The sequence below is a fragment of the Carcharodon carcharias genome, chromosome 6 (assembly GCF_017639515.1).
Source record: "Carcharodon carcharias isolate sCarCar2 chromosome 6, sCarCar2.pri, whole genome shotgun sequence".
Classification (NCBI taxonomy): domain Eukaryota; kingdom Metazoa; phylum Chordata; class Chondrichthyes; order Lamniformes; family Lamnidae; genus Carcharodon; species Carcharodon carcharias.
This window is the reverse complement of record NC_054472.1, coordinates 143,974,151-144,262,508: the sequence shown is the minus strand read 5'-3', so window position 1 is coordinate 144,262,508 and position 288,358 is coordinate 143,974,151. Positions and strand designations below refer to the sequence as shown.

The following is a 288,358-nucleotide window of genomic DNA, read 5'->3' as shown; positions in this document are numbered from 1 at the left end:
AGATCAGCCATGATCTTATTGAACGGTGGAGCAGATTGAAGGATCAAGTGGCTTACTCCTGCTCCTAATTCGTATATTCGTATGTATGTCCTGTGAATATTAGTTGGCTATTCAATCACAAGGTGCATCACAGCCAGGTCCATAACTGGCACCCACATAGTGCATTCCACCAAGCTGGGTCACTTGATTTGGATGGAGGATTGGAGTTTTGGTTGACTTTTTCCCAATCCCAAAACCTAAAGAAGTTGAAATCAATTGTAGGGTGTTTACCAAGGTCAGCCATCACAGTGCAAGGCAGAATTGAATGTGGTACCTTTCCATCTGTGCAGTTCAGGACAAAATCAGATAGTGCTTTCACCTACTAAGCCAGTACACAACACAAAATGCTCCCAGCTTGTGACAGTACACTTGCTGGCAGTACTTTCCCCCATCTATGTCCTATAGCTCAAAATGCTTCCTTGAAACACAACCCACTCTCAGACAAAATCTATAACTGCATTACTGAGAGTTTTGCAAAGTGCCTGTGGACTTGTATGGAAGTTTCACAGACCTGCAATATATTTGATTAAAATCCAGGGCTAGCACAGACAAGGATAAATCAAAGCATACGCCAACATTCAAGATTAAATTGGAAAGGTGGATGGTGTACCAGGGGTTGAGGGGACATGGGAACAGAGTAGGTAAATGTGATGAGAACTATTTATTCACATGGAGGGTAAATGGATAGCTTGAGCTGGATAAGCCTTTTCTGTATTGTAACTATTATGTATTTCCTGCATTGTACATTAAATGGGGCAACCAGCTGATGCTTAAAGCCTGAATCCATTTACTGTAATAAAGTGAAAACTGGGTCCCTGAACTAACTTTGGTTGAGGATCTCCAGTAATTTGAAGGCACTGACTCATGCTGGGATCCTACTCCAAGATTCCTGACATGAGACCAGACAACGATTATTAGCACGAGACTGAAAATTGGAATCGTTGGACAGAAACACACCAAGGTTCATCTAATTTGCCTTCTTACATTCCAGTAATCACATGAAACAATGATAATGGGAGTTGTCGACTAATCTTAGAAATCAATCAGTCTACAACAGACTCAAACTTCAAGTGAGGAACACCTCTGTGCTGGAAAGGTTCAATGTTAGATGCTTCTCCCATGATTGCTAAACTTAGTAGGTCATATCTGTAACCTAATGTGGGAGAGGCAGTGGCATAGTCATTATTCTTGTGCTCTGGGGACCCAGGTTTGAATCTCACCAAGGCAGATGGTAAAATTTGAATTGAAGTCTGATGATGATGACCGTGAAACCATTGCCGATCATTGTAAAAACCCATCTGGGTCACTAATGCCCTTACCTGGTCTGGCCTACATGTGACTCCTGACCCACAGCAATGTGGTTGACTCTTAAAAATGTCCTCTGAACAAAGGCATCCTCAACCTAATGCCCATTTATTGCCCATCCACATCTCATGAACTCATCTCCAGCTAAAAAATATCCAACCATGTCATCTACTGGACAGTGACCCAAACAAACTCATTGCTGATTCATTGCTTCTCACTAGCGCATAAGCAGCGGAGCCAACTCATGTTTATACAGTATCTTTAACATAATAAAATATCCCGAATGTTATAAAACAAAATGAACCGCTTAAGGAGATATTTGGACAGATGACCAAATCCTTGATCAAAGAGGCTTTAAAGGAGGAGGAAAGACAAAGTAGGAAGATGGAGAGGTTTAGGGAGGAAATTGCAGTGCTTAGTACCTTGGTAGCTGAAGGCTTGGCACGCAATAGTGGAGTAATTAAAATTGAGGATGCCCAAGAGGCCAGAAATAGGAATGCAAGTATCTCAGAAGGTTGTTAGTCTACAGGTAATAAGGCATAGGGAGGGCCAAGGCCACAAAGGGATTTTAAAACAGGGATGGGAACTTTAAAATTGAGGCCAGTTTCCATCAGTGAGTATGGGGTTATGGGTGAATGAAACTCAGTGAGAGTAAGGATTCGTGCAACAAGGTTTTGGACAACCTCAAGTTTATAGAGGATAGGATGTGGGAAACCAGCCAGGAGTGCACTGGAACAGTCAAGTCAAGACGTAACAGGATGAGACTTTCAGCACCAGATGAGCTGAGTTGGGCAATGTTACAGAGATGGAAATAGGTAGTCTAAATGATGGTTTGGATATGTAATTGGAAGTTCATCTTGGAGTCAAATATGACACCAACATTGTGTAAAAGTCTGGTTCAGCCTGAGACAGTTGTCAAGACAAAATATCAAGTCAATGGTTTGGGATCAGAATTTGTGGTGAGGACCAGAAACAATATCTTCAGTCTTCCAAATATTTAGAAGGAGAAAATTTTTGCTCATCCTGGATATTAGACAAGCAATATGATAATTCAGCAACAATGGAAGAGTCAAGAAAGGTGATGGTGGTACAGTGCATCAGTGAACATGTGAAAACTAATGTGTTTTCAGATGATGTCACCATAGGGCACTATATAGATAAAAATAGAAGGGCGCCAAACATATTTTTTGGAGGACACTGTGTAGGAGTGGGAAGAAAAGGCATTGCAGGTGTTCTCTGGTTATCATTAGACAGGTAAGAATGAAACCAAGCGAGTGCAGTCCCACACAGCTGAATGATGGTGGAGGGGCACTGATGTGGTCAACTGTGTCAAAGGCTGCAGACAGGTTGAAAAGGACAAAGAGGGATAGTTTACCATTTGTGACTTTGGTAAGAACTGTTTCTGTTCTGTAGTGTTACTCTGGCCAAGATCAATAACTCAGGATGTATTAGGAATCAAACTTGGGGCCTTCCTGGTCCTCGTATTTGAGAACTAAACCAGGTAGTAAAGTAGTAACTCAGAAAGAGAGCCAAAAATATGCCTCTCCTATTTTCAGCAGCAAACACCAGTAAGAACTCAAAACAAGTTTCCCTTACCTGACTCACTGTGAGAGTCAATATGCAAAATGGTGTCAGTAACCAGGTCGAGATCAGGGACAGGGTCCTCTTCATCCTGTTAGACATCACAAAACCAAGAGGCAATTAATACCACCTGTAAGTCAAACAGCTTTATCAAATAAGATACAGTTCGTCACTAACATATTATAATTCCTTGTGAGCTAAAGGATTAATTCTTTTGGAGAAAAATTACACGCAACAACTGACTGCTGGACCAGTGCTGCAAGTCACAGGTCACATATGCAGGGTTCTGCACTCTCTCAAAGAGCCTATCAGCAATTTAGAAATCCCTGACGGCCCAATGGCTGAACTGAACTGCATAACGCACTACAGATCACAAATATCTCAAATTTGATCCTCAGTCTGTGTCACATTGTAGTTCAAAACTAAGGCTGGCTTCGGTAAGGGGCTGGATAAGTGCGGAAGCAACTTGACCACATTGTGGTGCTGTTCATAACAATGTGGAGAGACATGCTGCTGAACCTTTTCATCTTGCACTCATTGGGACTGATGCAAGAATATCAAATTTCAAAAGGAGCAACAATTTATCCTGCAAGAGAAAAGAGTGCTGATTGGTAGGCAAGTCCTCCGTAAGCAGAAATAATATGTTCAGGCATTGCACCTTTTCTGAATTAAACAAAAGCATGGAGGACAAAAGTTCCCCGGTGCATACTCCATGTCAATGCCTTGACCAATCAGAGTCAACTTACCAACCAACCAGCATCCTTTTCTCGTGCAGCATAAATTGTTCCTCCCATTGAAATTTGGTGTTCTTGCATCTGTCCTGATTAGTGCAAGATGAAAAGCTTCAACTGCACGTCTATTTTTTCAGCAATACTTTCAGTATACCAGCAGTTTTCCATGGCACTGCTGATGGTGTCCCAGAGATTTTGAGAATGGGATTGGTTAGAGATAAGAAATAGCAAAAGTGAGCAGTCACTTGTAGAAGTAGTTTATAGGCCTACTAACAGTTGTTACACTGTAAGACAGAGTTTACAGGAAGAAATAATGGGGGCTTGCACGAAAGGTACTGCAATAACCGTGGGTGGTTTTAATCTTCATATAAATAGGACATTCAGATTAGCAAAGGTAGCCTGGAAGATGAGTTCATCGAGTGTATTTAGGACGAAATCTTGGAGCAGTATACAGGTTGAGTGTCCTTAAACTGAAACCCTTGAGGCCGATTGCATTTTGGATTTCAGGTAATTTCAGTTTTCAAATACCTCAAATAAATTTACATTACAATAGCCTAAGCTTAGGCTAGCTATAGTCTCAAGTAAATAAAATGGGTAGAAAAATAAGATGCATCACTGAATAATAAATACAGGATACCTGTAATAAGTTTCTTTTTGGCAAACAAAAATTGCAAGTAAACAGTGCAGACAAACAACTGGACTTCCTGCTCGAAAGGTCAATGAGATTTTTTAAAAAGTGTGGTTTTTGGATGTATTTGGTTTTGTGGATAAAGGATGCTAGGCCTGTATTCTACTGCGAACCAGGAAGCAGGCTATTTTAAACCTAGTAATGTGCAATGAGACAGAGCTAATTAATGACCTCATAGTAAAGGAGCCTCGAGGTAACAATGATCATAACATGAAAGAATTTCACATTCAGTTCAAGGGTGAAAAGTTTGGGTCTAAGGCTAGTGTCTTAAACTTAAATGAAGGCAACTACAAGAATATGAGGACAGGAAACAGGTTAAAAGGTAGGACACTACAGAAACAGTGGCAGACACTTAAGGAGATATTTCATTGAGAAACAAAGAATCTATCAGAAGGATGCACCATCCCGACTAACTAAGGAAGTAAAGGGTAGTATCAAATTGAAAAAAAAATGTACAATACTGTGAAGATTAGTGATAGGTTAGAAGATTGGAAAACTTTTAGAAACCAGCAAAGAATAACTAAAAAATGATAAGGGGAGAGAAATTAGAATATGAGAAAAAGCTAGCTGAAATATAAAAACAGATAGCAAGAGTTTCAACGAGCATTTAAAAAGGACGAGTTACTAAAGTGAGCACTGGTCCCTTAGCAGATGCAACTGGAAATTAATATTGGGAAACAAGGACATGGCAAAAGTGAAGAACAGATATTTTGTGTCTGTCTTTACTGTAGGCAACACACAAAGCATTCCAAGAATAGTTGAAAATCAAGACGCAAAAGGGAAAGAGGAAATTAAAACAATCACAATCATTAAGGGAACTGTACTCGGAAAACTACTTGAACTAAAGGCTGACAAATCCACTGGCCCTGATAGCTTACATCCCAGGGTCTTAAAAGAAGTGGCTGCAGAGATAATAGATGCATTGGTCGTGATCTTCCAAAATTCCCTAGATTGTGGAAAGGTCCTAGAGGAATTGAAAACTGCAAATGTAACACCTCTATTCAAGAAAGGCAGGAGAAAGAAAACAGGAAACTATAGGCCAGGTAGTCTGACATCTGTCATTTGAAAAGTGTTAGAATCCATTATTAAGATGATAAAAGCAGGACATGGAAAAAATCATAATTCAGACAGACTCAACATGATTTTGTGAAAGGAAATCATGTTTAACTAATTTGTTAGAGTTCTTTGAGGAGTAACAAGCAAGGTGGATAAAGGGAAACATGTAGATATGGTGAACTTGGATTTCCAAATGGCATTTGATAAGGTGCCACATCAAAGATTGATACACAAAATAAGAATTCATTGTGTAAGGGGTAAAATATTAACCTGGATAGAGGTTTGATCAGCTAACAGGAAATAGAGAATGGGGATAAATAGGTCATTTTTGGGTTGGCAAGCTGTTACTATTGGAGTGCCACAGGGATCAGTGCTGGGCCCTGAACTATTTACAATCTGCATCAATTATTTGGATGAAGGGACTGAATGTATGGTAGCTATATTTGTTGATGACACAAAGATTGGTAGGAAATTAAGTTGTCAAGTGAACATATGAGTCTACAAAGGGACTCAGATAGGTTAACTGAGTGTGCAAAAATTTGGTAGATGGAGTATAATGTAGGAAAATATGAACTTGTCCACTTTGGCAGGAAAAATAGAAAAGCAGTACTTTATTTAAATGGAGAAGAGGGATACTGCAGAACTCTACAGTACAGAGGGATCTGGGTGTCCTGGTATGTGAATCACAAAAAGTTAGCATGCAGGTACAGCAAGCGATTAGGAAGGCAAATGGAATGTTGGCACTTATTGTAGGGGGAATGGAATATAAAATTAGGGAAGTCTTGCTACAACAGTACAAAGCCTTAGTTAAACCATATCTGGAGGTCTTGCAACAACTGTACAAAGCCTTAGTTAAACCACATCTGGACAATGTGTGCAGTTTTGGTCTCCTTACTTAAGAAAGGACATAATTGCATTAACAGCATTTCAGAGAAGGTTTACTCACTTATTGCTGGGATGAATGGATTATCTTATGAGGAAAGGTTGAGCAGGCTGGGCCTGTACTCATTGGAGTTTAGAGGAATGAAAGGTGATCTTATTGAAACATAGAAGATCCTGAGATGAGTTGACAGGGTGGATGCTGAGAGGATGTTTCCCCTTATGGGGGGTATAGTTTAAAAATTAAGGGTCTCCCAGTTAGACTGAGATGAGGAGAATTTTTTTTTCAGAGGGTCGTTAGTCTTTGGAATTCTCTTCCCCAGAGAGCAATGGAGGTTGGGTCAAGTTCAATATTTGATTGATTAGGGAGGCAAACGTTATGAGGGACAGACAGGAAAGCAGAGTTGAAGCCATAATCTGATCAGCTATGATCTTACTGAACGGCTGAGCAGGCTCAAGGAGCCAAGTGGCCTAGTCTTGCTCTTAACTCTTGTGTAAATTTATGAGCAAGGACTGGATCAGACGTGAGTGAAAAGCCCCTCCACAACTGAATAGCCTGCTGAAACTAAAGATCTAAGCTGCACTGGGAAAGTTAAGAGAGGAAAAAAACAAAAAAACTGCGGATGCTGGAAATCCAAAACAAAAACAGAATTACCTGGAAAAACTCAGCAGGTCTGGCAGCATCGGCGGAGAAGAAAAGAGTTGACGTTTCGAGTCCTCATGACCCTTCAACAGAACTTGAGTTCGAGTCCAAGAAAGAGTTGAAATATAAGCTGGTTTAAGATGTGTGTGTGTGGGGGGCGGAGAGATAGAGAGAGAGAGAGGTGGAGGGGCGGGGTGTGGTTGTAGGGACAAACAAGCAGTGATAGAAGCAGATCATCAAAAGATGTCAACGACAATAGTACAATAGAACACATAGGTGTTAAAGTTAAAGTTGGTGATATTATCTAAACGAATGTGCTAATTAAGAATGGATGGTAGGGCACTCAAGGTATAGCTCTAATGGGGGTTTTTTAAAATTTTTTTTAATAATGGAAATAGGTGGGAAAAGGAAAATCTTTATAATTTATTGGAAAAAAAAAGGAAGGGGGAAACAGAAAGGGGGTGGGGATGGGGGAGGGAGCTCACGACCTAAAGTTGTTGAATTCAATATTCAGTCCGGAAGGCTGTAAAGTCCCTAGTCGGAAGATGAGGTGTTGTTTCTCCAGTTTGCATTGGGCTTCACTGGAACAATGCAGCAAGCCAATGACAGACATGTGGGCAAGAGAGCAGGGTGGAGTGTTAAAATGGCAAGCGACAGGGAGGTTTGGGTCATTCTTGCAGACAGACCGCAGGTGTTCTGCAAAGCGGTCGCCCAGTTTACGTTTGGTCTCTCCAATGTAGAGGAGACCACATTGGGAACAACGAATGCAGTAGACTAAGTTGGGGGAAATGCAAGTGAAATGCTGCTTCACTTGAAAGGAGTGTTTGGGTCCTTGGACGGTGAGGAGAGAGGAAGTGAAGGGGCAGGTGTTGCATCTTTTGCGTGGGCATGGGGTGGTGCCATAGGAGGGGGTTGAGGAGTAGGGGGTGATGGCGAAGGGTCATGAGGACTCGAAATGTCAACTCTTTTCTAGGATGCAGGTCTTCATCCAGGACTTTGTTGCTACTCAGTCTACTAATTTTTCCAGTACTACTTCTTCACTTAAACCAATTTCTTCAAGCTCCTCATTCTCGCTAGACCCTTGGTTTCCCGTTATTCCCGCAATTATTTTTGTGCCTTCTGTCGTGAAGATAGATGCAAAGTATTTGTTTAATGTCTCTACCATTTCCTTAATCCCCATGATAATTTCATCTGTCTGCCTATAATGGGCCCACATTTACCTTCACTAATCTCCTCCTATTGACATAATCTACAGAAACATTTCCAGTCTGTTTTTATGTCTCATGCTAATGTGCTCTCACAAACTCTTTGATTCCCAATTTCCTCCTTTGCTGAATTCCAAATCTTTCCAATCCTCAAGCTTACATGTTTTTCGCAACATTATAAGCCCCTTCCTGCAATCTGATATTATCTTTAAATCCCATCGTTAGCCACAGTTGGACTGCTTTTTCTGTGGGGCTTTTTGTGCCTTACAGAGATGTATATTTGTTGAAATTGATGTTTGAATTCTTTAAATGCTAGCCATTGCTCGTCTTTTTAAAAATTCTTTCCTACAATGTCAGCGTCACGGGCAAGGCCAACATTTGTTGCCCATCCCTAAACTGCCCTTGGACTGTGTGGCTTGCTGGGCCATTTCAGAGGGAATTAAGAGTCAACTACATTGCTGTGGGTCTGGAGTCACAGTAGGCCAGACAGGTAAGGATGAAAGATTTCTGTCTCTAAATGACATTAGTTTGGGGTTTTTACAACAATCAGTTTTATTGTTACCATTACAGAGACTAGCTTTATAATCCAGATTTATCAATGGAATTTAAAATCCACCAGCTGTCTTGGTGGGACTTGAACCTGTATTCCCAGAGCATTAGCTTGGTCTTTGGATTACTAGTCCAGTGGCATTAACACTACGCCATCATCTCCCCATCTCTTCTATTATCTTTTAATGTAGGTTCCAAATTTATCTGAGCCACTCAGCCCTTGTAAATATGTAGTTTGCTTTGTTTAGATTTAAGATTTTAGTTTCAGACTTAACTAAATCACTTTCAAACACAATATAAAATTCTATCATATTATGGTCACTCTTCCCTTTACTAATAGGTTATTAATGACACTCCTCTTTGCACAATAGTCTGTTCCCTGGTTTGTTCCTCAACATATTGATCTAGAAAACTATCTTCTATATATTCCATGAACTGATCATCCAAACTATTACAGCAAATTTGGTCCATATGAAGAAGTCACCTAAGACAACTGTGCTATCCTTACCACATATTTTTCCGATTCCCTGATTTATACTCTGCCGTACACTATAATGAATGCCATACGCTACAATTAATGCTATACACTACAACTAATGCCGTACACTACAACTGATATGGGGGTTTTATCAACAGCCTCCACCAATGTTTTCTACCCCTTGTTGTTTCTTAGATCCATTTGAACTGATTCTATTTCATTTTCTGAACTATATTTTAATGACCTGTGAACTATATATTAATTACCTGGAACTTGGTGTACAGGACACAATTTCAAAACTTGCAAATGGTACGAAACTCAGAAGCATTGTGAACTGTGAGCTTCAGAAGTAGTGTAGAATTTCAGAGAGATGTTGGTGGAATGGGCAGACAGGCAACAGATCAAGTTCAATGTGGAGAAATGTGAAGTGATTCATTTTGGTTGGAAGAACATGGAGAGACAATATAAAATAAAGGGTACAATTTGAGAAGGGGTGCAGGGGCAGAGGGATCTGGGTATATATATGCATAAGTCATTGAAGCTGTCAGGACAGGTTTAGAGATAAAGCATACAGTACCCCAGCATTTATTAATATGTGCACAGAGTACAAGAGCAAGGAGGTTAGGCTGAACTTGTATAAGGCACTGGTTCCACCTCAGCTGGATACTGCATTCAGTTCAGGGCACCACACTTTAGGAAGAATGTGAAGGCACTGGGGGGGATGCAGAAAAGATTCTCGAGAAGAGGTCAAAGAGTGGGGGACTTCAGGCATGAAAATATATTGGAGAAGTTAGGTCTGTTTTCCTTGGAGAAATGAAGGCTGAGAGGGGATTTGATAGAGGTATTCAAAATCATGAGGAGTCTGGACAGAGTAGATAGTGGGAAACTGCTTCCAGTCGTGAAATGACCCTTGAGAATGAGGGCACAAATTTGAAGTGACAGGCAAGAGAAGCAAAAGCGATATGAGAAAAAACTCTCACGCAGCAGGTGGTTAGAAGATCTGGAATGCACTGCCTGAGTGCATGGCATAGCCAGGTTCAGATGAAGTTTTTAAAAGGGATATGGACTGTTATCTGAAAAGGAAGAATGTGCAGGGTTATAGGTAGATGGCAGAGTGGCACCAATGAATTGCTCATTTGGAGAGCTGGTACAAACACGATGGACAGTATGGCCTCCCTCTGTGCTGTAATAATTCTGTGATTCTGTGATCAGGGCTACTCATCCTCCTTTTCCATTTTGCCTATCTCTTCTAAAAGTTAACTATCCAGGAATATTATTTTCCAACTCTGGTCACTTTGCCACCATGTCTCCATAATTACTATTAGATTATACCTATAATTTCTATCTATCTGTGCTATCAATTTATTTAATTTGTTGCAAATGCTTCACACATTCAGATATACAGCCTCTAGCTTCAACTTTTTTTCTAATTTTCCCTGACATACCTGAGTCACTAATGCCCTTTTAGCATTGTTACTTATGTCCCTTCCTGACACACACAGCTAATTTTGGTTTTTCTGTCCAGTTGATGGGAAAGGACATACCCCAGGATAGTAATGGGGGAGTGTGGGATGCTTGATGATAGCTATGATTCTAAGTATGACTATGGCAAGCTGTGACTAGTCTGTGGGACGGTCCTCCTAATTTTGGCACATGTCCTCAGGTGCTGGTGAGGATGACTTTGCAGGGTCCACTGGGCTGGGTGTACCTTTGTCGTGTTGAAATCCGAAACGTAGGGTGATTTCAGGTAAAACATACAGCTATATTCTCAATTATGGGGAGAGATTGTGGCATAGTGGTATTGTCAATTGACTAGCAATTAAGAGACCAATCTAATGCTTTGGGGACATGGGTTCAAATTCCACCATGGCAGGTGGTGAAATTTAAATTCAATTAGCAAATCTGGAATACAGAACAAGTGCTAGTCTCAGTAACGGTGATCATAACAACTGTCATCGATTGTTGTAAAAACCCATCTGGTTCACTAATGTCCTTTAGGGATAGAAATCTGCCACCTTACCTGGTCTGGCACAGCCAAGCAAGCCACTCAGCTCAGGAGCAATTAGGGATGGGCAACAAATGCTGGATTTGCCAGTGATGCCCATTTCCCATGCAAGAATAAAGAAAAAAAATACTTTTTTATAATGGAATTATACAACAGATTGATTTGCTAGGCTATTTCAGAGGGCAGTTAAATGTCAACTGCATTTCTTATGGACCAGACTAGGTTAAAGATGATGGATTTCCTTCCCTAACAACCAGTTTGGAGGCCCCCCAAACACACACCTTAAACCAACTTATATTTCAACTCTTTCTTGGACTCGAACTCAAGTTCTGTCGAAGGGTCATGAGGACTCGAAACGTCAACTCTTTTCTTCTCCGCCGATGCTGCCAGACCTGCTGAGTTTTTCCAGGTAATTCTGTTTTTGTTTTTGTTTTTGGATTTCCAGCATCCGCAGTTTTTTTGCTTTTATATATATATATATATATATATATATATATTTTTAACCAGTTTGGATTTTTGACACGAGTTAGGTGCAGCGATAGGCCACTCGGCCCCTAGAGCCTGCTCTGCCATTCAATGAGATCATGGTTGATCTGAATGTAACCTCAAATGTAACCCACATTACTGCTTACGCCCGATAACCTTTCACCCCCTACTTAATCAAGAATCAATCTAGCTCTGCCTTAAAAATATTCAAAGACTCTGCTTCCACCATCTTTTGAGGAAGAGTTCCAAAGACTCGCAACCCTCTGAGAGAAAAAAATTCTCATCTCTGTCTTAAATGAGCAACTCCTTATTTTGAAACAGTGACCCCTAATTCTAGAGTCTCCCACAAGAAGAAACATCCTCTCCACATCCACCCTTTCAAGATCACTCAGGATCTTAAAGGTTTCAATTAAGTTGCCTCTTACTCTTCTAAATTCCAGTGGATACAAGCCTAACCTGTCCAGCCTTTCCTCATAAGACAACCCATCCATTCCTGGTATTAGTCTCTGAACTGCTTCTCACGCATTTACATCTTTCTTAAGATAAGGAGACCAGTATGTACATAATACTCCAAATATGGTCTCATCAATGCCTTTTACAACTGAAGCATAACATCCCTACTTTTGTAATCAATTCTCCTCTCCTCTCAAAAAATGATAACATTCTATTAGCTTTCCTAATTACTTGTCATACCTGCATACGAACCTTTTGTGATTGATGCACAAGGACACCCTAATCCCTCTGAATTTCAGAGCTCTGCAAACCTTCACCATTTAGATAATAAGCTTCTTTTTTATTCTTCCTGCCAAAATGAATGATTTCATATTTTCCCACATTATACTCCATTTGACAGATCTTTGCCCACTCACTTAATCTATCTATGTAACTTTGTAGCCTGCTTACATCCTGTTCACAATTTACTTTCCAACCTATCTTTGTGTCATCAGCAAATTTAGCCACCATTCCTTCAGTCCCTTCATCCAAAACATTTATATAAATAAGAGTTGAGGCCCTAGCACTGATCCCTGTGGCACACCACTCCTCACATCCTGCCAACCTGAAAAAGACCCATTTATGCCAACTCTCTGCTTCCTGTTGGCTAGCCAATCTTCTATCCATACCAATGTGTTACCCCCTACACCACAAACTTTTATTTTCTGTGAAAACCTTTGATGTGGCACTTTATCAAATGCCTTCTGGAAATCTAAATACAGTACATCCACTGGTTCCCCTTTATCCATAGCACATGTGGCTCCTTTAAAGAACTCCAATAAACTGATTAAACATGTTTTCCTTTTACAAAAACATATTGACTCTGCCTGGTTGTCTTGAATTTTTCTAAGTGCCCTGCTATAACATCTTTAATAATAGCTTCTAACATTTTCCCTCTGACAGACATTAGGCTAACTGGCCTATAGTTTCCTGCTTTCTGCCTCCCTCCCTTTTTGAATAAAGGAGTTATATTTGCTATATTTAATCAAATGAAGCCTTTCCTGAATCAAGGGAATTTTGGAAAGTTAAAACCAGTGCATGAAACATCTCACTGGCCACTTCTTTCAAGACCTTAGGGTGAAGTCATTCTGGACCTGGGGATTTCTCAGCCCACAGCCCCAACTGTTTGTTTAATACCACTTCCCTGGTGATTGTAATTTTCTCCGAGTTCCTCCCTCTCTTCCATTTCCTGATTTACGGTTATTTCCAGGATGTTACTTGTGTCCTCTATATTGAAGGCCAAAGCAAAATACCTGTTCAATTCGTCTGCCATCTCCCTACTTTCCATTATCAGTTCCCCTGACGGACTCTCTATAGGACCAATGCTCATTTTGTTATTCTTTTCTTATTTAAGTTTCTATAGGAACTATTACTATCCGCCTTTGTTACTAGCTAGTTTCCATACTCTAATTTTTCCCTCCTTATTAATCTGTTTGTCATTCCTCACTGTTCTTTACATTCTTTCCAATCTTCTGACCTGCCACTGGTCTTTGCATAATTATATGCTTTTTCTTTAAGTTTGATACTCTCTTTAACTTTTTAATTAACCACAAATAGTGGGCCCTCCCCTTGGAATTTTTCTTTCTCATTGGAATATATCTGAAATATTCCTTTAAATGTCTGCCACTGAACTTCTATTGACAAACCCCTTAACCTCACTTGCCAGTTCACTTTAACTAACTCTGCTTTCATGCTCTCCATAATTGCCTTTAAGTTTAAAATGATGAACCCCTTTCTCCCACAAAATGAATGTAAAATTCAATCATATTATGATCACTGCCACCTCAGGGTGCCTTCACTATGAGGTTGTCAATTAATCCTATCTCGTTGCTCAATACCATGTTCAGTATCGCCTGCTGTCTGGTTGGCTCCAGAATACGCTGTTCTAAGAAACTATCCTGAAAACATTCTATGAATTCCTCATCTACGCTACCTTTGCCCATCTGATTTTCCAGTCTATATGTAGATTAAAATGCCCCATGATTAATGCTTTATCTTTCTGACAAGCTCCCAATAACGCTTCTTTTACACTCTGTGTAGTTACAATTTGGAGGCTTGTACACCACCACTCCCACAAGTGACTTCTCACCTTTATCATTCTTCAACTCAACCCAAACCGCGTCTACATCCTGGTTTCCTGAACTTAGGTCATACCTCTCTAATGTGAATATGCCATCATTAATTATCAGAGCCACCCTCCATCTTTTCCTAACTTCCTGTTCTTCCCAAATGTCACGTACTCTTCAATATTCAGGTCCCAATCTATGTCATCCTGTAGCCATGTCTCAGTAATGTCTATCAGATTGTACTTATTTACTTCCACTTGTGCCATCAGTTCATCTGTTTTGTTTCGAATGTTTAGATACAGAGCCTTTGGTTTTGTCCTTTTATTATTTTTGTAGCGTCTAGCCTTATCTGCTGTTTTACTCTTAGAATTGTATTCTCTGTCCCTTCTTGTCACAGTCTGTTTATCGTTTCCCATATGTCTCTCTTGCCTTGACTATATTCTTTGATTTACCACAACTTCCCAAATTTGATTCCTTTTTCCTACGATTCAGTTTAGAACTCTCTCTACTTCCCTAGTTAGGTGGCTTGCTAGGACAGCAGCGCCAGCATGGCTCAGGCATAGACCATCCCAACAGTACAGATCCCACTTTCTCCAACACTGGTGCCAGTGCCCCGAAAAGTGGAACCCACTTCTCCAATACTAGTCTTTGAGCCATGCATTAATTTCTCTAATCTTATTTGTCCTATGCTAATTTGCATGTGGCTCAGGGGATAATCCAGAAATGATTACCTTTGAGGTTCTGCTTCTTAATTTGGTGCCTAGCCCATCATACTGACTATGCAAAGCCTCCTTCTTTATCCTGCCTATGTCGTTGGTTACCACATAGACCACAACCACTGGATCCTTGCCCTCTCACCACAAGTTTCTCTCCAGCCCTGAGCAGATGTCCTGAACCCTGACACTGGACAGGCAACAAAGCCATTTGGACTCTCGCTTTTTGCTAGAGAGAACAGTATCAATTCCTCTACTGTACTGTCCTCTACTACCACTACATTCCATTTTTCTCCCCCAACTTGGATGGCTTCCTCTACCACGGTGCCATGGTCAGTTTGCTCATCCACCCTGCAGCCCTCACTCTCATCCAAACAAGCTGAGAGAACCTCAAACCTTTGGACAATTGCAGGGGCTCACACTCCTGCCCTTTGGGTCCCCTTACCTGCCTCATTTGCAGTCACACCCTCCTGTCCCTGGTCACTGACCAAATTAGAAGACCCTATCCTAAGTGGTGTGACTGCTTCTTGGTATAAAACATCCAGGTAACTTTCCCCCTCCCTGATGTGTCACAGAGTCTGCAGCTCAGCTCAATGATTCTGAGCTGAAGTTCCTCAAGTTGCAAACACTAACTGCGGATGTGTTTGTCCTGGATAACAATGGTATCCAGGAGCTCCCACATGCTGCAGCCTTGACACATCACCTGTCCTGCCATCCTTAATGCATTTTAAACAATTAAGTATATTAATCACTTATTTAATGTTGCTTTCTTATATATTTGATTAACTTTACCACCAAATTGTGTACTCTTTTAAACCTTAGGGATAGAATAGAACTTACCCACTTACCAGAAACTCACCAAACAGTTACCTCCTTTCCCTGTAGTAGAGCAAGAACCAATTTCTATGGGGTAAGAAACACTTTGGTAGCAAAAACAGGAAGGCAGATCATTATCTGAATGGCTATGAATTGTGATAGGGGAATGTGCAACGAGACGTGGGAGTCCTTGTACAACAGTCGCTGAAGGTAAGCATGCAGGTGCAGCAGGTGGCAAAGAAAGCAAATGGAATGTCGGCCTTCATAGCCAGAGGATTTGAGAACAGCAGCAAGGATAGATATGGGGGAATTTCAATATGCAGGTAGACTGGGAAAATCAGGTTAGCAGTGGATCCCAAGAAAAGGAATTTGTGGAATGTCTATGAGATGGCTTTTTGGAGCAGCTTGTGGCAAAGCCCACTAGGGAACAGGAAATTCTAGATTTAGTGATCTGTAATGAGGCAGATTTGATAAGGGAGCTTAAGGTGAAGGAACCCTTAGGAGGCAGTGACCATAAAATGATAGAATTTACCCTGCAATTTGAGAGGAAAAAAGCTGGAATCAGATGTAACGATATTACAGTTGAATAAAGGCAACTACAGAGGCATGAGGGAGGAGCTGGCCAGAATTGACAGGGAGATGAGCCTAGCAGGAAAGACAGTGGAACAGCAATGGCAGGAGTTTCTGGGAGTAATTTGGGAGACACAGCAAAAATTCATCCCGAGGAAGAAGAAGCATACTAAAGGGAGGACGAGGCAACCATGGCTGACAAGGGAAGTCAGGGATAGCATAAAAGCTAAAGAGAAAGCATACAATGCAGCGAAGAGCAGTGGGAAACCAGGGGATTGGGAAGCCTACAAAGACCAACAGAGGACAAATAAAAAAGAAATAAGGAGAGAGGAGATTAAATATGAGGGTAAACTAACCAGTGATATAAAGGAAGATTGCAAGAGTTTTTTTCAGATATATAAAGGGTAAGAGAGAGGCAAAAGTGGACATTGGGCTGCTGGAAAATGACGCTGGAGGAGTAGTAGTGGGGAACAAAGAAATGGTGGAGGAACTGAAAAGTACTTTGCATCAGTCTTCATGGTGGAAGACACGAGGAACATCCCCAAAGTTCATGGGAGTTGGGGGGCAGAGGTGAGTTGGTGGCCATTACCAAGGATAAGGTGCTAGGAAAACTAAAAGGTCTGAAGGTGGATAAATCACCTGGACCAGATGGATTACACCCCAGAGTTCTGAAGGAGATAGCTGAAGAGATAGTGTGGAGGCGTTAGTGGTGATCTTTCAGGAATCACTGGAGTCAGGGACAGTGCCAGAGGACTGGAAAATCGCTAATGTAGCCCCCCGCTGTTTAAGAAGGGAGTGAGGCAAAAGACGGGAAATTACAGGCCGATTAGCCTGACCTCGGTCATTACTAAGATTTTAGAGTCCATTATTAAGGATGAGATTTCAGAATACTTGGAAGTGCATGATAAAATAGGGCAAAGTCAGCATGGTTTCATCAAGGGGAGGTCATGCTTGACAAATCTGTTAGAATTCTTTGAGGAGGTAAGGAGTAGGTTAGACAAAGGAGAGCCAATGGATGTTATCTACTTGGACTGGCAGAAGGCCTTTGACAAGGTGCCGCACAGGAGGCTGCTCAGTAAGATAAGAGCCCATGGTGTGAGAGGCAAGGTGCTAGAATGGATAGAAGATTGGCGGTCTGGCAGGAGGCAGAGAGTGGGGATAAGAGAATCCTTCTCAGGATAGCGGTCGGTGACTAGTGGAGTTCCGAAGGGGTCAGTGTTGGGACCACAACTTTTCACTTTATACATTAGTGATCTAGATGAAGGAACTGAGGGCATTCTGGCTAAGTTTGCAGATGATACAAAGATAGGTGGAGGGACAGGTAGTATTGAGGAGGCGGGGAGGCTGCAGAAGAATTTAGACAGGTTAGGAGAATGGGCAAAGAAGTGGCTGATGGAATACAACGTGGGCAAGTGTGAGGTCATGCACTTTGGTAGGAAGAATAAAGGCATAGACTATTTTCTAAATGGGGAGTGAATTCAGAAATCTGGAGTGCAAAGGGACTTGGGAGTCCTAGTCCAGGATTCTCTTAAGGTTAACTTGCAGGTTGAGTCAGTAGTTAGGAAGGCAAATGCAATGTTGGCATTTATTTCGAGAGGACTAGAATACAAAAGCAGGGATATGCTGCTGAGGCTTTATAAGGCTGTGGTCAGACCACATTTAGAATATTGTGAGCAATTTTGGGCCTCAGGAAGGATGTTCTGGCCCTGGACAGGGTCCAGAGGAGGTTCACGAGAACGATCCCAGGAATGAAAGGCTTAACATATGAGGAACGTTTGAGGACTCTGGGTCTACACTCGATGGAGTTTAGAGGGATGAGGGGGGATCTGATTGAAACTTACAAAATACTGAAAGGCCTGGATAGAGTAGACGTGGGGAAGATGTTTTCATTAGTAGGAGAGACTAGGACCCGAGGGCACAGCCTCAAAGTAAAGGGAAGACCTTTTAGAACAGAGATGAGGAGAAACTTCTTTAGCCATAGAGTGGTGAATCTATGGAATTCATTGCCACAGAAGACTGTGGAGGCCAGGTGATTGAGTGTATTTAAGACCTAGATAGATAGGTTCTTGGTAAGGGGATCAAAGGTTACGGGGAGAAGGTGGGAGAATGGGGTTGAGAAACTTATCAGCCTTGATTGAATGGCGGAGCAGACTCGATGGGCCGAATGGCCTAATTTCTGCTCCTATGTCTTATGGTCTTATGATAACTTGCTGCAATTATACAGGGCCTTGGTGAGACCATACCTGGAAATATTGTGTGCAGCTTTGGTCTCCTTATCTTGCTATAGAGGGAGTGCAGCGAAGGTTTACCAGACTGATTCCTGGGACATGTGAGGAGAGATTGAGTCGGTTAGGATTATATTCGCTGGAGTTCAGAAGAATGATGGGGGATCTCATAGAAACCTATAAAATTCTAACAGGACTAGACAGGGTAGATGCAGGAAGGATGTTCCAGATGGTGGGGGAGTCCAGAACCAGGGGTCACAGTCTGAGGATACGAGGTAACATTTAGGACTAAGACAAGGAGAAATTTCTTCACCCAGAGAGTGGTAAGCCTGAGGAATTTGCTACCACAGAAAGTAGTTGAGGCCAAAACATTGTATGTTTTCAAGAAGAAGTTGGATATAGCTCTTGAGGCAAAAGGGATCAAAGGATATGGGGAGAAAGCTGGAGCAGGCTATTGAGTTGGATGATCAGCTATGATCATAATGAATGGCAGAGCAGGCTCAAAGGGCCGAATGGCCTACTCCTGTCCTATTTGCTATGTATGTTTCTATGTAAGAAAGATAGAAAGAGGAAACAAACATCTCCTTCTCTACCCACCCCCAACCAAACTCCAAGTCTTCGCCTAGTTAGTCGCCTGCACTAAAAGCTTCGGATCAAATAGTTCATGGTCACCGCTGCTTATATTAACTTTTAATCCCAGATTTATTTAAATAACTAAATTTTACTGATGTCTGTTTGAGCAAGAACATTCCCCACCACCTTCCCTGATTATTAATGCTCTGCATGTCAGCGTACATCTCTCCTTTCTACTACTTTACAATGTTGTGTGTGTTAACTTGGCTGAGGTTGTATCCTTCTTGCCACTGAGTTGGTAGGTTTCAAGCTGAAGCTGCACTCCAAGAATTGAGCATTTAATCTATGGAACTTTAAAACATCTACATGAACCAAGGTAGCAACTGAAAAGGAGGGTTCTTCCAATATCCCTAACCAATATTTATCCTTCAATCAACAGCACCCAAAATCAGATTAAATGGTCAATTATCTGACTTGTACAAATTGACTAATACTTGCTTGCATAACAAATAGCTTCAGTTCAAAAATTGTTAATTGGCTGTAATTTGTTTTCAGACATTTGGAAATAGAAAAGGAGCTCCATCAATGCAAGTTCATCCTTTCTTTACCAGGCTACTTACTTGATTGAGCTGGATGGTCTTCTTTCGCCCCAGCATTGGCAGGATGTCATCCAGGTAATAATCCTTCACTGGAAACATGAACCCTGGCACAGTCACTACAGGGCAATTCCCATAATATTCTGATATCCGCTCAGTATCGCTGGTGGCGCTCATCAGGATGATCTTCAGATTTGGATTGGCTTCTATCACATTCTTCAATAAAATGAGCAGGAAGTCCGTGTTGACGTCACGTTCATGGACTTCATCCACAATGACGTGACTGATGCCTTCTAGTGAGGCATTCCCTTGCAGTTTCTTCAGAAGGATGCCAACAGTGCAGAAAAGCAGGGCTCCTCCCCGAGGGGGCAACATACTCTCCAGCCTCACCTGGTAGCCCACATTTTTCTTCAGGCTTGGCCCCATCTCGTAGCCCACCCGTTGCCCCACCGACACAGCACTGATCCGTCGGGGCTGTGTAATTAAAATGTTGCAGTGCGCTCCTCGATTGTCGGTTATGAACTTCTCCAGTATGAACTGAGGTATCCTGGTGGTCTTTCCGCATCCAGTTGCTCCAGCTATGACAATGACCTGATTTTCTTCAATGGTAGAGACTATTGTTTTCTTGTGCAAGTCCACGGGCAATGGCTTAACCTTCACAGGCCGAGATTTCTGCCAAAGCCAGAGCAGTTTCTGACTGATTCGCTCTGCTTCTCCATTCAACATTGGGACATACATTTCTCCTGTGATGGCATCATTAATCAAATCACTGCTAGACATTGAATCCACAATCTCTGGGCCAGTGCTGATAGGCTTGTGCTCACAGTCATAGTGTTCAGGGGCTGTCTCTAATGTGTACTGAGGCAGACACAGGTATGGTGGGGAGGATAGGTAGAGAAAGAATAAAAGGATTAGCTGAATTTCTATGTTTAATGAGCAAATATTGAAGACATTCCACAAAAAAGAATGATGAACATTCAAATAGAATAATTTCTTAATTTTCCCCCCTTCTCTGCTAAAGGTGTCAGCTTTTTGCCACAGTTTTGTTCAAAGTAATGGGAAGAACATTGAGTGTTTGAGAGACACAATGACAATCCCCATAAATACAAGCCCTTTCTTTCCCAGTTGTTGTCTGGTATCTTACTCAATTAGACATTCTTCACGTGCGGGTTCAGACGATGATTTGTAGAAACACACAGGAGGAGGCCATTCAGCCCATCATACCTGCACTGGCTGTTTGAAAGAGCAATCCAATTAGCCCCACTCCCATCTACTTTACCCACAACCCTCAGTATCAGAGGTTCAGAGGTTTTAATTTGTTGCTTGGATGTGTGCAACACTAGTTGGGCCATGTTTATTGGCCATCTCTAGTTACCCCAAGGGTGGTTGTGGTGATGGGCCCATTTGAGCAGCAACTCCTTGTACAAGAGAGCAGCTTTCTAGGAGACAGATGGTGGCGTAATGATAATGTCACTGGACCAGCAATCTAGGGAGGGAAGGCAGGTGAATGGATCAGGTAAGGGTTAATTAAACTTCAGTAACTTTTGCATTTTGCTTGATAAATTAGTTTTTGTTAGAAAAATAAAATCAAAGGGTAGGTTTTCCACTGACACTACAGTGCAGTGGTTAGGGAGTGTTGCATTGGGTGCCATCTTTCAGATTAGGCATTAAACTGAGGCCCTGTGTGCCCTCTTGGGTACACATAAAAGATCGCATGGCATATTTCGAAGAGGAGCAGGGATCATTTATCACACTGCTGTCATGGGAGTTGCTATGCATAGCTGGTCCTGCTGTCACTTAGCTCCAAGAGAAGGGACACCAGGATTTCTGCTCCAGGGTTCAGCAAACTCTGTTGGAACATGTTGTTGGAGAGGTCGAATGGGAATGCGATCAGGCTTTGCCCTTGTACACCCTGCACCCCTCCACCAACCATCATCTCCAAAAGCAGAAAGCCAGAAGACACTCAGTGACTAGACTTGCAATCAAGGGATTGGGTTCAGCTGCGCTACCAGAGGACTCCAGTGCCTGTGGAATTCGATATCAACAACAAACAATACTTTCAGAGGAGAACTGTTAATAAAATTAGCATCTTATTGGACAGGTGCGAATTAGGCCCATTATGTCTGTGTTGTCTCTGAAAGAACTATCTAATTAGCACCATTCCAGTGCTTTTTCCTGATGGTCCTGCAAATTTTTCCTGTTCAATTATCTCTCTCTGAAAGTTAGTATTGAATCTGCTTCCACCAGCCTTTTCAGGCAGTGTATTCCAAATCATCATGATTTGCTGTACAAAAACATTTCTTCTCAACTTGCCCTCTTGTTCTTTTACCAATTATTTTAAATCTGTGACCTCTGATTACCAATTCTCCTGCCAGTGGAAAGTTTCTCCTTATTTACTTTTTCAAAGCCTCTCAATTTTTGAACCTCTCTGCTCTAAGGAGAACAGTTTCTTCAGTCTCGCTACAATTTTAAAGAAGTTTATTGAAATTTGAAAAGAATGACGCAAGTTAACAGACCTGATAAGGTAGGATAAGATCATAAGGTGAAACAAGCAAGATATTCTGAATCGACAATTGTCTTAAGAAACAGGCAGATATGTCAGCCCTTAATTTAATGGATACGAGGCTGCAACTGACCTGGTCCAGATATTGCTGGATTCGTTGCTGGAGGCTCTCAGGGATTTCTAGCCTGGTCGGCCTCCGTTCCTTTTCACTCAACTCTTTTATGGCAGTCAGATTGTACATGGCATGGGTCAGTGGATGATTTTTCTGGTTAAGCAAGCCCAGATCCTGGAAAATACACACAAATTTATCTCTACTTTTCTGAAATATTTTGTCCAGCATGCACAATGCAGTGAAAAGAGCCATGTCAGACAAAGTGATCACTAGTTCACAATTATTGTGGATGGTGTGGTGCAATGATTCACAAAGACACATTTTCATCATTGGGAATCACATCAAATCCAATTCAAATTGAAGGACTAAGTATGATATGGTTATATTACAATTCCTGATGGGTATGCATGCATAGTATGAAAAATACCTCCTAACTAAGCTCTGAATAACAACCTCACTTGTAAAGACGACACAATGGCTGGCGTGAGAAATGGGAAAATGTTTCTTTGGTACATTAGGGGGCTGAGATTGGGGTACATAGCTGGAACTGTGCAGAGGGAGCTTCACTGTATCTAACTTGTGCTGTGCCTGCCCTGGAAGTGTTTGACTGGATAGTTTGAAGGGAGCTTTACTCCATTTGTGACTTGTTCTGGGAGTACCTGATGGGACAACTTAGAGAAACATTTACTCTATCATGCAAGAGAATGAACTATGTCTAATATTTCTTCCCTTCTGAAAGCACTGAGGACAATTTTTTCTTGCTATTCGGGCACCACTGATAGGGCCACATTTAATGCCCTCCCTAGTTACCCTGAGAAAGTGGGTCATCTTAAACCTCTGCAGTCCATGTGGTGTTGGTGCTTCCACAACTGCAGCAATCGCTGATTGAGTCAGAACACATCAGTTCTTCCTGATAGATGGCCAGGATATAGGGTCTTCAGACGAGACAGGGAAGGAGGTAAATAAGGAAGGGGTATTGCAACATTGATCAAGGAATCAATTACAGCAGTAAGGAGGAATGAAATCTTAGAAGGCTCCTCAAATGAATGAGTATGGGTAGAACTGAAAAACAAAAAAGGAGTAAACACATTGCTGGGAGTGTACTGTAGGCCCCCAAACAGTCAGAGAGAAATAGAAGAGCAGATATGTAGGCAAATTTCAGAGAAGTGTAAAAATAATACAGTAGTAATAGCGGGGGATTTCAACTTCTCCAACATTAACTGATTTAGCCGTAGTGTGATAGGTTTAGAAGGAGCGGAATTCTTAAAATGCATCCTGGAGGGCTTTTTAAGCCAGTACGTAGAAAGTCCTACAAGACTGGGCTTAATTTTAGGGAATGAAGCCGGACAAGTGGTAGAGGTTTCAGTGGGGGAACATTTTGCAGATAGTGTTCATAACTCCGTTAGATTCAAGATTGTTATGGAAAAGGACAAGGATGGGCCAGGAATCAGCATTCTAAATTGGGGGAAGGCCGATTTTAATAAGATCAGACATGATTTGGCCAGAGTGGACTGGCAGCAGCTACTTTTAGGTAAATCTGCATCAGAGCAGTGGGACTCATTCAAGAAAGAAATAGGGAGAGTACAGGGCCAATATATTCCAGTAAAGATAAAGGGTGGGACCAACAAATCCAGGGAACCCTGGATGTCAAGGGTTATATAGGATTGGATAAAGAGGAAAGAGGAGGCTTATGGTAGATACCGAGGGCTCAAAACAGCAGAAGGCCTAGAGGAGTATAGAATGTGTAGGGGGGAAACTTAAAAAAGAAATCAGGAGATCAAAAATGGGCATGAAAAACATTGGAAAATAAAATAAAGGAAATTCCAAAGTTATTTTACAAATACATTAAGGGTAAAAGGATAATCAGGGAAAGAGTAGGGCCCATTAAGGACCATAGTGGCAATTTGTGTGTGGAGCCAGAAGACGTAGGTAGGGTTCTAAATGAATACTTTGTGTTGGTGTTCACAAGTGAGAGGGACGATGTGGGTATGGAAATCAGGCAGAAGGACAGTGATATAATTAAAGAAATTAGCATAAAAAAGGCAGAGGTTGTAAGTGGCCTGGCAAGCTTAAAAGTAGATAAATCTCAGGCCCGGATGAAATGTATCCCAGGCTGTTGAGTGAAGCAAGGGAGGAGATAGCAGAGGCACTGGCAATAATTTTCAATACCTCTCTAACCACAGGAGAGGTGCCAGAGGACTGGAGGACAGCCAACAAGATGCCATTACTCAAGGGAGGAAGGGATAAACCAGGGAGCTACCGGCCAGTCAGTCTAACCTCAGTGGTGGGGAAACTATTGGGAGCAATTCTGAGGGACAGAATTAGTCTACACTTGGAGAGGCAGAGATTAATCAAGGACAGTCAGCATGGTTTTGTCAAGGGGAGGTCATGTCTGACCAATTTGATTGAATTTTTCAAAGAGGTGACCAGGTGTGTAGATGAGGGCAATGCATTTGATGTAGTCTACTTAGACTTCAGCAAGGCTTTTGCTAAGGTCCCAAATGGGTGACTGATAACGAAGGTAAGAGCCCATGGGATCCAAGGCAATTTGGCAAATTGGATCCACAATTGTCTGAGTGGCAGGAAGCAGAGGGTGATGGTCGAGGGGTGTTTTTGCGACTGGATGCCTGTGTCCTGTAGGGTTCCACAGGAATTGGTGTTGGGTCCCTTGCTGTTTGCGGTATATATAAACGATTTCGACTTGAATGTTGATCAGTAAGTTCTCGAATGACATGAAAATTGGTGGGGTGGTAAATAGTGAGGAGAATAGCCTTAGATTACAAGAGGATCTAGATGGGCTGGTCAGATGGGTTGATCAGTGGCAAATGGAATTAATCCGGATAAGTGTGAGGTGATGTACTTGGGCAGGACAAACAAGGCATGGGAATACACAATGACTGGTAGGACCCTGGGAAGTACCGAAGATCAGACGGACTTTGGCGTGCATGTCCACCGGTCTCTTAAGGTAGCAGGACGGGTAGATAAACATAGAAAATAGGAGGAGTAGGCCATTCGGCCCTTCGAGCCTGCTCTGCTATTCAATATGATCATGGCTGATCATCCAACTCAATAGCCTGCTCCAGCTTTCTCCCCATATCCTTTGATCCCTTTCGCCCAAAGAGCTATATCTAACTCCTTCTTGAAAACATACAATGTTTTGGCCTCAACTACTTTCTGTTGTAGCGAATTCCTCAGGCTCACCACTCTCTGGGTGAAGAAATTTCTCCTCATCTTAGTCCTAAATGGTCTACCCCCGAATCCTCAGACTGTGATCCCTGGTTCTGGACTCCCCCACCATCTGGAACATCCTTCCTGCATCTACCCTGTCTAGTCCCGTTAGAATTTTATAGGTTTCTATGAGATCCCCCCCCTCATTCTTCTGAACTCCAGCGAATATAATCCTAACCGACTCAATCTCTCCTCATATGTCAGTCCTGCCATCCTAAGAATCACCTGGTAAACCTTGCCTGCACTCCCTCTATAGTAGGAACATCCTTCCTCAGATAAGGAGACCAAAGCTGCACACTATACTCCAGGTGTGGTCTCACCAAGGCCCTGTATAATTGCAGAAAGACATCCCTGCTCCTGTACTCGAATGCTCTGGCTATGAAGGCCAACATGCCAGTTACCTTCTTTACCACCTGCTGCACCTGCATGCTTACCTTCAGTGACTGGTGTACGAGGACACTCAGGTCTCATTGCATGTTCCCCTCTCTCAATTTATAGCCATTCAGATAATCTACCTTCCTGTTTTTGCTACCAAAGTGGATAACCTCACATTTATCCACATTATACTGCATCTGCCATGCATTTGTCCACTCACTCAGCTTGTCTAAATCACACTGAAGCATCTCTGCATCCTCCTCACAGCTCACCCTCCCACCCAGCTTTGTGTCATCTGCAAATTTGGAGATATTACATTTAGTTCCCTCGTCTAAATCATTTATATTGTGAATAGCAGGGGTTCCAGCACCGATCCCTGCGATACCCCACTAGTCACTGCCTGCCATTCGAAAAAAGACCCATTTATTCCTACTTTTTGCTTCTTATCTGCCAACCAGTTTTCTATCCATCTCAATACACTACCCCCAATCCCATGTGCTCTAATTTTACATGCTAATCTCTCATGTGGGACTTTGTCGAAAGCCTTCTGAAAGTCCGATTAAACCACATCCATTGGCTCTCCCTCATCAACTCAACTAGTTACATCCTCGAAAAGTTTCAATAGATTTGTCAAGCACGATTTCCCTTTTGTAAATCCATGCTGGCTTTGTCCGATTCTGCCACTGTTTTCCAAGTGCTCAGCTATTAAATCTTTTATAATGGATTCTAGAATTTTCCCCACTATTGACGTCAGGCTGACTGGCTATAATTCCCTGTTTTCTCCCTACCTCCCTTTTTAAATAGTGGGGTTACGTTAGCTACCCTCCAATCTGTAGGAGCTGTTCCAGGGTCTATAGAATCTCGGAAGATGACCACCAATGCATCCACTATTTCTAGGGCCACTTCCTTAAGTACTCTGGGATGTAAGATTATCAGGTCCTGGGGATTTATCGGCCTTCAATCCCATCAATTTTCCCAACACCATTTCCCTACTAATACTGATTTCTTTCAGTTCCTCCCTCTCACTACACCCTGTGTTCCCCAACCTTTGTGGTATGTTATTTGTGTCCTCCTTTGTGAAGACGGAACCAAAGTATGTATTTAGTTAGTCAGCCATTTGGTTGTTCCCCATTATAAATTCCCTTGTTTCTAACTGTAAGGGACCTACATTTGTCTCACCAATCTTTTTCTCTTCGCATACCTATAGAAACTTTTACAGTCAGTTTTTATGTTCCCCGCAAGCTAACTCTAGTACTCTATTTTCTCCTTCTTAATCAATCCCTTGGGCCTTGTTTGCTGAATTCTGAACTGCTCCCAATCCTCAGGTCTGTTGTTTTTTCTGGCCAATTTGTATGCCTCTTCCTTGGATCTAATACTATCTCTAATTTCCCTTGTAAGCTATGGTCTAGTCACCTTTCCTGTTTTATTTTTGCACCAGACAGGAATAAACAATTGCTGCAATTCATCCATGCGCTCTTTGAAAGTTTGCCATTGCCTATCCACTGTCATCCCTTTAAGTAACGTTTCCCAATCCATCATAGCTGACACACGCTTCATATCATTGCAGTTTCCTTTACTAAGATTCAGTTCCCTAGTATCAGGATCAACTCAGTCACTCTCCATCTTGATGAAGAATTCTATCATATTATGGTTGCTCATCCCCAAGGGGCCTTGCACAACTAGACTGCCAATTATTCTTTTCTCATTGCACAATACCCAGTCTAGGGTGGCCTGTTCTCTAGTTGGTTCCTCAACGTCTTGGTCCAGAAAAACATCCCGTATACACTCCAGGAATTCCTCCTCTGCGGTATTGTAACTAATTTGATTTGCCTAATCTATATGCAGATTAAAGCCACCCATAATTACAGATGTTCCTTTATTGCATGCGTCTCTAATTTCCTGTTTAATGCCATTCCCAACATCACCACTACAGTTTGGGGGTCTATATACAATCCCCACTAACGTTTTTTGCCCCTTAGTGTTTCTCAGTTCTACCCATCCAGATTCCACATCGTCGGAGCTAATATCTTTCCTCACTATTGTGTTAATTTCCTTTTTAACCAGCAATGCAACTCCACCAACTTTTCCTTTTTGTCTGTCCTTCCTAAATACTGAATACCCTGGATGTTCAATTCCCATCCCTGGTCACCCTGCAGCCATGTCTCCGTAATCCCGACTATATCATACCTGTTTACATCTATTTGCATGGTTAATTCATCCACTTTATTGTGAATGCTCCTCGCATTAAGGCACAAAACCTTAAGGCTTGTCTTTTTAACATTACTTGCCCCGTTCCCACTATTTTTCACTGAGGCCTTGTTTGACTCTTGCCCTTGATTTCGCTGTCTAACACTTTTCTTATTCCCCTTTCTGTCTTTTGTTCTTGCCCTTGATTCCCCCTCTTCTGACTCCTTGCGTGGTTAAGAAGGCATATGGGATACTCGCCTTTATTAGCCGAGGCATAGAATATAAGAGCAGGGAGGTTATGCTGGAACTATATAAAATGCTGGTTAGGCCACAGCTAGAGTATTGTGTGTAGTTCTGGAATCCGCATTATAGGAAGGATGTGATTGCACTAGAGAGAGTGCAAAGGAGATTTACCAGGATGTTGCCTGGGCTGGAAAGTTTTAGTTATGAGGAGAGATTTGATAGACTGGGCTTATTTTCCTTGCAGCAGAGGAGATTGAGGAAGACCATGATTGAGGTGTATAAAATTATGAGGGGCATAGATAGGGTAGACAGAAAGGAACTTTTCCCCTTGGTGGAGGGATCAAAACCAGAGGGCATAGATTCAAGTTAAGGGGCAGGAGGTTCAGAGGGGATGTGAGGAAGAATTTTTTCATCCAGAGGGGGTGCAATCTGGAACTAAAATCAAAAAACTGCGGATGCTAGAAATCTGGAACTCACTGCCTGAAAGGGTGGTGGAGGCAGAAACCCTCATAACATTTAAGAAGTATTTGGATGTGCACTTGCGATGCCATGGCATAAAAGGCTATGGGCCTAGTGCTGGAAAATGGGATTAGAATAGTTAGATACTTGTTTGACTGGCACAGACTTGATGGGCCGAAGGTACTTTTTCTATGCTGTAAACCTCCAAGGCTCTATGGCGAATTTGAAACTCCATCACCTAGCTGAAGAGCAATAAGAGGACTTACAGCTGACCATCCACTATTTAATCACTCAGCTGGTACTCCACATTGGAAAAGAAAGACACATTTAGTAATGTCAGCCACAGCACCCAGCCCAACGCTGTGCACAAGTGTGGCTTGGAGCAAGTTACAATCACCTTCAACTTCTTACAGGCTAGAGCTGCTGCTCTTCTTTCTGCCTCGGTTTTCCGCCGACCACTTGCAACAAAGGTCATCGGGGTCGGCCACTGCACCTCAAGGCGACATATCTTCACTGAACCGTCTTCTGTAGTGTATCTCAGATAGTCCTGATGGAGTAGCACATACATGTTAAAGAGGTATGACCGCCATTTATAAGCTGAAACATAGGAATTGCTGGGCCAAAGAAAGGTTGATCTAGTTCATCTGTGATCACTCTGATAGTCGTGTGATGCAACAATATTGGAGTTACACCAGGTGAAATGCCCTACACTATTCTGCAGCTGAAGTCTTTTAAGGCTAAAAACTAAATGATGGCAAATAAACACTGGGCAAGTCCAAACGTTAATATTCAGGCTGAATATCAGAAACCTCACTTTGTTAATGGAGAGATCAATGAAGAAGTTACAGGTAGTGTGGCTCTTGGCATTTTCTGTTCTTGGAGAATATATCTGTACATTGTAATTGGCTGCTTTTGTTTTTTTGTACTTCCTTAAAATGTGTGGCAAAATTGCATTACAGAGTGCATCAAACAGGAAGTCAGCAACTCATATAACATACAGCATAAATACTGGAAGGGCATCTGGTTAGGCATTCAGTTAATGAGACAAAGAACTTTGCTTTGGGACGTCCTAAGGATGTGGAAAGTGCTATATAAATGCAACCCAGTTTTTTCTCTTTTGTAATTATTAACCCTGTTGGAGATTATTGTCCAGAGTAAAATTTTAAATATAAGGTGGTGACTCCCTGCTTACAATATCCACTAAACAAGGCTTGTTCAGGAGATAGTTCTTAATGAAACTGTAATGAGCCAAGTTTTACCAGGGCTTTAAAACAGTGAAGATTATGGAGTGATTCGACAGAGGTGTTTAAAATTTTGAAAAGGATGGGGCAGAATAGATATAAATGGGCTCCAATGATTTGAAGGATCTCAGGCAAGGAGATGTAGTTAGAAGCTTAAATGCAAAAGGCTTTGGAAAGAGAGCAGGAGAATCCCTTTTATACGAAGACTGTGAAATACATTTCCAGAATTTATGATTGAAGCAGAAACCATGTCACATTTAAAAATAAGTTAGATAGGTGGTTGACCAAAAGGGGGATAAAGAACAGAGGAACAGAGTAGGTACAAAGGCTTAGATCTATGGCCCTTGTGGAGGATTCAACATCAAATGTTGACCCAAACATCCTTTTTCACTGTAGTTTTAACGTGACTAATCAATATTGCAGCAAAACTAAGGAAGAAAGCGTTAACTAACTATGTGTTAACACTTGGTGCCGTGGCAACCAAATAGAGGAATGAGGTGGTGAAGGGCCTTCTACAAAGGCAATTTTTTTGAAATCAAAAATTAAGGCACATATTGGAATAAATTTGTCCTTACTCTTCCAATTTTTTCCAAAATTTCATACAGGGCCAGACATATGCCAAAATCATGTTTCAGTCACCAGTAGGCCTCTGCTATCTCAACCAAGTGGTCATTCTTCATGTGGTAGCCTTGACTGAGAGTGTTGTAAGCTGTTCAAATTTAATGCCCACAGGTGGCCAGCAAGCAAGAGTGGAACACCAAATGATTTTATTTTCATCCTCTCCTAGTCCAGAAACACCAACACCAATCACAGTGTCCCAGTTACTGACTTCAACAGTGCGGCAATAACTTGTATTCAACATAGAAAATAACCGAAGGTGAGTTACAGAGGGAATTTTTTTGTAGAGCTAGGATAAGCTAAGGCCATAGAGGAATTTGATTAGGCAGACAAAGAGTGTGTTGGTGAACAGGCAACAAGAGTAGTTCTGCACACTCGACTCTACTAGGACTCTACCCACCCATTTAATCCCTGTCCAAAAATCATGTAGCAACTACTCTATATTAGACTCGTCATGCTAATTTAATCTCTTGGCCTCCAAGAATAATTAAGCAAAATTCCAGAGCATTCATTTGTCCTCACATTTTAACTCTGGCCCCCTACCATCCACAGCCAACTTCCCCTACCTTTCACCTTCACTCAGCCACAGGTCAGGCCATCTCAGACCTTCTGAGAGGGACAACAATCAAATTATCTCCGAGTCGCTCACTTTTACTCACTGTGACTGTAGAAGAGGTAGTTGCTATCTGTATAACTTTTGACAGGAGGTTCTTTGGCTCAGGGAACTGGGTTAGGGCCCTCATCGCGCTGGTGTCATCAGTCATGATACCCCGCAGTGCTCTGCCCAAACATACAGCGAAAAATCAGTGTTAACACTGGCCACATAAACAGTGAGCACAGGAAAGGAAGCACACAGCCACAGGTTGGTTATACTGTGCCACAAAGAGATTGTGTATGGAATGCATTCAAAAGTAAATCTTGTTCTAGAGTGGCAGTATAGGATGATCATGAAACTGTTACTTTGTGAGCTCATGGTAGCAGCTCTGATATCACAACAGCTTATGACATCATAGAGTGAGATTGAAAGGGAAGGAAAAGTCAGGGGCAGAACCTAAGATTACTCTGCAGAAGACCCAGATAGTGCAGTAATCTATTCAGATTGACACCCAGGCCAGTCTTCAATCACGGCTCCCAACTCCAACAGACCAAGGTCTGTTGCTCCCCATGTTTTTTTTTGGCTTCCTACCATGCACCTCCAAAACCTGAAGTGGACTGGAGTCAAGAGCATCAATGCTAAAACACAAAATTTGACAAACCGGAAAATAATTGTCACATTTATTATGAACAGACAGTGAGGTCCAGTTGAACAATTTCTCTCCCACCCCTCCCTACCGACCTATAAAATCAAAAGATGCAAGTCATTTCTCTTCAGAGACCTGAAGGCATGTAAATGGAACCAAAAGAACCACATATTTTAGATCCCAGTTCCCAATAATTTCCACCTATCACAGGTTGCTGGCAAAGATAAATTTGGTGTTCCCATGTAGGATCATCCAGTGGCAATGATCCATTGCAAGCCTTCAAGCCCAAAACACTTAAACAGAACAAACAGAAATAGGAAACACAAGTGAAAATGCAGGAGAATTGCCAACTCTTTGGGTTTGGATTGCCAAGGCCTGAGAGCTGCCCCATACTCCATTCAAAGAACAAAGAACAAAGAAAAGTACAGCACAGGAACAGGCCCATCGGCCCTCCAAGCCTACGCTGATCATATTGCCTGTCAAACTAAAACATTTTGCACTTCCGGGGTCTGTATCCCTCTATTCCCATCCTATTCATGTATTTGTCAACTGCCTCTTAAAGACCACTATTGTACCTGCTTCCACCACCTCCTCTGGCAGCGAATTCCAGACACTCACTACCCTCTGCGTAAAAAACTTGCCCCACACATCTCCTCTAAAGCTTTCTCCTCTCACCTTAAATCTATGTCCCCTAGTAATTGACTCTTCCACCCTGGGAAAAAGCTTCTGACTATCTACTCTGTCCATGCCACTCATAATTTTGTAAACTTCTTTAAGTCGCCCCTCAATCTCCGTCGCTCTAGCGAGAACAATCCGAGTTTCTCCAACATCTCCTCATAGCTAATAACCTCCAGACCGGGCAGCATCCTAAACCTCCTCTGCACCCTCTCCAATGCCTCCATATCCTTCTGGTAATGTGGCAACCAGAATTGCACACAATATTCCAAGTGTGGCCTAACCAAGGTTCTATACAGCTGCAGCATGACTTACCAGCTTTTATACTCAATACCCCTGCCGATGAAGGCAAGCATGCCATATGCCTTCCTGACTACCTTATCCACCTGCGTTGCCACTTTCAGTGACCTGTCGACCTATACACGCAGATCCCTCTGCCCGTCGATGCACTTAAGGTATAATTCCTACCTGTATTAAACCTTCCAAAATGCATTACCTCGCATTTGTCCGGATTAAACTCCATCTGTCTTTTCTGCGCCCAAGTCTCCAACTGATCTATAACTTGTTGTATCCTCTGACAATCCTCTTCACTATCTGCAACTCCTCCAACCTTAGTGTCATCTGCAAACTTACTAATTAACCCAGTTACATTTTCCTCCAAATCATTTACGTATACTACAAACAGCACTGATCCATGTGGAACACCACTAGTCATAGCTCTCCATTCAGAAAAGCACCCTTCCGCTGCTATCCTCTGTCTTCTATGACCAAGCCAATTCTGTATCCATCTTGCCAGCTCACCTCTGATCCCGTGCGACTTTACCTTCTGTACCAGTCTACCATAAGGGACCTTGTCAAAGGCCTTACTGAAATCCATGTAGATAACATCCACTGCCTTCCATCGTCGATCATCTTTGTCACTTCCTCGAAAAACTCGATCAAGTTAGTGGGACACGACCTCCCCTTCACAAAACCATGCTGCCTCTCACTAATACACCCATTTGCTTCCAAATGGTAGCAAATCCTGTCACGAAGAATCTTCTCTAATAATTTCCCTACCACTGACATAAGGCTCACCGGCCTGTAATTTCCTGGATTATCCCTGCTACCCTTCTTAAACAATGGAACAACACTGGCCATTCTCCAGTCCTCTGGGACCTCACCCGTAGCTAGTGAGGATACAAAGATTTCTGTCAAGGCCCCAGCAATCTCCTCCCTTGCCTCCCTCAGTAGTCTGGGGTAGATCCCATCCGGCACTGGGGACTTATCCACCTTAATATTCTTCAAGACGCCTAACACCTCCTTTTTTTTGATCTCAACATGATCCAGGCTATCTACACACTCTTCCCTAGACAAATCGACCGCTAAGTCCTTCTCTTTGGTGAATACTGATGAGAAGTATTCATTTAGTATCTCTCCCATTTCTTCTGGCTTCACACACAGATTCCCACCTCTTTCCCTGAGTGGGCCTACCCTTTCCCTGGCTACCCTCTTGCTTTTTACATATGTATAAAAGGCCTTAGGATTTTTCTTAATCCTGGTTGTCAATGACTTTTCGTGACCCCTTTTAGCCCTCCTGACTCCTTGCTTAAGTTTCTTCCTACTTTCTTTATATTCTCCACCGGCTTCATCTGTTCCCAGCCCTCTAGCCCTTGCGAATTGTTCCCTTTTCTTTTTGATTAACCTCACAATATCCTTCGTTATCCAAGGTTCCTGAAACTTGCCATACTTATCCTTCATCCTAGCAGGAACATGCCAGTCCTGAGTTCCTATCAACTGACATTTGAAAGCCCCCTACATGTCAGGTGTTGATTTTCCCTCAAACATCCGCCTAGGTTCTAGATTCCTCAGTTCCTGCCTAATATTAGTTATAATTAGCCTTCCCCCAATTAGCAGCTTAACCCGAGGAGTCCTGTTATCCTTATGCATCAGTACCTTGAAACTTACTGAATTATGGTCACTTTTCCCGAAATGCTCCCCTACTGAAATTTTGACCACCTGGCCGGGTTCATTCCCTAATACCAGGTCCAGTATTGCCCCTTCCCTAGTTGGACTACTAAATATTGTCTCAGGGAGCCCGCCTGGATGCACCTTACAAATTCTGCACCATCCAAACCCCTAACACTAAGTGATTCCCAGTCAATATAGGGAATGTTAAAATCACCCACCACAACAACCCTACTGTTTTTACATCTTTCCAAAATCTGCCTACATAACTGTTCCTCTATCTCCTGCTGGCAATTGGGAGGCCTATAGTAAATCCCCAACATTGTGACTGCACCTTTCCTATTCCGGAGCTCTACCCATACTGCCTCACTACATGAGCCCTCCGAGGTGACCTCCTGTCATATAGCTGTGATATTCTCCCTAACCAGCAGTGCAACTCCCCCACCTCTTCTACATCTCTATCTATCCTGCCTGAAACATCTAAATCCTGGAACGTTTATCTGCCAATCCTGTCCATCCTTCAACCAAATCTCTGTAATAGCAATAACATCATAGTCCCAAGTACTAATCCAAGCTCTAAGCTCATCTGCCTTACCTGTTATACTTCTCGCATTGAAACAAATGCATTTCAGACCCCCAGTCTCATTGTGTTCAGTAATTTCTCCCTGCCTTCTCTACCTCTTAGTCCTACTGGCCATATTCACCAGTTCCCAGTCATTTATTTCACCTGCTGACCTATTGCACTGGTTCCCAACCCCCTGTCATTCCTCCTTGGCTCAGTGTTAGCAGTCTCACCCGAGTCAGTATGTTGCAGGTTCAGGGTCCACTCCAGAGACCTGACCACTTCTAGCCTGACACTTCAGCGCAGTACGGAGATAGATCACCTCCACCTGAGATATTAGCTCTGTTTCACTCCACAAATGCTGCCTAACCCGCTGAATATCTCCAGCATTTCTGTTTTTATTCCAGTATTCAGACCAATTGCAATCTACGTAGACTTCCACATAACAAACCCATCCATTTGAAGGTGAAGATTGAGATCAGGAGTATGGAATCAAACCAGACAATCAAAAGTATCAGTGCTGAAGCATCAATCGCAATGTTGTTAGAGGGTCTGCATCCAGCCAACACTACCATACAAAGGAAGATTAAACAATTATTGGATTACCTTGACACGGGTTTGTACTCAGATGCTTTGTCTGTAACAGAGAGAAACTCCGTACAGTCCATTATCCCTTCCTCCACCTCCTCGTCCACCTCATTTGCCTCCAGTAGACCCTCTTCACTTGGTTGAGATGCTTCTTTCTCAAAACTCTCCTTCCTGAAAGCTTTGTTGATTGTGTTGCCCATCACCAAGTGTGGCTCACCGACAGCTAAAGCTGAAAATTTTTCAGCCAAATCCTGGTACTCTTGAGCTTGGAACAGCTGGTTCCTTGGTCCCAATAGACCCCATTGCTGCCAAACACAACCAACAGGTACAGTCTTCAAACAAACTTGATCATCAAACATCCAGATCAATCAATGGTGTGCGGTTTACAACATAGAAGCGATAGGATTTCGGAACATATGTATCTGTTCTGAAAGCAGGGTGACTCATAGCACCACATCTAGGCAAGAGCTTTGCCCCAGTGCTTAACAGCATTGCCCCTTTGTCTGTAAATATTCTAATGGGTATTAATTATCCTTATGTGCATTAATCATCCATGAGCAAAGGTGGCAAGGATATCTGACCATGAATGGTGCCACAACTGAACCCAACCAATATTTGGTGGCTGACTTCCTCCTGAAGATGAAATACACCCAGAAAACTCCAGTTATGTTACCCAATAATCAGAATCCACACTGCACCAGATTCCTACCTTCCGAAAGATGAACGGGCATCAAGAAGCCTGATCACAAGCTCCAGCAATACTTCCATTGCAACCTACATGGAAGCTTTCAAGAACCCTCTGCCATGTTACCCTGGGAACCCAAGGAGAACAAATGGAATTCTTGTGCCACTCAGCCGCAACTGCAAAAGTCCACAGTGGCCAGTATGTGGTGTAATCATACCTTGAATATCCTGCAGGCAGCTGCTGCAGCGTGTTTCTCTGCAACAACTTTCTTCTTGCCGAAGCCTTCCACTTTCAGTTTTCTTGGCCAACTGATGTACAGAACAGTTTTCTTTGTAAAAGAAAGAAGATTGCTGCAAATTGCTATCAAAACACAGGATCCAGCCAGAAATAACATACAAGTGACAGATGAGAATGCTGTAAAATAAGACAATTACTGAAATCTATTAAGAATAAAACAAGACCAGAAGGTTAGGACTGCGGAGAGCAGGCCGAAGCCCAGTTGAGAAGACAAGGTGCAGCCAATGAGAAAAGCCACAGTCCCCGCTCGTGGAACAAGTCCCAGATTGCTAGGGGTGACAATGTGAACAAAACTGGCCCTGTAGTCATCACAAGGATCAGTGGTGGGACCATTATTGTTCACTATTTACAGTAAAGATTTGGACTCAGGAGTCTTAAGCACAATTTCAAAATTTGTAGGCAACACCAAATCAGAATGAATTAATGAAGAAGGGGAACTGCAGCAAAATAAAGGAAGGCAATAATAAACTTGCAGATTGGATGTGCAATTGGCAAATTAATTTCAACACAGGCAGGTGTGAGCTGCACATTTTGATAGGAAGATTAAGCAGGCCACATACTCAAGAACAACTTATGATTATATAGCATAAAGTAATAAAAAATCCCTTTATAAAGTAATAAAAAATCCCAGTTGAGAAGACAAGGTGCAGCCAATGAGAAAAGCCACAGTCCCCGCTCGTGGAACAAGTCCCAGATTGCTAGGGGTGAGAATGTGATCAAAACTAGCCCTGTAGTCATCACAAGGATCAGTGGTGGGACCATTATTGTTCACTATTTACAGTAAAGATTTGGACTCAGGAGTCTTAAGCACAATTTCAAAATAGGAGCACTATAAAGCAAAATTAAACACTATGAAGCATAAGGCAATATTAGGGCAGATGGTCTAAAGCTTGATCAGAGGTAGGTTTTAAGGAGTATCTTAAAGGAGCAACAAGAGGTTGAGACTAGGAGATGTTTACTGAAGGAATTCCAGAACTTAGGGCCTAGGCAACTGAAGACGGGACCACCAATAGCGGAGCCATTAAAATTATTGTTTTTCATGAAGTCAGAATTAGAGGAATTTAGATGTCTTGGGGGGCTGTGGGGCTGGAAGAAGTTACAGAGATAAGGATGGGCGAGTCCATGGTGGAGAATTTGAAAACAAGGATGGCAAATTTTAAAATGAAGACACTGCTTGACCAGGAGCCAATGTACCTTAACGAGCACAGGGATGATGGATGAACGGAACTTGGTGTAAGTCAGGACATGGGAAGCAGGGTTTTGAATGACCTCAAGTTTACAGAGGATAGAATGTGGGAGACCAGACAGGAGTTGGAATAGTCAAGTCTAGTTGTAACAAAGGCATGACTGAGGATTTCAGCAGTAGATGAGCTGAAACAGAAGCAAAGTTGGGCAATGTTACGGTGGAAACAGGTGGTCTTAGTGATGAGACAGATGTGGTCAGAAGCTCAGCTCAGAGTCAAATATGACACCAAGATGACGTAGCTCAGTCTCAGACATTGCCAAGAAGAAAAACAGATTCAGCAGCCACAGAATGGAGTTTGTAGCAAGGACTGTAGGCAATGGTTTCAGTCTTGCCAAGGTTTCATTGGAGGAAATTTCAGCTCATCCAGTGCTGGATGTCAGCTAAATAATCTGATAATTTATCAACAGTGGAGGAACGAAGTGGTGGTGAGGTAAAGCTGGGTGTCATTAGCATATGGAAAATAAGTGTTTAAATGGGGTAGAGGGACAAAGGGATCTAGGGCTACAGATCACAAAATAGTGACAAGTTAATAAGACTTAAGAAATGCAAAGCACTAGGGTTCTTTTGCAAAAGGATAGCATTGAAAATCAGCGAAGTTATTTTGAAGTTGTTGAGATCCATGAAACTTGAGTTTTGTGGATAGCATGTTTCTAGATGTGGTCACCCTGCAGCTTGAGATCATGGAAGCATAAATGGAATGGGTCAAGGAGGACCAAGCAGATAGTGCAGCTGTACCGAGTGCATCTCGCTCTCCAACCAGTTTTCTGTTCTGAAAACCACTGAGAGTGATGGTTCATCTGAGAAATACAGCCAGAGCCAAGTCCTTGGCATATAGCTGGCTCAGCGGTATGTAGAGAGAGGTTGGGGGGAGGTGCGGAAAAAATAGCAGGAAGATTGGGAAAGCAATAGGTGATTCTTTGGTTATGGGAACAGAGGGGTATTTTTGTGGCCACAGAGCTGAATCCAGGAAGGTATGTTGCCACTCTTGTGCCAGGATCAAGGATGTCAACAAGCGCCTGCATAACACCCTGAGGAGGGAAGGGTGAACAGCCAGAGGTCATGGCCCCTATTAGTAGCAACAACATTGGTAGAAAGAGGGATGAGGTTTGGGAGCTAGGAAAGAAACTCGCAAGCAGGACCTCAAAGGTAGTAGTCTCCAGGTTACTCCGCGTGCCTCTCGCTAATGAGTATAGAAATAGGAGGGTAGAGCAGATGAGTGCATGGCTGGAGTGATGATGCAGGAAGAAGGGCTTTAAATTCCAGGGACACTGCGACGGGTTCGGCGAGAGATTGGACCTGTACAAGTCGTTGAGGTTGCACCTGAACAATTGTCCTTGTGGGGCAATTTCCTAGTGTTATTGGGGAAGGTTTCAATGAACTTGGCAGGGGTATGGGAACCAGGCAGTAACATTAGAGAAGAAAAAGGAAAATTTGGAGAGCAGATAGAACGAGAGTAATAGATGGGATCAGAGGGAAAGTGATAAGGTCTAAATTGGAAACAAAAACAAAAAATGCTGAAAAACTCAGCAGGTCTGAAAGCATCTGTGGAGAGAAAGAGAGAGTTAACTTTTCAAGTCCATATGACTCTTACTCAGAGGTAAAGGGAAGTAGAAATGAGCTGAAATATATACTGTTTAAGGGGGGTTGGAATAGGTGAAGCTGGATAGAAGGCCAGCGATAGGTGGAGGCAAAGGAGAGATTGCGAAAGATCTTATAAATAAAAGGTCAAAGGGTTGCTAATAGTGGTGGTGCTGGCTAAAGGGTGTGTGTGTGTGTGTGTGTGTGTGTGTGAAGGGAGGGGATGGTGGTGAGAAATAAGATCAAAAAGGCTAAAAGCTGGGGATAAAACAATGAATACAAAAATGCAAATAAATTTAAGAAATAATAATAACGAAAGTAAGTGGGAAAAAATAAAGAAATAATAATAAAGAAATAAAAATGAGTATCGAAAAAATGGGGGGATCTAAAAGGGATGGGGATGGAGGAGAGAGTTCATGGTTTGTTGTTGAACTCAATGTTAAGTCTGGAAGGCTGTAAAGTGCCTAATCGGAATATGAGGTACTGTTCCTCCAGTTTGCGTTGAGCTTCACTGGAACATTGCAGCAGGCCGAGGATGGACACTTGGGCATGAGAGCAGGGTGGTGTGTTGAAATGGCAAGCGAGAGGAAGATCTGGGTCATGCTTGCGGACAGACCGAAGGTGTTCCGCAAAGCGGTCACCCAATCTGTGTTTGGTCTCTCCACTATAGAGGAGACCGCATTGGGAGCAGTGAATGCAGTAGACCAAATTGAGGGAAGTGCAAGTGTAGTGCTGCTTCACTTGAAAGGAGTGTTTGGGCCCTTGGATGGTGAGGAGGGGGGAAGTAAAGGGGCATGTGTTACACCTTCTGCGATTCCATGGGAAGGTGCCGTGGGAGGGGGGTTGAGGTGCTGGGGGTGATGGAGGAGTGGACCAGGGTGTCCCAGAGGGAACGGTCCCTACGGAATGCCGACAGCAGGGGTGAAGGGAAGATGTGTTTGGTGGTGGCATCATGCTGGAGTTGGCGGAAATGGCGGTGGATGATCCTTTGAATGCGGAGGCTGGTGGGGTGATAAGTGAGGACAAGGGGGACCCTATCATGGTTCTGGGAAGGAGAGGAAGGTATGAGGGCAGAGGAACGGAAAATGGGTCGGACACGGTTGGGGGCCCTGTCAACCGCCATAGGTGGGAAACCTTGGTTAAGGAAGAGCATGTCAGAGGCACTGCTTTGGAAAGTGGCATCATCGGAACAGATGCGACGGAGGCAAAGGAACTTAGAGAATCGGATGGAGTCCTTACAGGAAGCAGGGCATGAGGAGCTGTAGTTGAGGTAGCTGTGGGAGTCAGTGGGCTTGTAATAAATATTAAAAACAAAAAAACTGCGGATGCTGGAAATCCAAAACAAAAACAGAATTACCTGGAAAAACTCAGCAGGTCTGGCAGCATCGGTGGAGAAGAAAAGAGTTGACGTTTCGAGTCCTCATGACCCTTCGACAGAACTTGAGTTCAAGTCCAAGAAAGAGTTGAAATATAAGCTGGTTTAAGTTGTGTGGGGGGGGGGGGGCGCAGAGAGAGAGAGAGAGAAGTGGAGGGGGGGGCTGTGGTTGTAGGGACAAACAAGCAGTGATAGAAGCAGATCATCAAAAGATGTCAACAACAATAGAACAGAAGAACACATAGGTGTTAAAGTTGGTGATATTATCTAAACGAATGTGCTAATTAAGAATGGATGGTAGGGCACTCAAGGTATAGCTTTGGTGGGGTTGGGGAGAGCATAAAAGATTTTAAGATATTTTAAAATAATGGAAATTGGTGGGAAAAGAAAAATCTATATAATTTATTGGAAAAAAAAGGAAGGGGGAAACAGAAAGGGGGTGGGATGGGGGAGCTCACGACCTAAAGTTGTTGAATTCAATATTCAGTCCGGAAGGCTGTAAAGAGCCTAGTCGGAAGATGAGGTGTTGTTCCTCCAGTTTGCGTTGGGCTTCACTGGAACAATGCAGCAAGCCAAGGACAGACATGTGGGCAAGAGAGCAGGGTGGAGTGTTAAAATAGCAAGCGACAGGGAGGTTTGGGTCATTCTTGCGGACAGACCGCAGGTGTTCTGCAAAGCGGTCGCCCAGTTTACGTTTGGTCTCTCCAATGTAGAGGAGACCACATTGGGAGCAACGAATGCAGTAGACTAAGTTGGGGGAAATGCAAGTGAAATGCTGCTTCACTTGAAAGGAGTGTTTGGGTCCTTGGACGGTGAGGAGAGAGGAAGTGAAGGGGCAGGTGTTGCATCTTTTGCGTGGCCATGGGGTGGTGCCATAGGAGGGGGTTGAGGTGTAGGGGGTGATGGAGGAGTGGACCAGGGTGTCCCAGAGGGAGCGATCCCTACGGAATGCCAATAAGGGGGGTGAAGGGAAGATGTGTTTGGTGGTGGCATCATGCTGGAGTTCGCGGAAATGGCGGAGGATGATCCTTTGAATGCGGAGGCTGGTGGGGTGGTAAGTGAGGACAAGGGGGACCCTATCATGTTTCTGGGAGGGAGGAGAAGGCGTGAGGGCGGATGCGCGGGAGATGGGCCGGACACGGTTGAGGGCCCTGTCAACGACCGTGGGTGGAAAACCTCGGTTAAGGAAGAAGGAGGACATGTCAGAGGAACTGTTTTTGAAGGTAGCATCATCAGAACAGATGCGACGGAGGCGAAGGAACTGAGAGAATGGGATGGAGTCCTTACAGGAAGCGGGCTGTGAGGAGCTGTAGTCGAGGTAGCTGTGGGAGTCGGTGGGTTTGTAATGGATATTGGTGGACAGTCTATCACCAGAGATTGAGACAGAGAGGTCAAGGAAGGGAAGGGAAGTGTCAGAGATGGACCACGTGAAAATGATGGAGGGGTGGAGATTGGAAGCAAAATTAATAAGTTTTTCCAAGTCCCAACAAGAGCATGAAGCGGCACCGAAGTAATCATTGATGTACCAGAGAAAGAGTTGTGGAAGGGGGCCGGAGTAGGACTGCAACAAGGAATGTTCCACATACCCCATAAAGAGACAGGCATAGCTGGGGCCCATGCGGGTACCCATAGCCACACCTTTTATTTGGAGGAAGTGAGAGGAGTTGAAGGAGAAATTGTTCAGCGTGAGAACAAGTTCAGCCAGACGGAGGAGAGTAGTGGTGGATGGGGATTATTCGGGCTTCTGTTCGAGGAAGAAGCTAAGGGCCCTCAGACCATCCTGGTGGGGGATGGAGGTGTAGAGGGATTGGACGTCCATGGTGAAGAGGAAGCGGTTGGGGCCAGGGAACTGGAAATTGTTGATGCGACGTAAGGTGTCAGAGGAATCACGGATGTAGGTGGGAAGGGACTGGACAAGGGGAGAGAGAAGGGAGTCAAGATAACGAGAAATGAGTTCTGTGGGGCAGGAGCAAGCTGAGACGATCGGTCTACCGGGGCAGTTCTGTTTGTGGATTTTGGGTAGGAGATAGAAGCGGGCCGTCCGAGGTTGGGCGACTATCAGGTTGGAAGCTGTGGGAGGAAGATCCCCAGAGGAGATGAGGTCAGTGACAGTCCTGGAAACAATGGCTTGACGTTCAGTGGTGGGGTCATGGTCCAGGGAGAGGTAGGAGGAAGTGTCTGCGAGTTGACGCTCAGCCTCTGCGAGGTAGAGGTCAGTGCGCCAGACAACAACAGCACCACCCTTGTCAGCGGGTTTGATGACAATGTCAGGGTTGGACCTGAGAGAATGGAGTGCAGTAAGTTCAGAGAGAGACAGGTTAGAATGGGTGAGAGGAGCAGAGAAACTGAAACGACTAATGTCGCGTTCTCAATGAAAAGATCAAGAGACGGTAAGAATACAGAGGGAGGGGTCCAGGTGGAGGGAGAATATTGGAGATGGGTAAAAGGATCCGTTGAATTGGGAGAGGACTCCTGCCCAAAGAAGTGAGCCCGGAGACGAAGACAGCGGAAGAAGAGTTCAGCATCATGCCGAGCCCGAAATTAATTGAGGTGAGGGCGTAAGGGTATGAAACTAAGTCCTTTGCTGAGCACTGAACGTTCAGCATCGGAGAGGGGAAGGTCAGGGGGTATAGTGAATACACGCCTGGGGTTGGGATTGGAAGATGGGGTGGGGACGGAGGGACGGGCAGGGGTGGAGGGTCCTAGATGGGTGTTGGTGTCGATGAGTTGTTGGAGCTTGCGTTCCTTAGCACTTGAGAGAAAGAGAAAAAGTTTCTTGTTGAGGCGTCGGATGAGCCGAAGAATAAAATGAAACTGGGGGCACGCGCAGCTTTGAAAAAGGGTACAGCGGTGCTGCTGGAGGGAGAGGTCGAGTGTGTTCATATGGCGGCGCATGGCACTGAGTGTGGATTTTAGAATGTGACGGGAACAGCAGTCCGAGAAACGTTTTATGTCCCGGAGATACCTGTAATCCTGGGTGGGTTCGAAACATGAGGGGTGGAATTTCAGTTGAAATCCACGTGGGGTAAATCTGAGACGGAGACAGTCACTGAGAAAGGAGATATGGCTGTGAAAGCGGGTTTTAGTAAACATCTTGTCAAACACCAGGAGGGAAATAGAAAGCAATGAAGGTGAGCAAGGCAAAAGAGAGGAACGGAAATCTTGTCGCAGAAAAGAACAGAACTTCTTCAAGGAGGTAGGCATTTCTTGAAGAGCAGTGGCAGTCAATTAAATATAATATTGGTGCACAGTCTATCACCAGAAATTGAGACAGAGAGGTCAAAAAAGGGGAGGGAAGTGTCAGAGATGGACCGTGTGAAAGTGATGGAGAATTGGAAGCAAAATTGATAAATTTTTCCAGGTCCAAATGAGAGATTCCTTGTTCCAATCCTACTCAGGCTCCCCCCGCAACAACTCTTCTCTTGGTACACCAATGACTGTTTCGGTGCTGCTTCATGCTCTCGTCTAGACCTCGAAAAATTTATCAATTTTGCTTCCAATTTCCACCCCTCCATCACTTTCACATGGTCCATCTCCGATACTTCCCTTCCTTTCCTTGACCTCTCTGTCTCAATTTCTGGTGACAGACTGTACATCAATATTCATTACAAGCCCAGCGACTCTCACCGCTACCTCAACTACAACTCCTCACACCCTGCTTCCTGTAAGTACTCCATCCCATTCTCTCAGTTCCTTCGCCTCTGTCGCATCTGTTCCGATGATGCCACTTTCCAAAACAGTGCTTCTGACATGTCTTCCTTCACTGAGGTTTTCCACCCACGATGATTGACAGGGCCCCCAACCGTGTCCGACCCATCTCCCACGCCTCTGCCCTCACAACTTCCTCTCCCTCCCAGAACCATGATAGGGTCCCCCTTGTCCTCCCTTTTCACCCCATCAGCCTCCGCATTCAAAGGATCATCCGCTGCCATTTCCGCCAACTCCAGCATGATGCCACCACCAAACACATCTTCCCTTCACCCCCACGTCGGCATTCCGTAGGGACCATTCTCTCCAGGACACCCTGGTCCATTCCTCCATCACCCCCAACACCTCAACCCCCTCCCACGGCACCTTCCCATGCAATCGCAGAAGGTGTAACACCTGCCCCTTTACATCCCCCTTCCTCACCGTCCAAGGGCTCAAACACTCCTTTCAAGTGAAGCATTGCTTCACTTGCACTTGCTTCAATTTGGTCTACTGCATTCACTGCTCCCAATGCGGTCTCCTCTCCATTGGAGAGACCAAACGCAGACTGGGTGACCGCTTTGCGGAACACCTTCGGTCTGTCCGCAAGCATGACCCAGACCTTTCTGTCACTTGCCATTTCAACACACCATCCTGCTCTCATGCCTATGTATGCATCCTTGGCCTGCTGCAATGTTCCAGTGAAGCTCAACGCAAACTGGAGGAACAGCACCTCATCTTCTGATTAGGCACTTTACAGTCTTCTGGACTTAACATTGAGTTCAACAACTTCAGACTATGAAATCTCTCTACCATCCCCACCCCTTTTAGATCCCCCATTTTTTCGATACTCATTTTTATTTCTTTATTTTTATTTATTTTTTTACCTACTTACTTTCATTATTATTATTTCTTAAATTTATTTACATTTTTATTCATTGTCTTATCCCCAGCTTTTAGCCTTTTCGATCTTTTATCTCACCATCATCTCTTCCCTGTACCCCACCCCCACTAGGGCCATCTGACACTTTCCAGAGTGCTTACCCTGGTCCTGCCATTATCACATTCTGCTTTCCACTCTTAGTGTCACCATTAGCACCTTCTTTAGCCAGCACCACCATTTTTAGCAACCCTTTGACCTTTTGTTTGTCTTTTGACCTTTTGACATCTTTCACAATCTCTCCTTTGCTGGCCTTCTATCTAGCTTCAGCTATTCTATCCCCCTTAAACAGTGTATAAATCACCACTTCCCTCAGCTCTGAAGAAGAGTCATACAGACTCAAAAGTTTAACTCTGTCTTTCTCTCCACAGATGCTGTCAGACCTGAGTTTTTCCAGCATTTTTTGCTTTTGTTTCAGATTTCCAGCATCTGCAGTACTTTACCTTTATCTAAGTTCTAAATTAGGTTTACCGTGTATGTATGTGAATGCATAGTATGGGTTAAATAAGGTTGGTGACTGCAGTCTCAGGTAACCAAGAGGGAAAATGATGAATGTCCCGTCGAGAACAGAGACCTGGTTCAAAAAAGGGGCAGGACTGGGTGTTAAATATTCTTGGATGTTTCAGAAAGATAGGGAAGAAAAGAAAGGAGGAGAGATAGCAGTATTGATTAAAGATAATATTATAGTGCTGGAGAGAGGGGATGTTCTGAAGGGGTCAAGGACAGAAACTATTTGGTTCGAGCTAAGAAACAACACAGGTACCATCACATTACTGGGTATTTTCTTCGGGCTTCAACTAGGGGGGAAGATATAAAGGAAGAAATTTGCAAGGAAATTACAGAGGTGCAAAAAAAGTAATTGTAATGGGTATCATTAATTATCCTATTATAGACTGGGATAGTAATATCATAAAGGGCAGAGTGGGTAAGGGGTTTCCGAAGTGTGTTCAGATCTATTTTCTATGTATGTTCCTAGTCCAACAAGGAAATGATGTGCATCAAGTGGACCAAGTGTCAGTGAGGAAACATTATACAATATTTAGGAAAGTACCCTAAGGTTCTTTAGCTATGGAAAAAGACAAGGAGCAATCCGGAACAAAAAAATAATTATTTGGAGGAGGGCCAATTTCAATGGGGTGGAACAGATCTGTCCCAGGTAAATTGGAATCAAAGGCTGACCAGCAAATTGTAATGGAACCATGGGCTGTCTTTAAAGAGGAGATGGTTCAGATACAGTCAAGCTATGTTCCAATGAGAGGAAATGGTAGCTCAAACAAAGCCAGAGTTCCCTGGATGAAGAAAGAGATGAAGGGTAAGATAAAGCAGAAAAAAGGTGTATATGACAGATATCAGGTTGATACTACAAGTGGGAAACAGGCTAAATGTAGAAAGTTCAGAGGGAAGTGAAAAAAAGAAATGAGAAGCAAAGAGAATGAGAGAAGAGACTGGCAGCTAACATAAAAGGCAATCCAAAAATCATCTTTAGCAATATAAATAGTAAAACGGTGGTTAAAAGTAGTAGGGCTGATTAGGGACCAAAAAGAAGATTTGCGCATTAAGGCAGAGGGCATGGCCGAGGTAGCAAATGAGTACTTTGCATCTGTCTTTACCAAGGAAGAGGGTGCTTCCCAAGTCATTTGGACTAGAGGAAGGTTTTCAATTGGGGTCAGTGTTAGGTTCACTACTTTTCTTGATCTGTCTTGGTCTAGCTTGGGTGTGCAAGGCACAGCTTCAAAATTTGCAGATGACACAAAACTTGGAAGTATTGTGGACTGTGAGGAGGATAGTGATGGACTTCAAGAGAACATGGACAGGCTGGTGGAATAGGCAGACAAGTGGCAGATAAAATTAAATGCAGCGAAGTCTGAAGTGATGCATTTCAGGAGGATGAATGAGGAGAGGCAATATAAAATATAGGATACAATTCTAAGGGAGCTGCAGGAGCAGAGGGACCTGGGATATATGTGTACAAGTCATTGAAGGTGGCAAGGCAGGTTCTGAAAGTGGTTAAGAAGGCATACAAGATCCTGAGCTTTATAAATAGGGGCATAGAGTACAAAAACAAAAGAGTTATGGTGAACCTTTTTAAAACAATGGTTTGGCATCATTAAATGATTACTGCAGAATTGTCCAATTCTGGGCACCACACTTTAGGAAGGATGTAAACGTTTTAGAAAGGGATTTTTTATATATCACTTCATGGGACGTAGGCGTCACTGGTTGTGCCTGCAATTATTGTCCATCCCTAATTACCCTTGAGAACTGAGTGGCTTGCTGGGTCATTTCAGAGGGCATTTAAGAGTCAACCACATTCCTGTGGGTCTGGAGCCACATGTCGGCCAGATTTCCTCCCCTAAAGGACGTTAGTGAACCAGGTGGGTTTGAATGACAATCGACAAAGGTTTCATGGTCATCATTTGACTCTTAATTCCAGATTTTTTTATTGAATTCAAATTTCACCATCTGCTGTGCTGGCATTCGAGCCCTGGTCCCCAGAGAATCCTGGGTATCCGGAGTATTAATCTGGTGACAATGCCAATACACCACTGCCTCCCCAGAAAAGATTCATGAAAATAGTTCCAGGGAAGAGAAACTTCAGTTATGGGTATAGATTAGAAAAGCTGCAGCAGTTCTCCTTACAGAAGAGGCTGAGAGGAGATTTGATAGAGGTGTTCAAAATCATGAGAAGTTTTGACAGAATAGAGTGAAACTGTTCCTGTTGGGAAAAGGGTCGAGGACCAGAGGACACCAATTTAAGATAAATGGCAAAGATGACATGAGGAAAAACATTTTTTTTAAACACAGCAAGTATAGGGTCTAGAATGTACTGCCTGAGAGTGCGGCGGAGACAGATTCAGTTGTGGCTTTCAAAAGAGAATTGGATAGTTATCTGAAGAGAAAAAAATTGTAGGGCCATGGGAAAAAGGCGGGAAAATGGGATTGGCTGAGTTGCTGTTGCAAAGGATACAATGTGCTGAATGGCCTCCTTACGCACTGTAACCATTCTATGATTCTAACCTTGGTTAGCCTACAATTGGAATATAGTACAGTGATCAGTTCTGGTTACCATATTATAAAAAGGATATAGAGGTACAACAGAGATGCAAAACAGATTTACTAGAATGATAACAAAACTGAAGTTATATCTATCAGGAAAATTGAACAAAAAAACACCATAAAGGTCTTTAATATTAAATGTTTTATAAGGTAGACAAATATAAGGTGTTTCAATTAGCAAGGAGGACCAGATAATCACTCTTAAATCCAACAGAAAACTCAAGAGAAACTTCTTTACTCAGAGTGTGGTTAGAATGTGGAACTCATTTGCACAAGGAATAGGCAAGGTGAAAGCACAGACACATTTTAAGAAAAGCAAAATAAAGGCATTAAGAAGAATGAAATAAAAGGATATGTTAATGGGGTCATATAAAGTAGCATGGGAAAATGCTCACGTGGAGCATAAACACTGGAACACTGGTATGGATCTGTTGAGACTGTGTTTGGGCTCCAAATACATGTAATAACATGTAATACACCATACCAACAACCCCTTTTTGGTTCACACGGGAAAAGCAGCCACTTGGGCAAGGCACAAAAGTGTAAGTGGTATTTGTGGAACTGTTTCCAGAAAAGGTCAGAGCCTCAGAAATTGGGGAGAAGCACAGCAAAAAAAAAAGAATGAGACCAATCAAAGGGTAGCATTTAGCGCCATTAGATCCCACTCAACAATTGACCTCAAGTTGCAGGCATCAGCTAGTGAGCAGCAGTGATCATTTTTGCTTTGAAGAGCTGACAAATAACATAGGTTGCCTTATCCCAGACCTCATTTCACTGTCCATAAACAATTGTCAGCATGCTTACAGGCTTCTAGCAGAGCCCAGTTCATTCAGCCAACAACACAATGTGTCCATGGTGATCTGGGGTAGGAGGGGCAAAAGTAGAGATGCATAAATGCTATAGCATCAACATCAAGCATCATGCAGAAATCAATACAATACCCATGTCACTCAATCCCCAGTTTGAATCTCACCAACTGAGAATGTGTTGAACTATTTCTCATGGGATGATGGTGGGAGTTGGTTCATTATTAGTTTTCAAAAGGGAATTGGATGTGTACTTGAAAAGGAAAATTTTGTAGGGCTATGGGGAAAGAGTAAGGGGGTGGGACTAATTAGGAAGTTCTGTTAAAAAGTCAGCTAGGGCACAATGGACTGAATGGCCTCCTTCTAAGATACTAAAAGATTCTATGTAGATAGTAAGACAAGATACCCTGGGGTCATTTTTTTTTAATTATTCATTCTCAGGGTGTGGGCATTACTGTCAAAGCCATTTATTAGCTATCCCTATAGATACAACTGAGTAGCTAATTGGCTCACTTTAGAGCTATAAATTAGCCCGCTGGAGTGTAACTGGAGTCACAATTGGGCCAAACCAGGTAAGGTCAGCAGGTTTCCTTCATTAAATGAGCCGGTTGCATTTCTGATAGCTCCATGGTCACTTTTTACTGATATCAGCTTTTTATTTTCAGATTTTGTTTTGACTGAATTCAGATTCTAAACCTGCCTTAGAGGGATTTTCACTCAAATTCTCTGGATTATTATGCAGATCTGTAGAGTATTAATTCAATAACTTTATTGAATGCTGTAGGGTTGCACAGCTGGGGTTGTGGAATCAGGAAGCCTGCCCATTTGTCCTTACCACAGTAGAAGTGCCAAGGCTGAACTGATCATAGATAATTTGCCAAAATTAAATGGAAAAATAAACACTAGATAACCCTTACTTTAATGTGTCCATCAAACGATTTGTAGACAATGTGATCCTTCACATCAGAAACCTTTAGAGCTCGCTGCATAACCTGAGCCAGCAGGCCCTTAGGCTGTGGAAATTCCTGGAGCAGAGCCTGTAAATCTGAGACAACAGTTTTAGTTAGATTCAGTATGCCAGCCATTATCAAGGTCCTAAAAACCTGGGACAATCATTTTTTTTCCCCTTCTCCATGAGGCAACAGCTGGCTGTGGAACAGATCACCATACACAGATCACCATGACCCAAGTGACCATTATGCAAGGTGTGGCTACAGATGCTGAGCCTGGGGTGGGGGCTCACAGGCTATCCTGACCTTGCTTTCACCCAACATCTAAAAATGCACTTGCTCTGTCATTGGAAAGTGATAATAATGAAAACCCTGGTCCATTCCCTTCCTTCCTCATCACACCAACCCAACCCAAGGGCAGCCAACAGCAGTCTGACTGATCACAGTTGAAGTTGGTTGGTACAGCACAGAGTCTAGAACATAGGAAATCATACAAAAGAAAGGTTCACATTAGATTTCCAATTCTTGCCCCTCTGCACCAACCATCTACCTCACTGCTAGGATTTCTTGATGTTGACTGCTCCTGGCAACATTGCAGAAGTTATGGTTTAATAACTCAGTTGCTATTTATTAATAAATTAGTGCATAAACAGTTATAGAGTCAGAGCTTTACAGCACAGAAAGAGGCCCTTTGGCCCATCATGTCCACACCAGTCATCAAGCCCCTATCCACTCTAATCCCATTTTCCAGCACTTAGCCCATAGCCTTGTATGCTGTGGCATTTCAAGTGTTCATCTAAGTGCTTCTTAAATGTTGTGAGGATTCACGCCTCTACCACCCTTTCAGGCAGTGAGTTCCAGATGCTCCCCCACCCTCTGGGTGAAAAACATTTTCCTCACACTAAGGGGAAATGTTTCTTCCAATCGACCCTATCTATGCCCCTCATAATTCTGTACACCTCAATCAGGTCCTCCCTCAGCTTTCTCTGCTCTAAGGAAAACACGCCCAACCTATCTAGTCTCTCTTCATAGTTGAAACACTCCAGCCCAGGTAACATCCTGGTGAATCTCCTCTGCACCCTCTCCACTGCAATTACATCCTCCCAAAGTGTGGTGACCAGAACTGCACACAGTGCTCCAGATGCGGCCTAACTAACGCTTTATACAGCTCCACCTTTACCTCCCTGCTCTTGTATTCAATGCCTCGACTAATAAAGGCAAGTATCCCATATGCCTTCTTAATCACCTTATCTACCTGTCCTACTGCCTTCAAGGATCTATCGACATGCAGACCAAGGCCCCTCTGACCCTCTGTACTTCCTAGGGTCCTACCATTCATCATGTACTCCCTTGCTTTGTTAGTCTTCTCAAAATACATCACTTCACATTTTTCAGGATTAAATTCCACTTGCCACTGTTCTGCCCATCTGACCAGTCTGTCTATATTGTCTTGTAGTCTATGGCTTTCCTCCTCTTTATTTGCCACACCATTAATTTTCGTGTCATCTGTGAACTTACTCATCATACCTCCTACATTCATATCTGGATCATTAATGTAACACTGCAAACAGCAAGGGACCCAGCACTGAACCCTGCAGTACGCCACTGGGCACAGGCTTCCAGTCACAAAAACAACCTTCGACCATCACCGTTTGCCTCCTGCCACAAAGCCAATATGCTAAATTGTCCTGGATCCCATGGGCTCTTTCCTTCTTGACCAGTCTCGCATGCAAGGCCTTGTCAAAAGCCTTACTGAAGTCCTTGTAAACTACATCAACTGCACTATTGTAATCTACACACCTAGACACGTTCTCAAAAAATTCAATCAAATTTGTTAGACAGGATCTCCCCCTGACAAAGCCATGCTGACTCTCCTTGATTAATCCTTGCCTCTCAAAGTGGAGATTAATTCTGTCCCTCAGAATTTTTTCCAAAGTTTCCCGACCACTGATGTTAGACTCACTGGCCTATAGTTCCCTGGTTTATCCCCACCACCCTTCTTGAATAATGGTACATTTGCTGTCCTCTACTCTTCTGGCACCTCTCCTGTGGCCAGAGAGGATTTGAAAATTAATGTCAAGGCCCCTGCCATCTCCTCCCTTGTCTCCCACAGCAGCCTGGGACACATCTCATCGGGGCCTGGGGAATTATCCACTTTTAAGCCCACTAAAACTGCTAATACGTCCTCCCTCTCAATGCTAATTTGTTCAAGTATATCACAGTATATCACTCTTTCCCTCGTTATCTTCTTGCCCCTAATGTACTTATATTTGGATTTTCCTTTATTCTACCAGCCAGTGTTTTTTCATACCCCCTCTTCGCTCCCCTAATTCCTTTTTTAAGTAACCCCCTGCACTTTCTATACTTATCTAGGGTTTCCTGCTGTTTTGAGCCCTTGGTATCTACCAAGCTTCCCTTTTTTACCTTATCCAATCCTATACATTCGTCAACATCCAGGGTTCTCTGGACTTGTTGGTCTCACCCTTCACCTTTTCTCACCCTTCACCTTTACGGGAACATGTTGGCCCTGAACTCTCACTATTTCCTTTTTGAATGACTCCTACTGCTCTGATGTAGATTTTCCTACAAGTAGCTGCTCCCAGTCCACTTTGGCCAGATCCCGTCTTATCATATTAAAATTGGCCTTCCCCCAATTCAGAACCTTTATTTCCGGCTCATCTTTGTCCTTTTCCGTAACTACTTTAATTCTTCCTGAGTTATGGTCACTATCACCAACATGCTCCCCCACTAACACTTCTACCACTTACTTGGCTTCATTCCCTAAAACTAGGTCCAGCACCATCCCCTCTCTTGTAGGACTTTCTACATGCTGGCATAAAAAAGCTCTCCTGGATACATTTTAAGAATTCTGCTCCTTCTAAGCCTTTCACACTTTGTCTATCCCAATTAATATTGGGAAAGTTGAAATCCCCTTAATAGCCTATTATTTTTACACTTTTCTGAGATATGTCTGCATATCTGCCCTTCTATCTCTCTGTTCGGGAGTCCATAGTACTCTCCCAGCAATGTGATTGCCCCCTTTTTGTTTTTAAGCTCTACTCATATGGCCTCATTTGAGGAATCTTCTAACATATCATCCCTCCTTATTGCAGTATTGACTCCTTGATCAATATTGTGACACCGCTTCCTCTTTTACATCCACCCTCCGTCTTACCTGAAGATTCTATACCCCAGAATATTGAGCTGCCAGTCCTGCCTCTCCACCAACCATGTCTCTGTGATCGCAATGATATCATATCCCCATGTATTAATCAATACCCTCAACTCATCTGCCTTACTCGCAAGACACCTTGCATTAAAATAAATGTCATCCAGCCTTGCCATGCTCCCTTAACATGTGCTTTAACTTGACTATATATGCGCTGCCTTCCAGGCTAACTTGGTTTTTCCTCTATACTTGTCTGTGCATCACCGTCTACTATACCTCCACTCCATTTCCTATCCCCCTGCCAAATTAGTTTAAACTCCCACCAAAAGTACCAGCAAACCGCCCCGCAAGGATGTTGATCCTGTTCCGGTTTAGGTGCAACCCATCAAACTTATACAGGTCCCACCTTCCCTAGAAACGGACCCAGTGATCCAGGAGTCTAAAGCTGCCTCTCCTGCACTAACTCTTCAGCCACACATTCCTCTAATCTATCTATTCCTATACTTGTTAGCACGTGACACCGGGAGTAATCCATGACAACATTTGAGGTCCTGCTTTTCAATCTGCTACCCAGCTCCCTAAATTCTTGCTGCAGGACCTCATCCCTCGTTCCATTTATGTTGTTGGTACCAATGTGAACCACAATTTCTGGCTGTTCACCCTCCCCCTTCGGAATGCCCTGCAGCTGTTCCATGACATCCTTGACCCTGGCCAAGGGAGGCAACACACCTTCCTGGAGTCATGTCTGCGGTCACAGAAACACCTGTCTGTACCCCTCATTTTTGAATCTCTTAACTCATATCAAATTACAAAAATCAAGGGGTGGCGTGGTGGTATTGTCACTGGATTAGTATTCTAGAGACCCAGGGTAATGTTCTGGGGACCTGGGTTTGAATCCCACCATGGCAGATGGTGAAATTTGACTTCAATAAAAATATGAATTAAAAAGTCTGATGATAACCGTGCAACCATTGCAGATTGCCCAAAAAAACCCACCTGGTTCACTAATGTCCTTTAGGGCAGAAAATCTGCTGTCTGGCCTACATGTGAGTCCAGACCCACAATAATGTGATTGACTCTTAAATGCCCTCTGATAGGGATGGGTATTAAATGCTGGCCTAGCCAGTGGTGCCCACAACCCATGAACAAATTAAAATGAAGAAAAAAATTACGAGTTAATCCTTAATTAGGGTTTATTAATGCATTGTTACTGTTTACTCAATTACTTCTTAAAAATTTGTTCTCAGGATGTGGATATCACTGACTAGGCCAGCATTGTTGCCCTGAGAAGGCGATGACAGGCTACCTTCTTAATTGAACTGAGTAGTTTGTTAGACCACTTCAGAGGAGAGTGAAGAATCAACCAAGTTGGTGTGGGACTGGATACAGGCTGGGTAAGGACAAAAGTATTCTCGAAAAGACATTAGTAAATCAGTTGGTATTTTAAGACAATCTGATAGCTTCATGGTCCCTTTCACTGATAGTAGCTTTTATATCCTTTAAACAAACATTTGAATCTAATTTAATAGTACTATTTAATAAAGTATTTAATGATTACAGAATCAACAACTTATATTTACATAGCTCCTTTAACATCATAAAGCATCCCAGGGTGCTTCACAGAAGTGTTATAAAGCAATATTAAACACCAATGCAGATAAAGCAATATTAGGTCAGATGGCCATAAGTTAAGTCAGGAGTGGCGTCTTAAAGGAAGAACGAGAGGGAGAGAGTAGGAAAGGTTTAGGGGGCAGATTCCAGAACAGAGGTCTGCTTAGGTCTGAGGCAACTGAAGGTGCAGCCACAAATAGTGCAGCAATTAAAATTGGGGATGTGCATGGGGCCAGAATTAGATAAACCCCAGTTATCTCAAAGGGTTGAGAGGTTGGAGGAGATTATAGAGATAGGGAAGGACAAGGTCATAAGGGGGATTTGAAAACATGGATGAGAGTTTTGAAACCAAGGCATTGCTTGACCAAGAAGCAATGTAGGTAAGCAAGCATTGGAGTGAAAGGGGGAACGGGACTTGGTGCGAGTAAAGACATGGCCAGCAGAGCTTTGGATGACCTCAAGTTTACAGAGGGTAGAAAGGGTAGTCGAGTTTAGAGGTAACAAAGGCTGAGGGCTTCACCTGCAGATGAGCTGATGCAGGATTGAAATCAGGTGATGTTAAGGAGGTGGAATTAGACGGTCTTAGTGATGGTGCAGACAAATGGTCGGAAACTCATCTCCGGGTCAAATACGACACCAAGGTTGTGAACAGTCTGATTAGCCTCAAACAGGGAGAAGGATGAAGTTGGTAATGAGGGAACGGAGTTTGGAGCGGGGGCGGGGGAAAATGGCTTCAGCCTTTCCCTATTTAACTGAAGGAAATTTCGGCTAATCAAGTATTGGATGGTGAATAAGCAGTCTGATAATTTAGCAACAATGCGAGAGGTGAGAGAGATGGTGGTGAGGTAGACTTAGGTGTCGTCAGTGTATATGTGAACACGAACACTGTGCTTTTGGATGACGTCACTGAGGGGCAACATGTAGATGGGAAAAAGGCCAAGGACAGATCCCTAGGGAACAGCAGCGGTGACTGTGCAGGAGAAGGAACAGAGTGATTGCGAATGATACACTGGCTACAATTAGGTAGATAACAAAAAACTGCGGATGCTAGAAATCCAAAACAAAAACAGAATTACCTGGAAAAACTCAGCAAGTCTGGCAGCATCAGCGGAGAAGAAAAGAGTTGACATTTCGAGTCCTCATGACCCTTCAACAGAACAGAGCAGTTCCGTTGAAGGGTCATGAGGACTCGAAACGTCAACTCTTTTCTTCTCCGTCGATGCTGCCAGACCGGCTGAGTTTTTCCAGGTAATTCTGTTAGATAAGAATGGAACCAGGTGAGCACAATCCCACCCAACTGGATGACAGTTGTGAGGTGTTGGAGGAGGATGGTGTGTTCAGCTGTGTCAAAGGCTGCAGACAAGTCGGGAAGAGATAGTTTACCTTTGTCATAGACACACACAATGTCATTTGTGACTTCGATAAGCTCTATTGAGTACATTGCCAGGGGCGGAAACCTATTTGGAGGGCTTCAAACTTGGAGCTCCAGGAACGGTGGGCATGAATTTGGAAGGCCACATCATGTTCAACGATTTGAGAGGAATGAGGTTAGAGATGTGGCAATGGTTTACGTGGATGGGTGGGATCAAGGGTTGGTCTTTTTGAGGAAAGGGGCAATGACAACAGATTTAAAGAGAGGGACGACACCTGATGAGAGAACACCATTAACATTGGCTAGCATCAGACCAGGAAGGGTAGTTGGGTAGTCTGCAATCTAGTGGGAATAGGGTGGAGGGAGGAGGAGGTGAGTCTCGTGGCCAAGATGAGTTCAAAGAGAGCATGTGGGGGGATAGGAATGAAACTATAGAAAGATTCAAGTTCAGGGCTAGGGCATACAGGAACTGTAAAGGAAACTTGGTCCTGTAGGATAGTGGAAGGGAAGGAAGCAGCAGATCGGATAGTCTTGAATTTAGTAACAAAGAAGTCCATTAGTTTCTCTGACTTTATTTTGACAGTAAGAATGGTGACAGAGGAGTTTAAGACTCCCTTTTCTCTCCTGGAGGAGAGAAAAGACAGAGTTATCTTTCCTTTCAAGGACGATCCTGGAAAGTGAACAATTTTGGCAGATGAGAGCAGGACCCGAAAATGCTTAATGTGGTGCAGCCAGATCCAGCAGTGAATGGCTAAACACATTAACCACCATATCCTTTCAAGTTTGTGTTCCTTGGACTTAAGGGAGTAGAGATGAGGGTTGTAACAGGACAACAGCTAGGGAGAGAAAGGAATGGTTTCATTGGGGATGAGGGCCTCAAAGGGGCAAGTGTGGATGTGATTGAGTACATCAGTAGCTGGAGAAATATTGTGACAAATGAAGGACCAAAGGCTAGACAATTGGGATGTTGAAAGTACAGTTGCAAGTAAATTGGGGGATAGTTTGTCCCAGGAGTAAGTACAGAAGAGGTAGCTTCTGTGCTGTATTCAGCCCAAAACTCAGTACACAATGCTCCAGCTGGAGCCTAACTAATATTTTATGAAGGTTTTGCATAACTTCCTTGCTTTTGTTTTTGATGCCTCAGTTTGTAAAGCCAAGTGTCCTGTATGACTTCTTAAACTCTAATTGTCCTGCATCCCAGTTAAAACTGTGACTTTATATTACCTCTCCTCATGTTTCCGACCAAAATGCACCGTCAATCCCTTATTCAAGACACCATTGAATTATTTGAATATTTACTTTAGTTCAGGTAGATATTTAGGAACATAAAACTTAGGATTTTATTCAAGAGTGGACCATTCAGCCCTTTGAGCCTATTCCACCATTCAATAAGATCAAGGCTGATCTGGTTGTGCTCAGCTCCAATGTCTGCTCCTCATAACCCTCGACTCTCTTGTCTAACAAAAATCTATCTAACTCAGCCTTGAATAAATTTAAAGCAAAGCCTCAACTACCTTATGGGGAAGAGAATTCCATACTCTGATGTCCCTCAGATAAAAAAAACTTTCTCCTCATTTGTCTTAAAGGGGAGACCTCTCATTCTTCAACTATGTCCCCAAATTCTAGTTTCCCCCACAACACAAAACATCCCCCCAGTTATCGACCCTCTCCTGTCCCCTCAAGATCTTATGTTTCAATAAGATCACCTCTCATTCTTCTAAACTCCAAAGGGTATAGGCCCAACCTTTCATCCAATAAGTTGTTCATCCCAGGAATGATTCAAGTGAACCTTTTCTGAACCACTTCTAATCCAATTATACCTTTATATTTAGTTTAATTCTTTAATGGATACCATGCTTTTGTGTTTATAGTAGAAATAGAAATTGTAGGCCAGTTAAAGCATAAGGGAGTTTGGCAAGGTTGTATGGTATTTATTTTAATGCAAGGAGTCTGACGAATCAGACAGATGAGTTGAGGTCACAAATTAACACATGGAAGTATGATGTAATTGCTGTCACAGAGACATGGTTGAGAAAGGGCAGGATTGGCAGCTCAATTTTCCAGGATATAGGGTCTTCAGGCGAGACAGGGAAGGAGGTAAAAAAGGAGGGGGTATTGCAATATTGATCAAGCAATCAATTACAGCAGTAAGGAGGAATGAAATCTTAGAAGGCTCCTCAAATGAATGAGTATGGGTAGAACTGAAAAACAAAAAAGGAGTAATCACATTGCTGGGAGTGTACTGTAGGCCCCCAAACAGTCAGAGAGAAATAGAAGAGCAGATATGTAGGCAAATTTCAGAGAAGTGTAAAAATAATACGGTAGTAATAGTGGGGAATTTCAACTTCTCCACCATTAACTGGGTTAGTCATAGTGTGATAGGTTTAGAGAGTGCAGAATTTTTAAAATGCATCCAGGAGAGCTTTTTAAGCCAGTACGTAGAAGGTCCTACAAGAGAGGGGGCGGTCCTGGACTTAATTTTAGGGAACGAAGTCAGGCAAGTGGTAGAGGTATCAGTGGGGGGAGCATTCTGCAGATAGTGATAACTCCGTTAGATTCAAGATTGTTATGGAAAAGGACAAGAACCGGCCAGAAATCAGAGTTCTAAATTGGGGGAAGGCTGATTTTAATAAGATCAGACATGATTTGGCCAGAGTGGACTGGCAGCAGCTACTTTTAGGTAAATCTGTGTCAGAGCAGTGGGACTCATTCAAGAAGGAAACAGGGAGAGTACAGGGCCAACATATTCCAGTAAAGATAAAGGGTGGGACCAACAAATCCAGGGAACCCTGGATGTCGAGGGATATATAGGATTGGATAAAGAGAAAAGGGGAGGCTTATGGTAGATACCGAGGGCTCAAAACAGCAGAAGCCCTAGAGGAGTACAGAATGTGTAGGGGGGAAACTTAAAAAGGAAATTAGGAGAGCAAAAAGGGGACATGAAAAACCATTGGCAGGTAAAATAAAGGAAAATCCAGTTATCTTACAAGTACATTAAGAGTAAGAGGATAACTAGGGGAAGAGTAGGGCCCATTAAGGAGCATAGTGGAAATTTGTGTGTGGAGCCGGAAGACGTAGGTAGGGTTCTAAATGAATACTTTGTGTCGGTGTTCACAACTGAGAGGGACAACGTGCGCATAGAAGTCAGGACAAAGGACTTTGATATTATTAAAGGAATTAGCATAGAAAGGGAGGAGGTTCTAAGCAGTCTGGCAGGCTGAAAAGTAGATAAATCTCCAGTCCCGGATGAAATGTATCCCAGGCTGTTCAGTGAGGCAAGGGAGGAGATAGCAGAAGTGCTGGCAATAATTTTCAATACCTAACCACAGGAGAGGTGCCAGAGGACTGCGGGGCAGCCAATGTGATACCGTTATTCAAGGGAGGAAAGGATAAACCAGGGAACTACAGGCCAGTCAGTCTAACCTCAGTGGTGGGGAAACTATTGGAAGCATTCCAAGACACAGAATTAATCTATACTTCGAGAGGCAGGGGTTAATCAAGGACAGTCAACATGGTTTCGTCAAGGGGAGGTCATGTCTGACCAATTTGATTGAATTTTTCAAAGCGGTGACCAGGTGTGTAGATGAGGGCAACGTATTTGATGTAGTCTACTTGGACTTCAGCAAGGCTTTTGATAAGGTCCCGTGTGGGAGACTGATAATGAAGGTAAGAGCCTATGGGATCCAAGGCGATTTGGCAAATTGGATCCAAAATTGGCTGAGTGGTAGGAAGCAGAGGGTGATGGTCAAGGGGTGTTTTTGTGACTGGATGCCTGTGTCCTGTGGGGTTCCACAGGGATCGGTATTGGGTCTCTGTTTCTGGAAATATAAACGATTTCAAATTTGAATGTAGGACGGTTGATCAGTAAGTTCTCGGATGACATGAAAATTGGTGGGGTGGTAAATAGTGAGGAGGATAGCCTTAGATTACAGAGGGATATAGACAGGCTGATCAGTGGCAAATGGAATTTAATCCAGATAAGTGTGAGGTGATGCACTTAGGCAGGACAAACAAGGCATAGGAATACATGATGAATGGTAGGACCTTGGGAAGTACCGAGGATCAGAGGGACCTTGATGTGCATGTCCACCGGTCCCTTAAGGTAGCGGAACAGGTAGATAAAGTGGTTAAGAAGGCATTTGGGATACTTGCCTTTATTAACCGAGGCATAGAATATAAGAGCAGGGAGGTTAGGCTGGAACTGTATAAAACGCTGGTTAGGCCATAGCTAGACTATTGTGTGCAGTTCTGGAATCCGCATCATAGGAAGGATGTGATTGCACCAGAGAGTGTGCAGAGAAGATTTACCAGGATGATAAAAAGCCTGGGCTAGGGAGTTTTAGTTATGAGGAGACATTGGATAGACTGGGTTTATTTTCCTTGGAGCAGAGGAGATTGAGGGGGGACATGATTGAGGTGTATAAAACTATGAGGGGCATAGATAAGGTAGACAGGAAGGAACTTTTCCCCTGGGTGGAGGGATCAGTACACAGGGGGCATAGATTTAAGGTAACAGGCAGGAGGTTTAGGCGGGATGTGAGGAAGAATTTTTTTCGCCCAGAGGGTGATGGGAATCTGGAACTCACTGCCTGAAAGGGTGGTAGAGGCAGAAACCTTCATAACATTTAAGAAGTATTTGGATGTGCACTTGCGATGTCATGGCATACAAGGCTATGGGCCTAGTGCTGGAAAATGGGATTAGAATAGCTAGGTACTTGTTTGACCGGTGCGGACTCGATGGGCCTTTTTCTATGCTGTCGACCTCTGTGACTTTATGTTTGATAATTTGATGTTTCACTAATGTAATATTATAAACAAGATTTTTTTTGCCTGCTTGTATACAGAGCAGAGGCTGAAGGTTGGAGTTTGGCCTCGGTTAGCTCCCACCTTGCTGCCTGCCCGTCCCTGCTGCCAACGGCAGCTCCGGCTGTTCCTCCTCGCCCCCGGGGTCCGGCTGCTGCTGCTGCCTCTGACTCGTCGTGTGTCTCAACCGGCTCATTCCTGCAGTCTGGCCGCAGTCCCATTCCAAGTGCCAGACAGAGAGTGGAAGTGCAACCGGGGCCCATGGCTCGGTGCTGGGGTGTCTCGACAGGCAAAGCCTCCTCGCTAAGAACCTCAACGGTCTGAAAGAGCCGACCACCGCCATCTCGGTGAGGACCAGCGCCGGCTCCAGGACTTCGCGGAGAGACAACGAGCAGCAGACAAGATGGACCTAAAAACACGAACTCCGACAATGAGCCCAGCGCCTCCCCTGGCGGCAGTATCAGGTAACGATGGGTTGGTTACGGCGAGAATTCCTCGCCTTTGTCAAAAGGCGCAGAGTTCCAACCGCCCCCTTGGCGATTGAAGGCCAGTTCTCAGGCTCTCCATTCTGGGTTGCCATCTGGTAGGATATTCGGTGGTTTATGAGAATCCCCATAAATTCTCCTGTTATATAGTACTACCACACTATATGTGCAGGCAATAAAAACGGTTACTGCAATGTAAGGAGTGTTAATCAGTCTCTGAATCCTTCCATCGCTTCAAGGATACCTCAATAATTTAGAGTAAGGAAGACCATTCAGTCCATCTTAATTAATTCATCCAGAAAGACAACATAGACCTTTCCTTGCAGCATCCCACTGCTCTATCCAGATCACTCTATGGGGCAAAGGTAAGGCAAAATTAGAGGCGTCAACTTCCAACTCAATCTGTGGCAGATTCTGACCTGCTGGGAAGACCCTCAGAATACCAAATTACGGTGCATAATGTGAGATTGGATTTTTACAAATGTTTTGGGGAATATTGTGTTATTCTGTAAAGGCGGCAAAGTCTGTGTGTGTGGTATTTAATTAAGCTGGGCAAGAGATTGATAGGAGACAGGTTGCCGGGGTGGGGGGGTGGGGGGGGGGTTGCGACATGAAAACGATAGACATGTTGTTAAAGGTACAAGTAAATAGGTTAAATCTAACATTTGCATTTTTAGATAAGTTGAGAGTTTGTTTGAATATCAAGGGGGTTCAGAGGTACCAAGAAACAGGTTTGCATCTTGCAGGAGTCCCATAAGTAAACAGTAGTGGGGATGTTATATTTTATTGACCTGAAAGCAAAGACAAAATGGAAACATGAAAAGATCTTATATTTGGAAGGGTTTGAGTTTCATAGAGGTGTGAGAACAATGGAATTGAGATGAAAGGAAAGAAAAGGTATTTTAGAGTTGCTGTTAAGCTGGAGCTATAGTGATAAGTGGAGATATCTGGAGCATTTGAGCTATGGCTGAAGCTCTGGGCTGGGAGATGATGCAGTTTGAATCAACAATCCAGTCAAGCCAGAAAAATCTTGGGATGCAAGAAGCAGTCTTATTCTGAAATGGATTCCACTGCAGTGTGAAAGTGGGTAAAGGTCATGTGGTATGCCTTCATTGAAGCTACAGCAGGTTGCCTTGTGTAATATTGCGGGATTTCATTGCAGACATCTATAAGGGAGTGTTGCCTGGAAGGTGTTTACTCGTGGATTTGACCAAGTAGAGAACTTTGGGGGGAATGTTTTGTAATGGTGTAACTGTAATCTTGTGTTTTCTTTTTTTTTTGTCAAAACTTTTACTTTTAATTTTTAAAATCCCAAAAGTGTTACTGGACCCCTTACTGCTAAGATTGGTATATTGTCTTCTTGTTTTCAAAATACAAAAAAAGGGTATGGCCCGTAAGCCAAGTTTTCCCCTGGATTTGGTTTGCACAGCAATTAACACCGGCTGTGGTCATAACATAAAATGGCGCTGGTTATTGTTATCGCTCTCTTGTGAATGTGAGCTGGTTCCCGTGTGAATGTGGCCATTTTGTGTTGCTTATTGTACAGTCAGATTTTGTAGTTGCATTAAAGCTCAATGTTTTCAACTAAATACTGATGGTATTGTGATCCAGTTTACATGCCAACCTGAAAGTAAACACACCTTATTGGCGGTGCAGTGTCTGAATGTTTTCATGGTTCTCAACAAAGGAAATTTTGAGGTTTTGCCTGACAGCCAACAGGCCCTCAACATTCAGTTGTAAGATCCGGAAACCATGCCCTATTGCCATAAAGCCAGAAGGCTGCTCAGCATTCAGACTGCTGTTTCTGAGGAGATTGAGATTCCGAAAGGGGGCTCTTTTAGAGTTCAGAAAGTTTCTCTTGGAATTCAGTCTGCTGGTCAGATCATTTGCATCCAGATGGGGGCACAACCTGAATGCTGATCCATTTCCCCCCATATGGAGCAACCTTCCTGAGCAGGATCTACTAACAGACATTCTTTGGATCAAGGAATGGTAAACACATGAAGTCACTGACAAGTTCTTCATGACAAATCCCATCTGTCGAATTGCAGGCTTTGAACTGCCAAGGCGAGAACAGTCCTTGCTAAACAGGTTCAAGATGACCAAGGCCCGTGTAACCAACCTTCACCATTGGGACCTCAGTAGAAACTGCACTTGTTGAGAAACAATGCTGCAAATTACCGAGGGTCCCCTCTGCAGACTAAGTGGCAGTCTAATCGCCTTAAATTCAGCAAATTAGGAGGATATTGCTCAACTTCGAGGATTTATATTTGCTAAATAAAATAAAATCAAAGGAAATTGGTGAGTCTGTGGCATATGCACGTGGATATTGACCTCTATTTAGTCTAGAGTATAATGGTACAGTTACAGCAGAAACTCTGGCATCTTGCACTGAAGCAGTGAAGCTTAGGGAAGATCAAAACAGTGAATTCATTTGATCATTGACATCAGACCTATTCTATACAGTGACACTTGATTATGACTCATCCTTGTTGACTGCTTCACCTGGGAGAAGAGAACCAAGAGTAACCGTCTTCATAGATTCAGACACAGAAAGTGATGGGACATCTCCAGGACTCACCACTCCACAAAAGGTGAACTTACTGGACTTGATGCTAGGGGAAATAAAAAATTACCGCCATTATATCACGCAACTCTAAAGCTAAGGCATCAATATGGCACACTATCCTCCTACATTATGGTTTCAAGGCCACAGTTGCCCACCTCTCAGACTATTTCAGAATGCAGTCAGGTGAAAGGCAAGAAGATCTGTATCAACGTCAGATGTCCTTCTTTTGAGGATAATCTTTTGCTGAAAGGTGGGCTTGTTAATCACAATCTACTGGAGATGTCATCCTCACTAGAAAACATCATGGTCCTACATTGGGATAAACTAATTGATTCTAGCCTACCACATCTAATGACACAGAGGTACAGCACCAAGCTCAGGTCACACACACTGGGACCAGAGAAGCTAGAAATCTCCCAAGCCTTGGATTCACTATCAGGTGAGATTCATGCATCTGCCAATGCCAAGGCTTTCCATGCTGCCACTTCCTTCTTACAGAAGCACCAGTTTCCCCCCCACCTAACAAGACTAGTACTGTAACTCCTTCCACGTAGATAACAGGTGTCAGGCCCATTATGTAAGCACGTGTGTAACTTTCTGCCAGATAGCTTCTATTCTGGATGATGCCATCGCAGATGCGTTTGGACAAGGGGGATCAGAAACCTGCTTATGTTTTGTTGAAATTAGCTGCACTCAGGGTACGGATTCGTCGGTCACCCTACTCAGACGCATTTTTCGAGCACCATGCTGTTTGAGTGACCATTGACAATGGAGCCACTAGCAACATGATCCGTGCTCCCACAGCTATGACACTTGGCGTTCCAGTCAAAAGTTCATTCCAAATACTCACCACGCTCATGGTTCGTTGCCTTTTATGTGTTGTCAGTGAAACACACTTTCCTCTATCCAGAGACAATCAGAAGCTTCCTTCAGGATCAAAGTGTACCAAGCCACCAACACTTAGCTTCCAACACATGTTTTGTCTAGTGTTACTGACAAGATTTGCCTTGCGAACCTCTCCCAAGAATCACAAGTCCTGTTTCACAATGAGCATTTTGCTTGAAAACGACCTGTTTTCACCCCCAGCAAACCAAGATTCTCAGCCTTCTCAGGACAACATGACACAGCCACTTACCAACCATTGAAAATACCATCAGCTGTATTCAGAGTCTGTTCGTGTGGGTCCAGAGTACACCCTGCCTCATCACAAATGTTTTCAGTTCCACATATGCCTTGAGGAGTATGATGATGTCAATCCAACATTCCCAGATTACAATGGCAAAGTGAGTGTTGTTGAAGCGGCATTCATCCAGGCAAGTGGAAGTATTCCATCACAATGATAAAGGCAAAATACTGTGGATGCTGAAAATCTGAAACAAAAACAAAAAATGCTGGAAAAACTCAGCAGATCCGATAGCATCTGTGGAGTGAAAGACAGAGTTAATGTTTCGAGTCCGTATGACTCTTCTTCAGAGCCAAGAAAAGTAAAAATGTGGTGAAATTTATACTGTTTAACGGGGGGGAGGGTGGGACAGGTAAAGCTGGATAGAAGGCCAGTGATAGGTGGAGGCAAAGGAGAGATTGCCAAAGATGTCATAAACAAAAGGTCAAAGGGGTGTTAATGGTGGTAGTACTGGCTAAAGGAGTTGCTAATGGTGACATTAAGGATCGAAAGCAGAATGTGATAATAGCCGGACAAGGGTAAGCACTTTGGAAAGAACAACATGAGCAAATGACAGGTGACCCTTATGGGGGTGAGGTGGGGGATGGTGGGGGCAGGGACGGTGGTGGGGAAGAAAGATCAAAAATAGGCTAAAAGGTGGGGTTAAAACAATGAATAAAAATGAAAATAAATTTATAAAATAATTTTAAAAAGTGGAAAAAATAAAAATGAATATTGAAAAAAGGGGATATAAAAGGGGTGGGGATGGAGGAGAATGTTTATGGTCTGAAGTTGTTGAACTCAATGTTAAGTCTGGAAGGCTGTAAAGTGCCTAATCGGAAGATGAGGTGCATCTGCTTTCTATCCTTAATGTCACTACCTTAATCTCTCTCCACAGATGCTGTCAGACCTGCTGAGTTTTTTCCAGCATTTTTCAATTCCATTCCATCACAATCCCAACTTGTGCCTTGTTGATGGTGAAAAGGCTTTTGCGGAGTTAGGAGATGAGTTACTTGGCATGGAAAACCATCTCTGAGCTGCTTTTGTATAGAACCAGAGAATGGCTAGAACACAGAATCCTTTAAGCCCCTCATCTCTGCGCTGGTCTCTGCAAGAGCAACTCAACTAGTTCCACTTCCCTGCCTTTTCCCTGTATTTTTTTTTCTCTTCAGGTAATTACCCAACTCCCTTTTGAAAGCCATAATAGAATTTGTCTCCATCACACTCTCAGATATGCATTGTAGTGTAGCCACAATTTATGTGGCTCATCCAGTTAAGTTTCTGGACAATGGTGAACCCAAAGATGTTTTTGGTGCGGCATTGTGATGATAATCTCTTTGTACATCAAGGTGAGGTGGTTAGACAGTCTCCTGTTGGAAGTGGTCATTATTTGGCACTTATGTGGCACAAACGTTACTTACCACTCATCAGCCCAAGCCTGCATATTGTCCAGGTGTTGCTGCATTTGGGCACGTACTACTTCATTAACAAGGAGTTGCAAATGGAAATGAGCACTTTGCAATCATTAGTAAACATCCCAACTGCTGACCTTTAGATGGAGGGAAGGTCATTGATGAAGCTGCTGAAGATGGTTGGGCCGAGGACAATGCCAAGAAACTCCTGCAGTGATGTCTTGGGGCTGAGGTGATTGGCCTCTGACAACCACATCCAATTATATATTATCAATTCTGAGTGTTATGTGATCTTTCTGTTAAATATAATTACACCAGTAGATGGCAATGTCACACCACATACACTGTATTCTCTGAAATATGGATGTTCATAGAATCAAAGAATGGGTAAAGCACAGGAGGCCAATCAACCCATTGTGTCCGTGCTGATTCCCTGCAAGAGCTAATCCCACCCCCCTATCCTTTCCCCTTGGACCTGCATTTTTTTCTCCCCCTCAGATTAGTTATCCAAACCCTTTAAAAGCTATGGTTGAATCTGCCTCCATAACTCAGGCTCTCATTTTGCAACCTAACCACTCGCTGTGCAACTTTTTTTTGTGTCACCTTTGGTTATTTTGCCAGTGTCTTCTGCTTCTCAATCCTTCCACCAATGGGAACAGTTTCTCTCTATCTATTCTCTCTAGACCCATTTATGTGGAAGCTAACACAACTTTATATGCTTAAAATCTTTACACCATACCAGAATAATAGTTGAGACATAGATGTGTAGTCTCCAAAGTAGTTCTAATTCTTACACGGATGATTTGCTATTTCTTGAATTACATCAAGTTATACTTCCAACAGCCAAACCTATGCTGTGCCTCTATTGCACAAAATACATTCTCATAATACAAAAGGTTTTAGTACTGACTTTTATATTGTTAGGTTATTTTTTCCTATATTATACATTATCCTATAGAGTTGAGGTTTATGGTTCTTATTCTCCTTTAAATTCTCTACAAGTAGACATTGTCTGATGTTGCCATATCCCAGCAGTCCTCAGTAATGTCAACCTCTGGACTCCAAATCCTTCAAAATCACCTATGCAGTCCTGCTAGACTCTGATTCCCAGATTTCCCTGTATTCCCACATCCTAAACCCCACTCTTGCTGCTCAGAATCCCTTAGGCAGATCCCCTGATCCCAGAGCCACCCTATTACTCCAAGATTCCTCCCCACTGCTCCCCTTTCCCAGTGATTCAATTCCAGTAATTGCCCCAGTTTTCCCAGAGAATACTGGAACTACTCGGCAGGTGAGGGAACACTTGGGGAGAGATAGAAAAAATAAATATTTTGGGTTGATTTCAACAGAATGGAAAAAGTTCAAGATGCAAAAGGTTTTAATGAGAACAAAGGCAGAGAAATAGGGTAATAAGTAAAGAACAAAAGGGAAGGTATGTCATGGGGTGGAAGGGAGGAGAGATTAAATGATGAAAGGAATGATGGTACAAGGCCAAAGGGCATGGTCACGGAACATTTAAAGAAAAAAGATGGGTCTAATGAAGGTACAAATGGGAATAGCCAGGGGTGCAGTGCCAAATTTTGAGGTGCAGAAGCTCTCAGGAAATGTGTTAGCCATATCATTTCTAAAGCTATTACATTGTTTTCCTATGTATTAATGTTTTGAGTCCGCAAACATCAATAAAACTATGCTTTATAAGTGAAAAATATTAGTGTTGGTAGGCAATTTATTTCGAACCATGTGGTATTTTGAATCATTAGTCCTTAGCATAGAATTTCATTAGATAAGTTTAATTATTTAATTCAAACTTATTAAAAACATGAATTACAGAAAACTTGCTTCTTGATTTATCTTAATAACCTAGACCTGGATGTACAGGGCACAATTTCAAAATTTGCAGTTGATGCAAGACTTGTAAGTATTGTGAACTATGAGAAGGCTTGAAGAATTTTCAGCCATTATACTTTAAAACAAAAGTGAGTGAAGAGGAACAATCAAATTTCCGAATAAAATGAAAATCCAGTTGCCTGTTTTTTTCTTGAAGAAGGTAGTGTCCAAATTTGTAGGCAATACTGAAGTAAATTATCCTGAACATCAAAAGAAGCTACAAGTTGGAATGGGCAAAAGAAATGGCAGGTTGTCAGTAAATATAGAGAAAAGGCTGGGCAAGTTTGTGGGTTCAAGCTTTGCAAAACATTAAAATCAAGAAGTAAGGCCTTAAAAATCCTAATAGAATACTAGGTTTTATGGCAAGAAGAATAAAAGTCAAAATATCATGAATTTATATAGAACAACAGCAAGATCAATATATGTAATTTTGGGCTCTACACAATTGGAAAGGTGCTAAGGCAGAAAACAGATTCACCAGGACACTGCCTGGTATTAGGAATTATGAAAAAAGGTGAAAAATCTGGACTGAACATTGAAGGTTATAGGGTGAGTTAATAGAGCTATTTAAAATTATGGAGGGACGGGAAAGTGTAAATAGAAACAGACTAGTCCAGTAAATTAAGGGGCCTCAAATGAAGGAACGATATAAGATTAAATGCAAGAAATTTAGGATAGAGAGAAGGAGAATTGTTTTTGTTATACACAAGTTAATGAGCCTGTGGAATGCATTGTGGGAGCTGATGATTGAAGCAGAGACATGTTAACATTTAAAAGCAGGCGTTGAAGGAAAAGGGACATGGGATTAGGGCTGCTATTCCTGTGAAGAATAAACACCTGACTGACTGGTCCAAATAAAAACAAAAAAACTGCGGATGCTGGAAATCCAAAACAAAAAATAAAAAATACCTGGAAAAACTCAGCAGGTCTGGCAGCATCGGCGCAGAAGAGTACAGTTGACGTTTCAAGTCCTCATGACCCTTCAACAGAACGAGGTAAAAATAGGAGAGGGGTGAAATATAAGCCGGTGGTTGTTGGGACAAGCAAGCAGTGATAGGAGATAACCAAAAGATGTCACAGACAAAAGAACAAAGAGGTGTTGAAGGTGATGATATTATCTAAAAGAATGTGCTAATTAAGAACGGACAGCAGGACAAGCAAGATAGCTCTAGTGGGGGTGGGGTGAAATAAGACTAAAAGGGCATAAAAGGTATAGATAAATGATCGGTGGAATATATTAAAAATAATGGAAGTAGGTGGGAAAAGAAAAATATATAAATTATTGGAAAAAAACAAGGAGGAGGGGGAAGAAATGGAAAGGGGTTGGGGATGGAGGAGGGAGTTTAAGATCTAAAATTGTTGAACTCAATATTCAGTCCAGAAGGCTGTAAAGTGCCCAGTCGGAAGATGAGGTGCTGTTCCTCCAGGTTGCGTTGAGCTTCATTGGAACAATGCAACAAGCCAAGGACAGACATGTGGGCAAGAGAGCAGGGTGGAGTGTTAAAATGGCAAGTGACAGGGAGGTCTGGGTTATGCTTGCGGACAGACCGAAGGTGTTCTGCAAAGTGGTCACCCAGTCTGCGTTTAGTCTCTCCAATGTAGAGGAAACCGCATTGGGAGCAACGAATGCAGTAGACTAAGTTGAAGGAAATGCAAGTGAAATGCTGCTTCACTTGAAAGGAGTGTTTCAAAGGTTCAAAGGATCATCCTCCGCCATTTCCAGCATGATGCCAGTACCGAACACATCTTCCCTTCACCCCCCACCCGCCGGCGGCATTCCGCAGGGATCTTTCCCTCTGTGACACCCTGGTCCACTCCTCCATCACCCCCCTCCTACGGCACCTTCCCATGCAAACGCAAGATATGCAACGCCTGCCCCTTCACTTCCTCTCTCCTCACCGTCCAAGGGCCCAAACACTCCTTTCAACTGAAGCAGCATTTCACTTGCATTTCCTTCAACTTAGTCTACTGCATTCGTTGCTCCCAATGCGGTTTCCTCTACATTGGAGAGACCAAACGCAGACTGGGTGACCGCTTTGCAGAACACCTTCGGTCTGTCTGCAAGCATAACCCAGACCTCCCTGTTGCTTGCCATGTTAACACTCCACCCTGCTCTCTTGCCCACGTCTGTCCTTGGCTTGCTGCATTGTTCCAGTAAAGCTCAACACAAACTGGAGGAACAGCACCTCATTTTCCGACTACGCATTTTACAGCCTTCCAGACTGAATATTGAGTTCAACAATTTTAAATCTTAAAGTCCCTCCTGCATCCCCACCCCCTTTCCGTTTCTTCCCCCTCCTCCCTGTTTTGTCCAATAATTTATATATTTTTCTTTTCCCACCTACTTCCATTATTTTTAATGTATTCCACCGATCATTTATCTATACCTTTTATGCCCTTTTAGTCTTATTTCACCCTACCCCCACTAGAGCTACCTTGCTTGTCCTGCTATCCATTCTTAATCAGCACATTCTTTTAGATAATATCACCACCTTCAACACCTCTTTGTTCTTTTGTCTGTGACATCTTTTGGTTATCTCCTTTTATCACTGCTTGCTTGTCCCAACAACTAAACCCCTTCTCCCACCGCCCCCCCCCCTCCCCCCACCTTAAACCAGCTTATATTTCACCCCTCTCCTATTTTTACTTGGTTCTGTTGAAGGGTCATGAGAACTCAATGTCAACTGTACTTTTCTCCGCCGATGCTGCCAGACCTGCTGAGTTTTTCCAGGTATTTTTTATTTTTTGTTTTGACTGGTCCAAATAACTTGATTTTGTGCTATCATTCTTTGTAAACATTACAAGTGAACAGGTGATCAGCCAACATAAGATAAATAGGATAGAGAAAGCACATCTGAAACATTTCAAATGGAACACAAAATTGAACTAGTGAAATGAAATTTGGCACAGATAGTAGGAATTTCATCCTCCAAGAATGAAGAGCATGTAGAACATGGTGGGAATAGGGAAAGTAAAATTTCTGGAATTGGTTAAGGAACCACTGGATACTGTAATGCAGTTCTCCCTTGTTCACTATCTTATCAAGCCTACAAAGAAATCATCTCACTTCTCCTGCAAATCTTCCAGTCTGCTGCATTCATTGCTGTCTGCTAAACAGAAGTGACATGTTTGCCTATGAAACACATGCTGCATTTCAAAAAGTAGTTAATTGTGTGAAGCACTTCAGATAGTTCAGCATAAGACACATTTGTTTGGCTTGGCAGTTGCAACCTTTGCCTGATTCAGTCAGTCTGTGGGTTCAAGCCGAGTCCAGAGACTTGAGCACAAAAATCTAGGCTGGCACACTAGTGCAGGTACTGAGGGAATGCTGCACTGTTAGAGATATCATAGTCATCTTTCACTTCGGAGTTTGAATGAGGTCCTGTCTGGTGGATGTACAAGATTCCATAGCACTATTTGAAGAGCAGGAAGTTCAGGCCAGTATTTGTCCCTCAACCAAGACAAACTATCAGTTAATTATCTCGTTGCTGTTGTCGAAGCTAACCATGTATAAATTGGCTACTGTGTTTCTCTACCTTACAGCAGTGACTACAGCCAATTAAGTACTTTTGAAATGTAAAGACCTTGGCAGTGTCCTGCAATTGTGAAAGGTGCTGTACAAATAACATGAATAGTGCAGCAAGGGGTAGAGGAGAATGGCAATATTTCCTTGTGGTCAGTAACAGTCTAGGATTAAATAATGGATGACATGAAACTCAACAAATATTTTGTGTTCAACTAACTTTCTTGATCAGGAAAGGTATCCACAAACAAGTGGGTTGTTCTTGATCTGCAGAAGGAACTGGCTTCATGACTGAACAGCCTTCCCTCTTTCTAGACTATCTTAGCCTCTCATCATACCAGCCCTGGTAAAAAAAACTGCATTATCTAGCGTTTGAGAAACATACTGTGCCTTCCTGTTTAGCTCCAGTTTTCTCATATCCTTTCCTGAATGCAACAATTGTTACAGTAGTTGCTGTGTGGCTGATAAGATTTGGGTGTAGTGCCATCCTTTCCCCTGCCTCTAGCCCACATGATAAAACTATAGCAACCCCTTATATGACACTCAAATGCAAAGGCCCACATAATAAAAATGGCACTTGAGTGTTGTATAAAGGGCTGCTGGTATCCATGGAAGCATCCTCTCTGGGATTGAAGGAAGGTAAGAAAGCTCATTACTTTTCTGTTGAATCCTCCAAAGCACATGCATATGAAGGGACCCTAGCTCACTGCCTACATTGTTTAACTCTTGAGTGTGCATAAAAAAGCCTGCAAGGCAACTGAAGACCATTTCCCTTCTCCTGTAGCCTTCAGCAGATTTGATGACTCTTTATCTCTGACCCTCCCCTGTCAGGAGACAGAGTGAATGAATCCAGCTACCACAGAAAAAAGAAAAGGACCATGGCTCAAATACAACTTCTGGAACTTCAGTTCATTGCTTTTTGCTCTTTTTTTGAGTGGCTAGATCTGTTCTGAATCTATCCTGTTAGAATCATATATCTCAAGACTGAATTTTTCTTTTACAAAATGGGAGGTCATGGCATGATCTGGACATTTGGATGCTAACCGAGATTTCGTTTTAAAAGGTCATATGTTCACCTTGGAACTGTCAACAAGCAGGCCTCTTCAAGAAATCACCTGACCTTTATGGTACTTGAGGAAGATCTGGTTGTTTGTTTTGAACAGCACTTTAATTGATGGGGAAAAACACCGAAAAGGCAAAGGTTGGTAACTTGCTGGAAATCACATGGGAGAGAGGAAAAATGAGGGGCATGGACAGAGTGGATAGGGAGCAGCTGTTCCCCTTAGTTGAAGGGTCAGTCACCAGGGGACATAAGTTCAAGGTGAGGGGCAGGAGGTTTAGGGGGGGATGTGAGGAAAAAACCTTTTACCCAGAAGGAAGTTGTGAACCTGCTGGTTTTGAAGGCAGTCTTGTTAGGGAACAAGCTGAGGAAGGAAGGCTACCCTAACTGGCTTTCCCTCTCTCTTTCCCTTGCCTAAAATTGTGTGTGGCAACCTCGCAACCTGTAGCCAGAGAACCCACATGAGTGTAACTGGTCTGCATTTGGACCTGCAAAGTTGAGAACACCTGGTGAGAACTTCCAGACGTCCACCAGGACCAGCGGCCCGTTTTCACATGAGGGAGTACCAGGTCAACAGCGTCGAGACCCTGTGAACTTTATCTTTTGTTTTATAATGCCCATCCTCTAACTCCCATATCTGCAGACTCTTTACCCTCTGTTTATCCGTGTGCACACGTGGGTACTAAGGGAATTCTTTAAGAGATAGATAGTTATACTTCCCAATTACAATTGTGTATTCACCAGCACTTGCAGCTTGTTAAGAAGTAGTTTTGTTAATAAACAATTGTTCTGAGTTTATTGAAAGAAGCCTGGTTGAAGACACTTTTATTCTGGACAGTAGTAAGGGAAATTGGCTATTTTGGTGAGAAAATTGAACTTCTAAATTAATGGTATGGCCTGTGGAGTAGTCAGCTAGATCATACACACACTCCTCCCATCAGTTGTAACAATCCCATTCAGCATGGTAGTGGTGCCATACACCACTACAGGGAAGGGGTATGCTCAGTGTGAAGACAATACTTGGTTTTCACAAGGACGGTGCAGTCCTCACTCTTACCTATACTGTCATGGACGGATGCATCTGCGACAGATAGATTGGCAAGGACCAAGACTCAGAGGATTCTCCCCCTTATTGGTTCCCTCACCATCAGCTGCAGGCCTAGTCTGGCAGAAATATCCTTCAGGACTCAGCCAGTACAGTTGGAAGTGATGATAGCGAGCCACTCTTGGTGATGGATATTGAAGTCCCCAACTCAGAGTACATTCAGTGCCCCTGCCACCCTCGGTGCTTGTTCCGAATAGTGTTCAATATGGAGGAGCATGAATTCATCAGCTGAGGAAGGGCAGTACATGGTAATCAGTAGGAGGTTTCAGTGCCCATGCCATGAGACTTCATGGGATCGAGAGGAGTGCTGTCACTACCTCTTTAATCCAATAAGTTTCAATTTTACAAGTCTATCATGTGGCACTTTATCAATGCCTTTCGAAAGCCCATAAACACAGCATTAACTGCAATACCCTCATCAACCTCACCCATTAATTCAAAGAGCTAAATCAAGTCAATGAAACATGATTTGCCTTTCAAACCCATGATGAATATCATTTAATAATCCAAATCTTTAAAAGTGACAGCTGATTTTATCGCAGATTATTTTCTCCAGTTTCCCCACAGCCAATATTAGGTTGACTGGCCTGCAGTTGCTGGGTTTATCCCTCTCTGCTCTTTTTCTGAGCAGGTTACCAGTCCCCTGGCACCACCCTCATATCTAAAGAGGATTTGAATATTGTGCCCAGAGCCTCCACTATTTCCATTCTTACTTCTTTCAGCAACCGAGAATGCATTCCATTCAGACCACTGACGTTTCTATTTTGTGCACTAGTAACCTTATCCTTTCCAATTCCTCTATCTCCTCCTTTACTGTGATATTGACAGCATCCTCTTCTTTAATGAAGAGGGATGCGAATGTTTACCACCCAGCCATGAGCGCTGTCTCCTTTTTGGTCCCTAATTGGCCCATTCTTATATGTTTATAAAAATCTTCTGGGTTTCCTTTGTGTTACTTGCAAATCCACAAAATTCAATAAAAGAATTTAGCAAGCAGCCCTGCACAACAACACATTGGATAAAGAGAGTTTAGAGCACAAACACAATGGTAAACAAGAACTGTAGTAATTTAATATAGGGAAAGTACAGTCAGTCGACCACTCCTCGGGCATGCTATACAACAACACAAGTATTCTAGAATTCAGCAGTGTTAATGAAGACAAGCCCAAAGGATTTACTGCAACAGGAGAAACTTGTTCAATTCTTTCCAATGAGGATTCCTGCTCCCTTCCCCCCACCACATCCATTAATTATTTTGTTTTAAAAAGTTTTTTTTCTCTCTAAAGCTTTCCCTTCCTGTTTTGTTGGCAAGACTGACATCACTTTTACATACAGGACCTTATATTCTTTACATTTGTGACTGATCCCCCTGACCACTACCTCCCCCATCCCCAAATGGTACAATTTACAGTACATTGACTTGAAAAGAAATGAAAATAAAAAGCCCACTTAATAGAAGTTATATATGCATTCTCTCAAAAATAGATGTTTGAATATCAAACATTAAAAAGAAAATAACAGTTTTTCTCTCTGTTTTTATATATATTTATATATAGATACAGCATATATGTACAAGATGTGTCTGCTCTGTGGATCTGGTTGTTAAATTACTGCGTGCGTCAAGTTCACCTATCCATACTTCGTTCATTCTCTATTGCCAGAGTTAATCTCAAGTCTGAACTGTTGTCATCCTGTAAACACGCGAGGCCTCTTGGACTCTGCGTTAACGAAGGGATGCACTCGGCAGATTCGGTCCTAATACCCGGCTTGTTAGCCGACAGCCAGTGCAGATCCCTTGGTCGCTCACAGCGGCTTTCTCTATGAGGGTTGGTATGTCCTTTCAATAGTTCCATGTCTTCAGCTGATAAGGGAAATATTCTTGGCTCCCAGGGTTGCACCATCTACGAACATAAAACAAAACAGAATAAATTAGAATATTTCAAAAAAATTGTATTCCTACCACCCCAATGAATTTCTTCTCCAATGAGTGATAGTGACATACAGTAGGATCATATACTGGTTACAGCAGTGGTTCTCAAAGTGCAGTCCATGAGAGTTAGGATTGCCAAGTGTGATTAAGTGCGTTCCTGGAGGTTTCATCACATGACTTACCCCCACTCTCTAGCTATTGTTCAGCCAACACATCCAACCTTGTGACACACTGCCTTCCTATGTCAATTGGAGAGCAAGATGACTCATTGCCCAATTGGATGATACTTGACTGTCAACCAAACAGCCTTCCCACCCCACCACAATTTTCAATATTTTTATTATCTGAAGAGAATTCTCAAAGAAAATTACAAAAAATTTACATATTTTAATGTCCCGATGATTTTTGCTGCTAGACCTGAGTTTTTCCAGGTATTTTTATTTTTGTTATGCATATTACTAATTTTTAAATTATTAATCAGAAAATCAGAAATCCAATTAACCAAATTTGGCTTCTCAATTTGTTACATATAGTCATCATAACTGTAGACATTGGGAATTTTGGTAGAAGCATGCACAGACCCAATATTCTGAATCTGTTACACTGTTCAAATGTACCTGCACTTCTTCATCTGTGACTTCAGGCGTAGATGACCGTGTATCCTCACTGAAGGACAGAACTCTTATGCGATCTTTTGAGAAGGAATTGAGCGATGAGTAGGTTTCAGGGCTAACAGGGCCAGTGAATGAGGGCGTGTGGGGGTAGTCATTGAGTAGGTGGAATCCACTGTCGGGTGACACGGGCTGAGGGGTTGTTGAGTTTACTTGTTGCGGCTGGGGGGTAGACCTGCCGTCAGCTTTGTTAGAAGATCTGAAAACCAGAAGGAAAATATATACAGTACGGAGCTTGATCCAAAATATCGCTTCTTAATTAGTTTGTTCTCACTTCAACATTAGGAGACCAACCAATATCTGTATTTCCCCAATCCAATTTTCTTCCCTCATGCCAACATGATCATTAACTCTTTGCCGTTATCTCATCCCAGCAGTCAATTCATGTGCAAATCTGAATATTGAGAGTTCTCAGACTATTAAATCACAAGGTATGCAGTGAGCTAAGCCCAACCTCCATATACAATCACTTCCAGAAATCAGTAAGCAGTCAGGATGCAAATCACCGCTGAAATCTGCTCTGCCCTGGCTAAAAGCAAGCAGACCAGAGATTCAATTGAGGATATGTATGTTTCAGTACTGTACTGTATAATTTATTTACTCTAGGAGTGAAAGGCAACAAGAACATTTTAAAAGAACTTCTCTCCCCTTCTCTCCTGAATGTCAAAATGAAAATCCAAGGGAGTTTCATCCCAGTGATGATGGGCTGAACGAGGCGGCCAAAAATAAAATACTTTGAAAACAGTAAACTTGCTCTCAACCATAAAATAAAGCAAAGGTTAACTGGATTAGTCTATGGCCTGACAGCAGAAGCTCACCACTAACTACAATGTTACAAGTGGAAACTCTTTTTGATGGTTTGCTGAGCAAAGAAATCAGCCTGAGTACTGAAATCAAATGACTAGAAAATCTCTGGGATCCCGCTATCCCAACCTGATCTGGTCTACATGTGACTCGCTCCAAACTACAACTAAGTTGAGTCTTACAACTCCTAAAATAGGCTAATGAGCCTTCCAGTCATTAAAAACACAAGTCTTCTCAGGGAAACCTGCAATAGGTACAGCTTTATGTGCTGTTGTTTGTGAACAAATCCAGAAAATGTAGGACATCAGCAGGGCAGCTATCATTTGTGCTAGTGCCCTTCAGCATGGGTGGAAACTGACCTGGATTTCCTCTTCCTGACTGCCATTCAGCTGCAAAGTGCTCACATGCAGACATGAAATGAGTACAAATTTAGGCTCAATTGCATCAACATCAATACTGACACATGAAACATTGCTCCAACCACAACAATTCAACAAATCCCAACATCAGCAAGGGGTTTTGGAGAGAAAATTGATAAAACATAAGCTCTGAAGATAGCTTACTGACAATGACTGGACATTATGTGTCTTGGAGATGTGGACAGAAATGAGATTGCCCAAATTTTCAGGAGACACAAACTGCTACAGGTAAAATAAATATAAAGGGTCCTGATTGGTTAGGAATGTAGGAGGATAAATGCCAATTGTTGAGGATAAAAAAAAGATATTGGAAAGAGAGAACTGACACAAATTTTAAGGGTATGAACGGGATAGAGAGGGTAAATGGATTTGAATACTGATTAACCATTATCTAGTTGAATGTTTGAACAGGCTTGAAGGAGTGAATGGCTTTCACCCATTCCAATATAACAAGAGAAGAAATTCTCAAGCTTTGAAGAGGGATGGCGCACAGGCAGTTTACATAGAGGGATGAGAATGTGTGGGATAGACAGTTCAAGGCAGCAGATAGTGTGCGGAATTTTAAAAGAGAATCAGTTAGATACTTGAGGTACTGAGCAACTGAGGGGTACATCTGAGTGGATGAACACCATTTTACAAGATCATAAGAAATAGCAGGAGTGGGCCATTCGACCTCTTGAGCCTGCTCTGCCATTCAATAAGATCATGGCTGATCTGGCTGTGGCTTTAATTCCACTTTCTTGCCTGCCCCACACAACACTTGACTCCCTAAGATAAAAGCAAAATACTGTGGATACTGGAAATTTAAAATAAAAACAAAATGCTGGAAAAACTCAGCAGGTCTGACAGCATCTGTGGAGAGTGAAACAGAGTTAACATTTCGAGTCCGTATGACTCTTCTTCAGAGCTGAATATATTCAATGCCTCAGGCCTCCACTGCTCGGTAGGGAAGATAATTCCTGACTCTGAGAAAAGAAATTCCTCCGCATTTCTGTCTTAAATGGGAGACCTCTTATTTTTAAACTTTGGCCCCTCGTTCCAGACTTCCCCCATAAGAGGAAACATCCTCCCAGTCAAGTCCCTTCAGGATCTTATTTGTTCCAATAAGATCACCTTTCATTCTTCCAAACTCCAATGAGTATAGGCCTAATCATCTGAACCTTTCCTCATAAGACAACCCCTTCATCTCAGACACCAGCCCAGTGAACCTCCTTTGAACTGCTTCGAATATATTTAGATCCCTCCTGAAACTGTACACAGTACTCTAGGTGCGGGTTCACTAAGGCCCTGTAAAGCTGTAGCAACACTTCCCTACTTTTATACTCCAATTCCCTTGCAATAAAGGCCAAAATTCCACTTGACTTCCCCATTACCTGCCGTACCTGCATACCAGCCTTTTGTGATTCACGTACCAGGACACCCAGATCCCTCCGTACCACAGATTTATGCAATCTCCCTCCTTTAAAGTAATATTCTGTCTTTCTATTCTTCCTGCCAAAGTGAATAAGCTCACATTTTCCCGCATTATATTCCATCTGCAAAATTTTTGCCCACTCACTTACTCTTTCTATATCCCTTTGCAGAATCTGTACCCTCTTCACAACTTGCTTTTCTCCCTATTTTTGCGTCATCAGCAAATTTAGCTACCATACACAAAGTCCCTTCATTCAAGTCATTTATGTAGATTGTAAACAGCTGAGTCCCCAGTGATCCCTGTGGCATTCCACTAGTTACAGCTTGTCAACACAAAAGCGACACATTTTATCCTGACTCTCTGCTTCCTGTAAGCTAACTAATCCTCTATCCTACTAATATTGTTACCTTCAACACCATGACCTCTTACCTTGTGTAGTAGCATTTTATGTGACACCTTCTCAAATGCCTTTTGGAAATTCCAATATACCACATCTTCTGGTTCCTCATTATCCACCCTGCTTGTTACTTCCTCAAAACCACATTGACTCTGCCTAATTGCATGATTTTCCAAATGTCCTACTACCTTCTTAATAATTGATTCAAGCAGTTTCCCAGTGACAGATGTTAGAATAACTGGCCTATGCTTTTCTGCCTTCCGTCTCCCTGCTTTCTTGAATAGAGGCATAACATTTGCGGTTTTCCAATCTACTGGGACCTTTCCAGAATTAGGGAGTTTGGGAAGATTGCAACCAATGCATCTACTATCTCTGCAGCCATTTCTTTTAATTTCCTAGAATGCAGGCCATCAAGTCTACTCCAACATGTTTCTGTACACTGATAGTGCAATCCAAATTAATTTGTGGATTTTAAACAGGAACCTCCAACATCACATTTACCTGCTTCCCCTCCTGGCCGAGCTGGATGAAGACCACAAGCACCATCGAGCACGTTCCATTTCCTCACATTTGGAATGGCGGTTAAGGAAGGCTTCATCAGACATATCTTCGTACTAGGTATTCAAGAATAGGCAATTGAAGAGTTTAAAGACTGACAGCAAAATAAAACTGTTTCAATAATTCTCCATGAACTCCTTAAAACTTATGTAATAAACTACCTGGTCATCCTCTAACTTGCAATTCTGTAGCTTTGACTGTTCAACGTCCGCAACTCGCCAGCTGTCAGGGAGAAATAGGAGACAATTATACGGTACTTGTTTGAAGTCATGCTTCTAACTATCTAACTAACATGCATCTTATCACATCTTTCATAATTTATCTCAAGGCTGAGCATTCATTTCACTGCTGTTCGCAAGTTCCTCCTGTGGATAATTTTTTATTTGTTCATGGGATGCGAGGGTTGCTGGCCAGGTGAGAATTTGTTGTCCAACTCTAAATGCCCTTGAAGTGGTGGTGAAACGCCTTCTTGAACTGCTGCAGTCCATAAGGTGTAGATATACCAGTGTTGTTAGGAAGGGAGTCCCAGGTTTTTGACCCAGCGACAGTGAAGGAATGATGGTATCGTTCCAAGTCAGGATTGATTGGAGGGGAACTTTCAGGGAGTGGTGCTCCCATTCTGCCCTTGCCCTTCGAGGTGATAGAGGTCATGGGTTTGGAAGGTGCTGTCGAAGGAGGCTTGGCAACTTGTTGCAGTGCATCTTGTATATGGCACGTATTGCTGCCACTGAGCACCAGTGAAGGGATTGAATGTTTAAGGTGATGAATGGGGTGCCGATAAAAGAGGCTTCTTTGTCCTGGATGATGTTGAGCCTCTGAGTGCTGTTGGAGCTGTACTCATCTCAGCAAGTACAGAGTACTCCATCACATTCCTGACTTATGCCTTGTAGATGGTTGACAGGCTTTGGGGAGTCAGGAGGTGAGTTACTCATCTGCTCGGTTTTGAGCTGGGGAGACAGTGGTATTGTCACTGGGCCAGTAATCTCAAGGCTCAGGCCTCTGGAGGAGTCAAGAATGGTGCGGAACAGGGAACATCGAGTCAAATCTCACCATGACAGTCGGTGAAATTTAAATTAGAGTTAAGAAACAGCAGAGAAAACAACCATTGCAGTACTAGATATATTTTATCGGCCACCAGTGAGCAGGAAGGACAGAGGAGCAAATTTTCAGGGGAATTACAGAGGAGCAAAAATTATAGATTGGTAATAACAAGGAACTTTAATTATCTTAATATAGTATGAGATAATAATAGTGTGAAGGACAGAGGGAGAAAGAGTTTCTGAAATGTGTTGAGGAGAATTTTCTTGATCAGTACATTTCCAGCTCAATGAGGAAGGAGGCATTTCTGGATCTGGCTCTCAGGAAGGAGGTGGGTCAAGAAGATCCAGTATCACTGAGGGAACATTTAGGAAACAGTGGTCATTGTACTATAAAATTTAGATTAGCTATGGAAATGAACAAGGAGCAATCCAAAGTAAATAAGATTAATTGGGGAGGACCAATTTTAGTGGGTTGAGAGTGGATCTGTCCCTCGTAATTTTTTTTTGTTATTCCTTCATGGGATGTGGATGTCACTGGCTCGGCCAACATTTGTTGCCCATCCCTAATTGCCCTTGAGAAAGTGGTGATGAGGTGCCTTCTTGAACTGCTGCAGTCGATGTGGTGTAGGTACACCCACAGTGTTGTTAGGAAGGGAGTTCCAGGATTTTGACCCAGCAACAGTGGAGGAATGCTGATATATTTCCAAGTAAGGATGCTGTGAGACTTGGAGGGAAACTTGCAGGTGGTGGTGTGTGCACTTACCTGGCAGGGGAGAGACCTTGATCGCATTTCTGCCAGGGAAAGATCAATGAGCAATGGCTATAACCAGTCGAACTCCTTACTATGGGGTACCTAACACCATCCAAGTCATGGTGAAGGCCAGTGAGGAAGGAACAGTAATGGATAGGACCTTCTTCAGCAAGAGGATTCTATTCAAGCTGTGTGGTTTCGAAGCTGCGGAGATCTACTGGCTACAGGACTTCTCCAGCGCTGGATTTTTTGATGTGACGTTCAAGCAAGTGGCAGCTTGTGTCAAGCTCCTGAAGGTGTTTGAGGAGAAGAAATACCTGCCAGAAATGAAGATCCTGACGGTGGAGCCGCTCTTTGCTCTGCCGTTGCAACAAGACCGGGTTGCGACAGTGCATCTTTACAACCCCTTCGTCCCTGTTGCTGACATGCTCACCTTCCTTACCAGGTACTTCGATAAGGTTGGGAGCTGCACTGCATTAGAGATGATTTAGGGATCTGGACATGTAAATGCCAGGTTAAAGTCACGCTCAAGACCGACGGTAAGGGAGCCATCTTCCACCCTCCTTCCAGATTAGCTATCGGGGAAGCCGTGACTACCTTGTCTAAGCTGGGCAACCCAAACTTTGTCGCTCATGCGGCAAGTCTGGTCATGTGGCGGCCAACTGCAGCACTGTCCTCTGCAAGAACTGCAAACAGGAAGGGCACCAGGCAAAAGACTGTAAACAGGCTAAGTGCTGCAACCTGTGTGGCGAGACAAGTCACCTCTACAAGACCTGCCCCAAACGTTGCCGTACTTATGCACAGGCAGCGAAAGCCAACGAGGGGGAAGCAGAAGAAATGCCTCGTGTCACTCCAACCACCAGGGAGAACAACGGGACAAAGGAAGACACAGAGAAAGATAAGGTGGAGGAAAAGATTGGGGCAACAGACAGCCGATCAACAGCACTGCTCCCTGAATCTCCCACTCCTCAAGACAGCGAATCAACGGAGGAGCAGGAGGCAGCAGTGGGAAAGCAGCAGGGGGAGTGGCAGCTGGTGAAGAGAGCCAAAAGGAAGAAGGGGCTAAAAAGAAACCAAGCCACTTCCCAGACAAGAGGCATCTCCCATCCGACATGAATGACAAGAGCAGCAGCTCTTTGGATGAAGAAGGGCCAGGCCGGTGCCGACAGAAGAAGCGGCAAAACGCTAGGGAGTTGGGAGGACGAGACACCCAAGCTCCAGAACATTGGAGACAATGAGAAGACCAACGTACCCCAACTTTGCCCACAACCCGAAGAGGCCAGTGTACCACAGCCCCAGGAATCTGGGAGCAGTGAGGCGCTCAGCGCACCCCAGCTCCAGGAAGCCGGGAGCAGCAACGCCCCAGAGGGGGAGAGGATTGGAGAAGCTTCTCCAACAGAGGACATTTCAAACCCCGTTCTCTGCACGGACCCCCAGATGCCACCCGAGCAGAACACCGCCAATGGGGAGGTTCAGGACGGTTTCCTCAGCCCATCCAAAGTGAAGCAATTTGAGCATACTCAGGCATGAAGGAGAAGACCAAAGGTCTGGGACTCTCAGAGACAACAGTTTTGGTAAGAGATTAAATGCTTTAAAATGGGTTTAAAGATTGTATCCATAAATGAGCGCAGCATTAAATCTACTACGTGATGTGTTGCGACCTTGGACTACCTTGCCAAGGTCAAAGCTGACCTGCTGTTTCTGCAGGAGTGTGCGATACTGCACCTCAGCTCCTACAGGCAATGGTCACAATGGTGGTCCCATGGGCCATCGATCTGGTCAGGAGGAAACGACTCTCGTTCCTCCGGCCTGGGGATTCTGCTGCGGGGAGGCAGCTTCACCGTCTCCCAGGTTAAGGAGGTGGTGGGCGGGCGTCTCCTCGTAGCAGACATAATGTACAAGAATGCTCCACTGCGGTTAATTTACGTGTACGCCCCGTCACAAGGGGCTGAGCGGCTGGAGGTTTTTCAGCAGCTCCCACTGCTGCTGGAGAGCTCCAGGCCGGTCATTCTGGGCGGTAACTTCAACTGCATCATCGATGCGGCTGGACGATCCGGCAGGGCCGACAGCAGATTGGACACTACGTCCAGATCCCTGATGGAAACAGTAAAGGATGCCAAGCTGCACGACGTCTTCAGCAACTCTGTAGACGGAGCGCAGCGTAGATACACCTGGTCGCGACCTGATGGGTCCGTCCGTTCCAGGATAGACTTCCTGTTTGTGTCCCGTGCATTCGCAGTCAGATCCACCAACGTCAAGCCGGTGTTCTTCTCTGACCACTGCCTCCTACTGGCTGACTGTCACTTAGAGGAAGACCAGAGGGTTGGCAGGGAGGCATGGAAGCTAAACGTGCAACTGCTGACCCCAGAGAACATTGAGGAGCTCAAGAGGGATTACAAAGGTTGGAGAACCATGAAACCCCACTTTGAGTCACTGACACACTGGTGGGAAGCGATCAAGGGAAACATCAAGAGGTTTTTCATCCTCAAAGGCACCCAGAAAGCTAGAAAGGAACCGAGGGAAATGTTCCAACTCCAGAAAAACATGCAGAATCTGCTCCGGCTGCAGTCGATGGGGGTCGATGTCAAGGAGGAACTCCAAGAGGTGAAGAGCCAGCAAGCCTCGCTCTTTGCCTCGGAGGCCTCCAAGATCATCTTCCGTTCCAGAGTCCGCTCCGTGGAGCAGGATGAGACGTGCTCACGTTTCTTCTTCCAAAAGGTACACAGAGCGAGCTCTGTGATCAGCAGCCTGAAGGAAGAAGACGGCTCAGTAAAGTCATCACAGCCAGACATTTTGAGGATCAGCAAATCCTTTTATGCCGGATTGTATGACGTGAAGCCCACAGACAGCACGGCCTTCCAGTCCTTCCTGTCCTCTATCACGGAGGTCTTAGATGACAGTACACGGGAGATTCTGGACAAAGCGCTAACTCCTGACGAACTGACTGAGGCCCTTGAGTCCTTCGAGGAGAGTAAAACTCCCGGAAGCGACGGCTTGCCGGCGGAGTTGTATTCGGCTCCGTGGGACTGGATCGGCCGGGACCTGCTAGAAGTGTACGAGAGTATGCTCCTGGCCGGCAGTATATCAGAATCCATGAGGAAAGGCATTATCACGCTCATCTACAAGCACAAGGGGGAAAGGGAGGAAATTAGAAATTGGCGACACATTTCACTGTTGAATGTGGACTATAAGATTCTGTCCAAGGTCATCGCCAATCGGGTCAAATGCGCTCTGGAATTGGTGATCCACCCTGACCAGACCTGCACTGTGCCGGGCAGGAAGATCTCTGACAGCCTCGCGCTGCTCAGGGATACGATTGCCTATGTACAAGACAGGGGTGTGGACACCTGCCTCATCAGCCTGGATCAGGAGAAGGCCTTTGACAGAATATCGCTTACCTACATGGTGGATGTGCTCTCCAAAATGGGGTTTGGGGAGGGAATTTGCAATTGGATCCAACTGCTCTACACTAACATCAGTAGTGCAGTCTCTATCAATGGGTGGGAATCAGATAGCTTTCCTATTGAATCTGGAGTCAGGCAGGGCTGTCCTCTCTCCCCTATCCTTTTTGTGTGTTGCATAGAACCCTTTGCTGAGTCCATCAGGAAGGATCCGGGCATAAGAGGAGTGACGATCCCAGGCAGTGGAGGCACTCAGGTCAAAGCCTCCCTGTACATGGACGATGTCGCCGTCTTCTGCTCAGATCCACTGTCGGTGCACAGACTGATCCACATCTGCGACCAGTTTGAACTGGCCTCGGGAGCCAAGGTAAATCATGGGAAGAGCGAGGCTATGTTCTTTAGGAACTGGGCTGACCGATCCTTTGTCCCCTTCACTGTCAGGGCTGATGGCCTGAAGGTGCTGAGGATATGGTTCGGAGGAACCAGGGCATGCGTTAGAAACTGGAAGGAGCGAGTGTCTATGGTGAAAAGAAAACTGGGCATGTGGGAGCGACGCTCCCTCTCCATTGCGGGTAAGAACCTGGTCATCAGGTGTGAGGCACTCTCGCTGTTGCTGTACGTGGCGCAGGTCTGGCCCATTCCACACTCCTGTGTGGTGGCGATCACCCGAGCCATCTTCCGCTTTATCTGGAGGTCGAGAATGGATCGTGTCCGCAGGGACACGATGTACAAGCCTCTAGATAAAGGGGGAAAAAACGTGCCCAACATCGCCCTCATACTGATGGCCACCTTCGTGTGCGGCTGCATCAAGCGGTGCGTAGACCCTCAGTATGCAAACACCAAGTGTCACTACATGCTGAGGTTCTACTTGTCCCCAGTGTTACGAAGGATGGGTCTGGCCACGCTGCCGCGGAACACTCCAAGTAGTTGGACCGTGCCATACCACCTGTCCCGCGTGGGAAAATTTATGCAGAGAAACACCTTTGACCACAAGTCCATCAGGCAGTGGTCAGCACGTAACGTCTTAAAGGCCCTGAGGGAAAAGGAGAGGGTGGATCCTGTGGGATGGTTCCCTGAGAGACTGTCAAAGTCATTTGGCAGAATGTCTCATTGCCAGAACTTTCCAACAAACACCAAGACATAGCTTGTCTGGTGGTGAGAAAGGCCCTCCCTGTAAGATCCTTCCTACATGCCAGGAGTCTCACCCCCTCTGCACGTTGCCCTCGAGGTGGCTGTGGCGGGGAAGAGACCGTTGTTCACCTCCTTGTAGATTGTGCCTTTGCAAAGAAAGTCTGGAGAGAGATGCAGTGGTTTCTGTCGAGGTTCGTCCCGAGCAATTCTGTGACACAGGACTCTGTGCTCTACGGGCTGTTCCCAAGGACACACACCGAGAAAAACATCAACTGCAGCTGGAGGATCATCAGCTCAGTGAAAGAACGCTCTTTGGTCTGCCCGAAATTTGTTGGTCTTCCAGCGCAAAGAGTTGTCCCTGACCGAGTCTTGCAGACTGGCACATTCCAAGGTCCAGGACTACGTGCTGAGGGACACAGTTAAGCTTGGGGCAGCCGCCACAAAGGGGAAGGGTCGCTGCCCAAGACCTTTCTGCCACAGTGCACCGAGGGACTGGGAACTGTTTAGAGCCTCTCGGATGTACAGCTCAAAATGAATGTCTGCCAATGATTGTCATATTCATTGTTTGTACTGATACACCTTGTGATTCATGTCATAAAAGTTGAACCTGATTGTATTTTTGTAATGGTGATTTTGAAATGGTTCGAAATGTTTTTGAAGATTTATGAATAAAGTATATTTTTGCAAAAAAAAACTTGCAGGTGGTGGTGTTCCCACACATCTGCTACCCTTCCCTTGTCGTTCTAGGTGGTAGAGATCATTCCTTTGAAAGGTGCTGTCGAAGGAGCCTTGGTGAGTTGCTGCAGTGCATCTTGTAGATGGTACACACTGTTGCTACTGTTTGTCGATGGAGGGAGTGAATGCTTAAGGTGGTAGATGGGGTACCAATTAAGCAGGCTATTTGGTCCTGGATGGTTTCGAGCTTCTCAAGAGTTGTTGGAGCTGCACTCCAGGCAAGTGGAGAGTCTTCCATCACAATCCTGACTTGTGCCTTGTAGATGGTGGACATCTTGGAGAGTCAGGAGGTGAGTTACTCGCCACAGGATATCCAGTTTCTAACCTGCTTTTGTAGCCGCAGTATTTATATGGCTGGTCCAGGTCAGTTTCGTAACCTCCAGGATGTCGTTAGTGGGTAGATGGTTGATTTTCATCTTGTTGGAAATGGTCATTTCATGACACTTGCGGGGTGCGAATGTTACTTGCTACTTCATCAGCCCAAGCCTAAATGTTGTCCAGATCTTGCTGCATGCTGCTTCAGTACCTGAGTCGTCACGAATGCTGCTGAACATCTGTGCAATCATCCACAAACAACCCCACATTTCTGACCTTATGATGGAGGCAAGGCCATTGACGAAGAAGTTGAAGATGGTTGGGCCGAGGGTACTAACCTGAGAAGCTCCTATGACGAAATCCTGGGACTGAGATGACTGACATCCAACCACAGCCATTTTCCTTCATGCTAGTTATGACTCCAGCCAAAGATTGGTAAGCAAAGCTAGTTAAACAATAGGCTGCTGCCTTTAAAGAGATGGTTCAGGTACAGTCGAAGGACATTCCCACGAGGGGGAAGGTAGTGCAACAAAGCCAGAGTGTCCTGGATGACAAAAGGGACAGAGTAAGATAAAGTAGATAAAGGGTGTGCATGACAGATGTCAAGTTGATAACACAAGTGAGAACAAGGCTGAATACAGAAAGTTCAGTGGGGCAGTGCAAAAGGAAAGAAGAGGGGCAAAGAGAGTAGGAGGAGACACTGGTAGCCAGCATGAAAGGGAATACACAAGTCTTCCAAAGACAGATAAATAATACAAGGATAATAATAGGGGCTAATTAAGGACCAAAAAGGAGACCAAGGCATGAAGGTAGAGGGCATGGCTAATGTACAAAATGAGTACTTTGCATCTGTCTTTAGCAAGGAGGAAAATGCTCCCTAAGTCGTGGCGAAAGAGGTGGTGGCAAAGATAGTAAATGGGCTAAAAATTGATAAAGAGGAATTATTGGAAATGCTGGCTGTACTTAAATGTTGATAAGTCAGCAGGGCTGGATGTGAAGCATCTGAGGATGATGACGAAGTAACTATGGAAACTATGGAGGTACTGGCCACAATCTTCCAATCCTCCTTAAATACAGGGCAGTGCCAGAGGCCTGGCAAATGTTACATGCTCATTCATAGAAGGGTGGAAGGATAAGCTCAGCAACTACAAACTAGCCAACTTAAGCTCAGTAGTGGTCAAGCTTTTAGAAACAATAATCCAGGACAAAACTAACAGTCTCTTAGGAAATGTAGATTAATTAAGGAAAAGCAGAACGGATTTGTTGAAGGCAAATCATATTTAACTGACCTGATTGAGTTTTTTGAAGAGGTAATAGAAAGGGTTATGTGGTTGGTGTGGTGTATATAGACTTTCAAAAAGTGCCACATAACAGGCTTGTCAACGGTGTTAAATCCATGAAATAAAAAGGACAATGGCAGCATGAACACAAAGTTGGCTTAGTAACAGGAATGAACAATTGTTTCGGACTGGAGAAAAGTATACAGCGGTTTCCCCAATGATCAGCATTGGGATTACTGCTTTTCTTGATATGTATATAAAAAAAAGGACTTTGACTTAGGCACAGAGCATTATTTCAAAATTTGCAGAGAACACAAAACCTGGAAGTACAGTTAATTGTGTGAGGAGGATATGGATAAACTGTTGTGGAATATGTGGATGCGTGGCAGATGTATTTTAAATACAGAAAAGTGCAAAGTGATTCATTATGATAGAAAGAATGAGAAGAGGCAGCCAAAACTAAAGGATACAATTCTAAATGAGGTGCCAGAACAGAGAAATCTGGACATGACTAGAAAACAAAAAGTGACTCAAAGTTCCATTTAGTGAACCCATCAGAACAGCTGACGTAGGAAACAGAAATGCTACACTAATGTAGTGAGGACTCTTCTGCAATTTGAGCCAACGTGGAAGGAAAGTCAAGGGGCAGCATTTTGTTTGTACAATGTGCTGCTTTAGTGTCTATCTGAAGCCATCCAGGAAGTCAGAAGGCTCCTTATAAGTATTGAGAGAAACTGCAGTGAGGGTGGCACTCTTAGAATCTTGGTATGTTACCGCACAGAAAGAAACCACTTGGCTCATCAAGTGTTTGACATTATTCTCCACTGCTGTGCACACTCCCTCTACCACTTTCAAACAAACATTCAATTCCCTCAAAATAATTCCTAGACTTGGCTTCAACAACATCTGCTGTTTCATTTGACTGAAATCCCAGTGACAGTGTACTGCGTTACCTTGGTGTCAGAATCTCCTTGTACTGAAGTTTCTCCACTCGAGCTGCTGCAGCCATGGACATGGGGATCACAATGTTGTTTATGTCAAATGAACTTTCACCTCTTCTCCTTCGTGCAGACTGTAAGAGAGAGCAAGAACAAAAATTATAAACCTCAATGTTCTGCTTCTTTAGAAGCTAATCATTTCAACGCTGGAAATCCAAAGTGTTTTTTTCTGATTAGGTGGAGCTCTGAAACGTGTTTCAAAGGGGGAAAAAAGCATAGGAGATCAGAAACTCAGCACATCAACCAAGAGCAGCCAATATCATCAGGGCAGTGAACACATTTAAAAGAAGCAAAGAACTTTCATTTACATTGCACTTTTTCCAATCTCAAGACATCCCAAGTAGCTTTTACAGCCACGCAAGTACCTTTATTGATTTTAGTGACATTGTTCGAAAGCACAGTGTTAGTTTTCATAGAAACTAGAAGCAGGAGCAGGCCATTCAGCCTTTCAAGCCTGCTCCGCCATTCATTATGATCATGGCTAATCATTCAACTCAATAGCCTGCTCCCCATATCCTTTGATCCCTTTCGCCCCTTTTCATATGTATGCTGATGACACACAGCTCTGCCTCACAACCACCTCTCTCAGATCCTCCACTGTGGCTAACTTACCAGAATGCTTATCCAACATCCATTATTGGATAAGCAGAAATTTCCTCCAATTAAATACTGGGAAGGCTGAAGCTTCCATCCTCATATTCATGCCATCACTATGACTGCCTATTTCCATTTACATATCACCGAGTTTGCCTCCCTCTCCACTCATCTGCTATGGAAACCTTCATTTATGCCTTGGTTAACTGTAGATTTGACTATTTTAATGCAATCCACAATCTACCCTCCATAAACTTGGTAATCCAAAACTCTGCTGTCCATTTCTTAACTTGCACCAAGTCCAGTTCACCTATCACCTCTGTGCTCACTGGCCTGCTTTGGCTCCCAGTCAAGCAAGTCTTGATTTTAAAATGCTCAAGCTTGTTTTTAAATCCCAGCATGACCTCACCCCTCCCCATCTCTGTGATCTGTTCCAGTCCCATAGCTCTCAGATATCTGTGCTCATCTAATTCTGGCCTCTTGAGCATCCCCAATTTTGATCGTTTCACCATTGGTGACATCTTGAGCTGCCTAGGCCCTAAGCAACAGAATACCCTCCCTAAACCTCTCCACCTCACTTTCCTCCTTTAACAGACATCTTAAAACCTAACTCTTTCATCCAAGCTTTTGGTCATCTGACCTAATATCTCCACACAGGGCTACAGGCCAAGTGCTGGAAAATGGGATTAGAATAGGTAGGTGCTTGATGGCGGCACGGACATGATGGGCATAGGGCCTGTTTCTGTACTGTATAACTCTAGGACTGTATGGCTACTTGTGGCTTGGTGTCATATTTTGTCTTATAATGATCCTGTGAAGTGCCTTGGGACATTTTATTATGTTGACGGTGCTATAAGTTGTTGTTGAAATATGGTCATTTCAGCGCAGTATTGAACGATAAGATGTCTTGTAGATGAGACATTAGACCAAACTGCTTCTTCACATGGATGTAGAGAATGCCATGACACTAGAATAGGGAGTTTTCCTGGTGTTTTGGCTAACACTGATCTCGTTAAAAAAATCTGTAAATTTGTTCCTTGTGGAACTATACAATGCATAAATTAGTCATCACGTTTATCTGCGTAACAACAGTGAATGCACTTCAAAAAAGTTGGCTGGTTGGTAAACATGTTGGGATGTTCTGAGATGATAACACACCACATAGTTCCTTGGTTGCTAACTCGAGTATTCAGGATTGAGTGTTTACTCTTCAGAGAGAGTCACCAGAGTTAACTATAGACACATAACGTTTATATTGCAAGATCCGAACATTTTGTTATACTGCCCTCTCTGTTGCGAAGGTGCAGCTAAAGTTAATTCAATAATGGCCGCCTGCAGCTGATCATTAGTCTTACTCAGTGCAATACAGAACAGAAAGATTACGATGAAGCTGAGATCAAATCTTCTTTTACATTTTACTTGAGAAACTAAGGACTGAAGAAAATTCTGACATTTTTGGAACTCCTAAAATTGATTGAGGAAGTTTAAGTTGAAAGATTGCTGTGTGTGCATATCGTATTTAGGTATATCCAAGTGCCATACTGCGTAGAGGATCACAATCTTCCAAACTTAGCCATTTTAGCAACAGTGGATGACAACATTGTTGGAGTTCTGGTTAAACCAGTCTTTAATGTTGTCTATCTGCTTCCTTTATGGTAGGCTTCTTGCTCCTCTTCTATTAATCCTTCCAGTAATGATTAGGCATTCCAACCCTTCTGAATGGATAACGTGTCCAAAGAACTCCATTTGTCATCTTCTGATATAATTTAAGAACTTGCTTGTTCTTGAGGCCTCATTCAGTACTTCTCCGTTAGTTCTTTTCTCTACCCAGCTTACTCTTAAGATCCTTCTTAAGCACATTCCCTAACTGTTGATTATCTTTTCTTCCTCTTTTCTAATGCTCAAAGCTTCACATCCATAATTCATTACTGACCAGCCACAACATTTTAGTATACATATTCTCATTTCAAGGCTCAAGCTGATGTTTCTTAAAATGTTGCTTAATGTTGTAAAAACATTTTTTGGCTTGTCCAATCCTTTTTCAGATTTTAGCAATGCTTTTGACCTTTTGGTGTTACTGTACTTCCTGGACAGTTGAATTGATCGATGTATTCTAACTTACTTCCATTCACTGTGCTGCTGTGTACTGGGTAGCAGGGGTATCTCAATGACCGTTAGGGTAGTGTTAGTCCTGCCCTTTTGAGAGCCCTAGGTCCAGCTGGCCTGGCTGGCAGTACCTGGAAGTGTCCTGTGTTCAGGATTACAAGTGATGGCCAACGGTGGATCCGGCAGATTCTACGGTGAGTGCCAGGCAGAGGATCCTCTGGGAAGAGGGCCTGTGTTCTCTTGTAAAGAGGGCTTTAGACTAAATAGGTATGGGGGAGGGAATACGTAAGGGGACACTTGGAATGTTGAAGCAAAAGGACAGGGAATAGTGCAGGGAATTGACTCAGGTAATAATAACCACAGTGTGGCAGGAAAGATGGTGTACACAAACATAAGCGTGTACCAACAAACAAGGTGAGAGCAGGCAAAAATGGCAAAAAAGACAGAATTAAAGGCACATTATTTGAATGCACACAGCATTTGTAACAAGATGGATGAATTGATGGCACAAATAGAAATAAGTATGTGTGATGATAGCCATTACCGAGACGTAAATGATCAAGGCTAGGCCCTGAATATTCAAGGGTATTCAACATTTTGGAAGGACAAGTGGAAAGGAAAAGGAGGTGGGGTAGCTCTGAAAGGATGAGATTAGTACAATAGTGAGAAATCATCTTGGTTCAGAAAATAAAGATGTAGAACCAGTTTGGATAGAGATAAGAAATAGCAAAGGAAATAAATCGCTGGTGGGAGTAGCTTATAGGCCCTATAACACAACAGGGCAGAGTACACATCAAGAAACAATGGGGGCTTGCAAGAAAGATACTGTGATAATCATGGGTGACCTTGAACTTGACATCAGTTGGACAAATCAAATTGGCAATGGTAGCCTGGAGGATGAGTTCATTGAGTGTATTCAAAACATAGCAATATGTTCTGAAACTTACCAGAGAACAGGCTATTTTGGACCTTGTAATGTGTAAGGAAACAGGATTGATAATGACCTCATTGTAAAGAATCCTCTAGACAAGAGTGATCATAACATGATAGAAATTCATATTCAATTTGAGTGAGAAATGAAAAATTGAAGGAGAAATTAAAATATGAGAGAAAACTAGCAAGAAATATATAAACAAATGTAAAAGCTTCTACAAGCATATAAAAAGGAAAAGAGAAGCTTAAGAGAGCATTGGTCCTTTAGAGGACATAACTGGGAAATTAATAATGGAAAACAAGGAAACGGCAGAGGCTTTGAACAAGTATTTTGTATCTGTCTTCACAATAAAAAACACAAAAAGCATCCCAAGAACAGTAGAAAATCAAGAGGCAAAAGGGAGAGGGGGAGTCAAAACAATACTATCACTAGAGAAAAAATAGTGGGAAATCTAATGGAACTTAAGGCTGACAAGCCCCTTGGACCTGATGGTCTGCATCCGAGAGTGTTAGCGGACTGGCCACAAAATTCCCTAGATACTGGAAATGTCCCAAAGGATTGGAAAACCGCAAACGTAAAACTTCTGTTCAAGAAAGGAGGGAGACAGAAAGCAGAAAACTTATAGGCCAGTTAGCCCAACATGTCATTGGGAAAATGCTAGAATCCATTATCAAACAGCTAGTAGCAGAACATTAGAAAATCATAATACGATCAGGCAGAGTCAATATGACTGTGAAAGGGAAATCGTGTTTTACTAATTTATGAGAGCTCTCGGAGGATGTAACAAGCAAAGTGGGTAAAGGGAAACCAGCAGATGTAAAAAAAAATTTGGATTTCTAAAAGGCATTCGATAAGGTGCCACATAAAAAATTACCACACGAGAGCTCATGGTGGGGGTGATATACTGGCATGGACAGAGGATTGGCTAACTAACAAGAAACAGAGAGTTGGAATAAATGGATCATTTAGGATAGCCAGCTGTAACTAGTAGAGTGCCTTAGGGATCAGTGCTGGGGTCTCAATTATTTACGATCAATATTAATGACTTAGATGAAGAGATTAACTTCATCTTAGCCAAATTTTCTGATGATAAATATATAGGCAGGAAAGCAAGTTGTGAAAATACAGAGTCTGCAAAGAGATATAGATAGGTTAATTGAGTGGGCAAAAAGTTGGCAGATGGGAGTATAATGAGAAAATATGAGGTTGTCTTTAGCAGGAAGAATAGCAAAGCAGATGATTTAAATGGAGAGAGATTGCAGAATGCTGCAGTACAGATGGATACAGGTGCCATGGTACATTAATCACAAAAAGGCAGTATGCAGGTACAGCAAGTAATTAGGAAGGCAAATGGAATTTTGGCCTTTATTGCAAGTCGGATGGAATATAAAAGTAGGGAAGTCTTGCTACAACTTTAGAGAGCGTTGATGAGACCACGCTTAAGAGTACTGTGTACAGTTTTGGTTACCTTACCCAAGAAGGGACCCAACTGCATTGGAAGCAGCTGAGAAAAGATGCAATCAGCTGATTCTTCAGATGAGGGATTTGTCTTATGAGGAAAGGTTGAGCAGGTAAGGCCTATACTCAATGGAGTTCAGAAGAATGAGAGGTGATCTTATTGAAACATATAAGATTCTGAGGGGGCTTGACAGGTTAGATGCTATAGAGATATTTCCCCTCATGGGGGAAATCCAGAACTAGGGGCCACAGTTTCAAAATAAGGGTCTCCCATTTAAGACAGAGATAAGGAGAAATTTCTTGTCTTGGAGGGTCTGCAGTGGGTCATGGAATATTTTCAAGGCTGAGTTGGACTGATTTTGATTGTCAAAGGAGTCAAGGGTTTTGGGGGACAGGCAGGAAAGTGGTATTAAGGCCAGAGTCAAATTATCCATAAACTTATTGAATGGTGGAGCAGGCTTGAGGGGCTCAAAGGCTTACCTCCTGCTCCTATTTCTGATGTTATGTTCAAACACACAAAGAAATGGGAAAACCACCTCATACTTTCCTTTTACCTAATCAAATATAGTCAGTACAAACAAATCTGATTGTCAACAGTATGAATGGGGTTGGCACCACTCATGTCAATGCCTCACTAGGGACAGACGTCTATGAACGGCAAGTGGACGCATACTGTCATTGTCCTACTGCGTAACCCTCAAAAGGTTCTACAAACAGCATAAGAAAAACCGACACCTAAAGAATTGCTACTTGAAACGTGAAAACATTTTATCAAGCAAAGAAAGCAGAAAATGCCATTCAAGAGGTGTGTGGAATGTCAATATTCTTGGTATTAAGTAAAGTAGATGGCAGCTGGGAAATACCAACACAGTGATGGAGTTATTAGCTTCTCGGGTGGAGAAAAACATGAAAAATGAGTTAGTCTTGATTAGAAACATTGCAAGCCCCTTTAAAATATTGGGATATTTGTGAGAGAATTCCTTTGGAATAGCAGGAATATCTTTCAGGCTAAGCATTAAACAAGTACAGTGCATCCCAACCCAAAATGCGTCAAATGTGTTTTCTATGAACAACTAGATCAATGGTGTGGTTCTCAAGATATCATCGTCATTGGAGATCTCAATGCAAAGGTAGGACGTTCTTGTGTACAAGATATTGTTGGTCCACATGGTCTCGGAGAACGTAACAATCAAGTTATTTCAAACACATGGCTTAAACATCATCTCAAGTAAAGCTGGTCATGGGAAAGTCCAGGTAACCAAATAAGAAATCAGATCGACTTTATTACAATAAGTAGGTGTTTCAGAAGCTCCATTAAACAGTCAAAATCATACCCTGGAGCTGAATGTTACAGATGACCACAGTTACTGCTGGTTGCCACAATGAACATCAAACTGATTATTCTGAATAAAGCAAAAGGAAAGCCAAAGAGACTGGATCTTGAACAGCTGAAAGACCTAATCATTAAAGAAGCATTCCAAGTAGAGGTAAAGAAGCGCTACAGGTGGAGGAAACAATGAATGAAGAGGAGTTTAATGTCTTCAAGGTCTTAATGGAAGGTGCAAAAGTTAAGGTTCCAATAAAAGCGAAGAATTTCAAGCAAAAATGGACGACAGAAGAAATCATGGAATTGACAGAGCAAAGGAAAAAAGTGAAACAGTCAGAATCAGACTATAACAGACTAAACCAAGAATAAAAACTAAGTACATAGAAGAAAAAGCAAAATGGCAATAGTCAATGAAAAACTTGCATCCTTAGGAAAATTTCAAGAAAGAGACCAGTTTGTAGCTGCAGTGGATGTTTGAAAGCAAAGGACGGTTCGATTCTAATGGAAAAGGACAAAAATCAGGGAAAGGTGGAGTGAATACATTGAAGAAATGTACAACAAAGACAGAGGACTTCGAGCACCAATCAAAAATGAAGACAAAGGCCCAGAAATTTTGCGAGAAGTGAAACTTGTGCTGAAAAAGACAAGAGGGAAAGCACCAGGCCGGATGAAATAACACAAGATTATTGAAGCAACAGGAGAGTTAGGAACTGGAAAACTGATTATCGCCAACAAGATTTTTTAACACTGGCACTATCCCTGATGATCCAAGTCTGCTTTTATCACTTTGCCAAAGAAACCTTGTGCAACAGAACATAAGATACATCGAACAATCAATCTAATGTAGTGCGGTTCATCCCCAGAAGCCCACTGGCCAGAGTTAGGGAGAAAATAAATCAATGATTTCAGACACAGCGTAACTTTGTAAAAGAGAAAGGAACACAAAACGCAACTATCTTCTAAAAACCTAGGCACAAAGAGCAACTGAAATGCGAAACGCCCTCTCCTATGTTTTATTGATTATATTAAAGCATTTCACAAAGTCCAGCATAATCATCTCATGAAACTGCTGGAAGGCATCAACAGTGACAGGAAAGATCTTCGATTCACCAGGAATATTTACTGGAATCGAATAGCAGTGATCAAATGTTAGAACGAACTCAGTGATTGGAAAGCAATCAAAAGAAGGGTTACACAAGGTTGCGTTCTCGTTTCTCCCTACACAGCAAATGTATTCTCAGAGGAATTGAAGGGGTGGATGGTACAAAGGTAGGAGGGGAACTAATAAACATCCACTTTGCCAACAACACCATGCCTTTGGCAAAAATGAAGACGACATGCAACAATTAATCGATACAGTTGTCAAGGAAAATGGTGGATATGGGCTAACACTGAAATGCAAGAAAATGTACACTTGGCAATGACAAAGAAAAAGGACATTCCAGTGAGTCAGCACAGTACATAATTGAAAAAATGGAACATAGCTCTGCGGAGCAAGAGAGTCAGCCTTTGAGCCTGCTCCACCATTCAATAGGATCATGGCTGATCTGGTTGTGATCTCAACTCCACTATACCCTTATTAAACAACATATTTGGGAAACAAAGAGGACTGATATAATTATGAGCAAAGATCTCACATTTGGCTGGAAGTGAATAAAATAGGAGATGAGGATGATGTTTTCTTCACCATGATGGGGCCAGATGCTTTTGAGATAGTGTCAAAACTGTTGCGTGCGCGACTGCAGTTGGATGTAATATGCTGACGTTAATTAAATTCTGGACTCATTATGGCATATTGCACTGAGAGTTGCATTCTGCGAAAGGAATCAGTTGCCAAATGAGACTGTTGCAGAATACATTCGCGAAATAAAGATATACATTTGTCACAGTGGGTATGGCGCGAATCTAGAAATCAACCTTACAGACACATTCATAGGAGGCCTAAAGAAGAACAAAATCCAGACTAAGTTTTTGAGGAAAGATAATAAGCTGACATGCAATGAGGCCACAGCCATAGAACTAGCACAAAGTGGTAGTTGCAAATTGCAAGGCAGTTCTTTTTCTGAGTCAGCAAAGTAAGTCTGCTGGATTTCAATGTGTTATGAACAGGAGAGAGGCAAACTAAACTTCTATATCCTCTCACCATCTGTCTATAAGCAGAGGTGTTTTTGAATTATTTTTAAAGTAGACTGTGGCATGTTTCCCCCAACCCTCAGTTTGTGTGGTCCAATTTTATAAGTAATACGCAGCAAACATAGCAAACTCTCCTGATGTTTAACTCAGGTTACAAAAACAAAAATAGCTGGAAAAACTCAGCAGGTCTGACAGCATCAGTGGAGAGGAACACAGTTAAGTTCCCAGCATCCGCAGTATTTTGCTTTTATCTTAGTGTTTAATTGACTGCCACTTCTCTTCCAGGAATGCCTACCTTGAAGAAGTACAACTATGGATAACAACAGTAGAAGAATCACAGAAATGGATATTAGTTCATGTGATTTCCAGACTACAGAAAGTCAAAGTCCAAAGGGTGTTTCCTTCAAGGCGGAGTTTAGTTCAAATGAGTTCCTGGTTAGAGACAGCAGCATGAAAGTCCTTAGAAGCAAAGAATAATGCTTTTAAAATAAAACAGGCTTCCAGGAGTTGAGAGATGGTGGCTGGCTGCTTTGTCTGCTGGGAGCCTTGCTGCTGTTCTTTTCAGATTGGAAATAATCAGCAGACTGCCTGTTTCTCAGTTCTCAACTAAATATAGAGATTTCAAAATGGTCACTTGAGTCACTGGAGCTCCTTGCTCCACAATGATTTCAAAGGGAATATATATCTGGTGTCTGGGTGTGGCCTTTGTTTTATGGTTTATAATGTCCTGGTTGTTAGCTTCTGAAAGAGTCACCATCCAAGTTGAGGGTCTTGTTTTGGGGAGTCATTGTCTGGGCAGACCCTGTGACTCCACTGAAGGAATAAGCTTATCAAGATGCAAATGATGTCCATTTCCCCTCAATGGTCCCCTTTTGAAATGGATCTGGACAGTTCCAGGTGTGAGATGGGTCTGTTAACAACTCTGCAGGTATAACGAGTTTCAATCTCTACAAGTCCCCTGGTTTCATGATTATAATATCCTTACAATGGGGTACAAGATTCCACAAGGTTGAGGAGGGGACCTCTTTTCTTCTTGCAACCCTTGTTGGAAGCTTCAAGGAGAGATGGGCCAATCCTGAAAGTCATGTGGCTTGCAGCAGCCATCTTTTGGTTCAGCAAAAGTCCATTTTAAAATAGCAAGAAAAAGATGAAAACAAAAAAACTGCGGATGCTGGAAATCCAAAACAAAAACAGAATTACCTGGAAAAACTCAGCAGGTCTGACAGCATCGGCGGAGAAGAAAAGAGTTGACGTTTCGAGTCCTCATGACCCTTCAACAGAACTGTTGACCCTTCAACAGAACAGCCGAGGCTGCCAGACCTGCTGAGTTTTTCCAGGTAATTCTGTTTTTGTTAAGAAAAAGATGAAGTTTGATGTACACAGTTCTGATTTTCTCTCATGTCTTAGTGACATGACAAGTAAGATCCAGGCCACAGCAGCCAAGTTCATAATCTCAAGAGTCAGAAATTTAAATGCAGCAATTGCCATGGTAGCCACCAAACATTTAAATGCCTCCATTCTCAGTTAAGTGTTATGTCTATGGGAAAGTCTGTCATATACAGACAGCATGCGTGGTAAAGCTCCAGATCGCAGCCATGTGCCAGATTGAGGTGGTTGTGATAGATCTAAAGCTAGTTCAGGAGTCTGGAAATCCTCAAATGGACATACGATAGATATGGAAACACGATCGATATGGAAACAGAAGTTAATGTTAGAAAGTAGGAAGATCAAGAGTTATACTCTGTCAGAGGACAAGATAAAAAGTACATGGAAGATGAGAGTAATAGGGCTGAAGATATAATTCCAGTGCCCACAGTAAAAATTAAGCTGGAGATTCATAACTTAATTTCATTATTGATATGGCTGCAGCTGTGCTTTTATTTCAGGAGAACACAAAAGGTCCTTAAGTTCCTTAAGTCACATTCCTTTATGCAAATCTGGTGTAAAACTGACTAGTTATTCCAATAACAATATTCCAGTGTTAGGTGAAGTTAGTGTTGGAGTGGAATACAATGATCCATCCTATTATTTGCCATCGATAGTAGTAAGGGGGAGCTAAGTCTCCCTATTGTGAAGAAATTGGCTGAAAATACAGTTAAATTGGGTTGAATCATTTACAGTAGAGATCAGTAAGAGTACATCTGTCAGTGAGGAAGTGCTGAGGCAGCAAAAAGTAGTCTTTGAACAAGGAGGACCAATTGATAAAATTTACCGTTAGTACGATATTAAATAAGTTAGCTGGTCATGCAAATGTGGACATTCTTTCGTGATTTCCCGTGAACACTGATTCATTTCCAGCCACCGAGTTACTTGTGAATTACAGGACTCCGTGTTAAATATTCCTGGATACAATGTGTTCAAGGAAGATAGGAAGGAAAGAAAGAAGAGGAATGGCGGTATTGATCATTGCAGTGCTGGAGAAAGGGGAGGACCAAGGGGTCAAGGGCAGAATCTATTTGGCTAAAATTATGGAACAAAAAGATGCAATTACATTGCTTGGTGTAGTCTACAGGCCACCAACTAGTGGGAAGGACGTAAAGGAACAAATTTTCAAGGAATTACAGAGAGGTGCAAAAATTATACAGTACTTATAATGGGGGATATTAATTATCCAAATATAGATGGGTTAGTATTAGTGTGAAGGGCAGAGGGGGTCAAGAGTTCCTACAGTGTATTCAGGGAGAATTTTCTTCAGCAATATGTTTCCAGTCCAATGAGGAAGGATGCACTGCTAAAGCCGATTCTTGGAAATCAGGTTGGCCAAGTTTTAGGAGACAGTAATCATTGTATTTTAAGGTTGAGGATGACTATGGAAAAGGACAAGTCCAGAGTAAGAGAAGCTAACTGGAGGAAAGCCAACTTCAATGAGCTGAGAACGGATCTAGATGGAATAAGCTGGGGTCGAAGGTTGGCAGGGAAAATGGTTATTGATGAATGGCCAAATGGCCTCCTTCTGCGCCGTACCAATTTTATGATTTTGTGACATACACAAATAACATGCCAGTAACTGCAGAGAAATTAGTCAGGAAACTAGCAAAGGGTATGCTGCTCAGTAAAATACTCAGTGGCTGGCGTAAACAGTATGATGTTACAGGAGTATTTTACTCAAGAGAAATTAAGTGATCATGGATCAAGGCTATCTTTTATGGGGTTTAAGGGTCATTATTACACCAAGGTTTAGAGAGAGATTGTTCAAGGAGCTTAGTCAAGAGCACACAGGGATAGACTGTATGAAAGCAGTAGCAAAAGGTAGATAGAGATATTGACCACAGAATTGTTGCAACACAGGAGGCCATTCAGCCCATCATATCTGCACTTGCTCTCCAAATGCGCAATGCAACTTGTGCTATTTCCCACCTTCACCCCACACCTTTGCATATTCTTCCTTTTTTTTGCATACTATCCTAAAATAGCAAGCAGCTTCGTGGAAAGAAAAATAACTTTGGTGAAAAAGTTGTAATGATCAACACAACTTTGACAGTTATATATATACACAGTTAAAAAAGAAAGGTTTGTATAATATTTATCATTCCAGGCAGTTGAAGAGAGTTGGTGAAGAGTTTGATGTGTGTCTCACAATAAGAAATGATCCAAAAGTTCCTTTCATCCCATGGTCAAACATGCAAAGAAATGTATGAATGTATACATGTTGTTTTCTTTTAAGTGGAAGGGAGAATATCTTGTTTTGATCGATAGCTATAGCAAGTGGATAAATGTTGAGTCTATGCTCAATATCTCAAGTGCCAAAACTACTGAGGTTTTGAGGAAGTTGAACTGCAATTTATGGCTTGCCAGAGTTGTTGGTGTCAGATAATGGTCCACAATTTACATCAGAAGCGTTTGATAATACATTTTTTTTTTAAGGCCCAGTAGATGCAATACTCCCCTATTTATACAGCTATGCGTCCCAATCAAAATAATCCCGTTATCTTAAAAAGAGCACAAAATAGGTGCTTAAAAAAATGAAGAAACTGCCTGTTAGTAGCATTTAACTGTCAATCATCTTTTAGAGATTGCTTGAATAGAGGCTAATTACTGTGTGCAGCACATGTAACTTTGGTGAGGCTCAAAACACATATAAAGTAAGCAGTATCTGCTAATGCACAGAGATGTCGTAAAAGGAGTGCAGCAAACAGTGCAAAGCTCAGGAATTTGATGAGATGGGAATTCAGTGCAGAGGGAGGAAGGCAGAGCTGCATTTTTGCCTCCAATACTTATATTGGCTGTTCTAAGCTTCAGGTAGTATTTAAAGTTTTTGTCCAGTGGTTAGTGCTTAGTGCAGTTAGTATGTAGAAAAATAAAAAACTTAAAAATAAATACATAAATTGTATAAATCTAAACTAAGATATGTCAGAGAATCTGGGCTGCTGCACGTGGAAGTTCAGAGAGAGCAATGTGGTCTCAAGCAAGGATAACTGCAGTAGATATCAATGTTTCAAATCTGTCTAACTCATTGATCTGGAAGTGAGTTGGAGACACCCCAATACATAAGAGAGGTATTGAGATAGTTTGCTCCAGAATTCTGTCACACCTCATAGAAAGGTGCAAGTTTGGAATATGTTCAGTATGACCGATAGTTTGCAGAGTAAGGGGCACCCAAGTAAGATAAAGAACAAGAAACTGCAATAAGTAATTCTATTCTACAGGTAAGATGTACTTGCTACCTGTGATGATAAGGATGAAGACTTTCACAAGGACAACCAAAATACAGACCATCACACTTAAGTAGGAGGCTGCCCAAAGGAAGATTGAGGGGAAGGATAATGTGCTAGTTTTAGGGGATTCAATAATTACAGTGACACATAGCATCCTCTGTAAGAAGGACTGAGAGTCCCAAATGGGATGCTGCCCATTCTTTCCCTCTTTGGGGTATAAACTGGCCTTTATCACTTCAATTTTTTTCGAACACCTCCCACCAATCATCTGTAGTTTCTTCCATCATCATCAGATTTGTCCGGTTACTTTGGTTTCTGTGAAGATTTGCTATCTCATTGGCTTGAGTGAGCCTTACCTAAACACAGGATTTTAGCATTTCTCCCTTTCAAACAGTATGTTGAACTGAATCATATTATGATCACTATTAGATAAATATTAATGAACCATTCAGCTGTAAACTAACTCTGTCTCATTACTTATTATTAAATCTAATATAGCCAGCCCCATGTTGGCTCGAGGACGTACTACTGCAGAAAACTCTCTCAAGAAATTCACAACCTTTCAAACATGAGTTCATCTGCTTGTTCCAATCTATCTGAAAAGCGATAAAGGCCAGTTTATACACCAAAGAGAGAAAGAGTTCTACCTGCCAAAAAAAGACAGCAATGGACAAGTAAATTGGTAAGAGACAATGTAAGAATAAAACAAAAGGTATTCAAAGATACAATAAAAACAGATCCTGGTGAATGGGTAAGATTCAAAGAACAGCAAAGGTTGACAAAACAGACAGTGAGTGCAATAAAAAGGGAGTAAGAAAAGAAACTTGCAAGAAATATCAAAATCAACCCAAAATATCTTTACAATTACATTATGAAAAAGCAGATGGCCAAAAGCAATGCTAGCCTCTTGAAAACTGATGAATGATGATAATGTCAATGAAAAGAAGTAAATTAGCATGCTGAATAATTACTTTGCATCAATATTTTCAGCCAAGGAATAGGTTACCATGCCAGATATCACAAGGATACTATTTTTGTGTCAGGGACAGCCCTCACCAACATTGGCATTACCAAAGTAACATTCAAGAAGAAAATAATGGCACTAACAAGCAATAAATTCCAAGGATCAGATTGTTTCCATCCCAGCATTTTAAAGGAAGAAGCTCTGAACATTGCAAATGCCCTAACTATAATCTTCTAAAGTTGCCATGATTCAGAAGCCATTCCTTTGACATGTGCAATTTTCAAATCTGTTATTTAAGAAAGAAGAGATAGAGAAACCAGGGAATTATAGACCAGTTAGCCTAACATCTATTATCAGGAAATTATTAGATTATACAATTAAGAATAGGATGAATGAATACCTTGGAATTGTTCAGCTATCAGAGAGAGAGAGCGTGGGTTATAAACGGTAGGTCACACCTGACAAACCGGATCAAATTTTTTGAACAGATGATCGAAATTGTGGACAGGGAAATGTCTATGGATGTTACGTATATGAACTTCCAAAAGGCTTTTGATAATGGCACTCTTAAGAGACTGTTAACTAACACTGAAGCCCACGGAACTGTAGGGTAAACTATTGATCTGTTTAGGAAATTGGGTGAGCAGCAGGAGACAGAGTAGGGACAATGAGCATGTACTTGATTTACCATAATGTGACTAGTGGTGTTCCATGAAAGTTAATGTTGGGGCCTCAACGTATCATCATAATTGATGGGACAGAAAGCCACATATCCAAATTTGCTGATGACACAGAGATAGGTAGCACTGTAAGTAGTGTAGATGCAAGTATAAAATCACAAAGACATATTAATATATTAAGTGAACAGACAGGACTGCAATAAATGGATTCCAATATAATCAAATTTGAGGTCAGCTACTTTGGCCACAAAAAGGATACAACAAGGCACTTTCTAAACAGTGACAAGCGCAAAACAATGGAGTTCAGAGGAGACCTGGAGGTCCAGGTACATGGATCATTAAAATGTCAAGAAAAGATTGGAGAAAATAATCAAAAAGACGAATGGAATGCTGGCTTTTACACCTAAAGCACTGGAATACAGGGGGGGTGTAAGAAGTAATGCATCAGCTATAAAATGTCCTGGTTAGGCTACATCTGGCGTACTGAGAGTAGTTCTGGGCACCGCTCCTTCGGAAGGATATAACGGCCCTGGAGAGAGTGCAGCATTCATTTACCAGAATGATACTTGGACTGCAAGGGTTAAATCACAAGGAGAGATTACACAAATTAGATCATATTCCATGGATTTTAGATGGTTAAGGGGTGATTTGATCAAAGTTTTCAAGATATTAAAGGGAACAGAGAGGATAGATATAGAGAGAAATATTTCCGCCTGTTGTGGGTCTAGTACTTGGGAGGGGTTTCGAGTCCAAAAATTAGAGCCAGGCCTTTCAAAAGTGAAATTAGGAAACACAAAGTGGTGGAAGTTGGTAGTTTTTTCTAAGAAAATGGGAATAAATGTTAATTTCAAATTTGAGATTGATAAGATTCTTGTTAACCAAAGGCATTAGGGGATATGCAGATCAGCCCTGATCTCACTGAATGGCAGAAAAGGCTCAAGGGGCTTAATGATCTACTCTGTTCCTAGGCCCCATTTAGTGAAAAAAAAAAATCACAGAAACGCAAATTTATCTCAGAACATGAGAAAATGGCACAGCAATTTGGTTTAATTGTCCCTGCTTCTTGAAGCTTCAAACCTCTTGGTATCCCTTAAAAAAGAATGAGGTCTGTCAGTACCTTGTAATATGGGCAAGGTTTGTATCTCCTGAGCCAGTTTAAAATGCTTTGGGAGCATAGAATCATATAGCATTGAAGATGATCATTCAGTCCATTATGCCTGCATTGGCGTACTGAAACAGCTATCCAGTTAGGCTCACTACATGCTCTATCCACAGTCCGGCAAATATTTCTCTTTCTCACTATTTTTCCAATTCCTTTTGGAAAATTACTATCACATTTGCTTCCAACACCCTTTCAGACAATGATTATCACAGCATAACAACTCGCTCTATTATGAAACCCAAACTTACCTCATTGGAGAGCGTGGAGGTTGGGAACTTCAACTCCTCGGAGCTTTTGCATGTGCACAGACCGGGAGCAGGCTGCACATGCACAATTCTACATTTTCACGTCCTGTGGCCCCAGCGCACATGTGCAAGGTAAAAAAGGTGTGAAAACCTGGATCAGGTGACCAGGAGCAGAGCACCATGGAACAGTAGTGTCCCAGGCAGGGGACAGGGAGAGGTCCCAAAGAAGAACCCCAGAGATGGGGACAGGTACAGAAAAAGATCTCAGTTCAGTTAAAAAGAGAGCAGAGAAAAAGGGCTCCAAATGGAGAAAGGGCTGCGGGTAGCAGACTTGAAGTAAAGAGAGCTCAAGGGAAACCCTGGTAATTGAAGAGGGCTCAGGAGACACCTGGAAGATCAAAGCAGGCAGCCGAAGGTTGGTGACTCCATGCTGCAGGCCTTTGAGGCAAACGTACCCCTCTTTGGAGCAGTGGTGTTCTGCTTGGTGCAGCCAAAGAGCTGCCGTTGTGCTTGTGAATTGATGCTTGAGTGCATTTTCAGGAATCCAGGGAAGTGGAATCTCAGGAGATGAGATTGAAAGCCTGCGAGGTGGGCCGTTGTTGAAGCCATTAGAGTTGGAGCGACATTTGGAGAGAATTCCAAAGCAAGATCTTCGAAGGTGAGGAATGGAATCCCTTGTGAGAGAGACAGAGTTTCAGTGAGATTGGTTCACTCTCAGTGTTACTGAGGTCTGGGTGGGTTGTTGAGGAATACATGGCATCTGTTTTGGTTGCATTTGACATTTATTGTGCAGTGTGGTGCATTTGACCACAGCTTGTCTGTTAATTTACATGTACCTCATGTTAACCCTGAATGTTAGAATATAAGATAGATATGTAAATTGTTCTGATGAAAGCAAAATACTGTGGATGCTGGAAATTGTGGCTTTATTATATTAGCAAGTATGTGAATCTCAACCTTTGTCCACAAAACAAAATGTTGGTCCCTAACCGGATATCACCAACAGCTTGGAGGTCTGGCCAAGGATCATAACAGCTGTGCAAAACTATTTCTTATCTTCCCTGAGGTTCTTTTATCAATTACCTTAAATCCCTACCAGTGGAAACAGTTTCTCCTCATTTACTCTACAAGAACATTCATTAAATCGCCTCATAACCTTTACTGATTGAATAATCCCAGCTTGTCCAATTTCTTAACCTAACTGAAGTTCCAGCCTTTGTAGATAAGGGTGTAAGAAATAGGAGCAGGAGGAGACTACATGGCCCATGAAGTCTGCTACGTCATTCAATATAATCATGGTTGATCTTCGGCTTAAACTCCACTTTCCTTCCTGCTCCCCATATTCCAAGATTCCCTGAGACATCAAAAATCTGTACATCTCAGCCTGAAATATATTCAACAATGGAACATCCACAACCCCTTGGGGCCAAGAGTTCCAAAGATTTACAACCTTCCAGTGAGTATTTCTCCTCAGCTTAGTCCTAAATGATTGCCCCTTATCCTGAGACTGTGCCCCCATGTTCTTAGATTCCATTGTCAAGGGAAACAGCTCTGAGTGTCTACTCCATCAAGTCCCTTCAGAATCTTGAATGTTTCAATTAGATCAATTTCACTCTTCTAAACTCCAGAGAATATGGATCCAATTTTCTCAGCCTTTTATTACAGGACAAGCCTTTCATCTGAGGGACCAATCCAATGAACCTTCGCTGTACTGCCTCCACTCATTCATATCCTTTTGTAGCCTCTGTGTCCCCCTCACAGCTTGCATTCCCACTTAGTTTTGCATCATCAGCAAACTTAGAGACATTGTTCTGTCTCTTTGGCTAAGTCAATGATATTTATAACTTGGTCCGCAGGCCACCTCTCAGTGAAGGTTCATGGAGAAGGGGCAGCGAGCAAGGCAGAGGGATGAGAAGGGTCGAGGAGCAAAGCACTGCGCGGGTGTTAAGTAGGAAGAGCTATTAAGTAATTAAGAGTAAATAAGTTATAAAAGACCTTAGTAACTGTACACTTGGCATATCTTTCATAATCATATTTTGTGTTTACGTACCAATATACCTTTTTGAAGAAATAAATGGTAATGACTAAAAAGTATTTTAAAATTCCACTTGTGGCCCAATATCCAAACTGGCCCCCACTATTAGTGGTCTAAGTCATTGATTGTGGATTGTAAATATCTGAGATCCTAGCATTGATCCTTGTAGCACTCCAATAGTCATGGCCTGCCAACTTGAAAATGTCCCATTTATCCCTTGGCTTAATGTCCATTAATCAATCCTCTATCCATGCGAAAAAAATGCCCCCAACCCCATGAGCCTTTATCTTGTGTATTAACCTTTTACGTGGTACCCTATCAAATGCCTTTTGGAAGTCCAAATATACTACATCATTGGTTCCCCTTTATCTACCCTACCAAGTTATATCCATAAAAATCTCTAATAAATTTGTCAAACACAATACCCCTTTCATAAATCCATGTTGACTTGTTCTTATCATGCCATGATTTTCAAAGCACATTGTTAAGATATCCTTAATAATAGATTCCAGCAGTTTCCCAGTAACTGATGTCAGACTAACTGATCTGTAACTCCCCATTTTCTCTCTCTTCCTTTTCTTGAATAGAAGTGTTACATTTGTTAAGTTCTAAACCGCTGGGACCATTCCAGAACCTAGAGAATTCAAGAAAATCATAAGCAGTGCATCCACTATCTCCTTAGAATCCGAGGATGTAGGCCATCAAGTCCTGGGGATTTGTCGGATTTTAGTCCCTTAAGTTTTCCAGTACTGGACGCATTTCAAATCATGAACTTATACTTTAACTTACTGGTGTAGATGTAGTGGATGATGCTGGTTGATTGTGTACAACTGAAGGAGGAATATCGGTGTACGAAGGCGACTGGTGCATCACTGAACTGGGTTTTGGAGTCTGGGGGTTCAGTAATGATGGGGATGAACTTGAAGCTGCTTTGTGTCGTTTATTGAGCCCTGTGTGGAAGGAAAGTAACACAAAGTTAGCACTGCTCAGTACATCATTCATTCCTTCCTATGTTTTGGGAGATAACAGGTAATGCCTTATAAATGTCCCTATTCTCCCTCCTTCCCTCTTCCTCCTCCTTACCCCACCCTACCTTTCTCCTGTTATCCCCGATCCCACATCCCCTGTGCCTAATCCTCCCACCTCATCCACACTGCATCATTGCAACACAGTTTGATGTGTATTAATAGAGGGAGCAGGGGAGTATGCCCGGTTCCAGCTCCTAGACACTCCTTCCAACAAGGACTAGTGGATTTTTGCACGTTGCTTTTGAATAAAATAAATCTTCAGTTGGCTTGTTCACAAGAACGAAAATAATTTAATGAAGTGGCATGTCTGTCTGTTGATGTGTGATAGAAAGTAACAGAGACACATTAAAATTCTGCAGTAAGGCATACACTTCCTATGCATGAACCTTACTTCCAGCTGTCAACATATTTTGTCACGCTTTTCTGTAAACATTTACCATTTAAATCGCTATGTCAACATAACCTAATTTTGCTGTGTTAACTGTTAAAATATAGTTGCAGGCCACAAGGTGGATCAAGTTTATGATATCATTATTCCAACGCTATTTCCATCCCATGTAATTCATCAACTGACCATAAGCAAAACAACAGACAATTTACTTTGATTACAGATTTATATTTATAACCAGAACTCTCAAAGATTGGTTACTTTGGGCAAGGCACTGAAGGCTGGAATTTGGAAATGGAGGAGTGAAGTTAAATAAAAAGGGTTAAGGAAGAAATATTAAAAATGACAGAACTGGCCTGATCAAATGCAGAAAATGATTGCTGAAGACAGGGCTCTGACCACTAACAGTCAAATCAAATCCTACCAGAAACAATCCACACTGCTTGGTGAAATCATGATATCAGGTATTCCTGCACAGGCTCACTTACCTAAGTTGAAGGATGACCTTTGTTTCTTTATCTGAGTGTTGAGTTTTTCTGTGAAAGGATCAATCTCTGTTTTGGAGATAGGCTGCCAGTGATCTAGTCGTTGTTTGAAGACCTTTTCCGATGCATTTCTGCTTTGCACATATTCTGAGGGGTAATAAATAAAGCTTATGGATCAGAATAGATGAAGGAAGCCATGTGAGCCACCCACCTCATCCTTTCATAGAAATCTACAGCTTCTCCCACTGTAACATGGGAGGCTCCCCTAACCAAAAATCCTTCCTTCTAGGTCCCAAGAAAATATAAATTCAGATTTTGCAACACATTAAGACAATAAACCAATCAAGTTTCTTTTTAAAACATATTTTCTAAGTCAAATCTCCTATCTCTTCTAATAATAATTAGTATTTATACAACATCTTAAACATCTCAAGGTGTTTTATAGATAGACAGAGGAAAATGGATGATGAACAGAGATTAAAAGTTGTGACTGAAAGCTTGGCTATGAAATGTTTTGAGAAACATTTCAATGAAGAGAGTAGAGAGGTTTAGGGAGGTAATTCCACAAATTAGGACCCAGGTGTCTGAAAGCTTAGTCTCCAATGGTGGGGTGAAAGGAAGACAAGTTAGAAGGAACAGAGTATTTGAGGGTGAAATCAGATAATTCATACAGACTCTGAACTGAACCCAATACCTTCTGGTTATATGGCTCAGATTCAGTTACAATTTTTATACATTCTTTTAATGCAAAATAACAAGAATAAAAAATTGTCCCACTGAAGCATAATCAGACAAAAACTGACATCAAGCTAAAGGAGGAGGTATCATTAAGTATGACCAGAAACACAGAGGTGGATTTTAAAAAGGGTCTTAAAGGAGGAGATAGAAAGGTTAAAGGAGGGACTTTTAGAGCCTAGGGCAAAAAAGGCTTTCGACATGGCCGCCAATAGTGAGGGAAAATGTTTACATATAAAATTAGGCCCAGGAAATTTCTTCAGCACAAAATGAAGCACGTAACCCGAAATCTTGGCGAAGCACAGCTGGCAGTTCAAGTGTCTCAGAACAAGTTAGGTAAAAAGCTTATTCAACAATGCACAATCCATAGAACCATAGAAAAGTTACAGCACAGGAGGCCGCCATTTGGCCCATCTTGTCCATGCCAGCCCAAGGACACCCAGGTGCCCTTTCTAAATCCACCTTCCTGCACCTAGCCCATAGCCCTGCAGCTTACAGCACTGAAGGAGCAGATCCAGGTACTTTTTAAAAGAGTTTAGAGTTTCTGGCTCTACCGCCAACTAGGGCAGCGAATTCTAGACACCCACTACCCTCTGCATAAAAAAGCTTCCACGGCCTCCAATAGCTGGCTGCTACTTTGCTGCTGGGAAGCCCAGAAAGCAGCGGGAGTTCAGAGAGAGTTCATTAAACAGAGGAGAGAGAGCCGGGTGTTTACATATTAAGTCTAAAAGTGACATCACAGGAGTCCTGTAAGTTGATTAGTTGGTAAGTATAGGCCTTTCCGGACTTAGCACAGAGACAACGATTGGTGAGTGACAGCTAAGTTTTATATTATACCATTCTGTAGTAAACACTTTATATAAAGTTCAAAGTATGTCAGCGTAGCTTGGTCATGTGGAATGTGCATCCTGCGTGATGTGGAAAGTTTTGCAGGCATAAAGTGCCCTCGATGACTACGTCTGCAGGAAGTGTCACCAGCTGCAGAAATTTGAGCAGCGCTGGAGTCACTGTGGTGCATCTGCAAGGCTGAGGATTACGTGGATATAATGTTTAGAGAGGTGGTCACACTGCAGCTAAGAAGTACACAGGCAGAGGGGGAATGGGTGACTGCCAGAGTATCTAAGAGAAACAGGCAGGTAGTGTAGGAATCCCCTGAGGCTATCTTGCTCTTTAACCGTTTTTCAAATTTGGATACTGCTGAGCGAGATAGTTCCTCAGAGGACTGCAGCAACAGCCAAGTTCAAGGCACAAGAGTGGCTTAGCTGCACAGGAGGAGAGAAGGAAGAGTGGAAATGCTATAGTGGTATGGCATTCAATAGTTAGGGGAGCAAACAGGCGTTTCAGTGGCCGTAGCCGTGACTCCAGGATGTTATGTTGCCTCCCTGGTGCCAGGGTCAAGGATGTCACAGAGCGGCGGCTAGCATTGTTTTGGGGAAGAGTGAACACTGAGAGGTTGTGGTCCACATTAGGACCAATGACACAGGTAGGAATAGGGATAGGGGCCTTAAGGCAGATTTTAGGGAGTTAGGAAGGGAATTAAAAACAGGACCACAAGTGCAGTGATCTCCGGATTAGTCCCAGTGACACATGCTAGTGAGCATAAGAATAGGAATTCTGAGCAGTTCAACATAAGACTGGAAAAATGGAGCAGGCGGGAGGGCTTTCAATTTCAGAGGCATTGCAACTGGTTCTGGAGCAGGTGGGACCTGTACAAGATGGGACTAGTTACACGTAAACAGGACTGGGACTAATATCATGCTAGTGCTGTTGGGGAGGGTTTAAATTTGATTGGCAGGGGAATGGGAACCTAAGGGGAAATTCAGAGTAGAAAGGAGAAAAACTGGCAGTGGGAAGAGAAGTATTAACTGATAAGGAGGATATATCAGAGAGCAGTACCAAGGTAAATAGAATAATTGGAGAGGACAGTAGTAAATCATTAGATGGGGTCAGAGTAAGGTGAAAAGTTAAAAAAAGCCTAAATCATGCTTAATGTGCATGTATGTGAATGCATGGAGTGCGGTTAACAAGACTGGTGAACTACAGGCACAGGTTGAGAAACGGAATTATGATGCTACTGCTATAACAGAGACCAGACTCAATGAAGGGCAGGACTGGGCATTAACTATTCCTGGGTACAAGGTGTTAGGAGAGACAAGAAAGGAAGAAAAGGTGGGTAGGGGAGAGGACAGTGGGAGTATTGATTAAAGATGCCATTACAGAACTGGAGAGAGAGGATGTTCCAGAGAGTTCAAGGATAGAATCTCTCTGGCTAAAGGTAAGGGTTGAAAAAGGTGCAATAACATTAATTGGTAGTAAGCAGACCACCAACCAGTGGAAGGGATGTAGAGAAACAAATTTGCAAAGAAATTACAGAGAGGTACAAGGATTAGAGTAATTATAATGGGGGACAGTAATAGTACAAAGGGCTAGAGGTGCTAGAGTTCCTGAAATATGTTCAGGATATTAAGCAGAGTGAAAGAGGAAGTACTGGGGCAACTGACATCCTTGGAGATAGATAAGTCACCAGGGCTGGATGGATTGTTAAAGGAAGCCAGGGTGGAAATAGCGGATACTCTGAGGATCATTTTTTTATCCTCACTAGATACAAGCAAAGTACCAGAGGATTGAAGGTCTGCAAATGTTGTACCATTATTTAAAAGGGGTGCAAGGGATAGGCCAGAAAATTATAGACCAGTCGGACTGACTTCAATGGTGGGCAAACTATTGGAATCAATTCTGAAGGACAGGATAAACTGTCATTTAGAAAGGCACAGGTTGATCAGGGACAGTCGGCATGGTTTTGTTAGGGGAAGATTATTCTTGCTAACTTAATAGAATTTTCTGAGCAAGTAACAAGGAGGATTAATGAGGGTAGTGAAGTGCATGTTGTCTACATGGATTGTAGGAAGGTATTTGACAAGGTCCCACATGGCAGACTGGTCAGAAAAGTGAGATCCCATGGGATATAGGAGAAGGTAGCAGGTTGGATCCAAAATTGGCTCAGAGACAGGAAACAAAGGGTAATGGTCGATGGATGTTTTTGCGAATGGAAAACTGTTTCCAGCGGTGTTCCACGGGCTCAGTGTTGGGGCCCTTGCTGTTTATTGTATATATTAATGATTTAAACATAAATGTGGTAAGTATGATTGGAAAATTTGCAGATGACACAAAAATTGGCTGTGTGGTTGATAGCGAAGAGGATAGCTGTTGTCTCCAGAATGATATCAATGGTTTGGTTGCGTGGGCAGAAAAGTGGCAAATGGAATTCAATCTGGAAAAGTGAGAGGTAATACATTTGGGGAGGGCAAACAAAGCAAGCGAATACTCAATAAACAGGAGGATATTGAGAGAGGTTGAGGAAGTGAGAGATCTTGGAGTGCATGTCCACAGGTCCCTGCAGGTGCCAGGACAGGTGGATAAGGTGGTAAAGAAAGCATATGGAATGCTTTCCTCTATTGAATGAGGTATTGAATATAAAAGCAGGGATGTAATGCTGGAACAGTATAAAACACTGGTTAGGCCACAGCTGGAATTTTGTGTACAGTTCTGGTCACCAAGCTACATAAAGGACATAATTGCTCTGGAGAGAGTACAGAGAAGATTTACAAGAATGCTGCCAGGGCTTGAAAATTGCAGCTATGAGGAAAGATTGGATAAGCGAGGATTTTTTTTTTAACACAGAGGAGGCTGAGGAGTGACCTAATTGAGGTGTACAAAATTATGAAGGGCCTAGAGAGGGTAGACAGTAATGACTTGTTTCCCCTAGCTGAGGGGTCAATTACCAGGGGGCATAGATTTAGGGTGATTGGTAAAAAGGATTAGAGGGGACATGAAGGAAAACTTTTTCACCCAGAGTGTGTTGGGCGCCTGGCATTCACTGCTGAAATTTGTGGTTGAGGCTGAAATGCTCAACTCATTTAAAAAGATACTTGGATCTGCATCTGAAGTGCTGTAACCTATAAGGTTGTGGACCAGGTGATGGAAAATGGGATTAAAATTAGCAGCTAGTTTCTTTCTCTGGCCAGCACAGACATGATGAGCTGAATGGCCTCTTTCTGCATTATGGTTCTAAAACTTTCTGCAGCAGTACATTTTCAGTTCAGTGAGAGCCATGCACATTTTGACCTGGTTCTGGGGAAAGAGTTGGCCCAAGAGGATCAAATATCAGTGGGAGTGTATCTAGGGGATAGTGACCATTATATCATAAAATTTGCAGATGATACGAAGATGGGAAACATTGTCAACTGCGATGAGGATAGTCTTGAACTTGAAAAGACATGTTGGTGGATTGGGCAGACAAGTTTTTTTTTAAAAATCCATTCATGGGACATGGGCGTCAACTGGCTAGGCCAGCATTTATTGCCCATCCCGAATTGCCCTTGAGAAGGTGATGGTGAGCCGCCTTCTTCAAATGCTGCAGTTCATGTGGTGTAGATATACCCACAGTGCTGTTAGGGAGGGAGTTCCAGAAGTTGGACCCAGCAACAGTTAAGGAACGGCAATATATTTCCAACTCATGATGGTGAGTGGTTTGAAGGGGAACTTCTAGGTGGTGGTGTTCCCATGTGCCTACTGCCCTTGTCTTTCTAAAAGGTAGCAGTCATGGGTTTGGAATGTGTTGTTTAAGAAGCCATGGTGCATTCCTGCAGTGCATCTTGTAGATGGTACACACTGCTGCCACTGTGTGTCAGTGGTGGAGGAAGTGAATGTTTATAGATAGGGTGCAAATCAAGCGGCTTGCTTTGTCTTGGATAGTGTCTCCTGACCTCCAGCAAGTATTTCATCACACTCCTGACCGGTGCCTTGTAGATGCTGGACAGGCTTTGGAGAATCAGGAAAAGTTACTTGCCACAGAATTCCTACCCTCTGACCTGCTCTTGTAGCCACAGTATTTTTATGGCTAGTCCAGTTCAGTTTCTGGTCAAAGGTAACCCCAGGATGTTGACTATGGAGGTTTCAGCGATAGCAATGCCATTGAAAGTCAAGCGGTGATGGTTAGATCTCTCTTGTTGGTGATGGTCATTGCCTGGCACTTGTGTGGTGTGAATATTATTTGCCACTTGTCAGTCCAAGCCTGGATATTGTCCACATCTTGCTACATTTGGACATGCGCTGCTTCAGTATCTGAGGATTTGCAAATAGTGCTGAACATTGCACAATCATCATGAACATCCACACTTCTGGCCTTATGATGGAAGGAAGATCATTGATGAAGCAGCTGAAGATGGTTAGGCCAAGCAAGGAAGTCCAGGAACTGAAATGATTGACCTCCAACAGCCACGACCATCTTCCTTTGTGCTATGTATGGCTCCGACCAGCGTAAAATTTGCCCCGATACCCAATGACTTCAGTTTTGCTTGGACTTCCTGATGCCACACTCGGTCAAATGCTGCCATGATGTCAAAGCCAGTCACTCTCAACTCAACTCTGGCGTACAACTCTTTTTTTCATGTTTGAACCAAGGCTATCTTGAGGTCAGGAGCAGAGTGATTCTGCCAGAATCCAAACTGAGTGTCAGTGAGCAGATTATTGCTAAGCAAGTGCTGCTTGATAGCACTGTTCCATCACTTCGCTGATGAACAAAGAGTAGATTGATGGGACAGCAGTCGGCAGAGTTGGATTTGCCCTGCTTTTTGTGTACAGGACATAGCTGGGCAATTTTCCACATTGCCAGGTATATACCAGTGTTGTAGCTGTACTGGGGCAGCTTGGCTAGGAGCGCAGCAAGTTCTGGAGCACGTCTTCAGTACTATTACTGGAACATTATCAGGGCCCATAGCCTTTGCAATATCAGTGCCTTCAGCTGTTTCTTGATATCACGTGGAATGAATCGAATTAGCTGAAGACTGGCATCTGTGGTGCTGAGCACCTCCGGAGTAGGCTGAGATAGATCACCCGTTCAGCACTTCTGGCTGAAGATTGTTGCAAATGCTTCAGCCTTATCTTTTGCACTGATGTGCTGGGCTCCTCCATCATTGAGGATGGGGATATTTGTGGAGCCTTATCCTCCAGTGACTTGTTTAATTGTCCACCACCATTCGTGACTGGGTATGGCAGGACTGAAGAGTGCAGATGAAGTTCAATGCAGAGAAGTGCAAGGTGATTCATTTTGACACGATGAATTTGAAGAGACAATATAAAGGGAGAAACTCTGAAGGAGGTTCAGGAACAGAGGGATTCATGTATATTTATATTAATCATTGAAGATGGCAGGGCATGTTGAGAGAGCAGTTAATAAAGGACATAATATCTTAGGGTTTGCTGAAAAAAGAGACATGTCTAAGCTTTTCACCTTGGACTCATCAAGACACTTTGTAAGAATAGCAGTATAAAGGGAAAACAACAATTTATACTGTATATGATGAGAGTGCTGATTAATTGGCAAGTGGCATTCCAATGGAGACAGCACCAATTATGGTAACTGACCAGTTAACTGCCAGGTATTGTTTTAAATTTAAACCAGGCAGCTTGACACTGATTGGTCAAGGCATTGCTCAGAGGAATGAATCAGCAAATGGCTGTCACTTAATTTGTTTAGCTGAAACAGGTGCAAAGTGTGTACATGTTCTTTCTATCTGCAAAGAACAGTGCCCTCTGTATTAATATATGTAGCTTCCAGTACATACAAATGTGCTCCACTGCAAGCCCGACTGACATCAAATTGGTTGTCAGCATAATTCTTAGCACACTGAGGATAATTTAGCAAACGTTGTCCAATTGCTGAATCACATCTAATGTTGGACACTGTTTTGAGTTTTGCAAACATCGGCTGGTTGGTTATGGTGTGTACCCTGTCTGTTGCAAACAGCGGCTGGAACATGCTGTTTGATACAATCCACCAGTCTTTGGGACGTATGGCCGACATATCTAGCAACACACTGGCACTGAAATTCATATACCACATTGTTCATTTGCGTGAATGAGAGAATGAGGCTGGGGAAATAATAATGGTGAACCAGGAAATGGCAGAGGTGTTGAATAAATATTTTGCATCAGTCTTCACAGTAGAAGACACTAATAGCATACCAAAAATACTAAATAAACATGGGATAAAAGGGGGGAAGGAAATAAGTACAATAACTATCACTAGAGAAAAAGTACTAGGGAAACTAATGGGGCTAAAGGCCTATAAGTCACCTGGACCTGCTGGGTTACATCCTAGAATATTATAGGAAATAGCTGCAGAGATAGTGGATGTACTGGTAGTAATCTTCCAAGAGTCCTTAGATTCTGAAAAATCCCAGAGGATTGGAAAACTGCCAGTGTAACACCCTTACTCAAAAAGGGAGACATACAATAAACAGGTGACTATAGATCAGTTAGCTGAACATCTGTCATTGGGAAAATGATGGCGTCTATAAAGGATGTAATAGCAGAGCATTTAGAAATGCATAATATCATCAAGCAGAGTAAGCACGGCTTCATGATGGGGAAATCAAGCCTGACAAATTTATTAGGCTTCTTTGAGGAGGTAACAATCAGGATAGATAAAGGGGATCCAATAGATGTAATATATTTGGATTTCCAAAAGGTGTTCGATAAGGTACCAGACATAAGGCTACTTAATAAGAACACATGGTGTTGGGGGTGGTACATTAGTATGGGTAGAGGACTGGCTAACTAATAGAAGACAGAGAGTTGGGATATGAAGCGCATTTTCAGGATAGCAACCTGTAACTAGTGGAATGCCACAGGGATCAGTGCTGGGGCCACAATTATTTACAATAAAGATTAATGACTTGGATGAGGGAAATGAATGTACTATCAGCAGATCTGCAGATGACACAAAAATAGGTAGGAAGGCATGCGGTGAGGATGACCACGAAGAGTGTACAGAGGGATATGGACAGGTTAAGTGAGTGGGCAAAAACGTGGCACATGGAACATAATGTGGGAAAGTGTGAGGTTATGCACTTTGGCAGAAATAGAGGAGCTGAATATTATTTAAATAGAGAAAGCTGCAGAACAGAGAATGCTCGTACATGAATCCCAAAAAGCTAGCATACAGGTTCAGCAAGTAATAGGCAAGGGAAATGGAATGTTGCCCTTTATTTCAAAGGGAATGGAATATAAAAATAGGGAAGTCTTGCTAAAACTATACAACGCACTGGTTAGACCACACCTAGAATACTGTGAACAGTTTTGGTCCCCTTATCTAAGGAAAGATATACTGGCATTGGAAGCAGTCCAGAGAAGGTTCACTAGGTTGATCCCGGGTATGGAGGGATTGAAGTTTAGAAGAATGAGAGACCACCTTCTTGAAACATACAACATTCTTAGGGAGCTTGACAGGGTAAATGCTGAAAGATTGTTTCCCCTTGTGGGAGAGTCCAGGACCAGAGGGCATAATCTCAGAGTAAAGGGGCACCCATTTAAAACAGAGATGAGGAGGAATTTCTTCTCTCAGAGGATAGTGGTTCTGTGGAATTCTTTACTGCAGAGGGCTGTAGAGGCTGTGTGGTTAAGTATATTCAAGGCTGAGATAGGCAAATTTTTAATCACTAAGGAAATCAAGGGTTATGGGGAAAAGGCCGGAAAGTGGAGTTGAGGATTAACAGATCTGCCATGATCTCAATGAATGGAAGAGCAGATTTGATGGGTCAAATGGCCTACTTCTGCTCCTATGTCTTATGGCCTTATGGTCTTATCTGATAGGCAAAACATCTTTTTGGCTTGACGGCAGCAACTTGTTTGTGTTGCGAGATACCTTGTACTTCCAGGGTAATCCGGGGTAGACTAGGCACTTTTCAGGGCCAAAAGTGACAGCCTTAGGCTTATGCACGAGTTTGCATGATATACAGCGCAAAATGATCTGATCAGGGTAGCCATTATCCTGCAGGATGCCTCTGATGCACCCTATTTCAGCATCAAGCTTGCATGGTGAGCAAATAAGACCAATCTTACAGCTTGTGGTTCTGTAAGAATCCCAACACAAACTGCTCAGTGAAGATAGGCTCGTGGTAGACAGTGGTAGAGAACCCCCTGGCAGATTTCACAACTAGAATGTTAAGGAAGGGGAGTCCATTTGACTGTTCCATTTCAAAGGTGAATTTAAGTGCATACTGGAGCCCATTAAGACATGGAAGTAAATTGTTACATGCAGCTTCAGAATTAAATATAGTAAACATATCATCCACATATCGGAAATATTTGAGGGTTAGGTGGTTAGGTGTCAGTCCATCGAAGATACATTTCTCATGGAACCCAACAAAGATGCTTGTGAGATCTTAGCCCAGAGGGGATCCCATGGCAACACCATCTATTTTGGGCACACATGGTGTCAGTAAAAGTAGACTGAACTGCACAAGTTGCTGAGTTCATGAGTTCACTATATCATGGTGATTTACACCCGCCACTACTGCATGAATCAGTATTCAATGAACTTATGAACTCGGCAACTTGTGCAGTTGAATTCAGTTCTTATGACACCATTCAAGACAGTACAAAGAACTCGAGGGCACAGATTCAAAATAATTGACAAAAGGAGTAAAGGTGACGTGAGGAAAGGTTTTTTCACCCAGAGGGTGTTTGGAATCTGGAATGAACTTCCGAGTGGGTGGTGGAGGCAGGTGCGATCGAGGTATTCCAAAGGAAATTGGATTGATATCTGAAGAGAGAGAATGTGCAGGGTTACAGGGATAAGACAAGAGAGTGGGACTAGGTAGAATGCTCTTTCAGGGAGCCAGAATGGCCACCTTCTGCACTCTAAACATTCTGTAATTCTGTGATCAGCAAAGATGGCAGAACCAATATCATCACCAAAACAAAACACAAAAAGTTCGAAAATTTATTTTCACACTAAATATTAGTGTTTTACAAGTGGCTAGTGAACCAGGGACGAAAGGAGGGAGGAATATAATGCTATATCGGGAAGGGCAAGGAAATGGGATTAGATTAAAGAAATCAATTTTCTTTTAAGCAGGTTATAGGTCAACCTACTGATAATTACTGTTGACCCTCGCTTCCCTTTCATTCTATTACAATATCACTCATCTTTCATTTTTATCATTTCTGATATAGGGCTGTATAGCTGAAACATAAACCTGACTTCACCAAAAGATGCTGACTGAGCCATTAAGTGCTGCCAAGATTATCTGATTTTTGATCAAATTTGGGACAGTAGAGAGAATTTTGCTCTTAATTCATGCTGTGGTCTGTTTCTTGGGCAGTATAGCAGGTACTTTACTCTGCATTTAACCCGAATTATACCTGCTCTGGGAGTGTCTGATGGGTCATTGCAGGGGTACTCGCACTCAATGCTTAACTAATCTCACACCAGTCTGATGATTGCACGATGTTGGTCAGATGTAAAATGTTTCATTGCCATCAGTGAGATCTTTTACCTTGAAGACCATTACAGAAAATGTTTTTTTTTAAATCCAAGTACAAATAACAAATCACTAAATGTCCCCCTTGCTGAAGGCACAGCACATTTCACCAGCACTCAAACTGAACAGGATATAAATCTCCTCTCAGCTTTTAGTATCAGGGATATGGATCAAAAATTCTGATCTGTTCTCTGCCAGGACATCTATGAGTGTGCAAGTATTTAACTCCCTCATTTTTCTTTTCCTTCTACAATCTACAGAAGTTTAAAACAAATTTTGGCATAATTTAATCATTACTTTTTCTCTTCTATGTATGCCAGCTTGCTTTGTTGGCTGCACTGTCAAAGAGTCAGGCTGTGGGTTCAAACCCACTGTAGACTGGAGCATGTAAGCCAGGCTGACACTTCACTGCGTACCAAGGGAGTAATGTGCTTTCAGAGGAGCAGTTTGTTTCAGAATAGATGTTAAACTAAGGCCCCACCTCTCTAGTTAGATGGAAAACAAATCTACACTTTATTTGAAAAAAATAACATTCTCTCAGTGTCTAAGTTATAATTTGCTCCTCAGCCAACCACCAAAAACAGATGACCAGGACACTTATATTATTTGCCTTTAGCTGGGCCTTTGTGTGTGCAAATTGTGCAACAGTGAATGCATTTTAGAAGTATGTAATTGAACCTAAGTGCAAGCTCACGGTTTCGATCCTTGCTACATGGTGGCCCTTCAGCTACAAAGACTCCACGAAAAAAATTGAGCTGACAACTTACTGGCTGACGTGAGGAGAGATGAGACAAGTTTTTGACAGACTTTCTTTGCAGTGTCTTGGGGCCTCTGCCTCACTTGGGAAAACGACTTCAAAGACTTCAATTTCTGAGATGGTTTCTGATGTTCTTCCTGCTTGAGTAAAGCTTCAAAGTGCACATGAAGAGGCGTGTCTGAAAACAAAACAACACAACAGTCAACCTCACCAACAAAGTTTACCCCTCACCCCTAATATACACAATTGGTAACTAAGGAGAATTGGTAACTAAGAACATTATTCATTGCACTCAACACATCAACAAGGTACAAATCGAGCAATTCAGCAGTTGTGAGTCCACATTCCATCACAGTGAATTGGAAAACTGCACTCAATTCAGTTGGGACGAGAAGCGGTGGGGGGGGGCGGCATGGTGGCATAACGGTAATGTCACTGGACAAATAATCCAGAGGCCCTGGCCAATGCACTGGGGACACGGGTTCAAATCCCACTACAGCAGCTGCTGAAATTTAAAATTCAGTTAATAAATCAGGAATTATAAAGCTAGTCTTAGTAATGATGACCATGAAACTGTCATTGATCGTCATAAAAACCTATCTAGCTCACGAATGTCCTTTAGGGAAGGAAATTTGCCATCCTTACCTGGTTGGCCTACATGTGACTTCAGATCCACAGTAATGTGGTTGACACTTAACTGCCCTCTGAAATGGCCGAGCAAGCCACTCAGTTCAAGGGTAATTAAGGATGGGCAACAAATGCTAGCCTTGACAGCGATAGCCACATCCCACGAAAGAATAATTAAATTTGGCTATATGCAGCCTGACTACAGATTATTTTAAAACCCGAATGATTGACAAGTATCCGTCAGGGAAGGAAACCTTTGATCCCCACTCAGTCTGGTCTACACAAGACAGTGAAGTTTTCTCCTACAGTCTGTCTCAGCAGTGTACTGGTCACTCACTGATAAAGGGATCTCTCCAAATAGCTATTTTTCAAATGCACACCAATACTATGACAGCTGCAGGAGATTTGACTGATCACCAGGTAAATATGGATGAACGAAGCTATTTGTCCATATTGGTCAGCACATCAAAGATAAAACCGCATTTCTTCCCCCTGAAAAATTGTGATGGGTGAGGGAGACGGGGGTGGGGTGGAGAAAAAAATTACTGAATACAAAATAAAGGCAGAAAATGGAAGTGCACATGCTTAATTTTATGCCAATTACACAACATTGAGGGGAAAGCGCATAACAACAATTAGTTTTAAATATAGTAGTGACATTGAAACACACTCACCTTGAGGAAGCGACAATATGGGGTGGTAGCAGGGCTCCATTATAGCCACACATTCTTCTGGAGACATACTAGGCTGATCCATAGCCTGCATCAGGGTTTTGGATCCACACAAAATGCACACATTGGGCCAGTCACAGCTACATTTGACGCTGAGGGGACGCTGGGCCTGGGAAAATGGATCACATGATGTAACAGTCGTATACGCGGTTTCTGTGTCAGATACGAGGAACAATTTAACTACTGTCAACTGGAATTAACTTTGAAATGCCATCACAATATTTTCCCCTTTTTCTCTCCTCTCCTACTGAAAATGCTAACTCTTGCTAGGATCTGCTTTCATAGCCAGTGGGCACACCCTCTGGTACATCGCCAACACAGCCATTTTTCAGATGCAAGCCTAGACAAGTATCAAAAAAGCTTTTTAAGCATTTGAGATCAAAGTCAAATCTAATACGATCCTCACCCAATGTGCACTCAAACACATATTGCAGCAGGGATGAGTGGGCAGCAGTCAGCTGTTGAATTCTGCAATCATCTTCCCCTGAAGTCAAATGTAGTATCCATACTACTGCTATCTTGACTGAGATCGTCAAAGTCAGCATCAATACACAAACAAATCTGGGATCTTCTTGGTCTATGCTCAATCTCACTCACCACTGGATTGGGGGGAATGCCAGCATTAGTTTGGTTTCTTGATGCTGTAGCTCTTCTACAGTCTAGGTTGATTCACAGAGTGGGCAGGTTATTTCTCACAGCCACTTAACTCTCCACACATGTTCTACTCAGAAGTTCACCTTCCCTTCAGAAGGAGCTGATTCAAGTTGGGAAAAATTCCATGGATACCTGTAGCTCTCTGGTGTGTCATTCCATTGCCCATTCTTCATGAATGAATCTATATGGTGATTGTTGGGGGGCTATTCAATCACTGATGAGTCAAGGAATTGCACATGCACATATTTACAGAAATAAGTCACAAGAGCATAATCAGGAGTGAAAACCTCAGCTGCCTTTTCCATTCTGTGGTCTGGGGATACCAACATCTATTGCTGCCCAACACCGTCAACAGCTAACTCAGCACAGACCAGGGGCTGAACCTGGGACTCTTGGACAACACGTCTCACGACAATATCAAATAATGGACCCATCTATTGAAGAACTCGGGGAATTTACAGCAGTCCCAGCCTATGGAATTTTTAATAACCATCAGAGAGAGTCACACACCTTTCTACCAAGATAACATGCCAGGTTAGATCTGACCAGCCTCCTTTTCCTGTACCTCCTGACAGGACGAATTCTGGCAGCAACACAGCTGTTGTCCGGTGGTGATGAAGGGATGGTAAGACCATCTAATCGCTGCCTTTTACAAAGGATTTCCTCTGTGTCTGAGCTGTCCAGCGAACTGTTATCCAAAGGACTGGAATGCAAACTTTAAAAGTGAAGATAAAAACCAGTGAGGCAAATGATGAGACCACTACAAATTTTTTAAAAAATTATTTATACAGTTGAGTCGATAACAAATCCTAAATGCTGAGTGTAAACAGTAGTGCAAAAACACTATGCCCTTTTTATTTCAGTCACAAGGACCAATGCAGTATAAAGTAATTCACCTGTTCAGCAGTCCATTTAATTGCCTTGGCGGCGTGCAGACTTTAGGCAGTAGTGAAGAGCTTGACGGAGAGCTACATGAAGGGCTGGAGGGACAGATGAGGCTTCCCAGAGACTGTGTAAGGCGAGAACTCTGCAAGTGAAATGAAACAAGTTGTCTTAGCTGCCTGGTGTTACCAAATAACAATCAACCCACTTGCACAGGATATTTTTTCATATCACAAATAAATGAGAAAAGATTTTTATTCTCAATGTCACTTATTAAAAATTTGTTCATGGGGTGTGGGCATCACTAGCTGGGCCAGCATTTATTGCCCATCCCTAAATGCGCTTGTTCAGAGGACACTTAAGATGGGTCTAGCGTCACATGTAGGCCAGACCAGGCAAGGACAGCAGATTTCTTTCCCTAAAGGGCATTAGTGAACCAGATGGGTTTTTACAACAATGGTTTTGTAGTCATCATCAGACTTTTTTTAATTCCAGATTTTTATGGAATTTAAATTTCGCCATCTGCCTTGGTGGGATTTGAACCCAGGGCATTACCCTGGGTCTCTCGAACACTAGTCCAGTGACAATATCACTATGCCACTGACTCCCCTTATTAAATGAAAAAGAATAGATATTAATGATTTTGCCTAAACAGCATATTCTGGCTCTGAGGAGCTGCACCAAATATTTCTTTTTAAAACTTCACCAACATTTTGGACTACGGACATGTTTAACTACTGATCACAAACCTGTTTGTCAATGTTCCGTAGGAGGAGAGATGGGCTGCAGGGTGAGAGTTCACATTTGTTATTGGCAATAGGGACTGGCACTTCAGCAGATGAGGCGTTCGAGTACGCCTCAGGGCCCTGTGAGCCAATTGCCGAGGTCGTCGTCGCTAACCGGTACTGGTTCTTCATCAGATCTTCTGGCAATTGAGTCTCACCAAGGACAACTGGGCCCTGAGAAAAGAAAGTCAAATCAAGTCTCCATGAAGAGAATGCCGTAAGTTATCTGGCACATAGTAATAAAGTGATCTTTTTAAATCTTATGAGTAGTTTTCCAGTTTCTTTGTCAAATATTGAGACAAACGTGTGTCATTTTGTCCCTGCAATTTTCATCACCTATTCTGCCCAGTTGTACTTGGTTCCCTGGGCACCAGCAGAAATCCAGCACCTTGGCCACATGTAACCAATCTATCTGAGTTAATTCATCCCAAAGTCCCTGCCATCACAGTAGACAACAGTTTTTTTTTAAAGAAGTGATCCTAGAATCTCTGCGACCAGACTGCTACCTTGATGTCCTTGTCCAGATATTGATTGCACATGCTATCAAAAACTACTTGGTGCCAGGAGTCTTAAATTTTCCTTTTATCAGTTTCAACCTGAATGCTCTTGTCCTACTGTCACCAGTTAACATCAAATAATGAACCTGGATTGAATTTTCCAATATTTTTTACTACCTTGAATATATCCACCGGCAAACTGAAGGCTGGAAAGCCAAAATTTCAACAGTTTTTATTCTCACCTCAGTTCTCTGACTCCCAGGATTCATCACCATCACTATTTTGCACCACTTCCAGTGCTTCAATGCCTCTCAGGTGTCTTGTTGACTAAATGACTAAAACTGGACACTAAGTCAAGGTACAGCTTGATCAGAGCACTGTACATTACACTCTGCCATTCTCTAATCTAGGTAAGAAATAAATTGAGCATCATTGCTCAATTTGGACAAGAATGTCCAAACTGAACTGTTGGATTCTGTTGAGTCACCTGACCTTTACTGGCAGGATTCCCGCTCCTCATCACAAGGAATGAATGATCCCTGCTGTGAAAAGAATAGAATTGGGCTCCAACATGGTCAAAACCTAGATGATCTCAATTGTGCATTTGATAAACAGTTGCTTGGGGGAACTGAGTTGGGTACTGGGGGAGTGCAGGGCAGTGGGGTGCTGGCAGGTAGAGCAGGGGTGAAATTTAGGCATGAAAGACTATGGAACTATATGCAGGGATTGCACCTTCAGGAAATGAATGGAAAAAAAACAGAATGATACAACACAATACTTCACAAAGGTACAGAAATTCAAATACTTGGAATTCAGGTGCAGAGAAAACTACACTCATCTAAGCAAATGGAGGTATTCCATCACACTGCTGTCTTGCGCCTTGTAGATAGTAAAAGGGCTTTGGGTAATCAGGTGGTTAGATAACTACAACAGAAAACCCAGCCTAGATCTACTCCTGTAGCCACTGTATTTATAGGCTGGACTGGACGATTTGAATTTCTGGTCAACAGTGACCCTCCACGATGTTGATGGTGGGGAATTCCAGTACAGTAATGCTGTTGAATGTTTAGCAGAGGTAGTCAGATACTCTCTCAATGCAGATAGTCACTACCTGGTACTTGTGCAGCACAAATGTTACTTGCCACTTATCAGCTGAAGCTCAAATGCTGTCCAGATCTTTCTGCATGTGGGCACAGAGTGCTTCAGTATCTGGGGAGCTGCAAATGGAACTGAACACTATGCAATCATCAGCGAACATTCCCACTTCTGATCTTATTATGGAGAGAAGGTCATTGACGAAGCAGCTGAAGATGGTTGGCCAAGGGGCACTGCCATAAGGAATTCTGAGAGATAATTGGCCTTCAAAAAACAAAACCATCTTCCTTTGTGCTCAGTACAACTCCAGCCACTGGAGAGTTTTCCCCAATTCCCACTGACTTCAATTTTGCAAGGACTCCTTGATGCCACACTCGATTAAATACGGCCTTGTAGTCAAAGACAGTCACTCTCATCTCACCTATTTGGCCTATGTTTAGGCTAAGGCTGTAATGAGCTCAGGACGCAAGTGGCCCTTACAGAAGCCAAACTGAGCATCGTTCAGGAGGTTAATGATGAATAAATGCCTCTTGATAGCACTATCAATGGCACCTTCTATCACTTTGCTGTTGATTGCAACTAGATTGGCAGGGTGGTAATTAGCTGGATTAGATTTATCCTGTTTTTTGTGGACAGCAAATGCCCACACAATTTTGAGCAAATGCCACTGTTGTAGATTGGCTAGAGGCCAGGCATGTCATGTAGAACAAGCCTTCACTATGAGATGCTGTTGGGGCCCACTGCCTTTGCTGTTACAGTGCACCCGAGCCTTTTCTTGAAATAGCATGGAGTGATTTGGATGTGCTGAAGACTGGCACCTCAGGAGGAGTCTGAGGTGCATTATTCACTTGACACTTCTGCCTGAAGATGGTTACAAACTCTTAAGCCCCGTCTTTTGTACTCACAAGTTGGACTCTGCCAGTATTGATGATAGGGATGTTCATGGAGCCTCCTGGTTAGTTATTTATATGTCTGCCACCATTCACAACTAGATGCAGTAAGATTGGAGAGCTTTGATATGAACTGTTGGTTACGAGATTGCTTAGCTCTGCAAATAGCAGGCTGCTTCTGCTGATAAGCATGCAACTAGTTCCTATGTTGCACCTTCACCATGTATATACCTCATTTTTAAACACATCTGATATTGCTCCCAGCATGCTCTTCTACACACTTCATTGAAACCAGGTTGATCCCCTAGCCTTGATGATAATGGCAGAGTGAACCCACAAGATTACAAATTGTGGTGGAATCTAGTTCTGCTGTTGCTAATGGCCCACAGCACCCCATTGATGCCCAGTTTTGAACTGTTAGATCTGTTCTGCATCTACTCTATTTAGTACAGTGGTAGTACCACACATGATGAAGGGAGCCCTCAGTACAAAGAGAGGGCTTTGCCTCCAAAGGGCTGTGGGATGGTGGTCACTTATACTATAGTCATTGACAGGCGCATCTGCAGAAGGAAGATTAGTAAGGATGAAGTTAAGTAGGTTTTTCCTCATGTTGGTTCTCCAATCATCCACTCTGGCAGTTGTGTCCTTCAGGACTCTGCCAGCTCAGTCAGTAGTAGTGCTACTGAGTCACGCTAAGGTGACAGATAGTGAACTTCCCCACAAAAAGCAGATTCAGTGCCCTTGCTACCCTTGGCGTTTTTTTCCAAGGAATGCTCAACCGATTAATCAGCTGGTCAAGGAAGTAGGCGAGAATCAGTAGCAGGGTCCCTTGTCCATGTTTGACCTTATAATGCCGTGACATCACAGGGTTGGGAGTCAATGTTAAGGACTCCTAGGACCACTCTTTCCAGAATGTATGCAACCCCTGGTGGATCTGTTCTGTCAGTGTGACGGGATGGCGACAAAGAGTCCGGAACACTGCCATATTCACAGAATCATACCTTTTGGCCAATGTCAGGCTGTCAGAGTCAGAATAGAATCATACCTTACAGCCATGTAAGGCAGTTACCCAACTAGTCTGTGGGATGGCTCTCTCAACTTACACAAGTCCCCGGATGTTAGTGAGAAGGTCTTTGCAGGGTTGACTGGGCTGGGTGTGCCAGACTGATACATAACAGGCACCATTGTGCAGTACTGCTGTCATTAACAAGGTAAAGAAATATCAGAGTTCAGCCAACAGGTTTAATATTGTGTAAATTCTGAATTCATCATCTTTAATTGCTTCCATCATGGTCACTGCCAGTAAGAAACCTTAAACCACCAGCTCAGCCTGTATACAGCTCAAAACAATCTTCAGAAACAGCCAAAACTTTCAATACCAAAATATGGTGGGTGTATGTTCTAATCATTTAACAAGAGAACGATACAGCACAGAAGAATGTCATTCAGTCCATTGCACCTCTGCTGGCTCTTTGCTAAATATATCTAATCAATTCTCTACTCATTCCCCATGATGATGCAACTTTTGCTCCCAATTTAAGTATTTATCCAATTCCCTTTTGAACATTTCTATTAAATCTGCTTTCCACATCGCAATAACTCACTGCTTAAAAAATGCTTTCTCAACTCACCTCTTGTGCCAATCACCTTCAGTCTGTATCCTCTAGTTACGGACCGCGCTGCCACTGCAGAACAGTTTTTCTTTATTTACTCTATCAAAACCATGCATGATTTTAAACACCTCCATCAAATCTCCTCCAGCCTCTCTGCTCCAAGGACAGCAACCCCAGCTTCTCCAAATAACTGCAGTCTTTCAATGCTGGTATCCTGTACTTTCTAGCAAGTCTCTTCTGCACCATCCTTCAAGGCTTTGACATCCTTCCTAAAGTATGGTCCCTAGCACTGAACAATTCTAGCAGAGGTTATACATGTTTAGTAAAACTTCCTTAGATTTGCACTCTATTCCTCTATTAATAAAACCAAGGATCCTAAATGCTTAGGCATACCTAAAAATGAGGTGTCAACCTGGTGAAGCTATAACACAGGACTACTTGTGTGTCAAGCAGCATAAGCAGCAAGTGATAGACAGATCCAAGCAATCCCACAACCAACGGATCAGGTCTAAGCTCTGCAGTCTCCACATCCAGTCATGAATGGTGGCGGACAATTAAACAACTCCCTGGAGGAGGAGGAGGCGGCTCCACAAATATCCCCATCCTCATTGATAGGAAGCCCAGCACATCAGTGCAAAAGATAAGGCTGAAGCGTTCGCAACAATCTTCAGCCTGAAGTGCTGAGTGGATGATCCATCTTGGCCTCCTCCACAGGTCCCCAGCATCACAGATGCCTGTCTCCATTTCATTCATAATGCCTCTCCCCATACTTCCTATAAAAATGTAACATTTGACATTTGTCTGCGTGAAATTTCATCCGCCATATCTCTGCCCATTTTATCCATCTGTCTATGTCCTCCTTAAGTTTGCAATTATCCTCTTCGTGGTTTACATTGGGAGTTTCATGTCATCTGCGAACTTTGAAATTATACCATTCATACCCAATTCCAGGTCATTAATGTAGACCAAAAAGAGCATTGGTCCCAATATCAATCCTTGGGGAACACCACTGTACATCTCTCTTCAGTCTGAAAAACAACTGTTCACCAATACTCTGTTTTCTATCCCTTAGCCAATTTTGTATCCCTGTTGTCTATGTCCCCTCAGTCCAATGGGCTTTAATTTTGCTGAACAAATCTATTATGTGGTACTTGATCAATGCCTTTTTAAAGTCTGTGTACACATTAATCCATTCCAGGTACTTCATGAAAGAACTCGATCAATTTGGTTAAACGTTATTTATCATGTGTTCATGGGATATGGGTGCCATGGCTATGCCAGCATTTACTGACCAGATCTAATTGACCTCGAGAATGTGGTGGTGTGCTGCCTCCTTGAACCACTGCAGTCCAGGTGTTATAGGAACACCCACAGTGCTTTTAGAAAGGGAATTCCAGGATTTTGACCTAACGACAGTGAAGGAATAGCGATATAGTTCCAAGTCAATATGGTGTGTGGCTTGCAGGGTAACTTGAAGGAGATGGTATTCCGAAGCATGTGCTGCTCCTGCCCTATTAGGTGACAAAGGTGACGAGTTTGGAAGATGCTATTAAAGGAGCCTTGGTGAGTTGCTGCAGTGCATCTTTTAGGTGGTACACACTGCTGCTCCTGTGCGTCAGTGGTGGAGGGGGTGAATGTTGAAGGTGGTGGATGGGGTGCCAATCAAGCAGGCTGCTTTGTCCTGGATGGTGTTGAGCTTCTTGAGTGTTGCTGGAGCTAAACTCATCCAGGCAAGTGGAGAGCATTCCATCACACTCCTGACTCCAGGCTTTGGGGAGTCAGGTGAGTTACTTGCCACAGGATTCCTAGCCTTTGAGCTGCTCTTGTAGCCCCAGTATTTATATGGCTAGTCCAGTTCAGTTTCTGGTCAAAGGTAACTAATTCCCAGGATGTTGACAGTGGGGAATTCAGTGATGGTAATGCCATTCAACGTCATGGGGAGATGGTTAGATTGTCTCTTGTTGGAAATGATCATTGCCTGACACTTGTATAGCATGAATATTTCTTGTCACTCATAAGCCCAAGCCAAAGTATTGTCCAAGTCTTGCTGCATATGGGCACGGACTGCTTCAGTATCTGAGGAGTCACGAACAGTGCAGAACATTGTGCAATCATCCACGAACTACTTTTATGATGGAGGGAAGGTCATTGACGAAACAATGCAAGATTGTTGGGCTTGGGACACTACCCTGAGGAACGATGTCCCGGTCTGAGATGACTGACTTTCATCTTCCTTTGTACTAGGTGTGACTCCAACCAGTGGAGAGTTTTCCTCCGATTCTCATTGACTTCAGTTCTGCTCAGGCTCCTTGATGCCAGACTTGGTCAAATGCTGCCTTGGTGTCAAGAGCAGTCACTCTCACCTCATCTCTTCAGTTCAGCTCTTTTGTCCAATTTTGGACCAAGGTTGTAATAAGATCAGGAGCTGAGCAAATATCCCAATCCTCAATGATGGGGGAGCCAAGCACATAAGTGCAAAAGACAAGCCACCTTCAGCCAGAAGTGCAGAGCTGATGATCCATCTCGGTCTCCTCCGGAGGTCCGCTGCTCGCTGGTGGAAACAGGTTATTGTTGAGTAAGTGCCATCTGATGGCACTGTTGACTGCACTTTCCATCGCTTTGCGGATGATTGAGTGTAGACTGTTGGGACAATAATTGGCTGAGTTGGGTTTGTCCAGCTTTTTGTGGACAGGACATACCTGGGCAATTTTCCACATGGCCAAGTAGATGCCAGTGTTTAGATGTACTGGAACAGCTTGGCAAGGGCCATTGATAGTTCTGGAGCACAGGTCTACAGTACAATTGCCAGAATGTTGTCAGGACCTATAGCTTTTGCAGTATCCAATGCCTTCAGAAGTTGCTTGATATCATGTGGAGTTAATCGAATTGACTAAAGACTAGCATCTGTGATGCTGGGGACCTCAGGAGGAGGCCAAGATGGATCACCAGCTCCACAATTCTGGCTGAAGGTGGCGGCAATTGCTTCAGCCTTGTCTTTTGCACTTAATGCAATCATTGAGGATTGGGATATTTGTGCAGCCTCCTCCTCCAATAAGCTGTTTAATTGTCCATTCATAACTGTATGTGGTAGGACCAGAGCTGAGATCTGATCTGTTGGTTGTGGGATTGCTTGGTTCTGCTCATGCTGCTTTCACTGTTTGGCATGCAAGTAGTCCTGTGTAACAGCTTCACCAGGTTAATATCTCATTTTTAGGTATGTCTGGTGTTGTTCTTGGCATGCTCTCCTGAACTCTTCAGTGAACTGAGGTTGATCCACTGGCTTGATGGTAATGGTAGAGTGGTGGAAAGGCTGGGCCATGAGGTTACAGATTGCGGTCTGTGTGCAATTCTGCTGCTACTGATGGCCCACAGCGCCTCATGGATTCCCAATCTCAAATTGCTAGCTCTGTTTAAAATCTATCCCATTTGGCATGGTGGTAACGCCACACAACACGTTGGAGAGTATTCTCAATGTGAAGATGGGATTTCATCTCCACAAGGACTCCACAAGGTCACCCCCACCAATACTGTCATGGACAGATGCATCTGCAACGGGTAGATTGGTAAGGACAAAGTCAAGTAGGTTTCTCCCTTGTGTTGGTTCCCTCGCCAACTGTTGAAGACCCAGTCTAACGGCTATGTCCTTTAGGACTCATCCAACTCAGTCAGTAGTGGTGCTAATGAGCCATTCTTGGTGTTAAGACATTGAAATTCCCCACCTGGAGTACGTTCCGTGTCCTTGCCACCCTCTGTGCTTCCTCCACGTGGCGTTCAACATGGAGGAGCACTGATTCAGGAGCTGATGGGGGATGGTAGGTGGTAACCAGCAGGAGATTTCCTTGCCTGTATTTGACTTAACGCCACGAGGCTTTGATGTTGAGGAACTGCCAAGGCAGTTCCGTCTCGACTGTATACTACTGTGTCGCCAGCTCTGGTGGATTACTAATCTAGTGACATTGCCAATACACTGTCGCCTCCCCCATGATTTACCTTCAACCAATCAAAACAATTGCTGCCTTCCATTTATAAATGTTAATTTCAACTTTGATTATTGTCTCCAAGTTTCCCCAATAACAATGTTAGCCTGACTGATCTGAAATATTTCAGTTGAACATGACTGTCCACAAAATAGGACGTTACCTCTTGCAACAAGACAATAACATCTTGAACCTACGTAGCAACTTTAACATAGAAAAACTTTCCAAGGAGTTTCACAGCGCAAGAAATGAAAAATTCTCCCAATCTGTACAACAGAACAAATCAAGTGGGTGATGCACTTAAAATAAAATGATGCACTTTTTCCAAGTTACTCCACAACCTTGCTCATAAAGGGAACGGTGATTTTATTTCAAGTTCTATGATGCAACTGCAGACCAAAATTTACATCAAGATTGTTAAATCAAGATTTAAGCTGCTTGTCTTCTCCAAACTCAGGAGGAAACTTCGTACCCAGTGATACTTGTTTTCAGAACTCATGAAGGAACAACCTGCTACATACTTAGGAGCTGCAAAGCCCTTTCAATGAGAGTAGTGAACTAAACTACCACCTTCTGTCCCCAAGTTATTGGAAGAATTTTGACATTTCATCAGAATGCTACCTCAGCCACAAAATTTGGAAAAGTCTCCAGAAACTTGGATGTCCACCAAATTTGTTACTCCTGCATGATGGTCTGACAGCAACCATCCATTGCAATGGATTGCACAGCGAACCCTTTCATATCCAGACGGGTGCCAAGCAAGGTTGTTTGATGGTGCCAACTCTCTCAAATATCTACTCAGACTGGTCACGGGGTTCATTTGTGCCCATCTTCCACAAGTTTTGACTCAATGGGAAGCTTTTCAACCTCAACAGGCTAAGAGCCAAGACTAAGGTGATACTCCAGTATATCCATGACTTCCAATATGCCGACCAGTGCACACTGTGGCACATACTGCTAACGACATTCAGACCACCCTCAACCTCTTCAACTTTGCATACAAAAGGGTTGGTGTCTACTTCAACATCAGTAAGACCAAAATTTCCTGCCAGCCCTCCTCCAGACAAATACCTTTATCTCCAGCTATTGTTATTGATGATGAGACTCGAGAAATCGTTGAAGAATTCCCATATCTCAGCAGATACCTTTCTCAAAAGGCCACCATTGGAGACGAGATCCAGCACATATTTGGCAGTGCCACCGCAGCCTTCTAAAAATTGGGCAACTGGGTCTTTGACAACAGAAATCTCCCTAAAAGGACAAAGGCTTTGGTCTATAATGCTGTTGTTGTCACTACCCCTCTATATGGCAGAGAGATATGGTCACCTACCAAAGGCATCCCTGAGCGCTAGAGGATTTCCATCAATGTGTCTCTGCAGGATACTCAAAGTCAACTGGGAATACAGGTAAACAGATTCCAGTTTCCTCACCAAAGCCAATTCCTCCAGCATCGCAACCATGATCATGGGAAATCAGCTCCACTTGCCTGGGCACTGCAGCCATATGCCAAATAATCAGCTTCCAAAGAAGATTCTCTTTTCATAACTTAAGGATGGCACCCAATTTCAAGGAGGGCAGAAAAAATGTTTTAAGGACACTCTGAAGGCCTCATTGAAAAGGGGGAAAGTAGACATTGGTGCGTGGGAGGAACTCGCCCCAAACCATGTCACGTCACGGAATTTCATCCATCAAGCCAGAATATAGTTGGAAATCGACATCAAACTCTGCTGTGGAAAAGCGCCGAAAGAAAGAACGAACAGAACCCTGGTTCGAGAAACCTCCCCACTTCCACAGGGCAACTCTTGCCCTCTCTGCCCAAAGGCCTGTGGCTCCAGGATTGGCCTGCTGAGTCACCCTAGGAGATACAAATCATTAAGCATGAAAGACATCGTCCTCCTCTTGACAGACTGACTATGCTTTTTCTGCAACATTCTTAAGTGTTGGTCCCATTTAAAGCAACCTATTTATGCAAAGTTGGACTTGCAGAAATGACATCAATTAAAACAAATTAGTGAATCAAGATGAACATTGACCATGACATGTACATGTGCTTATCAAAGGTACCTCCATGTCTTGACAAAATTGATGTTCAGCACCAGCAACACAATTCACATTAGGTAAGATAAATATAAGTAAGAAATATATGTTTAATTGTATAACAAATGTTTATACAGGAAAAATACTTGCCTTATCACGAAAGACAGTTTGAGATAAAGAAAAAGCATGCTTATGACAGATATCAAGTGGATAGTACAAACGAGAACCAGGCTGAATATGAAAGGTTCAGAGGGGAGGTGAAAAAGCATATAAGAAAAACGAACAGTGAGTATAAAAAGAGACATACAGCTAATAGAAAAAGGAATCATAAAGTCTTCTCTTGGCTTAGAATTGGTAAAAAGGTAGTAAAAGGAGCAGTGGGGCCAATTAGGGACCACAAAAGGAAATTTAAATATGCAGGCAGGGGGCATAGCTGAGGTACTAAATGAATATTTTGCATCTGTCTTTACCAAGGAAGACGCTGCAAAGATCATGGTGAAAGAGGAGGTAATTCAGACACTTGGAGGGTTTAAAATTGATAAGGAGGAGGCACTGGATAGGCTATCTATGCTTAAAGCTGATAAAGCACCAGACCATGAGATGCATCCAAGGATAGAGGGGAGTGAGAGTGGAAATTGTAGAGGCACTGACCATAATTTTCCAGTCTTCCTGAGACTAGGGGTGATGCCAGAGTACTAGAGAATTGCAAATGTTACACCATTGTTCAAAAAAGGGCATAAGGATAAGCCCATCAACTACAGGCCACTCCATTTAAACTCAAAGGTGGGGAAGCTTCTAGAAATGAAAATGAGACAAAATCAATAGCTGCTTAGTAATATAGAATGTGAATATTGCTGAAAAGAGACACATGTTGCCAAAGCTTTTTGTCTTGCACTCATTGGGACAAGTGCAAGAATGCCAAATTTCAAGCTAACACAACAACTTACACTACAAGAGAAAAGGGTACTGATTGGTTGGCAATTTAAGGTAATCAGTCAAGCTCGTAACATGGCTCATTTACAACTGCTAGAAGTGACATACATTCATATGCAGAGGCCCGCTCTCAGCAAAAGGAAAACTTTGAAGCCTTGCACCATTTTTTGAATTACCTGGGAGCCTCAGGAAACTATAGTTCCCCGTTCCTTTCTCCATGGCAACACTTCAGTCAATCTGGCTGAGAAACTGGTAAACGCAATGCAAATGCAAGGCAAATCAAACAAGCCTAGGTTTAATTTGCCTGTGTTAATCTTATAAGGTCAGAGCTGATAGTGGAAAAACTGGAGCAATGAATGAATGATCCATCTCTATCTAAGCTTGTAATGGAGCCAGAGGTCTGGAGAAAGGGTCGTAGAAAGCATTGTAAACTTCATTAGCAATGAAAATTATTCATATAGGTTACAGCATCAAAGAATTGTGTTGAAGGCAAAATGCTTAATTTACATTTAGGTTTGTCAGAGATGGGCTGTGGGGAAGAAGGTTCTTTTGTTTAATTTAGCTAGGCGTTTCTCACAGAAGGCAGCTGCAATGTTGGTCTCAGTGTAGACTACAGACAAAGGAGAGAAACAAAAGGAGAGCCTATGGAAATAAATGTAAATCAGGCCTGCATTTTAAGCAGAGAAATAACTAAGTTTATCATTCACTGTGAGTGAGCCTTGAGCTCAATTTGGAATTCATGAGAAAAGAAGCTGGAAGGTTGCCCAGCTTGAAACTAGAGGAAGATATCTGCAATGGTACTCAGAGATTTGTGGCAGAATGCAGTTGGCTTGGAAGCAGTCAGCTTGGCCCGCCAGCTTAGAACAGGTAGAGAGAAAGCATCTGCCAGGAGCTGTAAATGTGGAATCAGTAGCTGTATGAAGCTGTGGGTGCATAGAGGGCCATTAGGAACCAGTGGGGTCTCCATGATGTTTAAATCCTGAAGCCAGAAGGCAGTGATGTCCACTGTTGAACTGAAGAGTCCAGAGTCGTGAGGATTTCAAAGAAAACTGGAGTATCACTAAGCCAAAAGCTAATGGAAGGATCCTCATGAAATTTCATACCTCAGGGAACAGCTGAAACACTGTGGGGAAATTCAAATGACTTCTGGAGGGCTGCAGCATATTTTTGGGTTGGTATCTAGAGAAGTGAATGTACATTCAAGATAGGTGTAACGTATAACGGAATCCCTGGGGATGGAGGATGTAAAAAGTAAAACTGAGTTCATAATATATGCAGTTGTAAACCAAAGTGGTAAGTTGATAGTGCTTACTTTGTTTAATTCTTTTTGATATACAATTGAGTTTGCTTTCATTCAAAAACTTCAAAGATTGTGCCACAGTTCTGTCGGTTTAATTGCAGGGTGTTCAGATTTCTTCTTTAAACATTAATGGTCCCAACAGGAACATAACAGGATCAAATTACACAATAAATTGTGTACCTTGAATTAATGAAAGCCAGACAAAAGTGTGACATGTCATGATCAGGGGACTTTTGCATGTTGATGATGCTGCACTAGTTGCCCAGACAGCTCCAAGGGTTCATAGATTGTCTGTTCCATACCCGTGTCATGTTCTCCCTTATCATCAGTGTCAAGAAAACTGCAGCTGTGAAACAGGATGTTGTGTCTCCGCCTGTGATCAGACTCAACACACCACTGACAGCAGACAGCAAATCTTGCTATTTTGTATCTATGGTGACAGATAACTTGTCTCTTGATGAAAAGCTCAGCACACACATTGGAGAGGCAGCCACCAACTCTGGCTAACAAAATGGGCAAGGAAAACCAACAAACCAACCTGTAGCACCAAAATATTTATCTACAAACCTGTGTCCTTAGTACATTGCTGTATAATAATGAAGCTTGGACAACTTAACACCTACCAAGAAAAAAAGCTCAATAACTTCCATCAACTGACACATCGGAACATTGCCACCTGGAAGTTCCCCTCCAAACCACTTACCACCCTGACGTGCAACTAAATCACCGTTCCTTCACTGTCATTGAGTCAAAATCCTGGAACTCCCTCCCAAAGAGCACTGTAGGTGAACCTACACCACAGGAACTGCAGCAGTTCAAAAAGGCAGCTCACCATCACCTTCTCAAGGGCAATTAGGTATGGGCAATAAAAATGCTGGCCTAGCCAGGGATGCTCACATCCCGTAAATGAATTTTAAAAAATCTCTAGTGTCCATGACATCCTCAGTATCACACAGAAAGATAAAGTTACCAATGAGGCATTCCTTTCTAGGACAAACATGCCAAGCATGCTAGTGCTAATCAAGCAAAGAAGGCTTTGCTGGCTTGGGCATGTGTGCAGTATGGAAGGTGGCCACATCACCAAGGAAATGCGAGACAAGAAGGCAGCCTGTGCCAGCAGGGCACCCAAATTCAAGGAGATTCAAAACAGACAGCCCTCAACATCAATCACAACAAGTGGGAAACTCTAGCTGATGATTGATGCAAATGGCGACACCAGCTGTGGACAAGAATTCGCCACCATGAAACATGCAGTTTCAGAAGCTCCAAAGCAGTCACCAGCCATGCAAACAAAGCTTCAGCACAGATCATCTCGCACCACCGGCAAGGAAGAACTTTTTGTGCAGCACTTGCAGCAAACTTGCTTTTTCCAGGATCGGCTTATTCAGCCATCAAAAGAAGTGCAGCAGATTATCTCATCTGGCCCCAAAGTTCTAAGGCGTGATTCCCATAATCTCAGAGATGGAAAGATGCCAATCAAGAATCATGAATCACTCTACATCAGGCAGGGTCAAATTACACATTCCAGACAAACTGTTGGAGTGTGTTTTATCCTCTAAGGGGGCCAATCAGAAATCTCGTCAAACACACTTGGGTGGCAAGTAAATGCTGCCAAAAATAAAGGGTGTCACAAAGCATTTCAAAGCCAAAGAATTACTTTTGAGGTGTAGTCTTTGTTTTGTAGCAAACATAATAAATGACTAGTTAATCTATTTTACTGGTGTAGATGCAATGATGAATGTTAGTCAAACAACAAGGAAACGCCAAATTCCTGATCAAAGATCATGGAACCTTGCATACTGCTTTTTGGGCAATGGGTACCAAAGCCCCATCCGCCCGCTCAGGTGGACATAAAAGATCAAAGGGCAGGGAGTTCAGCTTGTGTTGCAGCTGATCGTGTCTGATAATATGATAAGAAGAAGAATGTAAATTTTGACAAAAACCAAGCTCTAATAAATGGGGGAAGGGGGGACATTGTGCTGACATATAACCAAAGCAGCAAGCCATCTGGGCCATCTCGTCTTCACTGGCTCTTTGTTCAACTAATTGAAAACAAATAGCATTGTTCTCTCACCATTGTCCTAAGCTTTCCTCTGCTTTTAAATGTAACCACAGTTTCATTAAATGACACATCTGTCTCTCAGTTAAATGCAAGTTAATGAACCCCAACATTTAAAGTTAAGTCCCTCCTGCAGATATAGGATCAATGTAACGCCCACACAATGTCACAAGAACATAACAAAAACAGAAATACCTGGAAAAACTCAGCAGGTCTGGCAGCATCGGCGAAGAACAAAGTTGAGGTTTCGAGTCCTCATGACCCTTCAACAGTTCTGTTTTTCCAGGTATTTCTGTTTTTGTTCTGGATTTCCAGCAACCGCAGTTTTTTGTTTTTGTCAAAAGAACATGCTGACTGAAGGATGAACACTCACCACATAACCCATTTACATTATGAACACAAATGGACAATCTTTTAAATAGTTGGGGTTATCCTGTAATGGGGGAAGTATTATAAAACTTTTGGTCCATTCTGCACCACCTACCTTGTTAGCACGGATCTGTCTGTATATGTCTGTCTGCTGCCTTATTCGGTATTCCAGGTCAGACACCTGAGCTTGCAACCATGTCCAACGGTTGACAATTGCTGCCCTTTCCATGGCCCATCTCCACTCTGATCGACGATGTCTGCGTGAACAAATATTAAATGTCAAGATTTCTGGGGGAATAAATGAATGAACTTATCTTCAATTTTAGTTTCAAGTAAAGCATCTCAAATATCAGAAAACATCACACTTATAAGAGACTAAAAAAAGTATACAGGGGGTTATCATGGTAAGAGAGCAAGTAGCCTTATCCAGGTTCTCCAAAGAAAAAACATTTTTCACCTTAATTAGCACTTCAGTTACCTTGCAAACATTCAAAGCGCAAAACAAATGGACAGCAGGTTATATGTTTGATGCACATTATATTAATGAAACCAAAAACAACATGAGGAAATCTTTTTTTCTGCAGTGAGTGGTTAAGATCTGGGATACACTGACTGAGAGGAGGCAGATTCAATCGTGGATTGCTAAAGGGAACTGGATAACTATCTGAAGGGAGTAAAGTTGCAGGGTTGTGCGGAAAGGACAGGGGAATGGGTGTAGATGAATTACTCTTGCAGAAAGCTGGCATGGACTTGACAGGCGGAATGAAATCCTTGTGTGTGTAACCATGAATGCTGGACACAAAAACACGAGCAACTAAGGATTCACGTGGCAAGGTGACACTTGCCTCCAGTAGTTGTACAACTTTTCATCAGTATAATCTGACCTTGACCATCTTCTCCACTATCAAAGCTAGAGTGTGCCAACCTGCCAATTTCAGAAAAGGGTTTAAAGCTTAAGGACAAGTTGAAAGATCAGCTGCAGCAACCTTTCAGTCCCCCCATCACCCCACCCAATCCCCATGCGCACTGAACGTATTATTGTTAAAACAAATCAAAATTTTTAAGTTTAATCCCTGATTTTCCTTTATATTGTACCTGATTGCCATCCCCCATTTTTCAACAGCATAAAACTCTTCCCATTTCCGCCTCTCTTCAGTTCCAAAGTCATATTCTACTCAAAACCATAACTCGGTTTCTCTCTCCACAGATGCTGCCTGACCTGCTTAGTTTTTCCAGTACTTTGTTTTTATTACAAACCTGCAGTATTTTGCTTTTATCCCTCTGCTGTTAACTTCTAGTGCAAGGTCACAGTGTACCATAGTAACAGAGCAGCAAGATCTTTTAGCAAAGTTATACTGCTCAATCAAGATGTTAACATCCACAGGGGAAAAATTACCGTTTTTCACACTGGCACATCAGACTGAGCTTCATTTTAACTACTACTATTTGCCAGTGCACCAGAGAAAATTTTGCACCAAACTAATGTTGTTTGGTTCCTACAATCAAAGCCGCAACAAGAACAGTTCACTTCTTGGTTGTTTGAAATGAGCTACAGCTCCAGTGTTGCCACTACATCCTTAATCTATGGTATTTTGTTCTCACATCTATTAGTTATTGATCAATATCTAGTTTGAAAATTGGCTTATTTCTACTTGTGAGCCAGGAACAGAAAACACAAATACCTAATTATTTTGCTGGCTGCGTTTTTAAAGATTGGGTCGACACATCAGATGGGCACAAATCACCAGCATGCACGAAACAGAACTGATATTTTGAGAGTTGAGTAATTTGGTAGGTCTGTCAGCTCCATAAATAGAGGGAGCTCAGCCACGAAGAACAGATTGAAACCTAATCTGTGCTAAGTTTATTGATCTCAGTTGGGGTCCAGTTCCATAGAATTCAGCTCCTTACCTAACCTTTGTGGTCAAATTATCTTTGCTGGTTTCAGCAGGTTATTTGATTTTTGGGTGGGGGGGGAAAAAGAGTCACAGCTAACCACAATCCTGGTCTCACCTGCCTCCAGTGGCAGAAGGATCCAATGAACACAGGTTTAAAGTGATAGGGAATCTTGGGTGACACGAGGAAATTTCATTTTAAACACCGAGTCACAGTGCCTGAAAGGGCAGCAGAAGCAAGGTCAATAGTTACTTTCAAAAAAGAATTTCATAAATACTTGAGGTGGAGGAAATTTGAAAGAGCAGGTGACTGGGATTAATTGGATAACTCTACCAAAGAAGCACGATGGCCACATGGCTTCTTTCTGTACTCTAATCATTCTGTGATGTGCACCTATACATCCTTTCCAATAGGGACGAACGGACAAGGATCTAGAAATAAATCCAAGACCAGGTAAATTGTCACAGATTGAAAATCAAACCTGGGGCCTTGAGGTCTGCACAACTTGTGTGTTAAACCAGAAGGAATATTCACCACTTGGCCGTTGAGTGAGCTACCAGTCTGACTTTTGCAACTGAAGACTTTTGGACCCAGCTTCAATCAACCATCCCTCTTGGAAGATACATATGATACATACATATGTATTAAGTAGTGATATCTCTGGTCTCAACAATCCAAAATTCATAGGCAGAGATTAAATCAGACTGACTGGCCAGTGTTCGATCAAAGCTATGACACACAGCCTTTCAGCACTTGCAGGGGATACTGAGTGCAAAGTGGGGCATTTTCGCAGAAGAGACAGGGAAAAAAAACGCATGCTAAGTCTCACAAAGCTGATTTGCAAACAGCACCATAAGAATCTTAAGAGGCAATCCAGCCTCTTAAGTGTTAAAGGCACATAGTGTAGAGGAAGGGAAAATCTTCTATAGCAAACTGCAGCTCTGCCCAAAGTAAGTGGTATTCATCCTCTACCTGTAACTGCAGAAATATACTTGGGGATTCTTTTTAGATCTTCTGTCAGCACAAACAACTCCCTCCTACAACGACCAACACATTCACTCAATGCAGTGGCGCCCACAAGACATAATTACTTTCCGGAAATGAGGACTAAAGTTGTCTCAACCTCCCGACTTCCACTGCTCCCAGCATTCAGTTGTCATGACAAGTTTTGTTGTATACTTCCTGAAAGTATCATGCAACTAAATTGTATAATGGTTTCATATATATGAATTCAAATTATAGAGAAGAATTCCCTTTTTAAAAAAATGGAAGTCTGAAGAAAAATACAATTGTATTTGCTCTGTCTTTTACGCATACAGGCCACCACCACTACATCTGGGCTTAAACAATGGAATGAGAACATATTCCCTGTGCTGGTTGTGAGCTCAAAATGGGTTTGGGCAGTTTCATGCACATCCCAAGCAACCTGGACTTACTAGGAAGTTAACTTTAGGGTAAATGCATGAGTTTCCAACTTTCATTGGTATAAAGGCAATGTTCAATTATTTTTTAAAACCAACACTGTAGGATTGATTATTATTCCTCGAATTGTCCTGCTGGTGAAATTGACAAACAGACAGCAGCTGAAATTTCATGGTGAGAATTGTGAATGAGGAGAGATGGTTGAGACACAACTTGGCTTTATAAATAGGGGAATAAAGTACAAAAGCAAGGAAGTGAAGATGAATCTTTACAAAATACTGGTTGGGCCTCAGCTGGAGTAGTGTGTTCAATTCTGGGCGCCACACTTTTCGGAAGGATGTCAAGATTTTGAAAAGTGTGCAGAGGACATTTAACAGAATGGACCCAGGACTGAAGCACTTCTGTTATATGGAGAAACCAGAAAACCTGGGATAATTCTCCTTAAGGCACAGTTTAAGGGAGATTTAATAGAGGTGTTCAAAATCTGAAGATATTTGATACTCAATGAAGTGAAACTGTTTCCAATGCCCAAAAGGTTGATGATCCAAAGTACGCAATTTTAAGGTGATTGATAGAAGAACTCCAGATGCCCTGAGGAGACATTTTTTAAGAATACACAATTGTTATGATTCTGACTGCATTGGCTGAAAGGGTGGTCAATGCAGATTCAACAGTAATTTTCAAAAGGTAATGAAATACTTGGAAAAGTTGTAAGTCGATGGAGAAAGACAGCAGTACTAATTGAATAGCTCTTTCAAGGAACAAGCAAATATACAATGGGCCTAATGGCCTCCTTCTGTGCTGTATGATTCTATAATTCAAGATAAAGTTAGGAATTTGTTTTTTCTGGATAAAATGCTCAATAATTATTCAAATGCATGCTCAGCTCATGGTTGGGTGCAGGCACATAGGAACAAAGCATGGTCACAAAGAAACAGGCAAAGATTTATATAATGGAGTGGCATACTCCATTGGACCAGAAAGTAAATTACAAATGCCAATGGTGTAGCTTTGCTGATGGTGGGCAAACCATGTGTCATAGCACTAAGCCATCCAGGCCAAAGGTCCCAGTTCAATCCGAGCTTGTCGAATTAACTGACCTCAGTTGAGGTTAGGATTTCTCTTTCCCTGTCACCCAAGCATGAATTCATAGTAACCAGAAGCAACCAGTAGGTGGCTTTATTATGCTTCAAAATTAAGTTGCTCAATTGCTGAATCAGTTCTGTCACTCCCCAACCAAATAAGTAAAACTTAATAGCAAATATTTCAGCAGTATCCATTAAAATTGTGTATTTTATGCAACTTTTATGTTTTTTTCCCCTCACTGTCCTTTACACATTTTTGAAGAAGCTGAATTTTGACAGTTCGTGCAAACCCTCTGGTAGAGGCTGTTAAAGAGTGCGGAGAGGCAAGAGACCATTAAAGAGTGCGGCAAGAGGCCATTAAAGAGCATGAGGGGGAAAAGAGCGTGGAGGGCAGCTGATTGGTGAGTAGAATTGGTGAGTATTTCTAGGCTTTAAAGTAAAAGTAAGGTCTTTAATTTGTGTTTAGGTCTCTAGTCCTTTTTTTGTCTTTTCCTTAAAAATAGCTTAAGTATGGGATCAAGACTGATGTAAAAAAATTTACAATAAAGTGTAAAGAGCAGGGAATTCTTCAAGTGTAAAGAACAGGGATACTAGAGTAATTAATTAATAAATTAAATACATTAGTGAAGGCAGGATGGGTGGTGTGTTGCTGCTGGACACCAAGATGATCCAGAGCCATCACATCTGTAGTAAGAGTCTGCAGCTCGAGGAACTTCCAATCCGGGTTGAAGAGCTGGAGTTCAAGCTGCAGACATTGTGCCATATTAGGGAGGGGCAAAGTTGCTTGGACACTTTGCTCCAGGACGCAGTCACATCCTTCAGATTAGGTAACTCAAATTTGGTCTGTGATTTGGGACAGGAGTGTGTGGCTGCAGGTGAAGCAGGTATGGGGACCCAGGGGGTGGCGCTCAAGGGGTCTTGGCCCCTGCAACTGTCCTACAGTTACGAGGTTCTTGCAAGCTGCGCGGACAAGAGTGGGGACTGCAGGGTGCATGAGGGAACTGACCACACACCGTGGTATGGTAGGGAGCCATTCAAGTGAGAGGAGGAAATAGGAACGTAGTAGTGGCAGGGAACAGTATAATTATGGGGATACTCTTCTCTGCAGTCGTGAGCATAAGTCCTCAAGGCTGTGTTGCCTGCCCAGTGCCAGAGTTAAGGACATCTCCTAAGGGCTGGATTGGGAGGGGAAGGATCCAGTTGTCATGGTCCATGTGGTTATCAATGACATAGGTCAGGCTGAGAAAGGGGTTCTGTTAAGGGAGCATTCAGCAGTTTGGGACTAAATGAAAAAGCAGAACTACAAAGGTAATACTCTCTGGATTACTCCCTGAGCCACAAGCTTAGGGTAAATAGGAGCAGAGTTTAATGCATGGCTCAAAGGTTGGTGTGGGAGAAATGGGTTTCAATTCATGGGGTACTGGCACCAGCATTGGGGAAAGAGGGAACTGCACCATTGAAACAGCCTTCACCTGAACCACAGTGGGGCAATGTGCTGGCGAATTGTATAACCAGGGCTGTAGAGAGGGCTTGAATCAAAAGAGTGGGGAGGAGAATTCACATGGGGGGAGATTTGAGAAACTAAAGAGAAAGTACAAGGCAATAGTGCAGGGTAATGATAACCAGCATGTAACAAGAAGGGAGAGAGTGTACAAACATCAGAGTGCACCAGAAATTAAGGTCAGAGTAGGCAAAACCAGTAAAATGACAGAATTAAAGGCTCATCATCAAGGTGGTGATATTATCTAAAAGAATGTGCTAATTAAGATTGGAGAGCAGGACGAGCAAGGTAGCTCTAGTGGGGGTGGGGTGAAATAAACCATGGGGGGAATACATTTAAAAATAATGGAAATAGGTGGGAAAAGAAAAATCTATATAAATTATTGGAAAAAACAAAAGGGAGGGGGAAGAAACGGAAAGGGGGTGGGGATGGAGCAAGGAGTTCAAGATCTAAAGTTGTTGAATTCAATATTAAGTCCGGAAGGCTGTAAAGTGCCTAGTCGGAAGATGAGGTGCTGTTCCTCCAGTTTGTGTTAAGCTTCACTGGAACAATGCAGCAAGCCAAGGGCAGACATGTGGGCAAGAGAGCAGGGTGGAATGTTAAAATGGCGAGCGACATGGAGGTCTGGGTCATTCTTGCGGACAGACCGCAGGTGTTCTGCAAAGCGGTCACCCAGTCTGCGTTTAGTCTCTCCAATGTAGAGGAAACCGCATTGGGAGCAACAAATGCAGTAGGCTAAGTTGGGGGAAACGCAAGTGAAATGCTGCTTCACTTGAAAGGAGTGTTTGGGCCCTTGGACGGTGCAGAGAGAGGAAGTGAAGGGGCAGGTGTTGCATGTCTTGCGTTTGCATGGGGAGGAGCCGTAGGTGGGGGTTGAGGAGTAGGGGGTGATGGAGGAGTGGAACAGGGTGTCACGGAGGGAACGATCCCTGCGGAATGCCACCGGGGGAGTGAAGGGAAGATGTGTTTGGTGGTGGCATCATGCTGGAGTTGGCGGAAATGGCGGAGGATGATCCTTTGAATGCAGAGGCTGGTGGGGTGATAAGTGAGGAAAAGGGGGACCCTATCACGTTTCTGGTAGGGAGGAAAAGGCGTGAGGGCGGATGCGCGGGAGATGGGCCGGACACAGTTGAGAGCCCTGTCAACTACCGTGGGTGGAAAATCTTGCTTAAGGAAAAAGGAGGACATGTCAGAGGAACTGCTTTTGAAGGTAGCATCAGCAGAACAGATGCGACGGAGGCGAAGGAACTGAGAGAATTGGATGGAGTCCTTACAGGAAGCAGGGTGTGAGGAGCTGTAGTCAAGGTAGCTGCGAGAGTTGGTAGGCTTGTAATGGATGTTGGTGGACAGTCTATCTCCAGAAATTGAGACAGAGAGGTCAAGGAAGGGAAGCCACACTCTTTTTCAAAGCTGTGGGTGCCCCCAGTTTCATTTTATTCTTCGTCTCATCCGACGCCTCAACAAGAAAATTTTTCTCTTTCTCTCAATTATTCTCCATTATTTTTAAATGTATTCCTCCCATGGTTTAATTCACCCTACCTCCACTGGAGTTACCTTGCTCGTCCTGCTCTCCAATCTTAATTAGCACATTCTTTGAGTTAATATTTACCACCTTCAACACCTCTTTGTTCTTTTGTCTGTGACATCTTTTGGTTATCTGCTCCTTTCACTGCCTGCTTGTCCCAACAACCCCCCCACCCCCCACCCCCCACCCCCCAAGCCGGTAAACCAGCTTATATTTCACCCCCTCCCTATTTCTACTTAGTTCTGTTGAAGGGTCATGAGGACTCGAAACCTCAACTTTGTTCTTCTCTGCCGATGCTGCCAGACCTGCTGAGTTTTTCCAGGTATTTGTTTTTGTTTTGGATTTCCAGCATCCGCAGTTTTTTGTTTTTATCTCTGAAAAAAAATGGCAGTTCGGAAGTTTACCCATGCTCGTTTAACGGAGTCAGAATAGAAGAGATGGGGGGGCGGGGGGCATATAACAGCGGGTGGGCTTACTCAGCTGGAGAAATTGAAAAGGAGGGATAATTGGCTTGGAGGTCAGTTTGAGGATAGATCACAGCAGGCTGCACTGTCATGGAGATGGGTGGAGCTTAAGAAGGTTTTCTGGTTTCAATTTATCTGTATATATCTGTTGGGTGGGAGTGTGCAGGTTTGTCAGCAGGGGAAGAGACTATGCTGAAAGAGTGCTGCTGCTCGCAGACTCCAGGCAATTCAGGCTTAGTGAGAGCCACTAGAGAAAAAAGTGACATGGCCAACTTGTAACAAGCACTGAAGAAAGAGGAGGGAGGTGAGGAAAGCTGAAACACAACTTGCAATTACAAAGTACATCATTCATGACTTTTTTCTGAAAAAGATGGTTTCTAGGGATTGAAGAAGGAATACCCAGAGAGATAGGTACATACCTGGGAGACAACTTGCTGGAGGGAAAGTGTTGATACACCAATTGAGCTAAATGGCCTTGGGGTTTGTGTTGTCACTTCAATGTACTTTTATGTCTATATTCTCCATACGTTGTTGCCCGTCTTGAACCTCTGCAGTACCTCTGGTGAAGGCGCTCCTATGCCATATTTTGCAGGAAATTCCAAGATCCTAGCCTAGCTATTTATATTGAAGTTAGGATGCTATGTGAATTGGAGGGGAATATGGAGCCTGTGGCATTGAAAATATAGATAACTTGATGTCTATTCTATTTTTAAACTCTGAACTGTAAGAAGCCAATGCTGCAGGAGTTTATTTTCCTGATCACTATTCAAGAACCGATCGCAGAAAGTGCATGTAATTATCAGAGATAAGTTGTGATGCCCGCTGTGACTGAATAGCCTGTTGATGCTCACTGTCCAGGAAGAACAATCACTGTCAGCTACATGTGAACCAGAACCTGAAGTCACAGATTCCAAGAGGGAGCAGGTGAAAATTGAAATGAGGACAAGCTTATCTGCTTACCCTGAATCAAAATCAAAAGGCAACTGCGACTCGAGAGCTTCTTGCAAAAGAAAAAAAATCTAAATTAGTTCCAAGAAACACTGATTTCATTTGAAGGCAAATGGCACAAACTTGCATATATATATCTGGTGCCATAGGCAGAATCAGGAAGTAACAGACTTTTGTTTGTGAATAGTTACAAAGCCAGGGAAAAAAGTTAATTTCTCAATGAAATTTCTCATTTCGGACTTGGAAATATATCGCCATTCCTTCATTGCCGCTGGGTCAAAATCTTGGAACTCCCTCCCTAACAGCAGTGTGGGTGTACCCACACCAAATGTACTGCAACAGTTGAAGAAGGCAGCTCACCACCACCTTATCAAGGACAATTAGGGATGGGCAATAAATGCTGGCCTAGCCAGTGACACCCACATACCATGAATGAACAAGAAGAAATTCAGCCAGAGTGCTATTATTCTGGTATATTAACTCCCCCAAAAGAGCATCAAATTGCATTCAGAATAATAACAGGGTAAACACTGGTATATAGAATAAAATATACGATACAATACTATAATTGTCATTGATGAGGCTTTAAATTTGGAGCCAGTGAGGGATTGGGAGGCACTTTATGTTAGCCATGGCAGGGATGATGGGTAATTGCTTAGAGCAAGTTATGATACAAGCATCACAGCTGGAGATGAGTTTAATTTTACAGAGAGTGGGTGAATGCATGTAGGCTGGCATTAAATAAATGTGCGCACATTTCTTAAAAAAAAAAGCACAAGTTTCAGTCATTAGGACCAGAGGTGGCTGATGGTATATTGATGTCGAAGTAGGTGATCTTTGTGGTGGAGAGGAAATGGGTCAGGAAGCTCAGTCCAGGCTTGAATAGGGCTCAACTTACTGAAAATAAATTCAACTTTCTTGCTTCTTTTATCTAGCTTTGTAGATTATTCCAAAGGTTTAACAGTAGTTCATTTGATAAAATGTAATACGCAACTACTTACTGTTGATTCAGAATGTAAAAGCAACATTCACTGTGTTGAGCTGTACATACTTGGAAAAGCAATGGCAGTTCAGATAAACATTAGGCTGTATATTTGATACCAATGCACCTAGGAGAGGATCAAAATAGAACAAAACTACAGAACATCAAAGCACAGGCAGTCACTAAGTCCAGCATGTCTCTGATTGTGCAACCTACAACAAATTCTACCTTCTTCTTCGTGATCTGCTTCACATATAAACTTTTCCTTTTGAAGGTGCAATGATTGCTGCTTCAACCACTCCCTGTGGCAAAGCATACCATGTTCCAACACCCAATGCAGAAATACATTTCTTCCAATTTCGCTCCACATTTTTAATCAAACAACATGTTCCTGCAGCTGTTTGTAATAGTGTCTTCTGACTCTTTAATCAGAGGAAACAGCCATTTTCCGTTCACACCATCAAATTTCTTATGAAGTTAAAAATCTTTTCCACTTCAGTGCAAATAATCTCATATTTCAAGTATCTCCTCTTAATTGTATGTGCCAAACTGGTGAAGTTATGTTGCCCCTGATGGTCTACAACAGGACACCCAAAACTGCACACCAATCAAACTGTGACCAAATGTTTCGTAGAAAATGGCTTCTTGGCTTTTTCACTTTTTCCAAATTTATTAATTCAAAAGTAAATCTACTGACATTCACTTTTTCAATGAATTATGCCTTTGAACACACAGGACTCAATTTATTCAAACTCTTCCATAATTTCCAAACAGGTATATATTGCCATTCTGAAAACATCTGTGTTGAGGGCTGAACTATTAACTTTTTATTTATGACTAAAATGACGGGAAGGAAAGCCACAGATCCAAATTTGCTGATGACAAAGGTAGGCAGCACCATAGCCTGTATAGGTGGAAGCAGAACATTACAAAGAAATATTGATAGCCCAAATGTAAGGCCCCGATACGCCTCCTACCACCACTGATTTGTAAAGATAGATCATTCTTGATGAACCAGACTGAATTTTTTGAAGAGGTAATTTAAATAGTGGTTAGGAAAATGTTTATGGATGCTATTTAAATGGACTTCCAAAAAGAATTTCAACATTCCGAAGAGACTTAGCTAAATTTGAAACCCAAGGAATTGAAGGCATATTATTGAACCGTCGCTTGATAGTACAGAATTTGAAAATTGCTAAAAAGGAAACATGTTGCTGAAGCTTTCATCTTGTACTCATCAGGACAAACACAAGAATCAAAATTTCAAATGATCATAACAATTTATGCCTGAGGACAAAAGGGGTGTTGATTGGTTGGCAAGATAACTCTGATTAATTGAGGCATTTTCATGGAGAAAACTATAGATTCCCTATACTTCCGGGTAATTCAAAAAAGGCGCAAAGTTTGAATATATTTCTTTGTATGTGGAACTTGTCCCCAAGTATGAATGTATGTCAATTCTGGGAAGCATAAATGAGCCATGTTACAAACTAGACTGATGACCTTAAATTGGTTGTTGATATAGTTATTGGTGTACTCAGGATTGCTCACCAAGTGCTGTCCAATCACAGAATCACATCCAACAGTAGACATTTTGTTCCAGGTTTTGCAAACACGAGCTGAGTATGGTCTACTTCTTGCCTATTCCGCACAGCCAGAGGCACATGCTGTTTGATTCAATCAGCCAATTATTGGGGGGACACAGCCTACGCATCTGACATCACACCTGAAATTCATACACAACGTTGCTCAATTGTGTGGTAGGCAGTGTGTGTTTTTGGACTGATGGCAGCATCCTATGAGTGGAAAATACCACTCACATCATAGCTGCATAGTAGCAGCGTGAAATGGCTTGCTTCACCTGTTGGTCAAATTTTTGAGATACTTTGCCTTTCCAAGGTAATTTGAGGTCGATCGGGTACTTTTCAGATCCAAAGTGGAGGCCTCTGCGAGTCTGCGCATTACACAGCAAACAATGATCTGATCAGGATAGCCATTTCCCTGCAAGACAGCTTTGATACACTCCATTTCTGCATTGAGCTTGCAAGGTGAGCAAATGGTGGAGCCCTATTTACAAGATAGCTACGTGGAACTATACAAATTTCAATATGTATATTGAGCAGTGAAGGCAGGCTTGTGGTAGATAGTAGTGGAGAAACGATTAGCAAATATTTTTCAACACGGGAAGTTGAGGAAAGGGAATGTGTTAGACTTCTCCATCTCAAAAGTGAACTGGAACATGGGATAAAGGACATTAATAGGCAGAGTTCAAATCATACTCAGCCAGCCCATGCTTGCAAACAGAAAAACAAACATCTACTGTTAGATGTGATTTGCGACTGGAACAATCCTAAGTGCACTAATGTCTACACCGACAATCAATTTATTATAATCAGTCAATTCCGTAGCGTGGCTCATTTACACTTGCCAGAAAAGTCATACATTCATAGGCAGGGACTCGTTATCTGCCATCAAAAGAATTATGTTCAAGCCTTGCATCTTTTTTGAGTTATCCTAAACATAAGGAGCCTACGGTTCCTGTTTCTTCATAGTACTGCCTCGGCCATTTAGAGTCAGCTTGCCAACCAATCAGCAACCTTTTTTACTGTGGTATAAACCGTTGTGATCGTGAAATTTGGCATTCTTGCATTTATCCTGAGGAGTGCAAGATGAAAAGCTTCAGCAATGTTTCTCTCTTTACAGCAGTATGCAAATTATTTACCTGGTTAGGAAATTGCTGAGGGGTAGAAAAGAGAGCTGGAATAATGAGCAGGTACTGTATTTGGCAACTTGAGAGGCCTGAACTTCAGTGGAGTGGCAATCAGAGTTGGAATGCCACTCCACTCGTACTTTTTTGCCTTGTAATCTTTTCGATCCTATATTGCCCAACCTTCCGACTCAGGCCAGGCGAGAACTGTACAGGGCAGAGTGCTCCTGAGGCCTTGACTCGAGTGCTGCTGAATCAAAGGAAATGGCTGCCGTAAATCAGATATGTTTAAAGGTCCAGCAGGGCATTTGCCATGCAAACCTTACCTGGGAACTTTACAGGGCAGTGGGGGTCCAGTTACACTGCCCTGCAGCTTGGAAGTTACTGTCTGTGGTGTCCCACAAAGATCTGTGTTGGGGGCCTCAACCATTCGTAGTATTTATTAATGAATCAGATGATGAAATAGAAAGTCACATGTGCAAATGTGCAAATGACACAAAGATAAATGGGTACAGAAAGCAGTGTTGATACAAAGTATAAAATTTAAAAGGAGATATACGTTAAGTGAATGGTCAAAACTTAACAAATAAAATTCAATGTAGTCAAATATGAGGTCATGCACTTTGAACCTTAAAAAGATAGAACAGGTTACTTTCTAAATAGTGAAAAGCTGGAAATAGCAAATCCAAAGAGACTTGGAGGTCCAGGCACATCGATCATTAAAATGTCATGAAAAGGAACCCTAATCATAAAAGTTATTGCAATGTTGGTCATTATATCTGGAGAACTAGAACACAAAGGGGGAGAAGTCAGGTTTCAGCTATACAAAGCCCTGGTTAGACCATACCTGGGGTACTGAGAGCAGTTCTGGGCACCATAACTTTGGAAGGATATATTAACCTTGGAAGAAAGGTAGCATAGATTTAACAGAATGATAATTTAATCCTTGGAATTAAGGTATGAGGAGTCATTACACAAGCTTGGGTTGCATTCCCTGCAATTTAAAAAGTTAAGGGGGTGATTCAATCAAAGCTTTCAAGATATCCTGAGGAACAGTATGGCAGATAGAGTGAAACCATTTTTATTGGTTCGGAAGTCTAGGGGGAGCACGCATGGTTTAAAAAAGTTAGAGCCAGACCTTTCATGATTGAAATGAGGAAATACTTATTCACACAAAGGGTGGTAGAAGTTCAGAACTCTCTTCCACAAAAGCTAGATGCAAGATCAACTGCTAAATTTCAAACTGTGATTGAAGGCGTTTCTTAAAACCTTTGATCAAATCTTTGGTCATCTGACCTAACATCTCATGTGGCTTGGTGCCATACTTAGTTTGAAATACTCCCATGAAGTGCTTGGGACATTTTATTACGTTAAATGCACCATAAACAAAACTAATTCTTGTTGATAGCTTTTTATTCCTAAACGCATATGGAAAATATGAGGCAAAAGCAATTATATGCAGCTATATGCAGTTAGGTCACAAATCAGCCATTATCCCAGTGAACCTTGGAACAGGATCAAGGAGCGAAATGGTCTGCTCCTGCTCCTAGGTTCCTTGTTTTTTTTGCTCCAAATTGTACAAGCTCAAGTTTATGGAACATTGGTTTAATTTTTAAACACATGGAGGGGGTCTCTGGCCAAGCCAAAATAGTGCCGGAGCCCTGATTCCAGACATCCTGCCCTCGAACCTGGCACTCATAATTTTTGTGGGGCAGGGAGGGGAAAGGGGGTGGGTTGATTGTACTTTGCACCTCCATGGTTCATCGAGCAGCTGCATGCATAAAAGTATCCTCTGGGATTGGTAAAATTAGACATGAATGTGTGCAAAAAGTGGACAAACTTATTGGAACTATCAAGCTGTCGTGGCATTTATAGCTCCTTGGAATTTTCAAGACATTGAAATCTCAAAAGAAAGAGTCTGTAGTTTAAAAAAAAAATCAGTGCTTGCTACTTTACTCTGTCTGTTGAAATAGGCCTGAGGGTTATCAATACAGGATTTGTTCTGCATATGATTCCACAACCTATCATCACAGTGGGGTACCTTTCAGTTCAGAGTTTGATTGACAGATCCAAGTGATTATAAAGTCTTTGTTGTGGGGCTATGAATACAAATTGTTTTTAAAAGGGATTAAGTAGTTGAAAGGATATAAATGTAGAGAATGGGTTATCAGAGAGGTTTTTTTTAAATAGTAAAGTCATCAAAAGGCACTTCAAACTTAATTTTATTTCATCTCAGCATAGGTCCTGAGGTCTGCTCATGGTGTATACTAGGCGAGTTAGCATGGAGGGTGCAAGGACAAAGGGTGGGGTGGGGTGGCATGAGTTGGCATGGAGGCTATAAAAGGTCATGGGGGTTGGTAGAGGGGCACAGATTGGTAAGGATGGGGCATGGGGAACGTAGGTAGTTAGAGGGCTTTTTTTAAAACAACAGCTGAGACAAAAGTGCCACAGCAGAGAGGCTGGTCTTTCCAACAGACAAATTCTGGCTGTCTCCACACTGTGCCCCACTCCCGTTAACACCCACCTCCCCAGAATGAAAATCAAACCATCTGGGGCACTTTGTCCAGAGTCAGATTTGCAGAGTCAGGAATTTTCCTAACTCTGGAGCAAAAATTCAGGTCATTAAGGTACATCTGCCACCTGTCTGCCCACTTTGCTAATTTGCCTACATCTTCAATTTTTTTCATTGCCCTGATCACTGTTTGCTGAAGTTCTTACTCAGCAAATTTCAAGATTGTTTTCCCAATATTCAAGTCCAATATAAAGAACAGATGAAATAGGGTCCTCAAGAGACTTGAGAGAACCTGTGCTTAAGAAGAAATGCATCACAGAGGATACTAAGTTGGTTGACAGTGGAAAGTGCCCTTGTGTGAAAACATAACAGGTGAGATACAGATCAGCTGTGATCCCATCTACAATTGAAAATTCTGTTTGGGGCTCCAAGCATAATATCAAATTGATATTAGAAGCCAGCTGTCTCCAGTAAATCTGGAATCCTAGGATACGTCAAACAAGAGCTTAAAAACTTTAAGAAATTAAAATTGTTGGAAACACTAAGAAATTAAAGTAGTAAACAGCCATTAATACCATCGATCTCAAGTGAAAGGACTGTGTACTAACCCCCTGTTCATTTTGGAAAAAAAACTATTTTTGGACAAGAGGACAGGGCTAGAGTTCACAAAGGCAGTGATCTTGGCTATTTTTTTGATAATGATGAATATTAGCAAACTGACAAACTATAAACAGAAGGCTCCATGTGGCAGTTTGTCCTAATTTTTGTCCAAATGCTCCTATTGGTGTTGACCCTTTCTGGGACATAATTCAATGAGCTTCAGCAACCCTCAACACCTTGCTCATTTTTAATATGTGAGACCAGATAGCAAGATGTAGGCTTCTGAAAATATAACTAAACACCTAGCTGCCTTTCCAGATATTCAAATATGCACACCTATAATTAGGGATCAGCTGGGCAGTGGTTGCAAGAGATTTTTCATGCTCAAGCCCAGCTCTAAACTGACTTTTCAAAGTTGTGATCAACAGATTCATCACAAAATAAATCAATAAAAACACAAAACTGCGGATGCTGGAAATCCAGAACAAAAACAGAATTACCTGGAAAAACTCAGCAGGTCTGGCAGCATTGGCGGAGAAGAAAAGAGTTGACATTTCGAGTCCTCATGACCCTTCAACAGAACTGAGTGAATATTAGGAGAGGGGTGAAATATAAGCTGGTTTAAGGTGGGGGGGGCGGTTGAAGGGACAAGCAAGCAGTGATAGGAACAGATAATCAAAAGATGTCACAGACAGAAGAACAAAGAGTTGTTGAAGGTGGTGTTATTATCTAAACGAATGTGCTAATTAAGAACGGATGGCAGGACACTCAAGTTTCAGCTCTAGTTGGGGTGGGGTGGAAAGGCTAACAGGCATAAAAGATTTGGATTTAAAAATAATGGAAATAGGTGGGAAAAGAAAAATCTATATAAATTATTGGAAAAAACAAAAGGAAGGGAAAGAAACGGAAAGGAGGTGGGGATGGAGGAGGGAGTTCAAGATCTAAAGTTGTTGAATTCAATATTCAGTCCAGAAGGCTGTAAAGTCCCTAGTCGGAAGATGAGGTGCTGGTCCTCCAGTTTGCGTTGGGCTTCACTGGAACAATGCAGCAAGCCAAGGACAGACATGTGGGCAAGAGAGCAGGGTGGAGTGTTAAAATGGCAAGCGACAGGGAGGTTTGGGTCTTTCTTGCGGACAGACCGCAGGTGTTCTGCAAAGCGGTAGCCCAATTTACGTTTGGTCTCTCCAATGTAGAGGAGACCGCATTGGGAGCAACGAATGCAGTAGACTAAGTTGGGGGAAATGCAAGTGAAATGCTGCTTCACTTGAAAGGAGTGTTTGGGCCCTTGGACGGTGAGGAGAGAGGAAGTGAAGGGGCAGGTGTTGCATCTTTTGCGTGGGCATGGGGAGGTGCCATAGGTAGGGGTTGAGGAGTAGGGGGTGATGGAGGAGTGGACCAGGGTGTCCCGGAGGGAATGATCCCTATGGAAAGCAAGATTCGCACCCCGCAGATGCAATGACCAACGCAAACAAAAAGGAATCCAACCATTTCCTTTTGACATTCAATAGCATTACTATTGCTGAATCCCCCACTATCAATATCCAGGGGATCATCATTGAACAGAAACTGAATTAGACCGGCCATATAAATATTGTAGCTTCAAAGGCAGGTCAGAGGCTGGGAATCCTGCAGAGCAACTCACCACCTGACTCCCCAAGGCCTGTCCACCATCCACAAAGCACAAGTCAGGAGTGTGATGGAATACTCCCCAATGGTCTGGATGACGACAGCTCCTACAACACTCAAGGAGCTTGCTATCATCCAGGACAAAGCAGCCTGCTTGACTGGCACCCCATCCACTACCTTCAACATCCACTCCTCCATGACTGATGCATAGTGGCAGCAGTGTATACCATCTACAGGGTGCACTGCAGCAATTCACTAAGGCTCCTTTGGCATCACCTTCCAAACAACCTAGAAGGGCAAGGGCAGCAGGCACATAGGGATACCATCATGTCCAAGCCACACACCATCCTGACTTGGAACTATATCACCGTTCCCCAGTCAAAATCCTGGAACTTCTCCCAGAACAGGACTGTGGGTGCACCTATACTACCTGGACTGCAGTAGTTCAAGGTAGCACCTCACCACCACCTTCTCAAGGGCAACTAGGGATGTCCAATAAAAATGCTGGCTTAGCTAGTGACGCCCAGATCTCATGAAAAGAATAAAAAGAAATTGAGCCCAGGCTCTGCTGGTCAATATGGTTCACAACTGCACCAAATGCTGCCTTTGCAACCTAGGCCACTGGAGGAAACACGTAAAGTCCTCAACATTCAGTGGGCAACATCTAGCTTTCAGAACTTCCATCACAATCTCAAGTTCTACCCTAACAACAGAAAGGCTTACGTAATTAGGTACTGTACTGAGCATATGGCTCACAATGCTGGGAACAATGCTTTGCAACAGTTGGGCTTCAAACCTTTTCATGCTTTATTAACAATAACCCAATTCAGAGTTTACAACCTTTCTCAGAAATTCTTCACAATTGAAGCCAAAGATCTAATTTCAACAGCATTGGAGAAAGATAAATCAACACTCCAAGGGAGTTTTGAGTGCAACAGGAAATTTATAAATAAGGACAGTTAGAGGTATAAACCTCATCAGTGATAAATTCATGAACAGATCTCTCAGCAAACAAATGTGGACATATACTTTAAATTCACCACTAACTGCTGATTTATGAGCCCTTCCTTCACAAAACATTGTATTATTATAGTAGGAAACGGGAAGGGAAAAGGTTCAAAAACTAACTTTCAATTGTCAGTTTTCATCCTTAGCTTCCACCTTTCCCAAAGAGACTGGTCAGACAACAACCATCTTAATAACTCAGTAGTAGATAGATATGGTAAATTCTCAACTTTCAAATATTCTAATTGGTTTCACAATGATGCTGGTCTCTTTGATCTTCAGCTTTACTTGACCTTACTTCAAGGGCTTACTGGCACCTTCTTCTCTGAGCCCAATCAAGATGCAAGTTATAAAGGCTCTGCTTACATGTCCCTTATTCATCCTGATCCAAACAAATTACAGGGAATGCCATTACCAAAATGTGCAATAAAACATTACATTAGTTGCTGCAAAATAGAAAGCCATCAAGAACAGAATAACCCATTCTACTTGTAACACAGTTAGAACAAGGGGCGCTAGAGTGTGTTCCAGAAATGTAGAAGAGGGATTTCGGATAGCAACAAAAAATTTCCTTGAGCGTTGCTCTCAGTTTTCATTACCTTCGCAATGTCTTAATGTGTTAACTGGTAATAGATTCGAGGGTATGCACTGCCTGGTTCCACATTTACTCCCTGTCGTGTGGTGGCAAACTTGAAATTTTATCAATGTGCCTGAGTTCATAGTGCAGAGACAAAGCAGATATCATTATAATGCTGACAGGGCTTCCTTACTGTGCCAAGACTGTATTCAAATAGCTATGCAGCGTTTTATTAGTCATAGTTCATAGCGTTCTTCTGGAAAGCAGCTAAAATACCTTTACATTACACTTCCTCCAACCCTCATACTTAAGCTGCATAGCATGAGACTGTATAACCAATCACATCACTGGAATAAACCAACATCAATCAGGATACTAGTCAGACTGCATCAAAGCAAGTTCAATCATAACTAAAACCGAGAGGGCTATCTTTTATTGCTACTCGTTTATGGGAGTGTGTGTGAGAAAAATTTTTCCTCACCTCACTTTTAATCAAGACCAGCATTTAGAAATAGCGGAGGTATTACATGGGTTCTTTGCATCTGTCTTGACAAAGGAAGAAGATGCTACCCAGGCTGAGGTGAGAGAGGAAGTAACTGGTACACTGGAGGAATTTACCATTGAGGAGGTGGTGTTAGAAAGGCTATCTTTATTTAAAATTGATAAGGTACCAGGACTAAATGAGATACATCTAAGGGTATGTGGGAAGTGAAAGTGGAAATTGGAGAGGCGCTAGTGATAATCTTCCAAACTTCCTTGGACACATGGGTGGTGCGAATGTTACACCCTTGTTCAAAAAGGAGTGCAAGGATAAAGCCGGAAATTACAGACCAGTCTGTTGGACTTCAATGGTAGGGAAACTTCTGGAAACTATAGGTCAAGATAGAATCAATAATCACTGAGACAAGTGCAGGATAATTAAGGAAAGCCAGCATGGATTCATTAAGGGAAAATCATGTTTAACTAACTTGGTGTTTTTTGAGGAGGGAACAGAAAAGGATGATAAGGACAATGCTGTTGATGTGGTGTACATGGATTTTCAAAAGGCATTTGATACAGTGACACACAATAGACTTGTGAGCAAAATTCTAGCTCATGGAATAAAAGGGAGAGTAGGCACACGGATAAGAGATTGGCTGAGTGACAGGAAAGGAAGAGCAGTGATAAATGGATGTTTTTCAGATTGGAGGAAGGCTTGTAGTGGAGTTCCCCAGGGGTCAGTGTTGGGACCCTTGTTCTTCCTGATACATTAATGACTTAGACTGTGGTATTCAGGGCATGATTTCAAAATTTCCAGTTGTTACGAAGATTGGAAACGTCGTTAACTGTGATGAGGATAGTCTTGAACCTCAAGAGTTCATAACATGTTGGTGGATTGGACAAATAAGTGGCAGATGAAGTTCAATGCAGAGAAGTGTGAGGTGACTCATTTTGGCACGAAGAATATGGAGAGACAATATAAAATAAAGGGAGAAACTCTGAAGCAGATGCAGGAGCACAGGGACCTCAGTATATATATATACATAATTAATTGAAGATTGCAGGGCATGTTGAGAGAGCAGTTGATAAAGCATATAGTATCTAAGGCTTCAGTAATAGGCGCATTTAGTACAAGAATAAGGAAGTTATGTTGAACTTGTATAAGACACGAGTACTGCTTCCAGTTCTGGGCACCATACTTGAGGAAGGATGTGAAGGGATTGGAGAGAGTGCAGGGGAGATCCACAAGAATGATTCCAGGGATGGAAAACTGTAGTTGTGAGGAGAGGTTGGGGCTGTTTTCCTTGGAAAAAAGGTTGACAAGAGACTTGAAAAAGGTATTCCAGATCCTGAGGGGTATGGACAGGGTAAATAGTGAGAAACTGTTCCCACTCAAGGAAGCATCAAGAACTAAAGGGGCATTGATTCAAAATAATTGGCAAAATGAGTAAAATTGAGGTGAAGAAAATTTTTTCACCAAACGTGGTTGAAGCCTGGAACAAACTTCCTGAGAGGTTTGTGGAGGCAGGTTCAATCGAGGTATTGAAAAGGAATTGGATGGCTGTTTGAAAAGAAAGAATGCGCAAGGTTACAGGGATAAGGCAGGGTAGCGGGTCAAGGCAGAATGCTCTTTCAGAGAGCCAGTGAAGACTGAAGGGCCTAATGGCCTCCTTCTGCACTGTAAAGATTCTGCGATTTATTGCCCACCGCGTTCGAGAAGATGGTGGTGAGCTGTTTTCTTGAAACGCTGCTGTCCATGTGGTGCTGGTACATATACAGTGCTGTTAGGGAGTTCCAGGATTTTGAAGGAGCGGTGATATAGTTTCAAGTCAGGATGGTGTTTCTTACAGTCTGAAATCCGTGTGGTGCCTTATCTGTAACAATCTTTTTAATCTGTAGACAACCATCTGTATTCTCAGGCAGTTTTACTATTCACTCAGTCCTGTTGCCTTTTCTTTGCCCGTTCCCCACCACAGCCCAAATTCTGAGCTGGATTACAATATTAGCCTTAAAAACTACAAATCCAAATTACACAATTTTTGTTTGAATTGCTATGGTTATTAGTCTGTATCAGTTTTTTTTTAAATTACAAATCAACAGTTGCTTATCTGTTATTTCAGGCTGTTTTTTTTTTAAACAGGAGTTCTGATGAGCAGAAGAGAAAAGAAATTGAGAAAATTACGCAAAGTGCTGCTACCAGGTAGAATCTCGTATAGTTTTGAGCGTTACAAATCACAAATGTTATCCAAATCCTGAAACTTTGCTAACAACAAATGCAAGGAGCTAATGGACTTCTTCGTCACTAAGATTGAGACCATCCAATCAGCTGTCCCTGTTGCATCACTCCATTCTACCAGCCAACTGGGCCAAACTTCCTCTTAAGTTCGCTCCCGCCTCGACCTTCGGCCCTTTGAGTCCACGTTGGCTCTATATCAAGAGATCCAGTCAGTCCCATTTTCTCGCTCAATCTCCACAGCCCTGCAAGTTTATTGCCCTTGGGTGCCCATCCAATTTCTTTTTGAAATCATTGATCGTCTCCACTTCCACCATCCTCCAAGGCAGCGAGTTCCAGATCCATGCCCGCTTACTAAGTAAGTAAAAATGTTCTTCCTCACAACCCCCTGCATCTCCTGCCCAAAATCTTAAATCTGTGTTTCACAGTCCTGGTACCATCAGTTAATGGGAATGGCTTTTTTTTTTGTCCAGCTTATTCAAACTTGTCATAATCTTCTACACTTCTATTAAATCTCCTTTGCTCCAAGGAGAACAATCCCAGCTTCTTCATCCCAGCTCTGCAACTAAAATACCCAATCCCTCGAACCATTCCAATAAATCTCCTCTGCACCCTTTCAATGGCATCCACATCCTTCCTAAAGTGTGGTGGCTAGAACTGGATGCAATACTCTAGTTGGGGCCTAACCTGAGCTTTGTATATGTGCAGCATAACTTATTTATGAAGTACAAGATCCCATATACTTCGCTAACTACTCTCTCAATATGCATGGCCACCAAGGAACGATGTGCATGAACTTCCTGATCCCTCTATTCCAGCACACTCGTTAGAACTGTGCCACAAAGTTTATATTACCTCTCCCTATTTTCTGCCAAAATGCATCCCCTCACACTTCTCTCTTTTAAGTTCCATTTTCCCATGGAACTCTCTGCCCATTTTGCTAGACTATCACTGTCCTGTTGCAATAGACGGGTATAGTCCTCACTGTATATAACACCATCAAGTTTGGTATGGATGGCAAAATTTAAAATTTTATTCTGTATTCCAATATCTATATATTCATCCTAAAAATCAATGGCCCAAGCACTTCCCTTGAGGGGAAGAGTCACCACTGTACATCCTAGCTAGCCATTTTTACCCTATTCATTACCTCTATCATTTCTGCTTCAGCCCAAAGTTTGTCAGCATCCTCATCATTATTGGGGAAGGCAGTGGAAGAGTGCTAACATCACTGGACTGGTAATCCAAAGACCCAGTGTAATGCCCTGGGGAACCAGGTTCGAACCCCATCATGGCAGATGGTGTAATTGAATTCAATAATAATCTGGAAATAAAAGTCTAATGATGACCACAAAACCATTGTCGATTGTGGCAAAAGGCCACTAATATCTGGCCTACATGTGACTCCAGATCCACTGCAATGTGATTTTGACTCTTAAATGCCCTCTGAAATGGCCTAGCAAGCCACCCAGTTGTATCAAACTGCTACAAAGTCAATAAAATGGAATGAAACCAGACGGACCATCCGGCACTGACCAAGGTGACAACAGCAAACCCATCCCCATCAATGCTGAAAAGTCCTCCTTACGATCATCCGGGAGCTAGTGCCAAAATTGGGAGGGCTGTCTCACTGACTCGTCAAGCAACAGCCTGACGTAGTCACACTGACAGAATCAGACTTTACAGATCATGTCCCATCATCATCCCTGGGTATGTCCTGCCCCACCAACAGGGCAGACGCAGCAGAGGGGGGCAGCACAGTGGTACACAGTTAGGAGGGAGTTGCGCTGGGAGTTCTCAATATCGACTCTGGCCCCTATAAAGTCTCATGGCATCAGGTCAAACATGTGAAAGGAAACCTCCTGCTGATTACCACATACCTTCTCAACTGATGAATCAGCACACCTCCATGTTGAACACCACTTGGAGGAAGCACTGAGGGTGGCAAGAGGGCAAAATGTAATCTGGGTGGGGGACTTCAATGTCCATCACCAAAAGTGCTTGGTAGCACCACCACAAGCCTAGCTGGCTGAGTCTAAAGGACACAGCTGATAGGCTGGGTCTACAGCAAGTAGTATGGGAAACGACAAGAGGGAAAAGCATAGTTGACCTAAATCCTCACCAACCTGCCTACTGAAGATGCATCTGTCCATGACAGTATCGGTAGGAGTGACCACCCCACAGTCCTTGTGGAGACAAAAGTCCCGCCTTCATATTGAGGATACCCTCCATCGTGTTGTGTGGCACTACCAGCGTGCTAAATGGGATAGATTTCAAAAAGATCTCGCAACTCAAGACTGGGCAATCATGAGGCGCTGTAGGCCATCAGAAGCAGAATTGTATTTAACCACAATCTGTAACCTCATGCCCCACTCTACCATTACCACCAAGCCAGGGGATCAACCCTGCATCAATGAAAAGTGGAGGGCTTGCCAGGAACAGCATTAAGGACATCTAAAACTGAGGTGTCAGCCTGGAGAAGCTACAGTACAGGGCTAATTGCATGCTAAACAGTATAAGCAGCAAGCAATGAACAAGAACTAAGCGATTCCAGAACCAACGGATCAGATCTAAGCTCTGCAGTCCTGCCACATCCAGTCACAAATGGTGATGGACGTTTAACCAACTGACTGAATGAGACAACTCTACAAATATTCCCATCGTCAATGATGGAGGAGCCCAGAACATCAGGGCAATAGATGAGGCTGAAGCATTTTCAACAATCTTCAGCCAAAAGTGCCGAGTGGATGATCCATCTCAGCCTTCACCGAGGTCCCCAGCATCAGAGGTGCCAGTCTTCAGCCAATTTGATTCACTCCACGTGATATCAAGAAACAGATGAAGGCAATAGACACTGCAAAGGCTATGGGGCCTGAAAATATTCCAGCAATAACATTCAAGATTTGTGCTACAGAAGTTGCCATGCTCCTGTGCAGCTACAACACAGGGCATCGACCCAGCAATGTGGAAAATTGCCCAGGTATGCCCTTTCAACAAAAAGCAGGACAAATCAAACCCAGCCAATTATCATCCCATCAGTATACTCTCAATCATCAGTAAAGTGATGGAAGGGGTCATCAACAGTGCTAACGAGTGGCACTTGCTTGGCAATAACCTGCTCACTGACCCTCAGTTTGGTGGGTTCCAGCAGGGTCACTCGGCTTCTGACCTCATTACAGCCTTGGTTCAAACATGAAAGGAGCTGAACTCGAGGTGAGGCATCAAGGGGCCCAATCAAAACTGGAGTCAATGGGAATCAGGGGGAAAACTCTCTACTGGTTGGAGTCATACCAAGTACAAAGGGAGATGGTTGTCTCTGTTACAGGTCAATCATCTCAGTCCAGGGCATCACTGCAGAAGCTCCTCAAGGTTGAGTCCTCAGCCAAACCATCTTCAGCTGCTTCAGCAATGACCTCCCTTCCATCATAAGGTCAGAAGTGGGGATGTTCGTTGATGATTGCATAATGTTAGACCATAAGCCATAGGAGCAGAAATTAGGCCATTCGGCCCATCGAGTCTGCTCTGCCATTCAATCATGGCTTAAGTTTCACAACCCCATTGTCCCGCCTTCTCCCCGTAACCTTTGATCCCCATACCAATCAAGAACCTATGTTCAGCATCATTCGCAGCTCCTCAGATACTGAGGCAGTCCATATCCAAATACAGCAAGACCTGGACAATATCCAGGCTTGGCTGACAAGTGGCAAGTTACATTTGCACCTCGCAAGTGCCAGGCAATGACTATCTCCCCATAACATGCAATGGAATTATCATCACTGAATCTCCCACTAACACCACCCTGGGGGTGACCATTATCCAGAAACCGAACCAGCCATATAAATACTGTGGCTTCATGAGCCCTGAAGCTGGGAATTCTGCAACGAGTAACTCACCTCCAGACTCCCCAAAGCCTGTCCACCATCTACAAGGCACAAGTCAGGAGTATGATGAAATACTCTGCACTTGCCTGGATGAGTGCAGCTCCAACACTCAAAAAGCACGACACCATCCAGAGCAAAGCAGTCCACTTGATTGGCACCCCATCCACCAACTTCAACAGTCACTCCCTCCACCACCACACACAATGGCAGCAGTGTAGGCCATATACAAGATGCACTGCAGAAACTCACCAAGGCTCCTTTGACAGCACCTTCCAAACAACCGCCTAGAAAGACAAGGGCAGCAGATGCTTGGGAAGACCACCACCAGCTTCGAGTTCCTTTCCAAGCCATACAACATCCTCATTTGGAACTATATCGCCAATTCTTCACTGTTGTTGGGTCAAAATCCTGGAACTCACTTCCTGAAAGTACTGTGGGTGTACCTATACCAGATAGACTGCAGCAGTTTAAGAAGCAGTTTAAAAAAAGAATAAAAATAGGACCATGTATTTCAAACTCTGTAGCATTGCTCTACTTCACCCCTGCCTAAGCTCATCTGCTGCTGAACCATCATTCAAGCATTTGTTACCTCTGGACTTGACTGGTCCAATGCACTCCCACATTCTACCCTCCATAAATGGAAGTCCTCCAAAACTCTGCTGCCTGTGTCTTAATTCGCACCAAATCCCGTTTCCCCCCCATCATCCCTCTGCTCATTGACATACACTGGCTCCTGGTCAAGCAACATCTTGATTCTTAAATTCTTATTCTTCTTATTCTTCTTTTCAAATCGCTCCTTGACATCACCCCTCCCTGTCTCTAAACTCCTTCAGCACCAAAACCCTCAAATATAACTGTGTTCATTTAATCCTGGCCTTGAGCACCCCGATTTTAATCGCTCGACCATTGCTGGCTCTGTTTTCAGTTGCCTAGGTCCTAAGCTCCAGAATTCCTTCCTAATTCTCTCTGCCTCCGTACCTCATTTTCCTGCTTTAAGACATGCCTTAAAGCCTACGCCTTTGACCAAGTATTTGGTCATGTGACCTAATATCACCTCATGTAGCTTGGTGTCATATTTTCTTTTAAAATGCTCCTGTGAAGTGCCTGGAGACATCTTATAACATTAAAAGCACTGTATAAATATATGCTGCTGTTGCTCAGCTAGTCAGTCTCATCCATAAAACTCTCCTCACAGCCTCCAGACAGCAAGAGGTTAAAAAAAAACCCTTCTTTAGAATTCACACTGGCTATCTATGATGTCAGTTCAGTTTTGGGCATGACTATAGTGTTAAACAGTCCCCTATCATTGCCTAAACTGATAACTTAAGGAACAGTGTCACAGTTAATGAACGAGTAATCTAGAGGCCTGGACTGATGAACGCAAATCCCACCATGGCAGCTGAGGAATTTTAATTAATTGTAGTCGCTTGGTAGTACAGAACTTGAGTATTGCTGAAAAAAGAAGTTTTGGTGAAGCTTTTCGTTTTGCACTCATCAAGAAAAAAGGGAGGAAAAGGACAGAGGGCCCCCCTCGTCCCCACCACCCCACCAATACAGAGCACCCATCAGCCCTGAATATCCAGTTCACCATCCCACCAGCACCAGGCACCTCCCAGCCTGCTCAGAGTATCCAAACCCCCTCTAACACGCTAGCTCCGTGCATTCAACAACAACACCCCCACCCCCAGCACCAAGCACCTCCCCACCCCACGGGCCACTAGCTCCTGGTCAAAACTGAAATTAAGGCCCCTGGAGGCTTCACAAGGTCCGAGGCTCCGGAGATCAAAGCTGAGCTTGGTCCGCCATCACTGAGCCCACCCAGCACCCACCCACCCCAACCACCACTGGCGATCGAGGCCAAGGTCGGGGCCGCTATAATCGGCCCCCACCCTACCCACTGGTCAAAAGTGAAATTGAGGCTGCCAGAGACCTCATGATCCAGGGTTCCAGAAGTCAAGTCAGGGCTAGGGCCGAGGTCACCCAGGTCGCCAGCTCTGGTTGCCAGCTCCCTCACCACCCCACCAAAGCTCTCAGCACCCCCACATCGAGCACCTGCTCCCTGATGAACTTACCTGTGGCTCTGAGCTCCCTGGCCAGAAATGGAGATATTAAAAACTTACCCAGCAAATGATGATGTGACACTTGTCCAATCACAGGCTGGCTGCACCTTCCAGTGGCTGCTGACAGCTAGTGCAGGATGGAACTTGCCTGTGGTTGGATGAGCAGGCTCTGAGCCTTTCTTCAAAATTCTGTCCCAGAAATCTTGGACGATTGACTCACAACAACGTGGTGGGCCGGATGAAAATGTCTCGGGGGCCACATCCGGCCTGTGGGCTGGGCCTTGGACAAGCCTGCTGTATGAGTGTGCTGATTAAATGGCAAGTGACACTGATTGGTAGAGGTGTTGCCATGGAGAATATACCAGTTAATGGTGACTGACAGTTAACTGCCAAGCATTGTCTGAAATTTTAAACCAAGCAGCTTGGCTCTGATTGGTCAGGGCATTGCCCTGAGGAATGAACCAGTGAGTGGCTATCATTTATTTTGTTTTAGCTGAAACAGACAGAAATGTCTTTTTTTTTTTAGCAACACTGAATTAATTAAATCTGGAACAAAACACATAGCCACATAACTTCCAGATCTTAAAGATACATCTAGTTCATTATTATCCTTTGAGGAAGCAGCTTCACCTATATGGCCCCAGACGCACAGCAATGTGCCTGACTCTTAATTGCCCCCCATAAAAGCGCAAAACCTACTCAATTGCATTCAAGAAGGTGGCATGCCATCACCTTCTTAAACGCAATTAGGAATGGACACTAAATGATGGGTTTTCATATAATGTCCAATTCCATGAATGATTTAAAAAAAGACCCTCAAAAGGAAGGATCAGAGTTGAAAGGGAGGAAAAGAGGGGCAAAAACAAATTAATTAATATATCAAAAGTCTCACACCCACTGAATGCTTGTTGTTAACATCGTCCATGCTAAATTTTTATGACCTTATTTATCAGCAAACTGCCTATGTTTACTTGTTGCATTGTAATTACATTCTCTTGCCCCTGGTGATAGTTGGGCCATTCTTGCGGTATGGTGCAATTGCCGTTGGGCAATTTATATAGGCAGCTTTCATCAAAATGTGGACACAGAAAAATATAGTGGAAATATAAAAATAAAGAAATTAAGCATGATTTCAAAATGGAGACAGACTGACGTCTGTCTGCCTTGCCAATTATCCCCTGCCCTCTAACCCCACTTAACCTGAAACTACACTTGTTTATCACACACAGAGTATAATGACACACACAACCTTTTAGCACTTTAAAGTAACAAGGTTGATAGCAGTGGCACTAGGAAATACATCGGGGTTTCCCAAACAGTGGATAAAGATGAGATTTTGAGCTAATAGCTCTAAGGCAGCAATGGCTGCTGTGGAGCTCAGATGAGCTCTGACAACTGCAAGGTCTTTTGAAATTCTCGTGTTTTTTCTATTGGTGGGCGTGGCCTAATGGGCCCTCTGAGGTCCAACTGCTGCTGCAAGAAAGCCTAAGAAAAAGTTTTTTTTTGTAGAAACCCTTCCTTTTCATCAACTTTCTCAACACTCCAATCCTGTCCACCCCACCCCATGCAACTGAAGCCTCCCCACCCCCCACTCAAAAGAAGAAACCTCTCCCACATGCCCCTGCTCAACAGCTCTCGTATTATACCCTACCCCCACCAACCCCCCATTAAAAATTCTCACTCTGGGGTCACAATAAGTCTGTGACATTAAAATTGAGTCACGCCAGGAGAAAAAGTTTGGGAGACGCTGAAATACTGTGTCATAGAGGTCTACAGCACAGGAAAAGGCCCTTCGGCCCATCGAGTCTGTGCCGGTCAAACAAGTACCTTTTACCAGCACTAGGCCCATAGTCTTGTATGCCATGGCATCGTAAGTGCACATCCAAATATCTGAAATGTTATGACGGTTTCTGCCTCTACCACCCTTTCAGGCAGTGAGTTCCAGATTGCCACCACCCTCTGGGTGAAAAAATTCTTCCTCACATCCCCTCTAAACCTCCTGCCCCTTACCTTAAATCTGTGCCCCCTGGTTATTGATTCCTACACCAAGGGGAAAAGTTCTTTCCTGTCCATCCTATCTATGCCCCTCATAATTTTATACACCTCAATCATGTTCCCCCTCAATCTCCTCTGCTCGAGGGAAAATAACCCCAATCTATCCAATCTCTCCTCATAACAAAAACTCTCCAGCCCAGGCTTTTTACCATCCTGGTAAATCTCTGCACTCTCTCTAGTGCCATCGCATCCTTCCAATAATGCTGATTCCAGAACTGCATGTAATACTCTACCTGTGGCCTAACCAGCGTTTTATACAGTTCCAGCATAACCTCCCTGCTCTTATATTCGATGCCTTGGCTAATAAAGGCAAGTATCCAATATGCCTTCTTAAACACCTTATCTACCTGTCCCACTACCTTAAGGGACCAGTGGACATGCACACCAAGGTCCCTCTGATCATCAGTACTTCCCAGGATCCTACCATTCATCTTCTATTCCCTTGCCTTGTTTGTCCTGCCCAAGTGCATCACCTCACAATTATGGTCAGGGTCAATGTAAGGGCATATAAATCCACAGTGGTAGCAAGAATTTGTCCCTGCATAGGATTCATACACAACAGTAAAGATGCACTAGTCATATTTAACTAAGTCTTTATAACATCCTGAATTTTTAATTCAACAACTCAAACTTGCGTAAGCCTTTTCAATTGCAGACGCTCAATTTTTTCAAAAGGGTCTAGCTAATTTCTTCAAAAGGCAATATGGTGATTAGAAAACTAATCAGAAAGATAAGTGAAAAGAATGATAAGAGAAAAGAACAAAATGCTGGCAGTTAGGGGGCATTGATTCAATCAGCAGCGAACCAACACCATGACAACAGTTAACTCAATCACAGCTGAACATTCTTGATTCATTTTTTCATATGTTAAGCTCTATAAGAGAACAGCACAACAGTTACAGCAGAACACAGGTGAAAAGGTACTGATGGCAATAGTGACATGAAAAACTAAGCTTTACAACAAGCTAATATATACTATTAGGTTCCACCTCACTGCATCGTGTTGAGACAAACGATCTTTGCTTATGCAGTGGTCAGCCAACAGTTTTCCAGTGTATCAAAATAAGTGGGCACAGGGGAGGAAGGGGATGGGAAGTAAAGTGGAAAACCTTGGCCAAAGACAGCAGAATACATCACTTGACGGATTAGTGACTCTAAAGATCGGTTATCGTGTTTGGGCCATGGTCACGGTTTTCACTCATTCGTTAGCCTTGCAAGCCTTCTTGCCCACGACAGACACAAAACCGAAGAATTGTGAATGCTAATGCAATCATGGTTGAAACTCCAACAAACAATATCGCAAAAGGACAATGAACAAGACAGCATGATCAAATGTTTAAATTTTCTTTTTACATAATCAAACTGACAAAAATTATCTTGAAACCAAATCATGAACAGCTAATGGAATCAAAATTTTTAAGGATCAGCAAAATATATGCAAAAATCAATATTTTCCAATCTTTTGATGCAAAGCAACTTATCATTAACTCCTGCTTCATTGCTGCTTTAAATGCCTGTCAAGTTAAGAAGCAAATCAAGTCAAATATCCATTCACAATTGGCCTCGGGACCCTCAGTTGTGCAGCAGAAAATCCACGAGTGCTGATTATAAAATGTGCCGCTGGAGAAAATGTTAAGTGTGCATACGCAGACGTCAGTAGAAATAGTACACCATGTACATAAAGACAAAGGAGCAGGAGCCCCTTGAACTGTTCCGCTCTTGCACTCAAATCCTCTTGCAATAAAGGCCAACATACCATTTTTGCCTTCCTAATAGAATCTACAAGATAGTACACAGGAGCTGTCATCAACCTGAGAGAAAGTCTCCAATGGGGTTCAACAGAGGTCCATTTATGTACTTTTCCGAAATAACCTAGAGCTAGAAGTCTCAAGCACAGAAGGTTGTCAACCCCAAAACTGAAAAGGATGAGCAAGGAAGGATTTTAATATACCTCAGCAAACAGGTCGGGTCAAAATCAGTGCATAAATATAAAGTACTTCACATAGGGACATGTAATCAAGGAAGGGGCCATTCTCTACACCCTGCATACTCAAGTAATAGTTGACCTTGTGTGAAAGTCAACACCAGACCTTTGGCCCCCAAAAAAATTACTAATTTTCATACATCTCATGCATAAGCCAACCTCTGACTTCTAGCCAAAAAATCCAAACCCTTTGTACTTACCATCGCTGGTCGCTCAAGTCAAACTCGTCTTGGTGCAAGCCTACTCACTGATAGAATCACACCGCTGAAAGTGGCTGTTTAGCTTGTGTCTGCGTACCTCAACACGTGATGTTAAGACTACCACCTCACTGGTGCATGCTGCGTTCCTGCCAATCCTACCCTCTAATACGTCAACATGTTATTAAGAAGGAACAGCAGATACACAGCCCAGTTCAAACTTAAAGTTGTTGAGATTGTGGGGCGGGAAAATAATTGTTCAGCGGCTAGAGAATTGAAGATATCAGAGAACAGCATTAGAGATTGGAGGAAGCTCTCTACACAGCTTAGGTGGATGCCCAAGAATAACTGTGTGCAAACAGAGAAAAATGTAGCATGTGGCCACAAGTTAGAAAATGAAGCTGCAAAATACATCAAAGAAAATCGCCAAAAATGGACTCAGCTTCTCTCAAGGTTCTAACCAAATATTCGTCATGAAACGAGCAAGAAAATCAGGCATTGCGGATTTTAAAGGCAGCCCTGGAAGGTGTACCAGGTTTATGTAGAGAAACAATTTTGTACTGTGACAAAAGACCAACATTTCACAGTATCTCCCAGCAAAAGTTGACGACAGGCTTACTGCATTTCAGCGGTTTATAATTTTTTTTTAAATTGACAAAAGAATGGATAGTGAATACAACTGGCCATGAAAAGAAAAACAGAATTACCTGGAAAAACTCAGCAGGTCTGGCAGCATCGGCGGAGAAGAAAAGAGTTGACGTTTCGAGTCCTCATGACCCTTCAACAGAACTGTTCTGTTGAAGGGTCATGAGGACTCGAAACGTCAACTCTTTTCTTCGCTGCCGATGCTGCCAGACCTGCTGAGTTTTTCCAGGTAATTCTGTTTTTGTTTTGGATTTCCAGCTTCCGCAGTTTTTTGTTTTTATTTTTGTTTTTATGGCCATGAAAAGAGTTGATTCACTGTTGTGCTGTTGGGTATGTCCGGCAGGACAAAGCTTAAGCCAATGGCGATATTCAGAAGAAAAACCCTCCCAAAACAGCAATTCCCAAAAGGAGTGGTCATCCACATTCACAATAAAGGATAGATGAACGAAGGTGGCTTGAAAATACGACTGAGTTAAGTTTGAAATTTCCAACCAGGAGGATTACGTAAAGAAAAGGGTGAGGCTGTTGTTGCTGAAATTAGATCTCAAAACAATTATATTGCTGTAACAAAAATAAAAATTGCTGGAAAAACTCAGCAGGTCTGACAGCATCAGTGGAGAGAAAGACAGAGTTAACGTTTCGAGTCCGTATGACTCTTCTACAGAACTAAAATATTAAAATATTATATTGCTGTGATGGTCTAACCAACCTTGTTGAACCACTGGATGTCTCACTAACCAAGCCCTTAAAGGATAGCATGAGAAAAAAGTGGAAGGACTGGATGATTGGAGAAGAGAAGACATTCCCTTCCCAAGGGAAGCAACGTACAAGTTCTGATGTTAGCAAACCTGTGTGAATGGGTGCTAGAGGTTTGGGATGAAATCAGAACAGAGATCGTCATCGAATCATGCAAAAAACATGGGATATCCAATGCACTTGATGGCACAGATGATTATTCGTGGAATGATATGACCATAAGACGTAGGAGCAGATGTATGCCATTCGGCCCATCAAGTCTGCCATTCAATGAGATCATGGCTGATCTGCTAATCCTCCACTTCACTTTCCTGCCTTTTCCCCATACCCCTTGATTCCCTTACTGATTAAAAATCTATCTCAGCCTTGAATATACTTAACAACCCAGCCTCTACAGCTCTCTGTGGTAAAGAATTCCACAGGTTGACTACCCTCAGAGAAGAAATTCTTCATCATCTCTGTCTTAAATGGGCGACCTCTTTCTCTGAGATTATGCCCTCTTCCACAAGGGGAAACAACCTCTCAGCATCTACCCTGTCAAGCCCCCTCGGAATCATATATGTTTCAATAAGGTCACTTCTCATTCTTCTAAACTCCAATGAGTACAGGCCCAACCTACTCAACCTCTCCTCACAAGAAAATCCCTCCATACCCAGGATCAATCTAGTGAACCTTCTCTGGACTGCCTTCAATGCCAGTATATCTTTCCTTAGATAAAGGGACCAAAACTGTTCATAGTATTCTAGGTGTGGTCTAACCAGTGTGTTGTATAGTTTTAGCAAGACTTCCCTATTCTTACACTCCATTTCCTTTGAAATGAAAGCTAACATTCCATTTGCCTTACCTATTACCTGCTAAACTTGTATGTTAGCTTTTTATGATTCATGCACGAGGACCCCCAAATCCCTCTGTGCTGCAGCTTTCTTCAGTCTTTCTCCATTTAAATAATATTAAGCTCCTCTATTCTTCCTGCCAAAGTGCATAACCTCACATTTTCCCACACTATATTCTATCTGCCAAGTTTTTGCCAATTCACTTATCCTGTATCCCTCTGTAACTCTGTGTCAACCTCACTACTTGCCTTCCCACCTATTTTTGTGTCATCCGCAAACTTGGCAATAGTACATTCATTTCCCTCATCCAAGTCATTAATGTATATTGTAAATAATTGTGGCTCCAACACTGACCCCTGTGGCACTCCACTAGTTACAGGTTGCCATCCTGAAAATGCTTCCTCACACCCACCTCCCCAACCCATATCCCAACTCTCTGTCTTCTATTAGTTAACCAGTCCTCTATCCATGCTAATGTACTACCCACAACACCATGGGCTCTTATCTTAAGTAGCCTTATGTGTAGTACCTTATCAAATGCCTTTTGGAAATCCAACTATATTACATCTACTGGTTCCCCTTTATCTATCCTGCTTGTTACCTCCTCAAAGAATTCTAATAAATTTGTCAGGCATGAATTCCCCTTTCATGAAGCCATGCTGACTCTGCTTGATTATATTATGCATTTCTAAATGCTCTGCTGTTACATCCTTTACTATAGACACCAACATTTTCCCAATGACAGATGTTAAGCTAACTGGCCTATGGTTAACTGTTTTTGTCTCCCTCCCTTTTTGAATAAGGGTGTTACATTGCTTGCATGCCAGACATTAAAATGCCTTCTCTTTAAGACACACAGTGTCCTCATGGCCAGCCCTGGCCCTCGTGAACTACAAAATGCTCAGACACCACGAGGCCCTCAAGGTAACAAATCATTACTAATAAAGATCAGACTTCAGCTTCAGACCATCCTCGCTCTTACCCCATTGCTCCCCTCAACATTGTCCAAAGCTATGATATGCACTTCCTGAGCATGCTCAAAGGCTTCATTGACCAACAAAAATCACTATTTGCAATTAGCATCCCACGTCTCATCCAGTGTTTAGGTGATGAGATGCGTCGGGCTGCATCTCAACATTGTGATGAGAGCCTTGTGGCTGCAATATAGACAATTACAGGTTGAGAAACGATCAAGTTTGTAGGTTCGGGTGCCAGGGCAGTAACGTGGCTGAGAGGGGCAGAGCTTCGGCTCCTTGAGGGGGCGAGGTGCTCCCACTTATTGGTGTATGATGACATGACTGCTGATGAGGATTATGTTGACGATTCATATAATGAATGATGATGCCAGTCAAGAAGCAGATTGGGACACATCGTTCGGTTCTCAAGACAAGCGGAGGGGAGTCATTTTTATGGATTTTAATATACAGTTAGTGCATGCTCTGCTGCTTAGTATTCTTTTCTGTGCTGTGAGAAAAAAATGAAATTGTTAAAATTTGTATATATGGCTTTTGTCTTTGATAAATTTTGTATACACAAATTAATGTCTATCTCCATGGAAGTTATTATTTATAAATAAAAATTCAATAATAAAAATATTTTTTAGCTCCTTTTTTGCTACTTTTGGGGATGGAGTTTGTGGGAACAGTCTCTGACTTGGCAACTCTACAGCAATGAGATGATGAGAGATATGGGATTTCAACCCCTCGAAACTGTTACTCGTGTAAAAGTCAACACCCTGCTTTTTGGCTAAAATTTTAGTCTTCCGACTTTTACAGGAATCTATACGGTAAACATATTCCAGGTCTCACTACAGTACAGGAGTGTGGTGACAACAACTGTTCTGTACACTAGGATTTTTATTGACTTGTGAAACTCTTTGCTGTTAAACACTGGCTGCCATAGTTTGTAGAAGGCTGAGTTGGTGCTACTGATCTGGTGTTGGATCTCCTCGTCAATGATAGTCTTTTGAGAGAGGCGGCCACCAAGGTATGGGAAGTTCTCAACACATTCCAGGGTCTCTTCTTCAATAAATATAGAAGGTGGAATACTTGAAGGTGTGGGTTGATATGACCTTTATTTTGGCAATATTCAAATACAGGCCAAGCTTCTTGTATGCAAAATTGAAGAGTTAGAGAGTGTAAAGGGTACCTCAGAGTAAAGGGAAGAGCTTTTGGAACAGAGATGAGGAGAAACTTCTTTAGCCAGAGAGTAGTGAATCTATGGAATTCATTGCCACAGAAGGCTGTGGAGGCCAGGTCATTGAGTGTACTTAAGACCGAGATAGATAGGTTCTTGATTGGTAAGGGGATCAAAGGTTACGGGGAGAAGGCGGGAGAATGGGGTTGAGAAACTTATCAGCCATGATTGAATGGCGGAGCAGACTCGATGGGCCAAATGGCCTAATTTCTGCTCCTAGGTCTTATGGCTTGCAAATCTGGTGCAGAGTGGGCAACAACACTGAAGTCATCCACAAACTGGAGAATGCTAGAAAAATTCCGTCAGCAATGCCACCGCCATATCCTCTGAATTCAATGGGACGGCTGTCAAACAAATGCTAGTGTCCTTCTCAAAGCCAGCTCCACCAGCATTCAGGCACAACTACAAAATAAACTCCAATGGGCTGGATACGGTGTTCAGATGGCCAAAAGCCATTTCCCCCATTAAGTCCTGTTTTCACAATTCTCAAAAGATCAACGTTCCACGAAGGACAAAGAAAACGCTTCAAAGACCTTCTGAAGCTCTCCTGGAAGCCCGGCAAAATCAACATGAATGACTGAGAGGGGCTTGCAACCAATCATGCAAAATGGCAACAACCTGTCCATCAAACTGCATCATGTTTGAGTCACAACAGCTCAACAATGAGGCAGGGCAGTGGCAGAGATGGCAAGAAAAGGAAGCAAATCCTGCACTCCAGACCACAGTACCTCATGGGGCATCCTGCCCTGATTACCCAAAATCTGAGGGCCAGAATCAGTCTGTTCAATCACATGAAAACCCATGGCAGAAATTCAAGACCCAGAGGAGATGCCATCCTCGAATCAAGGTATGATAACGACGTTACTGAAAGAGAAAAGAGAATAAGGTGTAAGGAAAATGACATCGATCCAGGAGTCCTGATCGATAATAAACTAAAGCTATTGCATCAATGCACAGCGGCAGAGAGTAAAGCAAATCAGATGTTGAGATTAAAATACATTATTTTATGTATTAAAATACATTAACAAACTAATAGGGAGATAATCCACCACTTATTAATATATTAGTGTGATCACACTTAGAACATAGTGTATAGTTCAGGTTTCTGCAGTACACAATAATATCGTTACCATTGAAAGGATACATGAGAGAACCAACAAAAGGGTGAGGGAATAGAGTGATTGGGTTATGTGGGGTGACAGTGCAAACTGGGAAATGAGAAGTTTGAGAGGTGACTGGGTTATATTTTTAGGATTTTAAAGGGACTATTTAATGTCCCTACCTATTCCATCTTGTTCAGAAAAGGTGATCCAGAGGAGCTGCCCAAAACTTGAAGGGAGAGGGGGCAGAGTAAATTCAAAAATGATCTGTAGAAACATTATTTTGTGAGGGGAAGTGGTTGCAACAGGCTGCCTGGGAAGAACAGAGAGAATGAAAGCCAATTATATTTTGAGCTACAGCAATTTGAAATGACATATGGCAAGTGTAGCATTTATTACATTCAAGGTGCTTTATAAATATAAGTTGGTTTTTAATATTACTGATTCAGTTTGTATTTACAATTATTTTTGTGTGACTAACACTGATTATTTAGTGCCAGTTTTTTTTAAGTCCTCCACATGCTCATCGGAGGCATTGACTCGTACATAGGACAAGGTTTTGGTGCTAAAAAGAACCCTGCTGAACTGTCCACCAATTGTCTGAATCTCGGTAACTCTTGATAGGCTCATCACACCAGCTTCAAAATCATCATCTCAGTAAAAGAAACAAAATTTGTATTTATATAGAGCCTTTCTGAACTTTATTTTTATTCGTTCATGGGATGTGGGTGTCACTGGCTCGGCCAGCATTTATTGCCCATCTCTAATTGCCCTTGTTCAGAGGGCACTTAAGAGTCAACTACATTACTGGTGGGTTTGGAGTCACATGTAGGCCAGAACAGGTAAGGTCTGGACTACTTTCATGACCTTAGGAATTCCCAAAGTACTTAACAACCCCAATGAAATACTTTTTAAGTGATGTCACTGTTATAATGTAGAATATATGGCAGCCAATTTGCACACATCCAAATTCCACAGACAGCATTGATATATTGACCAGATAATCTGATTTGGTGATGCTGAGTGAGAAAAATTGGCCAGAACACCAAGGAGAAGTCTTCTTCTTTTATTTGAGGTAGTGCCATAGAATCGCTTATGTCCATCTAAGGGGGCACTCAGGGCTTCAGGTTTCCTGTCTCATCCAAAGGATATCTGTGCAGTACTCCCTCAGTACTAAACTGGAGTGTCAGCCTAGATTCTGTGCTCAAATCTCTGGATCCAGGTGACAGGGCTTACACTGGCGTTTCGTCAGCTATGTCCGCTGTGGGCTAATTGAGAGATGTTGATTATCATGATCAGATAACAACTTCATTATCAACTTAAAGGGGGGGGGCAGAGACGTGGTGGTATCATCACAGGGCAAGTATTGCAGAGACCCAGGGTAATGCTCTGGGGACCCGGATTCAAATCCCACCATGGCAGATGGTGAAACTTGAATTCAATAAAAATCTGATATGACAATAAAACCTTTGCTGATTGCCATAAAAGCCCATCTGGTTCTCAAATGTCCTGAATGAAGGTAAACGACTATCCTTACCTGGTCTGGCCTACATGTGACTCCAAACCCACCAGTAATGTAGTTGACTCTTAAGTGCTCTCTGAACAAGGGCAATTAGAGATGGGCAATAAATGTTGGCCTAGCCAGAGACACCCACATCCCATGAACGAATCAAAATAAAGTGCAGAAAAGATTCTCAAGAATGGTTCCAGGGATGAGGAACTTCAGTTGTGAAAAGACTGAAGAAGTTAGGTTTCCTTGGAGAAAAGAAGGGTGAGAGGAAATTTTCTCGAGGTATTGAAAATCATGAGGGGTCTGGATAGAGTAGATAGGGAGAAACTGTTCCCAATCACGAAAGGATTGAGAATGAGGGGGCACAAGTTTCAAGTAACTAGCAAGAGAAGCAAAAGCAATATGAGAAAAAAACTGCAGCGAATGGTTAAGGTCTGGAATGCACTGCCTGCGAGTATGGTGGAGGCAGATTCAATTGAAGCATTCAAAAGGGAACTGAAGTGTTATCTGAAAAGGAAGAATGTGCAGGACTATGGGGAGAAGGCAGAGAATTTCACGGCTGAATTGCTCATTCAGAAAGCCGATGCAGACACTATGGGCTGACTGGCAGCCTTCTGCGCCATAACAATTCTGTGATTCCTACATCTCCGCACATCTCACTTTCTTCAAGGCATTCCTTAGAATTTACCACTTGGACCAAGCTTTTGGTCCTCTGACCTTATATTGCCTGAAGGCTGACACGGCTCGAAGTTGCATCTTATTTTCTAATGCTTCCGTGAAGCACCTTGAGAAGTTTTATTATGTTCAAGGTGCTATATAAACAAGTTGTTTTTCATTACTGCTTATTCAGTTTGCATTTGCAGCTATTTTTGTGTTATGAACACTGATTATTTACTGCCAGTTTTTTTTTTAAGTCTGCCACATGCTCACCGGAGCCACTGACTCCTATATAGGACAAGGTTTTGGTGCAAAAGAAAACCTTGCTGAACTATCCACCAATTGTCTCAATACTGGTAACTCTTGGAAGGCTCATCACGCCAGCATCAAAGCCAAACTTGTTCCATTCTTACCCAGCATACACAAAGGAATATGGTCTTTAGTCATCTCCCATATCCTAAGGTCCATCTAGTTTGCATCCTACCAGTCTGATGATCCAGTGATGATTTTTTTTCGTTCATGGGATGTGGGCACTTCTGGCTGGGCCAGCATTTATTACCCATCCCTAATTGCCCTTGAGAAGGTGGTGGTGAGCTGCCTTCTCGATCCACTACAGTCCATGTTAGGAAGGGAGTTCCAGGATTTTGACCCAGCAACATTGAAGGAACAGTGATATATTTCCAAGTCAGGACGGTGAGTGGCTTGGAAGGGAACTTCCAGGTGGTGGTGTTCCCATCTATCTGCTGCCCTTGTCCTTCTAGATGGCCGTGGTCCTGGGTTCGAAGGTGCTGTCTAAGGAACCTTGGTGTGGTTCTGCAGTGCATCTTGTAGATGGTACACACTGCTGCCATTGTACAACGGTGGTGAAGGTTTTTGGATGGAGTGCCAATGAAGCAAGCTTTTTGTCCTGGATGGTGTCAAGCTTGTGTTGTGGGAGCTGCATTCATCCAGACAAGTGGAGAGTATTCCATCACTCCTGACTTGTGCCTCGTAGATTGTGGGCAGACTTTGGGGAATCAGGTGGTGAGTTACTCATCGCAGGGTTCCTAGTCTCTGACCTGCTCTTGTAGCCACAGTATTTATATTGCTAGTCCAGTTCAGTTTCTGATCAATGGCAATTCCCAGGATGTTGATGGTGGAGGATTCAGTGATGATAATGCCACTGAGTGTTAAGGGGCGATGGTTAGATTTCTCTTATTGGAGATGGTCATTGCCTGGCACTTGTGTGGTGCAAATGTTACTTGCCACTTGTCAGCTCAAGCCTGGATGTTGTCCAAGTCTTGCTGCATTTGGACATGGACTGCTTGAGTATCTGTGAAGTTGAGAATGGTGCTGAACATCATGCAGTCACCAGCAAACATCCCTTCTTCTGACCTTATGATGGAAGGAAGGTCATTGATGAACCAGCTGAAGATGGTTGGGCCTAGAGCACTACCCTGAGGAACTCCTGTCATGATGTGCTGGAGCTGAGATGACTAGCTTCCAACAACCACAACCATCTTCTTTTCTGCTAGGTATGACTCCAACCAGGGGAGAGTTTTCCCCCGATTCCCACTGACTCCAGTTTTGTCGGGCTCCTTGATACCACACTCGGTCAAATGCTGCCTTGATGTCAAGGGCAGTCACTCTCACCTCATCTCTGGAGTCCAGCTCTTTTGTCCATATTTGAATCAAGATTGTAATGAGGTCACATACAAGTTCAACATAACCTCCTTGTTCTTGTACTTTATGCCCCTATTAATAAAGCCTAGGATACTGACTGTATGCTTCATTAACTGCTTCCTCAACCTGTCCTGCCACCTTCACAGTCTTATGCATATATATACCCAGGTCCCTTTGCTCCTCCACCCCCTTTCAGGTTGTACTCTTGAATTTATATTGTCTCTTCATATTATTCCTACCAAAATAAATCACTTCACTTTTCTCAACACTGAACTACATCTGCCAACTGTCTGCCCATTCCACCAACTTGTGTATGTCCTTTTGAAGTTCTATACTGTCCTCCTCACAGTTCACAATGCTTCCAAGTTTTGAGACATCCACAAATTTTGAAACTGTACCCTGTACATGAAGGTCCAGGTCATTAATATATATCAGGAAGAGCAAGAGTACTAACAGTGACCTCAGGGGAAAAATTCCAGCAAGTTAGTTTCACACAACTTTCCCTTAAGAAAGCCAACCTAGCTTTCTTAATTAGCCCACATTTGCCCATGTGACTATTAATTTTGTCCTGAATTATTGTTTCTAGAAAAAAATTCCGGAGCGTAGAACCTGGCAACTAAAGGTGCAGCCACCAATGGTGGAACAATTAAAATCAGGAATGTTCAAGTGGCCAGAATTAGAGGAGCACAGATAACTCAGAGAGTTGGGGGCCAAGAAGAGATTACAAAGTTAGGTAGGGGCAATGCCATGAAGAGATTTGAAAACAAGAATAGGAATTTTAAAATGAAGACGTTGCTTGATTGGGGGCCAGTGCAGTTCAGCAAGCATTGGGGTGATGGGAATGGGTCGTGCTGTGAATTAAGGGGCGACAAAGTTTTGGATGACCTAAAGTTTACAGAGGACAGAATGTGGGAGATACATGAATGAGGGTTTCAGCAGTATTGAGACAGGGGCAAAGTCAGGCAACATTATGGAGGTGGAAATAGGCAATCTAAGTGATGGCAAGAATATGTTTTTGGAAGCTCTTCTCAGGACACAATATGACACGAAGTTTGCAAACAGACTAGTTTAATCTCAGAGTTTTGCCAGGGCAAGGGATGTAGTCAGCAGTTAGGCAATGGAATGGGAACTGAAAACAATGACTTCAATCTTCCCAATATTTAATTGGAGGAAATTTCTGTTTATCCAGTGCTGGACGTTGGACAAGCAGTCTGATAATTTAGCAACAGTGGAGGAGTCATGCTGAGGTAGAGATGGATGTTTTGAGCGTAAATGTAAAAACTAATGCTATGATTTCAGATGACATCACTAAAGTGCATAGTGTAGATGAGAGCTAGGAGGTTGCCAAGGATAGGTCCTTGGAGAATACCAGAGGTAACTGTGCTGGAGCAGGAAGAGAAACCATTGGAAGTGATATCCTGGATACAATTAGATAGTTAAGAATGGGACCAGCTGAGAGTCGTTCCACCCTGCTGGATAATAGTGCAGAGGCATTTGAAGAGGATGATACGGTCAAAATTTGTCAAAGACTGCAGGCAGGTCGAGAAGGAAGGGGAGTGAAAATTGCCTTTGTCACAGTCACACAGGATGTCATTTGTGGCTTTGCTAAGACATTTGGCACAATGGCATGTGTGAAACCTGATTGGAGAAATTCAATCATGGCATTCTGGGAAAGAAGAGGCAAAAAATTGTTCTTTTTACAAGTGCTAACTTGTGTCCCACTCCAACTGAAAGGAAGTAGGCGAGAACATCGCAGTTGCCTTAACTGTAATCTTCCAAAGTTCTCTTGACTTAGGAACTGCTCCTTTAGATTGGAAAATTGTAGGTCATTCTGCTGTTTAAGAAAGGTGAGAGATGGAAACCGGGGATTATAGGCGAGTTAGGCTAAAATTTGTGATCAGGAAATTAAGATTCTAAAATTAAGGAAAGGGCGACTGGACACCTTGAAAATTTTCAGCTCCTCAGAGGCAGCCAGCATGGATTTTTAAAGGATAGGTCATGCCTGACAAACCTGATGGGACTTATTGAAGAGGTGACAAAATTGGTGGAGCAGGGAATAGGGGAATGTCTATGGGTGTTATTTATATGGAATTGCAGAAGGCAGTTGATCACATCCTTCAGAAGGAACTATTAAGCCAAAGCTGAAGCCCATGAATTTAAGACAAAATATTGATCTGGTTAGGAAATTGGCTCAGTGGCAGGAGACAGAGTAGGTTGGGATAATTGGCAGGTAATCTGTTTGGCAGAATATGGCTCATGTAATGATCTGTGTAGGGCTTCAATTATTCAGTGTTCATTAACGACTTAGATTATGGGAGAGAAAGTTGTGTTTGCAAATTTGCTGATTACACAAAAATGGAGTACACTGTAAACTGCATAAATAGAAGCATAAGTTTACAAAGGGCTTAAATGACTGAGACAAAACATGGCAGACAGATTCAATGCAATCAAATGTGAGGTTATCCACTTTGAATCTATAAAAGATAGAATAGGGTACTTTCTAAATGGTTAGACTTGGGGGCGGGGGAGGGAGCGTTAGGGTCCAGGTACAAAAATCATTAAAATGCCATGAACAGGTAAAGAAAATAATCAAAAAGGCTAATGAAATGCTGGCCTTTACAGCTAGAGGACTAGAATACAAAGCTACACTGAATGGCAGAATAGGTTCAAGAGGATAAATGGCCTGCTCTTGTTCCTATGCACCTATGACCTCAAAGCCGAGAAACTCTTTACCCTCCCTCCAAAAGTCTTCCTTTCCTCCAAAAATTTTGAACCTTTTAAATCTTGAAATTACCTAACCTCTTGATTTACTTCGACTTCCCTTCTAAGCAGTTAAGCACAGTTTGAGTCAGTTGGTAGCACCTATGCCTCAAAGTCTCAAGGTTGAGAGCTTCAGCCATAATCTAGGTCTTGTGTAGTAAATTGAGGTTGACAATCCTTTGCACCAGAGCAGGAAGATCGCATCATCATGACATTTAAAAAATAAGAAAGATTTGCATTTCTGTCATGCTTTTCATGACCTCCAGATGTCTCAAAGCACTTCACAGCCAATTAAATACTTTTGAAGTGTGGTCACTGCTGTAATGTAGTAAATGTGGGAGCCAAGTTGCGCACAGCAAACTCCTACAAACATCAATGTGCCAATGACGAGGTAATCTGTTCTCTGTGATGTTGATTGAGGGATAAATATTGGCCAGGACATCAGGCTTAACTCCCTGCTCTTCTTCAAAACAATGGCATGGGATATTTTACATCTACTTGAGCAGGCAGATGGGGTCTTTGTTTAACGTCTCATCCAAAAGGCATTACCCCCAACAGTGCGGTACTCCCTCAACATGACTGGAGCATCAGCCTCGATTTTTGGGCTCAAGCCCTAGAGTGGGACTTAAACCCAGATGTGATTAAGAGACAACAGTGCTACCCATCAAGCCACAGTTGAGATTTCCAAAAAACCAAACCCTGTCTGTCTGTACTAGCGGTGCAGGTAAACATTTAAGATCTCTTGATAGTATTTAAAAGAGCCAACAATATCTCCAGAAACACAACTGAACTGATCATTCAACTCATTATGTCTACCTACTAGTGAGTGCACTTCAAAATAACTGACTGGATATGAGGTGTAAAGCTTTTTGAGGGATGTGACAAGGTGGTATAGATCTGTATATCCCTTTCTTATATCAGCCTTCATAGAGTCCTATCACAAATTTGTTTCTCAGTCTATGATAATTTGACTGGGTTCAACTTGGGTGGCAGCTGTAGTGCCATAAATCAAAATCATTAGGTCAATGAGGCTTAATTATCTAGGGTAACCACTCTTGAAAGATATCCAGTGATTCCTACTGGAAACTGCTTGGTCATCAGGTGAGAACAAGATGTTACTTGACCAATCTGTGAATGGAACCAGAGTACTTCCAGAAAGGTGCTGCACAATCCTCAAATCCAAAAATGCTTTTAAAGAGAACTTAATCCCTATTTTCACTGGTCCAAGTCTAACATATATTTCATCAGAATGGATTGTGAACACTGATACTCTGCTACTTTCCAATCACACCTTTCCTTGACAGTGCCCATTCTAACTATGAGTGTAAACCATGTGTAGTTATTCTTAAAAATTATCCTACAGTATGTGCTCCCAATAGCTCAAAAGATAGTCAACTAATTAATGATTTCATACACCAGCTGATGAAATTGTCCTATATTGATGCTCTAGCAGCAGTTTCCACCTCTGCTACACACAAATGAAACCATAAATTTTTAAAAAATTGTCTTTGGTGGCATTTTGGTGGGTAACACCAACTGCTGCAGCCGACTAAAAAGGTGTCAGGAATAATTGCACATGCACACTGAGCACACGCTACAGCTGTTGGCGCATGCACAGCTGCTCCTGGTGCCTTTCTGGCAGCAAGAGTTTGGATTTTGTTTTAAATATTCACAGCAATGCTACAACAGGCTAAATTTACAGATATACTCATTGATTTTAAATCCTGGCTGTGGGTCCCACTGATCAACCTAGATAGACATTGAAATGGAGGTTAAAGCCCTCCTTAGGCTTGATCTATTGTGTTAAGACTTTCTGCAGGGGGCTTCTAAGCAGTCCAGGAGAGACATTAGGATAGGTCCTGACAGGGTAAACCCCCAGGAAAGAGGATAACAGTGAGGCCCATTGAGACATCGGTTCACACCAACAGATGGAGAATCAAAGACCATCAGTCAATACAACAGAGTTAGTGCCACAGCTTTCCAGGAGGGAAGATGACACAGCTGTACACAGTTGCTTAATGTTAAGTGCTGCATAGTTTAACTCATGTTGCTTAATAAACCTACTGCCACTCAATCACGGTCTGTACCTATGTGGTCCTTAATGAGTCATAAACAAGCCTCAAATCTACGAATCTAACAATCTGACACCCCAGCATGGGACTCTGACTAGTTAATAAACCAGAGAGATGAGAGTGAAGGAAAATAGACTTAGCTATGCCTGTAATGCCCAGCAGTCACAGATAAGGGGAAAACCATTTGCGACACGATCAATTGTGGGAGCACCAGTAGAAGTCATTGCCAGCAGTGTCCCTTTGAATTTAAATACCATCGTGGACAGCAAGATGTTATAGAAGGTCTTTTAAGCCCAATTAGACAGTAAATGTTGCACCAATAGTATACAGGCATTAAGAGGATGCCTCATTAAATCAGGGAAATGGTTCCCTTTGAGGAAGTTGTTACATTTATTCAGAGACAAGTCAAAGCTAAATGATGGAAATCAGACAAAGCCCTGAACCTGATCACATATGCAGTCTCGCATTGTGCGCAACATAGTGACGAAATCAAGTTAAATAGAATGAAGGAGCAAGACGCCCTGATAAATCTCTTACAGAATAAGATTGCCACCTCTGCAGCAGTTACGCAACAACGGCATCTGAACACTGTTCAAGCAGACACTGCAATGCAAAGCCTTGAGATGACTGGACATCAAATCTTGACCCAAGATAATAAACGCCAAAGTAGGCAATTAAAAGATTCTATGGAGGTTCAGAGAAGCCCTATAATGTCCCTACAGAGAGGCAATAGGCATTACCAGTCTATAATCCAACAACTAGAGGCTCAATTGGGTAAACAGTAAGCAGTAGTGACCACTATTACCTCGAGCGATCTTTGCTCAGATTCTGGTTGGATCTCTTTTGAGATGCCTTCTCTCCAACCTCTTTACCCTGGTTCCCCTGATAAAAGTGAGAAACCCAGAACAGCCAGTCAGCACCCTGATACGACTCAGGTTGTTCTTGACAATGATACTGCCAGCCAACAGACCCACACTGGGTCTCAACTTTTAGATTATACCGAACTCCAAGCTTGTGTTCAACAGTTCGGGCCTATTGGTGGTCCACAGGCTGCCCCATTCATTTGAGGCAACATCTACAACTTTTCTTAATTATCATCCCCACTTTGGAGATGGGGATATAAAACGTGTTATACTCTCAGCTCTTACCCCTAAAATTTTTTTAATTAATTTTTACCAAAGAAAAAGTGTCTTTAAACTAAATAATACAAACAATTCTTCACATTGGAAGTGATAATCCCATCTACTGAAATGTCCTGACTATTTATCTTCATCATTAATTGAATCATCAGAAGCGTGTATTACAGTTACTAAATGAACTGCAAGTGGTTAAGGTCAGTAAAGGCTTAAAAATGGGTAACTTGAACATTATTGTTAGGCTGTGTGAAGCCAACTTGTTTTAATACTGCCACCTGATGCTCAGACACCGACACTAACTGAGCGTGTGCAGGAAGTGCTCCCCCTAGTGTTGTAGCACAAATAAATAGTCTTTGCCTGCAATGATGGGATTGTACTAGCTCCAATTGAAAAATGGTCACGTTGGGGCATTGCAGGTGAAAGCTTACCTCAGCAATTATTGACACCACCAGGAAAGGAGCAGAGAGAAGTGGAGAGACAGAGAATAGAAAAATGCACACAAGCACATTCAGCATTTTCCCTTCGGGCCTCTGGAACCTGTTTTAGAATTAAGCTAGAAGTGGCAGTGAGGTTAATTTAGAGTAAAGTGAACTGTGCTTATCTGCTTTTATTAATTGCAGGGAAATCTTTCAAAATAAATTACCTGCTAGTTCCCCTCATGTTCTCATCAATAACTGAAATTACTAAAACGGAAAATCTGGCCATTATCATGCTGCTGTTTGTGGACTTTGCTATGTGCAAATTGGCTGCCACTTTGCAACAGTGACTACACATCAATAAGTACTTCATTGTAGAGAGGGTGGTAGCGAACTGTAGAGAGGAGTAGGGAGGGTTTTAAACCGAATAATAGGGACAAGGGATCAAATTTGGGAAGATGTGGTAAACCGAAGAGTAGAGACAAGGCAAGAGACAGGTAATAATATGGGAAAATGATAAACAGACTGTGACAGGAAGGGACAGAGAGTACAAATCTGCAAGAGTGAATCAGCAGCTAAGGCTTGAGGCTACAAAAATAATAAAAGGACAAAACTAAAAGCTCTGTAACTAAGCGCACATAGCATTCAAAACAAAACAGATGAACTGCTAGTGCAAATAGAAATAAATAAGTACGATGTGATAGCCATTGCAGAGACATGGCTACAGGGTGACATAGATTGGGACCTGAATATTGATGGGTGCGTGACATTTAGGAAGGACAGGAAGTTAGGAAAAGGTGGAGAGGTGGCCTTGTTAATTAATGATAGTATTAGCACATTTGAGGGGGATGACCTAAGTTCAGGAAACTAGGGTGTAGAAGTGGTTTGGGTTGAGACAAGGAATGATAAAGGAAAGAAGTCACTTTCAGGAATGGTCTAAAGGCCCTCCTACACAGTAGGGCAAAGTATAAATGAAAAGATAATGGGAACTTGCCAGAAAGGTACGGCAATAATCATGTGGATTTTAATCTACATACAGACTGGAAAAATCAGATGGGCAAAGGTAGCATAGATGAGGAGTTCATAGAATGTTTTTGGGATAGTTTCTTAGAACAACATGTTCTACAGCCAACCAGAGAGCATGCTATACTGGACATGGTATTGAGCAATGAGATAGGATTAATTGATAACCTCCTCATGAAGGCACCCCGAGGTAGCAGCGATCAAAATATGATTGAATTTTACATTCATTTTGAGGGAGAAACAAGTGCTTCCAAGACCAGTATCTTAAACTTAAATAAGGGAAATTATGAAGGCATGAAAGCAGAGCTAAAGTGAACTGGCAAATGAGGTTAAGGGATATGTCAGTAGAGGATCAGTGGCAGATATTTGAAGAGATATTTCAGAATACACAAAATATATACATTCCAATGAGAAAGAAAAATTCCAGGAGGAGGGCGCACCATCCGTGGTTAACTAAAAAAGTTAAATGTAGTGTCAAACTTAAAGAAAAAGCATATCATTACACAAAGCAGGTCAGAAGATTGGAATGAATATAAAGAACAGCAAAAAATAACAAAAAGATTAATAAGAAGGGAAAAACTAGAGTAGGAGAGAAAGCCATCTAGTAACAGAAAGATGGATAGTAAGAGTTTCTATAGGTATTTAAATAAGAAAAGAGTTAACAAAGTGAGCGTTGGTCCTATAAAGAGTGTATCTGGCGAACTGATCATGGAAAAGTCGGGAGATAGCAGATGAATTAAACAGGTATTTTGCTTCGGTCTTCATTATAAGGACACAAGTAACATCCTGGAAATAGCTGTAAATCAGGAAATGGAAGGGAGGGAGGAACTCGGAGAAAATTACAGTAACCAGGGAAGTGGTATTGAGCAAACTGTTGGGGCTGCGGGCTGACAAATCCCGAGATCCAGGTGAACTTCATCCTAAGGTTGTGAAAGAAGTGGCTAATGAAATAGTTGATGCACTGATTTTAATTTTCCAAAATTTCCCCTAGAACCTTCACCTAGATTTAGGAAGGTTCCATTACATTGGAAAATAGCAAATATAACTCCTTGATTCAAAAAGAAAGGGAGACAGAAAGCAGGAAACTATAGACCAGTTAGCCTAACATTTGTCATAGGGAAAATATTAGAAGCTATTATTAAAGGTGTTAAAGCAGGGCACTTAGAAAAATTCAAGACAATCAGGCAGAGTCAACATGTTTTTGTAAAAGGGAAATCATGTTTAATCAATTTATCAGAGTTCTTTGAAGGAGTCACATGTGCTACGGATAAAGGGGAACCGGCAGATGTACTGTGCTTGGATTTCCAGAAGACATTTGATGAAGTGCTACATCAAAGGTTATTGCAGAAAATAAAAGCTCATTGTGTGTGGATAACATATTGGCATGGGTAGAAGATTGGCTAGCTAACAGGAAGCAGAGAGTTGGCAAAATGTGTCTTTTCTGGTTGGCAGGATTTGACAAGTGGTGTGCCACAGAGGTCAGTGCTGGGGCCTTAACTTATTACAATTTATATAACTGACTTGGATGAAGGGACTGAAGGAATGGTTGCTAAATTTGCTGACGACAAAGATAGGTAGGAAAGTAAATTGTGAAGAGGATTTAAGGAGGCTACAAAGTGACTAGACAGGTTAAGCGAGTGGGCAAAGATCTGACAAATGGATTATGATGTGGGCAAATGTGAAGTTGTTCATTTTGGCAGGAAGAATAGAAAAGCTTATTATCTAAATGGTGAGAGATTGCAGAGCTCGGAGGTTCAGAGGGATCCGGGTATCCTCGTGCATGAATCACAAAAGGTTCGTATGCAGGTACAGCAGGTAATTAGGGAAGCTAACAGAATGTTATCATTTATTGTGAGGTGAATTGATTACAAAAGTAGAGAAGTTATGCTTTGGTTGTACAGGGCATTGGTGAGACCACATCTGGAGTATTGTGCACAGTGCCTGTCTCCTTATTTAAAGGAAGATGTAATTGCATTAGCAGTTCAAAGAATACGAATGCCAATAGCAGGAATGCGTGGGTTGTCTTATGAGGAAAGGCTGGACAGGTTACGTTTGTATCCACTGGGGTTTAGAAGAGTAAAAGGCAACTTAATTGAAACCTTTAAGATCCTGAGGGTCTTGACAGTGTGGATGTGGAGAGGATGTTTCCTCTTGTGGGGGGAATCTAGGACTAGGGGTCACTGTTTAAAAATAAGGGATTGCTCATTTAAGACAGAGATGAGGAGAAATTTTTTCTCTCAGAAGGTTAAGTGTCTTTGGAACTCTCTTCCTCAAAAAGCGGTGGAAGCAAAGTCTTTGAATATTTTTAAGGCAGAGCTAGATAGATTCTTGATTAACAAGGGGGTGAAAGGTAATCGAGGGTAGGCAGGAATGTGGGGTAGAGTTACATTTAGATCAGCCATGATCTTATTGAATGCAGAGCAGGCGAAGGACCAAGTGGCCTCCTCCTGCTCCTAATTCATATGTTCATAAGCATGCCTGTAAAACACTTGGGGAAATTGTGAAAGGCACAATATTAATGCAAGTCTTTCTTTTCTTTCACCACATAAATGAATCAAAATAGGAGCTTTGCTTGTTGCAAAATAACATAGCTGCCTGCTGTTCTTCAATGCAAGGCTCATTCTCCGTTGAATCAAATGCACAAAAATAAATTTATAGTTTGTCTTTCAAAATAAACAGAACAATCTGCAATTAGGAATTATCAAAAACTTAGAAGGTCTAAGTTCCACAAAAGACAACCACTGCAGGAAGAACAGCATCTTGTCACAAAATGAATTGATCACAATGAAAGTCAATAAATAAATGCAAGTTCTTTCACAATTAAACAATGTCCCAAAATGCTCTACAGCTAGTGAATTACTTGAAGTAAAATCATTGTTGTAGCATAGGAAAGTGAGATAGTCAATTAACATTCAGCAAGATCTCAAACACCAATCAGATAAATCTATTTTAAGGATGTTGATTGAGAGATGAATGTTGGGGAAGACACTGGGAGAACTTAACAGTTCTTTTTACAATAGTACCAGAGGATCTTTTACATCCACCTGACTAAAGATGGAACTTTGCTATATCCAAAGGATGATCCCTTGATTTGTGCAGCATTCCCCAAGTACTGCAACTAACACCATCTCAATTAATATGCTCAAGTCTCTGGAGTAGGGTTTAAAACAATGACCGTCTGACCCAAAAGCATGTGCACTGAACCCCAACGGACATCTAAGCATGCTTGAACAAAGAAAGCATGTCAACCATCCAATCCACTTTATACCTCAGGCAAACACAGCAAACAAGCTGCTCCAAGCTGTCCACATAAAATGCTACTCAAGCACATCTAGTCTTGCCAACTCATTAATGCAGAGGAGAGATATTAATGTGATTAAAGTCCATTGAAACTTACTGAACCAGGTATGTAAATTGATGCTCACATTTGAGTATTTCCTTAGTTGTTCTTTAAAAATAGCAAAGGAAAAAAAATAAAACTCATGGGCATTCAAAAAACAATATTTCCACTTCAATCTGCTTTCTGCTTTCAGAAAAAGAAATGAAAATGTACGTTTTTGCTATCAGTGCAACGGATGTGTCATGAATGACTAAAACTTCAACAACCCTTTTCACTACTTATTAGGTGCATTACTTCCATCCAATTAAGCTGCTTGGCTGAGATACCATCCTAAATCCAGTCTAACCAAGTTCAGTTACATTTAATTCCTGTACAACAGTTATTTCTATAGTGCTCTTTATTTGGACATATCTGAGTGTTCTTTTCAGCACAGCAAATAACCAGTGAATTATGAAGCAAGGAGCTGGAGTTCTTTAGGATTCATAACAGAAAGAAAGTCTTGGCTAATGTGTTACTTATTAGACTTACATGTCTGAGCTAGCCAAGTGACCTGAGCAAATTTTGCTCATCCCATTTCTTTCATAGTGGCATTTCTAAAAGCCTCCAGAACATATAAAATACCTAGAATGTATCTCAATTAACTTACTGAATCATGGTTCATCTTCTGCCCAAGGCACGTTTCACTCCCAACAGGCCCAACTATTCAGCATGCTGAATAACACACTTGAGTGCAATGATCTTAAAGATGGGAGAAGCAGTGAAGAAATCAACTGAACCACAATAAGAACAGCTGTTAACCGTTGCAAGTCGAAGTGGATATGGAAAGTGAGAAGCATCAATTTGCAAAACAAATTGTACTGTATCCCATTTTGTATGGCCATGCAGTGGGGCAGAAGAGGATGATGACTACAGCTGGAGAATTATAAAACAAAGATTGCTTGGTAGGATAGAACTTGAATATTACTGAAAAGAGAGACATATTGCCGAAGCTTTGTGATTCTGCAATTGGACAGTGCTGACTGAACAACCCCAAGTGTGCTAACTGCTACACTAACAACCCCAATATACGAAAATCAATCAAGTTCATGACATGGCTCGTTTACGCTGGCTAGAAGCTACATACATTCACATGCAGAGGCCCGTTCTCTGCGAACAAAAAGAATACATTCAAGCCTTGTGTCTTATTTGAATTACCCAGAAGTTTGGGGAGTGGAAAGTTCCCTGTTGCTTTCTCCATGACAATGTCTCAGCCAATCAGAATCAACTTACCAACAAATCAGCACTCTTTCTCCTCCAGTATAAATTGTGATCATTTGAAATTTAGCATTCTTGCATTTGTCCTGAGTGCAAGACAAAAAAAAACTTTGACAACATATCTCTCTTTTTCAGCAAAATTGAAGATTGGTAACAATCAATTTAGGTTGTTATACATGTGCCTAACCCCAAATAAAGCAACTAGGTGCAATCCACCTTCGCTATTTAAGATCGATCTGCAACATCAAGGGGAAGGACAAAGTCCCAACACTGAAGTTCTTGCAAGGTGCCACATACCTGGCCGAGAGCATGCTCAGAGCTCAGTTTCGCTGGGTTAGCCATGTGGTTCGCTCGCAAGGTTCCTGCATACCAAAGGTGGTATTAACAGCCAGTCAACAGCACCGACACTATAGGATGTCCCAAACTTTGGTTTTCAGTGTGTCTTTGTATCAATCTCAGCGCCTGTAAATTGGGCTCCAGGACATGGGAAAAAAAACAATCCTGGACAGATTCAAATGGAGAAGACTCTGTCATCAAGCAATCTCAATGTTTGAGGAGAACAATGTCAGGCTCCTATGAAACAGGCAAGCACACCGCAAAACTGGTGCCTTCGCCCACCCCTAACAGTAAATTCCCACGAAATAGTTATAACCTGATCTGGAGATCAAGATTTGATTTGACATCACATGAGACGACACAAACCTGGATGCTGAATAATTGATCTCCTTGCAGAATACTTATCCGAAGCAACAGGAGAATCCATCCTTGTTATAATGAAACAAATCTCTGGCACTGTGTATTCTGAACCAGGAATGAGAGTTTTAAACTTTGACCAACACACCTACAGGGGATGGCTATGGAAATATTTCTGCTATACCACTGAACAGTTCCACCTGCCACAGAAGCTAACTTTCATTCCCAGAACATTACTATCAGATAGATTATTTAAAAACAAGTATCATTTGTTTATTCTGTCAATGGATAAAAATGTGCAAAAAAAGGGAAAAACACTTGAAGCAATGTTGAGCAATACCTAGTGTGCTACAATTAATTCAAGACTTGAAACTCCTTCCACTTGAAACTCTTTCCACCATGACTTGACTCTTGCTTTGTGGTTTTCAAATCAGGTTCTGAACTTATGTGCCTCCATACATATGTGTCAGGGTGGGGGGGGGGGGGGAGTGGAAAAAGAAAGCAGGGAGATTCAAATGTAATGCACTCCTGGGTCCTCCTATCCAAAATTTGGAAGGACGGATTCAATGACCGAGAAAAGTTTCAAAAGAGCAAATTGATAAGACAGCATAAACAAAATCAGACTACATCAACCAGTAGATAAACTATGATGGGCACAGAAGAATACATGTTGAGGGTAGGGGCGTGTGGAGTTGAAATCTCTTGGGGTTTGGTAATCCCAATTCGAAAATGCATGTCCTAGCATAAGCTTTAAAATAGTCAGTCCAGACACAAGTGTCTACAAAATTGAAATTGCAATCACCTAGCGTTGTATTCTACTGAAACACTCATGTAAAAACTTGTGGAAAATATTAAAAGTCCACTATTTTTAAAAAGTTTATTCAGGGTGAGAGTGTCACTGTCAAGGGCAACAATAATTGAACATTCCTAATTGCCCTTAAGGTGGTGGGAAACATCACCTTCTTGGTGCAGCTTCTTTAACGAGGTACACCCAAAGTGCTTTGGGAGGGATTCGTGACACAGTGAAGGAACAGCGATATCGTCCCAAGTTAGGATGGTGTGCAATTTGGAAGGGAACTTGCAGCTAATGGTGATCCCATGCGTCTATTGCTCTTGTCCTTATTAAAAGTGGCAGGTTTGGAAAGTGCTGACAAAGGAACCTTGGTGAGTTGCTGCAGTGTATCTTGATGAGGATATACACGGCTGTCACTGAGAGCCAGTTGTGGAGGGAATGAATTTCAAAGACAGATTTCAAACAAAAGAAAAAGTAATTTACTTTCACTCAATTAACTTTCAATTTCACTAAAATTTTCATGTTTAATTTCTCTCCACCTGGAGGCTGGTTGCTGGCTTCAGTGACGGTTCTGACTTAACGTTTCTTTTCCTTTGCCTTTTTTAAAAAAAACTGTTGGCTCAACAGCTATTATCATCCCAGCTGTACCGCACCCAGTCTGCCTGCATGCAGACACATTTCAATCCACAATATCACAACTGCCTCAGATGACCCAACCTTTCTTAAATTTCTAACAAATAATTCATGAAACTTCAATGAACCGCTCTTTCTTTTCTTGGAGCTCTTCTTAACTGAACTCTCCATCCTGTGCACACGATTGGGTTACTTAGAAGGCAAATCGATGAATTGATCTTTTTTCTATGCAGTTCCCATGTTAAATGTCTTTTCGTTTTCCCCACTGGTCAGTGGTGACTTTTAAGATGTTGATGGTAACTACATTTATGAAAGTGGCGCCTTCGAAAGTTAGGGAACGGTGGCTGGACTTTCTGTTGCTTAAAGGTTATCCACTAGTGGTCAGCCGAAGCTTACATGTTGTCCAGTCCTGCAATAAGCTGGCATGGGTTGATGCATTCACTAAAGAGCACTGAATGGAGCATGGCATTTTCAGACCATGTTTGCTTGCATTGTGGAAAGCTGTTTTGTAAACTTGGCTTATGCATGGATAGAATATTTTGAGCTATAGAATGTTCGGGTAAAGTGCCAATAGTCTATCAGTAATGGCAAGAGCTAAGATTTAAGAATTGTTGAAGAAAAAACGTCTGCCAAATGCTGACTAGGTAGTACAGAGAAGAAACCACCCCCATCTGGCCACAGTCGATTTAGTCTGTTCTCCCAAAAGTTTATAGGGGCACAAGATTGGGGATATTTTCCTTCTTTTGCCCAATTTAGATCTGCCCAGGATAACTTGACATTGGCTGTAAGTTATGATTTGTGAGTATGTCAAGTCGTTGCTTGGCTAGTCTATGAGACAATTCTCCTAATTTTGGCACAAGATCCAAGGTATTGATGGGAATGGCTTTGCAGGGTCAACTATGAAGAGGGTGCTTTTCTTGCTTCTGGTTCTTAAGTTGATGCTAGGTGGTCTGTCCAGTTTTATTCTTAACTTGACTTTTCTGTAGTGGTTTTAATACAACTGAGGGGCTTGCAAGGAAATTTAAGAGGGCAGCTCAACCATACTGCTGTGGGTTTGGAGTCGCATGGAGGCCAGGCCACGCAAGGACAGCAAATTTTTTTCCCTGCAGGACATCAATATACCAGACGGGTTTTTGCAACAAGCCAGTAGTTTCATTTTTGAAAGTAGCTTTTATTCCAGATTTATTAATTAATTGACTTTAAATTCTGCCAACTGCTCTGGTGGGATTTGAACTTAGGTCCCCAGAGAATTAGTCCAGAACTCGATTACTAGTCCAGTAACGTTATGCTACCATTCCTCTATCCTACCAAGTAACAAGACAATAAATAATTACAATCATTATTTCCACAATGCTTCTAAGTTCTTACAGCATACATTCATTTTTATTAACGCTTTCCAAATTGTTGTAAATGTGCAGCAAACCAAATAAGGGACATATTTTGAATTTTCCAATGAGCTTGTGAATAAGTTAACTGTTTGAGTCTCACTTAAATGAATCGCAGAAGCAGAGTTAACTAAAGGAGAGTCATACGAACTTGAACTGTTAACTCTGTTTCTTTCTCCATAGATGCTGCCAGGTGTGCTGAGTTTTTCCAACATTTTTTGTTTTTATATAACAGCAGAATCAAGTTTGGCTAAGATGCATAATGTGTTCGAATACATGTTTTCGCTCACACATGAAGAATGGCAAGTAAGGCAAAACATTGGCTGATGTCAGTTGAACCAGTGAATCATAGCAGTCAGAATGAAAAATTTAGAAAACAAAAATACTGCACAAAACATCAATCACAAATTCCATACTCAAGGCACAAAGGACATCTGGTTGTTGATCCAATGCATAGTACCACATGGTGACATTTCAATCTCTCTCCTGCTTCCAGAGGCACTCCTAAAAAATTTGCACTAATACCAGTATTCCAAATTGCCACTCAAATTTTAAGTTAAAAATAAAGACAATAATGTTGTCACTGCACACTAGTATTTTGTTTTGAATCTCTTGCAGCAAATATCTTTTCAAACAGGATTAATATAAATGAAGAACAATGGTTCAAGGCTTTTAGATTGAATTTCCTGATTATTATAAAAATTATCACTTGTTCCTCTGTTCTTCCCCTCCTCCCGCCGCCAGTAGTTGGTTAGTAAATGTACCAATTACATGAGCTAGGCTACCGGCTTGCAGTAAATTAATACATCGGACTGCAGGATTCAGAGGCACATTCCTCAATTCTGCCTGTTTTTCCTTGAAAACCGAAAACCATGGCCTTGTTAATAATTCATTGAAGATTGGAAGGTTTATTACTGTTAAAACAGCTGCAAAGATCCATGCAAAACCACATAGCTGAATATATATATTTGATTTTCAGCCTTGGCTCGGTCGTAGCACTCTTGCCTGATAACTCAATTGAATTTCTGCCAACTGTTGTGGTGGGATTTGAACTTATGTCGCCATATCATTAGTCCAGATCTCGAAATGACTAGCCCAGTAACATTATGCTACCACTTCTCTATCCTACCGAGTGACAAAACTATAAATAGTTATAATCATCATTTTCACAATGCTTCTAAGTTCCTACAGTATACATTCATTTTTATTAATGCTGTATAAATTGTTGTAAATGCAAGGCAAACCATGCAAACAAAGTAAGAGGCAATAATAGGCAATAGCAGATAATCTAGGCTGTCAGTTCAGTGCAGTACTGGGGAACTAGAGCATCATTGACTTTCAGATAAGATCTTAAACCAAGAACTGACTTGGATTGGAGTTCTCCTCATTAACCTGGCCAACATTTACCTCTCAACAAACAGCACCAAAACAGATTTTTGATAATTAATTTCATTGCTGTATGTGTTACTTTGTTGTGCACAAATAAGCAACTGAGTTTCCTCACCTTACAACAGTGCCGAGATTTCAGAAGTATCTTATTAGCTGGAAAACTTTGTGACAGAAAGATCTTAAAAGGTGCTGTGTTAATATAAGCTTTCTTTCTAAATTTGAGCTGCTCCTAGATAGGCCATTTTGGATGTACAATGTTTAAGTGTGGTGCTAGTGATTGTAGTGGTATGGTCAATTTATGGTCATGAATTTAAACCATCACACAAGTAGCTTCGAAAACAATAGCCCTACAGGGGTTCTAAGCACGCTCCTGGTGTCTTGGTGACGTTAGGCTGTAAAAATAGTAAAGTTTAATCTTTTTTCAGACACATGAACCAACTCTATTCTTTCCCTTAAATCTCCCAATTAATTATTGCTCTATTTATTTACCAGGTTTACTTGCATTGTCTAAATGCACAGTATTCAAGTAATTTAATTTTTAACTTTCAATGTTGTAACATTATTTGTCTTCCAGTAATTCCAACACCAAATGGTAGGAGGATGGGGGAGCGGAGCAGCTGGTGGCAGTGAGCATGAAAAAATATGGATGGACATATTCTGGAAATATCTGAATCGATGCAAATTCTTTGCAAATCTCTTGTGCTTTTTATCATCTTATGCAAACATAGGTTTTAAACACCACTGCCACTTGTAACGTTTTGCATGAGCCAGATTTGACCATAGTATACAATGATGACTCCCACTTAAATTACTGTAACTTAAGAGTTATTGAGGGTGACCCTGACAATGTTCCATTCATGAGTTTTATTTTTAAACTGTGTTGACCCTGATTAACATGAGACAAATTAGCTGGCTTATAATGGTGTTACATGGATATGGGAAGGAAAATATCCCCATTCTTTGTGCTCTCATCAGTTTATAGCAGAACAGACTAAATCGACTGCAGCCAGATGGGGGTGGTCTCTTCACTGTGCTGCCTAATCAACATCTGGCAGACATTTTTTCTCCAACTATTCTTCTTAAATCTTGGCTCTCGCCATTACTGACAGACTATTGGTACTTTATCCGAGCATTCTATAGCTCAAAATGTTCTATCCATGAACAAGCCAAGTTTACAAAACAGCTTTCCACAGCACAAGCAAACATGATCTGAAAATGCCATGCTCCATTCAGTGCTCTTCAGCGAATGCATCAACTCATGCCAGCTTATTGCAGGACCTGGACAACATTTAAGCTTAGGCTGACCACTAGTGGGTAACCTTTAAGCAACAGAAAGTCCAACCACCATTCCCTAACTTTCAAAGGCGCCACTTTCACTAACACAGTTACCATCAACATCTTAAAAGTCACCACTGACCAATGGGGAAAACAAAAAGATATTTAACACGGAAACTACACAGAAAAAAGATCAGTTCATTGGTTTGTCTTCCAACCTCCTGGTACTCTCCATGATACAACAATAATAGAATTTTCGGCTCATAATGGAAATCATTCTCCATCCATCTTTAACACGCCCAGAAACAAATTATTGAAAAACACATTAGTGCAAAGGTTAACACCAGGGCTGCAAAAGCAGGACAGAGAATGGACACCCTGTGGCAAGTAACTCATGGAAGCCATGTATACATGGCAAAGGAGGTCTAAAAATAAAGGAAAAGTACATATTTAAGAAAGAATGAATAAAAAATAAGATGGGGCAAAAAGCTATTGCGAAAGATTCAGCAGTGAGATCAGAAAGGACCTTTTCATGCAACTAGTCGTCGTATGGGTACAGTAGCAAACTAGAACTGAATAAGTAATCTAAAAACCTAACTAATAGTCCAGAGAATGTGAATTCAACAACTAACATGGCTTGAGAATTTTAGATCAGTTGAAAATAAAAGATTGACATCGGTAAATGTTATTATGAAGCTGTTTCACTAAAACAGAAGCAAATTACTGTGGATACTAGAAATCGGGTATAAAAGCAAAAGGATGCTGGGAATAATCCACAGATCAGACAGCATCTAAGAGAGAGTGTTAACATTTCAGGTTGATGATTGTTCTAACAGGAGGACGACCTGAAATATTAACTTTGTTTCTCTTTCCACAGGTGCTGCCTGACCTGAATATTATAGAATTTTTAATTTTATTTCAATGATTTCACTAAGGTGCTTTAGTCAATCAACACGGTGAACTTTGACCTGCCCTCTGTAGTGGCATAGTTAGAGTCAGTCATTTACAGCATAGGAGGGGGGTGTAAAAAAACAACTACAATACAGTGAATTCAAGAAGGTGGCCCATTAGAAATGGACAATAAATGCCAATTTTTTGAGCAATGTTTTCCTGGGAAGACTATCTGCCATTCTCTCCCCCAAAAGGTTGTGGATGATTGCTCAATTTGACATTTTAAGACTGATATCAGTAAATAAGAAATATGAACAGTGGACCAAACAGATGATTCTTGTTAGGTAATGTTATCTATGCTTAGGTATGGAGCAAAGGCAGGTAAATGGAGTTGAGGTGCAAATGAGCAATGATCTAGCCAAATAGCACACTCTAGCCGAATAGCACACAAGCAAGAACCGTTGAATGGCCAACATATGTTTCTGTCTTTAGGAAAGACCATAAACCCACTGAGTCACAGCTTGTTTAAAGCATTTTTTTTTTCAGCCACCCTTTCGACACCTAAACTAAGTTAATAAGGTAGACTAGAAACAAGTTTCACTGCATATTCTAACTTGGTTCACACAATGATCCAGTTAATTCCACAGATTTAATGAATGTAAGGGTATATAAGCTTGGTACATTAAACTTCTTCCTTTTCTTTCCTTCTCTACTACTGCTCTGCCTCATCATTAAGATGTTGGGACTCAAAGCGTGATGCAGCTTAATAGACAAGTTGCCACCATTCTGAACAACTGGTAGCAAGCTCCTCGCTGTCACTAAGGTCAGTGCCACCATCTTTCAAGGAGAGCTTCAGCATGTCTTTGAAATACTTTCTTTGTCCTCTCTGGAGCATTGACCATTTAAGCTGAAGACACGAAACCTGACTGGGGAAATGGTTTTCGGCCCGCAGAGTGTCCAGTACATCAAAGGTGATTTTGCAGGAGCTATGGCTGAATGCTTATGGTGCTGGCTTCAAGAAGGACACCAGTGTTTGCTCAACGGTTCTCCCACTGAATCCAGAGAATGCAGCAGAGGCACTGATGAAATTTCTCTCATGCTCTTATGTCTCACTGCTGCACAGTCCAGGTCTCACTGCAGTACCAGAGTATGGTGATCACAAAGGAAGGAAGCAAATCCTGCACTCCACATCCCACTACCCTGTCCCATGTGGCCAAGAGCAAGCATAAAGCAGCAGGCCCGAACGCAGGATAGGAAGAGGGCATACAGGGTGACTGGAGGGGACAGCATTAGGGCAGTTAAGCCTGGCAGTGGGCAAAATATCAAGTTTTCAGCAACATCAGGGTGAGACAGACAAAGAGGATACTTCAATACAGATGAACAGCGCTAATTGACAATCTTCCACCTATTCAGAAGCGCATATCTTTGCCCTGCTATTCTCCACATTTCTCAATCTTGTACAGTACAGCAGAAAGGAAGGTGGTTGTGGTTGTTGGAGGTCAACCATCTCAGGTCCAGGACATCACTGCAGGAGTTCCTCAGGGTAGAGTCCTAGGTTCAACCATCTTCAGCTGCTTCATCAATGGCCTTCCTTCCATCATAAGGGCAGAAGTGGGGATGTTTGTTGATAATTGCACAATGTTCAGCACCATTTGCGGCTCCTCAGATAGTCAAGCAGTCCATGTCCAAATGCAGCAAGACCTGGACAATATCCAGGCTTGGGCTGAGAAGTGGCAAGTGACTTTCGCTCCACACAAGTGCCAGGCAATGACCATCTCCAACAAGAGAGCATGTTACCATCGCCCCTTGACATTCAAAGCTATTACCATCACTGAATCCCCCACTATCGATATCCTGGGGGTTACCATTGACCAGAACCTGAGCTGGACTAGTCGTATGAGTATGTGGCTATAAGAGCAGGTCAGGGGCTAGTAATCCTGCTGCAAGTAACTCATCTCCTGACTTCCAAAGCCTGTCCACCATCTACAAAGCACAAGTTAAGAGTGTGATGGAATATGCTCCATTTGTCTGGATTAGAGCAGCTCCAGCAACACTCAAGAAGTTTGATATCATCCAGGACAGACAGCCCATTTAATTGGCACCACATCCAAAAACATTCACTCCCTCCACCAACGACGCACCATGGCAGCAGTGTGTACCATCCACAAGATGCAGTGCAGGAACTCACCAAGGCTCCTGAAAAAGCACCTTCCAAACCCATCCAGAAGGACAAGGGCAGCAGGCATATGGGGACACCATCACCTGGAAGTGCCTCTCAAAGCCACTCACCATCCTGGCTTTGAAATACATCATCATTCCTTCACTGTCGCTGGGACAAAATCCTACAACTCCCTCCCTAACAACACTGTGGGTGTACCTACACTACATGGACTGCAGCGGTTCAAGAAGGCAGCTCACCTTCTCAAGGGCAATTTGGGATGGGCAATAAATGCTGGCCTAGCCAGTAACACCCACATCCTATCAATGAATAATAAAAATACATGCAGCACTTACATAATCAAAGCCAGAGATATAGGACCACAAGTCAACATAAACTGATTGATAAAAATCAAACACTTGGCATAATGAAGCAATTCTGATGCACTGCCAAAGTCTGTGCTCAAACAAGAAGTCATTTACAAATAATGGTTTTGCTTTCAACTTGAATCCATGAGAAATGGAGGAGGTAATCACATCATTTTAATTAAAGTCATAAATTTCAATATCTTTCGGGTCCAGAATGTAAATTGAATTCAAGCTTGATTTGTCAATGCAAAGAACATCATTGCTGAATGCACAGACCTCTTAGTTTTATTTATTCTTGGGAGAATGAGAACAACTCCATGGACTATTTGCACAGTTAAAAGTTACGCCTATAGGCATGACACAGATGTGTTGACCAGGTTGCAGCACCACTTGAGTTGTTGACTAAGCCAACCAATAAAACTGAATGGGTACTTTCAACGGCTACTTTCATGTGCTGGAAAGCTGGTGAATGAGCACTGACAGAGGTTCACCATCTATCCAGCTTTGGAATCTCACAGGAAATGGAAGAACTTAAGCAAGCAATTTAATTTTAAATTTAAAAAGAAGTGCATCGCTTTAAAATTGAATTCTAAAATGAAACTCCTAGTTTCAGTTTTCTGCTGAAGTAACAACACGTCAACAAGTGAAACCAGCTGAGATGTTGGCCTTTTTTTGTCTCAATCCTATCCCTTTTCTTTCTCAAGATAGTGGCTCATGCTAGTTCGGGAGGAAGCAGACATATATAATGTTGCATTTTGTAAATAAATCTATGAAATGAAAAAGCTTGGTGTCTGGTTTCCTACTTCACCATCTGGTTTTGGAATGATTTAACACCCTAGGGCTGGCATACATTTACCATCTACAGGAAGTACCGCAGCAACTCATCAAGCTAAGTTTTGCTACACTTCCCTCTTCAGTGATGACCTCTAAATACAGCCACATGGGTGGGTGGGGGGTGGGTGCAGGGCACATCCCACTTCTGGATCAGAGATCATCCTAATCTGGACATCTCTTCATCACCACTGTGTTCATCTCCTGGAATTCATGTCCATTGTGGAACCATCATCACAAGGACTGCGGCTGTACAAGAAGATTGCTGTTTATTCTACATGCTGTTCACATGGAGAATAAGCAGCAATTTATACTGGATGTCCAAACAGAAATTATAGTTCAGAAGTGAGCTAATTCTAGAAAGCCAGCCCTCTCAGTACTGGAGATGGATAATAAATGCAGTCAATCCATAGCTACCCAGACCCTGAGGCAGGCGGAATAAAAGTTCACTCCTGACACAAATCAAGACAACCATAACATTTCACTTCCAGCATTCCGGAAAATCTACACTGTTATCATGAGTTGAAATGGTGTCAGGAGAATTTTCCTGCCATGTCCCCTTGAACTGAGAAAAAACAATCGCACAATTGTGAATTTTATTGTGTTGGTGGTATTTTTGTTCAGATTCCAAGGGTACCAGAACCCTCAACCCACTGCAAACTAGGTAGAGTCAGGTTTAGTACTGTAAACGCTGGGCACCAGCGCAAAATGCTGAACTCTTGCAATGAGAACTAAAATACAATTGCAAAGCTATTTCATTGTTTCTAACTTGGTTTCATGTGGACAGCCTTTAGAGATGCATAATAGACCATCACTGGCGCAGTTTGAATTGATGGATCTAAGTCACACAATAGTCAAGGTTCTTAGCATTGTTACCAGTACATTGAATAAACCTAGAGTAAACACTAAATTAGGTGCCTCTGCATCCAAACTTAAGTGGACACATGAAAAAGAAGAAAAAAATAAAGGAAATCCTCTTTCTCCATCTCTCCCCAGTCACAGCTGGCACTCAAAAATTAACTTGCACACTATTTCCTTAATTTTCTGTTTCTGCAGCAACATACTTCCACGTTGTAACATTTTCTTTGCTACACTTTGTTTATAATATCCCATTGGTTATACATGTGTATACTCCAACTCACGGTAACTAATGTCACAGGGCACCTGTGTAAATTGCAACTGTTTCTAAAATACAATTTCCCAACTTACCATCAAATAACTATGCAGCAGATCTTACAGGATTTTTATTTGAAGGAGAGTCCAAACTGAGAAGTGGGACTCTAAGGTGATTATGCCACATTTCTGTATTGATCTGGGTGAACAGAAGTCTGGCTAATACTTTTCATCATTAGATGTTCTTCAGTTCAGTAAATGTCCTTGATAACCCCAGAAAATAGTACTGAAGACCTGTGCTCCAGAACTAGCCACGCTCCTGGCCAGGCTGTTGCAGTGCAGCCACAACACTGACAGACATCTGCCTGGCAATGTAAGTGTTTCCCAGGTATGTCCTGTTCACGAAAAGCAAGACAAATCTAATCTGGCCAATTAGCACCCTATCAGTCTACTCTCAATCATCAGCAAAGCGATGGAAAGTGTTGTTGACAGTGCTGTCAAGTGGCACTTATTCAGCAATAACCTGCTCACTGACGCTCAATTTGGGTTTTGCCAGGGCTACTCAGCTCCTGACCTCATCACAGCTTTGGTCCAAACAAATGGACAAAAGAGCTGAACTCAAGAGGGGTGGTGAGAGTGACTGCACTTGACACCAAGGCAGCACTCAGCTAGAGTGTGGCATCAAGGAGCCCGACCAAAACTGAAGTCAATGAGAATCAGGGGAAAAACTCTCCACTGGTTGGAGTCATACCTAGCAGAAAGGAAGATGGCTGTGGTTGTTGGAGGTCAATCATTTCGGTCCTGGGGAATCAATGCAGGAGTTCCTCAGTGAGGCCCAACCATCTCCAGCTGCTTCACCAATGACTTTACATAAGGTCAGAAGTGGGGATGTTCATTGATGATTGCATAATGTTTAGCACCATTCGCAACTCTTCAGATACTGACGCAATCCATGTCAAATACAGAAAGACCTGGACAATATCCAGGCTTGGGTCGTCAAGTGGCAAGCTACATTTGCACCACACAATTGCCAGGCTATGACCATTGACAAGAGAGAATCAAACCATCTTCCCTACATCCACTGGCATTACCCACTATCAACATCCTGGGTGTTACCATTGACCAGAAGCTGAACTGAACCAGCCATATAAATACTATGGTAACAAGAAAGGTCAGAGGCTGGAAATTCTATGATGAGTGACTCACCTGACTCCCCAAAACCTGCCCACCATCGACAAGGCACAAAGTCAGGAGTGTGATGGAATACTCTCCACCTTGCCTCGATACCATCCAGGACAAAACAGCCCATTTGATTGGCATCCCACCCACCACCTTCGACATTAACTCCCTCCACCGCTGAGGTGCAGTGGCAGCAGTGTGGACCATCTATAAGTTGCATTACAGCAATTCACCAAGACTCCTCCAACAGCACCTTCCAAACTCACGACCTCTACCACCTAGAAAGACATCGGCAGCAGATGCATTGGAACACCGCCACCTGCAAGTTTCCCTCCAAGTCACACACCATCCTGACTTGGAACTATATCACCGTCCCTTCACAGCTGCTGGGTCAAAATCCTGGAACTCCCTTTCTCACAGCACTGTGGGTGTTCCAACGACACACGGACTGCAGCAGTTCAAGAAGGCAGCACATCACCACCTTCTCAAGGGCAACTAGGGATAGACAATAAATGCTGACCTAGCCACCGACACCCACATCCCATGAACAAATATAACAAAAAAAACTAACCTTGAAAATTGAAAGTGATCGTTGTCAATTATTTGACTGCTGAACGGCATGCTATTATGGACACGCATCTAAAACTGTAATACCTGAACAAGATGCATTTTTCACAGCATTCCTCACAGGCTAAGTTAAGGCTACATAACACTAATTTATCAAAAACGTAAGAGCTACTTTATCACCACACGAAAATCAATGCCTATACTCACTGAAATCCACCAAAACGAAAGCCGATGGGTGAGCTGATGGAGAGGGAGGGTCTATAAAATCATGAAGGGATTCAACAGCGTAAATATAGAGATGTTTCCCGAGAGGAACCAAAATTAGGGGTTAAAAGTTTAAGATTGCTACTCCGCTTGAACTTTTCCACACCTACACACTGCTCCGCATTTCTTGCTAAGTCTTCCAAGCCCAGCTTCTCCAGAAATGCAAAACACAACGCCCATCAAAGAGCTTCTTCATAGTGCTGTGGCATCACGGGGAAGCTAAAACTTGCCCCTTTTTTGCAGCACAAACTGCCATATGATAAGTTTGAGGGTCCAGTTTGAATGTTAGCAAATGGCCGATTGGACGAATAGGTGATTGGACTAATGTTAGCGAATGGACAAGTGGGTGGGTGAGGGCAGCAGTCACGTCAGAAGGGTTAGTCATGTCAAGGAGAATGCCAGATTTGGTTGGGGGCGGGGGGTGGTGAGAGAAAGAGGTATCAGAGAGGTGGTCAGGAAGGTCAAAGAGGGAGTCGGATGGAGGGTAGAAGTCAGTTCTATATGTAGTCAGCCAGGTGTTCGACTAGTTATTTTCTGTCTAACATTTCCTGGGTAACTATTCAGGTACGTACATCAGGACTGTCTGCAGTCTCCGACTAACTCAAACTTCAAATTCAAACTTTCTTGGCAATTCCCACGAAGGTCCGTGCATCAGGACTTCTGCAGGGTCCCAAAATGATCTTAGGTCATATATCCAGTCTCCAATGATCTGGCAACCGGGAGATCAGAGCCCAAGAAATCCATTTAAGAATTTCAGGGAAAACTTCTTTACTCAGGGTGGTCAGAATGTGAAAAACTTTGCCACATGGGGTAGATGAGGTGAATAGTATTGATCCATTTAAAGGTAAAGAAAAAAGACCTGTATTTATATCATGCTTTTCACAAACACCTGATGTCTCAATACACTTTACAGTCACCGTTGTAATGTAGGAAACTCGAAAGCCAATTTGCACACATCTCCTCCCACAAGCTGCAACAACTGTTTTTTGAGATATTAATTGCGAGATATATTTTGATCAGAACACTGGGGATAACACCTCTGCTCTTCTTTGAAACAGTATTATGGAATCTTTTACATCCACTCAGACAGACAGGGGCCTCAGTTTAATGTCAGATCTGAAAGACAGCACCACCTACAGTGCAGCACTGGAACATCAGTCTTGAATTTGGTGCTCGACCCCAGAGTGGGAGCAGAACCTGGAACCTTGTGACTCAGAGGCAAGGGTGCTAATCACCGAGTCACAGGTGAACAGTAAATCATCTACTTCTTCTGCTTGAAGGCAAGTTCGACCCACAACACCATGGCCTCCACCAGAGCTAGGGCAAGGAGGCAAGTCTCAAATCCATCCCAGCCGGAACAGGGATTGAATTAAACCCTGTGCTGTTGGCACCAATCTAGCCAACTGTGCCAACCAGCCGCCAAAAAGTCGGAGTTGCTGCAACAATATACAATTTTACATGCATATTGTAGTCCTGCAGCTACGAATAGTGATGCCAGAGACTCCAATTTCTTTCCATCACGTGGCTGATCAAAATCTCTCACGCTCTCACAACCTGCCAATGGCGTATGCTGGAAGAATTTACAAATTGATGGTCACCTTGTTCAGCCACGTTATGAATGCACATTCCCTGGCCAACAAGTTCTGGAACGAGACTTGAACCCAGGGCTTCTGGCAGAGGAAGGGACATTAGCCACTGTGCCACAAGACCTCTACTTGATGCTAAATAACTGTTAAATTTATTTAGCTTCAGCTTTATTTACTTATGAGGAAGAAAGAAAGGAGGGGGACATGGGCAGGGTGTAATGAAAGGTGGTGGTAGAAGGCTTGCACAGAACATAATACTAACTAATATTGAACTCTTGGTCAGTTTCTCTGCTGTAAATACCATGTATTCTTCTCTGAAAACCAAGGCATCAGATTACACTGTCAATAACTGTTGCAAATCTAAGAGGATGTTGAAACAAAATGGCACTTCTGAGACTAATGAATACCTGTTGTGATATGTAACCTTCGGGTGCCATATGTAATGACTTAAATTTGAAACAGTATGCCAGTTATTCTTTCCAGGAAAGAAAATTTGCTGTTCTGATTCTGGTTTCTTAAGCTTTGACAGTTCTGCAGCGTCTCAGCCAAAAGCCTATTTTCTTCATGCACATCCGCAGACAAATTTGTCCTAAATTCACATCTGGTCACTTTCCATCATGGGAAACTAGTTGTTCCATACTTCACCCCAACTCCCCCCGCCAGTCCAAGGGCACCAAGATCATATGCAGACACCACCAAATGCCTTGACTAGTCCAACCAACCCAAGCAGACTGCAAACGAATTTGGAAAATTTCTGGTTTGAACTGTTAATAAACATTATAGTACATCAGTTGGTAGGTTTTTTGTTTTCTCTGATAATTAATGAACAGCAAATAAATTGTCCCCTTTGTGTCATGTTGCTAATTTGCCTGCTTCCTGAATTATCAGACGATACAGCGTGGGAGGCCGCCATATGGCCCCTCATATTTCTGCCGGCTCTTTGGTATGGCTAATCAATTCTTTCAGAGCTTCATAAATGTTTTTCCCTTCAAGTATTAATCCAATTCTCTTCTGAATGTTAGTATTGAAATTGCTTTCACCATCCTTTCAGGCAGTGCATTCCAGATCACAACTTCACAGTATCACAATATCTTTACAGTGCAGGAGGTGGTCATTCCGCCCATAAAAGTCTACACTGACTCTCTGAAAGAACATTCTGTCTACTCCCATTCCCATGCTTTACCTCAGTCTAAATTTCTTTTCTCATGCTTCATTTGATTTTTTTGGCAATGACCTTTGGTCACCAACCCCCATGTCACTTGAAATAGCTTCTCCACATGTACTTTAATCAAAACGCTTCATGATTTTTAATAACTGTATCAAATCTCCTCTTAACTATTTCTGCTCAAAGGACAACAATTCTAGCTTCTCTAGACTCTGCACATACCGTAGGTGTCAGCACTTAACTAGACCTTGAAAGCCATAGAGTCATAGGGATCTACAGCACAGAAAAAGACCCTTTGGTCCATCGAGTCTGCACCGGTCAAACAAGTACCTAACTATTCTAATCCCATTTTCCAGCACTAGGCCCATAGCCTTGTATGCCATGGCATCGCAAGTGCACATCCAAATACTTCAAAGCCCTCAAACATCCTTCCAAACACGAGGGTCAATTTATATACTTGAGTATAAAATGTAAACGGCTAGTGTGAGTGTAGATGGTTGCTATTTTGAAATGTGTTAAAAAAGTAACTTAATTAAATTATTGTGGCTTGGTTTATTGATAAAATTATTTGTACAAAGGGTCCTTTAACCACAATAAAAGCATTTTAAACTCCATGAAATTCAAAGTCTTTGACATCCAATCCAAAGAGTTCACCAAATTCATTCCGAGTCACTGTGTCTATGCCATCATTGCAAGGATCCCATTCCGGATCAGATGTGGCACTTCTGGTTTCAGAATCGGCCCTCCACAAATCATCTTCCTCTCCATCCATTGATTCCACATTTTTTGAATGATCTGATGAGAGCTGTTGTGAAGGCTTTTCCTCTGTCAACCATCCACCTATCCCATTCAGTGCGAAAAGGGTCCTTGAATGGCTTGTTGAGACGCCGACCCAAAGGTTGAACTGCAGACAATAAACCCCCTGGTTTCACTGCAATGTGTATTTCATTTCATCACAGGTGCCGCTTGATCTCATCAGTTATATGGAATCTGGACATGTCCCATAGCCTGCATTTTTTACAAAGGTAAGCCACCAGGGCATCTATTCCACACATTAATGATCCATAACTTCACTGCAGCCGGACCCTCCAAATACTGTCATAAGTGTGCACAAAAACACCTGCAGACAGCTTGATTTCCGGCATGGTTTTACAAAATTACTGCAGCCTCAATTACATTCTGGTCATGCAGGCCAGTTCCACCGTGAATCTGGTATTCTCAATGAAGCACAGAACTGTTACAGCACAGAAGGAGGCCATTTAGCCCATAATATCTGTGTCAGCTCTCTGTAGGAGCAATTTACCTAGTGCCACTCTCCTCTGCCTTCTTCCCTTTTAATGCCTCAATTGAACTTACCTCCACCAGAGTCTCAAGTTGTGCATTGCACATCATAACTACTTGCTGCATGAAAAAATTTTTCCTCATGCTGTCAGTGCTTCTTTTGACAATTACTTAAATTTGTACCCTCTCGTTCTCGAACCTTAACCCATGATTTTGAAAATCTCGGGCAAATCTCCTTTCAACCTTCTCTTTTACAAGGAAAATAGCCCCAACCTCTCCAATTTACCTACATACCTGAAGTTCCTCATTCTTCAGACCATTCGCGTGAATCATTTCTGCAGTCTCTCTAATGCTTTCACATCTTTCCCTCAAGAGTGGCTCCCAGAACTGGACACAACACTCCAGTTGAAGCCGAACTAGTGTTCTTTACAAGTTTAACATAGCTCCTTGCTTTTATACTCTGTATCCCTATTAATAAAGCCTAGGATGCTATATGCTTTATAAACCACATTATCATCCTATCCTGCCACCTTCAATGATTTATGCACATATACACCCAGGTCCCTCTGCTCCTGCATCCACTTTGGAATTGTACCTTTTATTTTATAACGTCTCTCCATGTTCAGCCAAGTAAAAATTAATCACCTCACTTCAATGCAGAGAACTTAATCTGTCATTTGTCCACCCATTCCACCAACCTGCCTATGTCATTTTGAAGTTCCACACTATCCTTTTTTTAAATATATTCATTCATGGGATGCAGGTATCACTGGCTAGGCCAGCATTTAGGGCACATGCCAAACTGCCCTTAAGGTGGTGGTATGCTGCCTTCTTGAATCGCTGCCATCCATGTGTTGTAGGAACACTCATAGCGCTGTTTGGAAGGGAATTCCAGGATTTTGACCCAGCAACAGTGAAGGGACAGAGATATAAGTCCAAGTTAGGATGGCGTGTGACTTGGAGGAAAACTTTGCAGGTTGTAGTCTTGCCATGCATCTAATGACCTTGTCCTTCTAGGTGGTAGAGTTTGTGGGTTTGGAAGGTGCTGTCGAAGGAGCCTTGGTGAGCTACTGCTTGTACATCTTGTCAATGATAGACACTGCTTCCATTGTGCATTGGTGGTGGAGGGAGTGAATGTTGAAGGTGGTGGATGGGTTTGCCAATCAAGCAGGCTGCTTTGTCCTGGATGGTGTTGACCTTCTTGAGTGCTGTTGGAGCTGCACTCATCCAGGCAAGGTGGAGAGTATTCCATCACATTCCTAACTTGCGCCTTGTAGATGGAAGACAGGCTTTGTGGAGTCAGGAGGTGAGTTAATCTCCACAGAATTCCCAGCTTCTGACCTGCTCTTGTTGACACAATATTTATAAGGCTGATCCAGTTCCATTTCTAGTCAATGGTAACCTCCAGGATGCTGACAGTGGGGGTTTCAGCAACGGTAATACCCATTGTCAAAAGGGGATGGTTACACTCACTTTGGTTAGTGATGGTCATTGCTTGGCATTTGTAAGGTGTAAATGTTGCTTGCCATTTATCAGCCCAAGCCTGAATACGTCTTGCTGCATATGGACACAGGCTGCTTCAGTACCTGAGGAGTTGAAATGGTGCTGAACATTGTGCAATTAACCGTGACGTCCCTACTTCTGACCTTATGATGGAGACAAACTCACTGATGGGAACAGCTGAAGATGGTTGGGCCTAGGACACTTCACTGAGCGATGTCCTCCTCATAATGGCTCCAAGTTTTGTATCATACACAAATTTTGAAATTGTGCAACGTATACCAAGGTCTAGGTAATTAATATAAAGCAAGAAGAGCAAGAGTCCCAACACGGACACCGAGAGAACTCCATTACAAACTTTCCTCCATTAACGGCTATTCTCTGTTTCCTAATACTCAGCCAATTACATATAGATATTGTTACTGTTCCTTTTATTTATGAGCTATAACTTTGCCCAAAAGTTATGAGCTATAACTTTGCCCAAAAGTCTGTTGTGTGACACTTTGTCAAATGTCTTCTAGAAATCCATGTGCACCACACTAACAGCATTGCCCTCGTCAACTACCTCTGTCACTTCTTCAAAAAATTGCATCAAGTTAGTTGAACACACTGCTTTTTAATTTCCCTCTAATCCTTCTATATTCAGTTTGGTTCAAAATTGTATCGTCCACCTGACATCTGTCATCAGCACACTTTTTCTTCATGTTAATATCCATCTCATTCATCATCCAGGAGCTCTGAATGTTTGCTTTTCCACTTTATGGGAAGAGATCTTGACTGTGCCCAAATTCTCCCTTCTAGAAAAGAACCCTATCATTTAGTTACAGTTTTGCGTGCGAATTTGACTCCAATTGATCTGCACCAGATCCATTCTCATCCCTCCTCTTTTTTCATAGCCAATCTTCATCTTATGACTCAATGACCACTGTCCGTAAATGTTTCCCAAATGACACTTGATCAACTTGCTCTACCTCATTCCCAAGAACGAGGCCCAGCAGTGCCTCCTTTCTTGTTGGACTAGAAACATATTTCTCAGGAAAATTTTCCATAATGCACTTTAGGAACTCTTGCCCCTCTCTGCCCTTTGCACTACTCCAATCCCAGTCTCCATTTGGGTAATTAAAGTCTCCCATTATAATTACTCTATAATTTTTGCTCCTCTCTGTAATTTCCTTGCAAATTTGTTCCACTACATGTTTCCTCACTGGTTGGTGGTCTATAAGCTACAGCAAGCAATGTAACTGCACCTTTTTTGTTCCTTAGCTCTAGCCAAATAGATTGTCCTTGACACCTCTGGGACATCCTCTCTCTCCAGCGCTGCAATGTTATCCTTAATCAAGACTGCCATCCTTCCCCCTTTTCTTCCGTCCCTATATTTAATATCCAGCGCTGCCCTTCGAGCCTATAGCCACATCATATTTCCACATGGTAATCTCCACCTGTAATTCACCAATTTTATTTATCACAGTCAGCGTATTCACGTACTTGCATGGTAACCCTAACTTACACTTTATTACTTTCTCCCGACAGGACAGGGTATTTTCTAAATGGTGAAATGCTTGACACAGTAGAGGTCCAAAGAGACATGGAGGTCCAGGTACATAGCTCATTAAAACATCATGAACAGATACAGAAAATAAGAAAATAATCAGAAAGGTTAACAACATGCTGGCCTAGATATATTGTAGACTGGAACACAAGAAGTCATGCTCCAGCCATACAAAACACCAAATTAGATCACAATGTAGTTCTGGATACCACAGCTTAGGAAGGCTATATTGGCCCTGGAAGAAACGCAGCATGTGTATTTACCAAACTGAGAGTTGTAGTCCCTGAAATTTAGATCGATAAGGGGTGATTCAAGTTCAGTTTTCAAGAGAAGTGGGACAAGGAAAACCTTGTTCTGCTGGTTGGGGAGTCTCGTACTAGAGGGCATTGTCTAAAAATTAGAGCCAGACCTTTCAGGAGTGAAATTGGAAACAAAAAAAGCGGTAAGGGCTTGTAACTCTTAGACAAACAGCATATGATGCTAATGAGACGGTTAATACCTTTAGTTAAACAAAAATCTAGGGGATATGGGGCAAAGGCAGGTAAATGGAGTTGGGTCAAAGATCAGCCTTGATGTAATCGAATGGTCAAACAGGCTAGAGGGGGTAAATTACCTCATCCTGTTTCTCTGTTCCTGAAGTACCTGATTTGTACACAATATTCCAGCTGGAGTCAAACCAATGTTACATAAATATTTGTCATAACTTGCTTGCTCTTGCATTCTACATGCTTTTTAAAATTGTATCCGACATCCAAGTGCTCATTTTATCAAGCTGTCTTTGTCCTCCTTGGTATCGATTACTCTCCTCATTGTCGACTACATTTCAGAGTTTGGTATCATCAGCAAACTTTGAAATTTAGATTCATTTAGATATATCAAAAATAGCAGACCTAACAATGACCTCCAGGATTGCTATTGTACACTTCCCTCCAGTTTGAAAACAAACGTTCACCACTACTTTCTTTTTCTGTCCCTTCACCAAGTTTGTATCCATGCTGCATTGCCCCTTTAATTGTATGGGCTTTAATTTTGCTAAACAGTCTATCACGTGGTACGTCGTCAAACGCTTTTTAATGTCAATAAAATGCACTACCTTCACCAACCCTCTCTGTTACTTCAAAGAAATCAATCAAGTTAATCAAACATAATTGCTTTTAATGAAGTTCTGCCAATGAGCCCACACCTTTTCAAATGCCAATTAATTTTGAGACAGGTTATTGACTCTAAAAACTATCCCCATGTTAGGCTTCCTACCTAACAACACTATGGGCATACCTACACCACATGGACTGCAGCAGTTCAAGATAGCAGCTCACTTCTCAGGGACAATTAGGGAGGGGCAACATATGTCAGCTTTGCTGACGATGCTAATCTCCCATGAAAGAATACTGGTCTGGAGCTGTTGGGTTTATCCCTCTCCACTCTTTTTTAAACAGGATGCAATACTTGCCATTCCCCATTCCTCTGGCACCAACCCCACATCCAACAAGGGTTGCAGCCAGAGCCTCCACAATTTCCTTCCTTACTTCCATCGGTAACCCAGGGTGCATCCATCTGCACCAGGTGACTTTTCTACTTGCAAGACTGTGGACCTTATAAGTACCTCCTCTTTGTTGTTTTTAAATCGAATCCAGTATTAACATCACCTCCTCCTTTCCTGCTACAATGACATCATTCTTTTTTTCCGTTGAGAATGGATGCAAATTACCCATTCACTTCCTCAGCCATGAAATCTACCACCACAAGAATACCTCAATTTTGGTCCCAAATTGATCCAGTCCTTCCTTTGATTGTCAGCCACTATATTATAGATCTATGTGGCAATTTGTGCCTACATTTGTTACCATACTCATGGCCACTTGCTGTAGTTAGTTTTAATGCAAACAGCTAATTGAAGCTACTTGAAGACCTGAGTTTGCCTGAAATTAGCAGGATTTTCATGACAGTAAGCGGTAAACTGCATAAAATAGCTGGAAAACTTTTGTTTTAAAAGGTTTATTTTATGCTGACAGTTTTGATATGGCAGGTAGTGAGCACAATTTACTTGATATAGGTGGCTGGCTGTCTGTGATTTTTAAAAATTTGCTCATGGGGTGGTAATTTAAGTGGTAAGGCGAGCATTTATTGCCCAAAGCTAACTGCCCTCAAGAAGGCAATAGTTAGCCACCTCTTCAACCGCTGCAGATCATCTGGTGTAGGTACACCCACTGTGCTGTTTGAGAGGGAGTTCTAGGATTTTGATCTAGTGAGTGAAGAAACGGCGATAAAGTTCCAAGTTAGGACGATGTGTGGCTTAGAGAGGAACTTACAAGTGATGGCGTTCCCTTGCATCTGCTGCCCTTGTCCTTCTGGATGGTTGAGATCGTGGGTTTAACAGATACTGTCAAAGGAGCGTTGGAGAGTTGCTGCAGATCATCTTACATACTGTTACTGCTCTGCACTACGGATGGAGGGAGTGAATGTTGGTGGTGGTGGATGGAGTGCCCATCAAGCAGGCTGCTTTGTCCTGGATGGTGTTGAGTTCCTTGAGTGTTGTTGGAGCTGCACTCATCCTGATAAGTGGGGCACATTCCCATCATACTCCTGCTCAGGCGATAACTATTTTTAGCTGAACTGTGACATACCAGGGTCAGCCAGACGACCAACTTAGAATCACAGAACTCTACAGCACAGAAAAATGCTCTTCGGCCCATCGAGTCTGTGCCAGTCAAACAAGTACCTAACTATTCTAAACCCATTTTCCAGCACTCGCCTTGTATGCCATGGCATCACAAGTGCACATCCAAATACTCCTTAAATGTTATGAGGGTATCTGCCTCCATCACTCTTTCAGGCTCTGGGTGAAAAAATTCTTCCTCACATCCCCTCTAAACCTCCTGCCCCTACTTTAAATATATGCTCCCTGGTTATTGATCCCTCCACCAAGGGGAAAAGTTCCTTCCTGTCTCTCCTATTTATGCCCCTCATAATTTTATACACCTCAATCATGTGCCCCTTCAATCTCCTCTGCTCCAAGGAAAATAACCCAGGTCTATCAAATCTCTCCTCATAACTAAATCTCTCCAGGCCAAGCAACATCCTGGTAAATCTCCTCTGCACTCTCTCTAGTGTAATCACATCCTTCCTATAATGCGGATTCCAGACCTGCACACAATACTCTAGCTGTGGCCTAACCATCATTTCATACAGTTCCAGCATATCCTCCCTGCTCTTATATTCTATGCTTCGGCTAATAAAGGCAAGTATCCCATACGCCTTAACCACCTTATCTATCTGTCCCGCTACCTTAAGGGACCAGTGGACAAGCACACCAAGGTCCCTCTGACCCTCGGTACTTCCCAGGATCTTACCATTCATAGTATATTTCCACGCCTTGTTTGTCCTGCCCAAGTGCATCACCTCACACCCATCCAGATTAAATTCCATTTGCCACTAATCAGTTCATCTGACCAGCCTGTTTATATCCTCCTGTATCCTAAGGTTATCCTCCTCACAAATTACCACCCCACCAATTTTCATGTCATCTGCAAACTGACTGATCAATCCTCCTACATTCAAGTCAAAATCGTTTACATATACCACAAACCAGCAAGGGACCCAACAATGATCGCTGTGGAACCCCACTGGACGCAAGCATCCAGTCACAAAAACACCCCTCGACTATCACCCCCTGCTTCCTGCCACTCAGCCAATTCTGGATCCAATTTGCCAAATTGCCTTGGATACCATGGGCTCTTACCTTCGTTATCAGTCTCTCATGCGGGACCTTATCAAAAGCCTTGCTGAAGTCCAAGTACTTGCATGGTCCAGACTAGCACACTCTGCACCTTGTGGAATTATACACATACAAGAGCTACAGGAATCAGCCTCAGAAAAAGAGCAAAAACTGAGGGGAAATATTCTTAATTAAGATTTGCACACAATGCTAAACTGACAAAATTCATTGAAAAAAACCCGCTCAACATTTGCAATTTCATTACTGGTTCAGAACAATCACCACTATTTGCCCACCAGCACTCACACTCCAGAGATAAAAACAAAAAAACTGCAGATGCTGGAAATCCAAAACAAAAACAGAATTACCTGGAAAAACTCAGCAAGTCTGGCAGCATCGGCGGAGAAGAAAAGAGTTGACGTTTCGAGTCCTCATGACCCTTCGACAGAACTTGAGTGAATCCAAGAAAGGGGTGAAATATAAGCTGGTTTAAGGTGTGTGTGTGTGTGTGTGTGTGTGTGTGTGTGTGTGTGTGCGTGTGGGGGTGGTGGGGGGGGGTTGGTTGGGTCGGGGGAGAGAAGTGGAGGGGGTTGGTGTGGTTGTAAGAACAAAGTGATAGATAGAAGCAGATCATCAAAAGATGTCATAGACAACAGAACAAAAGAATACATAGGTGTTAAAGTTGGTGATATTATCTAAACAAATGTGCTAATTAAGAATGGATGGTAGGGCACTCAAGGTATAGCTCTACTGGGGGTGGGGGGAGCATAAAAGATTTAAAAATATTTAAAAATAATGGAAATAGGTGGGAAAAGAAAAATCTATATAATTTATTGGAAAAAACAAAAGGAAGGGGGAAGAAACAGAAAGGGGGTGGGGATGGAGGAGGGAGCTCAAGACCTAAAGTTGTTGAATTCAATGTTCAGTCCGGAAGGCTGTAAAGTGCCTAGTCGGAAGATGAGGTGTTGTTCCTCCAGTTTGCGTTGGGCTTCACTGGAACAATGCAGCAAGCCAAAGACAGACATGTGGGCAAGAGAGCAGGGTGGAGTGTTAAAATGGCAAGCGACAGGGAGGTCTGGGTCATTCTTGCGGACAGACCGCAGGTGTTCCGCAAAGTGGTCGCCCAGTTTACGTTTGGTCTCTCCAATGTAGAGGAGACCACATTGGGAGCAACAAATGCAGTAGACTAAGTTGGGGGAAATGCAAATGAAATGCTGCTTCACTTGAAAGGAGTGTTTGGGTCCTTGGGCGGTGAGGAGAGAGGAAGTGAAGGGGCAGGTGTTACATCTTTTGCGTGGGCATGGGGTGGTGCCATAGGAGGGGGTTGAGGAGTAGGGGGTGATGGAGGAGTGGACCAGGGTGTCCCGGAGGGAATGATCCCTACGGAATGCCGATAGGGGGGTGAAGGGAAGATGTGTTTGGTGGTGGCATCATGCTGGAGTTGGTGGAAATGGCGGAGGATGATCCTTTGAATGCGGAGGCTGGTGGGGTGATAAGTGAGGACAAGGGGGACCCTATCATGTTTCTGGGAGGGAGGAGAAGGCGTGAGGGCAGATGCGCGGGAGATGGGCCGGACACAGTTGAGAGCCCTGTCAACTACCGTGGGTGGAAAATCTTGGTTAAGGAAGAAGGAGGACATGTCAGAGGAACTGCTTTTGAATGTAGCATCATCAGAACAGATGCGACGGAGGCGAAGGAACTGAGAGAATGGGATGGAGTCCTTACAGGAAGCGGGGTGTGAGGAGATGTAGTCGAGGTAGCTGTGGGAGTCGGTAGGTTTGTAATGGATATTGCTGGACAGGTTATCACCAGAGATTGAGACAAAGAGGTCAAGGAAGGGAAGGGAAGTGTCAGAGATGGACCATGTGAAAATGATGGAGGGGTGGAGATTGGAAGCAAAATTAATAAATATTTCCAAGTCCCGATGAGAGCATGAAGCAGCACCGAAGTAATCATCGATGTACCGGAGAAAGAGTTGTGGAAGGGGGCCGGAGTAGGACTGCAACAAGGAATGTTCCACATACCCCATAAAGAGACAGGCATAGCTGGGGCCCATGCGGGTACCCATAGCCACACCTTTTATTTGGAGGAAGTGAGAGGAATTGAAGGAGAAATTATTCAGCGTGAGAACAAGTTCAGCCAGACGGAGGAGAGTAGTGGTGGATGGGGATTGTTCAGGCCTCTGTTCGAGGAAGAAGCTAAGGGCCCTCAGATGGACGTCCAATCCCTCTACCCCTCCATCCCCCACTAGGATGGTCTGAGGGCCCTTAGCTTCTTCCTCGAACAGAGGCCCGAACAATCCCCATCCACCACTACTCTTCTCCGTCTGGCTGAACTTGTTCTCACACTGAACAATTTCTCCTTCAACTCCTCTCACTTCCTCCAAATAAAGGTGTGGCTATGGGTACCCGCATGGGCCCCAGCTATGCCTGTCTCTTTATGGGGTATGTGGAACATTCCTTGTTCCAGTACTACTCCGGCCCCCTTCCACAACTCTTTCTCTGGTACATCGATGATTACTTCGGTGCTGCTTCATGCTCTCGTCAGGACTTGGAAAAATTTATTAATTTTGCTTCCAATCTCCACCCCTCCATCGTCTTCATGTGGTCCATCTCTGACACTTCTCTTCCCTTCCTTGACTTCGCTGTCTCAATCTCTGGTGATAGACTGTCCAGCAATATCCATTACAAACCTACCGACTCCCACAGCTACCTCGACTACAGCTCCTCACAGCCCGCTTCCTGTAAGGACTCCATCCCATTCTCTCAGTTCCTTCGCCTCCGTCGCATCTGTTCTGATGATGCTACATTCAAAAACAGTTCCTCTGACTTGTCCTCCTTCTTCCTTAACCGAGGTTTTCCACCCACGGTCGTTGACAGGGCTCTCAACTGTGTCCGGCCCATCTCCCGCGCATCTGCCCTCACGCCTTCTCCTCCCTCCCAGAAACATGATACGGTCCCCCTTGTCCTCACTTATCACCCCACCAGCCTCCGCATTCAAAGGATCATCCTCCGCCATTTCCGCCAACTCCAGCATGATGCCACCACCAAACACATCTTCCCTTCACCCCCCCCTATCGGCATTCCGTAGGGATCGTTCCCTCCGGGACACCCTGGTCCACTCCTCCATCACCCCCTACTCCTCAACCCCCTCCTATGGCACCACCCCATGCCCACGCAAAAGATGTAACACCTGCCCCTTCACTTCCTCTCTCCTCACCGTCCAAGGGCCCAAACACTCCTTTCAAGTGAAGCAGCATTTCACTTGCATTTCCCCCAACTTAGTCTACTGCATTTGTTGCTCCCAATGTGGTCTCCTCTACATTGGAGAGACCAAACGTAAACTGGGCGACCGCTTTGCAGAACACATGCGGTCTGTCCGCAAGAATGACCCAAACCTCCCTGTCGCTTGCCATTTTAATGCTCCACCCTGCTCTCTTGCCCACATGTCTGTCTTTGGCTTGCTGCATTGTTCCAGTGAAGCCCAACGCAAACTGGAGGAACAACACCTCATCTTCCGACTAGGCACTTTACAGCCTTCCGGACTGAACATTGAATTCAACAACTTTAGGTCTTGAGCTCCCTCCTCCATCCCCACCCCCTTTCTGTTTCTTCCCCCCTTCCTTTTGTTTTTTCCAATAAATTAGATAGATTTTTCTTTTCCCACCTATTTCCATTATTTTTAAATATTTTTAAATCTTTTATGCTCCCCCCACCCCCACTAGAGCTATATCTTGAGTGCCCTACCATCCATTCTTAATTAGCACAATCGTTTAGATAATATCACCAACTTTAACACCTATGTGTTCTTTTGTTCTGTTGTCTGTGACATCTTTTGATGATCTGCTTCTATCTATCACTGCTTGTTTGTCCCTACAACCACACCAATCCCCTCCACTTCTCTCCCCACAGCCAAACCCCCTTCCCCACCAACCCCCCCAACACACACCTTAAGCCAGCTTATATTTCACCCCTTTCTTGGATTCACTCAAGTTCTGTCGAAGGGTCACGAGGACTCGAAACATCAACTCTTTTCTTCTCCGCCGATGCTGTCAGACCTGCTGAGTTTTTCCAGGTAATTCTGTTTTTGTTTTAGCACTCAGACTCCGTTATTTCTGCCTAAAATTCTCAGTTAGTTCCCATGATTTACTGAGTACCCATGACCCTATATGTACAGGTGTGTGATAGCATGTTTAGAACAAACATTGGTTCCTAATATTTATTTCAGAAAGGTTCTGAGGCAAAGTGCCACATTGGCGCAGGTATTAGAGAACAAGACATGGTTTAATAACCAAGGAGCCTCCAACACTATTAAGTGGAGTGATGGAAAAACATTATGCATAGAAATAGAACCATAGAAAAGTTACGGTGCAGAAAGAGGCCATTCAGCCCATCATGTCTACGCTGGCCAAAAAAAGAGAAAAAATAAACTAGCTGGTCATTTTAATCCCATTTTCCAGCACTGGACCATAGCTTTGCAGGTTACAGCACATCAGATGCAGATCCAGGTACATTTTAAATGAGTTGAGCATTTCAGTCTCAGCCACCAACTTATGCAGTGAATTCTAGGCACCCACCACCTGCTGGGTGAATAAATTCTTCCTCATGTCCCCTCTAATCCTTCTAGATCCTTAAATCTATGCCCCCGGTAATTAACCCCTCTGCGAGGGGAAACAAGTCTTTACTGTCTACCCTATCTACACCCCTCAAAATTTTATACAACTCAATTAGGTCACCCCTTAGCCTCCTCTGTTCTAAGGAAAACAACCCGAGCCTATCCAATCTCTCCTCATAGCTGCAATTTTTAAACAATGGCAACATTCTTATAAATCTCTTCTGTACTTTTTCCAAACCTTCCTGAAATGAGGTGACCAAAACCGTGCACAAATTCCAGCTGTGGCCTAACCAGCGTTTTATACAGTTCCACCATTACATCCCTGCTTTTGTATTCAATACCTTGCTCTAAAAAAGAAAGCATTCCATATGCTTCCTTGACCACCTTATACATCTGTCCTGCCATTTTCAAGGACTTGAATTTACACTCCAAGGTCTCTCGCTTTCTCAACCCCCCTCAATAACTTCCCACTTATTGAGTATTCCCTTGCTTTTATTGCCTCCCCAAATGCATTACCTCACACTTTTCTGATTGAATTAAGTTTGCCACTTCTCTGCCCACTCAACCAAGCCATTAATATCATCCTGGAGACAACAGCTATCCTCTTCACTATCAACTACACGGCCAATTTTTGTGTCATCTGCAAATTTCCCAATCATGCCTCCTACGTTTAAGTCTAAATCATTAATAAAAACAACAAACAGTAAGGACCCCAACATTGAGCCCTATGGAACATCAGTGGAAACCATCTTCCATTCGCAAAAGCATCCATCGACAATTACACTTTGTTGTCTATCACTGAGCCAATTTTGGATCCAACCTGCCCCTGCATCCCATGAGATTTCATTTTCTTGACCAGTCTGCCATATGGGACCTTGTCAAATGCCTTTCTAAAATCCACATAGAAAAATCCACTGCACTACCCTCAAAAATCCTCCTTGTTACTACCTCAAAAAATTATATTAAGACTAAGGTCATGTCAATTGTGGGTCTTCCAGTTTTGAAAAGAAACTAGGACTCAGGATAGGTGCATGCCTTCAGCCAGGATCTGCAGTCTGACAAGGGCAACATGAGCAAATACTTTTCCCACAATGCTCAACAGGGCAACGCCTTGATAGTTGTTGCAATTGCTGCACTTTGTTACAACACAAAATATGACACTCGACCCAAATAATCCCCGTGTAGCCTTTTTTTGTTATGTAACGGTATTAAGCATTATGGAGCAATGGCAAGACTTGTGGTACACATCATCCATGATCTGACGAGCAGAGTATGACAGAGGCTGAATGACCCACGACTTTTCCTTACGTTACCGTGTTGCGCATTCTCCATACAAGGCAACAGGTTGAAATGGCACTTACCCACCCCTTTCCTTTATCCTGCTATCCAATATAATCGTAGCTGTAACATAATTTCTGCCTCAATCACTAAACCTAGGAGTGAATTCAATAGCCTTGCACTCTGCATGAACAAGCTTCTCTTTCAACACAAAAGGAAAACACTGCAGATGCTGGAAATCTGAAATAAGAACAAAAATTGCTGGATAAACTCAACAGGTCAGGCAGCAACTGTGGAGAAAAATAGAGTTAACGTGAGGTAGTTGACCTTTCACCAGAACTGAAGATAGGAATATCAAGAGTTTTTAAACCAACGGAGGGGAGGGATAGGAAGAACAAAGAAATGGGTCTGTGACAGGGTGGAGGCCAGAGGAGATTAAAGAACAAGATATTTCACAATGCAGCAGCCAAAAGAGAGTGGTAATGGATCCCAAAAGGGGCATGAGTATCTAGATAAAAACCACCTGAATGCAACAAGGAATAAAGAAACAGAGACAAGACCAACCAAGCAAAACAAAAAACAAACACACAGAACAAGATGGGGGCAGAGGTTATGATCTAAAGTTGTTGAACACAATGTTGAGTCCAGAAAGCTCCAGTGCCATGTCGAAAAATAAGGTCCTGTTCCTGAAGCTTGCATTAAACCTCTCTGAAACACTGTAGCAGACTATGAACAGAAAGGTCAGCATGGAGGCAAGGTGCAGAATTAAAACAACAAGTAGCCAGAAGCTCGGGCTTATGCTTACAGATTGAACAGAGGTGTTCCAAAATGGTCTCAAAGTCTGCGTTTGGTCTCCCCAGTGTTGACAAGATAACATCATGAGAAGTGAATACAGTATACTAAATTTAAAGAATTGGAAGGAGTATTTGGGGCCTTGGACAGTGGGAAGATAAGCAGCTGCTGTAGCTCCTATGCTTTCACGGAAAGGTACCATCGGGAAGGGAAGGGGTGTTGGGGTGGCTGAGGAGTGGGTTACGATGTCATGAACAGAACAGTCCCTACAGAATGCTGACAGGGGAGATGCATTTGATGGTTGCATAAGTAGTTGGCAGAAATAGCAGAGGATGATCCGTTGAATGTGGAAGCTGGTGGGGTGGATGGTGAGGACAAGGGGGTCCCTATCATGGTTCTGAAAGAAGGGGAAGGGATGAGAACAGAAGTGTATCTAATGGATTGGACAAGTTTCTCCCTCCCCATGTTATAAGTCTCTTATACTCAATCCAGTATCCATGGCCCTTCAAGAAATCCTCCACCTCTATTTAAGCTGCCCCTACTTTCCATAAAGTTTAAACACTTATATCATATCCTTCCAATATGTGTTGCTCCAACAGAAATAGAAATTTTTGTTTTTTTTTAAACAGACATGCATACAGTTGCAGGTGAAAAGACCTGGAAGGCACCCGCAAAGAAAAGGTGAGGCCATTGAAGAAATCAGTTGGAGAGGATAAAATCCTAAAAAGGTTTTGAAAACAGAAAATGCCAGAATAACATCAATCCACAGAAACTAACAAATTAAACGTTATGGTTAAAAACCTACATCTTTGACCACACTTTTGGTCATCTCCCTTAATGTTTCGTTATATTGGTCATTGTTAAATTTTTTTGATAATGCTCCTGTGAAGGGCCTTGGTATGTTTTACTGTATTAAAGGCACTACATAGATGCAAGTTGTTGTTGTTTCAGAAATCTCTGCCTTAACTCTGTTTTGACTACGAGTTAACGCAAAGCCATAATTAAATGCAAGAATCATTTAGTCTGCAAGGAATTCAGATGAATTTTCTGGATCAGAAATGTCAAACTCCCTCTTCTCCCAATATTAACAGAACCACTCCACATTACTAACATACTATACCATAGAGTGAAGAAGAGAATTCCCTCTTGCACAAACAAAGAAAGTAAAGAATAATGCGATACTATAAGACTGAAGCGAAATCATTTTTTTTTTAGGTCCACTGTTGATTTCTTGTCAAATAATACATGTGGAGCTGAGCAGCCAGCTAAAGTCAATGTTGTACTGTGCTGTCCTGAGGTGTTTAAAGTTTCATCAGTTAGAGACCTGAGAGAGATCTCACGACACTTATTGTTCTATGGTTGGTTCAGTTTGAATTGAACTGGCAGTTCCTTTTAGAATTTCCAATGTCGGATATTTAAAATTGAGCAATTCCCTATAACTTTTTTCCATGATGTAAGTGAATCAGCAGCTTGAAATCTCAGTAGTAATCATCAGCAATCAGTTTTCCTTCAGGGAAAAGCACGCTCAATTTTGAAGTTATTTACACTTGATTGGCTTAGCTCATAGAACTGTGATCCTTTTTATAATTTTGTCCGCTGTTGCAATAGATAACTATACAAAATGCTTGTTCATCTTTTGTAAAACAAATATATTTAATACTTCTAACACAAGAGCTGGTGGGATATTCTATTGCATTTGAAGAGGTAAATGAGAATTCAAAGGCACATGATGAGTCCAGGAGTTAAAAGCAATGACCAGATAGAATTTGCTATTCCTTTCCTAGGTGATTTTGTTTTGCAAAAAATATTGGTAGAATGGAGGAGGATATCATTTTTCACTATGTCACTCATTATTTAATTGCAAAAAAAAAGTCAAGCATAGCTCAGTATCGATACCCAACTCAGCCACACGAAGCATGCCAGATTTTTGTTGAGTCACTGTTTCTCTGCTGTTGTTCTTAAGTCTTACAGAATCTCAAGCCTGAGAACATTTTGAAAAATTCCTGCACAGCTTATTATTCTGTCCTAATGTGCTTCCTCGAGCATGTCTGTAACACAATTTGATGGAAATATCACAAAATGGCATTCGTCCACATGAAAGCCCCAGTGATAGAACTGAAGTATATATGGTAAAGAAGATGCTTGTTGCTACAATTTGTAGTTGGAAAATTATTTAATACTGAACTGCACAAGCAAATCTGGCAGGAAAGTCTTGCTATCATTGTTCCATAATCAGCTCTTGCCCTAGCAAACAATACCACCCTTTAAAAACTTTACACACTGAACATGAAATAAACTGTATATTCCCCAAGCAAATTTTTCTTTCAATAAATGCCTCAAACACTTGTTTGCTTTATACCCTGATTTGATAACATTTCTTTACTCTTCTCCTAAACAAATGCCAATGTTTGAAATTGCATATACCATGTCTTCTCCCATTTCACCAGTCTGAGTCCTTCTGAAGTCTGCTACCAGCTGGTTCACTATTTATGACATTCCTAAGTTTTTACAATCTGTAAACTAAGTTCTAAGTACAGGTCATTCATGTACCATAAAAGTAGTGGTCCCAATACCAAACCCTGGGGGAAATCCAATGCATACTTCCTTCCAGTCAAGAAAAACATCACTACCATCTGTCTCCTTAGCCAAATACCTAGGCAAGATTCCATTTTCCTTTGAAAACCATGTGCTTCTATTTTCCAAATCTGTTATGTGGTACTTTATCAATAGATGTTTGGATAGCCTTGGCCCTCTCCTATTTCTCATCTACATGCTGCCATTTACGATATCATCCAAAGGCACAGCACTTTTTAACCATTTTCACATGTACGCTGACAACACCCAGCTCTTCTACCTCACCACCACTTCTCTTGACTCGTCCCCTGTTGCTAAATTATCCAGCTGCTCATCCAACATCCATTACTGGATGAGCAGAAATTTCCTCCAACTAAATATTGGGAAGACTGAAGCTATTGTTTTCAGTCCCTGCCCCAAACTCTGTTCTCCAGCTACTGACTCCATCACTGCCTGGCGGTAGTCTGAGATGAAGCCAGTCTATTCGCAACCTTGGTGTCACATTTGATCCAGCAGCGCGTTTCTGACCCCATATCCGCACCATCACTAAAACCGCCTATTTTTATTTCCATAGCATCGCCTGACTTCGACTGTGACAGCTCATCCGCTTCTAAACCATCATCCAAGCCTCATTACCTCTCGACTCAACTATTCCAACTCACTAGGGGCTGGTCTCCACATTCTACCCTTCATAAACTTGTCATCCAAAACTCTGCTGCCCATGTCTTACCTTGCAGCAAGTCCTATTCTTGCTGACCTATACTGGGCCCCCAAGTCAAGGGATATTTTGATTGATTTTAAAATTCTCATCTTCAAATATCTCCATAGCCTTGTCCCTCCCTATCTCTGTACAAACATACAAACTAGGAGCAGGAGTAGAACAGTTGGCCCCTCAAGCCTGCTCCACCATTCAATAAGATCATGGCTGACCTGAATGTAACCTCAACTGCATATTTCCACCTACCGCTGATAATCTTTCATCCCTTGCTTATCAAGTATCTATCTTGCTCTACCTTAAAAATTTTCAAAGATTCTGCTTCCACTGCCTTTTGAGGATGAGTTCCAAAGACTCACGACCCTCAGAGAAAAGATTTCTCCTCATCTCTGTCCGAAATGGGCAAATCCTTATCTTGAAACAATGACCCATAGTTCTCGGTTCTCTCACAAGCGGAAACATCGTTTCCACATCCAGCCTTCCAAGGCCAATCAGGATTGTATGTTTCAAATCAAGTCACCTCTTACTCTTCTAAACTCCAGTGGATACAAAGCTTAGCCTGACTAACCTTTCCTCATAAGACAGCCCACCCATTCCTGCTATTAGTCTACTAAACCTTCTCTGAACTGCTTCTAATGCATCCAATCTCAAAATAACCTGCTCCAATCCCAAAACCCTTCGTAATATTTGCAATCCTTTAATTCTGGTCTCTTGTTCGTTCCCAATTATAATTAGTCCACTATTGGTGGCTGTGCCTTTACTTGCCTCAGCCCCAAGGTCTGGAATTCCCTTCTTACCTCACTTTGCTCCTTTAAAACACTTCTTGAAGAACAATTCTTTGACTAAGCCTTTGGTCATCTGACCTAACATCACCTTATGAGACCTGTTGTCATACTTTTGTTTTAGAATGCTCCTGTGAAGTACCTTGAGGCATTTCATTATGTTAAAGGTGCTATGTAAATATGTTATTGTTCTTGTTGTAGGGAGTACATATGTACATTTACTGCACTACCTTCATCAATCTTCTCCGCTACTTCAAAGAAGCCAGTCAGGTTAGTCAGGCATCATTTGCCTTTAACAAATTAATGCTGGTTTTCCCTTAGTAACCCATGTTTCTCCAAGTTAGAATTAGTTTTGTCTTTCATAATGGCCATGAATAGTTTTCCCACCACTGATGATAGGCTGACCAGGTTTATCTCCCCTCCCCTTATGTGAATAACGATGTAACGTTTGCAATGCTCCAGTCTACTTGCATCAATCCTATATCTAAGGAAGAGTAAAAGATAGTGGTCAGAGCTTCTACATCCATTCCAGCTTCCTTCAGGTACATGGGAAGCATCCCATCTGAAAGAGCTAACTTAACTTTGAGTGGTACCAACTTGTTCAGTACTTTGATATTTTTACCCTACTGAACATTTCTACTCCCCCTCCTCTACTGAGACATAAATTTCAGCTTTTTCTTTGTAAAGACAGATGAAAAGTACTCATTCAGTGCCCTCAATCATTCTCTCTGCCTCCACAAAAATACATTATTTTCTGCCTGCTCTACCACCATTACTTTAATTATCCTTTCATTTTTGCAAAAGAGATGTCTTTCTACTTGACAATGTACACATGCACTCTCCGTATCAGGAGTTAGGAGGTGCAAAGAGGAGATGGAATACAGCTTATTATTTTTCACCTTTGTAGCCCAGAACATTAAAACCAACTGTGGTGGTCCAACCGTCATGGGAGCTCTGCCCAGTCAATGATCCTCTGGAAGCTCACATCTACAGATGTAGACAGGATTAACTATCGCTGTGATGCCTCCTACAACCGCCACAATTTTCTAATACTCACTGACTAGGCTTACACAACGAATTTAGTGAAGGTACAGGAAATGACTAGTCCTGGGGCAAGGGAACAATGACTTTGCCAGAGAGGAGGCAACATTTATGAATAACAATTAGCGAAGAGAAAAGTTATCTTAATCTATTTTTAAAAATAAGACAAATGTAATTATTTTAAAATATAATTATTTAATAAAACAAGATGAAAAACAACAAAGACGAAGGCCAGATGAAATTGTCACTGAACAAATTGAGAAGTTTAGAAGACTTTGGAATAGACAAACTGACTCGCATCTTTAATGAAATTTACAAAATGAGAGAAATCCCAGAAGGCCTTCAGGAATGCATTTATGCTATTTATCTCAGCTGCTCCTTAACCAAGCATTTTCCATATTGATAGCACTTCTTGGACATAATTGCACAGGAGAGAGTACAGAGGAGATTTAAAATAATGTTGCCAGGGCTTGAAAATTGCAGCTATGAAGGAAGATTGGATAGGCTAGGGTTGTTTTCCTTTGAACAGAGGAGGGTGAGGGGTGACCTCATTGAGATGCACAAAATTATGAGGGCCAAGATAGGGGAGACAGGAAAGACCTGTTTCCCATCACTGAGAGGTCAATTACTAGGGAGCAGAGATTTAAGGTGATTGGTAGCAGGCTTAGAGGGAACATGGGGACAAACGTGTTCATCCAGAGGGCGGTGGGCCTCTGGAATTCACTGCCTAAATTGGTGGTTGAGGCTGAAATGCTCAACTCATTTAAACGATACCTGGATCTGCACCTGAAGTGCTGTAACCTCCAAAGCTATGGGCCAGGAGCTGGAAAGTGGGATCAAAATGAGCAGCTAGTTAATTTATTTTTCTCTTTTCTTGGCCTGTGTAGACACAATGGGCTGAATGGCCTCTTTCTGTGCTGTAACTTATCCATGGTTCTCCTTCCAAGGCTCAAGTAAATCAATATTTACTGCACTCTCTAAAAAGCCCAGAGCAATTGAATGTGAACTCCATCGCATTATCAGTCTGGTGAAACACATTATTCAAGATCCTTCTTTGAGTACTGAATAGGGCCAGGAGCAAGATAAATCCAGAAATTTCAACTCTTCAATGTGGTTTTGTAGAAGATAAGAGTTGAAAAACGATACATTCATGTGTTTTACTGATTATAGTAAGGCATTTGATAAGGTGAAACATGAAGAACTGATGAGCATGTTAGAGTCTCTTGACCTTGATGGCAAAGATCTTGGAGTGATAATAAATCTTTATTTGGAACAAACTGCAGCCGTAAAAGTTGAGAATGACCTAAGTGATTGTGTGAAGATTAAAAGAGAGGTCAGACAGGGGTGTGTTTTCTCCCCAGATTTATTCAACCTGCAGGGTCAAAATATTCTCAGAGATTGAAGACCTCCCTGGATTATTAGTGGAAGGTTACAATCTTAATATAAGATACACCAGTGACACCATTCTTATTGCTGACTCTGAAAAGAAACTGCAAAAGATTTTGGATAGGGTAGTGAGTGAAACTGAGAAGGACTGAGCATAAATTGTAAGAAAACAAATGTTGAGTAGTATGCAAAAAGAAAATCATACCAGGATGCAACACCACAGTGAAGAATGAAAAGGTCAAACAGGTAGACAAAGTATGTTAACATGAGATGGAAATCGCACCCAAGAAATAAGATGAAGGATTGGAATGGACGAAAATAAATTTCAGAAATGAAAAAAATAATGATTAAATCAAAATTATCAATGAAAACAAAACTGAGAATCCTGGAATGCTGCATCACATCAATTTTGACATAGGGAAGCGATTGTTGAAAGACCAATGAAGCAATTCAAAGAATTGAGGCTGCAGGTTTGTGATTTTTGCAGTGAATAATGAAAATATTTTGAACAAGTCACACTACCAATGAAGAGGTGCTAGTAAAATTTGAGACCAAAAAGAAATCTGCTGACCTAGATCATTAAGGAACAGTTGGAATTTTTTGGGCACGTTATAACAAATCATGATTTAGAAAGTCTAATGCTGGTGGGAAAGATCAAGGTAGACAAGGAACTATCTTTTTAAAGAGTTTCGCAATTTGGACGAATGCACCACCACCAAAGATGATCCACAGCTCAAGAGCAAGATTAACATGGAGGCTGATGGTCGCCAATGCCCTCTTAGAGCATGCTTCCTTAACAGAGAGAATCTATTTTTGTCTACATATCACATAATAAGGCCATTCTGAGAAAAGCAAATAGTTCAAAAATCTGATCCAGTAGATGCTACAAACAATACCATGAGGAGAAACTACAGTATGCATGAATAGGCCAGACACAAATTTCACATCACCCAATATATGTCTCAGGACCACTAGTATGGACATCAATGGTTAACTCCACATACCAAGCCCACCCAATAGATGATAAAACAAAGTATCAAGCCAAATAGGTCGAAAGCTGCCAAACTCCTGACCGATGCTGAGTTAACTGATCTCAATCAGGACACTGCAATTAGCCTCTGTGCTCTTGGTAGGGAGAGAGCAAAGTAGAGAAGAAAAATCTGAAGTTACTCTTGGTTGTGATACAGTGAACCAAAATGGAGCAAAAGCCAAGGTAGAACCAGTGATGAAAATATTAGCCTGTTCCGATGTCCTCAGATTGCCAGTCAAATATCCATTCTTGGGGCCCACAGGCGAATAATTGCAACCTGTGCTGTGTTATAGTGGGAATGCATCCCACAGTAAGAGGAAAGAAAATTGTGATGGAAAAATAAATTTTGCACAAATGTGACAAGTTATAAAATGCCTTTTCAGATTCTCCCAACATCACTGGTGAATATGATCCCTTTCTTCCTACTTCACTGAATATCCAATTCACAACTGACAACCTGAACAGTATTTTATCCTTAATAAAAGATACCACATCATATTCAAGCCAGCTGCAACATCTTACCCATCAGTCAATCCATCTTCCAATCAATGAACTTGCTTGCTCTCAAACAAAAAAATGGTTTTCAATAACAACGTTTGTACAGGAGTCAAAACAGCTGTACAATGATCCGTTAGAGTTCTACACCACACATCTTCCTGATGGTACACTATTCAGCAGTTCCAAGATTAAAATGAATTTCACGAGAAACCAGGTCAAGCTATAATTATTCCATAGCAAGACAAAGACTGAATGATGAAACAGTATCAGAATTACCAAAGATTCCAAATTTACAATGAAGCTTCATAAGTCCAAGGTGAGGGCCTTTGGCCAATATTCTCAAGGTACTAAAACTACAACTCAATGCAGTTGCCCTTTTGGGAGAAATTCAATTACTTCACCAATGATTCACTGAGTTTATTTAGTGATTATCTAAAATAATACTGCCTAAAAGTTCCTACAGTTTATCACCTCCTTTATTCATTCTTAAGATGCGGGCGACACAGGAAAGTCCACATTTATTGTCCATCCTTAGCTTCCCTAGAACTTGGGACTGAAGTCGTCTATTTAGTCCCTTCAGTCTGTTCCCCTATTCAATTAGATCATGGCTGCTCTGCAACCTCACTCCATATGGAGGACAGTTGGGAATCTACATGCTGTCATGGGATGATAGTCACAGGAAGGTAAATGGGGTGGAGGTAGCACAGAGATAAAAACAAAAAACTGCTTATGTCCTGCTAGTCTTTCCACCCCACCCCCACTAGAGCTGTACCTTGAGTGCCCTACCATCCATTCTTAATTAGCACATTCGTTTAGATAATATCACTACCTTCAACACCTCTATGTTCTTTTGTCTGTGACATCTTTTGATTATCTGCTCCTATCACTGCTTGCTTGAACCTACAACCACACCAACCCCCCAAAACCCACCACCCCCAACTTCTCCCTCCCCTCCCCCCACTCCCCAACCACCCCCCACCTTAAACCAGCTTATATTTCCCCCCTCTCTTTATATTCGCTCAGTTCTGTGGAAGGGTCATGAGGACTCAAAACGTCAACTCTTTTCTTCTCCGCTGATGCTGCCAGACCTGCTGAGTTTTTCCAGGTAATTCTGTTTTTGTTATAGAGGTAGCATATTTCCTTACTTGAAGGACATTACTAAGTCAGATGAGTTATAATAATGAAATGGTGGCTTTCATCATTTGCAGTGCTTGACCACAAATTACCAGATTATTAAATTCCATTTCTCTGGGATGCTCGTCCAGTGCCGTAAAGGTACAGAACTAGCAACACAGATCTGTGCACAATAGCTGTTTTTGATTGATCAGAACAACTTGTCCCAACATCCCTGAGCTTGGGAGGGGCAATCTAGATAAACATTCTTTCTTGTTCCTTCACTGTTAAGTGAAAGCGTGATAGGACTTGTGATTTTCCCAAGGCTGATTTTCTTGTGGATATTCAAAGCTGACCACTTGGGCAAGGTACAAGAGGATAAACGGTCTCCACAGAATTGTACTTCAACATGGAAACTTTTTTTATATTTATAAAAATGTAAACTTCTGACACCAAGCATCCATCTTTCGGCCTTGTTCTGCACTCCTTCGAGGATGTTTCCTATTGTGCCATATTCAAGGTGTGACACAACCATAGTTTCAATTTTATATAAGCAGACTCAACATGTCAAGTTAGCTGACTGAATACATCAAGTTGAGTTGAACATGAATCCCACATGTTTAGTCATTTACCCTGTCAGCCCAACACCATTCAGTAAACGTCAAGTTTTTTTTTTCTTCTGTGTAACAAGAAGTATTGAAATGCATCTAACCAGTTGCAAATGTTGCCTCTCTTTTATAATTGGTCATCTCAAAGCATTTGATAAGGAGACCTTTCCTCCAACTCACAAAAGACGTTGATTAAAATAAGACATGCTTCTGCTGTAGGGATGTAATCACAAAATCAGTCTTGCTCATTTGTTTTAAAGGCCTAAGCAAGACTGCTGACACTATCTATTGACTCCATGAGGAGTTTTGTTTGGTCAGTGCTGAATGAAAATATGGTGCCTTTGCCTCCATTCATTCTGTAAGCTGCTTCAACTATATTCAGAGCTGCAAAGTTGGAACAAAAGGTACACCAGCCATCTCATAATCATGTGAAACAAAATGACATTGGCTTGTAGCTGCCAACTGCTCCACAGTTGACCAGAAAGAACATTAATTAAGATGGCCTCTCTCAGAGAAATTTATACATCAAATTATTGAATCTTCGATGCCTGCTGACATCAAAATTTTAAAACTGTTACACCGTTGAGGTAAAAAGAGACTCAAAGAAAACCTGTTAAATTGGGTTAGCTCCAGATCCCTCCATTCCTATCGAGTCTGGGTGAGATAGGAACTGAAAAATACTGCTCATTTGGTCAATTAGTTCACAGTAACAAGTCAGCATGCAGCAGGGTGAATCAAGGCTATCAAGACCACAACAGCACAACTATTAATAACAGTGAGCAATTCTATTGAATAACCTGCAATGATGCTTTTTAGAATTTTGCACAACCCAGCAGTCCTGTATTTTTCTGAGTTCTTATCCTTCATTCCTCATCTTTCCCCCACCGACCACATTTACGAATTAATCATCAACTAGGGCGGTTAAGCCAGTGACACGTTGATCAACCCATGAAGAGTAAAACACAAAGTGCAAGGGTCGACAACACTCTCCATCGGATTTTTCTTTTGAATCTTGTTGCTGAAACACATCCAATGCCCTGGTTTAAAACCCATAAAACAGTGCAGGTCCACGTACTAATTTTTCTACAATTACCTGGGATACAAAGAAAGTTAAAATAAGGCAAGGCAAAAAAGGCATCCTATTTTCATCCCGTGACTCCTGCTGGCAAGTCCGCATATACATGCATGGTGTCAAAGGCAGAATTGGAACCATACACCACAAGGTAGAACAGTTCATCTTTCCAGAAAGAACCGATAGTCTATCAGAGAAACAATTGAAGTGATTCCAAGGTTGTTGCTTTCCTCCAGTATCCTACCCAGAAACCCACGCTGTGGACCAGTTAGCCTGTTGCCACACTCTGCTTAGGCTCACACACGACAACGAACCACAGAAGGCTGCTGGCTTCCATGGTACCTGCAGCGGAGAAAATTAGCCAAGGGATTTGGGAGAATGAAAAATAATTTCACATAGTCCATCCCTTAGAGACACAGAGGGTGACACTTCCTTCCCTTTCCCCTTTAATGGGTTTCAGATACCAAATCACATCCACAGTATGTAAACCAACAATCTCCTTGCTGAGAATTCACATACAGACTTAATCAGATCACAGAATGCCATCAACTGATGGTAAAACAAAGACATGTGCCCCAGGAGGCCAATCGTGCACCATCAGGTTTGCAAGATCAACAGATCAGCTCGATAACAGAACTAACAAATCAACAAACTTTGGTGAATTTAAAATGAGTATTGAAAAAGATAATGCAGTGCCAGCTGTAGAAAATAAACTTTTTTTTTAAACACAAAAATACCTCCTTCCTCCTGTCCACATGGTACAAATCATTCTTTGGCTCTTAGAGACCTGTCACTCCATTTGGCATACACCTCCTCCCATTCTTTTAGTCAGCTGGAGATCAAAAACTTGTCATATTGGCTGAGTGAAAGACCGAATTTGACAAATCAGTGGTATGAAATACAGGAACGCCTGCAATAGGCTTTAATTAGATATACTGCATTATATCTAATTAGCCTCGTATAAACTTGGTGAAATACATAAAAATACATTCATCACTGAAGCCATGGGATTATAATCAGGAATGTGTACCTCATGGCAAAAGTGCCCAATTTTTTTTCCAAAAAGCCAAGTTTGAGAAGCGTTTAGGAATTAAGCAGTGCTTTATCATGGTCCTCCTTGAGAAGGCATTCTCACTGAGGAAACACTGCACTGCCAAATTCAGTCCAAGCACCACTCAATCATCCAAGTACAATTGAAGTATCTTGTTGTAAAACTTAAAAAAAGTAGTTGCAGAACTGATTTAAGAATACAAAATATAAGCATGAAAATCAATAATCTAATACTTGTGATATAGTTTGACATATAACTCTTGAAGGTGCTGGACAAAAACTACATTAATTTCAGCTCTAAAATACGACAAAGATCCAATAAGAAGCCAATATGGAAATGAACTGACTGAAAAAAAAGTCAAAGCTGTTGCTGGGAATAAACCAAACAAGGCTCAAGACAACAATAATTTATCCCTTGTATAAAAGCATAATAAATTAAATATCTGGTAACAGTCTACAGAGGTATATCATTATCCTACTTGTTAGATATCCACCCACCTCAATTTGAATGGCTATATCTCCTGATGAAAGGTTGATATAGTCCTTTTTACCTTTAAAGGCCCAAGAAAATTTACTAAGAAATGGTTTTTGTAATATGTTTTCTCTGATAGCGTTATATCTTGGTGGTGATAACAGGAGGTTGCGAGGGGCGGGGAGCAGGTTGGAGAGGAAAACGCAAGTATTCTGAACTTATAGAACACTATAAACTGTTGCAATATCATTCATTTACTTCCCCCAAAATAAAGATCCAGAAACAATCATGGAAAGAAACTGCAAGCGAGGCTATACAAATTAGCACTCTAGCTCAAAAGATATCGTTTGGCAAGTGATGGCCAAGATGCGTCGACATTCAAGGGGTGCCGTACAATGAGAGAGAGAGAGAGAGAGAGAAAGCAAGAGACAGATGTGCAAATTGGCAGTTGGTACTGGACACAATGCGTGAAGTGTGTGCAAGCAGTGGGGATGGCACGCGGGGCAGCAGAGGCAGGGGGTGGAGGGAGCGCGCACAGTCAAGAGAAATCGAGCACACCATGTACCATCCATACGCAAGTTGGCAGTTGGTATGGATAGGATGCATAGAGTGAGATCCCAGAAGAAAAGGGTAGGGTAGGGTAAAGAAATAAGATGCTATCTTTGCCTGAACAGTGCTGAGAATGAACGCCAGAAAGGCAGGCCATGACATAAAGCTCGTTTTCCCCAGCAACATGATTACGTACATCAAATCAGTTATCAAAAACTCTCTGTCTGTCCATGTCTTCTTTGCACTTCTGATTTCTCCTTAATTCCAGCCTCGCACGTGATTTCACTTCCCCCTTCGACTTCTTTTTTTCAATTATTTTGAAAGATAATCCTCATATCATGAGCATCCCAGATTTTAATTGCTCCATCACTGGTGGCTGTGCCTTCAGGTGCCTCGGTCCTAAGCTCGGAAACTACTTTCCTAAACCTCTCTAACTATCCACCTCTCAAAGAATGAAGACACTACTTCTTTGATCAAGCTTTTGGTCAACTGACCCTATCCAACTTTGTTATCTAATTTTGTTTTGTAAAACTCCCGGGAAGCATCTTGAGATACTTTACTAGGTCCAATTTTCAGCTATATGCAAGTTGTTATTCATGATATCTGCTGACCAAAGAAACTTATAGTCTTCCTCTGACTTATACTCTACTTTTCTGCCTATGGAGTTCAACAGTCTTCCGAGTTGAAGGGTCATGAGGACTCGAAACGTCAACTCTTTTCTTCTCCGCCAATGCTGCCAGACCTGCTGAGTTTTTCCAGGTAATTGTTTTTGTTTTGGATTTCCAGCATCCGCAGTTTTTTTTCTTCCGAGTTTACTGTTTGTTGCTCAGACTTGTTTGAGCATGTTCACTGTTGTGCCTACTAATAATCTAAATCATTTGCAACCTTATCTTCAATGTGTTCTGACAATACATAGGTTTCATGCATGGTTTAGAAGAATAGTAAAGATCCCATGGCACTGTGTGAAGAACTGAATTCCTTTCATCAAGTATGCATGAGACCATTTTTCTTTTATGTGCAATCCTTAACACTTGTCTGCATTACATTTCCCCTGCCTTTGTTTATCTCACTAACATAGGTTTAATTCATCCTGTAGTTTCCAGGTCCTTCCCTTCAATTCCACAGCCTTTCCTAACTTGGTGTTATCTGCAAATATGACCAATTTGCATTAAGTTTCAGAATCGAACACATAGGCATAAATGAGAAATTGCAGCTCCCTGAACAGTACTTGTCCTCACATTGGCATAATCTGTATAACCAGTACTCACTGTTGTTTCTTTTACATTTCAGACAGTTTTGTTATCCTGTACCCAAGTATTACCTTGAATTTTCACAGCTTAAACATTATTTAATGACCTTTTACATGGAGCTTAATCAAATACCTTTGGAAAATCTAAACAACTTCACAGGCTGAGTTACCAATCTGAATTTTGGTCCTCACTTCCTTAAAGATATCAATAGAACGGACAAGATATTTTTCCATCTTATAGCACATTGGCTGTTATTTAACAGGTTTCTGATAATCCCAAATTTCTGTTTTCAGTCAATTCAATTCACTCCACATGATAGCAAGAAACGGCTGAAGGCACTGGATACTGCAAAAGCTATGGATCCTGACAACATTCCAGCAATAGGACTGGAGACTTGTGCTCCAGAACTAGCCACGCCCCAAGTAAAGCTGTCTCTGTACAGTTACAATACTGGCATCTACTCAACAAAGTGGATAATTGCCCAGCTATGCTGTGTTCACAGAAAGCAGGACAAATCCAACCTGGCCAATTACCAACCCATCAGTCAACTCTCAATCATCAGCAAAGTGATGGAAGGTGTTGTTGACAATGCTATCAAGCAGCACAAACTCAGCAATAACCTGCTCAGTTTGGGTTCCACCAGAGGCACTCTGCCACTGACCTCATTGTTGCCTTGGTCCGAACATGGACAAAAGAGCTGAACTCTTTTGTGTGGTGAAAGTGACTGCCCTTGACATCAAGGCAGCTTTTGACGGAGTGTGGCATCAAGGAGCCTGGGCAAAAGCGGGAAAACTCTCCACTGGTTGGAGTCAAACCTAACACAAAAAAAAGGAAGATGGCTGTGGTTGTTGGAGTTCAATCATCTCAGTACTGCATCACTGCAAGAGTTCCTAAGGGTAGTGCCCTAGGCCCAAACATCTTCAGCTGCTTCATCAACGACCTTCCCTCCATCATAAAATCAGAAGAGGGGATGTTTGCTAATGATTGCACAATGTTCAGCACCATTCACAGTCCGTATCCATATGCAGCAAAAATCTGGACAATATTCAGTCTTGAGTAAAAAGTGGTGAGTAACATTTGTGCCACACAAGCGCTGGGCAATGACCATCTCCAACAAGAGAGAAATCAACCATTGCCCTTTGACATTCCATGCATTACCATTGCTCAATCCCCCACTATCAACATCCTGGAAGGCTGTCATTGCCCAGAAACTCAACAAGGCTAGCCACATAAATACCGGGGCTACAAGAGCAGGTGTGAGGCTGAGAATTCTGCAGTGCGTAACTCACCTCCTGACTCCCCAAAGCTTGTCCACCATCTACAAGGCACAAGTCAGGAGTGTGATGGAATGCTGTCCACTTACCTGGCTGAGTGCAGCTACAACAACACAAAAAACTTGACACCATCCTGGACAAAGCAGACCGCTTGTCTGGCACCCCATCCACCACCTTCAACATTCACCCCCTCCACCACCATTTCACAGGAGCAGCAGCCTGTACCATCTACAAGATGCACGGCAGCAACTGACCAAGGTTCCTTCGACAGTACCCCACAAACCCACAACCTCTACCACCTAGAAGTATAAAGGCAGCAGATGCACAGAACACCGCCATCTGCAAACTCCCCTCCAAGCCACTCACCATCCTAACTCAGAAATATATCGCCATTCCTTCACTGTAACCAGGTCAAAATCCTGGAACTCCCTTTCTAACAGCACTGCGGGTATACATCACAGGACTGCAGCGGTTCAAGGAGGTGACTCATCAGCACTTTCGAAAGTGAAATTAGAGACAGATAACATATGCTGGCCTAGCCAGTGATGCCCACATCCTGTGAAAAAAAAATTCTGATAAATTGATTCCATAAGTTTATCTGAACTGAAGAATATGGAACGATAGCTGCCTGTGTGTGTTTGTCATCTTTTTTGAAGAAGTTTTATTTGTCCAGCTAAGTTCTCTAACTGAATTGGTCATCACGCACATTCACCACTTCAAGTAACAGTTTCTTCGCAAAACAATTAACCAAATAAAGTTTTCAGTAAGAGAGCAGTGTGGAACTCAGCCACATAAACGAGGTTCAATACCTGAGCTGAGCAAGTTTATTTCTGCCAGCACCTCTTCAAAGTTTAACTGGCTGAAATACTGTTGGAGCCAGGAAGGGGAAACCAACTAAAATTCCTTGAGCCAGGGCCTAGCATGTGTGGAACTGTACAATGGCACAAATCAAGCAAATCCACAAGGACAAGAAAACAAGGAGAAAATTTGAAAGAGCAAGGACTTAAGTGTAATGACGAAAATTTATTTGTTCCATCAGGTTTTTATGAACTTCATCCACTCAGAACTTCTTTCATAGGGTCTGAGCGTCATTTCCAGCATAGGAAATGAACAATTGGGCCATCTAGTCCAAACCAACTCTCAGGGAGCAAATCAGTCAGACCCATTCCATGCTCAATCCCCATAGCTGTGAACATTTACTTCCTTCAATCCAATTTCCTTTTGAAATTATTGACCATCTCTGCTTCTACCACCTTTGTGTGCAGCAAGTTCCAGGTCATTATCACTCACTGCATTAAAGGTCCTTCCTCACATTCCCCCTGCATCTCTTGCCCAAAATCTTAAATGTGCCCTCTTGTCCTTGTACCATCAGCTAATGGGAACAGCTTTTCCTCATCTACCTTATTCAAACCTACCATAACCATGTATAATTCTAGCAAATCCCCCGCAATCTCCTTTGCTCAAAGGAGAACAACCCCTGCTTCTCCAGCCTAAAAGCCTTCATCTCTGAAATCATTCTGGTAAATATCTTCTGAACCTTCTCAAGGATCCTTCTAAAAGTGTGGTGGCCACAACTGGATGTGATATTGTAGTTGGGGCCTAATCAGAGCTTTATAAAGGTTCAGCATAACTTCCATGCTTTTTGCATTCAATAGCTCTATTTATGAAGTCCAAGTTTCCATATGCTTTGCTAATCACTCTCTCAATGTGTGCGGCCACCTTCATGAAATCTATACACATGAAAACCCACCCCAACCCCTCTGTCGCTGCACACTTTAGAACAGTGCCATTTAGTCTATATTGCCTCTCCCTACCCTCTGCTAAAGTGTATCACCTCAAACTTCTCTGTATTAAGTTCCAATTGCCGCTCGTCTGCCCATTCTGCTAGTCTATCTCCTGTTGCAGTCTATTATCATCCTCACTATTTGGCATGCCTCCAAGTTCGGTATTATCAAAACATTTAAAAAATGTTACTCTATATTCAAAGATTCAAGTCATATCTTCATAAATCACAAAAAAACCCAGTAGTCCTAGCACTTATCCTTAGAGAGCACCACCATCGACCATTCTCCAATCTGAAACATTAACCATTGACCATGACTTGCTGTTTTCTAATCTTAAGCCAATTTTTTAACATCTGAAGAGACACTAACTCTCCTATTCCTGGCAGAGGTCTTATAGCACAGTTGAAAGTGTCCCTGCCTCCGAGCCAGAAACTCCGGGTTCAAGGCCCACTCCAGAACTTGATGGCCAAGGAAGGTGTGTTCATAACTTGGCAATGCAGGTCGAGTATTAACCTGCAAACCTTTCCAACATACACCAATGGCGGGCGGTAAGAGGAGAGATTCCTGGTTAGCCATGTGATGGAAAGAACATTGAAGCCTTAACTATCACTATCCATAGCTCCAGACTCACCATTCATGTAAAACTGCATGTTACCACCACAACTCAAACTCTTAAGTGAACTGCCACCACTCCTACTCCATGAGTCTCAATTTTGTTACGAAGCTTTGTCAAATACTTTCTTAAAAACCTTAAGGACACATCCACCTCAGTCCGTTCATCAAAAAATATCAAAGGCTTGATCTGCCTTTTACAAATCCATGCTGGCTGTCCTTAATTAACTCAAACCTCTTCAAGTGCCTGTTGATTTTTTTTTCCCATGATTATTGTTTCTAAAACCTTACCCACTATTGACATTAAACTAGCTGGCCTGTAGTTTCAACACTGTCCTTACACCCTTTCTTGAAAAGGGTGTCATATTTGCTACTCTCCAATCTTCAGGTACCACCTCCATACCTTGGGAAAATTAAAAGATTATGGCAAGCCCTTCTGCTATCTCCATCCTCAACCTCCTTTGGCAATCTGGGATGCAGGCCATCTGGATGATGTGACTTATCCCAGTCTAAGCACAGCTATCATTTCCAATAATCCTCCATCTCAATTTTCACCCTATTCTTTGCTATCTCCCATCTCTCATTCTACCAATACGTTGTCAGATGCTGTATTCTTCATAAATACAGATACAAACAACTCATTAGGTAACCTAGTTTTCCCTGTGCCTACAAACATATATCACCTGCTTTGTCACAGATGATGATTTTTGGGTTCCCTTTTATGTGAACTGCCATTCTCTTCTCATACTCCCTCTTCGCCAGTCTTATTTTCCTCTTCACTTCCCCTCTCAACCTATATTTCATCTGGTTCTCACTCAAAGAATTCACTTCACCTGCATCATGTTTTGTCTCATCATGTTCCCTATCTCTCTACTCATTCAAGGAGCCCTGGTTCTGGTTCCCCTACCATGTGCATTTGTTGGGATGTACCTAGCCTGCAACTGAGGCATCTTTTCCTTAAAGATTACCCATTGTTCCATTACAAATTTCCAGTCAGTCTTTCATTCAATTTTACCCTGGCTAGATCCTTTCTCACCCCTTTGAAACTAGTCCTCTTCCAATTTAGATGCTCTAGATAGTCCCTTGCTCTTCTCTATTACTGGTCTAAACCTTATGATACAATGATCACTCTTACCCAAGTGGTCTCTCACAAAGACTTGGTTCACTTGGCCGACTTCATTTCCCTGCACCAGATTCAGCAATCTCATCACATTTATTAATATATCAAAGATGACAAACTGCATTCATCTCTGACCAATCTATTCGTTCACCTGGTCATGGTTTCAGCAGAACATCTAGCACACTATCCCATAAATTGTTTGGCCAGCTTTGCCTATAATTACACCAGGAGACACAGGTTTCTGGTGACTAAACAAATTCGCCTTTCATTCGGATTCAATGAGATTACAGTATTTTCACTTTTTATGGATCACATTCTTTGATTCCACTTAAAAATGATGCTCATCTGTACACCAACATGCACAACAATTACATGCAAGCAAATTTTCATTCCGTGAGAATTTGATCTCCATCAAGGTGTCCAAGGCTGAGGGACAAGGCAAGTTTATTGATTCCACAAAGCACTTCTAGGAACACAGGAAGGGCATGTGGTAGTAAAAGGATGACAGTTTTGCTCAACTCAAAGGACACAGAGAATGTAACAAGTCGTATGCAAGAACTTCAAGGGTGAGAAATTAATATGTAGCATATTTGAGGGATAATCAAGAAAGATAGAGACATATCACAATATGGCACTTTGGTGCACCTCATTATTTCAGAAGGGCCCATGAGTCATGAGGCCCCAAATCATCAATCTCAATCCTATTGTTTAAGAGACAAAACAGGACTTATCCATCCATTTCTACTGTACATCATTCAACAACCAGTTCCAGGGGCCTGCGTCAGACAGTGCCATTTGTTGACAACTCCCAAAAGATGCACAATTATAATGTATTTTTGTTCATGCCTCTCCTCCCAAAAGGATTTACTCAAGTTGTGGCACAAAAGCTTACACACGAATTGTTGGGAAAGTATTTTTGATGGTGGGGGAAGATTGATACAGCCAATCCTGTCCTCATCTGACCAACAACAGGGTGGCTCAATAGCAATTAAGAGTGGGAACACTTTCTGTTTGTCCCCACATTAACATTGGAATATTGTGTCAACAATCCCTCACCTTGGACTGAGATGAGCCCTTCATCCCTCATCCTTTGAGTCATAATTAAGATCAGGTGCTCACTGAAGGTAACTTGCTATGTAATCGTGCAGGTGTATTTTCACAAATTGTATTTCTTGTTCGTGTGCAGCAACAGCATCATCTCAAATAGTGCTGAGAATTGAAACCAGCGGTGTCAACTATGGTTTAACTGGGAGCTCTTTCACCTGAGTCAGAAGGTTGTGGTTTCATGTCTCTCTCCAAGACTCCAGAACAAATATCAAGATTAACACTTCTATGCAATCCTAAGGGATTGCTGCACTGATGGAGGTGCCATCCTTTAGACGGGAAGATAAACCAAGGCCTTTGTGCTCTCTAAGGCAGACATAAAAGATCCCATTGCCCTATTTCAAAAAAGTGCAGGGCAGTTATACTCAGTGTCCTGGCTAATATTTATCTCTCAATCAACATCACAAAAACAGTTTCACTGGTCATCATCACAGTACTGTTTGTGGGAACTCACTGTGTGCAAATTAACTGCCATGTTTCCTACGTTACAAGCGTGACCACCTTCAAAAGTGCTTCATTAGCTGTAAAGTGCTTTGTGATGCCCACCCCTCATGAATGGAGCTATATTATATGCAAGTCTTTTTCTTTTACAACATTTCAGTCTCCATGTTGCAGCTCCATATTGCCTTGATTAACTAAACCATTGAGAAGCTAGTAGAAAATGTAATTATTCCCTCCATTTATCCAGGAGCAGTAAATGTCTCGTGTACTTATTAACAGATGCAAAATTCCAAAAGTAAATAATTCAACTGGTCATTTTGAATCTGGGTTTATTTTCCTGGATAGCAAAGAACAGAGGAACTGAAATGGGCTACTCAGCCTTTTAAGCCTTCAATTAGATCATTACTTCTGTGTGCTTAAGTCCTTTTATACACCTTTATTTCATATACCTTGACAACCTTACCAAACAAAAATCAAGCAATCGGTTACGTTTAGAAAATTTTAATTGACCCAATCCACAGATTTTGAGAGCGCAGTCTACATTTTTTAGTACCTGTGTGAAAAAGTACTTCCTGATTTCACACCTCTAATTTTATTATGCCTTCTTTTCCTAGATTATTCTACCATCTATATTCTACAATATTAATATCATTTTTGACACCTTTTTTAAAGCACTTCTCCAAGCTCACGGAAAAGCAATCAGATTTATTGCAAACAATACTTTGATTAAATCCTTCGCATTCCACCATCATGGTCCAAGTGGATTAAATATCAGTGAGAGAGCATTTAGGGGACAGTGGACGAGCATTTAAGGGGTGGGATGGCAAAAGAAAGAGTAAGGCCAATTAGGCCTTCATGGGGGACTTTCATGTAGAGATAGGAGAAATAGAAGAGGTATTAAACGAGTGCTTTGCATCTGTCTTGACAGAGGAAGATGATGCTACCCAGAACGAGGTGAGAAAGGAGATAACTGGTACACTGGAAGAATTTACAATTGAGGAGGTGGTGGTGTTAGAAAGGCTATTTTTACTTAAAATAGATAGGGTACCAGGACCAGATGAGATGCATCCAAGGGTATGGAAGGAAGCGAGAGTGGGAATTGCAGAGGCAGTAGCAATAGTATTCCCGTTTTCCTTACTACTGGAGGATTGTGAATGTTACACCCTTGTTCAAAATGGGGTGCAAGGATAAAGCTGGCAACTACAAACCAGTCAATATGACTTCAGTGGTAGGGAAACTATAGTTTGGGACAAAATCAACAGTCACTTAGACAAGTGCAGGATAATTAAGAAAAGCCAGCATGGATTCAACAAAAGAAAATCATGTTTAACTAACTTGGAATTTTTTTGAGGGGATAACAGAGAAGGTTAATATGGGCAATGCTGCTGATATGGTATTTATGGATTTTCAAAAGGCATTTGATACACAAAAGACTTGTGAGCAAAAGTCTAGCTCATGGAATAAAAGGGAAAGTAGGTACTTGAATAAGAAAATGACGACAGGAAACAGGGAGTAGAGATAAATGGTTGTTTATGGCTTGAATTCAAAATTTGCAGATACCAACTATTTTAAGGATAGTCGTGAACTTCAAAAGGACATAGATATGCTGGTGGATCGGTCAGACAAGCAGCAGATGAAGTTCAAGGCAGAGAAGTGTGAGGTAATTCATTTTAGCAAGGAGAATATGGAGAGTATAAAACAAAGGATACAATTCTAAAGGAACTGCAAGAACAGAGGGACCTTGGTGCATATGTACATAAGTCATTGAAGACAGCAGGGCATGTTGAGAGAGTTGATAAAGCAATTAGTATTTTAGGTATTATTAATAGTGGCATTGAGTCCAAGAGTAAGGAGGTCATGTTGAATTTGAATAAGACATTAGTTAGACCTCATCTGAAGTACTGTGTCCAGTTCTGGGCACCATGCTTGAGGAAGGATGCGAAGGCACTGGAGAGAATACAGAGGAGATTCACAAGAATTATTTGAAGGATAAAGAACTGTAACTATAACGACAGATGGGAGAAGTTGGGGCTGTTTACCTTGGAAAAAAGGCTGAGAGGAGACTTGATCCAGGTATTCCAGATCCCGAGGGGGATGGACAGGGTAAATAATGAAACCCTTCCCACTCAAGGGAGCATCAAGAACAAGAGGGCATCAATTCAAAATATTTGGCAAAAGGAGTGATAGTGTGAGGAAAAATGTTTTCACCCAGAGGATGGTTGGAGTCTGGAACGAACTTCCTGAAAGGATGGTGGAGGAAGGTTCAATCGAGGTATTAAAAAGGAAATTGGATGGCTATCTGAAAAGAAAGAATGTGCAAAGTTACAGGCATAAGGGAAGGGATTGGGACTAGGTAGAGTGCTCTTTCAGAGAGTCAGTACAGACTCAATGGACCAAATGGCCTCCTTCTACACTAAAAAGATTGTGACTTTTGTGTTTTCTGTGATCATCCTGCTGAATCCATGCTGTACCCCCTCATAGGCAAATAATACTTCCTGGGATAAAGTGCCTAAAGCTGAACGCAACATAGTTTAAAAAAAAGAGGGTGTATGATGCATGACAGGTGAATTCTTAATTGAGAACAATGTCAAATACAATTGGTTGAGAGAGGAGATGGTGAAGGAAAATAAGACTGGCAAGGAGGCAATAAGAAAATCAAATGGTGGTCAACTTAAAAAGTGAACCCAAAAACCTTCTACCGGTATTTAAATAGTAAGCAGGTTGTAAGAATTGGAATGGGTCCTTTGAGGGACCAAGAAGGCGATATACCCTCAGAGGCGCAAGACAAGGCCAGAAAACTTAATGAGTACTTTGCATCAGTGATAAAAACAAAAAACTGCGGATGCTGGAAATCCAAAACAAAAACAGAATTACCTGGAAAAACTCAGCAGGTCTGGCAGCATCGGCGGAGAAGAAAAGAGTTGACGTTTCGAGTCCTCGTGACCCTTCGACAGTCGAAGGGTCACGAGGACTCGAAACGTCAACTCTTTTCTTCTCCGCCGATGCTGCCAGACCTGCTGAGTTTTTCCAGGTAATTCTGTTTTTACTTTGCATCAGTGCTTACTAAGCAGGAGGAATCTGACATCCTATCAGTAGAAGTGCAGATAGTAGGAGCAATGGAAAGGCTGGAAACTTAGAGGGAGCGGGTGCTGGAAAAGTTGGCTATACTTAAATGTCTGTAAGTCACCTAGTATGGATGGCATCTGTCCCAGGTTGTCAAAAGAAGTTTGTGGGGATGGGGGGTGTTGGTGGAATAGCTAAAGGGCTTGCCATAGTCTTCCCTAGATACGGGGGAAGGGGCAGAGGGCTGGTGTGGCAAAAGTGACACCCTTATTCAAGCAAGTGTGTAAGGACAGTCCTTACAGGTCAGCGAGATTAACATCAAAAGTGGGTAAGGTTTTAGAAACAATAATCAGGGAAGGAAACAATCAACAGGCGCTTAGAGGGGTTTGGGTTAATTAAGGATAGCCAGCATGGATTTGTAATAGGGAGATCATGCTTGACTAATGTAATTGAATATTCTGATGAAGTAACAGAGAAGGTTGATAAAGGGAATGACATGGATGTTATCTATCTGGATTTAAGAAAGCATTCGACAAAGAACCACACAACAGGCTCATTTACAAAATTGAGGCTCATGGATTAGGAGGATCAGCGTCCAATTGGATTTTTAAAATTAGCTTATGAACAGAAAACAGCAAGTTGTGTAAATGGCTATTTTTCAGACAGGAGGATGGTACACAAGGTTAGTGCTGTGACAAGTGCAGCTGAGGAAACTGAGTGCAAACCTGAGAGTTGGGTGAGTGGAGTGGGGGAGTTTGGTGAAGGGGTGTGGGGACGTGTTTGTTTCTTTTGCTTTTTCTACCTTTCCTGTAGGAATTAGTTCTTACTCTACTACAGAGAAAGGTACTTGGTGAGTGTCTGGTAAGTGGTTCAGGTCTATTCAAGTCCTAAGATTTAAAATAGTACGCAAATTGGTGGTAAATTAAGAACATAAGAAATAGGATAGGAGTAGACCTGTTAATAAAATATATGAAGAAACTACATAAGTAAGTGAATTCTATAACTAAATAATTAAAACACATTAAGGATGGCAGACAGGTGATATATCAAGGCTACAGCATGTGGGATCTCCTGGATACTAGTGTGATCCAGGGCAAACTCATCTGCACTAAGTGCTAGCAGCTTGAGGAACTTCGGCTCAGAGTCATCGAGCTGGAAGCTAAGCTGCAGACTCTGCGAAACATCAGGTTGGGGTAAAGTTACCTGGATGCTTTCTACCAAGAGGCAGTCACATCACTTAGGGTCGAGTCTCCTGATTTGATCAGTGGCCAGGGACAGGTGTGTGACTGCAAGTGCAGCAGGCAAAGGGACCCAGAGGACAGGAGTGCACAAGTGTCAGCTTCTGCAACTGTCCAACAGCTTTGAGGCTCTCTCAGGTTGTTTGAATGAGAGTGGCGGCTGAGGTTGGATGAGCAAACTGACCATGGCACCGTGGTACAGGAAGCCATTCAAGTGGGGCTAGCAAAAAGGAACACAGTGGTAGTAAGGGAGAGTATATTCAGCGATTTTGACACTGTTCTCTGCAGCAAAAAGTGACATTCCAGGCAGCTGTGTTGCCTGCCTGGTACCAGGGTTTGGGGTATCTGCTCAAGGCTGGAGAGAAAATTGCAGCGCCGGTGGGGGGGGGGCGGTGATCCAGCTGTTGTGGTTCATGTAGATACCAATGACATAGGTGGAATTAGGAAAGAGGTTCTGCATAGAGACTAAGAAGAGCTCGGCACTAAATTGAAAAGCAGAACCTCAAAGGTCATAATCTCTGGAATATTATCTGAGCCGCATTGCGAAATAGCATAGGGTACATAAAATTAGAGAGATGAACAGATGGCTCAAAGACTGGTGTGACAGAAGTGGGTTCCAGTTTGTGAAGCACTGGTACCAGTACTGGGCAAAGTGGGGGCTCTACCGTTCAGACGGTCTACACCTGAGCCATGCTAGGGCCAGTGTTCTTGCTAACTATATAATTAGGGATGTAGAGAGAGTTTTAAACAAAATATTGGGGACAAGGGATCAAATGTGGAACAATATAGTATATCAAAGAGTAGAGACAAAGTAAAAGAGGAAAACAGTAATAAGGGAAATGAAGGTCAGAGAATGGCAGGAAGAGAGACAGAGAAAAAACCTAAAAATGCACCAGCAATCAAGACTGGATGTTACAAAGATAACAAAAAGACAAAATTAAAGGCTCTGTATCTGAATGTGCATAGCATTCATAACAAAGTAAACGAATTGGTAGCAAACAGTGAAGTAAATAAATATCATCTGATAGCCATCACGGAGACATGGCTGCAGAATGACAAGGATTAGGTGCTGAATATTGAGGGGTACATGACATTCAAGAAGAATAAGAAGCTAGGTAAAGGTGAAGGGATAGCACTGATGATCAAGGATGGAATTGTTGCAATAGTTAGCAATGATCTTGGTTCAGGAGATCAGGGTGTAGAGTCGGTTCAGGTGGAGATGAGGAATAGGAGGGAAAAGAAGTCACTAGTAGGAGTGGTCTACAGGCCCCCCTAACAATAACCACAATGTAGGACAAAGAATACGGAAAAAATAATGGGTATTTGTGATAAAGGGAAGGCAATAATCATGGGTGACTTTAATTTACATATAAACTGGAAAAATCAGATTGGCTGCAGTAGCCTGGATGAGGAGTTCAAGAATGCTTTTGAGATAGCTTCTTAGAGCAGCATGTTCCATGGAGCAGCATGGAACCAACGAAAGAACAGGTTAAATTGGACTTGGCATTGTGCAATGTGACAGGATTAATTAATGATCTCACAGTAAAGTTAACAGTGGCCATGATATGATTGAATTTTACATACAGTTTGAAAGGGAGAAGAGTAGGTCTAAGGCTAATATTTTAAACTTAAATAAGGGCAACCATATGGGCATGAAAGCTGAGCCAGCTGAAGTGAACTGGGATATGAGGCGATGGGATAGATCAATAGAGAAGCAGTGGCAGACATTTAAGGGAATATTTCAGAATACTCAGAAGAAGTATATTCCTACTATAAAGAAAAATTCTAAAGGGAAGATCCGCCATTCGTGGTTAACTAAAGGAGTTTGGGAAAGCATCAGTCTTAAGGAAAAAACATACAACTGCGCAAAGATGAGTGGCAGGTCAGATGATTGGTCAGAATATAAACAATGGCAGAGAATGAGTAAAAGGTTAATCAAAGAGAAAGAAATTAGAGCATGAGAGAAAGTTGGCTAGAAATGTAAAGACAGATAAGCAAGAGTTTCTACAGATACTTAAAAACAAAAAAAAGTAGTGAGTGTTGCTCCTCTTGACAGTGACAAAGGGGAATTAACAGTTGATTAAAGAAAAATGGAAGATCAAATGAACAAATATTATGCTTCTGTCTTCACTAGAGGATACAAAAAGACGTTCTAGTAATAGCTGTAAATCAGGAGGTTGAAGGGAGAGAAGAAGTTTGAAATTACAATCATTAGGGGGGGCGGAACTGAGCAAATTGATGGAGCTACTAGCTGACAAGTCTCAGGGTCCTGATGGACTTTATCGGAGAGTCTTAAATGAGGCAACTAAATGAGGTAGTAGATGCGCTGGTATTAGTTTTCCAAAATTCCCTCAATTCTGGAAAGGTTCCATCAGGCTGGAAAGTAGCAAATATAACCCCTCTATTAAAGAAGGGAGGGAGGCAGAAAACAGGAAACTATAGGCCAGTTAGCTTGACACCTGCCATGTGGAATGTGTTAAGCCTTGCTCATTAAGGAGGTTATAGCTGGGCACTTAAAAAAACTAAAGGTAATCAAGAAGAGTCAGCATGGTTTTGTGAAAGGGAAAATCAGGTTTAGCCATTCTTTGAAGGAGTAACATGTGCTGAAGATAAAGGGGAGACTCCAATGTCATGTACTTGGATTTCCAGAAGACATTTGATAAGGTGCCACATCAAAAGTTACTGTGGAAAATAAAAGTTCATGGTGTTAGGGGGTAACATATTAGATCGAAGATTGGCTGACTGGCAGAAAACGGAATATGCATAAATGGGTCTTTATCTGATTGGCAGGATGTAACAAGCGGAGTACCGGAGGGGTCTGTGCTGGGGCCTCAACTTTTTACAATTTGCATCAATGATTCGGATGAGGGGAGTGAAGGCATGGGAGCTAAATTTGCAGACGACACAAAGATAGGTTGGAAAGTGTTGTGAAAAAGCATAAGGAATTTGCAGACAGATAAAGATCGGTTACGTGAGTGGGCAAAAATCTGGCAGATGAAGTATAATGTGGGAAAATGTGAAGTTGTTCACTTTAGCAGGAAGAATAAAAAAGCAGCATATTATTTAAATGGTGAACAACTGCAGAATTCTGACATGCAGAGGGATCTAGTTATTCTAGCGCATGAGTCACAAGAAGTTAATATGCAGGTACGCACTTAATCAAGGCAGCTAATGGAATGCTATTCTTTATTATGAGAGAAATTGAACATAAAGTAAGGATTAAATTAAAAAAAAATGCTGGAAATGCTTTCATTAAAGCAAGGATGTTATGCTTCAGTTATACAGGGCATTGCTGAGACCACATCTCGAATACTGTATCCAGTTTTAGTCTCCTTATTTAAGGAAGGATGTAAATGCATTGGAGGCGGTTCACAGGAGGGTGACCAGATTGATACCTGGAATAAGCACGTTATCTTATCAGGATAGCTTGGACAGACTCGGCTTGTTTCCAATGGAGTTTAGAAGAGTGAGGGGTGACTTGATTTAAGTATATAAGATCCTGAATGTTCTTGACAAGGTGGACATAGAAAGGATGTTTCCTCACTGGGTGAGTCCAGAAAGAGGGGCACTCTTAAAATTAGGGGTCACCCTAAAGGACAGGGTTAAGAAATTTCTTCTCTCAGAGGGTTGTGCAACTTTGGAACTCTGCCTGAGAAGGCAGTGTAAATGCTGTCTTGAATATTTTTAATGCAGAGGTAGATTGATTTTTTTTTGCCTAACAAAAATCTAAGGCAAAAGTAGTAGATGAGAATGAGGAACTCAAAACACAAATAGATCAGCCATGATCTTAATGAATGACGGAGCAGACTCAAGGGCTGAATGGTCTTATTCTGCTCCTATTTCCTGTTTATATGACAGCTCTTTTTTCTATATATTCATGACTTGGATCTTGGAATAGAGTAGAATTTTAAAATTTACCAACATCATCATCTTAGTACTCTCTCCCATGCAATTATGTCCAAGAAGTGCTAGCAATGTGGAAAATGCTTGCTTAGGGGTAGCTGGGATAAATAGCATAAATGCAGTTAATGGGAAGGTAGATACATACAATGGAGGACCTGCTGATAGAGTTACATAAAAGATTTGCATCTATATAGATTGCCACTGGAAGTCTCAAAGCATTTTACAGCCAATGAAGTACTTTTGAAGTTTAGTCACTATTGTAAACCAGGAAAGAACAGAAAAAATAAAAGGAGTAGCAATTTGGCCCTTCAAGCCCACTCTGCCATGGCTAATCCTCTATCTCAACTTCTCTACTTTCCTCAAATCCCTTAATTCCCTTTGTACCAAAAAATCTACTGACCTCTGTCTTGAATATAGACTATGACTGAGCATTCTGGGACACAAAATTTCAAAGGTTGATAACACTCTTTGTGAATACATTTCTCCTCATCCCAATCCAAAATGGCTAACCCCTTCCTCTAGGATTTTGACTCCAGGTTCCAGATTCCTTCGAAAGGAGAAATAGTTTCTTAGTATATGCCCTGTCAAGTCCCTTAAGAATTTTATACGCTTCAATCATATCACCTCTCATTCTTCCAAACTCCAGGGAATCTAGATCTAGTCGACTCAATTTCTGCTCATAAAGACAAAATCCCCTTATCCCCGGAACCAGTCAAGTGAACCATCGCTGCATTCCTTCTAGGGCAAATATGTCCTTCCTTCGGTAAGAGACCAAAACCGCACACAGTACACCAAGTGTAGCCTCACCAATGCCCAGTACAATTGTGGTAAAGACTTGTTTAATCATACTCTAATCCCTTTGCAACAAAAGCGAATGTACCATCTGCCTTCCTAATTGCTCACTGTACCTGCATGTTAACTCTGAACAAGATATCCAGCTTCCCCTGAATGCAAACGTTTCCCAGCCTCTCACTACTCAAAAACTATATCCTGCTTTTTTTATTTTTCCCAAGGCGGATAACTTTACACTTAGTCACATTGTATTCCATCTGCACATTGTTGCCCACTCACCCAGCCTGTCCAAATCCCTCTATAGCCTCTTGGTATCCTCCTCACTATTTACTTTCCTACTTAACTTGGTATCATTAGCAATATTGAATAAGTTACACCCAGTCTCCTCATCTACATCATTAATACAGATTTGTAAATAGCTGAGGCCCAAGTATTAACCGATGCAAAACGCAATTGTTAGAGCCGACCAACCCAAAAATGTCTTGTTTATTCCTACTCTGCTTTGTCAGTAACCAAACATGCTAACATCTTACCCCAAATACCATGACTCCTAATTTTGTGTAATAACCTTTTGTTTGGCACCTTATCTAATGCTTTTTGAAAATCCAAATACACTACATCCATTGGTTCCCTTTTATCCATCAGTCCCTTTACCAATTACATCCTCAAAAAACAATTTGGAAAACACTATTTTCTTCTCATAAATCTGCTTAATTATATACCAAGTCCCGAATACAGACTCTAGCATTTTTCCAACAGCTAACTCATTTGCCTTCTTCCTCTTTATTAAATAGCGGGGTTAGGCTTGCTACCTTCCAATCCTTGGGAATTATTCTGGAATCTAAGGAATTTTGGAAGATTAAAGCCAATGTATCCACTATCTCTACAGCTGCCTCTTTTCAAACTCTGGGATGCAGGTCATCAGGTCCAGTGCATTTGTTACTACTTTTTTCTATTAATTTCTCCAGTGCCATTTCTTCACTTAGACGGATTTCTTCAGTTCTCACGAGATCTTTGGTTCCACATTATTTTGAAAATATTCTCAGTGTCTCCTACCATCAAGACAGATGTCTTTGTTTAATGTCTCCACCATTTCCTTATACCACATTATAATTTTACCTCTAATGGGAACACATTTACTTTCATTCATCTCTATCTATTTACATACCTACAGAAATGTTTACACTTAGGGGAGGCGGTGATGTAGTGGTATTGTCACTGGACTGGTAATCCAGAGACCCAGGGTAATGCATGGGGGCCCAGGTTCGAATCCCACAACGGCAGATGGTAGAGTTTTAATTCAATAAAAATCTGGAATTAAAAGTCTGATGATGACCATGAAACCATTGTCGATTGTCACAAAAACACATCTGGTTCATTAATGTCCTTTAGGGAAGGAATCTTTTCCTGATGTGGCGTACATATGACTCCAGACTCACAGCAATGTGATTGACTCTTAAATGCCCTCTGAACAAGGGCAATTAGGGATGGGGCAATAAATGCAAGCCCAGCTATTGATATTTTCTTGCAAATTGTCCTGGTGAGTGGAAGATGAAAAGCTTTGACAAAAAATCTTTTTTTTTCCAGCAATATTGTACTACCAAACAGCTACTTGTTTACATTTTTTTGCATCTCTTGCTAGTCTACTCTCATATTCTCTTGCTGCAATTTCATAGACCTCCTTTGCCAAATTCCAAAATCCTCCTGATCATTTTGGCAACATTATACGTCTCATCCTTTGATCTATTGCTATCTTTACTCCCTGGTTAGCCACTATTGGACCATTTTTGGGTTCTTTTGTGCCTGATCAGTTGTATATTTGTTGAAAATTGTGTTTTAATTCTTTAAATGTAAGACATTGCCTGTCTATTGTCATATCTTTTAATATAATTTCCTCAATCTACCTGAGCCAACTTACCCCTCATTCCCACACAGCTTGTTTAGATTTAAGACCCGAGCTTGGGACTTAATTAGATCACTTTCAAACTCAACATAAAATTCTATCATATTATGGTCACTTTTCCCTCGTGTCCCTTTATAAGTATTAATTAATTAATCCCTTCTCGTTGCACAATACTAAATCAAAAATAGGTTATTCAGTCGTTGGTTCCCTGACATACTGATCTAGGAATCCATCTTGCATTAATTCCATTAACTCATTCTCCACATTATGACTGCAAATTTGGTTTGTCTCATCTATATGGAGATTGCACCTCCCCCCACCATTAGTGCTACCCTTGTTATATGTTGCTTGAATTTCCTAATTTATCCTCTTCCCTACACAACAAGTACTTTAGGGGCTCATAAACAACTCCTGCCCATGTTTTCTGCTCCTTGGTGTTTCTCGACTCCACCCAAACAGATTCTACTTAATTTTTTACTTAAAATTCTCTCTCTCTACTGTCTTTATCCCATCCTTTATCATCAGGACTACCCTTCCTCCTTTTACCTATCTCTTCTAAAAGAAAGGTATCTTGGAATATTTAGTTCCCAAACTTGGTCTTTGCAACCATGCCTCCGTAATTGCTACTAAATGAAACCTATTATTATTTCTACTCACACTATTAGTTCATCTAATTCGTTGGGAAATTATTTATGTAGATATAGTGCCTTTGATTTGAACTTTTTTCTAATATTCCCCAATACAACCTGCGCCCTATTAACTTTGTCATTCTGTCCCTTTTACTACCCCACTCTGCTTATTTTTGCCTAAAACGCTTTGATATTTCCCTTTCCTAAATTCTCCCTCCCCCAATTTATTGACTTAAAGCTCTGTCTACTGTTAACATGAAGAAGGGTGGCAGGAGGCTTGTATGGCACATAAATGCCAGCATAGGCAAGTTGGATCAAAAAGCCTGTTTGTGCGCTGTAGGCTCAAGGTAATGCCATATTTCTTACATTACAATGACTACACTTCAGAAGTATTTAATTGACTGCAAATTGACTTGAGCATGTCCTGAAGTTTGAAAGAGCATGGTGTAAATGAAAGTCAATCTTTTTTTCACAGTACAATCAAGTCACAGGATTCCTAAGACTTAGATTCCTAAGTGCTAAACGCAATTGCCCACGTGCACATTGTCATCAGTACTGAAATAGAATAGAAGTCCATCAGGAAGGCAACACACCCAGATTTCATGCTGTAGCAAAAACAACTGACAACCTGAACATGAAAATAGCACTTCCAACTGCTGGAGCATCTCTCCTCATTAGATTAAAACTCAAAATTGCTGTGCCTGCTGAAAAAGTTGCACACATTATGCCAGCAATTAAATTCAGACACAAGAGAAACCTTCTGCCTTTACAAAACCCATCACTTAAGCAGATGTGCCAGGAACAAGCAAGCGGGCATACAGAAGAAAACCAGAATGATGAAAGCAAAAAACTGCAGATGCTGGAAATCCAAAACAAAAACATAAATAAAAATACCTGGAAAAACTCAGCAGGTCTGACAGCATCTGCAGAGAGGAATGCAGTTAACGTTTCGAGTCCGTATGACTCTTCAACAGAAAACCAGAATGCTTCTGCTTCGAAGGACAAACCTGCATGTGTATATAACACCTTTCAACTGCGTAGAATGTCCCAGGGCATCTTACAATTGAAAGCTTACTTCTGAAATCAATTTGTTGTAATACAGACAAGGGTATATTCTATAAACATGCACACATAATAAATAATACACCACCTGGACAAGAGACCAGAAGGCATCTAATCCTCTCAACTCCGTAAACCAAAAGGAAAATCTTGTACTGGCCTCAGCGCTTGCAATGATTTCCACCCCGATCACCACTGCTGCAAAGAGATGTTTGGATGTTGAGAAAGGACAGAATCCAGCTCATGTCCTGCATTGTCAACTCACTTTAGTTATGACTTCCTGACTCAGAAGGCAGTGACGTCTAGAATTGCCTAACCAGAGAGGTAGCAAAAATGGAAAATGTTATAAATTTTAGGAGTGATATGTCCACTTTTGGACACAGAGTCCTTACCTCCTTGAACCTCTGATATTTCTGTCACTTTTGATACCAGCCCAATAGACCACACGAGTTGTTGCTACCCCTCATTATTTTAATTTTCCAAAATCCATTTGATTCCAGGAAAGTTCCATTAGATTGGAAAATAGCTAATGTAACTCCTTTATTCAAAAAGGGAGGGAGACAGAAAGCAGGAAATTATAGGCCACTTGATTTAACATCTGTCATAGTTAAAATGTTAGAAGCTATTATTAAAGACATGATTGCAGGGCACTTAGATAAATTCATGGTAATCAGGCAGAGTCATCATGGTTTTGTGAAAGGGGAATCATGTTCAGCCAATTTACTGGAGTTCTTTGAAGAAGTGCCATGTGCTCTGGATAAGGGGGAATCAGTGGATGTACTGTACTTAGATTTTTCAGAAAGCATTTGATAAGGTGCCACATGAAAGGTTATTGTGGAAAATAAAAACTCATGGTGTAGGGGGCAACCTACTAGCATGGATAGGAGATTGGTTAGTTAACAGGAAGCAGCGAGTTGGCATAAATAGGTCATTTTCTGGTTGGCAAGAAATAATGAGTGGTGTGCCTCAACTTTATTTTAATGACTTGGATGAAGGGACCGAAGGTGTGGTTGCTAAATTTGCTGATGACACAAAAATAGGTAGGAAATTAAGCTGTGATGGGACATAAAGAGGCTACAAAAGGATATAGATGGGTTAGGTGAGTGGGAAAAGATCTGGCACATGGAGTATAATACAGGAAAATGTGAACTTGTCAATTTTGGCAGGAATAATAAAAAGGAAGCATTATATATAAATGGTGAGAGATTGCAGAGATCTTGGATGCAGGGGGTTCTGGGTATCCAAGTGCATGAATCACAAAAGGTTAGTATGCGGGTACAAGTAATTAGGAAAGCTGATAGGATGTTATCAATTATTGCAAAGGGAATAGAATGCAAGAGTAGGGAGGTTTTGCTTCAGTTGTATAGGGCATTTGAGAGACAACATCTGGAGCACTGTGTACGGTAGTAGTCTCTTTAAGGAAGGATGTAAATGCACTGGAAGCAGTTCAGAAAAGGTTTACTAGACTAATACCAGGAATGGGTGTGTTGTCTTATGTGGAAAAGATGGACAGGCTAGACTTGTATCTGCTGGACTAAGAGGCGACGTGATTGAAACACACAAAGATACTGAGGGGACTTCACAGGTTGGTTGTAGAAAAAACATTTCTTCTTGTGGGAGAATCTAGAACTAGGGGTCAGTGTTTAAAAATAAAGGGTTGCCCATTTAAGATGGAGATGAGGAGAATTTTTTTCCTGAGAATCGTGAGTCTTTGGAACTCTCTTCCTCAAAAAGGCAGTGGGGTAGAATATTTGAATATTTTTAAGGGATAGAGAGATAGGTTCTTGGTAAGCAAGAGGGTGAAAGATTATCAGGGTAGGCAGGAAACGTGGAGTTAGGTTAATATCAAATCAGCCATGATCTTATTGAATAGAGGAGCAGGGTCAAAGGACCGAAAGGCCTATTCCTGCTCCTAATTTGTATGACTGGATGTTCATAATTTAACCTTCTTAGGTAAACTGGAACATTGTGCAGGGAGAACGGGGGTTCCTTCCTCTCCTCCACACTGAAGATTTTCAATTCTCATCTTGTCCATTACTAAGTTTGCTTTGCACGCTGTAGAATGTTGAATCTCACTAGGTCCATAGTCTTCAGCATAGAAGCTACCCTCTTCAACTACATGCTACAATGATAAAAAAAGTCAGTCTGCAGAAGAAGTAACCTTGACCTAATAAAACTTTTTTTTAATTCATTCATGGGATGTGGGCTTCACTGGCAGAGCCAGCATTTATTGCCCATCCCTAGTTGCCCTTGAGAAGGTGGTGCCTTCTTGAGCTGCCTTCTTGAACCCCTGCAATTCATGTGGTGGAGGTACACCCGTGGTGCTGTTAAGAAGGGAGTTCCACAACTTTGACCCAGCGACAGTGAAGGAACGGCGATATATTTCCAAGTCAGGATGGAGAGTGACTTGGAGGGGAGCCTCCAGGTGGTGGTGGTGTTCCCATCTATCTGCTGCACTTGTCCTTCTGGATGGTAGTGGTCGTGGGTTTTGAAGGTGCTGTCGAAGGAGCCTTGGTGAATTCCTGCAGTGCATCCTGTAGATGGTACAGACTGCTGCTACTGTGCATCGGTGGAGGAGGGAGTGAATGCTTGTGGAAGTGGTGCCAATCAAGTGGGCTGCTTTGTCCTAGACAGTGTCAAGCTTGTTAAGTGTTGTGGGAGCTGCATTCATCCAACCAAGTGGAGAGTATTTCATCACACTCCTGACTTGTGCCTTGTAGATGGTGGACAGGCTTTGGGGAGTCAGGAGGTGAGGTATTCGTCACAGGATTCCTAGCCTTTGACCTGCTCTTGTAGCTACAGTATTTATATGGCTAGTCCAGTTCAGTTTCTGGTCAATGGTAAGCCCCAGGATGTTGACCAGTCAGGGATTCAGTGATGGTAATGCCACTGATCATTGAAGGGCGATGTTTGGATTCTCTCTTGTTGGAGATGGTCATTGTCTGACACTTGTATGGCATTAATGTTACTTGCCACTTGGCAACCCAAGCCTGGATATTGGTCAGGTCTTGTTGAAACTTGTTTACTCACCTTTGGAAGTCAGCACACAATTTCCCCGATGTTTTTCTAGAAATTGGTCACAGATACTTTTCTACCTCATCTTAAGAATTAGCAAATAGCAAATAAGAAGTGAAAGGCATGAGGCTGCATTGTTTAATGGAGAGATGTAAATGATAGCCAATTTCTCTTTTTTGTACATCTGCAGATCCAGGTTGACACATGAAGAACAGTCAATAGATAAAGGTACTGGGGATTTTCTTGTGCTGGTAAAGCCTTGCACCAACAATTAATCAAAACATTCAGAAGAAAACTGCTAAAATGCTTTTCCATTAAAAAAATTCAAAACCACATAAGCATCAGGAGCAGTACACCATGTGACCTGTAAAGAGAATCCCCTTGAACTATTGCACCAGAATTATTGAATCTGACTGCCAAAAAACTGAACAAGTGGGAAAGTCACCATGTCCATTATGATTCAACATGAATCTTCACATCCAATTCTGAATTCATCAAATGGCAATTATCATGCTTGGAACAAATTCTGATCCACTGTGCAGACAGAAACATTCCAGGCAAATACTGCACTGAAGAAACAAACGCTCAGATTGAGGAAAGGGAGAACAGTAACTTGGGCAACAAGACTGCATCATCAGCACTACATACACATTTTCTTATTCAGTATGATGACTTGAAACACTATTCCTCAAAGAGTTGCAAGATGTGCTGCGCCATCATGCAATAATGATGGGATCAGTGTGATGTTGACAAAATGCGATTCCCCTTTTCTGATCAATATACTGGATTGTAAATTGAAATACCACGACAGAAAAAAGGAACAAACATAATTCTATACCCTTAAAAAAAAACTTTGGCATGAAACCCAATGTATTAAAAAAAAGTGCTACATTTTAGGATATGTCCAGTACTCCTTTCACACAGATGGGAGCTACAGTCCTGGAGAAAGGCATGCCTCGGGGGTGAGGGGGCTCTTTCCTCTCCTCCACACTGAAGATTTTCAATTCTCACCTTGTCCGTTCTTAAATTTGCTTCGCACATTGTAGAATAGCAATCTCACTAGGTTCATAGCCACCTATGAGCCACCTTTTTCAACTACCATGCGACAATTAGAAACCTCTTAATCACTAACAATGATGAAAAAGCAATTCTGCAGGATCAAAATGCCCTGACACCCGAACAAAACATCATGGAGTATCTGTCAATGATTACTTCATACCCACAGAAAAAGAGGGTGATCTAGAGTCAGGTATTTTAAAAAAAAACTATCCTATTGAAAAACATGTCCCAACTGAGAGAAAAGCCATCCCAGAGGGTTTCACATGCTCCAAGATCCTGCAGGTCTTGTTGGGATTAAGGTTTCAGCCATAGCAACATTCCTGAGGTACCTTCTTCCAAGTTTCTTGATCCTAGAGGAAAAGCCAAATCCAATCCTGTTGCCTCCTATATCCATTCATGCTCACTTTCCAAAAGGGGTTGGTGGATATTGATCAGCAAGAACATAGCGGAAATAGGCCATTTGTTTCTGTAAAGTAGATGCAGAGATTGACTAACCTCTTCAGTCAGCAGAGCCCACTACGCTGAGACATTAACCTAAATGGAGGCTACTGGGGCAGTTTGCAGGCACAATTGAAGATAAACAGAAATGAACTGAAAAACGCTTGTGTGTGCATACACACATGCAGGTAACACGAGTGTCAGGATGTACTCGGTTACAAGCTCGACATTCCAGTTTTCAACTCAACTGCTGAATTAGAGTATCAGAATAAGCAATAATAACTTAAGTTGGCTAGATTTCTTTTCTAAAAGATGACCTTGAAAAGTTGAAATGGAATTTTCCATATCAAATCATCCACATGAAAGAATGCTGACATCCCAAGGTTCATCTCAAAGTCACAAACACCCATCATAGGAGGAAGCAGCTTCATTATTTTTATATTACATCTTTAACATAATGAAGTGCCCCAAGGTGCTTTATAGGAGCATTTTAAAAATTTGGCAACAAATCATATGAGAAGAGGTATTCGGGCAGATGATCACAGCTTGGTCAAAGAGCTAGATTTTAAGCAGCATCTTAAAGGAGGAGAGGTTCGGGGAGAGAACATACAGACATAGGAAATAGGAGCAGGAATAGGATATTTGGTCCCTCAAATGGCCAAATGCTCCACCATTCATTAAGATCGAGGCTGATCTGTTTGTGGCCTCAATTCCATATTCTGCCTACCCCCGATAACCTTCAACTCCCTCATTAGTCAAGAATCTACATACCTCTGCCTTGAAAATATTCATTGACCCTGCCTCCACCACTCTCTGGAGAAAAGAGTTCTAAAGATTCACAGCCCTCAGAGAAAAAAAACTTATCTCCCTCAAATAGAAATTCCAGAAGAACTCGAGAGAATTCCAGAGCTAATGGCCTTAGTAGCTGAAGGTTCAGCCATCAACAGTGGAGCAATTCAACAGTCTGGTTAACAGTCAAAAATTGAAGGAGCTCATGTGTATCTCAGATGGTTGTATAGGAATAGCTGAGATTACAAGGATAAGGAGGGGACAAGGCCATGGAGGGGTATGAAAACAACAATCATGAGAATTTTAAAATAGGGACATTACTGAACAGGGGTCAATTTAAATCAGTGAGCACAGTGTTAATGAGTAAATGAAATTTGGATCCGTGAGGAAATGGGAAGAATTTTGGGTGACCTCAAGTTTACAGAAGGTAGAACATGAGTGGTCAACCTGGTGTGTATTGGAACAGTCAAGTTTAAAGATAACAAAAACGTGGAGGGGGTTTTTGGCAGCACATGATCGGAAACAGGGGAAAGGGGGGTGTCAGGGAACATTAGGGCTTTAGTCTTCCTATTATTTAGAGTGGAGGAGATTTCTGCACATCCTGAACTGGATGCCAGACAAGTACTCTGACAATTTAGTGGAGGGGTTGACAGAGGTGGCGGTGGTGTGCAGCTAGGCACTATCAGCTTCCTCATAGAAACTAATGCTGTGTTTTCAGATAATGTCTCTGAAGGATAGCATTTAAATGAGATGAGATGAAATAGGAAGGGGCCATGAATAGATCTTTGGGGACACCGGAGTGGGAAGAGGAGCCATTTCCAGATGATTCTCAAGCTATGGTTAAGACAAAAAAAAAAGAACCAGGACAGTGCAATCCCACCCAAATGGAGGACAGTGGAGAGACTTTGTTTAACAGAGGATAGTATGGTCAACACAGTACGGAGAGCTTACCTTTGTCACAGTTACATACAATGTCATTTGGTAAGAGGCTCAAGCCCCTTATTTACCAGGCCCTACCCCATTTTGCAAAAAACTTTAACACTCATTCTTTTGATCAAACTACTGCTCCAGCATAAAAACATAATACTGTGGATGCTGGAAATCTGAAATAAAAACAGAAAACGTTGGAAAAAAAACTCAGCAGGTCTGACAGCATCTGTGGAGAAAGAAACCGAGTTAATATTTCGAGTCTGTGCTTGAAACATTAGCTTGAATTCTTGTCCTCTCACACAGCTCCAGGTCCATTCTGCATTGAAATCAAAACTCACTTTTTGTCAGGACCTCAAAACTGTGGAACTCATTATCTCCTTCAGTTTTCCCTTCCTCTGGCAACATTTGAGTTTTAAATGCAAACTTATCATCTTTTGACCACAACTTGATAAATTACCCAAGCTTTACACCCTTCAAATCCTGTGATCTCAACCAACACAGATCTCTCAACCACCACAGCAGATTATCTGGTCATTTATCTTATGGCTATTTGTGGGACCTTGCTGTATGTAAAATGGTAACTGTGTGGCTACAGAAACAGTAGCTATAGTTCATAAAATAATTATTTGGCTGAAGAGATTTTTCAAACACCACATAAATTCGAATCTGGCCTGTTAATGAGACTCGGGTTTCTCAAATTCCACTCTTCAATCTCCTGTTTGGCTTATTCACCTCCCCTCCTGAAGAGTACACGATAATGCTGTCACCCGCCTGCCATCAAGGGAACCGAGAATTAACTCAAATGGTTTGCACTCACTCAGCATGACAAGTGGAGCAGATTCGATGTCTGCATTTTCAAATCCTCTTTTCTTGCCAAAGTTAACTCGGCAAAGTAACAGTCACAAAGAAAACATTGGCTAAAGAGCGATAAATCCCAAGACCAGATGGTTTCCATCCCAAGATTCTAAAGGAACGAAGTGAGAACATTGCAGGTGTTCTAACTATAACCGATCAAAGTGTTCTCAATTTGTGAACCTGTCCTTTAGATTGGAAATTTGCACAAGTCATTCCGCTATTTAAGAAAGCCAAGAGTGTGAAATCAGAGAAATATAGATCAGTCAGCCTAACGTCTGTGGTCAGGAAAGTACTACAGTCTATAATTAAGGATAGGATGACGGTAAGCACTTTGAAAATTTTCAATTAATCAGAGGAATCCAACATGGATGTGCAAGGGGTAGGTCATGCGTGACAAACCTAACTGAATTTTTAAGAAGAGATGATGAAAGTATGGATGGGGAATTGCCTATGGATGTTACTTATATGAACTTATATGGCAGAAAGTCCCTCATAAGAGACGGTTAGCTAACGCTGAAGTGTATGAAATTGAAAGCAAATTGTTGACATGGTGAGGAAATTTGTAAGTGGCAGGAGACAAAGTGCAGGGATAATGGGCAGGTTATCTAATTGTCAGGATGTGACTAATGGTCATCAGTAAGGATCTCTACTGCAGAATCAACCATTCATTGTGTAGAAGTTGTAATAGAAAACTGCATATCCAAATCTGTTAATGACAGAAAGATAGGCATTGTATGCAGTATAGATAGAAGTAAAACTTTACAGAGGTAATAGATAGAGTGAACAGGCAAAATTGTGGCAAATGGACTTCAATATAGTTAAACACAAGGTCACGCACTTTGGCCTTAAAAAGGTACTTTCTAAATTTAGAAAAGCTCAAAACAGTGGGAGCCCAAAGAGACTTGGGGGTCCAGGTACATAGATAATTAAAATGTCATGAACAGAGACTGAAAATCATCAACAAGGCTAATGGAATGCTAAAATAAAACCAAAATACTGAGGATGCTGGAAATCTGCAATAAAAAACAAGAAACTCTGGAAAAACTCAGGTCTGACAACGTGCGTAGAGAGAGAAACAGAGTTAACAGTGAGTCCACAGATACTGTCAAGACATGCTGCTGAAGGAAGTTCCATTGTTTAAAAAGGGATCAAAGGAAATGCCAAACAATTATAGGCTAGTTAGTCTTACATCGGTGGTGAGCAAATTAGTAGAGTCAATCCTGAGAGATAGGATTAACTGTCATGTGGAAAGGCATGGACTAGTCAGGGACGGTCAGCATGGATTTGTTAAAGGAAGGTCTTGCCTCATAAATTTGATTGAATTCTTTGAGGAAGTGACAAGAAGGGTTGATGAAGGTAGTGCAGTGGATGTTGTGTACATGGATTTTAGCAAGGCATTTGACAAGGTCCCACATGGCAGATGGGCAGGAAAGGAAACCCATGGGATTCAGGGTAACGTGTCAAACTGGATAACAGGTTGGCTTTGTAACAGGAAACAAAGGGCAATGGTCGATGGATGTTCTTGCGAATGGAAAGTTGTCTCAAGTGGTGTTCCACAGGGCTCAGTGTTGGGACCCTTGCTGTTTGGGCTATATATTAACGATTTGGACGTGAACGTGGGAGGCACAATTGGGAAATTTGCAGATGACACAAAGATTGGCGAGTAGTGGATAGTGTCGAGGATAGCCATAATCTCCAAAACGATATAGATGGGTTGGTGAAATGGGTGGTAAAGTAGCAGATGGATTTTAACATAGAGAAGTGTGAGGTCATACATTTAGGGAGGTCAAACAGTTACAGGGATTACAAAATAAATGGGAATATTCTAAGCGGGGTAGATGAAGTGAGAGATCTTGGCGTACAAGTACACAGGTCCCTGAAGGAAGCAGTTCAAGTAGACAAGGTTGTAAAGAAGACAAATGGAATGCTCTCCTTCATTGGCAGAGGTATAGAATATAAAAGCAAGGATATAATGTTGGGATTGTATAAAACACTGGTGATGCCACAACTGGAGTACTGTGTGCAGTTCTGGTCACCACATTACAGGAAGGATGTAATAGCTCTGGAGAGAGTGCAGAGGATGTTCACCAGAATGTTGCCAGGGTTAGAAAAGTGTAGCTAGGAGGAGAGATTGGATAGGTTGGGGTTATTTTCCTTAGAACAAAGAAGGTTGAGAGGTGACTTGATTGAGGTGTACAAAATTATATGGAGAATAGATAGAGTGGACAAGATAAAATTGTTTCCCTTGGTGGAGAATTCTAGAACCAGAGGACATAGATTCAAGATAAGTGGCAGAAGGTGTAGGGTGGACATGAGGAAGAACTTTTTTATGCAGAGGGTAGTGGGTGTCTGGAATTCACTGCCCAAGTTGGTGGTAGAGGCAGAAACTCTAAACTCTTTTAAGAAGTACCTGGATCTGCACTCTAAGTGCTGTAAGCTGCAGGGCTATGGGCCAGGTGCAGGAAGGTGGGATTAGAAAGGGCACCTGGGTGTCCTCAGGCTGACATGGACAAGATGGGCCAAATGGCCTCCTTCTGTACTGTAATTTTTTTATGCTGAGTTTTTCCAGCATTCCCTGTTTGTTATTATGAATGGAATGCTGGCCTTCATGTCTAAAGGAATAGAATACAATGGGACAGAAGACATTATTCAGGCTACACAAAGCCCTGATTAGAACATACCTGGGGTACTGTCAGCAGTTCTGAGCACACCTTGAAGCGATACACTGGCCTTGGAGGGATTTACCAGAATGACAGCTAGCCTTTAAGGCTAAATTCCAAGACGAAATTACACAAACTAAGGTTGCATTCCCTGGAGTTATATAATCAGGGGGTGAATTAATTGAAGTTTTCAAGATATTAAGATAAACTGACAGTTTCTTTGTATTTACCCTATTGGTTGGGCAGTCTAGGACTTGGGGACAGAGTCTTTCAGGAGTGAAATTTGGAAATACGCAGAAGGTGGCAGAAGTGTGGAACTATGTTGAACTAATGGCAACTCATGTTAGCTCAAGTTAATTTTAAAACTGAGTGTGATAGCTTTCTGTTCCTCAAAAGGTATCGCAGGAGAGAGGACAAAGGTATTTATCTGGAATTACCTCATGGATCAGCCATGATCTCATTAAATGATGGAAGAGGTTTGAAGGGCTAATTGGCCTTCTCCTGTCATGTTTTTGATTGTTCTATGTTCCTAATCAACCTTATGGACATCCTTCAAGCACGAGCCAAGACAGTAATTGCTGGTTGGTGAATCTCCCAGGCCAGCTGGTGTCCTCACCTAACATCCACACACTCTTCATTTGTAGCAGTGGTTGATGGTCCGTGATCAGAAATGAACAACATTGAACAATTATCCTTTACATAAAGTCAGAGAGGAAGAAAAAACTAATGGTGGCACTGCTACTCCTGCCCAATAATACATAACGGCTGCAACTGAATAAGAAAAATTATGAATCAATTGGCTTCTTTTTGTCCATCTCTACAGGATCCAAACTTTCCTATCTCATTCCTACTGAAAAAACTCAGCACAGACCACCTGTTTCGAAAATCAAAATATTCAGATAAAAAATCTCAATGAGCTATAAGTCAGTCACAAAGGCCCAAATAACTGTTCCTGTAACAAGCACATATTTGCACTTGAAATTACAGATCCAGACTTTATGGAAAAAGTCATTAGCATTCCAGCAATTATCCAAAGATACTCAGTGCACCTCTCTGAATTAACTAAACTTCCACCAAGATACATAGCTAGAATACATTAAATTGGTGCATAGTGCACACTTCCTGCAATATTCACATTTACTTCCTGTCACACTGTAACATCACATTTTAATATATCCTCTGACTCGTCCAAGCAACTACCTAGAAAATCAGCAGCTAAAATGTTTAAAATAATATGCAAAATAATTACTGATTAATATTTCCCCAACAATCTAACATGAATGAAATGGGATCAAATCATGTCTCGAGTGGAAGGGAGCAAAAGGCCAGATGAAGATAATAGGAATGTCAGTTATTTCTGTTCAGCCTTGGTCTTCATACTGTAATTAACCAAAGGTGGGACACCTTGAAATAAAGGAACCACTGCTTTAAGGACTAACTATATCCATGAACAGGCTAGGTAATAATGTTAAAATGGACTAAATGCACTGTAGTTTCAGAGAGCAGGGCTCACAATTTATCACTAAAAACTTTGAAGAGCTGACTTGGCGCTCAAAACACTGCAGGATAGGGGGTGGAAGCAGGGTACACAATTCAAATGAGGGGAGGGGGGAAATAGTGACCACTGACCCTAACAAATTTATCATGCAAATACAAACTTGAGTCACTTTAGTTTACACAGTGAGTAGAATTTCGGGACATTTTTACACAACACTGAGCAAGGATCACAGCACATACATGCAATCGGGATTTCTACAAGCTTACTCAGGATAATGCTGGTCAAAACTTAAGTGCTGAATGCAAAGACACTGGGGGATTAAAACCTTGAAGAAAAACTGAAGAGCTGTCAAAGGCTACAAGACAGCTTTTCACTAATTGCCATCTGTACAAAACAGATCACGATTACCCAATGAGGTCATAATTCATTGGTTTCAGATTGCGCAACTGGTGAATCAAAACAGATTCACACTGTACCTCCTCACATTTTCAATTCAAACACAGTGGAAACTTTAAATATACAATAGGCTTAAATGGTCAGAAAATTAGATAATTCATGGTGTCAGCAAGACAGGAAGGCCAATCTGAGCATTTAAAATATCCATTTAATTAAACAGTAGCCTGCCAATCTGTTGGCACAAATAATAAACCTCCAAAACATATTGCTTAAGCATAAATGGTTTGTACAACACAACAGCATGCAGTTTGTACTGCAGATACCGACTGAATGTAATGACCCTGACTGACAGGCGCGCTGCAGAGCTTTCTGTTACTTCTGCAACCATAAAAGCAACAGCTTACAGCAATAAGCTTCCAACTGGAGTCAATATGCATGCAGCATGCCATTGCAGTATCCCACCCAGATATATTGCTGACCTATTAAAATCTCCTTTCACAAGTTAACAAACAACTAAAACAAAGGTTAATCTCATTTAAATTACGAAACCTCAACTCCTGTGCATCAAATTTACAGTTTTCAAGCCACTAATCTGAGGTGCTAAGAACATATACTTCTACATGTGGAGAGGAATGATACGCGGCAAATACATGTTCAAAATACACATTTACAAAAGTAGCCCGCTCCTTTCGCAAGAAGTCAAAAACTACAACCTCCTGATTACTTACAGAACTGCATGCCGATGCGCGAATTTTGCACCACCCGTGCCATCCTCCTCTACATCCGTCTCGCCCCCCGAGCTGCTTTCAGTGGCATCGGAATCGAAAGCCCTCTCCGAAGTCCTGAGTTTGGCAGTCACGCTGGACACCAGTTTTAGCAGATCCTCAGAAACAGCTCGATCTTTCAAAAAACCAGAGAAAGTATCCCCATTCGGTGAAGACAACAAACATTTACTGCCCCCGCCAGATCTAAGGGAAGAGCTGGGACTAGAATGAGCACCGCCGCCACCTCCTTCCGAATCCGTTCTTGGAAAACTCCTCAGCAACGAAGATCCAACCAGTAGTGCGCTGTTCCCGTACAAAGTGCTTTTATGTTTATTACTACTACTACTACTGTTGTTATTAATAAAACTTTCGGTGAAAGAGGAAGAAAACCGCTTTAAACTGTGTCCCACTAAACCTGCCAGCTGCTGCTGAGCATGGCGCTCCACCTGTTTAGCCTGTACGACCTGCAAACGCTTGCAGAGGCGGTGAGCCCTGCTCCTGATCTCGGCTTGTTTACTCATAACTAATATACTCTGAGCACTCACCTCATCTTGGCTAACATTAATATTATTGTGAGTACTATTAACATTATTACTGAGACTATTACAATTATTGTGGTGTTTAATGGTGTTACTGATAGTACTGTTTCTCCTAGCGGTATGTTTTTTGTTTTGGGTCTCGGTTCCTGTACAATTAACATTTACTTCGCTGCAGCGAGATTTTAGCGAACTTTCCCCGGGGTTTGTGCCATGAAATTCGGCTCGACATCCATACTCGAGACCGGGAATTTTGCGGCTGCCTTTGGATAGTAGGCCGAGGTCGGAGGTGGTGGTGTTTGTGTTTTGCTGCAGCCGGAGCCAGCGGCTTTTATCCAGGTTCCCCTTGCCGGGCGAAGCCGAGTTCAACGAGATGGCGCCGTTGTTCCGCTGAACACCGCAGCCGCCCGCCGCTTTGTTGCTGCCGTTCATCAGGCCAGAGTCGCGGGTCAGACAAGGCGGTTCTTTGGCCAGACAGTTGCCGGCGGTGCTCGATACCGCAGTGTTGCCCCTTTCCTCCTCGACGGCGGCGCTGGGAAAAAATCCATCGGAATTCATTCCGTCCTGGCGCTTGGCGCAGAACCGCGAGGAGCCCCTATTTAGGCCAAGACCGGGAGCTGCCGTAGAACTCACCGCCGGCTCCCCAGCCTGATGGTGACGATGGTGCCGGCGGTGAGGAGAATGATGATGGTGATGGTTGTTGCAATGGTTGTGGTGGTTATAATTATTTGTCTCGGAGTCTTTGGCTCCTCCTCGAGCGGCCGCCGCGCACCTCTCGCCGCGGAAGAAAGGCTCGGGGCGCCGCCGCACTCTGGTCGGCCGGGCCAAAAACAGAGAGTCCATACGGTCGACCGAGAAATATAAAGGGCCGGCGAGTTTATTATTTTTATTATTTTCCTCCCCTTCGTCTAAAGTGCTGTTTGGGGCCGAAGAGGAAGGCGGCGAGGACGCAGCTGAAGGAGGCAACGACGATAGCGGCGGTAGTGGTGATGACGACACGGCCAAGTTGAGTCCGTGTTGCTGCTGCCGCGCTTCGCCAGCGCTTTCACTCACAGCCGGGGAAACCATTCGCTTCAAGCGGCCGGCGGCCATCTTGTTTTTTACCACCTCGTCCCTCCCCCACCCTCCCATCTATATCATTCCACCCCTCCCCCATCCACACCCTCCCACCTCTATCTGGACTCCCGCCCCCAACCGCCCATCTGCATCTCCGCACCCCTCCCCCACCTTTCCATCTTGATCACTCCACCCCTTCCCCCCCGCCACAAAATGGCGCCCACGGTTGGTCGGGGAAAAAAAGCGCGCGCACCCGCAATTCCAACGGACACCAGGGGCAAAGAATGTATCTCTGACCGGGGTTTGTAATCCGAATTACTGACCATTGTTTTGCGATGTTTTTCCCTTTCACAATTTCGCTCTATAAGCAAAATTACAGATCATATTTAACAACATTCATCCTACACTCATGAGAGGTAGGGCTATTTGGTGCGTTACATAAAACTTAGTTTAATTTAATATATGAGACGTAAAAAAGAGATAACAGGTCATACTTTAGATCACTCAAATATTCAAACTACGCCGATTTTTAATATTTTCTGCCTGGATTTCAGAAATAATAACACTTGAAGGTGTATTTCACTACTGCTTATCGTGTTATGCAGTTATTTTCTATCCTGTTGCGTGTCCTTGATCTCCCATCCGTCAGTGTTGGCAGCTATCAAAGGGAAAGATTTCACAAAAACCATCATAAAATATAACTATGCTTTCCACCCGAATCCTGCAGCATCTATTACAACAGATTAGAGAGCGCCTTTAACATAACAATGTTCCAAGATGTTTCACAGGAACGATTTTTAAATGACACTGAGCCACAAAAGGACACGTTACATCAGATTACCAGAAGAGATAATAGCTAAGGAGTGCTTTTAAGAAAAAAAAAGAGGTAGAGTGTAGGGCGAAGTATAGGAAGGGAAGTCCAGAGCTGAGGGCCGAAGCGACCAAAGGCATATCCCCTATGACTGAACGATTTAAAATCAGGAATGCTAATGTGGTCAGAATTAGATGAACACAGACATCCGAGGGCTGGAGGTGATTAGAGATAGGGAAAGGCAAGGCTGTGGAAGGATTTGAATTTTTTTTTCAATCAAATCGTTGTTTGAAAGCCAAGATAGGTCAGTGAGCACAGGGGTGATAGGGGAACAGAATTTGGTTTGAGTTGAGGCACAGACTGCAGAGATTTGAATGACCGAGTTTATTGGAAGTAGAATGTGGGAAACCAACAAATACCACACTGGAATTGTGAAGCCTAGAAGTAAAAAGGCACAAGTTTTCAGCAACAGATTAACTGAAACAGCATCAGAGTCCTTCAGAGGGCCAGCACAGACACAACAGGCCAAATGGGCTCCTGTGCTCTAATCATGCCATGATTCTAGACAGATGATGTTCGCAAAGTGAAAATATAGACTCTTGGAGATGTTGCAAATATGGAGGTTAGAGAGATCAAATATGACACCATGGTTGTGAACACTGTCATTATCTCAAACAGTTGTGAGGGAGAAAGATACAAGTCAGTAATTAAGGCAAGGAACTTGCAGCAGGGGCAAAAAAACTATAGCTTTCATATTCCAAATATTTTGGAGAAAATTTCTGCTTACCCAGTACTGCATGTCAGATAAGTGGTCTGATAATTTAGCAATCATGGAGAAGTCCAGAGAGGTGGTGATAAGCAAGAGGTGTGTATCAGCCTACATGTGAAAACTAACATGCTTTTGGATGATATCACCATGGGGCAGAATGTAGATGAGAAAGGATGAGAAATAGCCAGTGGGGGGGGTCAAGGCCAAATTGTTGGGGGACAACAGAGTTAACAGTATTGGAGCAGAAAAAGGAAGCCATTGCAAAGTGACTGTTCCATTCTCACCTTGTAGTCAAAGTAAGTGAGAGCAATCCCAGCTGGACAACAGTGAAGAGATACTGGAGAAGGATAGTGTGGTCAGGTTAAAGATGCAGACAGGTCAAGAAGGACAACATGGGAAAATTTAACTTTTGTCAGTCACAGGACATCATTACTGACTGATAGGAGTTGCTTTAGTACGATAGCAGGGGAAGAAACTGATTGTAGAGATTCAAACAGAGTTCCAGGAAAAATGGGCATGGATTTGGAAGGCAACAACACATTCAAGCAGATGGAGAGGTAGTTTGCAAAGTCTATGGGATCAATATTTTTTTGAGGAGAGGTGATGACAGCAGATTTGAAGGAATTTCAAAATGTGAATTTGCTTCTTCTGGACTACAAGCCCAGCACTAAAGTTTATTTTTATTATTTTGTGGGATGTGGGTGTCGCTGGCAAGACCAGCATTTGTTACCTCTTCCAAACTGCCTTTGAACTGAGTGGCTTTTTAGGCCATTTCAGGGAGCAGTTGAAAATCAACCGCACATCACTGTGGATCTGGAGTCACATGTAGGTAAGGATAGCAAATTGTGTTCCCTAAAAGACATAAGTGAACTAGACGGGTGTTTACAACAATCAATGACAGTTTGATGGTCACCATTGAGATGAGTTTTGAATTCCAGACTTTAGTAATTGAATTTAAATTCCACCAGCTGCCATGGTGAGATTCGAACCTGTGTCTTGTTTGGACCTCAGGATGACTAGTCACATTACCAGCCTGCCACCATCCCTTCCTGTTAAATAAAGGCCATACTCCATTTGGTTTGCTTGCATGGCCATGAATATTGTATCAAAGCTCTGGTGTATTACCAATTAAATAATTGCAAAGGGAGTCAGTGGCATAGTGATATTGTCACTGGACTAGTAATCCAGAGACCCAGGGTAATGCTTTGGGGACCTGGGTTTGAATCCCACCACGTGGTGAAATTTGAATTCAATAAAAATCAGGAAATTTTGATGATGACCATGAAAATCGCCGACATGTGACGCCAGATCCACAGCAATGTGGTTGACCCTGAACAAGGGCAAATAGGTTTGCGCAATAAACGCTGGACTAATGAACAAAAAAAAAATGAAACATGACAAAGGTGATAACCCCATTGAGCTGCTGTCATATACCTCTCTACATCGAGTACCATTCTTAGCAGAACCTGAATAATGCAATGAAAAGAATCACCACTGCAAGGTGCTCACGATTCTAAGATATTAGATTTGCTGGAAATTACCAAGGGATATTAATAATCAGCTAACATGGAAGTTGAGTGATCAGCAGTTTAGTAGGAATGGGGTCAAGGGAGCAGGAGGTGCTGGGTTCACGGACAAGATGAAGGGAGATAGGAGAAACATGCTAGTTCAGGGCTGCGGGTGTTGGAACTTCATGAAGTCTGACCCGTTTGACGAATGGAAGGGAGGGATGTTGCAGAGGCAGCTGATCAGATGGGTCTATATCATCGTTCAAGGAGGTGGCTGTGAATAAGTTATTCCAGAAAAGTGGAGGACATAGGTGCGCTGTCCCTCAACACTGTACAAAATCACCTCCCCATGTGGTGTTACTACATTCAACTGTTTGAGGTACTGATCTCCACCAAGAAGTCACAGTTCAATATACAAGCTGAGCCACAAGAATATTGCAAATGCTTATGGTTCCAGTCATTGAGTGACTGATGAAATGTTCTGTTGAGCAAAATAGAAAATGGAACAAAATATATTGATTAAAGTCTAGCAAGAAGGGCATTCAACCCCTCCAGCCTGCTCAACCATTCAAATAGATCATGGCTGATCTGTGGCTTAACTCCATCGACCCACCTTGGTTACATAGATTTTTAAAATCTATCACTCAGTTTTGAATTTTTTCATTGACCTTACCTCAACAGTTTGTTGGGGGAGAGAGTTCCAGTTTTCCACTGCCCTTTGTGCGAACTGCTTCCTGACATCACAGTGAAGAGCTTAGCTTTAGTTTCAAGGTTTTGTCCCCTTGTTTATGACATCCCCAACAGTGCAAAAAGTTTATCATCTTTATCAAATACTTAAAGCAATTTTTTTTTAAAATTACGTATTCAAGCATCTATCAGATAAAGGCAAAATACTGTGGATGCTGGAAATCTGAAACAAAACAAAAAATGCTGGAAAATCTCCGCAGGTCTGACGGCATCTGTGGAGAGTTAGACAGAGTTAATGTTGAGTCCCTATGACTCTTCTTCAGAGCTCTGAAAAGTCATACAGACTCGAAACGTTAACTCTGTCTTTCTCTCCACAGATGCTGTCAAACCTGCTGAGTTTATCCAGCATTTTGTTTTTGTGCAAGCATCTATAGACACTTTGGTAACACTTACTCAAACTTGCTATATGCAACACAACTGAACCACACAGCTAATGAAGGTATCAAATTTGATTCTTGTTTTCCATAATGTGGATTGAGAGAAATGTGCTACATTTCATCTCAGTGCTTTTGGACTGGGAAGAAAATTTCCAACATCAGCGATTCCTCTTCCAGACCCTTGCTGCAAAATAGGTACAATATTGGACAAGGAGAGGCTCACATGAAAATTTACTTTCATTTTTTATTGGTGCCTTTCACTTCCTTGAGATGTTGCAAGATGCTTCAGAACTAAAGGATTACTTTTGTAGTGTCGCTGCTTGAATTTGTTGTCTTCGTTTCAACAGCAGCTCAGATCCAAATATGCCAATTGGGCAAAATAGTGGCAAGTGACCTTTACTTCAGGTTTATGCCTTGAGAATCAATAAGGTTACCCTTACCGAGTTAAAATATGACAGGTAATCAAGGTGCAGTGTTCAAATGGGTAACAAGCACTCAGGCAATTGGACTCAAGATTTCATTGGTTTGCAAAGTCCTAAGAGAGCAAACATAATAGAATTGTCGAGGCTAAAAGGGACAGATTACAAAGGATCATGGGCCATCATTTGGATACTCCAGCTGTATTGCTACAAAGCAAACAAACATTTTTTGCCCCTTCCCCCTTCCTTTCAAGTTTTCTCACCTTCCCTTTTGCTGTCTTCATTGTGTTTACTTTTGATGAACTCCAATCGCACAGGTACCAGTTAACCTCAGGTACCTCACCAACATAGACATCAGCAGCAAGTGCCAGCAGGATACTTAAGGTCAAGAGGCAGCGCAGTTTAGCCAAGTCCTAAACTCATCCAATGTGAAACGTGTGTCACTGCATCACAATCAGGAACAGATATTTTGGTGGATTTTCCACCCATAAGGTTTATAAAGACCACTTCTAGCACCAGCCAAACTACCCAATAGATCACCCAACTCAAGATTAGAAGGCAGACACAGATGAAGGCAGCCATTCAGCCCAAACTAGGTTGTCCTTTCCAAAACACAAACCTACAGTCTCCCCATTCATGTTCTGCTAGTGGTTAATGATTCCATGTTTTTGGCCTTTAAATTCCTACCCAAGTCAATTCTTTACGTTCATAACTCTGTCAGAGAACTTCCATCAGCCTTAAACTTGCCATTTTTGATTCAGGTCAAAGGGGTCCACTTAGAGATTCAATGAAGTAGATTGGAAAATTAGAATGGAGGGGATAAGGGTAATGATAATCCTTCATACAAGCACCAGAGAGATCGCTGGTCTAATTCAGCACTCCACTGACAGTACACCTGAGACTTGAATCTTGTGGGACAATAATTACTCCATGCATAGCACATTGGAGCTTTTGAAACAATAACAGATAACATAAACACTTCACAGGTTACTCTGCATCTGCAAGGAGAACATTCAAGTTAATGTTTCAAATATAATTTCTCAACTACTAGCTATGGTCAAATTCATTAGCTTTGTTCTTTGTATGCAAATCAAAACCTATTTGGCTGTATTGTCCAACAAATTCTACTGTCATTACATGCAAGTTGCACACATGTATTTACCAATGCACAACATTGAGTGGAAACCCAGGCTGATTTTTCTCTCCTTTATTCCAGTGGCACCAAAGGTAATTGCAGCTCTCCAACTGCTGCCAGGTTTGAGACCAGCTAACCCAGAGTAGACTAGAAATGAATGAGATTTTCTGTTGTGTATTTAATCTGCCTTGGTCTTAAATGATTTTACCAAATCATTTGCAGAACCAAAGGAACTGGCATGTTGGCCATAAAAGGAAGTGCTCGTGGAATGGGCAGAGACATGGCAGATCCAATTTAATGCAAAGAAGTGCAAAGTGATACATTTTGGTAGGAAGAATGAGCAGAGAAAATATAAATGAAAAGATACAATTCTAAAGGGGCCGTAGAAACAGAGAGAGACTTAAAGGTATTATGTGCACAAATAATTGAAGGTGGAAGGACAGATTAAGAGAGTGGTTAAAGGCATCCATGACTCTGAACTTTGTAAATACAAGCACAAACCAGAATAGCAAGGAAGATGCAACTTTATAAAACCCTGGTTTGGCTTCAACTGGTGTACTGAGTACAATTCTGAGCACCATACTTCAGGAAGAATGTGAAGGGATTAGAGAGGGTGGAGCGAAAAAAATTACTAGAATTGTTCTAGGGATGAGGAACTTCAGCTACTTGGATAGATAGGAGAAATTGGTGTTCCTCATAAGAGAAGGTGGAGGGGAAATTTGATAGAAGTGTTCAAAATCATGAAGGGTCTCAGAGTAGATGGGGTGAAACTTCCACTGGTAAAAGGGCCAAGAACCAGAGGACACAGATTCAAAGTGACTGGTTAAAGAACCAAAGGCGACAGAAGGAATTTTTTTTTGATGCAGTGAGTGGTTACCACTTGGAATACACTGCCTGAAATGATGGTGGAGGCAGATTCAATCATGGCTTTCAAAACAGAATTCCACAAGCACCTGAAGGAAGAAAAGTGCAGGGCTATGGGGAAAGGGCCAGGGAGTGGGACTAGCTTATTTGCTCTTGCAGAGAGCCAGGATAAACTCAATGAGCCAAATGGCCTCCTTCTGTTCTGTAACAATTCTACGAACCTTAGAAATTATTATTCAAACCGGTGTTGCCAAACAATATAAAAGAACACAATTTCTCCTTCTCAGTCTCACATCACAAGCAATAAAAATGAGGTTCAGCACAATAATGAGCGTTATAAAATCTGTTCTTAACATCTGGGAAAATGATCAGAAAGGAAATGGTTACTTGGTCCAACAAGTACATTGCTTTTTCATGGATCAACTTTTTATATTGATCAATTCTTCTCAGTTGCCTCTTGTAACAATCCCTCTCTCACCACATTGCCTTCACTGCTTTTTTTTAATTCATTCATGGGATGTGGGCATCACTGGCTAGGCCAGCATTTATTGCCCATCCCTAGTTGCCCTCGAGAAGAAGGTGGCGAGCTGTCTTCTTGAACTGCTGCAGTCGATGTGGTGGAGGTACACCCACAGTGCTTTTAGGGAGTTGTAGGATTTTGACCCATAGAGAGTGAAGGAAAGGCAATATATCCCCAAGTCAGAATGGTGAGTGGCTTGGAGGGGAACTTCCAGGTAGTGATGTTGCCATGCGTCTGTTGCCCTTGTCCTTCTAGATGGTTGCCATCATGGGTTTGGAAGGTGCTGCCAAAGGCGCCTTGGTGAGTTCCTGCGTGCATTGTGTAGATGGTACACACTTCTGCCACTGTGCGTCGATGGTGGAGGGAGTGAATGTTTGTGAATGGGATGCCAATCTGGCAGGCTGCTTCATCCTCGATGGTGTCAGGCTCCTTGAGTGTTGTTGGAGCTGCATTCAAAGAGGCAAATGGAGAGTATTCCGTCACACTCCTGACTTGTGCCTTGTAGATGGTGGACAGGCTTTGGGAGTCACTAAGTGAGTTACTAACTATAGGATTCCAAGCCTCTAACCTGCTCTTGTAGCCACAGTATTTATATGGCTAGTCCAGTTCAGTTTCTGGTCAATGGTAACCCCCCCAGGATGTTGGTAGGGGGGGATTCAGCAATGGTAGTGCCATTGAATGTCAAGGGATGATGGTTTGATTCTCTCTTGTTGGGGATGGTCATTGCCTGACACTTGTGTGGCATGAATGTTACTTGCCACTTGTCAGCCCAAGCCTGGATACTGTCCAGATCTTGCTGCATTTGGACATGGATTAGATCAGTATCTGAGGAGTCGCAAATGGTGCTGAACATTGCACAATGGTCACTTCTGACCTTATGATGGAAGGAAGGCCATTATGAAGCAGCCGAAGATGGTTGGGCCTAGGACAGTACCGAGGAACTCCTGCAGTGATGTCCTGCAACTGAGATGATTGACCTCCAACAACCACAACCATCTACCTTTGTTCTAGATATGACTCCAACCAGTGGAGAGTTTTTCCGACTCCCATTGACTCCAATTTTGCTGGGGCTCCCTGATGCCACACTCGGTCAAATGCTACCTTGATGTCAAGGACAGTTACACTCTGACCTCAACTCGAGAGTTCAGCTCGTGTCCATGTTTGAACCAAGGCTGCAATGAAGTGGCCCTGCCGGAACCCAAACTGGGTATCAATGAGCAGGTTATTGCTCAGCAAGTTCCACTTGAGAGCACTATTGATGACCCCTATCACTTTACTGATGATTGAGCGTAGACTGATGGGGCAGTAATTGGCCAGGTTGAATTTGTCTTGCTTTTTGTGAACAGGACATAACTGGGCAATTTTCCAAATTTCCGAGTAGATGCCAGTGTTGTTGCTGTACTGGAACAGCTTGGCTAGGGGCGCAACAAGTTCTGGAGTACAAGTCTTCAGTACTATTGCTGGAAAATTGTCAGGTCCAATAGCCTTTAGAGTATGCAGTGCCTTGAGCCGTTTCTTGATATCGCGTGAAGGTGAATCGAATTGGCTGAAGATCAATAATACTGGGGGTCTCTGGAGGAGGCAGAGATAGATCACCCACTCGGCACTTCTGGCTGAAGATTGTTGTAAATGCTTCGTCCTTATGTTTTGTACTGACGTGCTGGGCTCCTCCATCATTCCAGCAGCAATGTGTATCATCTATAAGATTCACTGCAGGAATTCACCAAGGCTCCTTCAACAGCACCTTACAAACACACGACCACTACCATCAAGAAGGACAAGGGCAGCAGATAGATGGAAACCCCACCACCTGGAATTTCCTCTCCAAGTCACTCACCATCTTAACTTGGAAATATATCGCCATTCCTTCACTTTCACTGGGTCAAAATCCTGGAACTCCCTTCCAAACAGCACTGTGAGTATACCTACAGCACATGGACTGTAGCAGTTCAAGAAGGCAGCTCACCACCACCACCTTCTCAAGAGCAATGAGGGATGGGCAATAAATGCTGGCCCCATCCTGTGAATTAATTAAAAAAGTCTCCTCCTCCATTGAGTTGTTTAATTGTCCACCACCATTCATGACTGGATGTGGCAGGACTGAAAAGCTTAGATCAGATTTGTTGGTTGTGAAATTGCTTGGCTCCATTGCTTGCTGTTTATGTTGTTTGGCATGCAAGTAGTCCTGTGTTGCAGATTCGCTAGGTTGACACCTCATTTTTTGGCATGCCTGGTGCTGCTCCTGGCATCCCACCTGCACTCTTCATTGAACCAGGGTTAATCTCCTGGCTTGGTGGCAACAGTGGGGCATATGCCAGGCTCATGGGGTTACAGATTGTAGTTAAATTCAATTCTGCTGCTGCTGATGGCCCACAGCGCCTTATGGTTGCCCAGTCTGGAGTTGCTAGATCTGTGCAAAATCTATCCCATTTAGCACAGTGGTAGTTTAACCACACAACACGATACAGGATATCCTCAATGTGACGACAGGACCTTGTCTCCACAAGGACTATGCAGCGGTCATTCCTACTGATACAGTCATAGACAGATACATCTGCAGCAGGCAGACTGGTAAGGATAACCAAGCATGTTTTCAACTCTATTGATTCCCTCACCACCTGCCACAGACCCAAGCTACGTTCTTTAGGACTTGACCAGCTCAGTCAGTAATGGTGCTACCAAGCCACTGTTGGTGATGGACATTGAATGGACCTTTGGATTGCCATTGTTCTCTGCAGCGAAGAATGAGAGTCCAAACAACTATGTTGCCTGCCCAGTGCCAGGATTCGGGACATCTGCTCAGGACTGGAGAGGAACTTGCAGTGGAAGGGGAGGATCCAGTTGTCGTGGTCCATGTAGGTACCAATGACGTAGGTAGAATGAGGAAAGAGGTTCTGCAAAATCAGTATGAGGAGCTAGGTAACAAATTAAGAAGCAGAGCCTTAAAGGTAATAATCTCTGGATTATCACCTGAGCCACATGCAAATGGCCATAGGGCAAATAAGATTAGAGAAATGAATGCATGGCTCAAAGACTGATATGGGAGACGTGGGTTCCAGTTTGTGGGACACTGGCATCAGTACTGGGGAAAGTGGGGGCTGCACCGTTGGGACGATTGACACCTGAACCATGGTGGGATGAGTGTCCTCACAAATCACATAACTAGGGAAGTAAAAAGGGCTTCAAACTAAACAAAAGGGGTGGGGGAATCAAGCTTGGGTAGAGGTAACAATTCAAGGCATAGCGTCATGACAGGAGACCAAAATAGTAATATGAGAAACGAGGGTTAGAGAATGGCAAGAAGGGACAGAGAGAAAAAAAACCTAAGGATACATCAACAGTCAAGACTAGATGTTACAAAGGTAACAAAGACAAAACTGAAGGCTCTCTATTTGAATGCACGTAGCATTCATAACAAAGTAAATGAATTGATGACCCACACTGAAGTAAATAAATATGATCTGATAGCAATTATGGAGACATGGCTGCAAGATGACAAAAATTGGGTCCTTAATATTAAGGGGTACATGACATTTAAGAAGAATAGCAAGCTAGATAAAGGTGGAGGGGCAGCAGTGTTAATCAAAGAGGGCATTGGTGCAATCATTAGAGATGACCTTGGTTCAGAAGATCAGGATGTAGAATTGGTTTGGATGGAGATGAGGAATAGTAGAAAAAAGTCATTAATGGGAGTCGTCTACAGGCCCCCCAATAGTAACCATGGTGTAGGACAAAGTATTCAAGAAAAAATATTGTGTGCTTGTGATAAAGGGACGGCATTAATCATGGGTGATTCTAATCTACACAAACTGGAAAAATCAGATTGGCAGGAGAAGCCTGGATGAGTTCTTAAAATGCTTTAGAGATAGTTTCTTACAGCAGCATGTTCTGGAACCAACCAGAGAGCAGGTTATATTAGATTTGGTATTGTATAATGTGACAGGATTAATTAATGACCTCAGAGTAAAGGCACCCCTACGTAGCAATGACCACAACATGATTGAATTTTACATCTAGTTTGAAAGGGAGAAGAGTGGATCTAAGACTAGTATCTTAAACTAAAACAAGGGCAACTATGTGGGCATGAAAGCTGAACTAGCTGAAGTGAACTGGGCAACTAGGCTAGAGGATAGATCAATGGAGAAACAGTGGCAAACATTTAAGGGGATATTTCAGAGTATTCAAAAAAAGTACATTCCTTTTGTAAAGGAAAATTCTAAGGGGAGGACCCACCATCCGTGGTTAACTTATGTTAAGGAAATCATCAAACTTAAAGAAAAAGCATACAACTCCGCAAAGATGAGTGGCAGGACAGATGATTGGACAGAATATAAAGAACGGCAGAGAATGACTACAAGGTTAATAGGGAGAAAGAAAGCTAGCAAGAAATGTAAAAACGGATTGCAATAGTTTCCACAGGTACTTAAAAATGAAAAAAGCAAGTTAAGTGAGTGTCGGTCCTCCAGAGAGTGAAAATGGAGAGTTAATAGTAAATAATAAGGAAATGGCGGAAGAAATTAACAAATATTTTGCTTCTGTGTTTACTATAGAGGATACAAAAAGCATTCCAGTAATATCTGCAAATCAGAAGGTGAAAGGGAAAGAGAAACTTGGTGAAATTGAAATCATTAGGGAAACGGTACTGAGCAAATTGACAGAGCTGTGGGCTGGCAAGTCTCCGGGTCCCGATGGACTACATCCTGGGGTCTTAAAAGTGGTGGCTAATGGGGTAGTCAATGCGCTGGTGTTAATTTTCCAAAATTTGCTAAATTCTGGAAAGGTTCCATCAGACTGTAAAGTAGCAAATATAGTCCTTCTATTCAAGACAGGGAGGCAGAAAACAGGAAACTATAGGCGTTAGCTTGATGTCTGTCACGGGGAAGTTGTTAGAATTGATCATTAAGGAGGTTTTAGTTGGGCACTTAGAAGAGTTCAAGGCATTCGGAAAGAGTCAGCATGGTTTTGTGAAAGGAAAATCATGTTTAACCTATTTATTGGAGTTTTTTTGAAGGAGTAACATGCACAGTGGATAAAGGGGACCCTGTAAATGTACTATACTTGGATTTCAAGGCAGCATTTGATAAGGTGCCACATCAAAGGTCATTACAGGAAATAAAAGCAATGGTGTAGGGAGTAACACATTTGGCTGGCTGGCAGAAAGCAGAGAGTATGCATAAATGGGTCTTTTTCAGATTGGCAGGCTGTGATGAGTAAAGTCTCTCAGAGGTCTGTGCTGGGGCCTCAACTTTTTACAATTTACATCAATGACTTAGATGAGGGGAATGAAGACAAGGTAGCTAATTTTGCAAATGACACAAAGATAGGTAGGAAAGTATGTTGTGAAGAGGACATGAGGAGGTTGCAGATGGATATAGATAGGTTGAGTGAGTGGACAAAGATCTGGCAAATGGAGTTTAATGTGGAAAAATGTTCACTTTGGCAAGAATAACAAAAAAAGCAGAATATTACTTAAATGGAGAACAGCTGCATAATTGAGGTGCAGAGAAATCTAGGTGCTCTAGTACATGAGTCACAAAAAGTTAGTCTGCTGGTACAGCAAGTAATTAAGGTTTAAAAACAAAAAACTGCGGATGCTGGAAATCCAAAACAAAAACAGAATTACCTGGAAAAACTCAGCAGGTCTGACAGCATCGGCGGACACTGTTTGAAAATTAGAGGTCTCCCTTTAAAGACAGAGATGAGGAGAAATGTTTTCTCTCAGAGGGTTGTGCAACTTCAGAACTCTCTGCCTCAGTAGGTAAAAACAGGGTCATTGAATATTTTTAAGGCAGAGGTGGATAGATTCTTGTTAGGCAAGGGAATCAAAAGTTATCGAGCAATGTGGAAATCAAAACACAAGATGATCAGCCATGATCTTATTGAATGGCAGAGCAGGCTCAAGGGGCCAAATGGTCTGCTCTTGTTCCTATTTCTTATGTTAAGTCCTCTACCCAGAGTACTGTCTGCACCCTTGCCACACTCAGTGCTTCAACATGGAGCAGTACTGATTCATCAGCTATAGGGGGGTGGTATGGTACATGGTAATCAGCAGGAAGTTTCCTTGCCCATGTTTGACCTGGTGCCATGAGACTTCATGAGGCCCAGAGTCGATATTGAGGATTCCCAGGGCAACTCCCTCCTGACTGTATACCACTGCGCCTTCATCTCTGCTGGGTCTGTCCTGCCGGTGGGTGTCTATAAGTCATTATCTGTAAGGTATCATTCTGTGACTATGATTATGTCAGGCTGTTGCTTGACTAGTCTGAGACAGCTCTCCCAATTTTGGCACAAGCCCCAGATATTAGAAAGGAGATTTTGGCAGGGTCAACAGGGCTGGGTTTGTCATTTTGTCATTTTGGTGCCTAGGTCAATGCCAAGTGGTTTGACCCGTTTAATTCCTTATTGACTAGTTTTTAGCAGTTTGATACGACAGAGTGGCTTGCGAGGCCATTTCAGAGGGTATATTAAGAGTCTCTTGAGGACCGCTACCATCTAGAAGGACAAGGGCAGCAGATACATGGGAACACCACCACCTGGAAGTCCCCCTCCAAGCCACTCACCATCCTGACTTGCAAATATATTGCTGTTCCTTCACTGTCATAAGGTCAAAATCCTGGAACTCCCTCCCTAACAGTGCTGTGGGTGTACCTACAGCACATGGACTGCAGCAGTTGAAGGCAGCTCACCACCACCTTCAAGGGTAATTAGGGATGGGCAATAAATGCTGGCCCAGCCACATCCTGTAAATGAATTTAAAAAGTGTCTGTGGAATTCTCTTCCCTAAATAGTGGTGGAAACAGGTTCATTGAATATTTTTTAAGGCAGAGTTAGGCAAACTCTTGATTGACAAGGCAATGAAATGGTAGGGGAGGTAGTTAGGAAAGTAAACTTGAGGTCACAATCAGATCAATCATGATCAGCTTATCAAATGGTCAAGCAGGTTTGAGGGCTGAATCGCCTACTCATAATTCCTATGATCGCATGTACACGGTTTGAAAAATCTAAAAACGGAGCCATCTGCTCTCAAATGGATTTCAGAGCAGCTAAGCGCAAAGCCTGTGCAACTTTGCCCAGGTGGTAATATTCTTCCTGAGGCTCAAGAGGCAAGGCGGCATGATACCATAACTTGATATCACAAGCATATCTGCAGGAATTAAGCAGGGTCCCAGTTGACTTATGTAGAGTGGGTCCAATGTCATCAGGGAATGATTACAAAAGGAGGGAGGTCATGTTGGAGTTGTATAGAACCTTGGTGAGGCCCCCACAGCTGGTGTACTGTGTGCAGTTCTGGTCGCCACGTTATAGGAAGGATGTGATTGCACTGGAAGGGGTGCAGAGGAGATTCACCAGGATGTTGCCTGGGATGAAACATTTAAGTTATGAATAGAGGTTGGATAGACTTGGGTTGTTTTCATTGGAGCAGAGAAGACTGAGGGATGACCTGATCGAGGTGTACAAGATTATAAGGGGCAGCTGTTCCCCTAAGTTGAAGGGTCAGTCACAAGGGGGCATAAGTTCAAGGTGAGGGGCAGGCGGTTTAGGGAGGGGATGTGAGGAAAAACTTTTTTACCCAGAGGGTGGTAACAGTCTGGAATGCGCTGCCTGAGAGGGTGGAGGAAGCGGGTTGCCTCACATCCTTTAAAAAGTACCATGATGAGCACTTGACATGTCATAACATTCAAGGCTATGGGCCAACTGCTGGTAAATGGGATTAGGTAGGTAGGTCAGGTGGCTTCTCACGTGTCAGTGCAGACCCAATGGGCCTCTTCTGCACTGTGATTCTGTGATCTGTAATTTTAGTTGAAGGCCTAAATGGGAGGAGGTTATGTCATGTCTCCCACTGGACAAACATATTGGGAACTGGAACATGGAACAGAAGAAGCCAAAACTTAAAAGTTTCAAACTTATTTTAGGTTTCCTTGAGGGGCAGGAGCGTTTCTCTGGGTCATAGGAAGCTTTGCACCAGGCCACCCACCTCCCCATTTCTGTCTATAGCCTTATTCTCATATCCCAACATTATCTAGGGCCCCCCTCCCTACCTGGACACTGGGACCATTTACATGGATCCCAGGCTTCTGCCGAAAACCCACCAGCCAGGTAATCAAACAAAATCTGCATAGACCTATTGATATGAAGTCCTGCTGTTAAGATCAAGGCCTTGCCTGGAAACAGCCCAATTCCCCACCCAATAAAAATTGAGCCCACTGTTCAAGCCCTACTCCAGGATGCAGTATCTCAACTAATAATCTGATCTAGACAGGAGGGGCGGCAGCAAAAACTTACACAGCATCTAAAACATCCCAAGGCACTTCATAGGAAAATTATAAAAGCAAATCTTAACACCACACAAGGAGATTATAAAACAAATGACTAAACCATTGGTCAAAGAGGTAGATCATGTCAACCATGACTCACTCATGTCTGACTCAGAAGGTTGTGAGTTCATGTCTCACTCCAGAGTCTACAGCACAAAAATATAGGCTGATACTCCAGTGCAGTACAGAGGGTGTGCTGCATTGTCAGAGAGCATCTTTTGGTTGAGATGTTAAACCAAGACGCCACAGGCCCTCTCAAGTGGGTGCAAAAGATACCGTGTCACTATTTTGAAGAACAGGGGAATTATCCCCAGTGCCCTGACCAATATTTATCCCTCAATTATAAAAAAGATTATCTGGCCATTATCATAATCATTTTGTGGGAGTTTGTGTACAAATTAGTTGCTGCATTTCCTCCATTACAAACATGATTATACTTGATGTACTTAATTGGCTGTAAAGTGCTTTGGGAAATCCTGAGTTATGAAAGGTGCGAAATAAATGCAAGTCTTTTAACATAAAAGAGCATCTTGATGGATGAGAGAGAGATTAAGAGGCACATAAAGAAGGAATTCCATAGCTGAGGGCCTAAGACACACCCGCTAATGGAGGAGAGATACAAATCCGCAAAGTGCCAGAGGCCAGAATTGGAGGAGTGCAGCAATCGGTGTTATAGTGCTGGAAAGGGTCACAAGGAGGTATCATTGTTCATGTGAGAGGTTAAATTGAGAATCCATCTGTATTTTCAGGTGGACAAGATCGATCCCATGTCATTATTCGAAAAATAGCATCAGTTCTTCTGGTGTACTGACCAACATTTCACTTTCAACCAATAATTATACATTATCTGATCAATTAAGTTATTCCTGCTTGCTAAGGATCTTACTGTAGCTCAGTTCACTGTTGTCTTTGATTACTAAAAAGTAATGCATTGACCATCCAGTACCAAAGGCAT

At 42.3% G+C, this 288,358-nt stretch overlaps 2 protein-coding genes across 3 annotated transcripts in view; both read right to left on the bottom strand.

Annotated features, from left to right (window-relative positions):
* The window catches only part of dhx30 (DEAH (Asp-Glu-Ala-His) box helicase 30), a 132,219-nt gene extending 70,603 nt beyond the window's left edge, over positions 1 to 61,616 (bottom strand). The window contains exons 1-9 of the mRNA XM_041190463.1: positions 61,336 to 61,616; positions 50,264 to 50,391; positions 36,578 to 36,688; positions 35,694 to 35,980; positions 31,322 to 31,442; positions 29,201 to 29,350; positions 22,333 to 22,485; positions 19,721 to 20,554; positions 2,941 to 3,016 (exon numbers count right to left, since the gene is read on the bottom strand). Coding sequence (XP_041046397.1) covers positions 2,941 to 3,016; positions 19,721 to 20,554; positions 22,333 to 22,485; positions 29,201 to 29,350; positions 31,322 to 31,442; positions 35,694 to 35,980; positions 36,578 to 36,688; positions 50,264 to 50,391; positions 61,336 to 61,594 — 2,119 coding nt within the window. The 5' untranslated portion in view covers positions 61,595 to 61,616. The remainder of the gene's footprint in view (positions 1 to 2,940; positions 3,017 to 19,720; positions 20,555 to 22,332; positions 22,486 to 29,200; positions 29,351 to 31,321; positions 31,443 to 35,693; positions 35,981 to 36,577; positions 36,689 to 50,263; positions 50,392 to 61,335) is intronic.
* A 13,887-nt stretch (positions 61,617 to 75,503) lies between these two features.
* Positions 75,504 to 271,990, bottom strand: LOC121279248 (KAT8 regulatory NSL complex subunit 1-like). 2 transcript variants are annotated; one of them, XM_041190317.1, is made up of 14 exons: positions 270,311 to 271,990; positions 140,877 to 141,018; positions 125,956 to 126,165; positions 125,221 to 125,351; positions 124,835 to 125,039; positions 123,614 to 123,779; positions 122,323 to 122,490; positions 110,496 to 110,639; positions 109,381 to 109,541; positions 90,254 to 90,372; positions 80,809 to 80,869; positions 80,591 to 80,703; positions 77,002 to 77,254; positions 75,504 to 76,355 (listed from the first exon to the last, which is right to left on the bottom strand). In XM_041190317.1, the coding sequence occupies exons 1-14, from the start codon at positions 271,972 to 271,974 to the stop codon at positions 76,080 to 76,082; spliced, it is 3,813 nt and encodes a 1,270-aa protein (XP_041046251.1). In that variant the 5' UTR covers positions 271,975 to 271,990; the 3' UTR covers positions 75,504 to 76,079. The 2 variants fall into 2 exon arrangements, with proteins under 2 accessions (XP_041046251.1, XP_041046252.1); XM_041190318.1 differs by having other exon boundaries at positions 124,835 to 125,027.
* Positions 271,991 to 288,358: the final 16,368 nt, after the last annotated feature.

Bases quoted from the DNA above. Each gene is read 5' to 3' on its own strand.
- LOC121279248 (XM_041190317.1), bottom strand. From the start codon at position 271,974: ATGGCCGCCGGCCGCTTGAAGCGAATGGTTTCCCCGGCTGTGAGTGAA. The intron at 141,019-270,310 runs GTAAGTAATCAG...TTGTTCACGCAG, and splicing joins GCGCATCGGCATGCAGTTCT to ACATCGTCGATCAGAGTGGA. The intron at 80,870-90,253 runs GTAACGCAGTAC...TCTCCCTGACAG, and splicing joins AAGGAGATTCTGACACCAAG to CTGGCGAGTTGCGGACGTTG.